Source organism: Schistocerca cancellata, chromosome 2 (genome assembly GCF_023864275.1).
Source record: "Schistocerca cancellata isolate TAMUIC-IGC-003103 chromosome 2, iqSchCanc2.1, whole genome shotgun sequence".
Classification (NCBI taxonomy): Eukaryota; Metazoa; Arthropoda; class Insecta; order Orthoptera; family Acrididae; genus Schistocerca; species Schistocerca cancellata.
In genome coordinates this window covers 968,507,478-968,795,835 of record NC_064627.1, presented here as the reverse complement: position 1 = coordinate 968,795,835, position 288,358 = coordinate 968,507,478, and the positions used below count along the sequence as shown (strand labels likewise).

Below are 288,358 nucleotides of genomic sequence, written 5' to 3'. Positions count from 1 at the left end.
TAACAATCCACTACTCCGCTGACATGTTAGTTTGTCCACCACAACAAATTCTCTGTTCCTAGATATCCAGAAAGCGTTTGAAAAAGTTGCACTCTGCAGACTGGCAACTATAGTACGAACATATGGAATAGGTTCTGAGAACTCGAACACAAGGGTACCATCAGGAGTGCCCCGGTGAAGTGTGATAGGACTGCTCTTGTTCTGTATGCACACAAATGATCTGGCAGAAGAGCAACAATACGTGACCATTTGTTGATGGCACTGCAGCATGTGGAAAGAATATCACCATTGAATGATTGTAGGAGGATGCAGGGTGATTGAGACACAATTTATATGGAAGGTTCAAGTATATTGTCCATCGTTCAATTTTCTTTTTTATCAATAACCAGAAATCTGTAGTGTGTGTAATTCCAGCAATCTCTGCATTTGCTTTTAAATTCATTGAATGGCATGTCGTTTTCTACTTGCGCTTGATAAATGTGTTTTAAATTCATATTGCCTGTTTGGAGGCGATAATCTCAACACTATCTCTCACCAACTGTTTCGGAATAGTAGAACATGTCTGACTCAAATAAAAGACAATTCCCATATGATAGCCAGAACAGAAATATTTACATATTTGATTCTGGTTTTCCACTGAAACATCTCCAAACGTAAACATACTGTTCATTTTTACTCTTTCAGGTGGCAGGATATCATTGCTTTTGCTGAGTGTTGTACGCTACACCATTCATTCCAAGCAATAGCTCCTGTAAAAGCTGCTATCTGGGCTCAAAGAATGTTTTTGAAATACATGCACATTCTCAAAGCAGATACCATCTGTATGTGTTAGCAGTCAGATAACAAAGTATGTCTTACTGCAGTTGGATGGGCCAACACTTATCTCTTCTATATTATGTGGAAGGAGGGTTCCATTCTTCTTCTTTTGGTCTTAAGTAGTACAGCAGGACCAGTGTCAGCTACTGTGGAGTCCTTTTGATGAGTGTGTTTCGCCCACTTGGGTGATGTCTGTATGAGGTGTTAGCATGCAAGGGATTTCATAGAGAAATAAAAAACACATGTAGCTCTTACAGACTTTTGTTTATTTTTTATAAACTTTGACATATGTTAGGCTATATGAACACGCTTAAATAAGAACATCTGGCATGCTAGATTAATAGATGATTTGATCCATTGATACACATCTTTTATAAAGGGGAAAGTCAATTTCTTGTGTGGGAGGCAATGTTCTATGAGATAACTCCAGTAAATTGGTCCATATTTACTCACAGAATCTGTGCATATATGATTTGAACTTAGTTGTTTGTCTAGAATATGATGGATTGCATAACTTGGACACCTTAAATTCTTAAAAGTATGCTGTTGCCAGATGAGTGCACTCTCATTGAAATGTTTAATTGATCATGGAATGTCCCCTGCAGTGACCAAATAATCACATAATGTGACTGAGGGAGCTTGAGCAGTTCCATTGGACATAGCAGATATTTGCATGGGTGTATCACATGGATGAATCCACTCATCCCAGAATAATGCCACTATAATGTGGATTTCTGAAAACATTCATGGGGTTGAATTCATGGCCTGATATCATTCCCACACCAATGTGTTACTTTCACTGGTGTCTGAACTATATGCTGTACTGAATAGCTTGATTTTGACATCTGGTGGTAGTGGCTGCGATGAGTCTTAACCTCACCAGCACAAAGGAGAAGAAAAGAAAAATGAGTTGCATATATATTTATGACCACACACTAACACCATCACCTTCATCCTCCCTAATGTGCACATGATGGATGCATTGTGGATGAGAGTGGCATTACCACTGTTAGATGTTTTGACAAGTTCATCCTTGAGAGTTCTTATTCGACTGGGGTAATGATTTTTTCACTTTGTGTTAATAAGTATCACTTGTCACAGTGTATGCAACTTTTTAAAAAAAAAACATGTAGTTAAATATCATCTTTTATTTGGTATAAAAGAAAATTGTCTGGCGCCAATTCATTGCTGTCACTCATGCCATCACATGTACTGTTGAAAATGAACAAGGTTGATGCCATACTGATAAATGCAGAGTGATAGTACTAGTTTTTAATTAAAATGTATTCAATGGACGTATGCTGCAGGTTCCGAATACTGAAGCATCTGCCTGTGCATTGAACATATCCATTAAACTCACTGTTAAAGGAGAAAGATGACTGCATGATGGTGTGTTGATAAAATCTATGAAGCCCAGATGTCCTATATATCGTGAAACTAATTATTCCTGCATATGTTTCATGCTGCAGCTGGAAGGCTATGGATTCAACGAAAAGAGCGACAGAGTGTTAAGGCATACCACCTGTTTGACTGGTTTAAATCTAAAAAAGTGCATAAGCTGATTTTTGAAATTTATAAGAAACTTACAGAAGGATATGATAGCCTGATGCAACTGACTATTACTTGTTCCTTAAACAACTTATACCACTGTTACGCGATATTTCACAAAGCTTTCACTGGTTACCTCAAGTGTTTATGAGTGATGTGCTTATTTCTAAATACGAAATTTGTCCATACAAATCGTAATTATTATAACATTGTCAAACTGCTGGACATTTTCCTATTAAACTGCACTGTGAGGGTTGTAAAAGAGAGGAAATAAAATAATTTGTCGTATTTGTCATTTTTATTTAAAAATGCCTTGTCACTATAGTTTAACAAACCGGTGGGAGGATGCTAATGGCCCTGTTTCTGTCTGAGAAACAAACACCTTACTCAATGAACTACTGTGATTGCATGCCTTTATAAACTCTTAAATCACGTTCAGTGACAGGGTGGGATAGGGAGAAAAAAATTTGTAAGAATATATTATTTTATTGTATATATTTTCATACACCATTATTCACAATCGTAAAAAATATTATTCTCTTTTTTCTCTCTCTTTACAGCATTTGCACTGCAGTATCTCCCAAATAATCGTTTCTTTTATACTTTAAGTTCACACTGTACTACAGTAAACAGATAAGAGCAACAAAAAAACGTATATATTTTTTTGTTTATCCTGCTTGTATGGATTTAATATTTGCTGGGGTGGCAGAAGCTGACTCTGATACTGTGTGGGAACACGAAATTATGCATTGTTTTAAATCATTTCACGGACACTATGGTCATACAGGTTGCTTACGACGTTATTGAATACAGGATTGACATACAATTTCCAGTGATTTGGTCTGTCTGTTGTAATCCATAATGTATCAGACAGATCATGGAGATTCATAACGCCTGAAAGACGCAAATAAATAGAAGAGTTTCCAGACGTTACCTCAAGTGCTGCATCTCCATAGATATCTACGATGGACAGCTTCACACCAAAGAAACATATCTATATGAGTATGAGATGAATTATTATTTGGGCACTGATATATTCCACTTTGTGTCTTTAAACCACATTGTAACACCAGAGTCAACGTTTTCAATTTCCATTATTACACGGCAGTCACTGTCTGTTTGTACAGTATACCTATATTTACACGTTTGGATCCACTGGCAGTAAAATTATGTAGGGGGCAGTCAAATGAAAACGAGACAGATGGAGAAGAAAGTGGCTAGATGCGAGTAGGACTCGCAAACTGAGGATTCCATTCAAACTTAATTATGCACGTAGACAGTTCATCCATTCTGAGAATCAAGGATCTCGACGATTTTTGCCTGTTTTCGACACTGATACCGGCAATGTATCGGTCCTAGGGATTCCAAGACTTTTGGGAATGTTTTAATTTCAAGTTTGCAGTTGTATAAAAAACGACAAAACAAAATATTTTTATCTTCGTACATCCATATTTAAATTGGGTGAAGGTGGGACACTGCTGGCATAATTTTTATTAAAATGAAATTCCTCCAGCTGTACTTAAGTTTTTTTTATTTACTTCGCTTCTAGTTTCGGCGTTGCGTCAACGCCATCTTCAGGCCCATACACTTTGATGAAATCAGTTGTGTGTGGCTCAGTCTAGAAGTTCATGGTAAGATCAACACGTGCTCCACATGGATGGCGGGCAGTTCGGAGACACTAGTTACTGCCAACCATCCATGTGCAGCACGTGTTGATCTCACTGTGGACTTCTAGACTGAGCCACACACAACTGATTTCATCAAAATGTACGGGCCTGAAGATGGCGTTGACGCAACGCCGAAACTAGTAGCAAAGTAAATAAAAAATCTTAAATACAGCTGGAGGAATTTCATTTTAATAAAAAAAAAAATATTTTTTGTGTGGTATAGATACAAATTTACAATTTTCTCATTGTTTGCATTTACAGACAGAAATTTGAATCGTCAATTTTACCTGAGGATTAGGAATTTAAAGAATTGTATAATGGTTCAGATCCATTTGGATTGAAATGAATGGCAACACAAATAGAGAAGCACTTATTATTGACAATTGACACACACAAAAGAAAATATACATATTCGCCCTCTAGCGTAGGAGACTCACGGGTCTTGACCTACAACAGCCGCCCCTACCGATTGCTCTTTCACAACTGTTCTCTGTCCCTCCACGGCGAGTGTCACGTTAGCCACCCTTGGAGGGGTGGCGTCCTAGCTCATGTACAAAGAAGTGGAGGGAGGGGAGCACTCTCCAGTGACTCCGTCGAGTGTAGCGCCCTAACATACCGGCCTACAAAGAAATTTTAATTATTTTCCAAAATGATACAATTCCTATTAAAATGTAAAGGAGAAAATATGGAAATACAGATATCATTGAGTCTTTCCAACTAGTTTTCCTGTTACTACTGTTTGTAACTGGCGCCTGGGGAACTATCACATAAACAAAATATACACTGAAACATAAAAAATAATGAAGTTCACTGAATCTGCTACAAAGTAAGCAAAGAACAAGAGAAAGGAAGTTTACAAGAAAAAAAAAAACATAAATACACCGAAATGATAATTGATCGAAACCCTCAGCTGCCAACAGGTGTTGTTGATATACCTCAATGGGGACAGCTGAAAATGTGTGCCCCTACCAGGACTCGAACCCAGGATCTCCTGCTTGTATGGCATATGCGCTATCCATCTGAACCACCCAGGGCACGGAGGATAGCGCGACTGCAGGGACTTATACGTTGCACGCTTCCCGTGGACCCACATTCCCAACTGTCCACAACCTACATTCGTAATTTTCCTAAAGGATACACTGTTCACTTCTATATCACTTCCCGCAGTAAAAGACATAGCTTGCCAACTGGTCTCCAGAAAACCCCTTGTGGTGTACAAATAGCGGCCACGCGCACCATTCATGCTCAGGTGGTACTCCTTCAATGATATCCAGCTTCCAGCATAAGGTTGGCAGGCTGGCTTCCCTTACCATGACCAATGTTCCAGGATGTAAATTCTGACTGGGGGCCGTCCACTTAGCCCGCAGCTCCAGATGATGTAGGTAGTCAGATGAGCAGCGCCGCCAAAATATCTGGAACCCTTACTGCAGTAGTTCTCACCTTGTGAGCGAGCTCAGTTTGGCTGAGGGATACTTGTGATAGTGGTTCCAATCAGGAAATGACCTGGGATGAACACTTGGGGGTCGGAAGGATCGCAAGATAGTGGTGTGAGAGGGCGAGAGTTCAAGCAAGCCTCAATCTGACAAGTCAGGGTTGTCAACTCTTCTAATGTTGGACGTAAGCTTCCCATCGTTCTCCGCGAGTGGTGCTTGGAAGACTTCACTCGTGCTTCCCATATTCCGCCAAAATGTGGTGATACTGGAGGAAGGAGGTTCCAGTCAGTGCCTTGTTGATGTATAAAGTTTTTCACTTTCGTCTGCTGATAATGACTTGCAACTCACAGAGTTCCTGATTAGCTCCAACAAAGTTTGTCCCATTGTCGCTGTACAAGTTTTTCCACCTACCCCATCGTCACACAAATCTTCTAAGGGCCGACAGGAATCCTTCAGTAGTCACGTTGCCAACTGCATCCAGCTGCACTGTTCGTGTCACTAAGCACACAAACAGGGCAACGTAGCACTTTTCGTTTAATTTAGATCGGCGTGAGCCAATTTTCACATAGAACAGTCCTGTGTAATCAACCCTGCAGTTGAAGATAGGCCTCACAGATTCTATACTTGGATGTGCAAGTCTCTCATGAGCTGACTTGCGGACTTTGCCTTTAATCACCGACAATGGAAAAAACGACATTTTGTCAATGGAGTGAGTGATTGATTTATTTTGTAAAATTTTTTTGTTTATTTATAGACGCAATCACATTCTTATGACACAGTCATAACCTGTTTCGGCCATGCAATGACCATCTTCAGATTCTAAAGGCGGCATACACGGAACATAGGTTCATGTGTGCTCATTGTATGGCCGAAACCGGTTATGACTGTGTTATAAGAATGTGATTGCGTCTATAAATGAACAAAAAATTTTTACAATCACCGAGAAGTCAAGCACTGATACAGAACATACCTGATTGCATTTTGTGCATTAAGGTATCTAACATTGCTTCCTGAGAGATGTAAGAAAAAACTGCCACCCAGTGCAGGAAAAGCGACGGTCTTCACTTTCCAGTGTTAGTATTGTGAGATGATGGTGAAGTGGCACTATGAGTTGATGCAACTTCTTATATGACAGATCAGCATTTCGTAGCATGGCGCGAACCCGTAGTAATCTCGTGTCATTGAGGATAGGAGGTAATGGTAGAAGCTTGCTATTCTTGCCTAATAGCTTGATCGTCTCCAACTGGAAGATTTATGCTGCACATATGGCTTATTGTGATATTCTGATGTACCTTAGCAAGGCATCCTGCAGTTAGTTGCGAGACAAGTCAGCAGTTACTCCTGTTTCTCTTGCAATTTTGTAGTTATTAATAAATCTGATAAATCATTACATTATCTGCTGTAATCGTTACAACTTCGACAATTGACAGATGAGATCATCTTGGATCACTCTGCTGATGTGACAGAGAACCTTAGCTCCTTCTTCTGTCAACTTTTGAGATGTGTGACGTCTAGAGGCATCTAATGCAGGTCATAAAGTGACGCCTTCCTTAAGCCAGACACGTCCTTCGCATCACAGGTTGTTTTCTTGTAGGTCTCCATGAGACACCCCTCGCGAACTCAAATCAGCTGGGTTTTCCATTATAGATACACTGCTCCAAACTGCATCTGCTGTGGTGTCTTGTATCTTGGAAGTACGGCTCCTGACGAACATCTTTCACTGTGTGGGTGGAGCCGTGAGCCATGCCAGCACAATGGATGGGTCAGTCTACAGGTAAGTTGGTCGATGTCTATACATATACATATATACTTCGCTAGCACCCATGCAGTGTGTGCCAGAGGGCACAATTCGTGCCAAAGTCATATTTCTCCCCCTGTGTTCCACTCGCGGATCGCGCGAGGGAAAAACGACTGTCTGAACGCCTCAGTACGAGCTCTAATTTCCCTTATCTTTGAATGGTGATCATTGCCGATTTGAAAGTTGGTGGAAATAAATATGCTCTACATCCTCGGCGAAGATCGGATTTCGGAATTTAGTGAGCAGCCCGCGTCGTCTATCTGCAAGTGTGTCACGAATCTTGCCGGTCTTCTTTGGACCTTCTCAATCTCTTGAATCAGACCCAACTGGTAAGGTCCCATACAGACGAACAATATTCTAAGACAGGACGGACTAACGTATTGTAAGCAATTTCTTTTGTTGAAGGACTGCATCTCTTCAGAATTCTACCAATAAACGGCAATCTAGAGTTCGCCTTGCCCGTTACTTGTGTAATCTGATCATTCCATTTGAGATCATTTCGAATAGTCACACCCAGATACTTGACGGCAGTTACCGCTTCCAAAGACTGGGCATTTATTTTGTACTCGTTTACTAATGGGGATTTTCGCCTTGTTACACGCAGTGAGTTACACTTACTAATATTGAGAGATAACTGCCAGTCATTACACCACGCATTTATTTTCTGCAAATCCTCATTGATTTGTTCACAACTTTCGTCTGATACTACTTTCCTGTAGACTACAGCATCATAGGCAAACAGTCTATTGCCGCTGTCAGTACCATCAAATTACGTAAATCGTAAAAGGTAGCGGACCTATTACGCTGCCCTGTGGCACACCTGAAGTTACGCTTATTTCTGTTCACCCCATTCAGACGACATACTGATCTCTGTCTGTTAGAAAACTTCCTATCCTACCGCATATGTCATCGGATAGACCGTAAGCGTGCACTTTTTGTAGCAAGCGACAGTGCGGAACTGAGTCGAACGCCTTTCGAAAGTCTAGAAATATGGCATCAACCTGGGAGCCGATATCTAGAGCCTGTTGTACAAAGAGGACCAGCTGCGTCTCGCATGACCGCTGTTTCCTAAAACCGTGCTTGCTTCTGCAGATGAGCTTCTCAGAGTCTAGAAAGGTAATTATGTCTGAACACAAAATATGTTCCATGATTCTACAACAAATCGATGTCAGTGAAATTGGCCGGTGATTATGTGCATCCGATTTTCTCCCATTTTTATAGATTGCTATGACCCAGGCCTTGCTCCAGTCCCGTAGAACTTTCCGCTGTTCCAATGATCTCTGATAGATGATGGATAAGGATGGTGCTATATTTGTAGCAGAGTCAACATATATAATCTTACGGGGATACCGTCTGGGCCAGATGCCTGCCTGGCGCCTAAGGATCGTAACTGCTTTACAATCCTAGATACACTAAAACACTATGCCAGCCATCCTTGCGTTTGTACGATAGATGAAAGGGTGATTTTTCGAAAGGTAGGTTTAGAATTTCGGCCTTCTGTTTATCACCATCTGTTACATTACCCGTACTGTCAGCAATAGAAGGTATTGAATTATTTGTAGCGTTCATTGATTTTACGTACGACCAAAATTTTTGGGGTTATTTTTAGAATCTACTGATAAAATATTCCTTTCAAATTCGTTAAAAGAATCTCTCTTTGACCTTTTGTCAGCTGTTTTCATTTCGCATAATTTCTGTTTGTCAGCGGGGCAGTGACTACGTTTAAGACGACTGTGCTAAATTCTCTGCTTTCTCGGCAACTTTAACTGAGAGGCGAACAATGTGATGCAGCAGTGGCGAAAACAAGAGAGCCCCACAGAGTACCAACCGTGGTAGCAACAGCCTTTTCAGTAGAGCCACTCGTGTTTTGGAGTTCAGTAGCTAGAGACATGCGGCTGCATGCTGATTAGTTGATCATACGTATGTACAACAGTCATAGGCCTTCTCCAAAGCGTCGAAGGAATCCATGCGATTGTATGCTGGCAGGTGTTCCACCTGGAACGACTCTACGGTCAACACGAATGTTATCTGTCGTACGAATTTTGCTGCATAGTGAACGCCACAAGCAGTGCAACTATGGAGGCAAGGGCTCGTCCCATTTATCTTTCGCTGCCCTAGACGTTGCAAAAATATCTTGAATGATCACACTGAGACTAATTAATCTCAGCGGATCAAAAAAGGATAACTTGACAGACTATACAGTGCGTTTTGAGAAGCTGTAGACATTACATGCTGGTTTGACATTGTTCACAATTTGAAACTGAACAGCATCTGGATGACGGAGTAAACCTAAAGTTTTAACATCCTCGCGTTATCAAGCCGTAAATGTAATTGTGTTTCTCACAACCCTGAGGGGATATTTTCGAGTGGTTCTGTACTGTTGTTGCCCCATTTCCCTAATGAGAACCCACCTTTCTTCAATAGCTTCGTGACATCTTGCTGGCTCTTGACTGCAGCGTCTACCATTCGCAGCCTGAGATACAATCGTCGACACGGAAATGATTAGCTAGAATGTTTGCGGCCTCGTTCCGCTCACCCTCTTCACGAGCCAACTGTAACAGACACTGTACTGCGAGGAAGAGTGCACAAGCCATTCCGCAAGTGACTGTCTCCAATTCGTATTCCTGCAGTGGTGTAGGTCTATCACTCCTCCTCAATATTCGCTGATAAGCGCGCTCTTCATCCACTACCAGAAATTGTCGATATACAGGGTGTTTCAAAAATGACCGGTATATTTGAAACGGCAATAAAAACTAAACGAGCAGCGATAGAAATACACCGTTTGTTGCAATAGGCTTGGGACAACAGTACATTTTCAGGCAGACAAACTTTCGAAATTACAGTAGTTACAATTTTCAACAACACATGGCGCTGCGGTCTGGGAAACTCTATAGTACGATATTTTCCACATATCCACCATGCGTAGCAATAATATGGCGTAGTCTCTGAATGAAATTACCCGAAACCTTTGACAACGTGTCTGGCGGAATGGCTTCACATGCAGATGAGATGTACTGCTTCAGCTGTTCAATTGTTTCTGGATTCTGGCGGTACACCTGGTCTTTCAAGTGTCCCCACAGAAAGAAGTCACAGGGATGTCTGGCGAATAGGGAGGCCAATCCACGCCGCCTCCTGTATGTTTCGGGTAGCCCAAAGCAATCACACGATCATCGAAATATTCATTCAGGAAATTAAAGACGTCGGCCGTGCGATGTGGCCGGGCACCATCTTGCATAAACCACGAGGTGTTCGCAGTGTCGTCTAAGGCAGTTTGTACCGCCACAAATTCACGAAGAATGTCCAGATAGCGTGATGCAGTAATCGTTTCGGATCTGAAAAATGGGCCAATGATTCCTTTGGAAGAAATGGCGGCCCGGACCAGTACTTTTTGAGGATGCAGGGACGATGGGACTGCAACATGGGGCTTTTCGGTTCCCCATATGCGCCAGTTCTGTTTATTGACGAAGCCGTCCAGGTAAAAATAAGCTTCGTCAGTAAACCAAATGCTGCCCACATGCATATCGCCGTCATCAATCCTGTGCACTATATCGTTAGCGAATGTCTCTCGTGCAGCAATGGTAGCGGTGCTGAGGGGTCGCCGCGTTTGAATTTTGTATGGATAGAGGTGTAAACTCTGGCGCATGAGACGATACGTGGACGTTGGCGTCATTTGGACCGCAGCTGCAACACGGCGAACGGAAACCCGAGGCCGCTGTTGGATCACCTGCTGCACTAGCTGCACGTTGCTCTCTGTGGTTGCCGTACACGGTCGCCCTACCTTTCCAGCACGTTCATCCGTCACGTTCCCAGTCCGTTGAAATTTTTCAAACAGATCCTTTATTGTATCGCTTTTCGGTCCTTTGGTTACATTAAACCTCCGTTGAAAACTTCGTCTTGTTGCAACAACAGCGTGTGCTAGGCGGTGGAATTCCAACACCAGAAAAATCCTCTGTTCTAAGGAATAAACCATGTTGTCTACAGCACACTTGCACGTTGTGAACAGCACACGCTTACAGCAGAAAGACGACGTACAGAATGGCGCACCCACAGACTGCGTTGTCTTCTATATCTTTCACATCACTTGCAGCGCCATCTGTTGTTGAAAATTGTAACTACTGTAATTTCGAAAGTTTGTCTGCCTGAAAATGTACTGTTGTCCCAAGCATATTGCAACAAACGGTGTATTTCTATCGCTGCTCGTTTAGTTTTTATTGCCGTTTCAAATATACCGGTCATTTTTGAAACACCCTGTATCTTCTCTGTGTTTGCTGCGAAGGCAATTCGATCCATGCGGAAGTGTAATATTATGGAGTACAAATCCTGTTCAGTGGGTAGTCTTACCATTAGCAAACTGTTCACTGAAAAATTCCTGTTCGGAACAATCAAGCACTTCTCTTGTATTAGTAGTTGAGCTGGCTTCCTTAAGGAAAGGATAACATGTCATATGGTATGAAATGGTAGCTGTCGTGACTACTGGTTCCATATGTCCTAAATCTTCATACTCCATCATAAACTGGGTGTCTCGCTAGTTTCTGTTCAATCTGAGGGAAGCATTTTGCTGCGGTGTGGAATGAACCGCCTAAATTACTCGGCTCTTCACGAAACGTAAGATGAACAATCAATCTACCTGTGGAATCTTTAGTTGTGTGTTCCACATTGTATGTTTCGCATTGCTCCTCTTCTTTCGTCATTACAAAACGATTTAATTCTTCCATATCGCAGAATATCTTCAAGAATGTTTGAACTTCAGTGTCGGTCTTTACAAAGCATGACACGACCGGCCGCCTTGACGAAATGATGTGCTTTATCGTTTGATACTGCCCTGGCATAACCCAACCCAGTTCTTCGTACATCCATATTTAAACTGGATGATGGTGGGACATAAGCTGATATAATTTTTATTAAAAATGAAACTCCTCCAGCTGTACTTGAGATTTCATGATTATTTGGCTACTAGTTTCGACGTTGCGTCAACGCCATCTTCAGGCCCGTACACTTTGGTGATATCGATTTGTGTGGCTGAGTACTAGAAGTCCGCGGAAAGACCAATATGTGCTCCACTAGTTACTGCCCGCCATCCATGTGTAGTATTGTTCTCACCGCGGACTTCTAGTACGCAGCCACATATCATCAAAGTGTACGGGCCTAAAGATGGCCGGCCGTGGTGGCCAAGCGGTTAAAGGCGCTACAGTCTGGAACCCCGCGACCGCTACGGTCGCAGGTCCGAATCCTGCCTCGGGCATGGATGTGTGTGATGTCCTTAGGTTAGTTAGGTTTAAGTAGTTCTAAGTTCTAGGCGACTGATGACCTTAGAAGTTAAGTCGCATAGTGCTCAGAGCCATTTTTGAGCCTAAAGATGGCGTTGACGCAACGTCGAAACTAGTAGTCAAATAAACATGAAATCTTAAGTACAGCTGGAGGAGTTTCATTTTTAATTAAAAAAAAAACCTAGTTCTGTCTCTTGAAGCAGAGTTCCGTTGGATGATGCCGTCAAAGAGCATGTGTAAGTGAACTTCGTGCACCACTTAACGATGCTTCAAGCAATGTGCAGGCGCTGATGCCATCAAAAGTAGATGTATCCTTGCAAGACATAATTACCTCGCAGCTCCTTATAGAAAAGGCTGACCAGTCTATAAGAACAAAATTTGAAGCCAGTTTGAGTTCCAATAGCTTTCCGACATTCCAAAGGGACGTGTGCTTTCCTCGAAAATAAATACATATCATTGGAAATTGTCAAGGCTACAGTACCACCAGAGCACAACACATCTGGGAATAAACAGCAGAACGCCTTCAACGCCAGGCACTCTGGGCATTCGAGACAAATCTACGTCGCACCTAGTGCTGCATGTGTCATATACAATCTACCTCATACATTATACAAGTGCAGCAAATTCCGTCAGGCCGCATGTAGCGAACGCAAAGCTATTGTGATGTGCAACAATTTGTGCTACAATTTTCTGAAGTAGATAACAGGGCTTCTAATTGCAGATCTGTTTGCTGTTTGCTTGTCGAAAACGACTTCACACGTTGCTACGCGTATTACAGGGCGTTCGAAAAGTTTTAATCTGATTACAGGCTAGAAGTAAGATACAAATATGAAACTTGTGTCGAATTGTTTACAACTATCAAAGTTTTTTTTCTGTTTTAGGTTCGCAGTACGTAAGTAGTGGATGAGGCACAATGCCCAAGAAGCCATGTTAACCAATCAGGAGAAGGCACAGTGCGTCCTGTGGTACCATAAGACACGATCACCAACCACAGTGCAGACACTTCCAGACAACATTTGGAAGGAATCCACCTGATGTCAAGAGCATTAAAGCATGGTATGAGAAGTTCAAGAACACAGGATCGGTTGCTGACCTTCCGAGGTCTGGTCGACGAAGAACCTCAGCAGATAGGGTGGAAGCTGTGAGGCAGCCTTTTCTGCGAAGTCCGAAGAAATCGGTGCGCAGGGCCTCACGTGAATTACAGATGTGAAGAAGCTCTCTCCATGACATTTTACACAAACGTTTATTGTTTCGTGCATACAAAGTACAAATCGTTCAGGCCTTGTTGCCCAATGACAGTACACGTCGACATGACTTTGCGGTCGAAATGCTATCACGTACTGAGGACGATGATGGTTATCTCAGACGAATTGCGTTTTCCGACGAAGCGACCTTTTTTGTCAGTGGGATAGTGAATCGCCATAATGTGCGCATTTGGGGTTCACAATCCCCTGGCGAGGTCATGGAATGCACCAGAGGCAGTCCAAAGGTGAATGAATGTTTGGTGCGTGCTATTCCACGATCGAATTATCGGGCCATTCTTCTTCGCCGAGTCTACCATCACATCTGCAGTGTATCTGGACATGTTGCAACTGTATGCTGTTCCTCAGCTGCTTCAGTATCACCCCGATGTCTTGTTTCAGCTAGACGGTGCTTCGCCTCTTTGGGGTTTGGGGTCCGTGCCTATCTCGATATGACCTTTTCATGGGCGATGGATTGGTCGTGATGGGCCAACGGTTTGGCCTCCACGCCCTCCTGCCATAACCCCATTAGACTTCTTTTTATGGGGTTATGTCAAGGAGGAACACTTGTCCTAGATCTTAAAACCCTGCGGCAACGGATAACCACAGTCGTTGAATCGATGTTGGCTAATGTGTGAACGGAATTTGAATATCGCCTAGATGTGCTACGTGCTACCAAGGGTGCTTATGTGGAAGTTTACTAATGTGTGAAAAAACTTTGATAGTTTGTAAACAATTAGACACCAGTTTCATATTTTTATCTTACTACTAACCTGAGTTATCAATTTATGTAATCAGGGAAAGACTTTTCGGACACCCTGTATTTCAACAAACGCGAGGTGGAACAATTAAGGATTGTCCAAGTGATATGCAACACAAGCACAGTGGCGTACATCATCCGTCAAGTGCGTCGAATTATTGCTCACTGAAAGTCAGCACTGGCAAAAGAGTGCTGCTTGCCACAGGACAGTGAGAATAAGGTTCAAAATAGCAGTGGCAAATGCCAAATTTTATTGGAACTCAGACTGGTCAGATTTTTTTCTAAAGGAGCTACGACGTAATTATGTCTTGCAAGGATACATATAGTTGTAATATCATCAGTGCCTGCTTGAAGTCTTGTTAAGTGGTGCAAGTAGTTCACTTGCACATGCTCTTGTCATTGACGGCACCATTACATCTACATCTACATCCATACTCCGCAAGCCACCTGACGGTGTGTGGCGGATGGTACTTTAAGTACCTCTAACGGTTCTCCCTTCTGTTCCAGTCTCGTATTGTTCGTGGAAAGAAAGATTGTCGGTATGCCTCTGTGTGGGCTCTAATCTCTCTGATTTTATCCTCATGGTCTCTTCGCGAGATATACGTAGGAGGGAGTAATATACTGCTTGACTCCTCGGTGAAGGTATGTTCTCGAAACTTCAACAAAAGCCCGTACCGAGCTACTGAGCGTCTCCCCTGCAGAGTGTTCCACTAGAGTTTATCCATCACCTCCGTAACGCTTTCGCGATTACTAAATGATCCTGTAACGAAGCGCGCTGTTCTCCGTAGGATCTTCTCTATCTCTTCTATCAACCCTATCTGGTACGGATCCCACACTGGTGAGCAATATTCAAGCAGTGGGCGAACAAGTGTACTGTAACCTACTTCCTTTGTTTCCGGGTTGCATTTGCTTAGGATTCTTCCAATGAATCTCAGTTTGGCATCTGCTTTATCGACGATCAACTTTATATGATCATTCCATTTTAAACCACTCCTAATGCCTACTCCCTGATAATTTATGGAATTAACTGCTTTCAGTTGCTGACCTGCTATATTGTAGCTAAATGATAAAAGATCTTTCTTTCTATGTATTCGCAGCACTTTACACTTGTCTACATTGAGATTCAATTGCCATTCCCTGCACCATACGTCAATTCGTTCCAGATCCTCCTGCATTTCAGTACAATTTTCCATTGTTACAACCTCTCGATAAACTACAGGATCATCCGCAAAAAGCCTCAGTGAACTTACGATGTTATACACAAGGTCATTTATGTTTATTGTGAATAGCAACGGTCCTACGACACTCCCCTACGGCACACTTGAAATCACTCTTACTTCGAAAGACTTCTCTCCATTGAGAATGACATGCTGCGTTCTGTTATCTAGGAACTCTTCAATCCAATCACACAATTGGTCTGATAGTCCATATGCTCTTACTTTGTTCATTAAATGACTGTGGAGAACTATATCGAACGCCTTGCATCTACCTGAGAACCTGTGTCTATGGCCCTCTGAATCTTGTGGACGAATAGCGCGAGCTGGGTTTCAAGCGATCGTCTTTTTCGAAACCCATGCTGATTCCTACAGAGTAGATTTCTAGTCTCCAGAAAAGTCATTATACTTGAACATAATACGTGTTTCAAAATGCTACAACTGATCGACGTTAGAGATATAGGTCTATAGTTCTGCACATCTGTTCGACGTCCCTTCTTGAAAACGGGGATGACCTGTGCCCTTTTCCAATTCTTTGGAACGCTACGCTCTTCTAGAGACCTACGGTACACTGCTGCAAGAAGCGGAATTAACAGTTTCTTCCGATGTGCAGACGTAATAAGTCGAGGAATTTGTATCTGTTGCAGACCACATCAACAGCTATCTGAAAATTAGCGCTAGGCGCGGAAGATGAGCAATTACATTGTAGCCTCACCTGTTAATGAACTAAGCAAATGATGATATTTAGCAATGTCCTCAAATTCCCCATTATTTAACACGAGGCTCACAAATGTGTCACAAAAATGCCAGAAATGCATTAAATCACCATTAAATGATGGCAATTTTATGATGGGAACCTGGATGCTATGTTGTGATTCGCTCAAGGCAGATCTAGTGTCTGACGAAATCCTCTCAGCTGCGTTAGCATGATTCATCTGCAGCGCTCTCAGATTTTTGGAAACCTCGAAGACCATTTGTTTCAAAGTTTTCCTCTCGTCAGCATGTACATCTACCTCTTCAGACAACTCGAGCTGTGAATGCTCGTCTTCATACTTCTGCTCGATCTTTGGCAACTGTTCTATCCTGACAATAATATCCAAAGCGTCCAATTTCCCTGCTAAATTCGTTTGCAATCTTTATGACCTGCGTGAGGCTTGCTTTCGCCACTGAGCGTGTAGTAACAAGTTTTTTTCTTAACATTTCATCCATTATGAAAGTTTAGCGGTAGAATGCAAGAGCAGAAGCAGCAATCAGGACGAGCTGGAATTTACAGAAGCAGGATAACCAGGGGAGGTCGGCAACGCCTATATAAGACAACAAGTGTCTGTCCCAGTTGTTAGATCGGTTACTGCTGCTACAATGGCAGGTTGTCAAGATTTAAGTGAGTTTGAACGTGATATTACAGTCGGCGACGAGCGACGGTACACAGCATCTCCGATGAAGCGGGGTTTTCCCGTACGGCAATTTCACGATCGTATGTCAATATCAGGAATCCGTAACACATCAAATCACCGACGTCGCTTCGGCCGGAAAAGATCCTGCAAGAACGGAGCCAACGACGACTGAAGAGAATCGTTCAACGGGACAGAAGAGTAGCGTTCCCGCAAAATGCTGCAGATTTCAATGCTGGACCATCAACAAATGTCTGCGTGCGAACCATTCAACGAAACATCGTCGATATGGGCTTTCGGAGCCGAAGGCCCACTCGTGTATCCTTTATGACTGCACGACACAAAGCTTTACGCCTTACCTAGGGCCGTCAACACCGACATTGGACTGTTGATGACCGGAAACATGTTGCTTGGTCGGACGAGTCTCGTTTCAGGTTGCATCGTGCGGATGGACGTGTATGGGTGTGGAGACAACCTCATGAATCCATGGACCCTTCATGTCAGCAGGGGACTGTTCAAGCTGGTGGAGGCTCTGTAAAAGTGTGAGGTGTGTACAGTTGGATTGATATGGGACGTGTGATACGTCTAGATACGACTCTGACAGGTGACACGTACGTAAGCATCCAGACTGATCACCTGCATCCATTCATGTCCATTGTGCATTCCGAAGGACTTGGGCAATTCCAGGAGGTAAATGCGACACACCACACGTGCAGAATTGCCTCAGAATGTCTCCAGAAACACTGTTCTGAGTTTAAACACTTCCACTGACCACCAACTTCCCCAGATATGACCATTGTTGAGAATATCTGGAATGCCTTGCAATTGCTGTTCAGAAGGGATCTTTCTTACTGATTCATGGGCAGCCCTGCAGGATTCATGGTTTCAGGTCCCTCCAGCACTACTTCAGACATTAGTCGACTTCATGCCATGTCGTGTTGCGGCACTTCTGCGTGCTCGCGAGGGCCCTACACGATATTAGGCAGGCGTACGAGTTTCTTTGCCTCTTCAGTGTATTAGGATAAGTATGTTATACTAAATTAGAAAATAAAATTTTAAAAACATGAATTGTGCTGATAAAAAAGCACAAGCAAGCAATTTACATTTGTACATGATAAATAAACAATAATTCGAGATTATGGTATGGTAATTTTTCATGCTGAGTGCTATCGCAATGGGCTTGGAGAAAGGGGTGGGGGAGGGATGGAAAGTGATATCACACAGTTAATGAATATTAGGGAAGAGAATGTGAGAATGTCGCATGACTCACAGAGAAAGGAAAAGAGCATAACTGGGGGAACACAGAGCGTTGGCTTTAGTATTTTTTCCTTCGTTAATGTTTCATCAGTTAATCTACTGCGAACTCAAAAAAAAAAAAAAAAAAAAAAGAAAAAAAGAAAAAAAAAGGCGTATACTGTCTGTGTTACTGATACGGAGTTGTAAACTCTACGTTCCCCTGCTTGCAGAAAATGATAATAAACATAAGAGGGTCCACCTTTGAGCCGTGCGGGTTCGGCGTTCTATCGATTTGGCCCCTCCTTGACGATTTTTGCCTGGATATCTACGGAGGAACGCCGGTGGCACCTTCGGTGGGAACAAAAGCCGAGAAGCAGCAGGAAGGTTTTGGGCAGTGGATGTGTGGTGTTCGGGGCTAGTCGGCCGAGGGTTTGGACTTCTGTATGGTGTGTGACAGAACGGATTAGCTCCCGTGAAGAAGCCGAGCCTGGTTCTGACTGTCAGTTATTGTCTGCACTGCGAAGCAATTTCCGTGAGTGGGCATGGTATTTTGGAAAATACACCAGTGACCTGGAGGTTATTTTGGTTGCTTCGATGCTAGTGGAATGCTCTTCAGGTTTAAGGAGTGGAAGTCCAAGTTAAGTAACTTCCGTGTATATTCTTATGTCTTGCTCTTCCCCTTCGACCCCTGTGGGATTTATGCAACCATCACTCATAATTAATAGCAACTCTTTATATGTTATTTGCTTAAAACCTGATCTGTGAATTTTGGCTAACTGTAGCTGCTTCTTCAGAGACTGTTAATTGTTTTCTTTTTTAGTTCTGTATTTTGCTGTCTACTGAATGACAGTGGGTTCATAATTAATAACAGCTGTTTGAAAACCATTTGCTTCAATTCTGATCAGGGAATTTGGTTAACTGTAGCTGTCTATTCATGGACTGTTAATTGTTTCCAAAATTCAGTACATTTTCTGTCTACTGAGTGACAGTGGGTTCATTATTAATGGCAGCTGTTTAAAGACCATTTAGTTAAAAAACAGCTCAGTCAATTTTGCTAACTACAGTTCACTGTTTTTAAAATTCTGTACTTCTGGTGCATAGTTAATGGCTGGTGGCTCATAATTAGAGGCAGCTGTTTAAAAATCGTATTGCAAAAGTCTGTTCAGTCAGTTGCTTTTAGAACTCGGTTGACTTTGTAAGAGGTTCATGATTAAGGAATTTGTTGCTAGCGCACTCGAGCAGATGTAATTTCGATGGATTACTCACGCGTTACCTGCGATATGTAAGCTATAAGAGAATCTGAGACCAAAGAGCAGTGTTGACTGCAGTAGGAACTGTGTAGCAGTAGGAGTAAGTTGTTGCTAGCGAGAGTCTGGTGTATCGTGTTGGCTGGGCCGGTCGTGGTGGAGCGATGGCGGAGCCTGAGGGTTGTAGCATAAGGTAAAAGCAGCCTCGCGCATATGTAGTATTGTTATATCAAGTTCCATGTAAATGTTTTAAAAAAATCTCTTAATAATAATCTTTCTCATAAAAAGTAACTTTTGACAATCATTCTTTTCAATTTAAAGAATTTACTAATTACTCCAATCCGTGGTCATCCCGATTATTGCAAAGAAAAATCAGTTGTTCTTTTTATACATGACAAATCCATCGGCCAGCATTGCACTCGGCTGTGCCAGAAAAATTTCTTATAGGAGCAGATATATATGCGTTATCCGGCGACCTTATTGAGGTAAAAATTTTCTATTTATTCAGAATGATCTTTCAGGGCCATGACGCAGCACTGCTGATGTCTAAAATTTACCAGTTTCAATTCACAGTCAATTATTGAAAGGTTATAGGTGAGTCACACTTTTATTATTGAGAGATTAGTCACATTGTATTATTGGTAGGTTACGGAATTTATCTGTGGGAGGTTACGCTGAATGCTATAAATAATTATATTTTTTCCTGTTGGGAGGTTTGGGAACTTTTCTGTTGGGAGGTTTCACTTGGCGACTCCGCCAGGATCGTATTTTTGTGAATTTTTGTGAGGTAGTCAGTTATGTATCTGCTCTTATTTACTTAAATGTAGTTTGCATCTGGCGCAACGCATTTACTAACTTGTCACTCTTTCTTTCACAGATCATCGGCAATTTATTGCTCTTTGTTGTAATTGTATTTGTTCCATTTTTGCTTTGTCTTTGTTTCATTTAGTGCTTAACTTTGATTTGTGAAAATGCCACGCTAAACTGCTAACAGTACATCGCGATGTGCAATGAGTGAAAAAGCTGACTCGAATAATTTGACCGATAATACTAGCGACAGTCAGTGTAATAGTGATAATCCTCTAAGTACAGATAATCAGTGCGTGCCGATTACTAGTAATGATTTTTTTCCAGATGATGAAAAAACACATTCAGTTATGTCCACACTTAATTTAACGGCAATTGAATATGCAGCACGATCCGTTACAATGGACGCTGTCCAGTTTGACACACATTATTGGCAAAATTTACACAGTGAACAGACGAATGTTTCTAACGAAGGTGAACAATGTACTCAAAATATGTCAGATTTATTTGATTCCGGTGTAGTGACCAACAGTGCACATCCAATTGGCAAACCTTTTCTAGAATCAGACAATGACCAAATGGTTACACAAAACGTGACGCAAGCAGATACACCATCACACAGCACAGAGAATAGTGTAGCTAATTTTGGCATGGATCAAGTTATGGCATTATTGCTATAAATTAATGAATCGAACAAACAACTTAATGAAAATTTCAAACAGTTGAATGAAAAACAGGACAACCTTAATCAATCGAACAAACAACTTAATGAAAAACAAGACAACAATTTCAAACAGCTTAGTGAACAGATTACAGCCGTTGCCGTGCAATGTCGTGATACTAAAGAACAATTACGCGAGGAAATTAAGACTTGTGCTAGGAACAGTAGTGAAGAAATTAGATCTGTTGCACAAGAATTAAGTAATACGCAAGCAGCTACAACAAAATTACTTACAGATGAAATTAGTGCAGTTGCTAAACAATGTTCAGAAAACGCAACACAGTTACGCGATGAGTTTAAGTTAATGTCAGCAGAACTTTCACACACACTGGATGCGAAAGTAGACACGAAATTTGACCAACAGAAAAGCCAAATTGACGAACGTTTTAATCACCACTTACAAAACAGTGAAACGCGTTATCGTAAATTTATACAGGAACAGAATAAAGTAAAGAAACAAGTCATGGAAACGATTACTGCACAGAGACAGGAAGATAAGCGTAAAATGTTTACGAAGGCAAAAACATACGTAGACAACAATATTGCTACAGTATCAGACGAAATCAAACAGTTGAACACCGAATTGCATGATGAAATCTCCGATCTTAAAACAAAAACAGACACACACACATTAGACTTTCAGACAATGACCAACAGACTTGAAAAGTTGGAACTAATACAGGATCCCGTCATCAAAGCAGACGTTAAGAAATTGAACAAAACCACCCGTAAAATACAAAAACAAATTAATGCTTGTGACACTAAAAACGACGATCACGTAAAAGCACTGACTGAAAAATTTGATGAATTGGCCAGTCGTATTGACGTTATCGAAAATAACAATGACATCAAATCAGACGATACTTCACCAGTTTCGTTCAATCAAACACCCGAATTCCAAAACTTACAGCAGACAATCAGTGAGATAGGTTCGTCGAATAATACATTACGTAGAAAATTGTCATCTTTACAGCAAGAAGTGACAGAGATAAAAATGTTTCAACCTCTAACACGGCACAGCATACGCCATATTCCGAACATTCCTCACACTCACACAGCCAGTATAATTTAGTTAATTTACAGAGAGTACGCGACTTAGATTCCGAACAGTCACAGACAAACAGATTATCATTCAATCCTGAACCTGTTCAGGCATACAGAGACGATAATTTTGATTACAAGCACTTTATATCCATTAGGAAGTTTAAGGTATTTAAAAATGACAGAACACAGGCTCACCCTTTGGATTGGATACAACAATTTAGCTTTGCTTTTCCACTAACTTGGCCCGTAACACACAAACTTGAATTTATTTGCAGTTTTTTGGAAGGCGAACCGGCAACTCGTATGAGACCGATCGCGAGACAATGCTAGTCGGTAGAAGAATTTCAAAAAGCTTTTGTTGGTTGGTTGTTTTTGGGGAAGGAGACCAGACAGCGAGGTCATCGGTCTCATCGGATTAGGGAAGGACGGGGAAGGAAGTCGGCGGTGCCCTTTGAAAGGAACCATCCCGGCATTTGCCTGGAGCAATTTAGGGAAATCACGGAAAACCTAAATCAGGATGGCCGGACGCGGGATTGAACCGTCGTCCTTCCGAATGCGCAGAATGCTTTTCTGTCAGCGTATTGGTCGAAGACGACACAGCGCGGAATCAGGGATCAATTAATTAGCCTACCGAATTATGAGAACTCAAATTTTCCCACTGTCACGCAATTTTTTGAACACATGGTACAGCAAAACCAATACTTAAGTGAGCCATACAGTGAATCAGCACTTATCCAATTATGTATTTCTAAATTGCCACGATCGTTAAAAGTATCACTTTTAACAGGACAGCAGAAAGAAAATATTTCGGCATTTAGAGATCTGTTACAGCTTTTGGAAGTTCAGCAATCAGATTATTCTTTCATAAACAAAAATTTTTCACATCATAATCAAGGCCAACCAACATGTAGTAATTACGATCAGCCACGCTATTTCAATAGCAAAGGTAATAGACGCTCCAGGAACGACAACCACCAGAAATTTAATAACAGACAAAATTTTAATTATCAGTATCGACAAAATTATCAGCAACAGGAAACACATTTTGGAAACAATAGAAGTTTTTCCCCACAACTGCAACAAAACCAGCCGGTTAGCATACCTAACCAACAATGTAATGTGCAAGGTCAACCAAGCTTTAATGTTTCGCCGCCTACACGTATAGCGTCGGCTCCACCAAATAGTAACGCACCGCAACAAGGAAATCAGTACGTACAGAAAACACATCATTTCAACTCCTATCGCAACGCGCCGTATAGCAATAACTATCATGACAGACGTAAAAGTAGTGAGCACAATTTTCATCGTACATTTAATAACAGTAGGTCTTACCAGCAGCAGAATCATCCGCAACAACAGATTATCATGAATGAACCAGACAGTAGGTATCATACCGAACCTAATGCGTCAGGACGAAATAGCAGAACAGTACAAATAGTTGAAATGCCACAGCATCCTCCCGCAAATAACGGCACGTCAGAAAGAATTTGACTAGATACAGTACAGGTTGCATCTTCCAACAACGTAAGCACTCCTTTCGACACGCAGAATGTTGTTCACGAAAATGTTATTACTTTTGACGACATCCGAGACAATCTTTTGCATGAAAAACCTGTTATTCAAAAAACCATTTCCCACCCTGTCATTGAAGTAAAGATTGGATCATCCACATTTTCAGCAGTAATCGAATCTGGATCACCTATGTCAGTTATAAATGAAGAAACCTTCAACGAATGTAACAAAGAGAATATTTATCCTACGTTACCATTAGGCAAAACTAAAGTAAAAGGAGCAGTATCTAGTAAAGGAGTAGATGTAAAATTATAGACACACTTATCATTTTGTATTATCATTTTGGATTGTTCCCTTATTGACAACAGACGTTATTTTAGGTACGAATTTTCTGGTACAACACGACGCAATTATTGACTTTCAAAATTCCTATTTAATGTTAAAGGATGAAAATGTACAACTGGCATTAGAATTTCAGCACTCTTTACCTGCAGAAGAACAAATAATTAATTGGACAGAGGTCATTTCTGCATCACGTAACATAAATTGTCATTCCACATTGTTCACAGATACGTATGTTCACAACTACAGTACACCAGACGAAGCCGACTATGAAGTAATACAGATGATTTCTGATAAAGTCAAACAAAGCAGTGCAAATACAGACGACGAACGCTCGCAACTACACAAAATTCTTTTACAGCAAGCTCCAGTTTTCGACAACATCCCTGGTACTATGTCAGGTTTCATGTATGAATTTCAAGTGAAACAGCATGATACATTTAAAGCCAAGCATTATCCCATTCCATATATTCATAGAGAACAGGTTAAGAAAGAATTACAAGCTATGCTAGACCAAGGAATTATTGAACCGGCAGTTAGTCCGTACATAAACCCGCTCCATATTGTTAAGAAAAAGGATGGCCCACTTCGCCTCGTACTTGATTCGCGTCACATCAATGACATTATTATTAATGAAACGGATCGCCCACAGACACTAAAAGAACTTCTACAGAAATTTCATGGTACTGCTATTTATTCCACATTAGATTTGAAGTCGGGATTTTGGCAAATTCAGCTCCATCCGAACTGCAGAAAGTACACAGCTTTTCTCTGTTTTGGTGATTGTTATCAACTTTGCAAATTACCGTTCAGTCTAACAATTTCTTCAGCTGCATTTATTCGCGGTTTGAATACTATACTTCCGACAGAACTTAAAGACCGAATCACAACGTATGTAGACGACATTCTTATTGCAGAAGCTAACTGGTCTGAACATAATCTGATTCTGGAACAACTGTTGCAAACTTTTCGTGCACAAGGACTCACAGTTAATCTTAACAAATCGCACTTTGGCAGAACTTCCATAAAATTTCTTGGACATGTAATTTCAGCAGAAGGCATTGCGCCTGTTCTGGAAAAACTTCAAGCTTTACGTGACATTACTGTTCCAACGACGAAGAAACAACTACGCAGCTTTTTGTGGTTAATTAACTTTTTCCGTAAATTTATTATTTACTCTGCTTTAGACATCCCTAGATTATGCCAATTGACGGGTAAAACGCTATTTAGTCCTGGGATAGCCAAGCACATTCTGAATTTGTTAATTTGAAACACGCCTTGTTGAATGCACCTCTTTTATCACACCCAGATCCTACTAGAAATTTTTCCATTGCCACCGACAGTTCTAACACCGCTTTAGGCGTACACATTTTTCAGGAAATTGAAGAAGATGGTACTACAGTAATTAAAAACATCGCCTTTGCAAGTCGCATTCTGTCACCTGCTGAACGCAATTATTCTGTTACAGAACTTGAAACATTATGTGTTATATGGGCATTTACGAGATTCAGGCATTTTCTTTATGGAAGACATACTACCGTTTACACAGATCATAGAGCTACAAAGTTTTTACTTTCAGCTAAATTTACACATGACAGGTTAAGCAGATGGAAACTTTATTTACAGGAATTTAATTTTACAATTGTTCACATTCCCGGTACACAAAATATTGTAGCAGACGCACTATCCCGTTCTCTCAGCAACAATCAGCAAGACATGTCTACATTGTAGCAAATTTTAGCGTCATGTATATTCAACAAGTCGCATTTGAAAATTTCATTTCGTCGTCATTACGAGACATAGCACAGGAGCAGAGCAAAGACAACGTATGGAAAGAAATTAACCACCTTTGGCAAGATAGGAATAATGTCACCATTAGAAACCATTACACTGTACGCAATAACATTCTGTTTCGCCGCTCTCACCCTGACAGCAACAAATGGTTATTATGTATTCCTGACGAGCTTGTTAACAAATTAATTTGGTATACTCATTTAAGTTACGCACATTATGGAGCCAGAAAATGTTTTCTTATACTGAGACAGAACTGTTATTTTGCCAACATGGAGAAACGTATTCGACGAGTTTTAGCGTCATGTAAAATCTGCCAGAAAGCTAAATCAGACACGACTTCACATATTCCTCCGTTACATCATATTGTACCCGTTAAATTGAGACACATGGCCGCTGTAGACATTTTTGGTCCGATTCCCAGAACTAATAGAGGTTTTTGCTATATCTTTTTCGCTGTCGAGCTCACTTCGAAATTTGTTACCTTCACTCCGTTACGCAAAGCTACTGCTAAATCTGTTTCGAATGCATTTGTAAAACTTTTCTGTTGCGCGTAGGGCATGTATTGAAAGTAATTTCCGACAATGGACTGCAATTTCGATCTGCTAAATGGACACGTATGTTGCGAGCTAGAAACATTTCTCCGATCTATATATCCAGGTATCACGCTTCTTCGAACCCTTCTGAACGACTGATGAAAGAAATTGGTAAACTGTGTAGAATATACTGCCATAAAAGACATATTGATTGGGATACACACATACTCTCCTTCCAGGATGTAATTAACTCCATACCAAATGAATCTACTATGCTATCTCCGACTGTTATACTGAAAAACGTTGAACCACCTAACAAAATTAAAGAATTTGTGTCTTTTCCTGCATCTCGTCGACTACGTCACCATGAGATAATTGACATTGCGCTCAACAGCATCAAACATGCCGCAGAGCGCCGGAGAAGACAGCAAAAACAGGTTTGTACGCGCCGTGATTTTCACATTGGACAGAAGATATTAGTACGCACACACTATTTATCCAACAGAGGAAAAAGTAGATGCAGTAAATTTGAGCTTCTATACGCAGGTCCATATAGAATTCGCAGCATTCCTCACCCTAATGTAGGGCACGTCGAAACTTTGAGAACCAGAAAAAGCAAGGGCAGTCACCATGTCTCCAATATTAAACCCTTTATTGAATGAACATACTTCATGATTTATCACACTGTAATGCCATTTGCTGATATTTATATGGCCACTTATGCAATTATATTTATGTGACTACTTACTGATAATGATCGTATTTTTTCTTGGCAAGTGCCCTGCAAGGTAAGGTTTGCAGGTCGCTTTTCTTGTCGTTATATATCAGACCGTGCACATTTTCCATTTTTTTGTGTATGTGTGATTGTTTTCCTATCGAAAGTAGAATTTTTGTCTGTGTGCACTATGAAATCTTTAAGATATAACGAACACCAGTTGACTAAAATTTTTGCCTTGTGATATCTCACTATCTTGACTATCCTACATTTTTTGCTACTACATTATGATACTGTGTGTACATTTTTTTGCACTTGAAAACTGTCTCTGTTTTGACATAATACGTTTTCTGTCATTCTATGCTGTATGCTTAGTTATATCACTAGAAACAAGTTTTCATTTAATGGGTATGTGATTTAAATGCAAGATATTAAGCCTTATTCATCATTTGGAGAAAGCAATAACGTGTAAAAGAAATAAATTAAACAAACCACAATGGCTTACTATGAAATAGAAATCTCACCATCGGAATGAAAGAAAGAAAACGCAATACAGTGTCATGAAGAGTAAATGGATCAGAATTAACAAGCATTAACCAGATTATACTATGCACATCGTATGATAGCAGTTATTCAAAGAACCATTTCCCATGATGAATAGTTGTATGAAGAATATGGTAATATGAATAATGAAGTTTTTCTTTGCAGATGATGATAATGATGAAGATATTATAATATGAATAATGAAGTTTTTCCTTGCAGATGAGAATAATGATGAAGTTTATATATTTACTATTAGTTAAGAGATGCTATGTAGTTATTTAAGTATTTGTTGCAGTTCCTTTTGACATTATGTCTTATGTCACATAGTATAATGATTGAATGTTTTGGGAAAGACAGCTAGAGTACATACGTATTAAGTACACGTTTCATTACCTGTTGATTCGAAGTTTACTACTTTTCAGCATAATATTCATTTTTTCTTTCAGGGCAATAACCCATTTTGTATTTTTTTCCAGGAGAAGCTTTTCATTATATTAATATGCTGTAAGCATTTAGTTATTAAACCTGTTCTAGTACTTGCATTTTCTTTACCCAGTTGTGTATCATTCATGAGTGTGATCACATATACTGTACTTGTTTCATAACCTTGCTACAGCTGACTCATGACGAATGACGTTATTAATCCTTATTTCCAGCAATACGCCAAAAGCAAATATTTTCATGCCCCAGCAACGAATTATCGATCCCAACACAATGCATTTCTAGCAAAAAAAAAAAAAAATATTATTACCAGTCCCAGCTATTACCAGTATATAAATAAATAATGCTACCAGTTTAAGATATACACTCCTGGAAATGGAAAAAAGAACACATTGACACCGGTGTGTCAGACCCACCATGCTTGCTCCGGACACTGCGAGAGGGCTGTACAAGCAATGATCACACGCACGGCACAGCGGACACACCAGGAACCGCGGTGTTGGCCGTCGAATGGCGCTAGCTGCGCAGCATTTGTGCACCGCCGCCGTCAGTGTCAGCCAGTTTGCCGTGGCATACGGAGCTCCATCGCAGTCTTTAACATTGGTAGCATGCCGCGACAGCGTGGACGTGAACCGTATGTGCAGTTGACGGACTTTGAGCGAGGGCGTATAGTGGGCATGCGGGAGGCCGGGTGGACGTACCGCCGAATTGCTCATCACGTGGGGCGTGAGGTCTCCACAGTACATCGATGTTGTCGCCAGTGGTCGGCGGAAGGTGCACGTGCCCGTCGACCTGGGACCGGACCGCAGCGACGCACGGATGCACGCCAAGACCGTAGGATCCTACGCAGTGCCGTAGGGGACCGCACCGCCACTTCCCAGCAAATTAGGGACACTGTTGCTCCTGGGGTATCGGCGAGGACCATTCGCAACCGTCTCCATGAAGCTGGGCTACGGTCCCGCACACCGTTAGGCCGTCTTCCGCTCACGCCCCAACATCGTGCAGCCCGCCTCCAGTGGTGTCGCGACAGGCGTGAATGGAGGGACGAATGGAGACGTGTCGTCTTCAGCGATGAGAGTCGCTTCTGCCTTGGTGCCAATGATGGTCGTATGCGTGTTTGGCGCCGTGCAGGTGAGCGCCACAATCAGGACTGCATACGACCGAGGCACACAGGGCCAACACCCGGCATCATGGTGTGGGGAGCGATCTCCTACACGGGCCGTACACCACTGGTGATCGTCGAAGGGACACTGAATAGTGCACGGTACATCCAAACCGTCATCGAACCCATCGTTCTACCATTCCTAGACCGGCAAGGGAACTTGCTGTTCCAACAGGACAATGCACGTCCGCTTGTATCCCGTGCCACCCAACGTGCTCTAGAAGGTGTAAGTCAACTACCCTGGCCAGCAAGATCTCCGGATCTGTCCCCCATTGAGCATGTTTGGGACTGGATGAAGCGTCGTCTCACGCGGTCTGCACGTCCAGCACGAACGCTGGTCCAACTGAGGCGCCAGGTGAAAATGGCATGGCAAGCCGTTCCACAGGACTACATCCAGCATCTCTACGATCGTCTCCATGGGAGAATAGCAGCCTGCATTGCTGCGAAAGGTGGATATACACTGTGCTAGTGCCGACATTGTGCATGCTCTGTTGCCTGTGTCTATGTGCCTGTGGTTCTGTCAGTGTGATCATGTGATGTATCTGATCCCAGGAATGTGTCAATAAAGTTTCCCCTTCCTGGGACAATGAATTAACGGTGTTCTTATTTCAATTTCCAGGAGTGTATTTCTAGCCTTAAATACAATGCTAATTTTTCTGTGTATTGATTCCATTATGTCTATGTATTATTGGACTACCGACCTTGAGTAGTAGTTCCAATGTCTTATATTTTAAATATGTCTTATATCACTCATATGATATCATATATAAACACCAGTAGCTTGATGCTACACTCAATAGCTCCTGTTTTGAATGATGACTTGTGAATATTACTGACTAATGTTTTGTAAAACTATATGAATACTTTGTAAATGGCCAATGAGTGCCAATAATTACTGCAATCAGATGAGTTATGAATAGTGTTTTGTAATACTCAATACTTGCTACATGTTTAGTTACTGGTAAATGAATGCCACTGATTACTGTAACAAGATGACATATGCATAAATGAATGCCACTGCTTACTGTAATCAGATGACTTATGGATAAATGCTATGGCAATAATTTCTGTAAATAATATTTTGTTGCACTCTATAAATGTTATGCCAATGATTACTGTAATGAGAAGACTTAGGATGCCACTAATTACTGCAATTTGATGACTTATGAATAATGTTCTGTAATAATTACTGTAACGAGATGACTTATGAATAATGTTCTGTAATACTCCATACACAGTACAGAAATGTTTAGTAATTAGCCAATGAGTGCCAATAATTATTCAAATAGGTACACTAGTGTATTTCTGAATGATGACTAGCATAAGACTTAATGTCCTTTACCTCCTGACCTAATTACCAGCAATTACTGCAATATCCGTATGTCCTGTCCATCCTCATGATCATGGAGCACTATATTTGGTTTTTGCACTAATTCTACGTTGATAGAAGAGTACGGATTCTACAAGAATGTGGTGTCGACATATCAAGCTGTCCACCACCTTGAATGATGGGGATGTTATTATGGTCCTACTGTTTGGTGTACCTAATGTACTACCAAAATGATAACACTGAATATTAATACAACATTTCAGTGTCTTGGCTACACTGATAAATACTTCAGGTAAGAGAACTTCAGATTGCCTCACTTGGTGTTGTGCTTCTGTAGAAAGATATGGACTTTCAGTGCAGCTATGTGCAACCTACTGTGCTGCAACCATGATGCAATGCTTCCCATTCCTTTCCTAGTTCTTATAAAATGGTAAAGACTTATATAGTGCGTTTAAATTCTTGCCAAATGATAAAGACATATACAGTGCATGTGCACTTCATTTCATTTGTTAATAAGATCAGTTGTCCTAATTATGCTAAAGACTTTTACAGTGCGTGTGCACTTTATTTCTTTTCTTAATGCCTCCAGTTCTTGTAAAATGCTAAAGACTTTTACAGTGTGTGTGCACTTTATTTCATTTGTTAATGTTTTCAGTTCTTGTAAAAAAAATGCTAAATACTTATACAGTGCGTGTGCACTTCATTTCATTTATTAATATGATCAGTTGTCCTAAATATGCTAAAGATTTTTACAGTGCGTGTGCACTTTATTTCATTTCTTAATGTTTTCAGTTGATGTAAAAAAATGCTAAAGACTTATACAGTGCATGTGCACTTTGTCATTTGTTACTATGTTTTGTACTCATTGCGTATACAGTATTTCATTTCTTAATATGTTCTGTACTCATTGCATATACATCTTGCCATTTCTTGATAAGTTCTGTACTCAGTGCGTGTGCGCTCTATTTCATATCTTAATATGTTCTGCACTTACCACTAATGTATATACTCTGAGACTGTAGACTTAGTAGCTAAATAGATTATAGAAAAATTTGTTGCTCACGGCAAGTCCAATTGACTCACCATCGCTGCCAAATTTTTGCCACCCCCCCCCCCCCCCCCCCCCAGTGGAGGGTTTTGTAAGAGGTCCATGTTTAAGGAATTTGTTGCTAGCGCACTCGAGGAGGATGTAATTTCTATGGATTGCTCACACGCTACCTGCGATATGTGAGCTATAAGAGAATCTGAGACCAAAGAGCAGTGTCGACTGCAGTAGGAACTGTGCAGCAGTAGGAGTGAGTAGTTGCTAGCGAGAGTCTGGTGTATCATGTTGGCTGGGTTGGTCGTGTGGAGCGATGGCGGAGCCTCAGCGTTGTAGCATAAGGTAAAAGCTGCCTCGCGCATATGTAGTATTGTTATATCAAGTTCCATGTAAATGTTTTAAAAAAATCTCTTAATAATAATCTTTCTCATAAAAAGTAACTTTTGACAATCATTCATTTCAATTTAAAGAATTTACTAATTTCTCCAATCCATGGTCATCCCGATTATTGCAAAGAAAAATCAGTTGTTCTTTTTATACATGACAAATCTATCGGCCAACATTGCACTCGACTGTGCCAGAAAAATTTCTTATAGGAGCAGATATATATGGGTTATCCGGCGACCTTATTGAGGTAAGAATTTTCTATTTATTCAGAATGATCTTTCAGGGCCATGACGCAGCACTGCTGACGTCTAAAATTTACCAGTTTAAATTCACAGTCAATTATTGACAGGTTACAGGTGAGTCACACTTTTATTATTGAGAGATTAGCCACATTGTATTATTGGTAGGTTACGGAATTTATCTGTGGGAGGTTACGCTGAACGCTATAAATAATTATATTTTTTACTGTTGGGAGGTTTCGGAACTTTTCTGTTGGGAGGTTACAACTTTAATAAAGACAAGTTATGCATTAAAGACAATGAACGCTGAAGCAGTTACGTGGGGACTCCAGTCCTTCTGCTGGAATGACCCGATGCGACATTTTCCCACCCCAATTCCTAGTAATCAACTGGTCCATCTTCTTGCAAGGGCATAATTTTCTTTGTTTAATACAGCAACATAGAAACATCCCGAATTCACCAATTAGCACGAGAAAACGACTCTTTAAACATAAAACAATAAAAAATAAGACAATAAGCAGGCAAGGAATAACCACGTACAGCTCAGGACACGTCAACTTCCGGAAACATGGCATTTTTTTTGGTCATCAGTCTACTGACTGGTTTGATGCGGCCCGCCACGAATTCCTTTCCTGTGCTAACCTCTTCATCTCAGAGTAGCACTTGCAACCTACGTCCTCAGTTATTTGCTTGACGTATTCCAATCTCTGTCTTCCTCTACAGTTTTTGCCCTCTACAGCTCCCTCTAGTACCATGGAAGTCATTCCCTCATGTCTTTGCAGATGTCCTGTCGTCCTGTCCCTTCTCCTTATCAGTGTTTTCCACATATTCCTTTCCTCTCCGATTCTGCGTAGAACCTCCTCATTCCTTACCTTATCAGTCCACCTAATTTTCAACATTCGTCTATAGCACCACATCTCAAATGCTTCGATTCTCTTCTGTTCCGGTTTTCCCACAGTCCATGTTTCACTACCATACAATGCTGTACTCCAGACGTACATACTCAGAAATTTCTTCCTCAAATTAAGGCCGGTATTTGATATTAGTAGACTTCTCTTGGCCAGAAATGCCTTTTTTGCCATAGCGAGTCTGCTTTTGATGTCCTCCTTGCTCCGTCCGTCATTGGTTATTTTACTGCCTAGGTAGCAGAATTCCTTAACTTCATTGACTTCGTCACCATCAATCCTGATGTTAAATTTCTCGCTGTTCTCATTTCTACTACTTCTCATTACCTTCGTCTTACTCCGATTTACATGGCATACTGTGTTAAAATAGACTTCCAGTTATATTTGCTGTCAGCATCTGGGGATACATATTGTAAAAACAGGAAACAATAAAAGAACAAACCTACTGAAGACATGTGAAACACATTTAGGGATTAAACATAATAAATTGTTCACATATCGGCCGAGTTTGTAGAGGATCTACAATATCTCGCTCACACAACGGCCTCGCAGTAGCTTGAATTGCAGGAGTGCTTCTCTGCTCCCAGTAAACAACATGTGTTCTATCAAGAAGACGGTTCCTCTTTAGTTTGTTGCTATTATATTCTGTATTTAAAGACTCAGTTTATGTTTGTATGCGTATTTTTATCAATGCGTGGAAGAAAGCAGGTGCTGACAGATGTGAATATTACCGACCTATTAGTCCAATAAATCAAGGTTGCACAATGTTAATACAAATACTGTACAGAATAAAGGAAAACCTGGTAGAAGCCTACCTCGGGGAAGATCAGTCTGGATTCTGGAGAAATGTGGAAACACGCGAGGCAATATTTACCCGAAGAATTTTCTAGAAGAGAGGTCAGTGAAAGGCAAACCTACGTTTATAGCGTTTGTAGCCATAGAGAAAGCATTAGACAATGTCGACTGGAATACTCTCTTTAAACCTCTGAAGGTTGCTGTTGTGGTCTTCAGTCCAGAGACTGGTTTGATGCAGCTCTCCAGGCTACTCTATCCTGTGCAAGCTTCTTCATCTCCAGTACCTACTGCAACCTACATCCTTCTGAATCTGTTTATTGTATTCATCTCTTGGTCTCCCTCTACGATTTTTACCCTCTGTGCTGCCCTCTAATACTAAATTGGTGATCCCTTGAAGCCTCAGAATATGCCCTACCAACTGACCCCTTCTTATAGTCAAGTTGTGCCACAAACTTCTCCCCAATTCTATCAATACCTCCTCATTAGTTATGTGATCTACCCATCTAATCTTCAGCATTCTTCTGTAGCATCACATTTCGAAAGCTATTCTCTTCTTGTCCAAACTATTTATCGTCCATGTTTCACTTCCATACATGTCTACACTCCATACAAATACTTTCAGAAACGACTTCCTGACATTTAAATCTATACTCGATGTTAACAAATTTTTCTTCTTCAGAAACGCTTTCCTTGTCATTGCCAGTCTACATTTTATTGTTTTTGTTGATGTTCATCTTATATCCTCGTTTCAAGACACTGTCCATTCCGTTCAACTGCTCTTCCAAGTCCTTTGCTGTCTCTGACAGAATTACAATGTCATCGGCGGACCTCAAAGTTTTTATTTCTTCTCCATGGATTTTAATACCTACTCCGAACTTTTCTTTTGTTTCCTTTACTGCTTGGTCAATGTACAGATTGAACAGCATTGGGGAGAGGCTACAACCCTGTCTCACTCCGTTCCCAACGACTGCTTCCCTTTCATGTCCCTCGACTCTTATAGCTGCAATCTGCTTTCTGTACAAATTGTAAATAGCCTTTCGCTCCCTGTATTTTACCCTTCCCACCTTCAGAATTTGAAAGAGAGTATTCCAGTCAACATAGTCAAATGCATAAGGGAACAATTGACAGGAATGGGGGAAAGAAATACAGTAGAAGAAGGATGGGTAGCTTTGAGGGATGAAATAGTGAAGGCAGCAGAGGATCAAGTAGGTAAAAAGACGGGGGCTAGTAGAAATCCTTGGGTAACACAAGAAATATTGAATTTAATTGATGAAAGGAGAAAATACAAAAATGCAGTAAATGAAGCAAGCAAAACGGAATACAAACGTCTCAAAAATGAGATCGACAGGAAGTGCAAAATGGCTAAGCAGGGATGGCTAGAGGACAAATGTAAGGATGTAGAGGCTTATCTCACTAGGGTAAGATAGATACTGGCTACAGGAAAATTAAAGAGACAACACACTAGTATCTCACTAAATAAAACACGGTGATAACGAGTTTAAGTCTTTTATCGAAATAACAACTGGTGACAGTGACTGGTAACAGTGAACTTGTTGTTTCATTTAATGTCAGTAACAGACACGGTAAAGCCTAACCTAAAATGTTCGCATTTAAAGTTGTGTGAAACTCTTTAAAGTGTTCATAAGGCGCAAGAAGTCTCGGCGCGGGCCGCTAGATGTCTCTGGCAGGGACTCGGGCGGCCACGATGGCTGACGTATTGTGTTGGAGCCGCCGGCGCTCCCCACCATGAGACTTTCGCACAGCTCTCCCTCCCCCCGCATGTGGCCGGCGGCGGGCATTCCTTGTTGACAGCGGTGTTCTCTGCTCGCTCCTCCTTGCCCCGTTTGTCTTCCCACTGCCGCGGCTGGCCCTCAAGGCCAAGGTCAGACGCCGCTGCTCGTAAAGCGAGTAGCGGGCGTGGCGGCCTTGAACGCCGCTGCAGTCCCGTGGTGCTACTGTGGGGGCGTACTGGGAAGAGTGACAACGGTCACGAAGTACGACTGAGGCGCCGATCTTTCTCATACCCCTCCTAAACTACTGCTTTTACGATGAGAATGAGTATTACACGATATGTTTTGGCAAATGGAGAAGCAGTGACAAATATTTAAATAAAATGTTTCTTGTGCGGCCATTTTCGCAGCAGCTGTATATAAATTACAGTAGTTCAATCAACTACAACGCAATACATGTGATGAAAGACATATGGGACAAACAAGCAGACACCCTGTACAAAGAATGTATCAGAGCACGGAAATATGGGACGTGCCACTCAACAGTTACAGAACATTTAAGAGAACAGTCACAAACCTATTACAAGAGAGAAAGACATGAAAATAATTAAAATGTATAATGAGACACCTCATGATCTTACAAGGAAATTACCACATATACAGAACAAGGGCTGAAAGGAATATACTACTAAATGCCCAAGTGAAAATCACTGACTACTCACTGTTTACACTGATTGATCATATAACAGACAGTAATCCCAATAGATGATCACATTTCCCATTTGTCTCTCCCAAGTATATAAATGTGTGTGAAAAAGACACACACACACAGCCGGCCGGTGTGGCCGAGCGGTTCTAGGCGCTACAGTCTGGAACCGCGCGACCGCTACGGTCGCAGGTTCGAATCCTGCCGTGGAAATGTATGTATGTGATGTCCTTAGATTAGTTAGATTTAAGTAGTTCTAGGCGACTGATGACCTCAGAAGTTAAGTCGCATAGTGCTCAGAGCCATTTGAACCATTTGAACACACACACCAGAACTTGCACCAGCACACATATGGTCAGATAGAAAACAATTGAAAACAAAATCTGAGAAAGTTGGCAATACTTACAGAAACGAATGACACTCTAGACAAAGAAAACGGCAGTTAAAGTGCCGTATGTTGAAAATAGTGACCAAAAGGAAAACGGCAAACTTTTAACCAGTGTGGGGGTCACATGAGAGTAAGCTGCTTGGCTTAAAAATAACGAATCAGATGCTGATCTGAACTACTTTAAAATTTTATTATAAAAACATCAATGAACTGTTTTGAACCTATAAGGTATATGTACAAACAATAACCAATACGCGCAAAAGAAAGAAATTCGTGTAATATTTCAGGACATCCACTGAATGAATATACCTTGTAACTAAGGCGAAATACGTCTGGATGCACAAGGTAATAAAAAAACTTAATATGCAGCACGAAAAATGGGTTTCTCTTTTGAACTACTGTAAATTATTTAAATCAGGATTTTGAAATAAGTAAATAACACTATTTAGAGAAACAAACATCCGTAATAAACAGATTTAGCGCAAAGTATTAGTTGGTAAATACGAAGGTGATTTGCTAAGTCTGGTAAAAAAGCAAGAAAAAATGTTTGTTTCGTGAACAACTCACCTTAATTCTAGACATAGTCTCCTTTGAGAGATACAAACTTGGTCCAGCGATCCTCCAGCTTTTTCATCCATCGGAAAATTAGATTCTGTCAAACTCTGCAAAATAGTCATTGACTATAGCTATTACTTTCTCATTTGATGAAATTTCTCCCCAGCAGGCCAAAATATCAAGTTATGGAACACAAAGAAGTCACTTGGGGGCCAAATGTGGTGAGCAGGGTGGATGAGCAACCAATTCAGATCCCAGCTCATGCACTTTGGCCATTGTTGTCGCCGATGTGTAGGATGGTGTATTTTCCTGATAAAAGAAAACTTGTGTGCCAACCTTGGTCTTCTTTCAGCCAACGCGAGTTTCAAACAATCTAACAATGAAGCTTAATTGGATCCAATTATGGTTCTGCCTTATTCCAAGTAATCTATGAGGATTATTCCTTGGAAATCCCAAAAAACTTACAAGCTGGCAAAATGGTCTTTGCCTTCCTTGGTGCACTTTCATCAGCCTTTGTCCATTGTTTTGATTGTAGTTTTGACTCTGGTGTGTAATGATGGATCCAGGTTTCATCAAGAGTCACCAATAGGCGCAAAAACTCTTGTGGATTGCGATTGAAGGTCACCAGACATTGTGTTGAAATGTGTTGAAATGCGCGTAATCGCGACACCCACCTCGCACACAGCTTCTTCATAGCTAATTATCCGTACAGGAAATTACGCACTCGGTCAGTTGAGGTGCATGAAGTCTCAACAATCTCACGAATGTTTATTCCGCGGTCTTGCATTACCATGCCATGGATTTTGTCAATGGTTTCCTCAACTCGATGGCCGGACCACGCTTCGTCTTCGCTGTTTTTGCTGCCACGTTTAAATTCATTAATTTAAAAGTAATTGGTCTTGAATGATGGTGCTAAGTCAGCGTGAACTTCAGTCAAACGTTTTGATTTTTGTGGCAGTCTAACGCTTCAAATAAAAATGTTTAAAAACAGCACAAAAGTCACTTTTCTCCATTTTATGTCGCAGTCGATACAATAATCAATTCAGACGGCTGTCAACAATGAACTGTACCCTGTGCATTGGTGAAATTGTTTATATGATCTTTAGAATAATCAAGCTTATAAGTCAAGAAGGAGCAACCAGATTTTTCCATTATTTCGAAGAAATTTACAAAATGTATCACAGCAGCTTCGTAAAGGTTTATACAGCGTGTCGATGCAATAAAATTTCGAGTTTTCTTCCGCGTCAATTCGTAATAAGTCCGCGATAGGGCACGTTCTTCGTCAGAAGATGGAACGAAAGTACATGCTCTCCGGAACATTACGGACTCACTGCACAGTAAGCAGTAAGGGACCCGAGAAAAATTTACAGATATTACTTCACTATTTATTTCAACCGAAATCGACATATGTGAGAGTTTTCTCAGCGACACTGGTTTTTTGCATTTCTATAGCGAAATAAGGTATTTTACAATACTGCGAACTTTTCTCTTGTGATTTACCTGTCAGCAGGATATAAAATTTTGTTGTAATCAGAGATAAAACTGAATACTATGCATTCTGATTTCTCTGAGCCTGCATCGTTGTAGATGTCTTGTAAGAACATTATACGTACGTTAAGCCAAAACGCTACTGTATTCAAAGATTCCACCAGAAAATAGCATCTTCATAAAAAGTCTTTGAATGTGGCAGCGTTTATGACTAGTTTACATACATATAGATTACTGTACATCAGGAAGTTAACGGTGGGAGCACACTCAACGAGTCGGTTTGAAGCCCAGTACTGGGGAAAGAGAAGTAGCTTAGAACGATTGGCACTCTCCATTAGTGTTCACTTATTCGCTGACTCCAGTGTTGTATATCACTTTGAGAAGAGGTATCTCGAACAGAAGAATCTCTTCCATACTAATCACCATGAATTCCGAAAACATCGGTCATGTGAAACGCAACACTCCTAAAACCCATAGATGACGACAGTCATATAGTAGGGCTATTCGGAAAGTAAGGAAAGATCGGTCGCAAAATGGAAACCACGGTGAAAATCCAATGAAGCTTTGCACAGGTGTATCGGGCAATGTTCGTAGTTTTCCCATAGATAGCGTCACATCGCTTTTCTCAGTTCTGAGCGTACAGTGAGCACGTAAGGATGCCTATAACGTAGTGTTTCCCACCAAGTATGGGTGCCTGCCGAGAGATTTCACCCAACTCCACATAACGCAATTGTGATGAATTTCCTTCTTCATGTCAGTTCTCGACGCCACGCTGCAATGAGGACGCTCAAAGAGAAATGGATTCGTAAATATTGATATACGTGAAAAAATGTCGGAAAATGCATGAAGTTTTGCTACATTTATTCTTTATTACTACGGCACTTCTACAATCGAGTCAGCGTAAGATTCAAATGGTTCAAATGGCTCTGAGCACTATGGGACTTAACATCTGAGGTCCTCAGTCCCCTAGAACGTAGAACTACTTAAGCCTAACTAACCTAAGGACATCACACACATCCATGCCCGAGGCAGGATTCGAACCTGCGACTGTATCGGTCGCGCGGTTTCAGACTGAAACCCCTAGAGCCGCTCGGCCACATCGGCCGGCTCAGCGTAAGGAAATCCCTGGCATCTGGCAGTGCTTTTGACAGCTTTCAACAACGGAGGGCAAACGGCTGTACACGAAAACGGTAGCCGCCGATAGAACCATAGTCTGACACATCTATGACGAGGCGTTGCCATAGAGACGTTTACAAAATCGAGTTGTTCACACGCGAGGCAGCCGTCCGGGATCATGTTTCTTAATTCAGATACTGTACTTATACATTCGTACACTATACATATTTCCTTGTACACGTGTTCCATAATTTCAAAGGTGTTATCACGAATACATGGAAATGAAATTCTCTCGTTTCTAATAGTAAATTGGCAAAATGGATACCCGAGCAATGCCGGGTTTGTCAGTTAATAAATAAAAAGAAAAATTCATAAGGACTCTGTAGTTGAAAACCTTTCAGGAGCTGAGATACACTCCTGGAAATTGAAATAAGAACACCGTGAATTCATTGTCCCAGGAAGGGGAAACTTTATTGACACATTCCTGGGGTCAGATACATCACATGATCACACTGACAGAACCACAAGCACATAGACACAGGCAACAGAGCATGCACAATGTCGGCACTAGTACAGTGAATATCCACCTTTCGCAGCAATGCAGGCTGCTATTCTCCCATGGAGACGATCGTAGAGATGCTGGATGTAGTCCTGTGGTACGACTGAGGACCTGGCGCCTCAGTTGGACCAGCGTTCGTGCTGGGCGTGCAGACCGCGTGAGACGACGCTTCATCCAGTCCCAAATATGCTCAATGGGGGGCAGATCCGGAGATCTTGCTGGCCAGGGTAGTTGACTTACACCTTCTAGAGCACGTTGGGTGGCACGGGATACATGCGGACGTGCATTGTCCTGTTGGAACAGCAAGTTCCCTTGCCGGTCTAGGAATGGTAGAACGATGGGTTCGATGACGGTTTGGATGTACCGTGCACTATTCAGTGTCCCCTCGACGATCACCAATGGTGTACGGCCAGTGTAGGAGATCGCTCCCCACACCATGATGCCGGGTGTTGGCCCTGTGTGCCTCGGTCGTATGCAGTCCTGATTGTGGCGCTCACCTGCACGGCGCCAAACACGCATACGACCATCATTGGCACCAAGGCAGAAGCGACTCTCATCGCTGAAGACGACACGTCTCCATTCGTCCCTCCATTCACGCCTGTCGCGACACCACTGGAGGCGGGCTGCACGATGTTGGGGCGTGAGCGGAAGACGGCCTAACGGTGTGCGGGACCGTAGCCCAGCTTCATGGAGACGGTTGTGAATGGTCCTCGCCGATACCCCAGGAGCAACAGTGTCCCTAATTTGCTGGGAAGTGGCGGTGCGGTCCCCTACGGCACTGCGTAGGATCCTACGGTCTTGGCGTGCATCCGTGCGTCGCTGCGGTCCGGTCCCAGGTCGACGGGCACGTGCACCTTCCGCCGACCACTGGCGACAACATCGATGTACTGTGGAGACCTCAGGCCCCACGTGTTGAGCAATTCGGCGGTACGTCCACCCGGCCTCCCGCATGCCCACTATACGCCCTCGCTCAAAGTCCGTCAACTGCACATACGGTTCACGTCCACGCTGTCGCGACATGCTATCAGTGTTAAAGACTGCGATGGAGCTCCGTATGCCACGGCAAACTGGCTGACACTGACGGCGGCGGTGCACAAATGCTGCGCAGCTAGCGCCATTCGACGGCCAACACCGCGGTTCCTGGTGTGTCCGCTGTGCCGTGCGTGTGATCATTGCTTGTACAGCCCTCTCGCAGTGTCCGGAGCAAGTATGGTGGGTCTGACACACCGGTGTCAATGTGTTCTGTTTTCCATTTCCAGGAGTGTATTTAAGCATAATTGAGGAGAACAATTACAAACAAACCGGATTAGATAACTTGTATTGATAGTGCGAATGTGGTTTACTGGGCCACAATGAATAATTTATTGCTTACTGAACTGCAGACATTATCTAGAGATATCAACCACAATGAAGCTTGTATTTACATCTCATCTGTGACCGGCAAAACAAAAGCCACTTTTTAAATTTTTGACTGTGGGCCGTAAATATTAAAGAAATTGAAACAATTGACTAAAAATGCTCATACATCTACATATGTGCACCAAAAGCCACCTCATGGTGTGTGAGGGAGAGTGCTCTGTGTACTACAGTCACTTTCCCTTTTTCTATCCCAGTCGCGCTAGGTACGCACGAAGAGCGGTTTTTGATAAGTCTCGGTAAGAGCTCGCACTCTCTAATTTAGCTTTATCGTCGTTCCGCAAGATATACTTGGGAGTAAGCAATACACTGATTGACTCTTCTACGAAGGCAATGGAGGTGTTGACATAAGTGCCAACACCGTGTTTCTTGAGGAGGCCGAAATGCACGCTGTTAAAGCTCACGCAAACTCACAGGTCAGAGAAATAAGACTAGCAAACAGGAGGTAACTGGTAGAATACTTAACTTTATTCCATAATTGGAGAACATAGGTCTGACGGTACAGGCTTTATAAGATAACCAGCAAAAGATAAATGGTGCCTTGCTAGGTCGTAGCAATTGACGTAGCTGAAAGCTATGCTAACTATCGTCTCGGCAAATGAGAGCGTAATTCTCAGTGAACCATGGCTAGCAACGTCGGCTGTACAACTGGGGCGAGTGCTAGTAAGTCTCACTAGACCTGCCGTGTGGCGGCGCTCGGTCTGCCATCACCGACAGTGGCGACACGCGGGTCCGTCGTAACTAGCGGACCGCGGCCGATTTAAAAGCTACCACCTAGCAAGTGTGGTGTCTAGCTGTGATATCACAGCATACTTTCTATATTTTAACAGTAAACCAAATGGTGATGCAAAAAGCCTCTTTCGTAGCGTATACCACTGGATGAATATGTCCTTGCCACTTTCCAGCTTATTCTACGGACCTGTGACGAAGCACACGCCTCTTCTTTAGATGTTTTCTATTTCTGACGTCTGATAAGCGTCCAAAACTGAGGAGCAATAATCATTTACGAATATAAGGAGTTACTTGTCTAAGTGGACATTCTTTTAACGATTGAGATCGATAGTATGGTGTCAGCGAGAAGACTGAACGTAATTGCCAGCGCGAAGTGTGTAACCTAAAACAATGGCGACAAGTAGTTGCTAAGATCTCCGGAAGGTTTATTGTTTCAAAAATGGAAGAGACAGACTTCCAGACATATGAATTCCTGAAATGGAACACAGATAAGGGCATACGCAATGGATGCTTCTCAAAAGAAGAGAGACAACAGCTTTTATGAGGAATCACTGAACACAATAAGGTGTTTGAAGAACTAGGTCTAAAGCCACAGTCATTGGGGAAACGTTGAAAGGTGGCTACACTGAGTCACAGCGCCAGAGATTGCGCTAAAGAGTATTATTCCGCCGCCTCCACTGGCGCAGTAACTGTTCAGAGAATGTCGAGGGCAGTTGTAGTTCAGAGGTTGCCGTGGGCAGTGCCTGTTGAGAGGATGTTGAGAGCTATACTAGTTTAGTGCATGTTGTGTGCAGTTATTGATCTGTTGGGCGAGAGAGTAGATGGTGTTCGGTTGGTGTAATGTATAGATGGAAGATGTTGCAATGATCACAGTGTATTTTTCGTCAATATATATGGAGGTAACAAAAATTTTTTTTTATTTCAAATTTCCTAAATAACAATGCCTCTTGGTCACAGGTTCAGTCAACAAAGCATCTGGCTCGTGTTCATGTATTAGGCTTGTAATTCTGGTTTCTATGTGTAATTATAGTATTTCTGGTTTTTCAATTAGTTCATTGTAAATGGTGTTTAAAATATCTCGTCGTATTGAGGAAGAACCGTGCCGGATACGTGTACGTTGAATCACACTTCCACACACAGAACAGTTACACTTGTGCTTTGTTGGTTCGTAGCTTTTAACAAAATTGTGTTAACGGAAATTTCCTTTCATTCTTTATTGTTATTTTATGCAGTCAGATTGCGTACTAGTCAGGGCCAACCGGTTACGAGACTTCGTAACCGGACACACAGCTACTAAAACTACTGCATTTTCATCATTTTTATAACCAAGCCCCCATGCAACGTGTATAATTCAGTTAGCAGCTAAATGAAAGGCAGTTTGTTTTTCTTTTGCCATACGTGTTTCGCTTCTTTTCTTTATGAAGCCTCTTCAGTGGCCTGTAATCCATGTTTATTTTTGTACATACAATAAATGCACATTAAAATAGTATTTTCAAGTATCTTAATGTGTTACGTTTTTTATTGTTATTCTCTTGTTTAGAAACAACTTTTGCAGCACTGGTTTCGTGAAGTTATTTCTGTAGACATTGTCTTTAATATAACACCACAAAAAGGAGTCTGGAGAATGTGACGGCCAGTCGAGGCTCATGCCAGTGTTCTCTAGGTATCCCTGAACCAGAATGCGGTCCCCAAAGTGCTCCTTCAGGACGTCAGACACTCTGCTACTTCGACTGGGTGGAGCTCCGTCGTGTATGAACCACATCTTGTCGAAATCAGAGTCACTTTGAATAATGAGTACCGTTCGGTAGTCACTGTATCATTAAGGAATATACACTCATGCTCATAAATTAAGGATAACTGCAGAATGTGGTGCCACACAACGTAGCACTACACAAAACTGGCGCTAATAGCATAGCCACATAAGGAACATACACGACACAAATCTGTAACGCCACAGTATTGGTGATAAGTTGAGAAAACCGTCCCGAAACACATGTGTTACAAAACGCCACTGTTTCCTGCGCATGTACCGCGACATCAATATGGTATATGATCAAAAAGCACATGTACACAGGCCGCACAATGGGTTGGCATAATCTGGATTAGGTGGTCGAGAAGTTGCTGGGGTATAGCTTCCCATTCTTGCACCAGTGCCTGTCGGAGCTCGAGAAGTGTCCTAGGGGTTTGAAGAAGTGCAGCGATACGTCGACCGAGAGCATCCCAGACGGATTTAGTTCTGGAGAACAGGCAGGCCACTCCATTCGCCTGATATCTTCTGTTTCAAGGTAATCCTCCACGACGGCAGCTCGGTGGGGCCGTGCGTTATCATCCATCAGGAGGAAGGTGGGACCCACTGCACCCCTGAAGAGGCGGACAAACTGGTGCAAAATGACGTCCCATTACACCTGACCTGTTAGAGTTCCTCTGTCAAAGACATGCAAACGTGTACGTGCACCAGTCATAATCCCACCATCAAACCACGACCTCCATACAAGTCCCTTTCAGGGACATTAAGTGTTTGGTATCTTATTCCTGGTTCACGCCAGATGAAAACCCGGTGACAACCACTGTTCAGACTATACCTGGACTCGTACGTGAACATAACCTGGGACCACTGTTTGAATGATCATGTACTATGTTCTTGACACCAGGCTTTACGGGCTCTCCTGTGACCAGGGGTCAGTGGAATACACTTTGCAGGTCTCCGGGCGAATAAACCACGTCTGTTCACTCGTCTGTAGACTGCGTGTCTGGAGGCAACTGTTCCAGTGGCTGCAGTAAGGCCCCGAGAAAGGCTACCTGCAGTACTCCATGGCCGTCTGCGGGCACTGATGGTGAGATATCGGTCTTCTTGTGGTGTTGTACACTGTGGACGTCCCGTACTGTAGCACCTGGACACGTTTTCTGTCTGCTGGAATCGTTGTCATAATCTTGAAATCACACTTTGTGGCACACGGAGGGCCTGTGCTACGACCTGCTGTGTTCGACCAGCCTCCAGCCGCCATAGTATTCTACCCCTCATAACGTCATCAATATGTGTTCTTTGAGCCATTTTGAACACGCAGTCACCATTAGCACGTCTGAAAACGTCTGCACACTTACTCGCTGCACCGTACTCTGACATGCACCAACACACCTCTGCATATGTGGACTGCTGCCAGCGCCACCGTGCGACGACTGCAGGTCAAATGCACCGCATGGTCACATCCCGAGGTGATTTAAACCCGCCATCCGCCCACCAGAGCTTTGTTTCACCATGTATCAGCATTGTCCTTAATTTATGAGCATGAGTGTAGTACCGATTATTCCGTGACTGTACTCTGCACACCACACAGTCACCGGTTGAGGGTGAAGAGACTTCTCGATCGCGAAATGAGGATTCTCAGTCCTCCAAACGCGGCAATTTTGCTTGTGGGTGAACCCAAATAAAAGTGGGCTTCGTCGCTAAATCAGACCATAATGGACATACTAATTCCCATCATGCCCCGCGACCCACTGTACAGTTGTGCAGTTTGAACGTCCTACCACAAACTGTTCAGAAGTTATGACGATTTTATTTCATATACTTCAATAATTGCCATCCTGTACATAGATGTAGAAAGGGCCAACAACTTGCCGCTTGCACTCACGAGGGACGGTGGTCGACTCCTCCAGTTCGCTAGCTCCAAACCGCTCCACAAAATTAATTGGCATATCGCTCTTTCAGCCAGTCAGCTCCAGGAACAAAATTCGGCATTTCCATGGGTCATTTCCTGCTCGCGTTAATAGAACTTCTCCAGGCGGTGCTGCTTCCCTCCATGACCTTGAGGAGTTTATTTCCAGCAGGTTCTGGAAAACACTGCCTGTCGTGGAAAAATCCCTAGCCCTTAAACGACTGTTTTAGGCCTCGACCACAACCCAATTAGGATGACTTAGGGAGACAAGCCCATTATCACCAGACTGAACAAAAGCCCTCATGCCTGGATACTGGAAACTATCTTCAGCCGAAGATAAAATACACACACAAATAAAAAAACTATGAACTTACTGTGCTTTATGACGCCACTCTGCTATTCATTTTATGTAAGTGAGACAACAAGCCGTCAAAGACAGTGGCAATTCCTCAAGCCGATTATGAAGAGAGCTTTGCATGGTTTATGAGAGAGATCCTGAATCAGAAGGATAGGTGTTTCATCGACCTAAAATTCCCTGTTCTTCCACTGATAATATAAAAGAGCTGTGTACTTACTTACTGCGTGTAGTCCTATCATGTTTAGAATACAAAAGTCAAAGGAGATAAATGAAATGCCTTATTAAGAAATCCCTGAAAGCTGACTGTTACATTTTCATTTGGATTTCAGTATTTGCTATAAATATTTGATTGGTAAAATGGAAATCCTTTAAACGTACTATATTAAATGCAACCAAAGAAGAATTCATTAAATTTTATGCTTCACTTTCTCAAAATAACTTAAAATTCTCTTAACTCTCTCGGCTTATAGGTACCTGGAAGTGTACGATTTTCGGTACACTAAAAGAGTAGGGTTTAACAATCGCTCGAATGAAATATAGTTTTTTACCCCTGTACACTGGGTACAATGTTGTAAGAAGTAGCGATGTCTGAATCAAAAAGAGTAATTCTTGCATAAAAGAAATCAAGCACATAGACCTGCGCGTTACAATGACTGCATTCATAATGTTGCCCAAAGCCCTTGAGATAAAATAAAAATAATAAAAAGGTCTTTCCTTCTCTGATTTACTATTCCGGAAGCAATGAGTCACTGCCCGGAAGTCACAGGGACTGTTATGTATTGAATCTCGTCTTCTTCTTACTTCTTTCTGAAAGTTTAGGTGTCTCCGTTACTTCCATCACGACCAGCACAGAGTGAGTTAATCAGCTTAGACAAAATTACACGTCAAATAGTATAACAGAGCACATTGTTGCAAGGGATATCTGGTTATATTATAGTTGAACGATGCTTCCACCTTCTCAGCAAGTCAGTAATACAATATGAGCAGCGCTCCAATACAAGTCTATCAGGTTTTTTGTGTGAAAAGAATGCTGCATTTCTACTTATTTTATGAAAAGGCGGTAGGGCAGCTGAACTTTCTGACTGTGACTCTAAAGCTACGTGCTTGTGTATTTTTTTGTTTTCACTTCTTAGTAACAACATTGACACATATTTGTCGAGTACGCAACGCGTGTGATTTCTGTCCTTGCTGTGGTGTGTACTTCCCTTTTCCCTGAAATTTTCTGCGCAATCCGTTCTAGAATGAGTAACAAAACTGTCCAACTTTGGCAATCGTGAAGGATCCACAGTGAGCTACAGGTAAGACTATAAGCAAACTGACACACACCGAGAGAAATCGAAACGGATGAATTATTGTATATAACTGGGATATATCCATGAAACGAGTAAATACCGTCTGTCAATATGGATTAACGAGATACGTAATAGCAGCGCTTATTCCCGGCGTATCTCTGCACTCATATTTGCGGTGCCTTGATAGTTATTTGACGGACTTTTTGGCCAATTTTGAGAAACGAATCACCGCTTCTGTCATACCGGCAGTCAGGCTTGGCTGCTTTTTCAGAATTCAGGTAGGAACAAGTAATGAAAATTATCATCTCTGCATCAGTTCACCGCTATCACGGACACTATTATGTTCTCAGGATAACGTGTTTGCTGGGTATATTACAAAGTTTTTGTTGATGTCAATGTGCATAATCTACAGAAAATGACTGTCAATATAATATAAAAATCAAAAATCTATGTTCTGAAGCGCAACATTTTTTTATCGTAATAGTCATTACTCGAAGGATGTGTCGTCTGCAATTCACAGAAAAGAAACGATCAACAGTTAACATCCCATTGACAGTGAGGCCTTAGAAAAGAGGCATAAACTCGGTTTGAGAAATACCGAATCACAAGAAACCAATACAGCGTTAGAACACGGGGCCACTGTTTAAATGCTATACCTAATAACTATAATGAAATGAATTCAGCCTTTGAAGACAAATAGAGAGCTACTGGAAGGAAATCTGCACTTCTGTTTGCAAAGCATACATTGTCGGCGGGTAGATCGATGTGGTAACCACATATGCCTCTAAGATTAAGTACTATGATGTCATGAACAGAAGGTGATACGGCAGTTTCCTGAGATTGATCACGGATTTTGGGGGTTAGGAGAAAGAACATCGCCCGTCATCAATGTCACAGGTCTATGACACTGAATACGCACAGCCTGCTGCTCTGCGATTAGGTGACTGTGTGGTAGTATGGATCAGAAAGCGTTAGTATCTAGTTTGTTCTGCTGTAATCGTCCAAGGAAAATACATTCCAGCTCAATTTGAACGTTTTTAGCGACGAAGTACCCTTACTGTTAAAAAGCTATTGCCTGTTGTTTGTGCTACGGTCTTACGGTGGATGCCCTCGGTAATGATTCATATTAGTAACTGTTTCATTGATCGACAAATAAATGCCTTTGCTCTAATACCGTTACCTGTGAATGAAGGAATATTTTCTGATAGTGAAATTCGAGACAAAGTACAGTTTCTAAAACTGCACAGAAACAACACACTGGTTGGCAAAATCTGTGGAACGTTTGGTGCCAAGTGTTACCCATTATTATCGAAAAATCCTTGTTGTTATCGTGGTGCTCGGTCCGAGGACTGGTTTCATGCAGCTCCTCGATGTTCGTCTAACCTATGCATGTCTCTTTATGTCTGTGTAGCTACTGCACCTACTTCCATTTGAGCCTATTTAGCCCAGTCAAGTCTTAGTTTCCCTCCTATAATTTCCACCTCCCTCCCCGCCCCACGAACACACACACACACACACACACACACACACACACACACACACACACACACACCGCGCACGCTTTATTTCCCACTATTACCAAATCAACAACTTCTTTATGCCACAAGATGTGCCCTGCTGTAACGGAAACACCTATCACCTTAAACGGCAATCGATGCTAACATTAAACCACTGCGAGGAAATTTTGAGAAAGTCGTGACCGTGAGATAACCTAATGGGAACAAAACAATCAGACTGGGATTCGTTTCCGAAACACTCCAGCAGTGTTTCCAACAGTAAACAGGTGGGTCAGGAACAGACGTTCTCCCAGCACAAAAGCAAATTGTAATATTACGTATTAATATTGGTCGCCAGCCTCATTAGACATACTTGTGTCAAGCAAAATATAAAGCAGAAAGCAGTGCTAAGTTTAACCTAAATTTCCTTCAGATATATACTAAACTCTTTTTTTATGTCTGTTCACAATACAACACACTAACCAAACCTTGCAGATAAATGTACTACTAACCTGGAAGTCAGACAGCCAAGTGGCCAATGAGATAGCAAACAGTAACGTATGCCTCTCAGCAACACATATATTAAATGAACTAGATGCAGCAATTTAAAAAACTAATCACAACACACATGAACCTAATTGTAATACTAAACAGGGAAGAGCATGAAATGATTCTGATTTAAATCAGGGGTCTATTAATGATCATACTCTACAACATCACTGCTTAGTACAGGGTCTCTATGCCTGTGTATTAACCGACTTGCAGTAGAATAGCTAACACAGTAAATATTTCTTTCTTAAGCTCAGTTTGAAGCAGTTAAGCAGAATGAAAATATACTACACTGGCTCTGAAGGAGCCTATGCTTTGCTTCATTAACTAACTAGCCTAGCACATGAGGGCCCTTTAGCTTTCATGGTTTGAAGAACTTTGCTCATTAACAAAAGTGCACAAGCATGTATGAGAAATGGTACGTATTCTCATCAATCCGGTTTGGGGATTTTGTTTGCCCGAGGACTGGGTGTTTGTATTGTCCGTATCATTCCATCATCATCATCATTATCCTATGTGACAGCATCTAGATTGGATTGTGAAAAAAGTGGACTGTCTAAGAACTGGGACTTTGTACGGGCGCTGATGACCGCGCAGTTGAGCGCCCCACAAACCAAACATCATCATCATCATTCTCATCAATAAGTACTAATTAAGTAAAACACAACAACTAAAACTCTTTAAATAACAAATGTATTTTGAAAAACAGTCTTTTAACCTACTCAAATGCCAACACAACCTTAAATTCAAGTTCAAACACTTTCTCATGAAATCAACACTGATAAAACTTCGTAATTCTGATCAATATGCCTAAATGCAACAATTACTTACTTTTTTCACTTCAGATCAATATTATTGTTCTTTTAAGTAACAACTTAAATTATTTTCAGGCAGCTTTTCAAGTAAGCCAAATTACTTAATAAAATGACTGCAGATTGATTTAAAAATGCACAGAAAGTGGAGTCTTTCTCAAACAATAAAACTGAACTTTAAACACTATAACTTCACACATTAGAAAGCAATCACAACTATTTTTACAGCTGTGGAATAAGTCTTTCTATAATAAATTAGGACACACGGAATTAAATTCACTAGCATAGGATTCCTGTCTAGGTTTGTGATTTGGGATAATTACGGGTTTAAGATAGAGTTTTTAGCAACACCATGATTATTATTAAAATCAACCATATTTCACAGATACCTGATCCATTTACAGAGTGCCAAATATGAACAATTTGGTGAAAGGCTGGTGATACTGGTGGCTTAATTTGCAGTGGCTGTTAACATGGCGGCGATGCAGTCATGGCAGTACTATTGGCCTCGCCCTGGTACATACGTTCTTGGTGTCGGAATTACATTTTTATAGGGCCAAAAACCATGCCATGATAATAGTATAACCGAATGCAAATTCCTAGGCCCATAAATACTGCTCTTAAGTTCCTCTGGCCTCAAAACTCCCTTGAATATGAGCCACAATGATCCGCTAATGCTAGCGAGATGTTAACCACTCCTTACCTGTCACAAAGCACGAGTTGTCACTTGCGCACTAACCACACCTTTTCCACTCCGCCAAGCTACTTCCGTAGCTGCGGGGCTTCCCCACGTCTTTTACATTCAAACCTACGTTTCCTAACTATGGACCAAGTCACTTACAGTATATTATGTAACAATCGTTCCAGCAGTTATTTAAATCCAAAAGCACAATCTAAACGACATCGTTCAAAAATATACACAGTCAAAGAATTTCCATGTGAGATACAGCACTCTACATAAGCAACACTACAAATTGACATAGAAATATCGATGCAGATACAAAAAAAAAAAGGTCGGAAGTAGGTGTTACACTATCGATAGAACGCTTCTTTTATTGAAGTTGAGTCATACATTCCAATTATTTATTAGTTACACGATTTGTCCGCACGTTCTTCAGCATTTTTCTGATGCACCAACTTCAAAGCAAAACCTTCTTTTCTTTTCTTGTCTGAATTGTTTATCGTCCACATTTCAGTTCAAAAATGGTTCAAATGGCTCTGAGCACTATGGGACTGAACATATGAGGCCGTCAGTCCCATAGACTTAGAACTTCTTAAGCCTAACTAATCTAAGGACATCACACACATCCATGTCCGAGGCAGGATTCGAAACTGCGACCGTAGCGGTCGCGTGGTTCTGGACTGAAGCGCCTAGAACCGCTCGGCCACACAGGCCGGCCCACATTTCAGTTCCATACATGACTAACCTCCAGACAAACACCTTTAGAAAAGACTTACTAACTCTGAAATGTATGTTCGATGTTAACAAATTTCGCTTCTTCAGCAACGCTTTTGTGTCATTGCGAGTCTACGTTTTATATCCTCTCTACTTCAGCCATCGTCAGTTACTTGGCAGCCCTAATACTAAACCTCATCTGCTACATCCAGAACCCTATTTTCTAATCTAATTCTCTCAGGGTTTGCTGATTTAATTCGACTGCATTCCATTATCCTTCTTTTGATTTTGTTGATCTTAATGTTAAAATTTATTTTCCCCTCTACTGACCTTCCGAGTCCTGTGCCATCTCTGACAGAATTACAACGTTATCAGCAAACCTCGAAGTTTTTATTTCTTATTTCTAAATTTCGATTCCCTTTCCAGATTACTCTTTCGTTTCCTTTACTGCTTGCTCAATGTACAGCTTGAATAACGTGGGCTATGGGCTACAACCCTGACTTATACCCTTCTCAACTACTGCTTCCCTTTCATGCCCCCTGATACGGCAGCCTCTATCAGTCTTACTTTTCTTCTGTAAATAATTCGTGTCAGTATTTCGCAAACATCACTTATCAAACTGATGGTTCTGCAGTATTAACACATGCCAGCACCTCCCTGATTCAACAATGGTATTATTTGATTCTTCTTGAAATCTGGGGGTGTTTCACCTGCACATATAAGGGCCAGTCAAATGAACACGAGACAGACTATGTACAGAGCATCGCGCGGGCGAAAGATTAACAGCGAGGTGTAGTACGGTTTTTGGCTGCGGAGGAAGTGCCAGAAAGTGGAATTCATGTCCGAATTTCAGCCATATACACTCCTGGAAATGGAAAAAAGAACACATTGACACCGGTGTGTCAGACCCACCATACTTGCTCCGGACACTGCGAGAGGGCTGTACAAGCAATGATCACACGCACGGCACAGCGGACACACCAGGAACCGCGGTGTTGGCCGTCGAATGGCGCTAGCTGCGCAGCATTTGTGCACCGCCGCCGTCAGTGTCAGCCAGTTTGCCGTGGCATACGGAGCTCCATCGCAGTCTTTAACACTGGTAGCATGCCGCGACAGCGTGGACGTGAACCGTATGTGCAGTTGACGGACTTTGAGCGAGGGCGTATAGTGGGCATGCGGGAGGCCGGGTGGACGTACCGCCGAATTGCTCAACACGTGGGGCGTGAGGTCTCCACAGTACATCGATGTTGTCGCCAGTGGTCGGCGGAAGGTGCACGTGCCCGTCGACCTGGGACCGGACCGCAGCGACGCACGGATGCACGCCAAGACCGTAGGATCCTACGCAGTGCCGTAGGGGACCGCACCGCCACTTCCCAGCAAATTAGGGACACTGTTGCTCCTGGGGTATCGGCGAGGACCATTCACAACCGTCTCCATGAAGCTGGGCTACGGTCCCGCACACCGTTAGGCCGTCTTCCGCTCACGCCCCAACATCGTGCAGCCCGCCTCCAGTGGTGTCGCGACAGGCGTGAATGGAGGGACGAATGGAGACGTGTCGTCTTCAGCGATGAGAGTCGCTTCTGCCTTGGTGCCAATGATGGTCGTATGCGTGTTTGGCGCCGTGCAGGTGAGCGCCACAATTTGGACTGCATACTACCGAGGCACACAGGGCCAACACCCGGCATCATGGTGTGGGGAGCGATCTCCTACACTGGCCGTACACCACTGGTGATCGTCGAGGGGACACTGAATAGTGCACGGTACATCCAAGCCGTCATCGAACCCATCGTTCTACCATTCCTAGACCGGCAAGGGAACTTGCTGTTCCAACAGGACAATGCACGTCCGCATGTATCCCGTGCCACCCAACTCCTGGAAATTGAAATAAGAACACCGTGAATTCATTGTCCCAGGAAGGGGAAACTTTATTGACACATTCCTGGGGTCAGATACATCACATGATCACACTGACAGAACCACAGGCACATAGACACAGGCAACAGAGCATGCACAATGTCGGCACTAGTACAGTGTATATCCACCTTTCGCAGCAATGCAGGCTGCTATTCTCCCATGGAGACGATCGTAGAGATGCTGGATGTAGTCCTGTGGAACGGCTTGCCATGCCATTTCCACCTGGCGCCTCAGTTGGACCAGCGTTCGTGCTGGACGTGCAGACCGCGTGAGACGACGCTTCATCCAGTCCCAAACATGCTCAATGGGGGACAGATCCGGAGATCTTGCTGCCCAGGGTAGTTGACTTACACCTTCTAGAGCACGTTGGGTGGCACGGGATACATGCGGACGTGCATTGTCCTGTTGGAACAGCAAGTTCCCTTGCCGGTCTAGGAATGGTAGAACGATGGGTTCGATGACGGTTTGGATGTACCGTGCACTATTCAGTGTCCCCTCGACGATCACCAGTGGTGTACGGCCAGTGTAGGAGATCGCTCCCCACACCATGATGCCGGGTGTTGGCCCTGTGTGCCTCGGTCGTATGCAGTCCAGATTGTGGCGCTCACCTGCACGGCGCCAAACACGCATACGACCATCATTGGCACCAAGGCAGAAGCGACTCTCATCGCTGAAGACGACACGTCTCCATTCGTCCCTCCACTCACGCCTGTCGCGACACCACTGGAGGCGGGCTGCACGATGTTGGGAAGACGGCCTAACGGTGTGCGGGACCGTAGCCCAGCTTCATGGAGACGGTTGCGAATGGTCCTCGCCGATACCCCAGGAGCAACAGTGTCCCTAATTTGCTGGGAAGTGGCGGTGCGGTCCCCTACGGCACTGCGTAGGATCCTACGGTCTTGGCGTGCATCCGTGCGTCGCTGCGGTCCGGTCCCAGGTCGACGGGCACGTGCACCTTCCGCCGACCACTGGCGACAACATCGATGTACTGTGGAGACCTCACGCCCCACGTGTTGAGCAATTCGGCGGTACGTCCACCTGGCCTCCCGCATGCCCACTATACGCCCTCGCTCAAAGTCCGTCAACTGCACATACGGTTCACGTCCACGCTGTCGCGGCATGCTACCAGTGTTAAAGACTGCGATGGAGCTCCGTATGCCACGGCAAACTGGCTGACACTGACGGCGGCGGTGCACAAATGCTGCGCAGCTAGCGCCATTCGACGGCCAACACCGCGGTTCCTGGTGTGTCCGCTGTGCCGTGCGTGTGATCATTGCTTGTACAGCCCTCTCGCAGTGTCCGGAGCAAGTATGGTGGGTCTGACACACCGGTGTCAATGTGTTCTTTTTTCCATTTCCAGGAGTGTAGTGTGATTAAATGTGTTGACGTTCTTGATGAATCGCTAGTAAATAAACTAAATTCTTAAGAAAATTCTTTGAAAAGAAATCACGGTTCTCTGGGATAAGTGTATTAACAGCCATGGCCTGACGAGGACGCTGCATCACCTCGGAATGGAAGTCGATGACTTATGTGGTGGTTTTGCCGTCTGGTCGAGGTAGACAAGCCTCGTCGAATGGTTCAAATGGCCCTATGGAACTTAACATCTGAGGTCATTAGTCCCCTATAACTTAGAACTACTTAAACCTAACTAACCTAAGAAAAACACACACATCCATACCCGAGGCACACCTCGTCCATGGCTCGGGCTGGAATAGCAGTGACTGCGATGTGTGCATTTTGATTCACACGCCATTTCGGGGAGTTCTCAACCCCTCCCAGGGCCCTGCCCGCGTTGTCCCATCAGGTGGACAGCGATATCGAATGCTGTGTAGTCGTACTGAATGCTGAACCTGGTCCGCCGGTACAGTAGGCTTTCAGACCGCGTGGCGCTGGAGTTTAGGGCAGCTTCTGCCCTGGACTGGAGTCGTGCTGGTAGACCCTCGAACTACCTGTCAGCGCTGGCTGCTGTGATGAGGTCAGTACTGGAGGCTGGGCTCCATCAGCCATTGGTTCCAATGGCTGATCATCTTGTAAGGCAGCGAGTACAAGACCAGCAGTAGGACAATCTCACACACAAGATGTTACCATACCAAACCAGAGACTCGAGTGTGAACGACATGAACGCCACAGATACTACTGATCGAGTACCAAAAGCTAGTGGAAGTGGAGCATTTATTTCGCTGAGGAGTGGCGCTGGTCTACGACGTCATTCGTAATGAGCGAATTGATTCAGCTCTTGCCAAGTCGTCAGTGGTCTTCAGTTCCGCTGCAGTTGCCTAACGAATTTGTTAGACGGGTTCGAGTGCTTACTCAAACTCATGCCAGACGTTTTGTGTTATACCTAGAGTCTCTTGTGTAATGTTACCGGAGTAACGAGGGCGGTTCAGCCTGCACAGTTCCAACCATTTTCTGCTGAGGTTCTCACAGTCTCTCTTAAGAGTGTCGAGATGGCTGTCTTGCTGACCCCAGTGACGGTGCTGGCAACACTTACGCATGACTGAGTAACGCCGGCTGTTCGAACTTAGAAAAAATTTTACTCCCACGTTTTCATACTAATTCTGTCGCGTAACATCTCTGTGCCGCAGTTCCTCAATCACAGTGGCGGACGAGTGATGGCACGCCAGTCTCTAACAACCTATGACTGGATGTTTTCTGGAGATGAGAGACGTGGAGGTAATATTAGCCAAGACAACACCTGGACATCGTCTGCACCGAGTTTGATCGGAACAGCACAGGCAACTTGCTGTCTTGTGCCATATGAAAGATAACACAACGGAGACCTCGCACCCGGGGCTCAGTCGTCAGTCTTAACATGTCAGAAACGTAGCAGTTACTTTCCAGATTACCGACTATACTAACCAGAGGTATTGTGCACACAATGGCATGCTGTACCATCAGCCAAGGCGCTGGGCCTGTAAGATGATGGCAAATGCGATCGGGCGTAGTTCATCATTCACAGAGTCTCCACACACGGCTACATCCATCTTGATGCTGTCCGCCGTGCCTGGGCTCACCGAAATAGACACGTGGTGCCTCTGGTGTGTCCTGCATCACCGCTGAACGCAGCACATTAAGGCGCACCTCTCTCTGCTGCCTCGTCAAGGAAAGCCGCAAAGATGATGCTTATGTTCTTGGTGCTCCAGACTTAATCGCAATGTCCACTGTAGCCGCCTTCCTGCAATTTTGGCTCCTTTCCTGACTGAAGGTACATGACTTGGCCGTAACTTCTTGCAAGGCCTGTTGGGTGCTAGCCGTGTGTGGCTGTTCAGATTCGGCATATTGTTGAGCATGGCGTTGAACGAACCAATCGATTCCACCCTCGTATGGCAGTGGTGGAATCCTGCCCTACACGAGCAGCACTACTCCGAATCGATCAGTTATACTCTCCATAGGCCGCGCTCTGCCACTATTGAATTCTGACGCTTATTGGTAGATATTTCCACGTTAAATATCCGTGTTTTACTACACTGAAGAGCCAAGAAACTGGTACAGCTGCCTAATATCGTGTAGCGCCCTCGCGAGCTCGCAGAAGTGTAGCAGCACGACGAGGCACGGACTCGACTGGCGTCTGAAGTAGTGCTGGAGGGAGCTGACACCATGAATCTTGCAGGGAATTCCATAAATCCGTAAGAGTACCCGGGCGTGGAGATCTCTTCTGAACAGCACGTTTCTGGGGAGATTGTTGGTCAGCGGACGTGTTTAAACTCAGAAGAGTGTTTCTGGAGCCACTCTGTAGCAATTCTGGACGTGTGGGGTGTCGTATTGTGCGGCTGGAATTGCCCATACCCGTCAAAAGGCACAGTGGACATGAATGGATGCAGGTGATCGGACAGGATGCTTACGTACGTGTCACTTGTCAGAGTCGTATCTAGACGTATCAGGGGTGCCATATTACACCAACTGCACACGCCCCACTCCACTGCAGAGCCTCCACCAGCTTGAACAGTCCCCTGCTGACATGCAGGGTGCATGGATTCATGAGGTTGTCTCTATACCATACACGTCCATCCGCTCGATACAATCTGAAACTAGACTCCCCCGACAAGGCAACATGTCTTCAGCCAACAACAGTCCAATCTTGGTGTTGACAGGCTCAGGCGAGGCGTAAACTAGGTGTCGTGAAGTCATCAAGAGTACACGAGTTCGCCCACGGCTCCGAAAGCCCATATGGATGATGTTTCGTTGAATGGTTCGCATGCTGACACTTGTTGATGGCCCAACATTGAAATCTGCAGCAACTTGTGGGAGGTTGCACTTCTGTTACGTTGAACGATTCTTTTCAGTCGTCGTTGGTCCTGTTCTTGCAGGATCTTTTTCCGGCCACAACCAAGTCGGAGGTATGTTGTTTTATCAAATTCGTGGTATTCCCGGTATAGTCGTGAAATGGTGGTACGAGAAAATCCCCACTTCATCGCTACCTCGGAGATGCTGTGTCCCCACGTTCAAACTCACTTAAATCTTGATAACCTGCCATTGTAGCAGCAGTAACGGATCTAACAACTGCGCTAGACGCTTGTTATCTCAAATAAGCGTTGCCGACCGCAATGCCGTATTCTGCCCGTTTACATATATCTGTACTTGAACAAGGATACGTATACTAGTTTCTTTGGCACTTCAGTGTATAATATGAGTGAATATGACGTCCACTTCATCATCAATGACTCGTTTGCTTTTAGCCTAAGCAATGAACAGGTTAATGTCTTGCTTGAGGGTGCATAGAAATCTGCACGGTGTAACAAATATAATTGCAGATATTTCTGATAGTGACTGGGGGCGGTGTATTAAACAACATTACAACAGTGTTTACTTCATTTACAGACTACTACTTTAGCTATTACAAATCGTATGTTTTAGATTGGTAGCACATCCTAGTGAGTGTGGCAAGAGCAACTGATTAGTGCTTATTTTCTCCTAGTCTACGATTATTCAGAAAAAGTCGGGTCGTAAAGTTTGTGATGTGTCTGTGAGAAGACTGTTCTCCGCAGAGTAAAGAAACATCCAACACACTTACGCGTGTATGCATTAAGGTATCGCAAATGAATATATTTGCACTTATATCAGTTACACATTATATTTCGTTTTTGAAAAGAGCCACTGAGCACATAATGCTTCACTGCCTGGATTCATTAAGATTCATGCAGGCATCGATTCAAAAACGTGCTGAAACTATGTGCCAGGACGACATGCATCTCCCACGAGCCACAAATTCTAGTGATGCTTTCGTAATGAGGAAAGGGATCATTCCGTATGAATATCTGAATGGCAGAGAGATTATACGATACTACGCTACCACTATTTCTGTATTCCCCCGTAACCTTACAGACAGTGACACAGGATGCAGAATATGAATACACGTTGTATGTTCGGCAGGAATTTAATATCTCTACTTCAGGGGAATGTGCAAGACCTTACATGGACACAGACATACACCCTATTGCAGACGTTTCGAGCAATTCGTGCAAGCAAGCACCGGAACATACAGGCTGGATCCTGCCTTCTACTACATCGTGCCCGGTTATCGTGGGTCACAGAGTTCAGAAGCAAATGTATCGATATCAAGTTTTTAATTGCTATGACACGTTATTGTTCTCTGAGTGGGGAGTTTGTGGGGGAACTTGCAAGCGTAATAAAAGATATATAAAGGTTTTACGAATGGGTGAAGTATTCAAGAAAAAATACACGAGCATATCAGTTTACATCGGGATGTGTGCATTGGACCTACAAAAGCTCTAGATGTACCGTTTTTATTTCGAATTTGCAAGCTCTCGTTTTGAAGACGTGAAGTTGCTTAATACGGATACAGACAGCTTCTTTTATTGGTTGAATAGCTGCAATCCATATGAGGTGATAAGGTATCATTCCGACGCATCAGACATGTGTGAATGATGCATCCAATAACCCTTACGGCATAAAACCAGCTAATGATGAGGTTATCGGTTTAATGAAAGACGGGGCGAATAGGTTACAGAGTGAATTTTCTCATATTGAGAACTGAGAAGGAACGATATGTTTTACTTGATAAAAAATGTTTTCAAAGTCAAGATCACATATACATTTCTTTATTTTTCAAGAAATGTTTCGGCAGATTTTGCTGTCTTCTTCAGGTCTTCAGAATTTTTGTTACAAAGCGCGTTCGTTGGGAGTTGGAATCTCAAGCCGACTTGTCGAATTAATGGCTAAAATGCAGCAGGCCTTTGTATAATGTCTTACATTTTATCCACAAACATGAGAGCTTTGCTTGAGGTTCCAACTCACAATGAACTCTTTTTGTGATAAATATTTTGAAGACCTGAAGACGGCAGCAAAGTCTGTCGAAACCGCTTGTTGAAAGTAAAGAAATATTTATGTGATCTTGGCTTTTGAAAGTTGTTTACCAGGGTCACATATTGTGGAGTCTGTAAATCTCCGATCTAAAATGCACACATAATATACAGAGTCAGGTGACACTCTACAGCAAGATAAGAATGTTTGAGGTGCTGACACCTAGACACTTATCGCTGAAGACTACCTACCATGCCTATAAGGCAGATGATCCTCCACACAACATGTGTCGTGTTAATTTTCAGTGTAGAGGATATATGATTCATACAGTAGCACTGAAATTCGGTATGTCATGCTATGATGATAAGCGGGTCACTTGTGATGGTGGAACTGAAACCCTGTTGTACTCTCACTATGCACTGGACTCAATAAAAGAGAACGGATATATGAAATATATATCTTTTATAGGTATGTGTGTGTATTTATTTGGAATAAACTGGCCTCTTTATATATACGCAATGCAAATGCATACTTTTTTAAAACTGAACAATGCCTATTGACATTAAAAGACTAAAAGTAGGGTAAATTAGAGTGTCAGCAGCCTTTGTTGCAGCAGTCTAGAGAGTCGTTTACGAGATATAGTACACTCCTGGAAATTGAAATCAGAACACCGTGAATTCATTGTCCCAGGAAGGGGAAACTTTATTGACACATTCCTGGGGTCAGATACATCACATGATCACACTGACAGAACCACAGGCACATAGACACAGGCAACAGAGCATGCACAATGTCGGCACTAGTACAGTGTATATCCACCTTTCGCAGCAATGCAGGCTGCTATTCTCCCATGGAGACGATCGTAGAGATGCTGGATGTAGTCCACCTGGCGCCTCAGTTGGACCAGCGTTCGTGCTGGACGTGCAGACCGCGTGAGACGACGCTTCATCCAGTCCCAAACACGCTCAATGGGGGACAGATCCGGAGATCTTGCTGGCCAGGGTAGTTGACTTACACCTTCTAGAGCACGTTGGGTGACACGGGATACATGCGGACGTGCATTGTCCTGTTGGAACAGCAAGTTCCCTTGCCGGTCTAGGAATGGTAGAACGATGGGTTCGATGACGGTTTGGATGTACCGTGCACTATTCAGTGTCCCCTCGACGATCACCAGTGGTGTACGGCCAGTGTAGGAGATCGCTCCCCACACCATGATGCCGGGTGTTGGCCCTGTGTGCCTCGGTCGTATGCAGTCCTGATTGTGGCGCTCACCTGCACGGCGCCAAACACGCATACGACCATCATTGGCACCAAGGCAGAAGCGACTCTCATCGCTGAAGACGACACGTCTCCATTCGTCCCTCCATTCACGCCTGTCGCGACACCACTGGAGGCGGGCTGCACGATGTTGGGGCGTGAGCGGAAGACGGCCTAACGGTGTGCGGGACCGTAGCCCAGCTTCATGGAGACGGTTGCGAATGGTCCTCGCCGATACCCCAGGAGCAACAGTGTTCCTAATTTGCTGGGAAGTGGCGGTGCGGTCCCCTACGGCACTGCGTAGGATCCTACGGTCTTGGCGTGCATCCGTGCGTCGCTGCGGTCCGGTCCCAGGTCGACGGACACGTGCACCTTCCGCCGACCACTGGCGACAACATCGATGTACTGTGGAGACCTCACGCCCCACGTGTTGAGCAATTCGGCGGTACGTCCACCCGGCCTCCCGCATGCCCACTATACGCCCTCGCTCAAAGTCCGTCAACTGCACATACGGTTCATGTCCACGCTGTCGCGGCATGCTACCAGTGTTAAAGACTGCGATGGAGCTCCGTATGCCACGGCAAACTGGCTGACACTGACGGCGGCGGTGCACAAATGCTGCGCAGCTAGCGCCATTCGACGGCCAACACCGCGGTTCCTGGTGTGTCCGCTGTGCCGTGCGTGTGATCATTGCTTGTACAGCCCTCTCGCAGTGTCCGGAGCAAGTATGGTGGGTCTGACACACCGGTGTCAATGTGTTCTTTTTTCCATTTCCAGGAGTGTATTTTGAAATGTTCCCACACTGACATTTGTTTGTGACATTCACACTAAGTCGTTACTAGGTATGATATTATTGTATTTGCTTACAGTGTGCTTCTGTGTCCCTTGAGTGCAACTTGCTGGTCAGTTAATGTATGGCAATCCAGACAGTAGGTCGTGAGTGGCCGATGGCGTTTACCAGCGCAGGAAAAGTCTACGTGTACATGATGCATGGAGTGTGTAGGAAGAATGCAGTTCGCTCTTGTTTGGTGTATGCTGCAAGGTGTCCCAATAGATGTAAAGCATCCCAGCAATTATTTATCAACCTCTTCAAACAGTTATGTGAAAGTGGTAGTGTTACACCTAGATAACGTAACAAAGAAAACAAGGGGTGACAGAAGAGGGGGAAATTAATGTTTTGGCCGCTGTTGCAATTGATCCGCACATTGCCTCATGTGCAATCACACAAGAAAGCAGCATAGTCAGGCAAGGGTCCTTCGCATTCTCCATAAACATATGTTTTCCGTCATCACATCTCTCCATCAAAAGCTGCATGGAAACGATTTTGAGAATCGTGTTGACTCCTGTACGTCAGCATTAAGGCAGGACACTTCAGATGTGTTATATATCTTGTTTAGTGATCAAGCCACATTTACCTATCACAACCAGGTAAACTGCTGAAACATGCACTATTGGTGTGCTCACAATCCCCATTGGCTTTGTCAGGTGGGACATCAGCATCCATTGAGTGTAAATGTGTGGTATGGGGTAGTGAACCATCATCTCATAGGCTAGTTATTCATGCAATTGCACACTGAATACACGAAAGTATCACCAGCCTCCTAAAAGATCATCTTCCAAACATGCTAGCAGATGTTCCTCTGTAGACTAGGAGGAACATGTGGTACCAACTTGGTGGCTGTCCAGCCCATAGCACAGAAATACTACAGTAGGTCTTCACGAATTGTTTCCAAATGATTGGATTGGACACCACAGAGGACCTATACCTTGGCCAGCAAATCACCTGTATTTGACACCTGTAGACTTTTATCTGTGGGGAAAACTGAAAGACCCTGTCTACAAGGACATATAAACTACACCCGATGGTATGAAAAGACATATTGCTGCACCCTGGTTGGACATTTCTGTTGAAATGCTAGCACGTGTGCAGCAGTCAGGTTGGAAGCGTGTATTGCCGCTGCCATTGGACATTTTGAACACAACCTATGATGGGCAGTTGTCTAGTTACTGATCAGAATCCACATAACTAGTGTATGCGCTTGTGCTGTTCTTTGGTGCACTACCACAGGTATTGTACAAATGTTCATATGGGAACTTTTCAGATACGATATATTGTAAACAACTCGCACTATAATCCTACTTTTAGGCTAATCCATTAGAAAAATCACGTGTTTGCACGAAAAATACACTTCCTAAGTATTATTAGCATTTGTGTATTGGATAACAGTATGAACTGCTGACTACAAATCCATTCTGTAAAAATCAAACATCAATAACGCTTTCCATTTCCGCAGCGTTTGTGGCGCACATTTTAGGTTAATTATCCTGTCTGTCTGTATGTGTGCGTGTGTGTGTGTGTGTAATGAACTCAGCACCAGAGATGTATTAACACACAAACAAACAAGTGTGAAAAATATGTTATATTCTCAATAAACATTTAAATGCACAGGTTGCTAAACATTTTTAGAGAAAGATTTTTGTATTAGAGGGCATACAACTACTAGGTTTTGCACTGCATGTATTATTTTTTTCGTACTGTTGGCCATAACAAGCCTACTTTGACATTTTTATTCAAAATATATGAATGTAATTGTTCCTCATGAGAATATTTGCATACTTTTAATGTACATAGTTCTACAATGAACTTCAGCACCAGTGTGAGCTGCATTAACACTCACTCTGTCGACAGAAATGTGCAAAAATATATTATACTCTCCACGAACGTTTAAACATACCTTTTATTAGAATACTTCTGTAATCATAATAATATTTCATAATTTTTTGAAAAGCAGTTGCAGTGCCATGGTCTATTTAACAACATTGGGATGCCATGTAAACAAAATCTAAGCCAAAAAAGGAATTATCTGAATGGAGCACAAATCGGTAGATTTCATGTACAAGTACAGGTAAACAAATGATTACAATTTCAGAAAAAATTGGATAATTTCTTAAAGAAATTTATAAACTGAGCAAGTCAAAAATGCGTTGGTCCGCCTCTGGACATTATGCAAGCAGTTGTTCGACTTGGCATTGATTGAAGAGTTGTTAGACGTCCTTCTGAGAGATACTGTGCCAAATTATATCCCATTAGCACGTTAGATGGTTTAAAATCCTCACTTAAGTTTTCCTAGTCGGCGCTCGGGTTCTTTGCGACATTGACCAACGAGACGAAAAACAGAAAAATTCCAGAGCGACTAGAAGGTCAACAGTATAGTAATGGCTTCACTTTAGATTTCGGAGAGTTAAGCCGTTATTTTAGGACAGGAGAGATGACTGATGAGGTGAGCCTTGCTGTCACTAGAAGGATGTCTGTACTTCAGCACCAAGTACAGAGAGAGGGCTGAAATCACATTCTCCAGGCGCCGCTGCTGCCGCCAGCTACCTAATTCACTTTCCACGTGTTTAGTAAGATGGGCTATTGTCTCACCCGCCAACATCATTCAGACATGAAGTCAATTCTCTCCCTTCAGAGGCCAAGTTCGTGATTTTAAAGTCACGAATGCAGCTCGTTGCTCTCAATGATGATTTTGGCAATCATATGGTGTTCGCTCCTATCTTTCGACTTGCTTTCTGTATTTAACTAACACCTTATGCAGCCACGGCCATGTCGACGAATTATTAACGTAACTATTTCATCCTTTCCATCCAACTGTACCAAGGTTATGCTTTAGCGTTATAGTCCCTTGTCCACTGCCAATGCTACTTTTTAGTGTATCAGTGGGTAATCCTCACGTTTAAAGACAATAAATCTAATTGTTATAATAACTGCTTGTTTCCATTCGGAGCTAGAAGTTCCCTCATCCCATTAATATATGTGAGTGGTGACGTACCCATTTATTTCACGCTTAATTTGGCCACCCCTTTTAATATTCGTTTGTGCCAACGGCCTTGGCACAGTGGTAACACCAGTTCCCGTCAGATCATCGAAGTTAAGTGCTTTCGGGCTTAGCTAGCACTTGAATGGGTAGAAGTCCCAGTTTGCTGAGTGCTGTTGGCAAGCGAGGTGCACTCAACCCTTCTGAGGATCTACTTGAATGAGAACTAGCGGCTCCATTCACGAAAACTGACGATGGCAGGGAGAGCGGTGTGCTGACCACATGCTCCTCCATATCCCCATCCAGTGACACCTATCAGCTGTGGATGACACGGCGGTCGGTCAGTACCACTGACCTTTTCAGAGAAAGTTATTAATATTCGTTTAAATAAGATGTTTCCATTGCATGACACTATCCTTGTTCAAATCAATTTATATGATCATCTGGGGTGGTTCCTCGTTCTGTTGGCCACCAGAGTTTGGTCCTGTACATCATGGGGTATGCACTCAAGCACAACAGCCTCTCTACATCAGTATATCTCCTAATTTCTGACAATATCTGTACAATTGTGTAGGTGAAAGATGTGAGGAAGCTTTGTGGATATGTGATATTTAGAAGCGCATTGACTTGGAACTGTATAATGTCCTTCTCTCCAGCTTTTTATGTGTGTCACAGATAATTTAAAAGTTGTAAGTAGGCTGTTTAGGTTTTTATATTGGTATCGCCACGTAGCGCTCTGTATGAAAATCACTGGCTGTGCTGTATGCAGTATGTGGCTGGTTTGCATTGTTGTCTGCCATTGTAGTGTTGGGCAGTTGGCTGTTAACAGTGCGTAGCGTTGCGCAGTTGGAGGTGAGCCGCCAGCAGTGGTGGATGTGGGGAGAGAAATGGCGGAGTTTTGAAATTTGTAAGACTGGATGTCATGACTTCTACATATATTATGACTTTTGATGACTATTAAGGTAAATACATTGTTTGTTCTCTATTAAAATCTTTCATTTGCTAACTATGCCTATCAGTAGTTAGTGCCTTCCGTAGTTTGAATCTTTTATTTAGCTGGCAGTAGTGGCGCACGCTGTATTGCAGTAGTTCGAGTAACCAAGATTTTTGTGAGGTAAGTGATTTGTGAAACGTATAGGTTAATGTTAGTCAGGGCCATTCTTTTGTAGGGATTTTTTAAAGTCAGATTGCGTTGCGCTAAAAATATTGTGTGTCAGTTTAAGCACAGGCATGTACAATTTTTCTAAGTGGACGTTTCATATGGCGACCCTTAGTCGAGGATACCTCACTGGAATCTTCCGATTTTGTTCTTGTAGTTTGTGTAATTAGTGTAGCTATTGTTTATTGCTAGTACGTAATCATAGAGGGAATTTCCTTTGTAGTTGTAGTTTTCATTCTTGTACAGTAAAACAGTTGTGGCATGCATGTAGATTTGCACCAAGTATTTCGCAGCTGCGTTTGCAATTAACTAGATATTATTTTCAGTGCTATGTTAATGTGTTTTCTTATTTTGCTCTTCAAATTGTGCTTTTCTGTGTTGTCGTGTGAAATATTGTGACAATAATGGCGTGTGAAAAACGTAATACTTGGCTCCAAAGTAAACTGAGAAATGACAGTGAAGACGAAAGCAGTGTGTTAGTGCCACCGTGTAATCAATTAACTAATGTTCAAAGTAGTAATTTGGTAACTGTGCATAGGAAAATGGAGCGGGCTGCAAATAATGGTTTAGGCAGTGAAACAATTAGTGAACAGGGAAGCATTATCGATCGATCGGTCTGCAACAGCTTGCCTTAGGAATCCGAAATGACAGGACAAAATCTTGCAAATACTGCAGATTCAGGTTTGGGGTCCTCACCGTTTTCTCAAATGAGTCAAGACACATTTTCTGCTTGTCAAAATGTGAATGTTGCCGGTGAAAATGGATTGCCAAAAAGCATAGAGAAACAGATTCCAGACACTAATACACTATTATTGCAATTAATGCAACAAATGGAACAAAATCAGAGAAAACACAGCAAAAGCTTCAAAAGTTAAACACAATAGAACAAAATCTTCAAAAGTTAGACACAATGGAACAACTCCAGAGACAAACACAGCAACAGTTAGACACAATGGAACAAAATCAGAGACAAACACAGGAAAAGCTTCAAAAGTTAGACACCACACTTGAACAAACACGTGAAGATTTAACTACTGAGTTACATAACATTGAAACGAAGTGTTAAAAAGTCTGTTATGACGTAAAAACACAAATTTGTGAGCATTTTCAAACTATTTTTTCGCGTTATGAAAATGCATTACAGAATCACGAAGAAGCCATAAAAGAACTGCAAACTATTATTCATGAAAATCATGAGACCTTGCAAGCTAAAATTGACTCAGTTGCATCTACCGATTCGGTTACGCAACTTGCAAAAACTCAGGAAAACTTGAAGGACACAGTAGATACGATTTCAACACAAATGGACACTCTGAAACTTGGTTCAGAAAAACACACTGAGGAAATAAGTACACTATCGGAGAAAGTAGCTGAACTTTCGGATCAGTTCACTAACTTATCTGCAAAGGTAGATGATAATCTGAATGACACAAGACCTGTAGCCATCACTGATACAGAATAGTATGAACAAATTAAAAAATTCAAACAAAATCAGAATCAAATTAATACGCAACACAAAAGAGAAATCCAGGAAGTACAAGATCAGTTGGCACATGTAATACAAAAATTACATATTTCAGAGGACACTCGCTCTCCAACATGGGAAGATGGACTTAGAAATACGGAACAGCCACAAAATAATAACACAGGGCATTTCGGAAATTATGAAAGAATTGGCAAGGTGCACCGAATTTTGAGATGGAACCGCCGACACGACGTAACAATGACCGATATGCTACTCGCCGACACGATGATTTTGACTATAAGCTGGTCATTACTACACGTAAATTCAAACATTTAAGAATTCTGGCAACGACATTCATCCACAAGCGTGGCTCCATCAATTCTCTCATTGTTTTCCTCCCAACTGGTCATTAGAGCACAGATTAGAATTGATGTGTGGCTACTTAGAGAATGAACCACCTGAAAGAATGCGATCGGTCATTCATGATTGTCACAGTGAAGGAGAATTTTATCATGCCTTCCTCTCAGCGTATTGGTCTCAAGCTACACAAGACCGAGTAAAACATAGCATCACAATGATGAAACATTTTGAACAATCTGAATTTTCCAGTCTTGTGAAATATTTTGAAGACATGTTGTATAAGAATCAATATCTTTCAAACCCATACAGCCCTTCAGAACTCAACCGCATTTGCTTAATGAAATTGCCTGAACATTTAAAAAATATTATTTTGGCAGGGCGTTGCAAAGACGACATTGAAGCTTTTCAGGGACTCTTACAAGAATTAGAAATTGACACAGACAGTCGGGGGATGCGAAAACAGGAAAACAATCACTACAGGTCACATCTGTCACAATTCCGTGACGACAGAAACAATAAGTGGACATGACAAGTCTATTCTTACAACGCAAATCGTGACCAAAACAGACACCACCCATATGACATCCACTGGCAGAGTAATAATAGTTACAGAGAAAGATTGCATTTCCGTAGTAATGAATATGACAGAGATTACCATAGAAACAGACAATATGGAAACAAAACCAATTATTATCAAGGGAGGCAGAATAACTTCAGACGCAACAGCTCAGCACGCAGTTACAATTCAGGAAGAAATTCCCCACCACGTGACCGGCAAGAAAGAAACTATGGAATCTACCGATATGACGACAGACGATATAATCGTAACGACAGACCTGAATTGCATCAGAACTGGCAGCTTCAAACAGGGCAGGGCCTTCTCGTCAAGGTGAATTTGTAGAAGTCAGGTCTCCTAATCCCAATAACGACGCACGCCAACAAAGAGATAGCAGACAATGACTCGCACCACAGGCAGCCACGTGCGCCGGCTGGCTCAGAGAAAAATAACATAGACGTTAACATTGAGAAAAATTCCAGTATTCTTTACCTACGTATACCGTATGATAATTGCGTTCAAGTTGAAACTCTGCGTACTAGGAAGAGTAAAGGTTTACACCACATTTGACATGTAAAACCGTTTATTGAAAGATAATCTGCTTTTTGACTTTGTCTTTGCCATATAACTTTTCACTTTACATTACTAGTATGCTTTGTCAGACTTAGAATCTGTTAACATGCAACAATGTTTGAAGTTAAATATCCAGTCAAGAACCAAGAGAACTTATTTAAACAGAAATTACGAATGCATTGTTATTGTGAACAGACGACACAGTGTTATTGTGTGTGTACATTCTTGCTTGTCAGTTTGCACGATTACTTAACGTCTATAAGGCTCACATACTTACCTTACTGCTAATGAGATTTTAATGCAACGTTTTGGTTTACTTGAAAATACATTCTGGATTTAAAGTACTTTCAATGAGATACCAGATGACACAGTGGTTAGTTTATGTGACAGCTACACGATTTTATCACGACGCTGCTAATGAGTGACAATTTACAATGTTGCTTTTGCGGTGTTTCTGTTTTACATCTGCATAGTTTTTCTGTATTATTCTGGAAAGTAAAATATGCTTTAGTAGTAACTTTTGTGGTATAGCTACAATGAGACTGCCTTTTCCGTAGCACAACAATACGTTACAGCACAGTACTTTCTTCATCACGGCAATAAGCGTAATAACTAAGATATCTATACGCAAAGCATTTCACTTTTGTTTATCATGAGGTAAGTACATTGGCTTCTGCAGAACTTAGCTTTCGGAGGATGATAACTACGACACTTCCACAGAGATTATCTTACAACAAGACGCACAGTTTAGCGCTACAGTACACGTATTTGAGTGATTAATTTTGTACTTAAATCATTTGTTTTTAAAGATATTTGAAGTACAATGATACAAAGGTTTTCCGTGATACATTTCATTCCATTGCTGTAATCTGTAACACCTGAGGATATAATTACATTAATCCTCAAGGGGGCACAAACCTATTTTGTGTACAATGTGTTTGGCAAGCACAAGGAGCCCTGGCTAATATGGTCTTTGCTTATACAACTTTACACATCGGTACCATATTTCTCTAACACATAAATTGCACAGCTATCTGATTATTTAACAGAGAAACAAACTTTTTTTTACTACGTCAGTGTCACATGCTTATGCAATTACACAGTTGGATAACTTCACACTTATGAAATTGTATTTCGTCTGTACTTTGTGAACTGTTCATATTTTTTTGGAACCATTGTGATACTACGACAGCTCTGAATGATGTATTTGGTATGGGATCATGATTTTAAAGTACGTTTGAGGCAGATGACACTATTGAAATGAGCAGAGAATTTTTTTTAGGTTTTGAAATTATTGTAGGAAGCTATGATGATTTTGAGAATTGACTGAGATGTTATGATATTATTAGGACGATGATGTGTATTATGCTGTTGAGATATGTTTATGATCAATAAGATGATGCTACCGTATATGAGAAATTTGATTATGCTACGTATCTCTTATGATGAAATATTGAAGAAGTGTCGACGAATATGTAAATGTATGATAAGGTAAGGAATAATGAGTAGTGGTTAGGGACTGTGATTTGTGGAAAACGATGTTGAAAACCAAGAATTGTACTTTAAGAATTATGAAATGTGTGTACATGCGTGAATGTACCACAATGCTGTCGAAAATTTTTTGGACACTGTTATATTTATAGGATTTTATTTTCTACACATTTGTAACACAAATTCTCCACCTGTGAAAATATTTTTATATGAGACTGTCACTGTAGCGGAAACTGGTGTCGTAAATATTTCAGTAAGAAAGGTAAGTGACCTTGACGTAATGCGTTTTGGGCGCCCAGCTGAGAGATAGTTGTCTGACAAAAGAAAGCCATTAGGTGGAGAAAAAAAAAGAGGCCATTATCCTCGCTATTGACATTCCTTTGTAGAAAGCATTGCAAATACGACACGCTCATTACTTGAAAACATATGATTACTCGTACTTTGTGCTACTTACTGAAATGCTTATGAATTGATGGGAAATATTTGTACATCTCCACACCTGATTACGACAAGTGTCTTTCTACAAGAATTGAGAGAATTCCTAGTAACTTATGAAATGCCTCATGACTACTGAATGATTATTTTATGCTTTACTTTGTACATAGTTGCTTATTTCATTTGATATCTGGTTTCCAGTTGTGTTGCAGCATTGGTTTTATAAAATAAAATTAAATGCATTTGCTAATGTGAACACTTTCTGTCAACAGATATATTAAATAATTATTTTATGATCCACATTCTTCGAAAAAGGAGCACTTGGAAAGCAAAGAACAATAAGAAGGGATTAATAACAGTTACTGCATACATAATTTTCTTTTCAACTACTTGGTAATATTTTTGGTAGAATAACTTCTTGTGGTGCACCACTTTAATGACATAGATATTAAGATGTGAATAGACATTTCCCTTATCTGCATTGTTGTCTTTAGTCTACTATTTTTTGTGCTTGAGCTCTGTCATGTTTAGATATAAGTTATAGCATTTGCTGCTGCTGTTTGCCAGGCATAGTGCTACTGAATTTCACTTTGTATTACTCTGTTAAGCCAGTTTTACTACTGATTTATTTTTCTTGTTGCTGCACATTGGCTCATAACAGTTGTAATGTTGCATTTTCTCTGTTAATTCAGATTTACTGCTGCTTGCTTTGCCAATTTGCATGTTTTGTCATTGCTGTTTGTGTTAATTGTTTTGTGGTGCTGCATTGCCTCGTCCCTTAGTTTGCATCTGAGCTTAGTAGATTTAAGTTAGCTTAAGATGGGGTAGGCCATATAAGAGAACAAGTTGTGATGAATTGGAAGAAATGCATTGAGATGCTATAAGAAAATGGTTTGGCCAAAAAAGTATTTTGAAAGAGGATATGAACAAAAAAATAGGGTTTAGGGACAACAGGTTTAGGTAGGATTTTCTTGGAAATAAATGATGAGGTAAGATAATGGAAAATAAATAATGAGGTAAGAAATATGTGAACATATAAATACAGAAAGCATGCTTGGATAGGATTTTTTTGGTGGAAACAAATGTTGAAATAAGATGAAAGATCTATGGAATGAAGTTTTGGGTTGGACTGCAGTACCAAATATTACACTGAAAACAAATCCTGCCCTTTCCTTTTGTGTTTTCTCTGTCTTTATGTGTTTAGCTGATGAGAGTTATGTTGTAGAACTTTTCTAATACTATGTTATTTACTTTGTAAAGATGTTTAGACATTATTTATCTGTTCTGTTTTGTTGCTCATATGTGAAGTTGATGTTTCAAAAGTTATTCTGATCTTTATGTATGTACTTATGTCATAATTTTTGTAACACTGATGTGCATGTTTATTTCTATTCTTTTGTAAAGCCTGTTTTACTACAAATGTTATCTGTATTGTTATATTCTTTAATGATGTATTTTGTACCTTAGTTATTGTATTCTTATGTTATAAGATTGTAATGGACACCAGTTCATCAAATTAAATAACTTGTAAGTGACATTTCACTAGACACGTTTCTGTTGGTCATAGTACGAGGTGCATTCAAGTTCTAAGGCCTCCGATTTTTTTTATAATTAACTACTCACCTGAAATCGATGAAACTGACGTTACTTCTCGACGTAATCGCCCTGCAGACGTACACATTTTTCACAATGCTGACGCCATGATTCCATGGCAGCGGCGAAGGCTTCTTTGACCACTGGAAAATCGCTGAGGCAATAGCAGCATGGCTGGTGAATGTGCGGCCACGGAGAGTGTTTTTCATTGTTGGAAAAAGCCAAAAGTCACTAGGAGCCAGGTCAGGTGAGTAGGGAGCATGAGGAATCACTTCAAAGTTGTTATCACGAAGAAACTGTTGCGTAACGTTAGCTCCATGTGCGGGTGCGTTGTCTTGGTGAAACAGCACACGCGCAGCCCTTCCCGGACGTTTTTGTTGCAGTGCAGGAAGCAATTTGTTCTTCAAAACATTTTCGTAGGATGCACCTGTTACCGTAGTGCCCTTTGGAATGCAATGGGTAAGGATTACGCCCTCGCTGTCCCAGAACATGGACACCATCATTTTTTCAGCACTGGCGGTTACCCGGAATTTTTTTTGGTGGCGGTGAATCTGTGTGCTTCCATTGAGCTGACTGGCGCTTTGTTTCTGGATTGAAAAATGGCATCCACGTCCCATCCATTGTCACAACCGACGAAAAGAAAGTCCCATTCATGCTGTCATTGCGCGTCAAAATTGCTTGGCAACATGTCACACGGGCAGCCGTGTGGTCGTCCGTCAGCATTCGTGGCACCCACCTGGATGACACTTTTCGCATTTTCAGGTCGTCATGCAGGATTGTGTGCACAGAACCCACAGAAATGCCAACTCTGGAGGCGATCTGTTCAACAGTCATTCGGCGATCCCCCAAAACAATTCTCTCCACTTTCTCGATCATGTCGTCAGACCGGCTTGTGCGAGCCCGAGGTTGTTTCGGTTTGTTGTCACACGATGTTCTGCCTTCATTAAACTGTCGCACCCACGATCGCACTTTCGACACATCCATAACTCCATCACCATATGTCTCCTTCAACTGTCGATGAATTTCAATTGGTTTCACACCACGCAAATTCAGAAAATGAATGATTGCACGCTGTTCAAGTAAGGAAAACGTCGCCATTTTAAGTATTTAAAACAGTTCTCATTCTCACCGCTGGCGGTAAAATTCCATCTACCATACGGTGCTGCCATCTCTGGGACGTATTGACAATGAACGCGGCCTCATTTTAAAACAATGTGCATGTTTCTATTTCTTTCCAGTCCGGAGAAAAAAAATCGGTGGTCTTAGAACTTGAATGCACCTCGTATATGGACAATATGTGAGAAGTAGGGACTGTTAGTGTTTGCATGTGTGTTGATAAATCAGCAAGGTACTGGTTAATAGCATTGCTGGTTCTAAGGACAATTACAAAAACTTTGTGCATGCACAAGTGGTGGTTGATAGACTTGCTATATCCTCCGCAAGACTCTTCGATGGTGATTGTGCACCTGCACAGTCGCAATGGATGGCTGCTGGCCATCTCTACAAGGACTGAAGTGGGTCTGCACCTATGATGGCCCACCAATATCAAATCTCTAGAAGGACTACAGTGGGTCTGCACCTTTGATGACTCACCAATACCATTATTTCTACAAGGACTGCAGTGGGTCTGCACCTCTGGTGGCCCACCAATACCATACTCTCTACCAGGACTACAGTGGCTCTACTCTGTGGTGACCTACCTACCAATATTCTTCAAAACATCGACTGACTCTGCTGTGGCTTTGCTCTGTTGTGGACCATTACCTGTCTGCATGTCAAGAGTCAGCCCTGTCTTTCTGTTGGAAGGACAACACTACTTCTTCAAGACTGCATGGAAATCCACTACTTTCGTGTGCATTCTCTTTTACTGCTCAGACTTTGAGGAAAAAAAAAAAACACTGCAATTTTACTGTGATGAATGATCAGGACTGTCTTTATGAACTGTGAGAAAATTTTAGCTTTTGACCAACATTGTATCAATAACTGTGTGCATTTGATTTCTTTGTTATTGTTATTATAAAATATTTTTTCAAATCTGTATTGGCCACTGCCCAAAACAATTTGTCAAATTTTTTGTGGGGAGCATGGGGCCTATGTAAGTAGGCTGTTTAGGTTTTTATATTGGTAACGCCACGTAGCGTTCTGTATGAAAATCACTGGCTGTGCTGTGTGCAGTCTGTGGCTGGTTTGCATTGTTGTCTGCCATTGTAGTGTTGGGCAGTTGGCTGTTAACAGTGCGTAGCGTTGCGCAGTTGGAGGTGAGCCGCCAGCAGTGGTGGATGTGGGGAGAGAAATGGCGGAGTTTTGAAATTTGTAAGACTGGATGTCATGAACTGCTATATATATTATGACTTTTGATGACTATTAAGGTAAATACATTGTTTGTTCTCTATTAAAATCTTTCATTTGCTAACTATGCCTATCAGTAGTTAGTGCCTTCCGTAGTTTGAATCTTTTATTTAGCTGGCAGTAGTGGCGCACACTGTATTGCAGTAGTTCGAGTAACCAAGATTTTTGTGAGGTAAGTGATTTGTGAAACGTATAGGTTAATGTTAGTCAGGGCCATTCTTTTGTAGGGATTTTTTAAAGACAGTTTGCGTTGCGCAAAAATATTGTGTGTCAGTTTAAGCACACTCATGTATAATTGTTCCAAGGGGACGTTTCAAAGTACTACAGTGTTGGGTCACAAGCAAATGAGTTTTTTATTTAAAACCATGTGTTGTATTATGTTTTGCATCTTTCCATCCATCTTAAGGACGATACCAAGCATGGAGCTGCTCTCCTCAGCAATAGTGTGCAGCACTGCTCAAGCCAACCCCGAGCTGAGATGCATGGCACATGCTGGCTCATGGTGAAGGTGACAGTGCTGTGCATCTGCTCATTGGGATGTGACTACTACTAGTGCAGCTGATTCTCCTCTGTCTTCGGCCGATATTTCTGTATAAGGACCAGCTTTGTGGACTGTCCTGTATTACTATGCATCATCACAATGAAACGAGACATTAACGCATTGAGTGCCAGCTCTGATGGGGATAATGAGGTGCCTAGCTGCAGCAACAGCATGCAGCATCAGCTCTACTGACCTGTTGTGATTGTAGTAACACTCAGCCAATGTAAGTTCAGAAACATTTTTTGTGCTTGTGTGTGTGCATGTATTCATGATCTATCAATATTTTTATATACTGCAGAAGATAGAGAAGAGTTTTTGTGGGATAAGCTGCCAGTAGGTACCACTCAGGCAGCAGAGGCTTTAGATATTCGTGAGATAGCGGCTGGCCTTCCACATGATTATTTTTTATATTCATGGTCTGAAGTTTTATGTATTTGCACATGTATTCAGGATTATTATTATTACAGGTGAGGTGATGACAGCATCATCATCATGAAGAAGAAAACAATGATGATGATGTAATTGTCATCCTAGATGATAACTCAGATTTTGTCTGTGCTGTTGACTTCTGGCTGCTGTCAAATGACAATGACTGTGCTTGTAGGTGTGCATGCACATGCACGTGCACATGTGTGTGTGTGTGTGTGTGTGTGTGTGTGTGTGTGTGTGTGTGTGTGTGCCTGCATGTTCATGAACTAAGTTCTCCTTACAAAAATTGCAGTTGAATTCTCACACAATAATCAGCTTTGAGACTGTATGTGACCCTACTCAGATGATGATGAATGGTAAGTAAATAGTTTTATACATTTTTACCTGTAATATTGTTACATTATTGGGGTGGTCAATGCGAAAAAATCGTTTAGAGTGTCATACCTGAGGGTGAGAAACTCGTTCATCTGGTGGTGACAATAGGTTTGACAGGGCTGTGCAGCCATAGGAGATACATTCCATTTGATGCTGGAAGAACTTTGTGAGAAGCTTTCCATATCTAGTTCTGCTAAATGATTATGATGTCAACCAACAGTTGAGAAACAATATAATCAAGCTGTAGGCACCAACAAATAATCAGTTTTCTTTATTAAGGTTTTACAATACACTGAAATATTTCTAATATAAATCAGGTTATTCAGAGGATCGCCATCCAGAATTTGCGAATCCTAGTGCATATTCGAAAATTGTATTGTCTGTTGAGTTATTATGTGAAGCAATTTCATTTATGTGCATGTTGTAATAAACAATATTATATTTTAAGCCTTTGTTTACATATTATCGTTACTGTACAGATTTTGCATCATAACACTGAGTTACTTATTATTTTCAGTTGACATAATGCATACATGTGAAAAAGTAAACTAAAAAAATGAAAATGTAAACTGACAGTTTAAAACATAAAACAAAATTAAATCAAACAAATAAACAAACAAATAAAGGACTTCTGGATACTATGATTAGGTATGTTGAGAATACTTTGACAGCAGCACATTGTGTAAAGCTTATTTTCCAAAAATGAAATTTCGTGGGTGGACGTAGCATGAGAGCTTCTTTAATGTATGTTGTAATGTAAGTTTTCATTTTTCGGAATTAATTAATGCTTGCAGGGTATTTTGCAAAATTTCAAATTATTACAGAAATTGATTGTACAGTAGTCAAGAACCTGTAACTACAATCCCACTTTTATATGAAACTCATTTTTTATATATCGTGGTTTCGAAGAGATTCCCTCTAAACATAATATGGCAAATCATTTTTGGTGTGTGTTTTACCCGTTAAAAGTCAAATTGGTCAAAACCAAAAGAAAAGAACGCATTGTAAAAAAAATGGCTCTGAGCACTATGGGACTTAACATCTGTGGTCATCAGTCCCCTAGAACTTAGAACTACTTAAACCTAACTAACCTAAGGACATCACACACATCCATGCCTGAGGCAGGATTCGAACCTGCGACCGTAGCAGTCACGCGGTTCCGGACTGAGCGCCTAGAACCGCGAGACCACCGCGGCCGGCAGAAGGCATTGTACTGACCCCTCCACATACCCTTCAAGTTTAATCAAGATCGTTTATTTACATGTGGGAACGCTCTATTGCGAGTGGTCAGCGTGGATCACTGCCATGCAGAGGATCAGAGTTCCATTCCCAGTACTGCCAGGATGTTGTCTTTGGTGGGGGGACTGGAACAGGTTACACTCAGCCTTGTGATACCAATGGAGGAGCAGCTTGACTGAATACTAGCGCCTGCAGCTCGTAAAAACTGACAACAGCCAGGAGAGCAGCTTGCTGGCACCAAGTCCCTCCATTCTGTATCCATTGATGGCGTCGGCAGAGGATGATGTTGAGGTTTTTCAGTAATGATGAGTTTGCTAGGGCCTCTGTACTGACTTCAGTTTAGTTAAGAAAAACGATTTTTGTGATTTTAGATTTGTGAATTGTTAAATTGTGACCTAAACTTAGTTGGTTATAACTAACCTGATTGCATTATACAGAATTATTTAGTCAATGTTAAAATGTGCCTCTATTTCATAAGCACTTTCACTTTTTTTGGCGGACATCAGTTTTCTGACTGGTTTGATGGAGCCTGCCTCGAATTCCTCTCGTCTACCAACCTCTTCATTCCACAGTACTACTTGCAACCTATGTCTTCAGCTATCTGCTGGATGTATTCCAATCTCTGTTTTCCCATACAGTTTTTAGTGTGTAAGCTTTCCTCTAGTACCATGGAGGTTATTCTGCGATGCTTCAACACATGCCCTATCATTTACATATGTTCCTCCCTTCGACAATTCTATGGAGACCCTCCTGTTTCCTTATTAGTATATTTAATTTTCAACACTCTGTACCACCACATCCACAATGTCTCGATTGTCTTCTGTTCTGATTTTCCCACAGTCATTGATTCACTACTAAACAACACTGTGCTCCAAACATACAGGGTGTTTCAAAAATGACCGGTATATTTGAAACGGCAATAAAAACTAAACGAGCAGCGATAGAAATACACCGTTTGTTGCAATATGCTTGGGACAACAGTACATTTTCAAGCGGACAAACTTTCGGAATTACAGTAGTCACAATTTTCAACAACAGATGGCGCTGCAAGTGATGTGAAAGATATAGAAGACAACATAGTCTGTGGGTGCGCCATTCTGTACGTCGTCTTTCTGCTGTAAGCGTGTGCTGTTCACAACGTGCAAGTGTGCTGTAGACAACATGGTTTATTCCTTAGAACAGAGGATTTTTCTGGTGTTGGAATTCCACTGCCTAGAACACAGTGTTGTTGCAACAAGACGAAGTTTTCAACGGAGGTTTAATGTAACCAAAGGACCGAAAAGCGATACAATAAAGGATCTGTTTGAAAAATTTCAACGGACTGGGAACGTGACGGATGAACGTGCCGGAAAGGTAGGGTGACCGTGTACGGCAACCACACAGGGCAACGCGCAGCTAGTGCAGCAGGTGATCCAACAGCGGCCTCGGGTTTCCATTCGCCGTGTTGCAGCTGTGGTCCAAATGACGCCAACGTCCACGTATCGTCTCGTGCGCCAGAGTTTACACCTCTATCCATACAAAATTCAAATGCGGCAACCCCTCAGCGCCGCTACCGTTGCTGCACGAGAGACAATCGCTAACGATATAGTGCACAGGATTGATGACGGCGATATGCATGTGGGCAGCATTTGGTTTACTGACGAAGCTTATTTTTACCTGGACGGCTTCGTCAATAAACAGAACTGGCGCATATGGGGAACCGAAAAGCCCCACGTTGCAGTCCCATCGTCCCTGCATCCTCAAAAAGTACTGGTCTGGGCCGCCATTTCTTCCAAAGGAATCATTGGCCCATTTTTCAGATCCGAAACGATTACTGCATCACGCTATCTGGACATTCTTCGTGAATTTGTGGCGATACAAACTGCCTTAGACGACACTGCGAACACCTCGTGGTTTATGCGAGATGGTGCCCGGCCACATCGCACGGCCGACGTCTTTAATTTCCTGAATGAATATTTCGATGATCGTGTGATTGCTTTGGGCTATCCGAAACATACAGGAGGCGGCGTGGATTGGCCTCCCTATTCGCCAGACATGAACCCCTGTGACTTCTTTCTGGGGGACACTTGAAAGACCAGGTGTACCGCCAGAATCCAGAAACAATTGAACAGCTGAAGCAGTACATCTCATCTGCATGTGAAGCCATTCCGCCAGACACGTTGTCAAAGGTTTCGGGTAATTTCATTCAGAGACTAATCCAGATTATTGCTACGCATGGTGGATATGTGGAAAATATCGTACTATAGAGTTTCCCAGACCGCAGCGCCATCTGTTGTTGAAAATTGTAACTACTGTAATTTCGAAAGTTTGTCTGCCTGAAAATGTACTGTTGTCCCAAGCATATTGCAACAAACGGTGTATTTCTATCGCTGCTCGTTTAGTTTTTATTGCCGTTTCAAATATACCATCATTTTTGAAACACCCTGTACATTCTCAGAAATTTCCTCCTCATACTCGTATTAAGGCCTGTATTTGATACCAGGAGTCTTCTCTTGGCAAGGAATGCCCTTTTTGCCAATACTAGTTGGCTTTTTATACCCACCTTGCTTTGTCTGTCAAGGGTTATTTTGCTACTAAAAGCAGAGTTCCTTAATTTGAATATTTCGTGGTCACCAGTTTTGTTGTTAGGTTCTTCGATACTCCCTTTTCTGCAACTTTTCATTACTTTCGTCATTCTTTACTCCCAACAGACTATACATTCCATTCAGTAGATCCTGTAATTTCTCTTTGCATTCGCTGAGGATAGCAATATCATTAGCAGGTCTTATAATTTATATTCTGTCACCCTGAATTTTAAACCCACTCTCAAGCCTTTCTTTCATTTCAATCATTGCTCTTTCTGTGTACAGACTGAACAGTGGGGTCGTTTGACTGGATCCCTGTCTTAAACCTTTTTAATACAAACACTTTGTTTTGGTTTTCCACTCTTATTGTTCCTTGTACATATTGTATGGTTGTATTATCTGCCTTTCCCTATTTTTATCAGAGTTTCGAACATCTTACACCACTTTAAAATGTCGAACACTTGGTTTAGATCGAGGAATCCTTGAGTTTTCTTCAGATTTGCTTTCATTATCAAGAGCGATGTGAGAAATGCCTCTCCGGTGCCTTTACATTTCCTAAAGCCAACCTGATTTTCATATAACCGATGCTCAGTTTTCTTTTCCATTCTTCTGTATATTATTATTGTCAGCAGCTTAAGGAAATGTAACTCATCTGTGAAGGAAGTGGCTTATAAGGCCCTTTTTCGCCCGATTCTTGAGTATTGATCACCTGTCTGGGACCCCTATTAGGTAGGACTGATAGAGAAGATCCAAGGAAGAGCGGCGCAATTCGTCACGGGATCGTTTAGCTTTCAAGAGAGTGTTACAGAGATGCTAAACAAACTCCACTGGCAGACGTTACAAGAGAAACATAGTGCATCATGGAGAGATTTACTATTGAAATTTCGGGACAGGACTTTTCAGGAGGAGTCAGACAACATATTACTTTCCCCCACATACATCTTGTGTATTGACCATGAGGAGAAAATTCGAGAAATTTGAGTCAATACAGAGGCTTACCGATAATCATTCTTCCCAAGCACTATTCGCGAGTGGAACAGGGTTGGAGGGATTGGATAGTGTTATCGAAAGTACCCTCCGCCACACATCATTAAGTGGCTTACGGAGTATGATGTAGATGAGATGTTAAGATGATTGTGTTACTGTTTTTGCACTTACCTGTTCTTGTACCCACGATATTTTTTTGAAAGTCTGATGGTATATCACGAGTCACAAAGATTCTACCCACCAACCTGAGTAGTAATTTGGTTGACACTTCCCCTAGTATTTAGAAATTTCGTTGGAATTTATCGACATCTTCTGCATTAATTGACCTCAACTCTTTTAGAGCTCTTTAAATGCTGACTTTTATACTATATCTCCTATATCATCCACATTGACACCTGTTTCTTCGTATATCACATCATCAAACCAGTGCTCCTCTTCATAGAGACCTTCAGGTTACTCTTTCCTCTGATTTTAGCCTTGCAGTAGTCACATCATGTTTTGTAATGTTAGTAGCCACTGTGGACTGTCAGACCAAATGGAGATAAATATAGATTTATAAGCAGAAATCTACAAAGTAACTGAGAATATGTAATTTACTGTGTTTAAATTTCACTGTGCATAAGTATATACCTTTTATAAAACTATAAATTTTGTCCATTTCCACTGAAATTATGAGTTTCTGAATATGTTATAGTATTTATTTGTGGATATTGGAAAAATGTATACTAATATTGTAAACAGGATGAAATGCACTTGCTGGTTACTACAGTACTTCCGTTTTTAAACATTGTGAACAAATGACACTTCCAAGTTCCAAACAGAGATATTTACCATGTGTGCAACAGTTTTACCCTGTAGGTCTGTTTTTTTCTCCTATCACTGTATACAAAACGTCTTGTTTGCTAGGATTCGCTACAATTTGGAAAATTTCACAAATCCTTGAAGGATGTTACACAGTGCGATGTTAATGGCAGCTCAGACTCGCACCTGTTCTGAAACAAGTTGATAAGACAACTTATACAGAAAATCTTCCATCGAGTGCTGCTGTCTTGATTGTCAGCAGAATGTATCACCAAACCTCTACCATTAAGTAGAGAATGTAATATGACCATATGCCATTGGCGAGTGTGTCTTGCGTAACTGTAGACAGCACGACAACTTTGCACACATATCTACGCTTCCTTTGGCCTTGTTTTATGTAACTATCAGTCTTCCTTTGCCTGTATCCTTGCCAACACAATCACCATTGTGAAGACTGGAGACAAGTACAACATTTTTACATTTCTTAGGAATATATAAGACAGGAGTACAAGATTTTCTGAAGGCAAACATATTTGAACCCACTTGACTCTTACTTGGCTTAGTGGATTTATATGGCAATTCCTTCTTGTTTTTTTTCATATGGTTCCCAACAATGTTAGCCAATAATCATTTTTGGGCGTTTAAACTGACTGAAGACTGGTAGACCAATTAACCAATGGGGTTTTCCTGTCACTTCTTTTGATGGAGCTGCACAAACTCTGAATTATAGTAGCTGGGTCTTGCTTCTGACATGGTGAGTTTAGTTATTTCTACCCTTGTGCTATCAGTCTTCCACAGATTGCCTGTATTTAAATGGTTTACCTTCATCATTCCAGCCAATCACAGTAAACCGATTAGTGCTTCAATTTAGCTGGCAATCTTAGGTTTGCAGTCCTTGTCTCTGAAAAATTTGCCTGTCTGGGCTCAATAAGTGGGTTCATGTTTTCCACTATTGTGATGATGATGATGTCATCAATAAAAATGTACTTCCAAATTTAAGTTGGAGTTTCCAGATGTTTTATAGTAGGGTTTGTCCCGGGGTGATGGATTATTAAAAAGTTGGACCTGGTGTTAACATTTGTTGGAGGTACATGTTTATTCCATTTAGTAACCTGATCTTTCCCAACATACAGCAGACTGTTTTTGAATTGTTGAGATACCTCTTATTCTTATCTACCCTTTCTTGACTTCCACCATCTTAGTCACCTTCATGACCACTATTCCCCAAACTTTCAGCAATCAACTTTCTAGTTATTTCAGACTCTCTTTCATATGCATCCATTCTGCAAGAAATACGTAAATACTGTAAAATAATGAACTAAGAGGAATCTAACAAACCAATGTAACTAATAGAAAGTAACACAGAAATAATAAGAAACCCCTTGAGAATTAACTATAATGTGGCTATAACTGCTTACCTTTTATTATTTCTCCTAAAAGCAGCACTGCAAATTATACTGAACATCACTGCTTAAGTGAGACCGTGAGTCCGCATTTGTTGACAATTTCACCACTGTTGCTCCAGTTCAAATGAAACAAAACAGTGACATGGTGTTGCTGATTGTAGGAAGGTACTCGGGTCGTGTAATTCCTAAGTCCAAAGGGATTAAAAGGAAGGAAAAAAATACGTTCATGGTGACTCTCAGTCCATGCACGACTACTACAGGATTAACAGTGGAAATCCCATTCTACTCCTTGCTTTTAATTTCAATGAAGGTTGTTTTGACTGTTTACTGAGTCAGTCCTTCTGATTACGATTTCTTTTTTGATTTCTTCACTCTTTCCTGCAACCATTTCTCCTTGGCTGCCCTTCATTTGATATTCATTTCATTTCTAAGGGATTTATCTTGTTGTATTCGTGTCTCTCCCTCAACATTTTTGTACTTTCTTCTTTCATCCGCCAGTTGAAGTCTTTCATCTGTTACCCACGGTTTCTTCGCAGTTACCTTTCTTATGCCTGTGTCTGTGTGTCCAACATCTATGATTACCCTTTTTAGAGATGTCCATACCTCTTCAGCTGGACTGCCTACTCTGGCGTTCCTTAGTACAGTATCCACATCCTTAGCGAGCTTCTAATGTGTCTCATCATTTCTCAGTATTTCAGTATCCCACTTCCATCCCCAATGATTTTTCGAACGATTCTTTTAAACTTCAGTCTACTCTTCATTATTAAATTTTAATCTGAGTCTATATCTGAACTTCACAACTCGTCGCATTCCAAGATCTGACTTCAGAATCTCTATCTGATAATGATGTAATCCAGCTGAAACCTTCCCACGTTTCTGGGTCTTTCCCATGTGTACTTTCTTCCGTTGTGATTCTTGAATAGAGTATTCACTTTTACCATCTGAAATTTATTGCAGAACTCAATAAGTCTTTCTCCTCTCTGATTCTTACTGTCAGTCCCATGTGCTCCCATTACTCTTTCTTCTGTTCTCTCTTCTACAATCGTTTCCAATCACCCATGATTATTAGATTTTCATCTCCCTTCATACTCTACTTGCACCACTAGCATACATACACGAATTATCGTCCTTGGCGCTCCGTTGATTGTCGAACCTGATGAGAACAACCCTATCACAGAACTGTTTGTAGAAGTTCTGTCTCTATCTTACTTTCCTATTCATATCGACTCTTACTGCTGTTGCACCATTTTCTGCTGCTGTTGATATTACCCTCTATTGCCTGACCACAAATCCTTATCTTCTTTCCATTTCCCTTCACGAACTACAACTTCATCTAGACTGCACCTCTGTATTTTCCTTTTCAGATTTTCTATCTTTCCTGCTATGTTCAAACTTCTGACGTCCCATGCTCAAAAACACAGAACATTGGCTCATAGTTGGTTATTCCTTCCCTTTCCAAAAAATCATCCCCCCCCCCCACCTCGCAGTCCTCTTGTCCCTTACACAGATCCGAATGGGGGTAGTAATTAGTAATCCAGCAACTTTTCTAACGGGGAAGTAATCATGACACTTTTTCAATTACAGGCCACATGTTCTGTGGATAAACGCTTGTGTCTTGAATGGAGTGGTCTTCATTGTCTTCTACATCCTCACGCCGTTGATAATTACTGATTATTTTGTCTTTACAAGACAGTTTCCCACTCTAAGTGCAAGAGGATGCTCTGAACCTCTGTCCACTCCTGTGCCCAAATTTGACAAGGTCATTGGCGGAATGAAGATAATGTCTTACGCTGGAAGTCTTTGGCCGTTGACGATTTTAATTCAGAATTTAAGCAGTTACTTGTTTGGAACCTGGGAATCAGGAGATTTTATTATTAGTCAAAGATGCCTCCCATTTTTTCCTGAATATATCTTTATTGATAAAAGCTTGTGACATTACACTCTGTTAAATCTACAGTCTCACATACATCACATGTGAAATATACAGGAAATAAATAAATATTACGACACCACTACATTACATTATAGTTTACACAGTTTCCAAGTATCCATCTGGTATGAGGTGCCACAGATATTGAATACCCACCAGAGGAATGGACTTAGATAGCTGTTAGAGGGCACCACATGTACACTATGCTTTACTCCCACGGCGAGAGTGCCACAGTCGCAGTTTTGAGCGAATTTTATAACTTTAATTTTTGTAGCAAAAGAAGTTTAATGTGCAGCCAGGTAAATACATATTGGACATAAAACTAGTCCAGCCACAAGTGTTATCCTTAACAGCAAGATCGTGGCCACTACCATTCCTCTGGAACACCAACCTATGCACCAATACCTGGATTATCACAGATATGGCAATCTAGATCACAGTGTTGTTTTTGTTGCTGACTAAACGACTTTGGTCACATTCCAATTCCATTTGAGTTTCTCTCCATGAACAGCACTACTGACGTTCTTGGAATGTATGGTTTTGTTCTTCTTCCATGCTGCATTCACATTTTAGTGGATTCTGTTTCTGCGCCATCCGATAGTCATGAATATCTCGGCGGATAGAGACTTCAGAGGGTGTTGACAGATGTAGGAATCCATCTATTCTTGATACACTTCTTGTGCCTGTATCACAGACGTATTAGACTCTACAAACTAAGGTGGCCTGGATGCATAACACGTCAGCTGCATGGAGTCCCAAGCGGAACTATAGACCACGGATGGCACTTCCATGTACAATGCCGCTGCTTTAATGAATTTGACACTTCAACACAGCCATGCACAAAACCACTTGTCACTGTATATTATAGGCAGAAGTTGTCAAGATCGTTAATAAAGTGCCATTTTAACATCCAGGACAGTATTGTTGTTACTAAACTTTGAAGTAATACTAACTCATGTTATTGTAAGTCGTATCCAGAGGTTTCTTTTAATGGCACAACAGCCTGGAGTAAATCTTTCAACTGAACATTACTTCGGGGACTTGCGTGCCCTCAGAACCAACGGCACCTTATTTTCCCTGTAAAGTCATCCATCTAAGCACTAGCTGAGCCCAACGTTGCTAATGTCAGTAATCGGGCTGGAAACAGTGTTATCCAAGCGGCAAGGCCGTTGAGTACATCAATAGGTGGTTAACATCAACACTTCATGATAGCTCATCCATAGGTCTAAGCAGAAAATATAAGACATTCTTGTGAAAGCAGTGAGATGTTAAGGCATGACTTCCATCTCCAAGTACTATACAACAGTTTTATCACCTCACCTGGTCGCTGCGATGTTTTATTTACCAGCACACATATATGTAAATTAGGAGGTGAAACAATTCTGTTGACAGTGAGAAGTGTAGATGTGTTTTATTTTATCGACTTTTTTATACAAGTTATACAGACACAGATTTATGTACATTACAGACATCATTAATTACACTGATGTGCCACAGCAACAGTACATATATTTTGCTTCAGGTAAGACTGTCAGCTGAGGAGTAGCAGCAGTCCAGATCGATTTGCGCTTTATCATGGGCAACCACCACCATCACTGTATAGAATGTTTGACAGCAGCAACAGCCACAGGCTGTTGCCTTCTCGGCCACAGACCACAGACTTCTGCAGCAATATCAGTTACATATTTGTTTTACGCATTCCATGCACTGTTAAATTAAAAAAAAAGTCATTAGATATGCAGTTCTGAGTAAATTTTATTAACTTTTAATTCTGATAGCAAAAGAAGTTTGATGAGCAGCCAGAAAAATATATATTGATTGTGAAGCTACTCCAGCCGCCAGTGTACTCAACTGTAACTACGTGAAGATTCTTAACATATACAACAACAAAGGTGATATAAGTATTACGAGGTCATGCTGAACAGTAATGCCTCCGAATTTTTTATGTGAATACTCTTAAAGCTTTTGAAATAAAACAGGCGTTGTCGACATTCTACATCTTTATTTCTCTTGTCTGTATATTGGCAGCTCTCAGCCGCTGGAGGACTCTGAACTGTCTAATGTAACTATGTCAGTATGTGAGAAACAGCGTACTGTAATCGAGTTTTGAATTGGCAGAGGTCGTCCATCCTTGGACCACCATCTCCTTCAGCATCACAATGCCAGACCACACACATGTGCTGCTACAGCTGCAATAATCCAACGCCTTGGATTCACCATCTTCGGTCATCCACCATACAGTCCCAATTTGACTCCATCACATTCTCATCTGTTTCCATATCTTACAGAACACCGTCGAGTTAGTCATGATAGTCATGAAGCGGTCCAAGCAGAGGTGAGGTTGTGGCTCCGTCAAGAGAATAAATATTTAAAATGTTAATAACATTTGTTTTGTTTAAAAAGCTTTAAGAGGGTCCACATGAAAAATTCGAAGGCTCGCCCTCATATAAAGCATGAGAAGCTCATTTCTCTCGAGCTGAAACATTATCACCTAAGTGAAGTCTTACGTTCATAGGATAGTGTACGACTGGCTATGTATACAGGGTGGTCCATCGATCGTGACCGGGCCAAATATCTCACGAGATAAGCTTCAAACGAAAAAACTACAAAGAACGAAACTTGTCTAGCTTGAAGGGAGAACCAGATTGACGCTATGGTTGGCCCGCTAGATGGCGCTGCCATAGGTCAAACGGATATCAACTGCGTTTTTTAAAAAATAGGAACACCCATTTTTTATTACATATTCGTGTAGTACGTCAAGAATTATGAATGTTTTAGTTGGACCACTTTTTTCGCTTTGTGACAGATGGCGCTGTAATAGTCGCAAACATATGGCTCACAATTTTAGACGAACCATTGGTGACACGTAGGTTTTTTAAATTAAAATACAGAACGGAGATACGTTTGAACATTTTATTTCGGTTGTTCCAATATGACAGATGTACCTTTGTGAACTTATCATTTCTGAGAACGCACGCTGTTACAGCGTGATTACCTGTAAATACCACATTAATGCAAGAAATGCTCAAAATAATGTCCGTCAACCTTAATGCATTTGGAAATACGTGTAACGACATTCCTCTCAACAGTGATTAGTTCGCCTTCCGTAATGTTCACACATGCATTGACAATGCCCTGACGCATATTGTCACGCGTTGTCGGTGGATCACGGTAGCAAATATCCTTCAACTTTCCCCACAGGAAGAAACCCGGGGACGTCAGATCCGCTGAACGTGCGGGTCATGGTATGGTGCTTCGACGACCAATCCACCTGTCATGAAATATGTCATTCAATACCGTTTCAATCGCACGCGAGCCATGTGCCGGACATCCATCATGTTGGAAGTACATCGCCATTCTGTCATGCAGTGAAACATCTTGTAGTAACATCGGTAGAACATTACGTAGGAAATCAGCATACATTGCACCATTTAGATTGCCATCGATAAAATGGGGGCCAATTGTCCTTCCTCCCATAATACAGCACCATACAGTAACCCGCCAAGGTCGCTGATGTTCCACTTGTCGCAGCCATCGTGCATTTTCCGTTGCCCAATAGTGCATATTTACCGGTTTACGTTACCGCTGTTGGTGAATGACGCTTCGTCACTAAATAGAATTCGTGCAAAAAATCTGTCATCGTCCCATAATTTCTCTTGTGCCCAGTGGCAGAACTGTACACGACATTCAAAGTCGTCGCCATGCAATTCCTGGCGCATAGAAATATGGTACGGGTGCAATCGATGTTGATGTAGCATTCTCAACACCGACATTTTTGAGATTCCCGATTCTCGCGCAATGTGTCTGCTACTGATGTGCGGATTAGCGGCGACAGTAGCTAAAACACCTACTTGGGCATCATCATTTGTTGCAGGTCGTGGTTGACATTTCGCATGTGGCTGAACACTTCCTGGTTCCTTACATAACGTAACCATCCGGCGAACGGTCCGGACACTTGGATGATGTCGTCCAGGATACCGAGCAGCATAAATAGCACACTCCCGTTGGGCATTTTGACCGCAATAGCCATACATCAACACGATATCGACCTTTTCCGCAATTGGTAAACGGTCCATTTTAACACGGGTAATGTATCACGAAGCAAATACTGACCGCATCGGCGGAATGTTACGTGATACCATGTATTCATACGTTTGTGACTATTACAGTGCCATCTATCACAAAGCGAAAAAAGTGGTCCAACTAGAACATTCGTATTTCTTTACGTACTACACGAATATGCAATAAAATGGGGGTTCCTATAAAAAAAAACGCAGTTGATATCCGTTTGACCTATGGCAGCGCCATCTAGCGGGCCAACCATAGCGCGATCTAGTTTCCCCCTTCAAGCTAGACGAGTTTCGTTCTTTGTAGTTTTTTCACACATTGCATATCTACTATTAGAAACATACGGGGTGGTACCGTAATGATGTAACAAACTTTCAGGAATGATTGAGAAGGGTAAATGTGGCAGTCTGAGGTAAGGGGTCTGAACCGGAAACGGCCGAGTCGAAAGTTATAGGCGAATATCGTTCTGGTACCTCTGACATTGGATTGAAATACTTGTACCGGTACTGCTGTCGCTAAGATTGTAGAGAATTTTCAGTAGTGTTATTATGGATCGAAACAAGAAAATTTTTCCCAGTAAACTTAGGCTCTAAAATGTATATCTTAAAAATTATGGCCACTTGTTCATTAGAAGGGATGCCTTTCACAGTAGCGAAAATGAACACGTGCTCATAGCCTTTAAAGTATGCATTTTAGATATCATATTTGCTGGACATTGTTCTCGAGTTTTGGTCCCTACTACCTCCACCAAAAATATGGAGACCAAAGAGCTTGCAATAGAAGAGATGTTTGTCTCACAGTACTGAAGATGAACAAGTGCTCATGGCTCTTAAGGTGTACATTTTAAAGCCTACGTTAACTAGAACTTTTTCCTTGTATCGATCCATACTAACACCACCGAAACTTGTCTACCCTACAGTCTCAGTAACAACAGTGCCAGTGCTGAGTTTCCATTCGGCGGTTTCCGGAGCAGGGTCTCTTACCTCGAACTGATACATTTACCCCTCTCCATTGTTCGTGAAAGCTTGTAAAAACCTCACGGAATCACCCTGTACATTGATGATACTTACATTAGCCAATCAATCCAATGGTGCCACAATTATCGCTTAATGAGGCCAACGCCTCCATCTACTGCTGAAAAAAAAGCAAAGAAAGTCCATAATTAGATTTGTAACATTGTTGGGGATGCGGTGTCTATAACTGTATTATTTATCACAAACCTACTGCATCTACCATTATATTAACACATACGCCAATAAGGACGATGTAAGTATAATGTACTTAAAAATGTGCAAAATGTTTCTATGCTGGAGGTTAAACTGGTATTTTATTAACGATCTGAAAGATTGCCTACGTATAAGCAGTGATTATGTGTGGATGTCAAAGTCGTCAAGGCAGTGACTATGGTATCAAGCACAGTGTGTGTGAAATTGGTTAGGGAAGAGAGATATAATTTATTATACACTAAACCATTCTGAATAATATAATCACCTTAATTATTGTTAACTAAGTTTAGATCGCTACTAAACAAATTACAAATCTACAGTCACTAAAAACGTTATTCGAAAACGCTTATTTCATTCTCTATTTGATGATGTTAACTACTTCATAAACACAATAATGAGTGTGTATTATTGTGTAGGTGTAGCTAGCAAGCTCCACAGGTAAAAATATTCTTCCAGGTTCAGTACAATTGAAAAGTAAAGAAAAAAAGAGGCATGGAAGTGTTGCAGTTGTCTATGTGGTGGTAGGATTAATAAAGGGCTGTGTGTTACTGCTTCTGCAGAGCTCTCTCAATTAAATAATGTTATTTTGAGTTAGCAAATTACTTTATCTTTAAACTAGCCTACCAACTAAATATCACTGTGGATGTTCTATGTATTCTGTCCATTTCACACAAATAGTAGGAAAAATGTGTGGTAGGCTGCTGAGGAACTTATCCTAGGAAGGAGCGGGAAGAGGCGATTTACAGGAAACTTTTTTTTTTAATTTAGTTTTGCTTGTCAACCTGGGACCCTTTATACTTAAATGGAGTATTGACACAGGTTAAATGTCAGAATGTCAGATGTACTCTTCACCATACACCGTAATGTGGCGTGTGTGTGTTTTGCATCTGATTTTAGATATGGATACTAGCATCGTTTGGCAAAAGCTGTAGATGTTTGAAGAGCTCTCAGGTCGACCTATGTGTGACAGGCAAACAGCCACATGTCATTGACAACCTCTAGACTACAACTTGGTTCTGTGTTCAGAAAGGTCTGTAAGTGACGTATAGTTAAGGACGCAGCAGCATGGCCTACTTTATCATTGCTCTGGAGATCTATTAATCAATCTTTCCCTGTATTCTCGTCATTAACAAATGTTCCATTAAAACTACAGTCTTCAGGAATTTAGTTTGTCGCACTAGTTCTTTAAATAACTGTATTGGGAGGCCCTTATGCTCGTCAGAAAATATGTTGTAGACTGTACATCTTGTTATTCTATAACGATCTGAAGCTGCAAAATTCTCCCATTCGCAGAGGCTCTCAAAGAATTCTTGGCATCCTTTCGCTCTCTTTCGTATTTAACACTGCAATTTCTTTTGCGTCTTCACGCTGATATTTTTTCTTATGGTTTAATCGAAAGTTGTTTTGACTTTTCTATTTGATGAATCTGTATTTTCGACGACCAATTTCTTTTCAATTTCTTCACTCCTATACGCACTTCACTTATTCCTATTGATTTTATATCTAAGTGACTTATTCCTCTCATTTCTTGAAATTCTTGCAACTACTTTGAACCGTACGCTGTTTCGATATGATATCGAAAGCTCAATATAACATCTTTGCCCCTAGCTAAGGAACCACATGCTCCACCTCTCGCCAGGGGGCATACATGTGCTCCGCCACACCGATTTTATGGCGACCCCTATTAGTTCGCTCTCTGTCGTAGACCAAAGATAACTGGAGGACCGCCATCCAAGGACAAGTGCTCGCAGTGGTATGTGACATGGACGCTAAGAGCAATTGTGGAAATTGAGTGTCATTTAGAGTGAGTGTACGTTGCTGTTCTGTCAACTTACATGCCTTAGAAGCCCACGGGTCAGATTTGATGGAAGGTGGACTGTTATTTGCATCCACAGAAATCACGGGTGAACCGTAACTACTGAACTGTAACGCCTTGTTGGGTGAGCTCCTTTATGTGTAGATTGTATGTGCTGCTGTTCGGAGCTATCTGCTGTGCCTTAGGTTTTGTTACACTATGTGCTTAGGGTACGAGTTAACACCAGTTTTATTTAAGAAGTCTACTGGTTGGGCTAACTTAAATTGTTAAAACTTAGGTCAATGCTATTTGTGTCGGTGAGGTTTGAGACTGGTTTGTAAATTATTATTATTTGTTCTGCTTTAATGAAATTGATTTTAGTACACGCAATAAATTTTACTGATTGCTGCTTTAAGTGAACCCTTGAGGGTATTCTTTAAATTTTATTTATATATTCCTTTATGAACCTAGTCTGGGTAACGTCAATTTGAAATCAACCTATGTAATTGGCTACTGCCATTTTGTTGGGATTTGCACTTTACTTTATTGCTTAAGTCCTAGCAAATAATAATTATCAGGTCCATATTTCACATTGTTTAACAGTTGTTCCTTTCCTGTTCTGCCTTACTGATTAACAGCTCTCAACTAAACCGTTAACTAAGTGTTTTTTCAGGCATAATGTGTATTTTGGAAACATGTTAAATAAAATTTTTATATGTTTCAGTAATTACTGAAGTCATACTGTGCTTTGTTCAATTTCCATAGTGGGAGAACCACCGGAGTGAGATCAAGGTTTACACTATCTTAGCACTTATAGTTTCAACATGAAATTCATGAAATTCAAATATTAAATATTCATTGATCATTCCTTGCCTTCATCTGAGATTGTTAATTTCATATTGTGAATGAAATTTCTAACACACTCTTTGTGAATTTTTTATTTTTTGGGGAAAATGTTATGTTTTTTGTGCCCTGCAACAGCTCCTGTCTTACTAATACATTTCATACTTTCTGCCGACCTCATGGAGTAGAAATATCTGTGGAATGAGCGTTGTGTACATGTTGTCAACATTAAACTGGGATTGTCACCTGATCCCGGGATATCGCCGTTTGCATACGCTTTTCACGGTGTCCAAAACTTTAATGTAGACGTACTTCATACATCGTTACCAGTTATTTATTCGTAACAGCATTGATGTTGCTGCTGGAAGAGAAGAGGAATACACAAATGGAGAAAATGCTGGATGTTGAAAACTTTGATGTATTGTGGTATTTTTACTGCATTTTGAATAAATGTATTAAATTTGTTATCTGTGCAAAATGTGTAGTATATTTGTACAAAATAATTTATGACTGTGAATTCCATATTGGCGGTCACACACATAAAAGACAATGAAAATCCACTGCTTGTACACTATCTTTTGACAGTGCTTAAACTCAAAACGAGACTGTGTAGAAGTCAGACATTTCTCTCGTGGTACATGTCTCACATCTGCATTATTTACAATTGGTTTTTTGTTTTAAGGTGGTATATTTTTACCATATGGCATTCTGTAACGTGAGGAAATAGTTTAATTTTTTATTGAAAAGCCAGGTGTTTGCAGATTATTTCACTTTTCTTTGAGAAGATATTTTACACAACAGAGGAGAAATACTGCTTATCTATGCGGTGTAGGGAGTGAGTGCGCAAATCACAGATCTTTACGTTATAGAAAACTGAAAGTACACATGAGTTAAGATGTATGCCAATAGCAATGTGAAATGAAGATTTGTGAAGTCAATAAAATCTGGCAAAAACGTAGTGTTGCCACGGGTGAAATTTCAGCCTGTATCTTTAATACACCACTGGTCATTAAAACTGCTACATTATGAAGAAACGCAGATGATAAACGGGTATTCATTGGACAAATATATTATACTAGAACTGACATGTGATTACATTTTCAAGCAATTTGGGTGCATAGATCTTGAGAAATCAGTACCCAGAAAAACCACCTCTGGCCGTAATAACGGCCTTGATACGCCTGGGCAATGAGTCAAACAGAGCTTGGATGGCGTGTAGAGGTACAGCTGCTCATGCAGCTTCCATACGATACCACAGTTCATCAAGAGTAGTGACTGGCGTATTGTGACGAGCCAGTTTCTCGGCCACCATTGACCAGACGTTTTCAATTGGTGAGAGGTCTGGAGAATGTGCTGACCAGGGCAGCAGTCGAACATTTTCTGTATCCAGAAAGGCTCGTACAGCACCTGCAACATGCGTTCGTGCATTATCCTGCTGAAATGTAGGGTTTCGCAGGGATCGAATGAAGGGTAGAGCCACGGGTCGTAACACATATGAAATGTAACGTGCACAGTTCAAAGTGCCGTCAATGCGAACAAGAGGTGACCGAGACGTGTAACCAGTGGCACCCCATACCATCACGCCAGGTGATACGCCAGTATTGCGATGACGAATGCACGCTTCCAATGTGCGTTCACTGCGATGTCACCAAACACGGATGCGACCATCATTATGCTGTAAACAGAACATGGATCCATCCGAAAAAATGACGTATTGCCATTCGTGCACCCAGGTTCGTCGTTGAGTACATCGCAGGCGCTCCTGTCTATGATGCAGCGTCAAGGGTAACCGCAGCCAAGGTCTCCGAGCTGATAGTCCATACTGCTAAAAACGTCGTCGAACTGTTCGTGCAGATGGTTGTTGTCTTGCAAACGTCCCCATCTGTTGACTCAGGGATCGAGACGTGGCTGCATCATTCGTTACAGCCATGCGGATAAGATGCCTGTCATCTCGACTGCTAGCGATACGAGGCCGTTGGGATCCAGCACGGCGTTCCGTATTGCCCTGCTGAACCCGCCTATTCCATATTCTGCTAACACTCATTGGATCTCGACCAACGCGAGCTGCAATGTCGCGATACGATAAACCGCAATGGTGACAGGCTACAATCCGACCTTTGTCAAAGTCGGAAACGTGATGGTACGCATTTATACCTCCTTACACCAGGCAACGCCGGTCAACTGCTGTTTGTGTATGAGAAATCGGCTGGAAACTTTCCTCATGTAGCACGTTGTAGGTGTCGCCACCGGCGCCAACCTTATGTGAATGCTCTGAAAAGCTAATCATTTGCATATCACAGCATCTCCTTCCTGACGGTTAAATTTCGCGTCTGTAGCACGTCATCTTTGTGGTGTAGCAATTTTAATGGCCTGTAGTGTACATTTTCGGCACAATAGTGGTACAGAACACGTCATCTATTTTTATGTCAACACTTGCATCCTCAGACCTATTCTGTATATTCCTCTTTGCAATCAGGACAATGACAAATCAAAAGACTAAATCTACATAACAATAACTGAGAACAGAAATCAGGAAAAGAGAACAACAAAAAAGCATTTTATAAATCAGCTGCTTTGATGGAGCTTGCCTTCAGGATATTGTTTTCCCCATTTGATTAACAGGCAGAAAATATTAGTACCTAAGATCCCAACGAACTCCTTGATGTGTGTCAGATTGTCCACTTCCCTTGATACTGTTGGTCTGTGAAGCAACGGATGACACTGAGTGACTAAACGAAATTTGCCCGCATCTCGTGGTCGTGCGGTAGCGTTCTCGCTTCCCACGCCCGGGTTCCCGGGTTCGATTCCCGGCGGGGTCAGGGATTTTCTCTGCCTCGTGATGGCTGGGTGTTGTGTGATGTCCTTAGGTTAGTTAGGTTTAAGTAGTTCTAAGTTCTAGGGGACTGATGACCATAGATGTTAAGTCCCATAGTGCTCAGAGCCATTTGAACCATTTTGAAACGAAATTTTGCAGGGGACAACTGGGATGTAATTAGTGGTCGCCTGAAATCACGTTTGTACTAATCTGTAGCGTTACCTGAGATCTACAATGGACTATTCTCCGACGATTATTTTGGTTTCATATAACACTGAGGTGACATACGAGTACGTCATGATAAACTACTTAATATAGTGTCGGACCTCCTTTTGTCCAGCATAGTGCAGGAGTTCAACTTGGCGTGGACTCAACAAGTTGTTGGAAGTCCCTTGCTGAAATATTGATCCATGCTGCCTTTATAGCCGTCCACAATTGCAGAACTGTTGCCAGTGCAGGATTTCGTGCACGAATTGACCACTCAGTTATGCCACATAAACGTTCGATGGGATTCATGTCGGCCGATCTGGGTGGCCAGATCATTAGCTCAGATTGTCCAGAATGTTCTTGCAATCCGGTGGGGCGGCGCGCTGTCATTCACAAAAATTCCATCGTTGTTTGGGAGCAGGAAGTCCATGCATGACTGCAGATCATCTCGAAGCAGCCGAACATAACCATTTACAGTTAATGACCCAGTCTATTGCATGAAAACACAGCCGACACCATTACAGAGCCACTTCCACCTTGCGTCCATGGGTTCGTGGGGCCTGCGCCAGACTCGAAACGTACCATCAGCTCTTATCAGCTGAAACCGGGCCGTATCTGACCAGGCCATCGCTTTCTAGTCGTATAGTGTCCAACCGCTATGGTCACGAGCCCGGGAGAGACGCTGCAGGCGATATTGTGTCGCTACGAAAGGCACTCGCGTCAGTTGTCCGCTGCTATAGCCCATTAACGCCAAATTTCGCCCCACTGTCCTAACGGATACGTTCGTCGCACATCTCACATTGATTTCTGTGGTTATTTCACGCAGTGTTGCCTGTCTGTTAGCACTGACAACTCTAGGCAAACGCCACTACTCTCGGTCGTTAAGTGAAGGTTGACGGCCTCTGCGTTGTCTGTAGTCAGAGGTGATGTCTGAAATTTGGTATTCCCGATACACTCTTGATACTGTCGACCTCGGAAGATTCAATTCCCTAACGATTTCCGAAGTGGAATGTCACATGCGTCTAGCTCCAACTACCATTCCAAATTCCAGGTCTGTTAATTCCCGTCGTGCAGTCGTAATCATGCCGGACACCTTTTCACACGAATCACCTGAGTGTAAATGACAGCTGCGGTAATGCACTGGCGTTTTATGTCTTGGATACCCGATGCTACTGCCATCTGTTTCTGTGCATATCGCTAGCCCCTGACTTTTGTCGTCTCAATGTAGGTCAGAATACCGAACCTAATGTAGGAGAAATGCAAAGTGGATCAGTGGATGAACTACTTAATGTTAACTGTAAGTTCCTGCTCTCTCTCTCTCTCTCTCTCTCTCTCTCTCTCTCTCTCTCTCTCTCTGTGTGTGTGTGTGTGTGTGTGTGTGTGTGTGTGTGTGTGTGTGTGTGTGTGTGTGCGCGCGTGTGTGTACGTGTGTGTGTGTGCGTGCGTGTTTGTGTGTGCGTGCGTGTTTGTGTGTATGTATGTGTGTGCATACGTATGTGTGAATGGCCGTACCTTTATGTATCTAATTTTCTTCATCTGTGATGATGTGTGAGTTTGCACATAGAGATACCCGGTCTAGGGAGTTCGCCGGCATGGTAGTTCAGCGTGTTCGGTGAGAAGGTTAGCTGCCCTCTGCAATTGAAAGACTGAGTGAACGGATCAACGATGAACCAGAACAGGTGTCATGGGACGTCCGCCCCGGACAAATGCAACGAACAAAATGAGATCAGAGAAAAAGGGTAGTTAGCGTCTTCGCTTGGTGATCAAAACGTTCTCGGTCCCCGGTTCGAAACCCGCCATAGTTAAAATTTTGATTAATAATCAGCATTGGCGGCCGCATACCCTCATTTTGCCAACGGCCTTTTCATAGAGGGTCAAAATGATTCAAATGGCTCTGAGCACTATGGGACTTAACATCTGTGGTCATCAGTCCCCTAGAACTTAGAACTACTTAAACCTAACTAACCTAAGGACATCACACACATCCATGCCCGAGGCAGGATTCGAACCTGCAACCATAGCAGTCGCGCGGCTCCGGACTGAGCGCCTAGAACCGCGAGACCACCGCGGCCGGCTGTCAAAGAGGGCGGAGGAGCGGACAGAGGTTCAGGACATCTCTTGTCCTGTGGGTGGGAAACTGCCCCTAAAGGCGGAAGAATCAGCAATGATCAACCGAATGAGGACGCAGAAGGCAATGGAAACCACTGCATTAAACACACGTAACGTGTATGCACAGGACATGTGGCCTGTAACTGATCTTTCCATTGGCAAAAGATTCCTAAATAGTCTCCCATTCGGATCTCCGGAAGGGGACTGCCAAAGGAAGGTGACTATGAGAAAAAAAACTGAATAATCAACGAAAGGATAATTTTCTACGAGTCGGGGCATGCAATGTCAGAAGCTTGAACGTGGTAGGGAAGCTAGAAAATCTGAAAAGGGAAATGCAAAGGCTCTATCTAGATATAGTAGGGGGTCAGTGAAGTGAAATGAAAAGAAGACTGCCGGCCACTTTGGCCGAGCGGTTCTAGGCGCTTCAGTCTGGAACCGCGCGACCGCTACGGTCGCATGTTCGAATCCTGCCTCGGGCTTGGATGTGTGTGATGTCCTTAGGTGAGTTAGGTTTAAGTAGTTCGAGGTTCGAGGCGACTGATGACGTCAGATGTTAAGTCAAATAGTGCTCAGAGCCATTTTTTTGGAAAGAAGACAAGGATTTCTGGTCAGATCAGTATAGGATAAAATCAACAGCAGCGGAAAATTGTATAACGGGAGTAGGATTCGTTATGAATACGAAGGTAGAGCAGAGATTATGTTACTGTGAACAGTTCAGTGATAAGGTTGTTCTTATCAGAATAAACAGCAAACCAACAGCGACAACGATAGTTCAGGTATACATGCCGATATCGCAAGCCGAAGATGAGGAAACAGAGAAAGTATATGGGGATACTGAAACAGTAACACAGTACGTAAAGTGAGATGAAAATTAATAGTCACGGGGGACTGGCACGAAATTGTAGGGGTAGGAGTAGAAGAAAAGGTTGCAGGAGAATATGGTCTTGGACGAAGGAATCATAGAGGAATAAGACTAATTGAGTTCTGTAATAAATTTAGGCTATTAATAGCGAATACTCTGTTCAAGAACCACAAGAGGAGGATGTATACTTGGAAAAGACCGGGGTATGCGGGAAGACTTCAGTTAGATTACATCATGGTCAGATAGAGATTCCGAAATCAGATACTTGCTTGTAAGGCGTACCCTGGAGCAGATATAGATTCAGATCACAATGTAGTAGTAATGAAGAGTAGGCTGAAGTTTAAGGTCACTAAGAATCAATACGCAAAGGAGTGGGATACGGAAGTACTATAGGGATGACGAGATACTCTTGAAGTTCTCTAAGGCTATAGATACAGCAATAGGGCATAGCTCAGTAGGCGCTACAGTTGAAGAGGAATGGACAACTCTAAAAAGGGCAACCAGAGAAGTTGGAAAGAAAAAGATAGGTACAAAGAAGGTAACTGTGAAGAAACCATGGGTAACAGAAGAAATACTTCAGTTGATCGATGAAAGAAGGAAGTACAAAAATGTTCAGGGAAATTCTGGAATACAGAAACAGAAGTCACTGAGGAATAAAATAAATATGAAGAGCAGGGAAGCTAAGATGAAATGGTGGATGAAAAATGAGATGAAAAAAAAGAAGTGATTGTCGGAAGGACTGACTCAGTGTACAGGAAAGTCAAAAAACCGTTGGTGACATTAAAAGCAAGGGCGGTAACATTAAAAGTACAACGGGAATTCCGCTGTTAAATGCAGAGGAGAGAGCAGAAAAGTGGAAGGAGTACATTGAAAGCCTATATGAGGAGGAAGATTTGTCTGACGTGATAGAAGAAGAAAAGGAGTTGATTTATAAGAGATAGGGGATCCAGTATTAGAATCAGAATTTAAATGAACTTTGGAGGACTTAAGATCAAATAAGGCAGAGGGGGTAGACAACATTCCATTATAATGTCTAAAATCATTAGGGGTAGTGGCAACAGAACCACTATTCACGTTGGTGTGTAGAAGGTATGAGTTGGTGTCAGACCATCTGATTTTAGGAAAAGTATCACCCACACAGACCCGAAGACTGCAAGAGATGACAAGTGCGAGAATTATCGCACAATCAGCTTAACAGCTCATTCGTCCAAGTTGCTGACAGGAATAATATACAGAAGAATGGGAGTATGTGTTAGGTGACGATCACTTTGGTTTTACAAAAGGTAAAGGTACCAAAGAGGCAATTCTGACGTTGCGATTAATAATGGAAGCAAGACTAAAGAAAAATCAAGACACGTTCAAGGGATATGTCGATCTGGAAAAAGCGTTCAACAATGGTACAAGGTGTTCTAAATTCTGAGAAAAATAGGGATAAGCAATAGGGAGAGAAGGGTAATATACAATATGTGCAAGAGCCAAGAGGGAGTAGTAAGAGTGGACGACCAAGAACGAAGTGCTTGGATTACATAGAGTGTAAGACAGGTTCAAAAAATGGTTCAATGGGTCTGAGCACTATGGGACTTAACATCTGAGGTCATCAGTCCCCTAGAACTTAGAACTACTTAAACCTAACTAACCTAAGGACATCACTCACATCCATGCCCGAGGCAGGATTCAAACCTGCGACCGTAGCAGTCGCGCGGTTCTGGACTGAAGCGCTAAGAACACAGCGGCCGGCTGTAAGACAAGGGTGTAATCTTTCGCCGCTACTCTTCAGTCTGTACATCGAAGAAGCAATGATGGAAGTAAAACAAAGGTTGAGGAGTGTATTTAAAATTCAAGGTGAAAGAATGTCAATGATACTATTCGCTGATGACATTGCTATCCTGAGTGAAAGTGAAGAAGAATTACACGGTCGGCTGAATGGAATGAACAATTAAGGAGTAAAAAATATGAATAGAGAGTAGATCGAAGAAAGACGACAGTAATGAGAAGTAGCAGAAATGAGACCAGTGAGAAACTTAACATCAGGAATGGTGGTCACGAAGCAGATGAAGTTAGGGAATTGTGCTAACTTGGCACAAAACAAGAAATGACGGACGGAGCAAAGAGATATCAAAAGCACACTAGCACTGGCAAAAAGGGCATTCCTGGCTGAGAGAAGTCTACTAGTATCAAACATGGCCTTTAATTTGAGGGAGAAATTTCTGTGAATGTACGTCTGGAATGCGGCACTGTATGATAGTGAAACATGGGCTGTGAGAAAACCGGAACAGAAGAGAATCGAGTTATTTGAGATGTTGTGCTACAGGCGAATGTTGAAAATTAGGTGGACTGATGAGGTAAGGAATGAGGAGGTTCTTCACAGAATCGGAGAGGGAAGGAACATGTGGAAAACACTGATAAGACATCTGCTAAGACATGAGGGAATGACTTCCATGCTACTAGAGGGAGCTGTAGAGGGCAAAAACTGAAGAGGAAGACAGAGATTGTAATACATCCAGCGAATAATTGAGGACGTAAGTTGGAACTGCTATTCTGAGATGAAGAGGTTGGCACAGGAGCGGAATTCATGGCGGGCCGCATCAAACCAGTCAGTAGACTGATGACCCAAAATGGGAAAAAATCATGAAGAAGAGGGTGAGATATAGTCGCTAATGATTGGTGAATTCTTCGATAATTTTCTGATCAGTTTCAAATCGTTTCGCAATACCGTCAAATCAAAAATTTAGTAGAACAAACTTGGCAACACAATGAAATCGGGCATAAAAGAGAAAAATGTCTTTGGATGTCACTGTTATAAAGACAAAAAAGGCATTTGAGAGTTGTGGCACCTATCGCAAAGATACTAAATGTCTTTTCATTTTGCTCTTCAAAACTAAGAGCCTAATTTATTCCAGGTACCAAATGCGATTTGTTATGATGTCAACGAAACGTCTACATCATATTCACGGCACCTGCGAATGGAAGCTGTCTGTATTTCCGTTGTAACGACAATTTGAACCTGCAGGATGCCTACACCGTCCAAAGATCACGTGACCAGGGTGGCAATATATGATGACAGTAAAAAGTCTGTTCTGTCCTACTCCAGATATATTTCTACTCTATGGCCAGTTCATGAAGTTTTTAATCTCTTACCCAAGACTTTTTCACAGTCGCTTATACCTACATGTTAGTGGCAGATTCTCTATTGTAAGTGCGGTATACACCAACAAACAGCATTTAAAATGTGCTCTGCTCTACTCTGTGCCAATCACTTGTATGTATTGTAAACTATCAGGTAAGTTACAGGACAGATGCTGTATTTTGTTTAATAGTGTATTACAGTTTTCCTATATGCGAAAATTGGCTGGTGTACGAGTAAACCCTCTACGCAATCAAGATTGAAAAAATGATGATGAACTATGTTCTGTCTGCCTACAGTTTTCATTGCCTACTTGTAAAATGTGTGGAAATTGTTAACCCAGAATTCAACAAAGAGAATATAAGTGTTATATCGAAGGTGGATGAACATATTTTTCTCACCCCGGGGCATTGTCTCCATAATACGACAAAATGTAAATATAACCAAATTAGGATTGTTTATAAGAAATAATATTATTCCATAGGTTTTATGAAAAATAAACAATGTGTCAAATAGACTTAAATAATTCCCTATTAAAGAAATTACTCCTTTAGTGTAGTTGATGTGTTGTGCGTACACAAAAGAAAACTGGGAATCGAACACATCAAAGAAAAAAAAAAAAAAGAAGCGAACTTTAGAATTTGGCAAAAGCAACTGCCACAAAGAAATAAAGTAAACAGTTCTTGAAGAAAGAACAAGTACTTGCATATTGGTTCAAATGGCTCTGAGCACTATGGGACTCAACTGCTGAGGTCATTAGTCCCCTAGAACTTAGAACTAGTTAAACCTAACTAACCTAAGGACATCACAAACATCCATGCCCGAGGCAGGATTCGAACCTGCAACCGTAGCGGTCTTGCGGTTCCAGACTGCAGCGCCTTTAACCGCACGGCCACTTCGGCCGGCTGACTTGCATATTTTCAAGTAAAACTTACAACTTACTTTTAACAGTGTATAGTTGATAATGTATATATAATGGGGGAAACAAGACAGCAGTTACTGTAAATAGCAATGGAAAGCGTCACATGTTTGAGCACTCACCTCACAGAAAACAATGGATTCAAAGCTGTTTGCTAAAAAAAAAAAAAAAAAAAAAAAAATCTGTTTATAAACCTCCATTCCCATTGGAGTCTCCTTAAAAAGGATTTTTGTACTGTATCAACGTGTGGTGGTCTCAACATATTGCATCTAGCAACAGAAAACCCATTTTCCAAGTTTAAAACTGATGTGATAATTACATTTTACAGGCTTTCATTTGTTAAAATGGTAGACTTTAGTTTCCGTGCACAAATTCCACTGGAATATGGGGACGAGTTGCCACCATACACCCGAAAGGTTGTGGAATGCCTTAACAATGCAGCACACAAAAGCCAAAATAAAATTCCTGGGGACAGAACTAATTGTTGAGGCCACGCGACATATTTTATAGCAAAAGTTACTTATTTATTAGAATTTGACAACACAAAAGAAAAAATAAAAATAAGACTCAAAACAGCATTTTCTGTCAAGGAATAAAACTGTACAAAAATTACCAAAAGAGATTAAAGAAATTGCAAAAATACACTTATTTAAAAAGGCAGCTAAAAAGTACCTGTTATACAATACATTTTATACATTGATTCATTTTATACATTGATTCAGACATTCAGAAATTGTTAAAAATTAAACTGGATGTTACTAAAACTACACCAAACAAACATAAAGGAAGCATTGCTTTCTATGTGTAAATGTATATTTACATATCAGTGAACAATTTTGGCAACGAAGTTTGTTTTCTTATTCACTAGTGCCCTCATAAATCGTAAAAAAAATGTTTTATATTCGAATATTTTTTTATGGCTAAGTTGAAAGGTACTTGAAACTGGGAAACAAAGCATAGCATCCCCTCTTCTTAGCTACATGAGACCCTTGTTTGTCAACTTTGTTATGCACTCACAATGCTGCCAGCTCCAGCATAATTGTTTTGCAATTGTGCTCATCTCAGAAATATGGTTGCAAACATTTCATCTGCTTAAACCTAACTTACCTAAGGACGCCACACACATCCATGCCCGAGGTAGGTTTCGAACCTGCGACTGTAGCGGTCGCGCGCTTCCACACTGAAGTGCCTAGAACCGCTGGGCCACACCGGCCGGCTATGACAGATCAACCACTGTTTTCACCTCAAACTAATAAACATCAACGATTGTGACACTTTTATCATTAAAACAATTTCATAGTCTACAGCTTCCAAATACAACACGCAAGGTGTTTTTTTTTATGACAGAAGATATTACCTTTCCACGCTTACTGCAACCTGACTGATATTTAGGGCTACTGCTTGACAAACTTCGCCCTTCTCTTAGAGCCCAGGGATGATTCAAAATGATTCACCACTCACATTCTTTGATACAGCATCTGAGTTATGTGTTACCAATTACTTAGCAAAAAGCTTCAATTTTTGGAATTCGGTTACCTGAATTTCCAACTTCTATCGATGGTACACCTACGTCTTGTTTTCCCGTACATTTTCCCCCTCTGTTTTATAGTCCACTAATTGCGTGTTGTGAAAATAAACCAATAGGTTACATTTTATAAGACTCGTTAGTCAGAGTTTCTGTCAGTGTCATAACGCGTGAGGGATGGTTTTTGCAGTGACGGATCAAGAATACTGTTTTTTTTCTGACACATGGACACTTTTCATACACTACCACTCTCGAGGAAAGTCTCCGAACAGTGATGTAACAGCAGAATATGGAACGCTTCAAAAACGCTTCACTGCCGAATGTATTGCCGTGCAACCGGGGTTTCCGTCCAACGCTTCATTGTGGAAGCAAGATAACAAGAAGTCGGCGGTCGTCAATGGGACTGGCGGTGCACAAAAGAAGCTTTGCAAAGCCACGAAAATCGCCAAGCGGGCTCTTAACGAACGCGACTTCTTCCTTACACGGCTTCTGGCCTCTTTTTCGGACGGCTCCTCACGTGGTAGGGCTGCAGCCCGTCGTATCGGGAAGTCCTCTCTGCTCAGGTGGCCAAAGGTGCTGCAGGCACGTGGCAGTTTCAAGTTGACTCAGGTGCCCTACGATGTCTGCAGAGATTGCGGGATCAAAGCCCTTCGTACCCAACGAACATGGCTTGTTACGTGTCAACGTGTCATAGAAAATGTAGCGATTCTTCAACTTTTTTTTTTAACATTTATTTCTCAACATAGTATCCAGTGATGTCAAAAGGTTTAGTCTAGTGAGGCGCATTTCTTTTTAATTCTGTTGGGGAAGTTGTTGTGGGTTGGCAGGAGAGCCAACACCGTGATTATTAGAGGAAGCCGAAAGGCACGCGTTTTAGCTCACGCAGGCTGGCGTGAGGTCTGGAACAGGACAAGGAAATTAGAATTTAGAAAAACGGACGTAGCTGGTGGAATACTTAACTTTAATCCATTAATGATGAGCGTCGCTCTTGACTGTACATGATTCAGTATCAACAGTAACTGGTAATGGCGCCTTGCTAGGTCGTAGCAAATGACGTAGCTGAAGGCTATGCTAACTATCGTCTCGGCAACTGAGAGCGTATTTTGTCAGTGAACCATCGCTAGCAAAGTCGGTTGTACAACTGGGGCGAGTGCTAGGAAGTCTCTCTAGACCTGCCGTGTGGCGGCGCTCGGTCTGCTATCACTGATAGTGGCGACACGCGGGTCCGACTTATACTAACGGACCGCGGCCGATTTAAAGGCTACCACCTAGCAAGTGTGGTGTCTGGCGGTGACACCACAGAAGTAATATCGTTGCAAGTAATAAACCTAGCAGTGCCCAATACTCTCTATACATACGAGGGTGAGTCAAATGAAAACCTTAAATTTGTAATAACAAATCGAAATTTCGCGCCGTTATCCTGTAAGTTGGTAAGCGTGCTACAAACAGCGTGCAGAATGGCCTGTACGTGCCACCATAGTGCAGATGCACACATACCGTCGCAGTATCAGTATAAAGATGGCCGCCCCACTCCCGACGTGTCAGGCCAATAGATGTTCGATATGGTGCAATTGTGTGCAATTGTGTGCAGCAAATGATGGCCACCATATCGAACATCTATTGGCCTGACATGTCGGACACACTCTATTCCACTCTGTAATTGAAAATGGAAACCACGTGTGTACGTGTACCTCACCCCTCATGGTAATGTACATGTGCGTCAGTGAAAAAGACCAGTAAAAAGGTATTAGCATGTGGACGTAATGTGCTGTTCCAGTCTCTTCTGTACCTAAGGTCCATCACCGTTCCCTTTGGATCCCTACGTAATTCGGTGCTCTCCGATACACACGATCGAACAGCGGAGGAGTGGTACTCAAGCGTCAACTTTAGGTTACAATATCTCCGGATGTAATTAACATTTTACAATGCAACAAACGGCACTGATTACGTATTTGTTTATATGTTCAGATGTGCTAACAAAACTAACGGGGTTCCATTTAAAAAAACGTAGGTTTGAGTTAAAAAACATACTTCCGTGCATTTTTGTATGGTTTGTATTAACCAATTACACTAGCCCCTCTCCTCACGTTCGGTCTGTGGAATCGATTCGTCAGTATTTGATGTGTTTTAGGAAATATATCCAGCGGTAATGTTAGGTGACTCATCCTGTATATGGTCTAAGAAAGAGTAATCAGCATCGGCTGAATTCACAATGTTGCTGCTAAGCAAGACCAGGCACCAGTTTCAGCCAATAGTTTTTGCCTTGTGTACCTCAAGTCAGCCCAAACAATTACTGCTCGCCACGTGTTTCATGCGATTCCCAATGCCAACAGAAAGCGTAGGCATGTTTCCCATTCGTTTTATCGACCTGTATTTACAAGGACAGTTAAACTCGAAGAATAAACAGTTATCAAGCAGCGATTCAGTAGCGCTGCATGTTTCGCAGCAACAGTCAGAGCAAGCCAGGGCAGTGCTGTCATTGCTGGATTACTGGTTATTCCTCGTATTTCAATATCTCTATTAATACATATTGGTAAAACGAATTTCAGACTTCACGAAACTGGGACGACTCTATCACAGGGGCATGTAAAATTTTGCTGTAAAAATAATATTGTTTGTAACGGGAAACAAACCGACGCTTTCCGTCGATACTGGGTATCGCATGAAAGATGTGATCAACAGCAATCGTTTTGACTGATTCTACAAAAACTAAATTGGCAATATCTGCTAAAACAGCAGAGAAATGCGCTTGACGACTCTTAGCAAGTCTTCCGGTCCAGACTGTATACCAGTTAGGTTCCTTTCAGAGTATGCTGATCAATAGCTCCACACTTATCATATACAACCGTTCGCTCGACGAAAGATCCGTACCCAAAGACTGGGAAGTTCCACAGGTCAAACTAATAGTAAAAAATGTAGTATGAGTAATCCACTAAATTACATGACTATATCGTTAACGCAGATATGCAGCAGGATTTTGGAAAATATATTGTGCTCGAAAATTATAAATTACTTCGAAGAAAACGGTCTATTGACACGTTCAAAATGGTTCAAATGGCTCTGAGCACTATGGGACTTAACATCTGAGGCCATCAGTCCCCTAGAACTTAGAACTACTTAAACCTAACTAACCTAAGGACGTCACACACATCCATACCCGAGGCAGGATACGAACCTGCGACCGTAGCAGTCGCGCGGTTCCGGACTGAAGCGCCCAGAACTGCTCGGTCGCCGCTGCCGGCTATTGACACGTAGTCAACACGGATTAGAAAACATCGTTCTTGTGAATCACAACTATCTCTTTATTCACATGAAACGTTGAGTGCTATTGACATGGGATTTAAAATTGATTCCGTATTTCTGGATTTCCGGAAGACTTTTGACACTGTACCACATAAGCGGCTTGTAATGAAGTTGCATGCTTATGGAATATCGTCTGAGTTATGTAACTGGATTCGAGATTTCCTGTCAGAGAGGTCACAGTTCGTAGTAATTGAAGGGAAGTCATCGAGTAAAACGGAAGTGATTTCTGGCGTTCCCCAAGGTAGTGTTACAGGCCCTTTCCTGTTCCTTGTCTATATAAACGATTTGGGAGACAATCTGAGCAGCCGTCTTAGGTTGTTTGCAGATTTATTTATTTAATCGTGTGGCTATGGCCCCCCCAGTCGGGCAGGTCGTTCGCCGGGTGCCGGTCTTTCAATTTGACGCCACTTCGGGGACCTGCAGTCGATGAGGATGATAGGATGATGATGAGGACAGCATAACACCCAGTTTCTGGGTGGAGAAAATTCCCCGACGCAGCCGGGAATCGAGCCCGCGCCCAGAGGATTGGCAATCCGTCACGATGACCATTCAGCTATAGGGGCGGACTGTTTGCAGCTGACGCTGTCGTTTATCGACTAGTAGAGTCATCAGAAGAACAAAACAAATTGCAAAACGGTTTAGAAAAGATATCTGTATGGTGCAAAAATTTGTAACTGTCCCTACATAACAAAAAGTGTGAGGTCATCCACGAGAGTGCTAAAAGGAATCTGTTAAACTTCGGTTATACGCTAAATCAGGCAAATCTATAGGCCGTAAATCCAACTAAATACCTAGGTATTACAATTACGAACAACTTAAATTGGAAGGAACATATAGAAAATGTTGAGGGGAAGGCTAGCCAAGGACAGCGTTTTATTGGCAGGACACTCAGAAAATGTAACAGACCTACTAAAGAGACTGCCTACACTACGCTTGTCCTTCCTCTTTTAGAATAATGCTGCGCGGTGTGGTATCCTTACCAGATAGGATTGACGCAGTACATCGAGAAAGTTGAAAGAAGGGCAGCACGTTTTGTGTTATCGCGAAATAGGGGAGAGACTGCCAGTGAATGATAAAGGATTTGGAGTGGACATCATTAACAGAAAGATGTTTTTCGTTGCGGCGGAATATTCTCATGAGATTTCAATCACCAACTTTCTCCTCCGAATGCGAAAATGTTTTTGTGACGCCAGCCTACATAGGGAAATCACAGCTCGCACGGAAAGATATAAGTGTTCGTTTCTTCCTCGCCCTCTACGAGATTGGAGTAATAGAAATTATTGTGAAAGTGATTCGATGAATCTTGTGCCAGGCACTTAACTGTGATTTGCAGAGTATCCACGTAGATGTAGATGTAGGTATGTCGAAGACACCCTGCATACCGGTTGTCCAAAAAAACACCGACAAGCCTTAGGGACAGTTTCCTTACAACAAAAGAAGAAAAACGTGTCATGCTAACATGGGCTTTACAGTGCATATCTTAAGAGCGAACACCTGTCAAGTAGAAGAGATGAGTTTCACACTAGTCCAGATGAACAAGTGCTCATAGCCCTTAACGTATGCATTTTACAGCATGTTTACTAGAGGCTTTTTTCTGGTTTTGGTGTGAGGAACCTGTCCCTATAGCCTGTCGGAGATTCTTTTATTCTTTTCTCCGGGGGGGGGGGGGGCGGTGGCGAGGGGGGCGCCCTATACACTGGGTAAGGCAGTTAAGACAGGCCACCACAAATACGAGGTGCATTCAAGTTCTAAGGCCTCCGATTTTTTTTCTAATTAACTACTCACCCGAAATCGATGAAACTGGCGTTACTTCTCGACATAATCGCCCTGCAGACGTACACATTTTTCACAACGCTGATGCCATGATTCCATGGCAGCGGCGAATGCTTCTTTAGAAGTCTGTTTTGACCACTGGAAAATCGCTGAGGCAATAGCAGCACGGCTGGTGAATGTGCGCCCACGGAAAGTGTCTTTCATTGTTGGAAAAAGCCAAAAGTCACTAGGAGCCAGGTCAGGTGAGTAGGGAGCATGAGGAATCACTTCAAAGTTGTTATCACGAAGAAACTGTTGAGTAACGTTAGCTCGATGTGCGGGTGCATTGTCTTGGTGAAACAGCACACGCGCAGCCCTTCCCGGACGTTTTTGTTGCAGTACAGGAAGCAATTTGTTCTTCAAAACATTTTCGTAGGATGCACCTGTTACCGTAGTGCCCTTTGGAACGCAATGGGTAAGGATTACGCCCTCGCTGTCCCGGAACATGGACACCATCATTTTTTCAGCACTGGCGGTTACCCGAAATTTTTTTGGTGGCGGTGAATCTGTGTGCTTCCATTGAGCTGACTGGCGCTTTGTTCCCCAAGTTCCTTCAACTGTCGATGAATTTAAATTGGTTTCACACCACGCAAATTCAGAAAACGAATGATTGCACGCTGTTCAAGTAAGGAAAACGTCGCCATTTTAAGTATTTAAAACAATTCTCATTCTCGCCGCTGGCGGTAAAATTCCATCTGCTGTACGGTGCTGCCATCTCTGGGACGTATTGATAATGAACGCGGCCTCATTTTAAAACACTGCACATGTTTCTATCTCTTTCCAGTCTGGAGAAAAAAAATCGGAGGCCTTAGAACTTGAATGCACCTCGTATATCCAGAACGAATAAATATATCAAGGTGCAGTTTTCGCCAAGTTGGAGCGGATAATATGGCGAATTTCCTCACTAATTTTTATCTTCTATAGTTGTCGAATTTTTCTAGAGGAACTTTACAATCTTTTTTGTGGCATTTGAAGGAAGCTTCTAGGGGAGTTTCAACGGCATAGTATCTAGGGGACTTGATAAAATAGTATCGAGGTAACAGCGCCGTGAAGTACTGTCCCGCCGTCAGGAGAAACGGTTCCACAAACGTCTGGCTTGTTAAACCGAACGTGAGCAAACAAGTGATTCAGGCAGGGTTCTTGTTTACCTGTGCGTCTGAAGCTCATCAGTCTGCGATCTGCTGTTGTAGCAATACATAAATTGCTCGTAAACCTACTGAGACATTCACACTGTGCACGAAAGTCGAAAAAGTGAACATCGTTTATAGTGAATGTCGCCAGACTACTAAAGGAGCGGCGCGGTTGTAGGCATCCAGATAGCGCCGAGCACTCACGATCAAATTTGTAAACATTAGATACAGGTTCTAGGAACTGGAAGTGTGGAGAGTAAAAGATGCCGAGGAAAAAGAATGCCACCGACGAAAGAAATGAAAGTAACATTTTGGCAGCAGTAACACGCGCTACAAATGTCACTAAGAGTCATCTCGGAAGTACGAGAGGTGTGTGACGCGAACATTACATCCCATTGCATTTCATCCTCTTCACTTTTCGCTGCATCTACAGCTTCATGGCAGTGATTTCCAAAATTGGTTACAGTTCTCCAAATGTTATCTACGGAAAGTGAAAAGTGATCCGGCATATTTATACAAAATTTTATTTAAGGATGGAGCATAGTTCACAAACCAGAGGCAAGTCAATCTTCCCGTCAATCGCAAATCAACACTGACTCAAGGAAGTGGGTAAAAACAACGTTTGGTGCAGTCTTTTAGAAGACCTTATCATTCGTCCCTGTTTTATTGAAGAGAATTTTAATACACCCAACAACCTCGATCATCGAAGATATCTTCCTGCCGTAGTTATTGCAGGACATCGCACTGGACTCAAGGCAAACAGTGTGGTACCAGTGGTGAACACTGGAACGGTCATTCAGGAAACGCAAAATGATCTCCGCATTCACCAAACTAAACACTTCCATACTTTTATCTGTGATGGCAATTTGAACAAGGAATCTATTAGGAAACACCGACAACTCCCTAAAGGAGCCTCTGCTGCCGTTTTAGCTCCAGATGAAATTCAACGTGCAGTATTGTTTCTCCAGAATCACTATGTAGCGCTAGCTATACTCACGCTCAGTATTCTGAGAACTCGACGTAACTGTCGTGATATTAAAGACACGAACTATATCTGAGTTACGTGCTTACTTACGTTTGGTTTAATAGGGCTGACGTTTGTGGAATCTCTTCTCCTGAGAGAGGGGCCTTGGTTTGCAGCGCAGTTTCATCGATATTATTTGATCAACTACCATAAATGGTACGTCACTGAAGTTCCCTTAGAAGCTTCTTCCAAAAGCCGTCGAAAGAAATATGTAGCTACATTACAACTATAAGCGATAAAAAGTACTTGATAACGTCAGGAAATTCGCCGTAGTGTGCGCTATAATTAATTAAAAACCGCAGTTCAATATATTTATTCATTATGGATACATTTGGGGTGGCTTGTCGTAGCTGCCTCAGACTGCCAATATCTGTATTTGAGTTTTTCATGTTAGGCTTCAGCAAATAAAAACCCATCACCGCTTTACCATTACAAAGTGGTCAACATTGGTGACACCTTGCGAGAACCAAATATCACTCGCCATAAATTGGAAATCTTCTGCGCGTTTCACTCATCGAAAAGCCACTGTTTTTACTGCGGGTTATACTCCAGTTTCTTGTCGTGGACTTCACGTCCCGCTGAAAGTCCCACATTAGATCATAAGTCCTTCCAGTTGTGTCTCCTCTTTTCTGAACACGCGCTTGAACGTCCTTCCAAGAGAATTTTAGGACCTGCGTTCAACAAACACATCGCTCCTCATGCACAGCTAACAGGGCATCATCCTCGGGGAATGTCCACCATCTCAACATTTTATGACGACCTCTTACTACAGTAGCAAGAATTTTATTGATCATTTATAACGAACATCTGTCAGGAATCTCCCGAATCTGCAGTGTCCATACAGTTAAGTCTAAAACCATTAGTCCACCAACAGACCGCCGCAAGCCTTGCTGCAGAATTACCATAGACACTTATCCCTCCACTCAGTCTGCATATGAGCCCGTTGCTTAGTTTTAAATAAATATGTTCGATTATCGTATAGTGTTCCTTTTCTTTTCGTCTCTACGAAAGGTGCGGCCACTGCCACGTAAGGTACCTACTGACAAATAACTGGTTGTCGGATCTGTTTGAAAGTTTGAACAAGAGCGTTAAAATGAACTCGCCTAACACTTACTGCGCAGACTCACAAACCCACACCCATACATAAGAAACCGCTTCGAGAAAGTTGTTCATGCACCCAGGGGCCGTGGCGGTTTCATTTGTATCAGAACTCTTTTGGAAAGCAGAAGCTAATCCATAAAAATTGTAGAAATGCTTGTACGTACGTATGTCTCTCTCTCTCTCTCTCTCTCTCTCTCTCTCTCCGTGTGTGTGTGTGTGTGTGTGTTCCACATCTGTTCCAAACCACTGGACCGATTTCAACCAAACTTGTTACTCGTTCACTGTCTGGAAAGAATCACTGCGTTGATCAGAACCACCCACCTATTAAAAGGGTGAGGTGAAACAGCATTGTAACCCACGATGGGAGAATACCCATACTTTAGTTGTCCAGTATTTTAGAAAGAGAGCACTTAGAAACTTTTAACAAACTTCATAATTAATTTCAAACCTTTACGAAACTTTCTCTCGCTGACGACTCTCTCAACATTATGAAAAAGGTAAAAAGTTTATCGTTTATTACATTTACATGGTACACGCACTATAGCTGCCACATGAAGCATGAAGTTTTAATTTATTACTTCTTTACTACTACTTCTATTCGTGACACAATTTGCAGACACTATTCCCGTGTACCACTGAAAGTACCATAAAAATTACATCGTTGTACGACACTTAGTTCAGGAAATACTACGTCACAAACACTGAATGCGTGAAAAACTACTGCGTCATGCAAGATGTTTAAATTCACTAATTCGTTGTTATTAACTCTATTCGCAACGCATTTCTCTGACGGTATCCATGCAAACAGCTGAATGTACCTAGAAAAATATATCATTATACCACTCACAGGTCCCGAGATATGATGTCATGAACACTGAGACGTGTGAGGAACTGTCACATCATGCATGACGTTTTAATTTATTACTCCTTTGCTACTAACTCTATTCACAACACATTTCGCGTACAGTAGGCACCATCGGACGTTCATGCAAAATTATATCACAGTAAGAACCATAGCTGAGGAGATAAGACGTCATAAACGTTAAGCTGATTGAAAATGAAACCGCAAGGTGAAAGTCGCTAGATATACAGGTGAAACACACGTATAAACACACGTGAAATATGTTAAATATATGTGAAATATATAAGAGATGTATGTATACGAACAAAGCCGAGGGTAAAAAGCTCATCCGGAACCTGTGAAACGATTTCAACCAAATCTGGAACACATATTAGGTACTATCTGAAAAGAAATACTGTGGGGGTTCCAACCACCAGCCTCCTGAAGGAATGACACTGATAAAATGTGGAGCGAGAAGGGAGAACGAGGAGATGGAGAGAAAGCGATGGGGAAAGAGAGGCACAGACAGCAGGAGGAGGAGAAGATGGACACAGAAATGGCAGGAGGAAATGCATAGAGAGAGGGGGAGAAGGAGATGATAGAGAAAGGGGGAGAAAGAGACAGTCAGAGAGATGGGGGAGGAAGAGATGAACAAATATAGGGAAAGGTGGAAATGGACAGAGAAATGGAAGAGAGTGACAAAGGAAGGGGGAGAACGAGTTGGAATTAGAAAGAGGAGAAGGATATGGACAGAGAGGGGGGCACAGGAGATGGACAAGGAGAGAGGACAAGAGGAGATGAACACAGAGAGAGAGTGGGATGGAGAAGCTGGACGGAGAGGGGAGGGAGAAGGGGATGGACTAATACACTGAGGAGTCAAAGAAACTGGTACACCTGCCTAATATCGTGTAGGGCCCTGTGAGCACACAGAAGTGCCGCAACAATACGTGGCATGGACTCAGCTAATGTATGAAGTAGTGTTGGAGGGAGCTGATGCCATGAATCCTTCAGGGATGTTCATAAAATCCGTAAGAGTACGAGAGGATGCCGATCTCTTCTGAACAGCTGTAACGCCGGAAATGCATATCCTCCTATTTCCATCTATTGTGCTATTATTTTTTTCCTTGCTTTGTTACCTCAAGATATGACATTTCTGTCTCTTTGTATATTGTAATTGTTTTACTATTTGTATATTTATGCATTTATGTCGATGTATAATTGGTTTGTTTCGTAAATATTATTTGTATTTTTACGCTGGGTCTTGCCTAGGGAAAACTGCTATCGAACGATTACATCGATAGGTCGTGTGAAGAATCAAAGTGTGTAGGATCTTTGGTAGTGTGAACTCTGCCGCGTGGAGCGCGGGCTGAGCAGAGAGGGAGTCTGGCTGGAGTAGCGAGTGGAGCAGGTGTGTTGTGTGACGCTCCCGCGAGTTGCCGCGCTTTCGGGGTTTGGCAGCATGTAATTGCGATCGACTTGCGATGATAGTTTCTGACATGGTGTCGCGGACGGGAAACATTAACTAGCGCACATCAAGAGCCCGTTTCGCCTGGTGACCGTGTCGAGAAGAAGGCGCGCCAACATCCAGCTTCTGCAACAGCGACGGCCGACAATGAGTGACTGTCGCCAGCTCCTCGACCGACGGCTTCAAACCTTCAATCAACCGACGAGGAAGACTGGACGCACGTAAAGTTTTAGAACTGTATGGCAGACCTCAGCTTTTCAAACTGTTCCATTTTCGTCACTATAATTACAGCAACTTAGCATGAACTTTTGTTGCTCATTGTCCCAATTGCATTACCAAGCAGAGTCCCTTCCTTTTCCGAAATGAACCCGAGTATCGTTGAAATTCAAACGCCAGCATTAAAGTAATATAGCTAACTCGTTTTCACTGCTTTAATTTCAAAATTCGGTTGAAGTATTTATAGCTGGCTACACTATTTAGATTACACAAGCACAAATTAAGAGTGCGAGTTTTGTTACCATATTTTAGCTTACCTGTGACTGCAGCTCAGCTTGGTACATACTAAATTTTACTATTGTTAATTGTTCGGAATCATTTAATTCAAGTTCAAAGTTAAATCTCTTATTTCTAAATTGCGTAGATTCAAGTAGCTTTTGAAATGATTGTTGAGGTAGTCCAAGACTAACCGTATTTTACTGAATTTCGATGTGCTTCAGAAAGAAAGCTCACTATTAACTTCAGTCACTAAGTTAACTTTCGATTTTCCGGTTTTATTAATTCTTTTGCTAAATTAAGTCAGGGTGTAGCGAAATTTATTACTTCTGACAAACTTTCAGTTTTCACACTACACGTGTCAACCTTCAGTTGCCACGCTTCTAGTGCTAATTATATGTGTAATAACCTTTCTTTTTCAGTTACTACAGTAATTGTCCTTAGGACTGGCGACCGTGATTTCCCCCAAATCTCAAATACCTAATTACCGCTAGTTAATTGTTAACGTAACGGCTGCACATTTACTTTCTTTATTAACTTTACCCCTTTTCCAAATTAATTTCCACCAGTTTCATTAGCACATTTCCTTTCATTTAGATGTAACCCTTTCCTCCCTCTTTACCGACAGGTTAACTTCGGTGACGATTGCTTTCCCAAAACTCCCATTAGGTACACGCGGTTTCATTTTTCACTGTCATTAAGGTCGGTAAGTGAGGGGGAGGTTACACAGCACGTTGCAAGGCATCGCAGATAGGTTTAACAATGTTCATGTCTGGGAAGTTAAGTGTTCAAACTCAGAAGAGTGTTCCTGGAGGTGCCCTGTAGTAATTGTGGACGTGTGGGATGTCGCATTGCCCTTCTGTAATTGCCCAAGTCCGTCGGAATGCACAATGGACATGAATGGATGCAGGTGATCAGAAATGATGATTACGTAAGTGTCAGTTGTCAGGGTTGCATCTAGACGTATCAGGGGTCCCATATCACTCCAACTGCAAACGCCCCACATCATTACAGAGCCTCCACAGCTTGAATAGTCCCCTGCCGACCTGCAGGTCCATGGATTCATGAGGCTGTCTCCATTCCCATACAGGTCCATGCGCTCGATACAATTTGAAACGAGACTCGTCCGACCAGGCAACAGGTTTCCAGTCATCAACAGTCCAATGTCGGTGTTGATGGTCCTAGGCGAGGCTTAAAGGTTTGTACCGTGCAGCCGTCAAGGGTACACGAGTGGTCCTTCGGCTCCGAAACCCCATAACGATGATGTTTCGTTGAATGGTTCGCACTCCGACACTTGTTGATAGCCCAGCACTGAAATCTGCAGCAGTTTGCGGAAGGGCTGCACTTCTGTCATGTTGAATGATTCTCTTCATTCGTCGTTGGTCCCGTTCTTGCGCCGGCCTCTGTGCTCAAGCGGTTCTAGGAGCTTCAATCAGGAACCGCGCTGCTGCTACGGTCGCAGGTTCGAATCCTGCGTCGGGCATGGATGTGTGTGATGTCCTTAGGTTAGTTAGGTTTAAGTAGTTCTAAGTGTAGGGGACTGATCATCTCAGATGTTAAGTCCCATAGTGCTTGCAACCATTTGAACCCGTTCTTGCAGCATCTTTTTCCGGCCGCAGTTCTTTGACTCTTCTTTGTATTCACATTGTCAAAACTAGGAAAAAGTTCAACCTGGCAAAGAACATTAAAGATCGATGGAATGAGAGTTTTTTTTAATAAGCGACCACCGTTTTAGATGCATCTCACTTCCTTCTTCGAACGAACTTGAGTCATCCATGTTCTCCACACCTATGTGGTCTTTCCACCTTAAGAATCATTCCTAAGTATCTGTTGTTTGACTGCACACTTTGACTGTCAATGGGTGTATATATATATTCACTTATTTCTCATTATAAATTAGCAGGGGACAATACCATCATCAACTCGTTTAAACTCGGAGGCCAAATAATATCATTTTTAAATGACAAAATCTCACTGGCGGTAACTCGTAAACTTTATTACATTGTAACAGGTATTATATTATGTTCACGAAACCACATTGTTACATAATTCTAGGTTCCACCCAATGAGTGGAAAAAGGAAGCACAATGTTTTGCTAAGATTTTAAAGCTACTGATAGACTAACACTATTTCCTGCTGCAAGAAAAACTGTAAAGTAGTTTCCACAGTACAAGTGGTCTCTCTGCTCTTTTCCCTGTACATAACTGATTCTTTATTTTACACTAAGGTAACGAAAATCGTCGGATATTCATAGAGACAGTATCGCGCACACAAGTTATAAAAGGGCAGAGCATTGCCGGAGCTGCCATTTGCAATCAGATGATTCAAGTGAAAAGGTTTGCGCCATGATTATAGTCGCAAGATGGGAATTAACAGACTTTTGAACGCGGAGTGGTAAATGGAGCTGGACGCGTGGGAGATTTCATTTCTGAAATCGTTAGGGAGTTAGGTATTCTGAATTCCACAGTGTGAAGAGTGTGCCGAGAATCCCAAATCTCAGGCATTTATCTCTCACCACAGAAAACGCAGCGGCCGATGGCCTTCACTTAAGGAACGAGAGCAGTGGCGTTTGCGTAGAGTTGTAGGGCTGACAAACAACCAAATAACCGCAGAAATCAATGTGAGGCGTACAACTGACGTATCCGTTAGGACAGTGCGGCGAAATTTGGCGTCAATAGGCGATAAAAAAATGAAATGAACGTATGGCATTGTTGGCCAGGAGGCCCCATATGGGGGAGTTCGGCCGCCGTATTTTTTTCTTCTTCTTTTTCCTCTCTTCTTTTTTTTTCTTTTTGAAATCAGTTTTTACCGGTGAGATAATTTTATTTTTTAATTTTAATTTTAATTTTATTTTTATTTTTTATAGCACTTATTTATTCTATTTTTTTATTTTTGTGTTTTTAAAATTTTCTATTTTTTTTCTATATTTATATTTATTTTTACTTTTATTTTTATTTTTATTTATTTATTTATTTATTTTTTGTATTTTATTTGATTTTTTCCCTGCTATGTACATACATACATGCATATATACATACATATACTTACACGCACATATACATTATGGACTGATATATATCTATTATTGTACACATACATTGAGACTGATTCTATCTCAGTTCCTGACGCTAACTATATATCAAGAATTATCTTTGCTAGGACAACATGTAGGACGCAAGAATGAGTTCAGGGTGAAGTCTCCAAGTCTCGATTGCGAAACTAAATGGACAATTGAAAGAAATAAGAGGAGCTCGCACACGTCTTCACAAGCGAAATTAAGTGTAGAGTAGTTTCGCATATGCATGATGCAATGCAGCTGATAAGAAATTAGCAAAATGTTCATGGTATTTATCACTGTTTCTCATCTTAGAATGTTGTTCCCAAACGTAAGTCAAATACTGAAAGTCCTCTTTAGTTAACGCCACATCGGCGACTTGCGAGTCAGTGATGAAAATGATGATGAAGGACACACCGCACCCAGTCCCTTGCCAGGAATCGAACCCCGGCCCCTTGCGTGTGGTAGGCGGTAACGCTGCCACTACGCTACAGAAGCGGACGTTAATAGGCGAATGGGGCTCTATTTTTTTTAAAAAAAAGAGGTGTAGCCGCTCCACGGCCACACCGGCATGATGGCCAACTCAAAAGGTCTACTGCCATCTCTGCATAAGGATTAGTTTTCACTATAGTGAGGCGTCACAGCGTGTGGTTACTGCGATGTTTGCGTATGTCTGGTTAAGGTTAACCATTAATACGCGCTCATCTGGAGACAGATTGGGCGGAAGTAGAACGAAGGGTAGCGGTTTGAAGGGCACAGGAAAAAAATGCCAAGGCAAGAGCCAAGGGAGAAAAACCTCTGCGATAGTTAGGTCGGGTGGTAAGAGCAGTAGCGGATGTCTTGCTGCCTGCAATAGGTCATGCAAGGTTAGGTTTTGATAGTATTGGGTATTATGCATGTCGGTACCTTTGATGTTGTGCGGTGCTGTTGCTCAGCAGATGCCGTTGGGTGGCGGTGCTGAACTCTCGATCAGCGTCAGCAACCTGCAACAGTTAGGTTAATCATTGTTTTGTGTCCGATGTTTGGTTCACAGTGTAGGGTGATGTTGGCAATTTGTGCATCAGCGGGCGAGCTCATCGGTTTCCCTGCTGTGGCCTGTTGGTCGGCTCCACTAACAGCTGGTAATTTCCAGTCAGCGTTGCGGATATGCAGGGGCTTGCCGACGTTTGTCGTTTGTTGGAGTATGTTAGCTTGCCATAGGTGGTCATGCCCTAGCTAGTAGTTTCTTTGGCCGCTTATGCTTCCACGTATGGTTGTGATCGTAATGAGATGGCGGCAGACGACCGCGAGTGCCTTTGCTAACAAAAAAAAAAAATGGTTCAAATGGATCTGAGCACTATGGGACTCAACTGCTGTGGCCATAAGTCCCCTAGAACTTAGAACTACTTAAACCTAACTAACCTAAGGACATCACACACATCCATGCCCGAGGCAGGATTCGAACCTGCGACCGTAGCGGTCGTGCGTTTCCAGACAGTAGCGCCTTTAACCGCTCGGCCACTCCGGCCAGCCTAGCTTTGCTAACAGCAAGCCCGCATAGCACGTCGTCGGCTCGTGACTATATCGATGGCACCCTAGGCGACTGGAAAACAGTGGCCTTGTCAGATGAACCCTAATTTCAGTTCGTAATAGCTAATGGTCAGTAAGAGAACATACATCTGCTATGGATCATATAATAATAAATGATGTATTTCCTGGGGTTTATAGAGGTGTGGATACTGGTCCAGATGACTTCTTATTGGTGTCAATATGTGGTGTCACCGCCAGACACCACACTTGCTAGGTGGTAGCTTTTAAATCGGCTGCGGTCCGCTAGTATACGACGGACTCGCGTGTCGCCACTGTCAGTAATTGCAGACCGAGCGCCACCACACGGCAGGTCTATAGAGACGTACTAGCACTCGCCCCCCAGTTGTACAGCCGACTGTGCAAGGAACTGTTCACTGACAACTACGCTCTCATTTGCCGAGACGATAGTTAGCATAGCCTTCAGCTACATTTGCTACGACCTAGCAAGGCGTCATTACCAGTATAGATATTGAGATTCTATTAATGTATCATCAAGAGCGATGTTCTACAAATATGGATTAAAGTTAAGTATTCCAGAAGCTACGTACTTTTCTTTATAGCATTCATTACGTATCCTGTTTCAGACCTCACGCCAGCCTGCGTGAGTTTAAGCGCGTGCCTTTCGGCTTCCTCTCATTGTGTCTAGGCTGTCTAGTCTAGACACAACACAATAATTGACATCTACGCGCAAAATGAAGAAAACCTAAAAAACCAATTAAGGATTTGCTCGTGTATCATGTCGTTTCTGGAAACCCAGAATCTACTTTCTAGGAATCAACATGGATTCCGGAAACAGCGATCGTGTGAGACCCAACTCGCTTTATTTGTTCATGAGACCCAGAAAATATTAGATACAGGCTCCCAGGTAGATGCCATTTTCCTTGACTTCCGGAAGGCGTTCGATACAGTTCGCCTACGGAATATCAGACCAGCTGTGTGGCTGGATTGAAGAGCTTTTAGCAAACAGAACACAGCATGTTGTTCTCAATGGAGAGACGTCTACACACGTTAAAAGTAACCTCTCGCGTGCCACAGGGGAGTGTTATGGGACCATTGCTTTTCACAATATATATAAATGACCTAGCAGATAGTGTCGAAAGTTCCATGCGGCTTTTCGCGGATGATGCTGTAGTATACAGAGAAGTTGCAGCATTAGAAAATTGCAGCGAAATGCAGGAAGATCTGCAGCGGATAGGCACTTGATGCAGGGAGTGGCAACTGACCCTTAACATAGACAAATGTAATGTATTGCGAATACGTAGAAAGAAGGATTCTATATTGTATGATTATATGATAGCGGAACAAACACTGGTAGCAGTTACTTCTGTAAAATATCTGGGAGTGTGATTGCGGAACGATTTGAAGTGGAATGATCATATAAAACTAATTGTTGATAAGGCGGTTACCAGGGTGAGATTCATTGGGAGAGTCCTTAGAAAATGTAGTCCATCAACAAAAGAGGTGGCTTACAAAACACTCGTTCGACCTATACTTGAGTATTGCTCATCAGTGTGGGATCCGTACCAGGTCGGGTTGACGGAGGAGATAGAGAAGATCCAAAGAAGAGCGGTGCGTTTCGTCACAGGGTTATTTGGTAAGCGTCATAGCGTTACGGAGATGTTTAGCAAACTCAAGTGGCAGACTCTGCAAGAGAGGCGCTCTGCATCGCGGTGTAGCTTGCTTTCCAGGTTTCGAGAAGGTGCGTTTCTGGATGAGGTATCGAATATTTTGCTTCCCCCTACTTATACCTCCCGAGGAGATCAAGAATGTAAAATTAGAGAGATTCCAGCGCGCACGGAGGGTTTCCGGCAGTCGTTCTTCCCGCGAACCATACGCGACTGGAACAGGAAAGGGAGGTAATGACAGTGGCACGTAAAGTGCCCTCCGCCACACACCGCTGGGTGGCTTGCGGAGTATAAATGTAGATGTAGATGTAGAAGGAACTTAAAATTTACTTTTAGAAGATGGCAGATATTTACCAAAGACGGATGACAAGAACATTAGCAAACTTAGAAACTTGGAAGAAGAATGGAAAATCTTAAAAACAGTCATATCTAATGTAGCTAATGAGTTGTACAGGATGGGTGGATCGGAAGGCGGTGGGAGTTATGGAATGAATAGGATAATATTTAGATAAAGGCCATTTATTGGCCAAGCCATGTTAAAATAGGGTCACATAGCCAGACCTAGGGAGGCGAGGGTGAGCCAGAGTGTAGAGTTTGGCGAAACGTAGTTCGCGAAGCTAACGAAAGTTGTTGTCTGCCAAAACTAAGTCCACAGTGCCGCAGGACCGAGAGAAGCGGTAAGGTCTACACTGCTGCAGGACACGCGTCCGACTCGCAGGTGAGCAAGAATACAAGAGAGTGGGCCCAGCGACGGGCGGTCGGGTATATTCGACGCACCACGCGGCTTCCTCCGCCCCGACTGGTCGGGACTGAGAAACCCACGGGGGTGGCAATGGGACTTTCCAGAGCGTTGGCTGCTAAGCGACGCCTGGGCCGGCGTTACCTCGTCAGTACGAGAGAGGCGCGTGATCAAGGTGGCCTTCCTCGGTGCTGACTTCCTGTTACTAGACAGTAGGACAAAAGAATTCACAGGCAGCTAACTCTGCCGGCCGTGGATTGGCCGCAATGGAAAAATGAAGTTACCGTTTGGAAGCTCATATATAATAAAGTAAAATCCCCTACTGTCTGGCTCATCCTTTACAGAGTTTTGCGGAACGTGTAAGGATTCGGGCGCCAGAGATGGAGAAAGCAATTAACGAAAAACATGAAGTAAATAATTCCACCAATGAAACGTATAATGAGTATAAAGAGAAGAGAAATAATGCAAAATGCATAACTCGGAATGCGCACGCAGAATCATGCGAACACTTTATTAGCAATATAGAGCATGATTTACATGGCAGACAAACTATCGCTTACAAAGTAATGAAATCACTCAAGAGACGTGAAAATGATCAAATATGTGTTAATAATATAGGAGAGGATGAATGGCTAGCTCATTATAAAAAGTTATGAAGTGATGACACTTTAATTCAGATGTTACCTGAACTAAATGACGCAAAAGCCCTGGACGATATTGATAGGAGAGAACTGACGGAAATTTTAAGAGCTCCAAAAATTGGAAAGCCACTAGTTTAGATGGTATTAATACGGAACTGTGGAAAAATTGAGGGTTATTCCTTTATCTAAAGCCCGCATCTCGTGGTCGTGCGGTAGCGTTCTCGCTTCCCACGCCCGGGTCCGATTCCCGGCGGGGTCAGGGATTTTCTCTGCCTCGTGATGGCTGGGTGTTGTGTGCTGTCCTTAGGTTAGTTAGGTTTAAGTAGTTCTAAGTTCTAGGGGACTTATGACCACAGCAGTTGAGTCCCATAGTGCTCAGAGCCATTTGAACCATTTGAACCTTTATCTAAGACTCTTTCAAATACTTAATTAACGCTGGAGAAATGAGAATATACGAAAAGACTGGATGAGAGCCCAAGTAATTTCTATCTTTAAAAAGCGCGATAAAAATAAATGTAGTAACTATCAAGGCATAAGCCTCCTGGATTCAGCTTATAAATTATATTCTAAAATCCTGAATGAAAGACTTAAAAACATCATGGGAAAGCTAATATATGAACAATAGTCAGGTTTTACGAAATGACTAACTGCTATTTACAATGTGTTTAAACTGTATCGTTGTTGTTGTTGTTGTTGTTGTTGTTGTTGTCTTCAGTCCTCAGACTGGTTTGATGCAGCTTTCCATGCTACTCTATCCTGTGCAAGCTTCTTCATCTCCCAGTACCTACTGCAACCTACATCCTTTTGAATCTGCTTAGTGTATTCAGCTCTTGGTCTCCCTCTACGAATTTTATCCTACATGCTCCCCTCCAATACCAAATTGGTGATCCCTTGATGCCTAAGAACATGTCCTACCAACCGATCCCTTCGTCTAGTTAAGTTGCGTCACAAACTCCTCCCAAATTCTGTTCGATACCTCCTGATTAGTAATGTGATCTACCCATCTAATCTTCAGCATTCTTCTGTAGCACCACATTTCGAAAGCTTCTATTCTCTTCTTGTCCAAAATATTTATCGTCCATGTTTCACTTCCATACATGGCTACACTCCATACAAATACTTTCAGAAACGACTTCCTGACACTTAAATCTATACTCGTTGTTAACAAATTTCTCTTCTTCAGAAACGCTTTCCTTGCCATTCGCAGTCAACATTTTATAACCTCTCTACTTCGACCATCATCAGTTATTTTGCTCCCCAAATAGCAAAACTCCTTTACTACTTTAAGTGTCTCATTTCCTAATCTAATTCCTCAGCATCACAAGTTACAGAAAAGAGACGAGAATTCAGTACAAAAACCTATCTTACTTTTGTGGATTTTGAGAAAAAATTCGGTACCGTGAATAGAGAAAAATTGTGGAATATCAGGGCTGAACGAGGTTATCCATCTAATCTCATAAATGCTATTAATCGATATAGACATGAGAAGTACAACAACAAAGTCAATGAACACTGTGAACATGAACAAAGGAGTACGACAAGAGTTCTGTATTTCTCCAGCACTACACATAGATGAAATTATCAGCAAATGGAAAATGTTGAATATAAATGGAGTTCTTTTAGATCGTGATATCAGACAAATGTAATTTTATATGCAAATGACCTTACTCTGATTACAGAGAATGAAATGACCTTCAGACTGTAGTCTATAATTTTCAGCAAATAGCCTCAGATTACTATCTGACATTGTAGCTAGATAAAATGAAAGTCATGATATTCTTGAATAATAAGATTTTGGAGCTAAAAATAGTTTTAAATACTAGGATGCAGCACCACTTCCAAATATAGGCCTAACCATGAAGTGAGTAGTAGGAAAATGGTAACGATAGCACACATTTGATATCAAACTGATATACAAATTAGTTAAATTGATCAATTACCACTACGCTCCACCCACCCCTCCCCTCTACCTCCAGATGACATCGTGTGTTTTCCTCAGCCATCACATGGGTCCCCACCCACCCCCTCCTCCTCCTCCTCCTCCTCCTCCTCCTGACCCCTCCCCCTCCTTCCCCTACCCTATTGGTGGGAATTTCGAACTTTGGCGGAAATTAAAAAAATGTTGGGAATTTCTTTGTCGCAGGGCTGTGCTGATGTTCCACTCCCACCCCCTGCACCAGAAACTGGCGGGAATTTCAAATTTGTGTCGGATTTTTTTCTCTCCGCTCACATGGCCAAAACTGGTGGGAGACGTTCAATCTGTGCTGAGCTGTTGTTGTGGAAAGCATTGTGATGTGTTCGATCAACGAGATGAATGCTAAGGAATGGAGCAGCTTTCAATAGCTGTATTACACGTACACATTCGAAGGAGGACTGTAGCTACAGTTCACTACACAGGGGATGGAAGACTATCATAATGGAAGAGTGTAGGATAAAGAAGGAGAAGAATTCGATTCAGCAGATTGTGACAATGCAGAGGGATGGTGCCAAGAAGCATGTTTCAACCAATACATGTTCACACTAAGATATTCCACATGATTGGTTGGTTGGTTGGTTTTGGGGAAGGAGACCAGACAGCGTGGTCATCGGTCTCATCGGATTAGGGAAGGATTGGGAAGGAAGTCGGCCGTGCCCTTTCAGAGGAACCAACCCGGCATTTGCCTGGAGTGATTTAGGGAAATCACGGAAAACCTAAATCAGGATGGCCGGACGCGGGATTGAACCGTCGTCCTCCCGAATGCGAGTCCAGTGTCTAACCACTGCGCCACCCCGCTCGGTTTTCCACATGATTGACTCTTCGGTAATTGAAGAGGCGGGCAGTTGATGCTAATTCACTTCAGTGGAAGCATATTCAAATTTGTGATACATACCATTGAGGAGCTTCAACTACTCATCACCATCCACTTCCCCCTCCACCTCCCCATCCTCTCATCCCATCATCACTTCCTCGCCATCCTCACTGCTATACAGAATGTTTTCTATTGAAGAACTGTTCGTGGCTGACTGGGAGAAGCTTAACAGTTATGTTGCCTGTAAGCGCAGAGCCGAGGACTGTGCCCATAGCCTCCTACATGCAATAGGAAAGGAGCTATATTGGATGAGTGCCTGAAGGATGCCTATGCAGCAGAATGGTATCAAGATGCATTCTTCAAGCCAGGTAGACTGATGTTATAAGTGCCTGCCATTTTTTGAAATTGAGTCAGTTTTCTACCTCATCAGAGATACCTGCGTCTGATCCAGAGGACCAAGCAACTGGTCTAGTTCAAAATTATGCCACCAGATGAGCTTGCAATTGGCAGTAGGCAATATGAAGGGCAGCATCCGATCACATTGGGATATAAGGTGAACCCAGCAGCTCTGCAGCCTCAGTTGCAGTCCGTATGAAGCGCCAGCCGAGATCGTCCAGCGCTGCCCAACTGCAGCAGCAACAGAACAGGAAGAAGCCACAGAAGTGTAGGTGGCTCGTGCGTGGCTCGCGTTCGTGCCGTCTCTCTCTTTTTTACATTCTGGTTTTACTGTACTGCCACCTCGTTTTGTTAATTCAATTACTGGTGTTACTGAGTTGCTGCCTTGCCCGCCCGTGAGGGGCAGCAGCAGCGTTTTTCGATATATGCCTCGCCGTATTATCTCTGCTGGACTGCTATTACTTCCCGGTTGTCGTGTGTTGAGAAGGGAGTTCGTATCTGGCTGTGAGTTGCAACGCGCCAGCAGTGGAGTTCGCACCTAGCAGTCGGACAGTTGGGACGCGGCAGGAGTCGTCGGGTTGGAGCGGCAGTGAGGTTCGGATAGCCATGACTCGCCCGACCGTTGCCGGCATACATGGCTTGAGTGGGGACGGTCCTGGTTGGTCGTCGTTTGATCATCTTACCGGACGATGTGATTGCTCGCCGATCGTTTACGGGTTGGAGATATGTGTGTCTCAACTTGTGGTTCGTCCTCGTCACTGCGTAGTCACTGTTTTTACCATTGGTCGCGTTCTTCGTCCAACTGTCTGTGATATTGTGTGTAGCCTGTGATGTCGACTGCCCAGTTATTTATTGCTGTTTCCGTGCTGATGTGTAGCAGTTGGTCGGTTGGCGCAGTCGCCACGTAGCAGCAGTGTGGAATGCAGCGTCAGGAAGGTGCTGATAGCTACCACTTGCCCGACGATTGCCGACACACATGATCTGAGTGGGGACGACTTTGGTTGAGCGTCGGTCGGTCGTCTTATTAGACGACGTGTATTTGGCCGGTGATTGATTATGGGTTGGCTGTGTGCGCCGACTCGTGGCTCGTCCTCGTTATTGCACAGTCATTGCCGTAAACATCGTCTAGTCCTCGTGCAAATGTTCGTGCGGCTGTGTGTAGTTATGTTATTTTCACTGACAAGTTTATTGAAGTGTTGTTAGCGTACTGCCTCTGAGTTAGACAATCTTTTGATTAAACGACGTGGGTTTTCGGGTCGTCCGCCGCTTATGGGTTGTCTGGGATCCGTTTTGTTTGGTTCCACAGTCTCTGCTGGCAGCAGCGGTGGAATTTCGGAGCAAGTGCGGAGGGGAACTTTGGCGCAAGTGTGGAGCGGAACTCAGTTTGAGTATTGGTCTGTTGACGTTCTGTCGGTTGGGTTGCCGACGGACTGTGGATGGTTGGGCCGATTGCATGTCTCGCCTAAGTGAACGTTAGTATTGTCAAGTGTTGGCCGACCTCCTAAACTTCTGAGCGCCGTTAGCTGCACTGCCTGTGCTTATTTTCTGTTGTGTGTATTTTGTATGGGTCATAGCCGATGGTCTTGAATCGAAGTTAAATTGTTTTTAGTTGTGTTTTAAGTCATGCGCCTTCAGCAGCTTTAAAATTAAATTTTATTACTTGTCAAATGGTAGATTCTTTGCGCCTTCAGCCTGTGTAAAATATTGTTTAAAGATAAAGCCTTGGGCCCTCTGCCTACTAGAAATTATTTTGGTTGTGTTTTAAATCATCGGCCTTCAGCGGTTTTTAAATTAAAGTTCTTGTCTTTCAAGTATCAGACTGTGTGGGGCCTTCAGCCTAATTGAAGATAAGGCCTTCTGCCTCGCGATTTTTTTTTTAATTTAATTTTGCCTTGAGTCTTAAATCATGGGCCTTCAGCCGTCTTTAAATTAAACTTGTTTGGTTTTCAAGTGTTAGATTTGTTGGGGCCTCAGCCAAGTTATAGAACTTACTTACGTGAGGCCTTCTGCCTTTTAAATATTCTGTTTTGGGTCTGAATTTTAAGTTAATGGCTGTTAGCCGTTTTTAAATTTAAGTGGTTGTGCCCTTAAGGCATAAGGTAGTGTGGTATATTCAGCCGATAAATAAGTTAAGAAATTTATGCTGTAATGTTTGGTCGAACAATAAAGTTGTGTGTGTTCGACTGTAACTGACAGCCGTTCATTTTGGCCCCTTGCCACAGTTCCAAGTACCTGTCCTGTCCTGCAGGTTTAGCAGGGCGTTTCAGGTACCCCTTGCTTATCGTCTGTGTTTACTGTTGTGTGAGGAAGAATAAGTCTTTGTGCTGCTACTGTCGCTTGTAACGGTTTTTTCTTCTATACTCATCAGTGGATGCGACGTCCTCCAGCCTGTCAGGGTCTGCAGCAGCGATTAGTCCCAGCCCATCGCGATCCACAGCAGCGGCAGAAACCTGGGATCCTGTCACGCACCTGGTCAGCTTTTTGGAGCAGGACTATGAGCTCTTATTGTCGGTTGCACATACACAGTCAACCCCTGACTTGCACCAGCGGTCCTAATCAGTATGACGCAAGTCGGTACTGGACTCCATAATACGTGCCATTGCAGAATATGCTAGTGATACTGCTTGGGCAAAGTGAGGTTATAGTGGATGAGAAGATACCAAGTAACTAGTATGCACCACAATGTTCAACTTAATTGCTAGTGGTTCGAAGCATTTACATATTGGTATAGAGGGATCCGCAGACAGAGATTGCCGTGTTGTCATAGAGATCGATACTGCAGCTAAAAGTGTTGAAGTGTGGTTTACGGTGGTGGAATGGTATGAACTGTCATGCAAAAACCTAGACCAAGAATCAGTTGACGGCTGATTATCATCTGAGCCGTCCTCCTCCGGACATTTACTGTGCTGCCGTAACTCTATCCATTATAATAGTGTATGATGACTCTGCACTCTGTGTGAAATCGGGTGGCACGTCCATTTATGTCTAGTACTACACCGCTACAACCTCGTTTGGTCTAGAGATGGTGTTATCCAGTGTGTTGCAAAGGCTGAACTGGTGGCTGCCTGTGTATAGGGACATTGCAGAGTATCTCTGCACGAACAGTGTGCACATAGACGACTTCGAACATTGGGTCAATATGGTGCCAACGGAAACTAATGTACTGCCAATACGTTTGAGAGAAATACATGCTGAGTTCTGTGCCTACAAGAAGGTTTTATTTTCTGTATTCTGTACTGGAGTTAACATAAAGAAAGATGTAGTGCACACTATTTGTGATTACTGAATAAAAAAATATGTAACCGTGTATGTGTTGTTATTTCCTATCTCTCTTTATATTGCAAGTACTAAAGCTATTGCTATCAGTATTTTCACGGCAAACATGCAACAGCAGAAAATTATGTCGTTTAACTAAATTCTCTGTAAAAGCCCATTGCACCCCAGTACTTGTCGGTATCATAGCAGGGCATAGCGTTCATTATTTTCTATAAAAACCGATTGAACGCCAGTACCTGACGTAGTAGGTATCATGGCAGGGTGAGTGAAGAGGACCGGAAGAAGAATGGCGTACTCCTTCCCGACAGCATATGTGCAATAATTGTAGGTCCATCCAACTACGGGAGGACAAATGTTCTCATGTCGCTGGTAACATATCCGGATGGAGTCCGCTTTGAGCATGTATGTATGTTTTCAAAATCACTATTTCAGCCCAAGTACCAACTATTATAGGAGATATTGCATGGTGTAGATGGTGCGACATACATGACATTTAGTGAGAGCAGTGCTATCGTTCCACTGGGAAAAGTAAAGCCAAACATAATGGTTATATTTGACGATGTTGCTGTGGAAAACCGAGCACGAATTGGACGATATTTTGTTTTGGTCGCCATATGGCTACTGATATATTTTATCTGAGTCAGACATATCCCAGAATCCAAAAACAGCTGGTGAGGGATAATGCAGACCTATTTACAGCATTTAGACAGGACAAACTGAATTTAACCGACATGTCGTTCAATGGTGTTGTAAAGATATGTGCACATCGCTGTAATCACTCACAGTATGGGTTTCTCGTTATTGATAAATCAAGAAAACTGAATGATGGAACGTATAGACGGAATTTCCAGGAGTTGTTGTCATACAGGGTGGTCCATTGATCGCGACCGGGCCAAATATCTCAAGAAATAAGCGTCAAACGATAAAACTACAAAGAACGCAACTCACTCGTCTAGCTTGAAGGGGCAAACCAATGGCGCTATGGTTGGCCTGCTAGATGGCGCTGCCGTGAGTCAAACGGATATCAATTGTGTTTTTTTAAATATGAACCCCCATTTTTATTACATATTCGTGTAGTACGTAAAGAAATATGACTGTCTTAGTTGGACCACTTATTTCGCTTTGTGACAGATGGCACTGTAATAGTCACAAACATATGGCTCACAATTTTAGACGAACAGTTGGTAACAGGTAGGATTTTTAAATTAAAAAACAGAATAAATATGACATTAATGCAGTAAATGCTCAAAATGATTTCCGTCAACCTCAATGCATTTGGCAATACGTTGGTTCAAATGGCTCTGAGCACTATGAGACTTAACTGCTGAGGTCATCAGTCCCCTAAAACATAGAACTAATTAAACCTAACTAACCTAAGGACATCACACACATCCATGCCCGAGGCAGGATTCGAACCTGCGACCGTAGCGGTCGCGCGGCTCCAGACTGTAGCGACTTGAAGCGCTCGGCCACTCCGGCCGGCTGGCAATACGTGTAACAACATTCCTCTCAACAGCGAGTAGTTCGCTTTCCGTAAGGCTCGCACATGCATAAACAATGCGCTGACGCATGTTGTCAGGCGTTGTTGGTGGATCACGATAGCAAATATCCTTCAATTTTCCCCAGAGAAAGAAATCAGGGGACGTCAGATCCAGTGAACACCTGTCATGAAATATGCTATTCAACACCGATTCAACCGCACGCGAGCTATGTGCCGGACATCCATCATGTTGGAAGTACATCGCCATTCTGTCATGCATACGTTGCACAATTTAGATTGCCATCGATAAAATGGGGGCCAATTATCCTTTCTCCCATAATGCCGCACCATACATTAACCCGCCAAGGTCTCTTATGTTCCACTTGTCGCAGCCATGATGGATTTTCCGTTGCCCAATAGTGCATATTAGGCCTATGCCGGTTTACGTTACCGCTGTTGGTGAATGAAGCTTCGTCGCTAAAGAGAACACGTGCAAAAAATCTGTCATCGTCCCGTAATTTCTCTTGTGCCCAGTGGCAGAAATGTACACGACGTTCAAAGTCATCGCCGTGCAATTCCTGGTGCATAGAAATATGGTACGGGTGCAATCGATGTTGATGTAGCATTCTCAACACCGACGTTTTTAGATTCCCGATTCTCGCGCAATTTGTCTGCTACTGATGTGCGGATTAGCCACGATAGCAGCTAAAACACCTACTTGGGCATCATAATTTGTTGCAGGTCGTGGTTGACGTTTCGCATGTAGCTGAACACTTTCTGTTTCCTTAAATAACGTAACTATCTGGTGAACGGGCCGGACACTTGGATGATGTCCAGGATATCGAGCCGCGCAGCATACATACCACACGTCCGTTGGGCATTTTGATCACAGTAGCCATACTTCAACACGATACCGATCATTTCCGCAATTGGTAAACGGTCCATTTTAACACGGGTAATGTATCACGAAGCAAATACCGTCCGCATTGGCGGTATGTTACGTGATACCACTTACTTATACGTTTGTGACTATTACAGCGCCATCTGTCACAAAGCGAAAAAAGTGGTCCAACTAAAACATTCATATTTCTTTACGTACTACACGAATATGTAATAAAAATGGGGGTTCCTATTTAAAAACGCGCAGTTGATATCCGTTTGACCTATGGCAGCGCCATCTAGCGGGCCAACCATAGCGCCATCTGGTTTCCCCCTTGAAGCTAGACGAGTGTCGTTCTTTGTAGTTTTTTCGTTTGATGCTTATTTCGTGAGGTATTTGGCCCTGTCGCTATCAATGGACCACCCTGTATTTCGCCATGGCAGTTGGTGAGTACATCAGTATACTCATCACCATCGGTAAATTCGCACGTACGCCGAAATCTCAGTTATGTCCTTTGGTTAGTTAGTTTTAATTAGTTCTAAGTCTAGGGGACTGATGACATCAGATGTTAAGTCCCATAGTGATTTGAGCCATTTGAACCATTAACAGTCACAGGGGCACTAGGATAGACAAAAAATTCGGTGTCAGTGGTGAAAAACCACACATATTGGGCACACAGCTTATAACTTTAAACGAAAAAACAATACAGATCAGCGATAGACAGTTTCAAAGAACTCCCAGTCTACTGAACCCTATTTTCCTAAGACCCACAAAAACTGTAAATTATTAGCCTTAAGAACTGGAAATGTATCTTGAATATTGCTTTTGACTGATCTGCAGAAGAATGCAAAAACCCAAAGCAATATGAAATACAAATCCATTATAAAACTTATTTTGGATGGCGAAAAAAATAGGAGTGGTGATGATATTGACAGTCAACATAAAAGAGTGAGCAATCGTTTCCTGAAGTATATATATTACGACGATCCGAATTAACTGATAGATCGGCTACGACTGCTTATTGCATCAGCTGCCGCTGGCAATACAGCTCATACGAATAAAGCTGTTTCAGTAATTTGTGAGCTTAGAGAGAAAGAGAGGTATCATCGAATAAGTATGGAGACTGTAGTCCGGAAACCGCACAAACCGGCATGCAAAACATATCCTCGAAGATATGTTATGATTAAAGCTTTGGACGACCAGTGGAAGGTGGATCTTGTCGACATGAGGGACTATTCATGTGTGAATAACGGATTCAAAGATATTTTAATGGTCATTGATACGTATTCTGAATTTGCCTGGGCATTACCCGTGAAAGTGAAAACAGGGAAGGATGTTGCCCATATGTTTGAGTGATTGCTGTAGACGGGGGCGAATCGAAGCCCAGACAACCTCCAAACAGATCACGACGGCGAGATTTACAATAGACATGGAGCGGTATGGAATACATCACTATTCGCCATTCACCCACTTGAAGGCCAGTATCGTGGAACGCCTGAACAGAACAGTGAAAGCTCAAATGTGGAAGCGATTCAATCATCGTGGATCACACAAATGGACAGATATTCCTCCCCCAAATAATTGCACAATGTAATCGAACCAAACATCGCACAGTAAAAATGAGACCAATCGATGTTCGTGATAATAGACTTCTAGGTACAGTATACAGTCGTATTAAAATGCTAGATACAGGCAAACAGTAATTTAATGTAGGTGATTTAGTGCGTATTTCAAAACACAAGACAGGGTTAGAGAAGTCATACGTGCAAAACTGATCAACTGAGACATTCACAGTTTCCAAAGCGCAGAGAACGAATCCTTGAACCTACCTCTTAAGGGACAGCAGTGGCGCTTAAATTGCAGGATGCCTTTACACAGAAGAGTTACAGAACAGCTCGGAACCAGATGTGTATCTCATAGAGAGGATCATACGGCGTCGAGCGATAGAGCATTAGTTAAATGGCTTGGTTTTCTCGCATCACAAATCAGCTGGATCAACGTTGACTATTTGCTACATAACACGGTGCGCAGAACATAACCACTTCAGTAACGTAACACGTGTGACAGGAGACGCATTAGAGGAGAAGGCGGTATTCTCGACAAACTACCAATCGAATTACACATTCCTGGGTATAACTACTGTGGACCTGGGACAAAACATAAAATTCGACTGGCACACGGTGGTAAGGGAACAAATCTGCTCGACGAAGGATGTATTGAAACGGCATCGGATACGCGGCAAATAAAGATCCTCACGCTGCCAATCGAATTTTAGCTGACAAAGCTAATGCAACACATGTGCGAGGGGCATTGGTATAGGTCAACGCATTGCAGTATTTGCAATTTAAAAAACTATGAGTGGTAAAGTTAAGTTGGGCTTGGTGTGAAGAAGTTCAGCCAAGTTATGAGCGCTGCACGTAGGGCGCTAAGGAAGAAGATGACAGCCAAAGGGTACACGAAAATCTGCATCCTGACAGCGATGTATTTAGCTAAAAGCACATTGAATCAGAAAAGAGCGAGAAAAAGAAGATTGATTAAACCAGTCAGGGTTTTACCAATACCCTAGACGTTAGGTGGAGCTATGCCCATCTTCATTCGTGCCATAGCCGGTCTATCGGTGGTGGGTTCACTGGTTGGCTCTGATGGGCTATTGCCAGGACACTCAATAATGCAAAAAACTCTCAGGAGCAACTGCAGGAGGCACGAAGACGTAACCGCATGATGGAAGCAGCAGCCATCGGGAAAGGGCTATTCTTGAAACCATACAAGAAAAGCCTCCTAGTAGTCCTACGAGACAGGGTGCTTACAAGTACCGACCTGCTGAAGTTTGTTAAGAATAAATTCAACATTCCAAGGTGTGTTTATGCAGAATACATTGCCGAAAACTATGCGGAAATCAGGAGAATGTGGAATTGTGTATATGGACGTAGTAGGAGGACTTGGAATTCACTGGGTAGCAAAAGTTAAAGAAACATAAATGACGTCTCCTCATTCGGCGACCTGCACCCTCCAGAAGAATTACAACGATACTTCACGGGCAGAAGACATGTGTTCTACAGTTTTCGAAACAACCAACACTTTTATACTGATCATCTTTGCATCATATTCCTCCCAAGGACGAGTATTAAGCATCCATTCATTAGACGCAATGTCGTACACTCTGTCTTTAAAAGAACGATCGTCTGTATTACGTGCGAATTACTTCTCACCAGTTGATTTAAGCACTGGAAATTGGAGTATCGACCTGATTAGACTGGAGACATACAACACCATCCCAAATATCACAGAGACTAACAATAAACTGCATCTGGAAATTAATGGTAAAAACGAAATTTTGGGAACTGAACCTGGTGCATACAATATTGACGACTGAATCGAAGTTTTAGAACAGTCTGGTATAGGTATTGAGCTCCATGAAAACATCAGTACATTTAAGTCTGAAGTATGGACGGTGCCTGCGTCTACTGACTACTGACTTTAAGCAGAAAAGTTCAATAGGACCAATATTGAGTTTCACAAAGGGAGAGGTTTTGAAGACAAATTTTACAAATCTGATCAGACACTGGATATTCTCCCTGTCAGTAAATCTGTGTTGAGTGTAGCATTGCAGAGAGCTCATAACCCAACGATAGATTGATTCATTCAATTTACGGTTTCTTCCCATCAGTTTGAACTGAGTATAACATTGTTGAGTCTCCTACCACTGCTACACGTCTTCCCGTGACAGTTCAGATATTGGACTACCTGGAGCTGCATATTGTGGACCAGAATATCCAACTCGTTGACTTTCGTGATGAGGAAATCATTGTAGCTTTCATCTGAGAGAGGATGGGCGTAAGGTATAAAACCAGCGCACACAGCAAACAGCATATCACTTCGCAGCAGACCCGCAAGGTGATAACGTGTGCGAACTACGAGATTCTTAAATCAGTAGGCTTTAAACCCCACAATTACGTCGTCGCTCAATATATCTCACGCAGCAGAATTTGATGAGCGAGTCATACGCCTGGAATACTTCTCGTATAAATCTTATGCATCAACGACATTTAACAATAACGATGAAATTAGGAATGAGGTCCAGCACCAAGAAGCTTTAACTCTTCCATGCACGAGTTTCATATATTTGGATGGGTTATTTAAGAAGCAGGATGCAGTCATACAGTGGGATCAAGCTTACGCATAATGCTTTGGCATTCCTGTTCCAGGAAATACGATATGAACTTATTGGGGTAGAGATTGATCATACGTGTAATGTTGGCATAGCATCAGCCCTTAAAACATATGTCTCATCTTCACCCTCGGATTTGAATGGTGTAGAGAATGCAGGATGGTTCATAGACGAGCCTTTGGACTGGACAGCAGAAAAGTGCTGCCGATTTACTGCAAGCATACCTCTAAACATGCTTATGGAATACTTTGAGGAAATGCAGCGAGTTACGCTAAACAGAAACTTACTCTGGTACGGAATGCGACGGATAGCAACTCGTGCCTTCAAGGAGATCAAGAGGAGAATCAGATCATCGACAATGAAATTATACGGAAAATGCCGCACACCACTATGGTAGACAAAGAGCGCTTGAAGATCTTAAAAGTTCTGAATACCGGTACATATCTGCCATTAACTTTCCGCTCATGGGAGGCGTCTGGAAACACCGAGATTCATCATACTTGAATTTCAGCCCAAAAGAAGGGAGAATTTAGCAAATGATTTCAGTGCATTTGACAAACGTAATTTAACTAATGACAGAGTCTACTTGAATTCAGAATTCTATCTGTATCACAATTTACTGCTACAGTGGGGCCAGAAAGTATACAGTCTAGCAATCGACTCATATCCAAGGTTCCGTGGTACTTTCTTCAAAGGTGTTGAAGAAAAAGAATGCCTACTGAGTCCATGGAAATTCAAGGAACTGGCACCGATCATCGTAATAGACTGTTCTAAGCAGTATGACATAATTAAATTACAACCAATAGATGTACGAATAGAATTTGAATTCTCATCAAATTTCGTAGAACACATTGCAGCGTATATTCTAGTTCTACATGACTATGTGATTAACTATTGCCGGCTTACTGGTGTTGTGCAGGGTGCTTTGTAAATGACCAAGTGCTGTGTAATACCCAAAGCATTTCCCAACAACACGGAGTGTGCACGTCGTTACTGACATTCTAGGTTTCTATGATGATGAGTGTACACAATTCATCTTTAAATACGTTGCATTCATAACACATACAGAAGATGCTGGTATAAGAGAGACATTCTGAGCAAGAATTGCATCACCGAGGTCTCTCGGGGAAGTGAATTGTGTTAAGACACCTAGGAGTGCAAAGTGGTTAACACGTTTCTTCCATGGACCCCACTGGGACGATCCTGGTTTATCTTATAAAGATATGATGACGTTACTTCGAATATTCGATCATCCTGAGACAATCATCTACGTCAAAGGCGAGGAGAAGAACACATGGATGAAGCGAATCTTTAAGTTTGCAGCTATTCAAGACCTGGAATCTACGGTGCCCTGCCATCCATCAGCTCAAGAAGAAAAAGACCTATGAAAATAGTGTTGTGTCTGCTTCGGAATATGTAAAATTACTTTTACTTTGGATTAATGAAAATAAATGAATTTTTTACCTCACATTCTATGTTTTTTCTTTCTTTCTATGTAGCTACTACTTAGTATGTACCTTTGCCCAGAGCCTACATCTGTGGCTTTTTTCAGGCACCAGAGATATGATTTCGGACATGTTTGCTATGTGTCTTTGGAAGCAGACAGGATCGCTCAGCACCTGTTCCCACAAACCTATATGTGCAGCGTGATAGACGAAATCTCATGCAATCATTACATATATTTTATTTTCTTCCATCTGAAAGATCACATCCCTCATGCTTCAAACTAATACCTTGTGCATCTTGCATACAGCTTTACATCCACAAATCCTGTTTTTACACCACACGACGTAGTACTGCTTTAAAATTGACAGTTATTGCTGCTGTTTCAAGTTATTTTATTGATAGTTCTTGGTTTTACAAATAATAGTAATGATGCAATTTTTTTTAACTTTACATTGCAGTACAGAATACAGCTATTGCAGAGGTACAGTTCTCTTACACTAGTGAAATTCCACTCAAACAGAAGACTTAATTTATACCTTGAACTGGGTGGCTCTAAATATTTTCCACCCCAAGGAGCTGAAATAATTTAATAATACAATGAAATGGATGGCCCTAAAATGTTCATCCCAAATAGATGCACTAAAATGGACTGGGTGGAACTCACACTTGAAACTAGTATGACTTGGACAGGTAGCAGTATGTAAACTTAAAAATTTTTCTATTTACACATGCACCCACACAATCACACATGCCCTTAGTTTTCTTCATTTACAATTTTTAAAATTTTTTTATGATTTTAGTACGATTTTTAATCCTTTGTATATTTTGCACATTTTTTACATTTAATAACTTTTTTCCAGCAGATGGCTCTCATATATTCATGCATACATAGCACACCACTTATTCAGAAAAAATAAACAATGTATTTACACACAGGCATACATATTTGCACAGGCATCCCCATTCAAGCACACTCACAAGTATACACACATATACCTAAGCACTCACACATGCAGGCACACCATACACCACACAAATACAATATTTACACTATGATAAAAAAGCCACACTATCTGGCACAAGCTCTCAGTCAGCCAGTCACTCTCTCTCTCTCTCTCTCTCTCTCTCTCTCATTCTCACTGTTGGAGTAACCCACCCCCTCTTGCGCTTCAAGTACATAGCGTGAGTATGGGAGGGTTTCGATCCTGTCTCATAAATGACTCATGAGGTGACTGACACCTGACCTTAGTTTGCAGCACAGTGCAGCCCTCATGATCTCAAATCGAATGCTAGTTTGCTGTACCAGTTGCGGAATTTGTGGCCGAGCATCGTGAACATCACTGTACAGGCACTGCAAGTAGTTTTCGACCATGAGGACATGTAATGTCGCACATTGCACACACTTAGCCTGCCTCTGAGTGGCTCCATCTATTGTACGACATGCACACATTTTGGATCTTAGACCCACAAGACCCACAAACTCAACAATCAGCAATCCATCCACCTCATCATTGATTAAGCTGATAACCTTCTTGTTCTGAGGAACAATTCCATAAGGATTATCTGCTGTGTATCCCAATGTGTCGAATTCATTACTGTGACACCTAATTGCTTCATATAGGTCACAGTCCTTCACCCAGTAGATGCAGCTATCTGTATCCACATAAAGTAGCTTTGGTTTCATGAAGTGAGTTTTAGCGAACTCATAGCGGAAGGAGTACATGTAGAGTTTGGAGATCTTCAGTATACACATACCCAAATAGATGGGTTTTGTAAACTCTACTGAAGCCTTGGGCATATCCACAGCAACAAAATTCTCAGTGAAAATAGTGACCCCACTTAAAATTAGGTCCGGCAATGCACTTTATTACGCCCCATGGCCCCTCCCATTTGGTCCTAATCAAAATATCGCGTTCATCTCTTACATTCTGCATTGGTTTACAGAAAATGGAATTACTAATTAATTTATAAAAATCTTTTCCAAAATCACTAGTCACATGTGCCCTCTTTTCGGTGTTTAATTCAATATATTTCTTTTACGAGGGGGAATGACTAAATCAGATAGCCTGGGTGATTCTATCTAGTTCCATTCCTAAGTTGACACACAGCTGGAGACTATGGTAATGAATTATGTACCTTGGCTTGTGTCCAACAGTGGTCATCAGTTTAGGGATTGTGCTTCCTCTTGGAGCTTGCTGCTCTGGACATAATGGCAAGTCACTTGTCATTTAATGCATAGTAACAGAGTATATGAGGTCTGCCTCCACCAGATACCCTACACCAGATACCCTTCGCCAGACCCATTATTTTTCCAGGTAATCCCTCTAATTCGTTTTTGGCCAGCCACTGAAAGCCACTTATCGGCACTGGCTGTGTCATGGTGTGCCCATATAAGTTATTCACGTCCAAATAGAGATTGCAACTTGAACGGAGGGATGCATTGAATCCCACACCCATATGCGGAGTACTTACCTTGGTGTGTCTATGGACACACTGAAAATCCTCCATGGATCCTGTGCTCAAAGAAATCAAGTATATCAGCATCAGACAAAAGTTCGATACTGCGCCTCATTCTGTTGAGCTTCATGTCCCAGAACAACCCAGATGCTATGTAATAAAAGGTGGGGTCCAGAGAGTATATGTGGCCATGGTCGTGACTACACTCTGGAACTTTTTCAAGAACATCCTCAAGCAAGCGCAGGTTGGTGTTCATGTATAGTCTTGTGTATTCACCGAAATTGGGAATGTTGAATTCCTGCCACATTCATGGCGAGTTCATAATCGGCATTAGTTATGGCATGGCCTGTGAGAATACTGGTATATCCAAATTTGTCAGCTGGCCTGGTTAAGTCGAGTTTCGCCTTACTATCCAGATATGCATAAGGTAAAACTCCTTTCCTGGTCACAAACTGAAACTTTTCCTCACTGGGGTATGGAGATCGGGTGGCATGCACACCCTCCAGAGGTAGAGTTTCAACAAGTTTCTGGATTGGCACCTGTGTAAAACATAGCGCCTCAGGGAAGCGGAGAGGAATTTTTGGCGTCATTCGTTTGGAGAGTGAAATATATTTTTCAACACTCTCAAGCAGGCCACTGACCTGTTTTTCTCCCAGACGAAACTAACCAATTGCTTAACTAAATTATGGAAGAAAATGGGTAGGTGTCATTGTAAATTATACTTCAAATTGCATGCATTGTGAACTGTATCACGGAACTTTAACATAAGACAGTGGTCTCTATGAGGAGTGTTAGCTTTTCTGTCTAACAGCAGCCAACGAAAATGACATTTAACCGCATCACTGTAAAAATTTTTATCCTCCTCCTATTTGGTCGTGGGGATGCTGTAAGGCCTGTGAACAACCGATGAGAGTTTTTCAAGGTCAGTGAGCAACCCCAATATAAGATTCATAGCGGTTAAGACTTGAATCTTAGGAGCATGCAATTTGGTATGCTGCTGCAAATGGTGTTTTTGCATGAAGGTGGTATGTGAGGATGAGGGGTTCCCTTTACAGTGGGTGATAGAGGCAAGAAGACATTCAAAAGTCTGCCTATACAACAAACAGATATTGTTCCTGGTGGTGGATATTCTTGAATTTAATATCGAGATTTCTTCTGTAGGCATAACAACACATACCAGTTCCTTGGATTCACAGTCCTCCGGACTGAGAAGGTATTTAGACACCTGAAGCAAATGTGTTTTTATGTTCGTATTTCGACAATTGGCTGTAAAGGAAGTGGGATATGTCTTTAATCCATATGTAATGTTGATTATCACCTTCAGAAAAGAGCGGCACGTTTATGGTTCAGATGGCTCTAAGCATTATGGGACTTAACAGCTGAGGTCATCAGTCCCCTATACTTAGAACTACTTAAACCTAACGAACCTATGGGGATCACACACATCCATGCCCAAGGCAGGATTCGAACCTGCGACCGTAGCAGCAGCGCAATTCCGCACTGAAGCGTCTAGAACCGCTCGTCCACAGTGGCCGGCCAGCACGTTTACATGAAGATCATGCTAGCCTGCACATTTCGAAAAATGGAGTGGACCAACTACATTATGCTTGTCCTGTTCATCTGGCTTACTTTTCTGCTTCTTCTTCAGATCATAAACGTGAAACGATATTCTGGGATTTTGTGCCACAAATTTTGGTATGTCCTGGACCTTTATAGGAAATTTGATAGCATCAAAATTATACATCCTGGGGACTGTATTTTTGCACATGTGGTATTGACGTGTATGCTCTGGATGTACACTGTAATTTCTCTTGCAAGTCTGGACTGACCATGCATAACAAGCGTTATACTTTTCATTTTGGGCATTAAAACATGCTAGGGAGTTTGATACAATTGTTCCCTTCATTTAACGGATCAAAGCCATGAATATGGATGTTGAGGTGTGGTATTTGGCTGAGTGCTTTAGCTGACCCTCTTACTTACATCTCAGAAAACCGGGCCAGTATAGCACCGAGGGTAGTTTCACGATACGACTCGACTATTGATGTACTCTTAGATATAACTCCGTTATCACCCCAGATGTAGTGCAGCATTTTCTGCTCACCAGCATCCTGCTGTTTGGGTGGGAGAGTCAATTCACAGCAGAGTACTCCTTTACATTTTATGGCAATATATCTTGGATCATCCAGGGCTTTGAGGAACTCTGCCTGCAGCTTCGGGAGGTATGCTTCTAGAAACCTGTGTCACGATACCCCCCTCCCCCCACCCCCCAGCTGGATTCTCAATTCTAGTGAACGAGATACGCCCCTCAAAGCAACCGCCAAGTATTATAGAGGGGTCATGATGCCATTAATCTGATGTCCTTCACTATCAGAATGGCATAGAGCACTACCGGTAGCCACAGGTACATTTTCATTGACACTACAACTAGGAGACGACTGTGTCCACCTGGTTCAAAAATGGTTCAAATGGCTCTGAGCACTATGGGACTCAACTGCTGTGGTCACAAGTCCCCTAGAACTTAGAACTACTTAAACCTAACTAACCTAAGGACAGCACACACATCCATGCCCGAGGCAGGATTCGAACCTGCGACCGTAGCGGTCGTGCGGTTCCAGACTGTAGCGCCTTTAACCGCTCGGCCACTCCGGCCGGCTGTCCACCTGGTGGGTGACAGCGTTGGCGTGTTGGCGCCTTCTGGTTTGAGGGGTATGAGCCAAGGCACACATACCTTTTGCTGCTGCCGAGGATGAACAGCGGGAGGAGGAGGTGGCGGAGCATCTAGGCTGTGGAGAGGGCGCACGTTGATGCCGCTGCATCTTGGAGCCTTCACCATCGCCAGTCTCGGGGGTGGGATATCGTTGCTCTGACTGAACCCACTCTCGGGCGCCAGATGGTACGCAGTGGTTCAGGGGCAGGGGCAGGCACTGCAGCAGCCGCGGCCACCTCCCACGCGGCAACGAGCGGCGCTTTGCACGGCAGTGCACGCCACTCGGGTGTGTGTGTGTGTGTATGTGTGTGTGTGTGTGTGTGTGTGTGTGTGTGTGTGTGTGTGTGTGTGTGTGTGTGTGTGACACCCGCCCCCACAATCACCGCACTAGGTGCACTTGTCACAGCCGTCTCCTGTGGTGGCGGTATTAGCGTCACCACTGTAACATACGAATAATGGGAAAAATGAAGCACAGTGCACAAGATTTTTTAAAAATGTATGCAGTAAACAAACAATGACAATTAAGTAAATCGCCATTCGTGAATAATAATTACATGTTTAAGCGATGACGGTCACATTATAATCACCTTTTACATTCTAGGTCCCAGGATTGAGCAGTTCAATCAATATTTCTGGTAGTTCTCCCATCCAATCAAATATCTCCACCTCCTGCTCCGGGGGAGGCATCACACTGCCTTTCAGCAGCCATCATCTAACGTTCCCACTCAAGCATCTCATGCTCACTGGTACTGATGTTGCTGTTGTTGAGACATCATCAGCCATCATCTAATGTTCCCACTCAAGCATCTCATCCTCACTGGTACTGATGTTGCTGTTGTTGAGACATCAGCAGCCATCATCTAACGTTCCCACTCAAGCATCTCATCCTCACTGGTACTGATGTTGCTGTTGTTGAGCCATCTATCCATCTCACGGATGTCGCCTACAACAAGATACTGATTATTCGAAGCGACAGGAAAAATTATGTACTGAATGTGACTCAGTGAGATATTGATTAAAACTACGAAAAAAAAATAAATAAGTAAAAAGTTCATACCATATGGAAGTGATGACTCCAGGTCGTCTTTCTCGACAAGTACCCCTATAGGAATCATTTTCCTCTTGAGCAGTTCATGTATACTACTGGTCATTAAACTTTCTACACCACGAAGACGACTTCCTTCAGACGCGAAATTTAACCGACAGGAAGAAGATGCTGTGATATGCAAATGATTACCATTTCAGAGCATTCACATAAGGTTGGCGCCGGTGGCGACACCTACAACGTGCTGACGTGAGGAAAGTTTCCAACCGATTTCTCATACACAAACAGCAGTTGACCGGCGTTGCCTGGTGAAACGTTGTTGTGATGCCTCGTGTAAGGAGGAGAAATGCGTACCGTCACGTTTCCGACTTTGATAAATGTCCGATTGTAGCATATTGCGATTGCGGTTTATCGTATCGCGAAATTGCAGCTCGCGTTGGTCGAGATCCAATGACTGTTAGCAGAATATGGAATCGGTGGGTTCAGGACGGTAATACGGAACGCCGTGCTAGATCCCAACGGCCTCGTATCACTAGCAGTCGACATGACAGGCATCTTATCCGCATGGCTGTAACGGATCGTGCAGCCACGTCTCGATTCCTGAGTCAACAGATGGGGACGTTTGCAAGACAACAACCATCTGCACGAACAGTTCGACGACGTTTGCAGCAGCATGGACTATCAGCTCGGAGACCATGGCTGCGCTTACCCTTGACGCTGCATCACAGACAGGAGCGCCTGCGATGGTGTACTCAACGACGAACCTGGGTGCACGAATGGCAAAATGTCATTTTTTCGGATGAATCCAGGTTCAGTTTACAGCATCATGATGGTCGCATCCGTGTTTAGCGACATCGCGGTGAACGCACATTGGAAGCGTGTATTCGTCATCGCCATACTGGCGTATCACCCGGCGTGATGGTATGGGGTGACATTGGTTACACGTCTCGGTCACCTCTTGCTCGCACTGTCGGCACTTTGAACAGTGGACGTTACATTTCAGATGTGTTACGACCCGTGGCTCTACCCTTCATTCGATCCCTGCGAAAGCCTACATTTCAGCAGGATAATGCACGACCGCATGTTGCAGGTCCTGTACGGGCCTTTTTGGATACAGAAAATGTTCGACTGCTGCCCTGGCCAGCACATTCTCCAGATTTCTCACCAACTGAAAACGTCTGGTCAATGGTGGGCGAGCAACTGGGTCGTCATAATACGTCAGTCACTACTCTTGATGAACTGTGGTATCGTGTTGAAGCTGCATGGGCATCTGTACCTGTACACGCCATCCAAGCTCCGTTTGACTCAATGCCCAGGCGTATCAAGGCCGTTATTTCGGCCAGAAGTGGTTGTTCTGGGTACTGATTTCTCAGGATCTATGCACCCAAATTGCGTGAAAATGTAATCACATGTCAGTTCTAGTATAATATATTTGTCCGATGAATACCCGTTTATGATCTGGATTTCTTCGTGGTGTAGCAATTTTAATGGCCACAACTGTATATGATAAAAAAGTCTAATGGCAACATATTACAGCTGTACTTACTCTCTTGCTGCACTTCAGACTCCAGCAGCAGCAGCTCAATGTCCCTCAGGTGCTGCTCTAACGCTGCAACAGCGAGATCAAAAGTTTTATAAACACTTGGTAGGATCAGAATACATCAAGAGCTGTTTTCTGAACATGTAAACTTTCACACACAGAGTTTTGAGATGTACTTATATCATGGTAGCTCAAACTTTTCCGCTTCCAGGTGGCGTTCTAGTTCCATCAACATTTCAGGAATGAATACTACAATATTAAGAAAAAAGAACTTTTGTAACCAGCTGTTAAGAAAACCTATCACAATTTAGAAAAATTTGAATACTTTGCTGAGATATTTTATAACTGTACAATTTGAATTCATAATTTTTTTTATAAACATTTACGTGGCAGTTCGCCAAAGTTTAGCCGTTCCCCATCCCATCACCACTACCGCTGGTATCATTACTGGCTGACCGTTTCATGTTGCAGGAATCACACTGACACATCTATGCACTGTCAAAGATGGTGATCATCAGACTCCACCCTGTATTTTTCAGAGGACCAATAATAAATCAGAATGTCATACCAGCAAGTTAGAACTTGCCTTCCCTTTCTTCAAGCAGCCTGAATCAGGGTTGTTGCAGGTGTTTGAGAAACAGAACACTGCTGTGTGAGACAGAAAAAAATTCTGAGACAAACAGATAGAGGGAGATTCCGAAAACATTCTTTGCTTGCCGGCAAGTGGCTGCATGTTGCATGTGGCTGGAAAAGTGGATGCCGCTGCTAGCTCTACAAAAACACTCTTTGTTCATTCTGGAACAAACAGATGTTCAAATGGTTCAAATGGCTCTGAGCACTATGGGACTCAACATCTCAGGTCATCAGTCCCCTAGAACTTAGAACTACTTAAACCTAACCATCCTAAGGACATCACACACATCCATGCCCGAGGCAGGATTCGAACCTGCGACCGTAGCGGTCGCGCAGTTCCAGACTGAAGCGCTATAACCACTCGGCCACACCGGCCGGCAACAAACAGATGTCCTGACACTTCTAATGTCAGCTACATCCCTCAAAATACGTGTTGCTCATTAGAATATAGCTGTGGGCGAAGGACGCTAACCTTACCTTCTTTTTCTTCAAGCAGGCTGAAACATGCTTGGTGCAGATGGCTGCTGTGGGGGAGAAAAAAATTCTGAGAGAATCAGGTAGAGGAACCCTGTGAAGGCGTACTTTGTTTACTGGCAAATGACTGTATGTGGCCGATTAACACATATCCTAGGAATACCAATGCCAGCTGTATCCCTCGAAATATGTGGTGTTGTTCATTAAGGCATAGCTGTGGGAGGAAAATGCTAACGAGAATTCTTCCGGGTTGTATGGCCGTGGTCCATTGAACACTTATATCCCCGACGTTTCGTCCAGAGCTAGGTTAGACATCTTCGGAGGTGCTACTGTTTTGTGCTGAGCCGTGGCAAGACTGAGCACAACCAGGAGCATCTCCGAAGATGTTCAACGTAGCTTTGGACGAAACGTCAGGGATAGAAGAGTTCCATGTACGGCCATACAACCCGGAAGAATTCTCGGCATCTGTATGAAAATGATAACCTTCAAATCATTTGTTCGTAGTATATGCCCATCATGGCGCATGTGCAGCTTACATTGCAGTCATCCACCAGTTTCTCTTCCACTACTGGCTGCCACTCCAGGCACCTCCTGTGGCATGGAAGCAGAGAACGGGAGGGTTCTAGTGTGCTCGGGGAAGGTATCCCAGTGCGTTGGGTCGCCCTAGGCAGCTGCGAACTCCCAGAAACCACCCCCAGTTGGCCCCATCACTGCTCGTTCATTGTCAGACTCCCGTGTGACTGACACACCTCCCCAGAGCGACACGTCTATGTCAGCAGAGCGACCGAAGTATGCGATGCAATTAGTAGATAAACAGGAATATCCATACCCTACGAAATGCACCTATCCCCATTGTATAAAAAATTTCCATCAACTAGATCCTTTAATATTAAGTCCTATTCACGGATTCATGGATTTTATGATCACAAACAACAATGGAATATTTATGGATGACAATGTGCCATGTCACCAGGCCATAGTTGTTTGCGATTGGTTTGAAGAACATTCTGGACAATTCGCATCAATGATTTGGTCACTGACATCACCCGATACGAATCCCATCGAACATTTGTAGGAATAATTGAGAGGTCAGTTCATACACGAAATCCTGGACTGGCAACACTTACTCAGTTTTGAAAGGCTATAGAGGCAGCATGGTTCAGCATTTCTGCAGGGACTTCCAACGAATTATTCAGTCTACGCCACGTCTAGTTGCTGCACTATACCGGGCAAAAGGGAGGTCTCTTACGATATGAGGAGCTATCCCGTGACTTTTATCACCTCACTATACAGGGTGAGTCACTAACTATTGCCACCTAGAATAACTCCGAAAGTATGATAGTAGCTGAAAAGTTTGTGGAACAAATGTTGCATGGGACAATGGGGACCGTAATACGACATTGGTTTTTTGTTGCACCGCCGTGCAGAAGTTCTTGCAAAGGGATATGTCTTGGTGCCAAAGTCCTTCGTGAATTGCCAGTAGTATAAATACATATCGAGATAACTTCTCGCATCACAAACTTTCTGAGAGGTCTAAAATTTGTGACTGCCGTTATTTTCTCTGGATTGGAATGGATGCCATTGCTATTCACCAAATGGGCCAATACTTTTGTTCCTTGGGCAACAAAGAGGTACTTTTTTGGATTCAGGCAGAGGCCGGCAGTCTGAACACTTTTCAGCACGGTTGTCAGATGGCTTAGGTGTTCGTTAAATGTCTTCAAAAGGAAAGACACGTCATCCATTTGAGGTGCTGAAACAGCTTGCTCATCATACGTCCAAAGACAGCTGCAGTGCTACACAGGTCAAGCAGTATGACTTTAAAATCAAAGAGGCGATCAGAAGTGATGAAGACACTCGATTTGCCAGTAACCTGCCTGCATGTCTATATTTGAAAAATTACCTTGTTCCTTTCAGTCGATGCATGCTGCGTTTAGAATTGTCTCGACTATAGATTCCTTATGGAGCTCAACAACAGTAGTGTCACCAAAAATGATTAATTCCACCTTCGCTATAGATATACAGGGTGAGTTACTAACTATTGCCACCAAGAATAACTCCAAAAGTATGATAGGAGCTGAAAAGCTTGTGGAACTAAAGTTGCATGGGACAACGGGGATCATAATATGATGTAGGTTTTTTTGTTGCTAGATGGGGTCGCTTCAGAGATGCGATGGTCAACTTTGTCTTTTTAAATGGGATGCTTTTTTGGTACTTATTTTCTGATAGCTGCTATCGAGACGAATCCAATGATGTGTAACAGTAAGGTCTTTGAAGGTCAACCAAGGTCACAAAGGTGGCATGAACGTCCATTTACAGAAGGTGTTCGAAGTGAAGACTTTTGGTATCAATGCAGTGGTGCAATCTTCTTATCATGGATTCGGCACTTATCGAAGCACATGCTCTGACAATTCTCTCTCGTATCCATCTAACGTGTCATTGACATGTAAACACAATTCGACGGTTTCGCAATACAACACCAATAGGAACGGTAAGACTAGTATCGTCGAATCAAGCGAATGTGAATGATGTATTACTTCGAAGAACAAGTCGACTTGCTTCTCGTTTACGAAGAATGCCAACGAAATTCAGTGAGAGCTAGAGACTTATACGCTGAAAGATATCCTCACCCTACACGTCGTACATTTAAATATGTGTTTGGTAAATTGAGAACAACTCGATTTTTAACGCTTCGGAAACATATCCGGCAAAGGAAAGTTACTAACGAGGAAACGGACATTGGTATTCTTGCCACTGTGGTTCGAGATCCTTGTGTTAGTTCGCGTCAAATGACAAGGGAATGTGGCATGAACCAGAGTAGTGTTGTTCGTGTTCTGCAACATCATAAATATCATCCTTACCATATCAGTCTCCACCAAGAATTAACTGGTACGGATTGTATGTGTTACATTGAATTCTACCTATGGGCTCAACTTCAGTTTCAGAGGGATGACATTTATTAATTTGATTTTATTTACTGACGAGGCTACATTCACGAACCATGGAAATGCTAATTTGCATAACACACATCATTGTGTAACTGATAATCCATGTTGGCTGCTGCAAGTTGCACACGAAAAACTATGGTCAGTGAATGCATGGTCTGGAATTCTGGAGGACAGAATTATAGGCCCCTGTTTCATCGAAGGAAATCTTAAGGGTAGGAAGTACACCACATTCCTGCAGGAAACATTAGGGGGTTGGGTTGTTGGGGATGGAGAACAGACAGCGAGGTCATCGGTCTCATCGGATTAGGGAAGGACGGGGAAGGAAGTCGGCCGTGTCCTTTGAAAGGAACCATCCCGGCATTTGCCTGGAGCGATTTAGGGAAATCACGGAAAACCTAAGTCAGGATGGCCGGACGCGGGATTGAACCGTCGTCCTCCCGAATACGAGTCCAGTGTCTAACCACTGCGCCACCTCGCTCGGTTTGAAACATTAGGTCTGTTATTGGAAGAAATACCTTCAGGAACAAGGAACAGAATATGATATCAAGACAATAAGTGTCCGGTATATTTTTCGATGGTGGCTAGAAATGAGTTGCAGAGACTATTCCCAAGTCGTTGGATTGGACGCGGAGGAGATATGTCGTGGTCGGCTCGTCCGCCAGACTTGACGCCTCTGGATTTTTTCTTGTGGGGATTCGTGAAAGACATTGTTTATGAAGACGTTCCAACTACACCTGCAGATATGCAAGAGAGAATTGTCAGAGCATGTGCTTCGAGAAGTGCCGATGTGATAAGGAATACCACTCAATCCATGATAAGAAGATTGCAGGACGGCACTGATACCAATAGTCATCACTTCGAACGCCTTCTGTAAATGGACGTTCATGCCACCTTTTTGATCTTCGTTGACCTTCAAAGACCTTGCTGTTACACATCATTGGATTCGTCTCGATAGCAGCTATCAGAAAATAAGTACCAAAAAAGCATCCCATTTAAAAAGACAAAGTTGACCATCGCATCTCTGAAGCGACCCCATCTAGCAACAAAAAAACCTACATCATATTATGATCCCCGTTGTCCCATGCAACTTTAGTTCCACAAGCTTTTCAGCTCCTATCATACTTTTGGAGTTATTCTTGGTGGCAATAGTTAGTAACTCACCATGTATATCTATAGCGAAGGTGGAATTAATCATTTTTGGTGACACTACTGTTGTTGAGCTCCATAAGGAATCTATAGTCGAGACAATTCTAAACGCAGCATGCATCGACTGAAAGGAACAAGGTAATTTTTCAAATATAGACATGCAGGCAGGTTACTGGCAAATCGAGTGCCTTCATCACTTCTGATCGCCTCTTTGATTTTAAAGTTATACTGCTTGACCTTGGACGTATGATGAGCAAGCTGTTTCAACACCTCAAATGGATGACGTGTCTTTCCTTTTGAAGACATTTAACGAACACCTAAGCCATCTGACAACCGTGCTGAAAAGTGTTCAGACTGCCGGCCTCTGCCTGAATCCAAAAAAGTACCTCTTTGTTGCCCAAGGAACAAAAGTATTGGCCCATTTGGTGAATAGCAATGGCATCCATTCCAATCCAGAGAAAATAAGGGCAGTCACAAATTTTAGACCTCTCAGAACGTTTGTGGTGCGAGAAGTTATCTCGATATGTATTTATACTACTGGCAATTCACGAAGGACTTTGGCACCAAGACATATCCCTTTGCAAGAACTTCTGCACGGCGGTGCCAAATTTTCCTCGAACAAAGATCAATAAAGATTTTTTGTACTTAAAAATGAGCTACTATATTCTACATTATATTAAGAGAAGCCAAAACAGTACTAGACACTGGTGCTACCAGTTATGCGATACGTGCAGTTCTAGTACCAATTCGCAGAATGTGCTGGAAAGGCGATAGCTTATGCTTCCAGAGTACTCTGAAAGTCTGGGATGAACTACAATACAACCGAGAGAGAGTGTCTTGCAGTTGTTCGGGCCATCAACAAGTTTTGGCCATATTTATTTGTTAAACCGTTCACTTTTGTGGTGTACTACCATTCTCTGTTCTGGTTGCCTATCTTGAAGGCTCTGTCAGGTCGACAGGCAAGAAGGGCACTGAGGGCTCAGGAGCATGACATCATAGTGATACACGTAAACAGATCCGAGGACAAATACACTGACTGCCTTTAGAGGGATTCTTTGGCAGAACATAGCAGTGTGGATGAAATCTGAGCGATCGCTGCGTTAAATGACATTTTTGCTGAGCAGAGGGAATGTCCAGCACTGCTGAAAATGACAGAAGTCTTGAATCAAGAGGAACTGATCGAAGGAGAATTCTGTTATACTACCTTCTTTCTGGAAACAGTCAGGTAACGAATGCAAATTCATATTGCAAGACCCATTTGACCAGATTATTTAACTGACTTGAAGAAATATGATGAATAGCGGTGCTAGTGATTGTCGGTGAGTGACAAGCAACTCCTCTATTACTCTTGGTTTGAATTTGCCTCCTGAAAGCATTCTGAGCAGTGGAAAGAACACATGGATCGCGAGGGACAACAGAATCAGCTACCATCCCCAGAGCCAATTCGAACAAAAAAGCCTGTTGAGGGAGAGGCTAGGATCAATAGCCCTCCCACCATCGACCATAGTAATACAGATAGAATTCCGCATGGCACAGACTCCTGTTGGAACCATTTTAAAAACTGGGTGTAGAGTGAGAATACTTACTTTGTAGTAGAAGGCACTATTACGTCCAAATATAGGAAGCTGACTGTTTCTCCACAAAGCACCAGACACCAAAGACAAGCATCTCTAAGATGCCTTGCAGTTTTGGGGCCTTTGAAAATATGAGACACCGTTGAATGTGTTGACTCTGCAAAAAACAAATGTTTACACAATGTAAGAACAGCCAGCATTGGCTAACGTAAATAAACTACAGGTTTGAAAGGGAAACAGGATTGGGAAGATGAAGATTTCCTCATTGGTTAGAGAGAGATATAGATAGAGACTGAGGCGAATTTTTTCTGTGGAAGATGGTAGGACGAACATTATTATTAACCAGCTGGAGGAAAGGGAATAGTGTTTTCTAAGGAACTTTTTTATTGGTTGGTGCTTAGAAGATCCAGTGCCAAGCCAATTAGAATGTAGTAAGAGATACAAAATGCAGCAATATGAAGTTATCTTATAGTAAACATTCGATCACAAATCACTTCAACTTCATCTCCAAATATAACACCACTTCTCGAGCTGCAGGATCCTACACGACCAGACTGCCAAGCGGAGAGCCACCATCGACTCCGACAACTTGCTGTGCCACCTGAACTGATATATTTGGAAAATTTCGAGTTGGTTTGCCCTTAGCTAGGGTCTTTGGTCCCGCCAATGATCGATTCTGCACTCACTTCAGCCTCCATCAACAATACTATGGGGAGACCGAGACACAGCCAAAAGATTATATGCAGAGAAATTAAAGCCATTCGGTCACTCTGAAGACCTGTATCTTAAGGTTAATGAACAGTCTGCTTTGAAATCAGTCCACAGGCGTGACGTATTCCCTTCTGTTGTACTACCTGTTTTCAATTAACATCATGACAATTACTGGGGACTTTGCGATTACAATTAATTCACTTGCACGATTATTAGAATCTGCCCCGCCTTCCCACCCACCCACCCACCCACACACACACACACACACACACACACACACACACACACACACACACACACCCCTATATGCCGAGGTCTTAGGTCTTATTATATCAAGTTGCCACTGTTTGTCATTTGTTTTGTCAATAAGTTTATTGGAATAAATGAAAGTAATTGTGATTTGTGGCTCACTTAGTAGTCATTGTTTTGGAAGGCATCTTACGTTTACTGTGAATGCTGTTAACCTGTTCTTGCGGTTTAAAAAACAAGTCATCCTGTAATTCCATTTGTGTAAGAGGAACTGTAATCTCCTGGGGCGAAAACGGTTGCACGCCATCCCAAATACGAGTCCATTGTCCTCCCACTGCACTTCCTCGCCCGGTGGGTTTTTCTGGATTTTGAGAGCATGACTCTCTGCAACATCAACCGTCTTTGTCGTAGAGTCTTCCACTTGACATCACTGAGAGTTAATGAAAGTACAATGAAATCCAAACCTTTAGCTGCTTACAGGCGTTGATAAATATCAACGAAGAGAGTTGAAAATATATGCCCCGACCTGGACTTGAATTCGGGATCTCCTGCTTACATGGCCGACGCTCTATCTGTCTGAGCCAACGAGGACACAGAGGATGGTGCGGCTGCAGGGACTTATCACTGGCACGCTCCCCGTCAGACCCACATTTCCAACTTTCCACACACTGCATTTCTGGTACCCCTGCGGCAGTCAATCTACCGATTCCCGTAAGAGTTCGGGCAATGTGAGTGCATCCACACTGAAGCAGATCATTGGCCGGAAAGCCTTATCGATATGAAGATGGTATACGTTCTTTCGGACATGTCCAAATGAACATACCATATCATATCATTGAGAGTTTGTTTGAAGTTCTCGACCAGGCTTAATAAACCCATGAAGAGCACGTAGCTGTATTTTTAAGCCGTCTTCTGTATCCATGTCCTCAACCCATCGTGATAAGGGTTCCAAACCGACGATAAACGGTCAAGGATTTGTCGAACAAATGCCTGAATACAACATCATTTGTGGGTAAAGTGCATTTCCTTAAGCTTTTCCTGATAAATCTTAGTCTGGCAGCTATCTTTCCCACTGTTAAATTTACGTGAACATTCCACATTCAGTCACTCCGGACAGATACTCCTAGACACTTGACAGATACAGCTGTTTCCAGTCTGCCAAGTGAAGGGCAGTATAGAGCCCGTCTACCTCGGTCTCATGAGGGTCTACCGCACTCCCCCTCCCACGATCGCTGCTAACAGCCCAAGTGTGCTATACAAATACTGTAGTGGAGATTGAATGTTCTGGGTTTGATTACAGTCATAAATATTTACTTAAATTTCGTCTGTTTTCCGCCAATTTATGGATGCCAGATACACGAGGTGCATTCAAGTTCTAAGGCCTCCGATTTTTTTTCTAATTAACTACTCACCCGAAATCGACGAAACTGGCGTTACTTCTCGACGTAATCGCCCTGCAGACGTACACATTTTTCACAACGCTGACGCCATGATTCCATGGCAGCGGCGAAGGCTTCTTTAGGAGTCTGTTTTGACCACTGGAAAATCGCTCAGGCAATAGCAGCACGGCTGGTGAATGTGCGGCCACAGAGAGTGTCTTTCATTGTTGGAAAAAGCCAAAAGTCAGTAGGAGCCAGGTCAGGTAAGTAGGGAGCATGAGGAATCACTTCAAAGTAGTTATCACGAAGAAACTGTTGCGTAACGTTAGCTCGATGTGCGGGTGCGTTGTCTTGGTGAAACAGCACATGCACAGCCCTTCCCGGACGTTTTTGTTGCAGTGCAGGAAGGAATTTGTTCTTCAAAACATTTTCGTAGGATGCACCTGTTACCGTAGTGCCCTTTGGAACGCAATGGGTAAGGATTACGGCCTCGCTGTCCCAGAACATGGACACCATCATTTTTTCAGCACTGGCGGTTACCCGGAATTTTTTTGGTGGCGCTGAATCTGTGTGCTTCCATTGAGCTGACTGGCACTTTGTTTCTGGTTTGAAAAATGGCATCCACGTCCCATCCATTGTCACAACCGACGAAAAGAAAGTCCCATTCATGCTGTCGTTGCGCGTCAACATTGCTTGGCAACATGCCACAGGGGCAGCCGTGTGGTCGTCCGTCAGCATTCGTGGCACCCACCTGGATGACACTTTTCGCATTTTCAGGTCGTCATGCAGGATTGTGTGCACACAACCCACAGAAATGCCAACTCTGGAGGCGATCTGTTGAACAGTCATTCGGCGATCCCCCAAAACAACTCTCTCCACTTTCTCGATCATGTCGTCAGACCGGCTTGTGCAAGCCCGAGGTTGTTTCAGTTTGTTGTCACACAATGTTCTGCCTTCATTAAACTGTCGCACCCACGAACGCACTTTCGACACATCCATAACTCCATCACCACATGTCTCCTTCAACTGTCGATGAATTTCAATTGGTTTCACACCACGCACATTCAGAAAACGAATGATTGCACGCTGTTTAAGTAAGGAAAACGTCACCATTTTAAGTATTTAAAACAGTTCTCATTCTCGCCGCTGGCGGTAAAATTCCATCTGCCGTACGGTGCTGCCAAATGGTTCAAATGGCTCTGAGCACTATGGGACTTAACTGCTACGGTCATCAGTCCCCTAGAACTTAGAACTACTTAAACCTAACTAACCTAAGGACAGCACACAACACCCAGCCATCACGAGGCAGAGAAAATACCTGACCCCGCCGGGAATCGAACCCGGGAACCCGGGCGTGGGAAGCGAGAACGCTACCGCACGACCACGAGATGCAGGCTCGGTGCTGCCATCTCTGGGACGTATTGATAATTAACGCGGCCTCATTTTGAAACAATGCGCATGTTTCTATCCCTTTCCAGTCCGGAGAAAAAAAATCGGAGGCCTTAGAACTTGAATGCACCTCGTAGCTCAAGTGGTAGGGCTGTTGGATCAAGTGCTCCAGGTTATATATTACAGATGTTTTCTTCCAATATGGCGGCGCCAAGTTTATATATTATTCCCTGTGTAATGCTGTGAACAATTTACAGAGAACTCTTGGTGTGCAGACTTGCTTTCCAATGCCTGTATGCCTTTTATAACCGAGATAAATTGACAGGGCGTGAGACAGAGCCCATGCTCAGGATCCGGTATGTGTAGAGGTGCCTGCTGAGCCAGAACAGTTCTTAAGGTTTAAGATTTTATCACACTAAGAGTGGGTACCATTTCTGTGTATGACAACTTTTAATGTCTTCTCTTTCCGCCAGCCGTTGTGGCCGAGCGGTTCTAGGCGCTTCAGACTGGAACTGCGCTACTGCTGCGGTCACAGGTTGGAATCCTGCCTCGGGGATGGATGTGTGTGCTGTTCTTAGGTTCGTTAGGTTTAATTAGTTCTAAGTTCTAGGGGACTGATGACCTCGGATGTTAAGTCCCATAGTGCTCAGAGCCATTTGAACCAGTTTTCTTCTCTTTCCTGCGATAGGCTGTGAGGGTCATCCCAATGTCTCACATACAACAGTCACCGAATGATATGTATAATTTTTCTCCAGTGTTTCGGCCTGTTCTTTTGCACCATCACTTCCATTTACGTAGCTTGGCTGACTTCCCAAGAGAAGTTATCACAAGTTCAAGGAAGATGCATTACGGGACCAGGACAGAGGGAGGTCGTCGAGGCATTCTTCGGCAAGAATGGCTATATCTGATGCACCAAGACTCGTTGCCTAGGTAATACCATACGAAAAGTTACCACACTTCTATGTCCTACCACCACTGGCCGTGCACCGCGCACATAGCAGAAGTATGAAGTCTGGAAGGAATAACGCCGACCGTGACTGCCAACAGCCCAACAGGCATCAGGCTTCTCCCTGTCCTGTATGAGAAAAAATGGTAGCCAGTCAAAATACTGGTGGGTGAAATCACCATAAATACAGCCTGTTTTAGTCAAGCTGTATCAGTTACTGCCTGCAGTCAGCTAACTGGAGAATTCCAGCCGCTAATTTTCCTGAAATGGGTCATCTAGCTGCAGGTGCTAGACGCCGTCCTTACTACACTGGGGCACTGCCTTCTGCGTATAAATCTAGATGCTGCTGAGAGCTGAACTGGTGTCTTCCAGTTGGAAGACCATGTTCAGACTGACTTCCAACGACTGCTGGTCGCCAACCGTCCTTGATTCAATCATGAGGCTGATTATCTCCCTTGTATGGGCATCATAGTGTACCGCTGCTGGTTCACCCTGCGCAAGCACACTACCACTGCTAGTCACTGTCCCTGTCATCTACGCTGTGATCCACAGTTCAACCCTGAACAACCTGGTGCATCCTGCGCTAAACTGTTCACCATCACCTGCCAGGGCAGTCGCCTTCATCGGAGGTTGTCCCAACTGAATGCCACTCGGGCCGGAGCTCGACTCTGTATTTCCTCATTGCCATTCTGCTGATGGCGGGACGCTGGCCAGTACAGTCTGCTCATGCCAGCAACGGCTGACTGCTGAGTTTAGCACCCATGATGCACACCAGTGCATGCGTCTAACCCTAGTTGCTAGCTGGAACAATACACGCATGAATGAATAATTTTATTTTTCAGTGGCGTTCCACTAGATTCCTATTTGCCGGCCTGCTACGACTGACCGAGGTGGAGGGCTCAGCGCTATCCGGGCAACTAAAAGAAAGGCTCTTCCACCCACCATAGAGTTCAATACACCAACACACCTCTATATTTTACCGTCAGGAGCGTTCCGACCTCTACAGTTCATATGACATGAACCACCATTTCTCCACATCTACATCTACATCCATACTCCGCAAGCCACCTATGGTGTGTGGCGGAGGGTACTTTGAGTACTTCTATCGGTTCTCCCTTCTATTCCAGTCTTTATTGTTCGTGGAAAGAAAGATTGTTGGTATGCCTCAGTGTGGGCTCTATATCTCTGATTTTATTCTCATGGTCTCTTCGCGAGATATACGTAGGAGGGAGCAATATACTGCTTGACTCCTCGGTGAAGGTATGTTCTCGAAACTTCAACAAAAGCCCGTACCGAGCTACTGAGCATCTTTCTTGCAGAGTCTTCCACTGGAGTTTATCTATCATCTCCGTAAAGCTTTCACGATTACTAAATGATCCTGTAACGAAGCGCGCTGCTCTCCGTCGCATCTTCTCTACTATCAACCCTATCTGGTACGGATCCCACACTGGTGAGCAGTATTCAAGCAGTGGGCGAACAAGCGTACTGTAACCTACTTCCTTTGTTTTCGGATTGCATTTCCTTAGGATTCTTCCAATCTGCTTTACCGACGGTTAATTTTATATGGTCATTCCATTTTAAATTACTCCTAATGCCCACTCCCAGATAATTTATGGAATTCACTGCTTCCAGTTGCTTACCTGCTATATTGTAGCTAAATGATAAAGGATCTTTCTTTCTATGTATTCGCAGCACACTGAGATTCAATAGCCATTCCCTGCGCCATGCGTCAATTCGTTGCAGATCGTTCTGCATTTCAGTACAACTTTCCATTGTTACAACCTCTCGATATACTACAGCATCATCCGCAAAAAGCCTCAGTGAACTTCCGATGTTATCCACAAGGTCATTTATGTATATTGTGAATAGCAACGGTCCTACGACACTCCCCTGCGGCACACCTGAAATCACTCTTACTTCAGAAGACTTCTCTCCATTGAGAATGACATGCTGCGTTCTGTTATCTAGGAACTCTTCAATCCAATCACACAATTGGTCTGATAGTCCATATGCTGTTGCTTTGTTCATTAAATGACTGGGGGGAACTGTATCGAAGGCCTTGCGGAAGTCAAGAAACACGGCATCTACCTGGGAACCCGTGTCTATGGCTGTCAGTTTCGTGGACGAATTGCGCGAGCTGGGTTTCACACGATCGTCTTTTTCGAAACCCATACTGATTCCTACAGAGTAGGTTTCTAGTCTCCAGAAAAGTCATTATACTCGAACGTAAATCGTTTTCCAAAATTCTACTACTGATCGACGTTAGAGATATAGGTCTATAGTTCTGCACATCTGTTCGAAGTTCCTTCTTGAAAACGGGGATGACCTGTGCCCTTTTCGAATCCTTTGGAACGCTACGCTCTTCTAGAGACCTACGGTACACCGCTGCAAGAAGGGGGGCAAGTTCCTTCGCGTACTCTGTGTAAAATCGAACTGGTATCCCATCAGGTCCAGCGGCCTTTCCTCTTTTGAGCGATTTTAATTGTTTCTCTATCCCTCTGTCGTCTATTTCAATATCTACCATTTTGTCATCTGTGCGACAATCGAGAGAGGGAACTACATTCTTCCTCTGCGAAACAGTTTGGAAAAAGACATTTAGTATTTCGGCCTTTAGTCTTTCATCCTCTGTTTCAGTACCATTTTGGTCACAGAGTGTCTGGACATTTTGTTTTGATCCACCTACCGCTTTGACATAAGACCAAAATTTCTTATGATTTTCTGCCAAGTCAGTACATAGAACTTTACTTTCGAATTCATTGAACGCCTCTCGCATAGCCCTCCTCACACTACATTTCGCTTCGTGCAATTTTTGTTTGTCTGCAAGGATTTGGCTATGTTTATGTTTGCTGTGAAGTTCCCTTTTTCTTTCGTAGCAGTTTTCTAACCCTTACTTTAAATCCTAAGACAGGAAGAATCTTGTGAATTGGCTGCTCTCGGAGCTTCAAGTACTTGCAGAGGAAGTCGATGTGATCTATGATACCGTCATGCCAGTGAAATGTTAGGTACGAATCACTACCATCTGTCTGCTAAATTTCACAGCTCACAACACAGTAAATGCAGTCTTAATTACAAGCTCCAAAATACCATACTTGTGTTTTTCCAAAATTTGGATGGGTGTGATGCACGGTTTAATATTGAGCATTTGATTGGCTTTGTTTTTTGCAATGACTGGGTTAGTATCCTATCTGAGAGCATCGAGAAGTATATTTCATTTTCGTAAGGACTTCCAAGTATATAAAGCAATTCTACCTGGATTTATTGTAATTTACGCAGGTGCCGCTTCAGAAATTTGCTGAAAATCTACATCACGAAGACATCTTGATGGCAGTAAGTTTGAGCTCGTTGATAAGGAAGATATCTTTACAGATGAATATCTGCAACTGGCGCTTTCTCCAGAAAACCTACAGAAGATGCCGTAATGGATGCGTAATATCAGCACATGGTGCGCATTTGTCAGGAACTGAGTGTTCTTAACTGAGGGCAATATACAAGCCTTTGCATGGACATTGAGGTATGTATCCTTGTAGGTAGCTTCAGTTATGCAGAGATAAAAAGTCTTACGCAGGATGAATATGTACGGTGGGGGTGTTCTGGAACAGAGTATATCACTGATAATGTCATCGTTAGTTACGATCTCCCTTGACACTGATAAGTACAACTTTGGGTAATTGGGCTTACATGTAATTGTGTTCTTTCTCTGTCTTTGCTCTCTCAGTTTTTCCTCATTCAAGTACTTGGTAGTCAATGGAGAGGCAAACATAGGTACTAGGAAGGAAACTGCGAACTAAGCCTTGGGTGACAGAAGAAATGCTACACCTGATCGATGAAAGAAGGAAGCACAAAAATGTTAGGGAAAGAAAGAAATAGCGCACTATAAACCACTTCGATATGAGAGAAACAGAAGTTCACGGAAACCATGGCGGAATGGCTTCACGAAAATGTGAAGAAATTGAAAAAGAAATGAACTGTGAAGGCACTGAATCAGAACATAGAAAAAGGAAAGTAAACTTCGGAGCTTTAAAGGAGGGTTGACAACATTAAGAGTGAAGTGAGAATTCCACTGTAAAAGGCAGTGGGGAGAGTGGATAGATAGAAAGAGTACACCAAAGGCCGCTCCTCTCTATGAGTGGGAGTAATTGTCCGATGACGTGTCAGGAGAAGAAGTTGTAGGTGATATGGAACAGATAGTGTATTCAGTGTTAGAGTCAGAATTTAAATGAGTACTGGAACACTTGAAATCGAATAAGGCAGAAGGGAATCGTAGTGGGAAGTGGCAACCAAACGACTATTCAAGTTCGTGTGCTGAATCTATGAGACTGCGTGATACCATCAGACTGTCGGGAACATATTCCATAAAATTCCGAAAATAGCAAGAGCTGATTAGTGCGAAAAATATCGCATAATCATCTTAACAGCTTATGCATCTAAGTTACTGACAAAAATAGTATACGGAGGCATAGAAAAGAAAATCGAGAATCTGTTAGATTATAATCAGTTTGACTTCAGGAAACGTAAAGGTACGTGAGAGGCAGTCCTTACTTTGCGCTTGATAATGGAAGCAGGACCGAAGAAAAAATCAAGACACGCTCATAGCATTTGTCGCTCTCCTTAGTGAGGGTGAAGAAGAATTACAGAATCTGTTGACTAGAGTAAGCAGTCTAATGAGTACAGAATGTGGACTGAGAACATACCAGAAAAACACGAAAGTAATAAGAGGTAGCAGAAATAAGAATTGTGAGAAGCTGAAGATCAAAATTGGTGCTCATGAAATTATAGAATTTTCTACTTTGGAAGCAAACTAACCCATGACGGACAAAGCGAGGAGGACATAAAAAACGGACTAGCACAAGAAAATAGGGCATTCCTGGCAAAAGGAAGCCTATTGGTATCAAACCTGGGCCTTAATTTGAGGAATAAATTTCTGAGAACGTACGTTATGGACCGCAGTATTCATGGCAGTGCATCATGGGCTGTGGGAAAACACGAAAAGAGGAGAGTCTAAGCATTTCTACATCTACATAGATACTCCGCAAGGCACCGTACGGTGCTTGGCGGAGGGTATCCTGGGCAACTACTAGACAGAGCGAGGGAAAAAACTACTATCTTCGTGGTCCTCACGCGCAACGTGTTTTGGCGGCAGTACAGTTGTTTGGAAGTCAGCTTCAAATGCTGGCTCTCTAAATTGTCTCAATAGTATTCCTCGAAAAGAACGTCGCTTCCCCGCCAGGGATTCCCGTTCGAGTTCCCGAAGCATCTACGTGTTGTTCGAACATGCCGGTAACAAATCTAGCAGCCCGCCTCTGAAATGCTTCGATGTACCCCTTCAATACGACCTGCTGCGGATCCAAAACATTCGAGCGGTGTTCAAGAAATAAAATTCTCCCATTAAACCGAAGTCTACCATTCGCCTTTCCTACCTCAGTCCTCAGATGCAACTTCCAATTCATATCCCTTTGCAACGTTACGCCCAGATACACTCCTGGAAATGGAAAAAAGAACACATTGACACCGGTGTGTCAGACCCACCATACTTGCTCCGGACACTGCGAGAGGGCTGTACAAGCAATGATCACACGCACGGCACAGCGGACACACCAGGAACCGCGGTGCTGGCCGTCGAATGGCGCTAGCGGCGCAGCATTTGTGCACCGCCGCCGTCAGTGTCAGCCAGTTTGCCGTGGCATACGGAGCTCCATCGCAGTCTTTAACACTGGTAGCATGCCGCGACAGCGTGGACGTGAACCGTATGTGCAGTTGACGGACTTTGAGCGAGGGCGTATAGTGGGCATGCGGGAGGCCGGGTGGACGTACCGCCGAATTGCTCAACACGTGGGGCGTGAGGTCTCCACAGTACATCGATGTTGTCGCCAGTGGTCGGCGGAAGGTGCACGTGCCCGTCGACCTGGGACCGGACCGCAGCGACGCACGGATGCACGCCAAGACAGTAGGATCCTACGCAGTGCCGTAGGGGACCGCACCGCCACTTCCCAGCAAATTAGGGACACTGTTGCTCCTGGGGTATCGGCGAGGACCATTCGCAACCGTCTCCATGAAGCTGGGCTACGGTCCCGCACACCGTTAGGCCGTCTTCCGCTCACGCCCCAACATCGTGCAGCCCGCCTCCAGTGGTGTCGCGACAGGCGTGAATGGAGGGACGAATGGAGACGTGTCGTCTTCAGCGATGAGAGTCGCTTCTGCCTTGGTGCCAGTGATGGTCGTATGCGTGTTTGGCGCCGTGCAGGTGAGCGCCACAATCAGGACTGCATACGACCGAGGCACACAGGGCCAACACCCGGCATCATGGTGTGGGGAGCGATCTCCTACACTGGCCGTACACCACTGGTGATCGTCGAGGGGACACTGAATAGTGCACGGTACATCCAAACCGTCATCGAACCCATCGTTCTACCATTCCTAGACCGGCAAGGGAACTTGCTGTTCCAACAGGACAATGCACGTCCGCATGTATCCCGTGCCACCCAACGTGCTCTAGAAGGTGTAAGTCAACTACCCTGGCCAGCAAGATCTCCGGATCTGTCCCCCATTGAGCATGTTTGGGACTGGATGAAGCGTCGTCTCACGCGGTCTGCACGTCCAGCACGAACGCTGGTCCAACTGAGGCGCCAGGTGGAAATGGCATGGCAAGCCGTTCCACAGGACTACATCCAGCATCTCTACGATCGTCTCCATGGGAGAATAGCAGCCTGCATTGCTGCGAAAGGTGGATATACACTGTACTAGTGCCGACATTGTGCATGCTCTGTTGCCTGTGTCTATGTGCCTGTGGTTCTGTCAGTGTGATCATGTGATGTATCTGACCCCAGGAATGTGTCAATAAAGTTTCCCCTTCTTGGGACAATGAATTCACGGTGTTCTTATTTCAATTTCCAGGAGTGTATTTATACGACGTGACTATGTCAAGCAGATCACTACTAATGTTGTATCAGAACATTACAAGTTTGTTTTTCCTACTCATCCCCAGTAAGCCTTTGTCAAAGTCATCCTATATCTTCCCACAGTCACTCAACTTCGATACCTTAAAGTATACGACAGTATCGCCAGCAAACAATCGTTGATTGTAGCCCGCCCCGTCTGCCCGGGCCCCATTTGAGATATGGTGCTGCAAAAGATTACTGAAAATTAGGTGGACTGATAAGGTAAGGAATGAGGAGACACTGTGCAGAAACGGCGAAGAAACGAGAATATGCAAAACGCTGACAAGATGTAGGAACGGGTAGCTAGGGCATGTGTCACGGCATGAGGGAATAAAACCGCATGGTACTAGAGGAGGCTTAGAGGGTAAAAACTGTGAAGGAAGTCAGAGACTAGGATATATCCGACAAACAGCTGAGGACAGAGGTTGCTCAAGTGCTACTCTGAGATGAAGACGTTGGCAGAGAACAGGAATTCGTGGCGGGTGTGAACAAACCAGTCATAAGACTAAGGACAAAAAAGAAAAAAAGAAAGATGTTCATGAGGAGAAGATTTAAGTTTGTTTACCTGACTGAGCCACCTGTATTTGGTTCTCCCTCAGTTTTCTCACGTTGTCTCAGGTGAATGCCAGAACGGATTCTATTAACAGACCATGGCCGACATCCTCTGTTCCATGTTCATTATCAAGCCCTGAAAAAAATTGTGTGTCATTATGTTATGGTTACTATCATTGTAAGTATTATTTCATTTCAGCATTTTGTAGTTCATGTTACTGACATTTTTGGATTTCTGATTAAAAAAAACGTCCTGGACACGACATGAAATGTTGTACAATCGAATGTTATGGACAGGGAGATATAACAGAACTAAATAAATTTTCTAGGAGTACACAGTAGGACGTTGTCAGCTGCTGGTTATTGCTCTGTACAAACACTTTTCCTGGTACCTGTTCCCTTATTAATCTATCAGTTTGGATGTAACATGGCTTTCACCCTGAGGTACATGCCACCCGACGCATGGTGCAAACTAATTCCCCAAAATATATTTACTTGACTTCTCTGGAACCTTCCATAAGCATTCCCACTTTCCAATTCTATGTCAGCAAGTCCACAGAAACCATAGAAAAACTGGCTCACTTAAACTCTAGCAACTCGAGCTATTCTTTCAGCAGACAGACTACGCGAAGTTCAATTTGCTGACAGGTACGAGCATATAATGTGTCAAAGAAATTAATATCTGCAGTTTAATTTACTAGCTTCTTGTTTTTGTTGTTTACCGTTAGTGTCTTACTATTGTGCACAGGCGTATCCCCATGCTTAAATTGCTGTATTTCATTTGTCACTGGTCACTTATCTTTCATACGTTCTTACTCACCTTTTTTGCTCTCCCCCACTACTCTTTTTTCGTGGTAGAGGCATATAGTTCCTATCATGAAATGTCGCTGCATCTGTCATCCGTATTTATCATGGCATGTCCTGCGCATTACTGTTTAAATGCTACGGCTAGCGTCAATAAGACCTTTACCCACTCTGTGGTTCTCGTTCATAGTTTCTTCTTTACAATTTAAAGTTAACATGCTTTTTGCGAAGTCCCTAAGTGTCACTCAGAATTACTTTCCCTGACCAGTAATTTTTTTAATCAAATCATCCCAGAAATGTAACTCCAGAAGTCTATATGCAGCCAGTCAATAAAAATGCAGAATTAAGTAAGGGCTTATCAATAATCTACATGCCATGCATAAATTACTAGAAAATCTTGGGAATAAAACTTGAAAAATACTTGACCTTGTAACAGTAACTGAATTTTCCATTGGTGCTAGGCAGAACATGATGATGACGTCGTAACCTTCATTGGTTACATAATACCTTTCATTCTCCGTAATACAAAATAGGAGATGAATAATACATTAAAAGAGGAAAAATTGTTTTCGTCAACTTTACAGCAAGCATTCTGGAAACTAGACTGAGTAGATCTAAGAATCTCCATCGCAAGGAAGAAACTAAATTGTCTCATATTTCGAGGTGAAATTGAGCTGATCTACCGGTAATCCATATGAACGGGAGATGTCAGGGGAACTCAGCGAAATGAAGCATTCTAGCCTACACGTAAGTGTCACATCAAGTTTATATCAGCTGCTCTGTAAGAAATCAGCAATAAATTTATACAATATTTCCCGTGAAAAGACTCAGTTTATCATATACCTCGACCAAATTTTTTTCCCTGCAAATTGGACCGTGATAATAAGGAACACCTGTAAGAGATATAGGAACTTTGTATTTTACGTGGAGGCGAATTAATACTCTACCACGAGAGAACAAGCGTGAACTCGATATTATTTCTAAAGTTTCATCAAGTTAGGTTGTGCTTGCACTCCAGGGTTGCATAATTCTTCTATCCTAATTTAAGTTTTCTACATTTTTCTCAAACCACTTAAAGTGAATGTTCAGAGGTTACTCCCACTAGGAACCCAATGCTACCGAGGGAATATCAAGCCTCTGAAGACTGAGAGACAGCTGGAGGAGATAAATATTTCTAAATTCGTGCGAGCAACTAACTTTTTGGACATTTGGAAATTTGTGGTAAGGTCTTATGGGACCAAAATGCTGAGGTCATCGCTCCCCAAGTTTATACACTACTTAATCTAACTTAAACTAAATTACGGTAAGGACAACACACACACACACCCATGCCCAAGGGAGGACTCCAAACTCCGACGGGGGATGTCGCCCGAACCGTGACAAGACGCCCCGTACCGTGCGGCTACCCCGCGCGGCAAGAACAACAAACTTTTGAAAACCATTCTTGAGATTAGTGTTTAGTGATGGAAGTATCATGACCCATAATCTGTTTCATATTCCTGGAAACAAAATTATACTTTCTGAACAGACGGTAGTATTGAAACAAAAAGCGAAGTATGTAATCAATTGTTTATCTGAGCAGCTTTAATGGGGGACCAGTATTTTTGATGCAGCTTGCTTTTTTGTTTTAATACAAAACAGTCTGTTGTGTCACACGCGATGCTTCTTCTGAGTTTTCAGAAGAACTGATGCAGATCAGAAATATAATTTGAGAACCACTAGTTAACGGTTTGTTCCATTGGTGGTGAGCAAGATGAAAAACGAAATTAAATTAGAAAACTTTTAAATAAAGACTGGCGTAAAACGTGTAACTTATGTGACATTTCTGCTGCGTAGTGATCTCACTTGCAAGATCATGGCAGAACAAGGCAGTGACCCCTTAGCAGACGTAACCAAAGCTGCTATAGTTACTACACTCAAGCGTTGAAATCTGGTTCACCATGCTGCAAAGAGCATGCATTACTCATCATTTTGGGTTATTATAAGTTTGCTAATATTGTGTTTTGTACTGTTAAAATATTGGCTCTTACTAAGGCTCGTACTGCACTGTAAAATAACATTGTCGAAGATTTTGTAAAATATACGTTTTATAAAACATTTACTGTTAGACTGCCGTATTTTTATCATATCTGTCATGAAATTTGAAACTTGGTGCTATCTGTTATAGAATACTGGTTGACAAATCTTACACTGCCCGGGTATTCACTTCGCCAATTTTCTTTTGTAAACGAAACCTTATATGTACTCTTGCAGTAGATTCTGTATGAGACGATCCTGGATAGTCTCTGTATGCTGGATGCAACTGCTTCTCGTGCCAACAACGTTATTTTGTAAACGTCGCAATGTTAATGCCTCTTGATACCTCTGTAGACCGCTTTTGTTTTCGCCCACAGCCGTGCGTACTTTGCAGCTGAAAGCTGTCCAAAGCGCTGCAAGTGTCAAGGATCTTAGTAGCAGTATCTCAGTAGGAAAGAATAGATCTCTTAAAACTTCATACATTATGGGGCATTTTTTCACGTATCTCAGTGTTTATGACGTCATACCTTTTGCTCTACGTGTCGTTTAGTGACATTATTTTGTAGGTACTTTCAACGGCATATGTGGATACTGTCTGCAAAATGTGTTCTTCTGCATGGAGTTAGTAACAATGAAACCATAAACTTAAACGTCATGCACAATGCGGAAACTTTTCACGCATCTCATGGTTTATAACATCATACGTCAAGAACTATGATGGGTAGGTGACTGTTACCCACACAGCAATTGTTGCCTGACAATAAGGGACATGTGTAGCAAGTTTCGTTGAAATTGGTCCAATTGTTTAGGAGGAGATATGGAACACATATACATACATACACATATATACATACTCGTACATTCATTTTTAGATATGTACGGATTTATCATACACCTGTGACAGTGTAATATACACCCGTGGATATCATCTCTTCGAATTTCTTCCTAACGTATCTCCTAATTTCGGAACACGACCTTCACCCTCTTCTGGAACGAAGAGAATGATTTTCAGTTTCTTGAAAATGGACGTTTCGTTATGGAGACACCGTAGCTTTAAATGTTAAGAAAATCTTATTTTCACATTTCATGGTGCAGATGCCTGATAATTAGTTTTTATTAAATATAAAATTCGTCATAAGTCGCGAGTGTTCACAAGTGGTGATCGGTCAGAATCTTTCAGACAAAAGTAATCCGCCGGGATTTACACAATAAAGGAATTATGTAATATCGGTATCAATCTCTATTAATAGTTTTACTCGTAGGGTGAAACTACCCAACTTCGTGAGATACTTTACTTCGTGATAGCAGACATATTCTTTGTCCTAAAGTAAGGTAGGCGTTCCAACCGTCCTCAACAGATGGAAGGGGTTTCTTCACACGGGAAAGACATCCCGAGCGGGAATGTTGGCTGGGTGAAGGACAGGTAGTTCATTGTGTGTTGTGTGGAGGGAAACACGCTGTTTGCCGGACTCATAACATAAGTTTATGAACCTCAGCTGTTCAAGTAATTATAAAGACACTTCCGTCCAACTGTATTAAAAAAGAAACATACTTATAGTCTTAATCATCAGAGTAGGATTTAAATACATTATTACTGATACAAACGCCTAGGAATACGGAGACGACTCTACCGTGTTGTGACCATTTTAAGCACAATGACTCTAACTCGAGGCGTGTGAAAAAGGAAAGAAGCAGAAAGAAAGAGTGGTACCTTTCCCAACGTCACAATGTCCATGTCATTGAGTGGATGGATTATCAGTGAACTTTTTCACAATTGGTTCAATGAATTTGTGGGAGGCCATGATGCGGAAAGGATATGGATTCTGGTTATGGTGTTCGATATGAGCTACGTGACACCAGACAGTGGAAACTGCATCCAAGCATGACATCATCATTGCCACAATATCACCGCATAAGAGCCATATTATACCACCACTGGATGTTTCAGTCCCGGAAAAACGCATAGCAAGAGAAACGGAAGTACTTTCAGGAGGCAATCCTTTCCTCGGACATGGTCCTTATGATATTCATCGTCTACTCAGCACAGATTTTCCGAAGGTAGTTTCACGCGGGAACATCATACTTACATTCAATAAGACGGAACTTTTTCCTAAATACTTTTTCCTAAATACTGCCGAAGTTTCCGATGAATCCCACACAACAGCTCCAAAACGTCACAGCTCATATGTGGAAGAAGCTCTATGGATGATCGAAGTGAACCGTCCATTTCAGCAATAAGCCTCACACCATCTGATGAGAGTCTTTGATGGGTGCTAACCTTAAATTTGCCAGAGAAGAAACCCCCTCATCTGGCGGTGAACAGAAAAGAAAAAACCTAACTAGTAACGACAGTTACCGTTGTGGAAAGAATAAACGTGCTTGGATTCTGTGTTGTTTCTGTCTGTGATGATTCCACGAAAGGAAGGTGAAGGACAGGTAGTTCATTGTGTGTTGTGTGTCCCTTATTATCACGGTCCAATTTGCAGGGAAAAAAAAATTGGTCGAGGTATATGATAAACTGAGTCTTTTCACGGGAAATATTGTATAAATTTATTGCTGATTTCTTACAGAGCAGCAGGTTTCTATAACCTGGTGCTACTGATTTTAAGTGCAATATTAAATGAAACAAAAAGTTTATTGTTACCAGTCACTGTTTCTTTATCTCCACGACAGGTTTCAAAGGTTTAAACCTCCATTATCAGGTGGATTTACATTTGTTTTGGAGGGGCTGTGGCACTGTCACCAGTGGTCACAGCTTCCTTTCACTGTCGTAACACATCACATGTATACTGACATGTTTTGTGAACAAATATCATATTGTTTACAACATACGACAGTATACATGTGATGTGTTTCGACAGTGAAAGGAAGCTGTGACCACTGGAGACAGTGCCACAAGTTCTTCCAAAAAAATCCTAACACGACACACACACAAATGTCATACTAACAAACGTTAAGTCCACCTCATGGAGTTTTAAACCCATGGAACACGTGGTGGAGATAAACTGTGGCTGGTAACAGTAAACTTGTTGTTTCATTTAATGTCAATAACAGTCACGGTAAAACCTAACCTAAAATGTTCGCATTTAAAGTTAAGTGCAATATTTGTACATCTGTCAGTTACGAAGACATTGATGCTGAAAGTGAATGGAAAGAGTGTTAAGTGAACTGTAACAATGAAAGGAATATTATCACGAAATTAAGCATATTATCACCAAGTTAAGTGATTAGTGTCACGGAATCAGGTATGCTAAAACGACGTGGAGTAGCATGCATACTTAGTTCCCTGCAGTTAATAAATTCAATACTTTTACTTTTCTTGAATGTTGTGCTTATGGTTTAGTACAACAATGTATTGGTTTTTTACGTATAAAATTTTCGGATCGAGTAACTATTTTCATTTCTCCTTAACATCAGGAAATTAAGTAGGTTTACCCTACGTATTACTCAAATACAGTATGTTGTGCACCAACAGAGATGGTTCTGAAGGGATTGAAGATGGTGCAGTAGAATTTGTTTATTGTTAAACTCGTTGCTAAAAACTTTTAGCTGAAAAGTTTTGACCGATTGCCAGTTATAAACGGCTAAACGTGAAGAACGTTACACATTATCAGATCAGAAGTATATGGACACCTGTTAGTGGAGATTCATAAGGTTTGTATCCACCCTTCGCCTTTATGAGGCCTTTAACTCTGCTGGGGACACTACCAGTGAAGTATCTGAATGTCTGTAGAGGAATGGCAGCCCATTCTTCCTCAAGAACTACCAGAAGAGCTAGTGACGTTGGACGCTGCGGCCTGGAGTGAAGTCGACGTTCTGCTTTATTGGAAAGGTGTTCCAGTGGATTCAGGTCGAGCACCTGGGAAGGTCAGTTCATTTCGGGAATGTCATTGCCTGCAAACGATTGCCTCAAGGATGCTGCTTCATGACAAGGTGTATTGTCGTGGTGATACAGTCAACGTCTCTCAGCTGTACCTCTACCATATGCGGTACATAATGCTATAAATGAGTTCACATCCTTCCGCATTTAGGGGTTTGTTAATGGCAGTAAGGAGATGACACCATATACACGAGAAACACCTCCACACTGTAAGAACATCTCCTATGCACTTCACTGTTGGCAATACACAGGTCGACCCCTACCAGTTTTTCCATTCTCGTGATTCGTGGCTGTATTTTGCATCCATGACTAATGAAACTGATGGTTTGTACGAAGAAGATAAGAGAAAGCAATCTGATACGTCAGTTGCCGACACTCATGTTTTCCCAATTGCACTCGCAAATGGAACAAAAGAGTTTGTACGTGATAGTGGTACGAGATAACACCCACCATTATAAAATGTCTGCAGATTTAGGCGAGTGGGTACTGTGCTACGTCACTCGACAGATGTCTTTTGCTGATATTGCCACCTAGTTCAGCAAGGGGCAAGGAATAACAAGTTTTTTTTGCTCATTGTACCTCTGTTTGTGAAGTTGTGGTGACGCATTTACACGTCGTAGTTTCTGGTGGTGGTGTCTGGGACTTCTGTAGCTTCGTCTTAGTCTGCAGTAGTAGTGGAAAGCGTTTACGTAGGGTGTCTGAGGAAACTTTTCAGTCTTCCTTGAAATAGTGCTTTGAATAGTGTGTGTTCGAGGTCAAATAATGAAGCAGCCATACGACTGCATGAAACAGCCTGAAAATCGTTTCCAGAACGGAGTTAAATCTAAGAGAAATGCATCAATAGACCAAATTTTTGTGTCGTCGAGTAAGGCGAAGGTTTTGGTTCAGGTTTGGCATAGGTCGTAGTTTTAATATGTCAGGAAGCCTCACATCTACGTCCGACTAAAATTGACATTCCCCACGAAGATTCAAACCGAGTGTGCTTCAGAAGCAGGTGATATGTTAGTTAGTTCCAGCTTCCGTAGATCATATTCACGATCATATTACGATACGAAACTTGTCAAAGGAACAAAATATTGCACGCAGTTGAAAATATACTACATGCTGGTCGTTTGCAGATTAGTAACTGACTATATAGATTCAAGAGCCATTCTACGAGACATAAGGAGTTGGTAAAGAGAAATAGCTTTATTTTGTTTGCGTAGGATGGTAACCGAATTGTTTTACAGTTGTTTATTTCTTGTGTATTTCACTCCATTCTGTGCCATAGTTAAAGGGACGCGCAGATAATTTTTCCTTGCGGTACTGAATATCCCTACTGCTCTAAAATGTGCGATTAATTGTCAGCATCACGTTTCATAGGTGAATAAATGTACTAAGAGGTTAATACATCCCATTATTTCAAGAGCTGCATGCCATTCGTACGTGCCTTAACCCCCAGTTGCTTTCCATCGTGCAACTAATTCGTTTTGCCAATGTGAGGATTTATCCAAAATATTACCACAGACGACGTCAGTGAATGAAAATATGCAAGTTGTGTCGACTTACTGATTTGTTTGTTTCGAAAGGTGGCGATGATTCTTATGGCAAACAGTTCAGTACGTCTATTGTATGGTTTCTCCAGTTAAAAGTTGTCATCAATCTGCACACTCAAGAACGTAGAATATTTTACTCGTATGCTACATGAATGAGGTGCTGTATTTTTGACTGTCCAAATCTGATGAACTGTATGTTTGTCGATGTTTAAAAATATTCCATTTGTGCAAAACTAATTACAATTTAACAAAAAAATTGTTGATTTTTTTCCGGCTGATGTTTTTCTGTTCAGGTTGACAGTAACGCTTGTGTTTTCTGCGAGAAGGATTAATTTTGGACTCTTGATTCAAATAAAATGGTAGATCATTAACACAGGGCAGGAACAGTAACGAGCCCATGTTTGAAATCTCCGACTGTGATTTCTTCCCATGTACTTCACGTGGCGTCCATGTTTGTATTACACGACCAACCCAGTATACAAATTTCTGCCCCATTTTTGTAAATAGTAGCAAAATGAATCTTTACCACTGAAAAATTTGGTAGTGAAATATTGTGATTGATACATAGTACTTTTTACAATATTTCTTAAAATCCAGCAGTACCGTTTATAACACGAAAATATTTCATCGTCCTGACTTGCCCTGTTTACAACATGATAAATGTAGTGATACAGGGTATATTTGAATATGTAATAGCATCACATTAGTTATGTTTTGGGAAAACTGCTTTCAAAAATCACACAAATTTATTACGAAATATTTAGACTTTAAAACTGGCATTAGACACACCGTAGACTTCACCGCAGTTAAAATTTTGTAAACTCTCTCTTAAGTTTACTTTGCCTTGTTCGAATATTCCTGGTCTGAGCATGTAGTTAAGTTATACAGTTGCCAACTGGGTCGTGAACTAAGACTCCATTTACCACACGTTTGCTTAACTTCCGCTTGTTATATGTATTTGCTCTTTTAGGAACATTTATAAGTGATGCTACAATATAAGTGTCTAACAGCGTCTGTGTCATTGCGTTATGCTAAGTGGGTACTTAGTAACGCTCGCGAAATAAATTTATATAATTGTGATAAGGAAGACGAAAGTTTAATTGTGATGGGGGACTGGAAATCGACAGTAGGAAAGGGAGAGAAGGGAAAATAGTAGGTGCATATGGCCTGGGGGAAGGAAATGAAAGATAAAGCCGCCTAGTGGAATTTTCTACAGAGCATAATTTAATCATCTGTAACTCTTGGTTTAAGAATCATTAAAGAAGGTTGTATACGTGGAACAGGTCTGGGGACACCGGAAGGTTTCAGACTTACTATATAATGATGAGAGATTTCGGAAAAAGATTTTAAACTATAAAACATTTCCAAGGACATATGTGGAGTCTGACCACAAATTATTGGTTGAGAAATGTATATTAAAGCCGAAGAAATTGCAAAAATGTGAGAAAGTAAGGAGTAGATAAGAACAAGAGGTTGTTGAGAATTTCAAAGGGAGCATTAGGCAATGATTGGCTACAAGAGGGGAAAGAAATACAGTGAAGATGAATGGGAAACTTTGAGAGTTGAAATAGTGAAGGCAGCTGAGGGTGAAATAGATAAAAAGACAGGGCCTAGTAGAAACAAGAGATACTGAATTTAACTGATGAAAGAAGAAGGAAATTTAACATACGAAAGTGAATACAAACGTCCAAAAAATGAAACTGAGAGGAAGTGCAGAATCGCTAAGCAGGAATGACTAAACAGCAAACGGGTAGAGAATGTAAGGTTATAGATACCGCCTGTAGAGGCCTATGGAAAAAAGAAGAACAATGGTATGAATATCATTCTAAGCATAGGAGGGAAAGCTGAAAGTTGGGGGAGTTATATGGAGGATCTATAAGGGGGAGTCGAACTTTAAGGCAATATTATAGAAACGGAAAACGATAGATAAAGATGAGATGCGAAATATGATACAGGAGAAGAATTTTACGGAGTCCTGAAAGACGTAAGTCAAACATGGTCCTTTGAGTAGACGACATTCCATCATTACTACTGATATCCTTGGGAGACCAGCTACGACAAAACTATTCCACTTGGTGTGCAATATGTATGAGACAGGCGAAATACCCTTAAACTCCAACACGAATGTAATAATTTCAATTCCAAAGAAAGCAAGTGCTGACAAGTGTGAATATTACAGCACTATCAGTTTAATGAATCATTGTTGTAAAACACTAACACAAATTATTTACAGAAACATGGAAAAACTCGTAAGGGCCGCCCTCGAGGACTTCTTTTAGAAGAAAGGTTAAAGAAAGGCAAACCTATATTTGTAGTATTTGTTGACTTAGGCAAAATGTTGACAGGAATACACTCTTTGAAATTCGGAAGGTAGCAGGGGCAAAATACATGGCACGAAAGGCTGTCTACAGCTTGTACGGAGGCCATGCGGCAGTTGCAAGAGTCGAGGGACAATGGCTGAGAAGGGAGTGAGAAAGGGTTGTAGCCTATTCCGATGTTATTCTGTCTGTACAATCAGTATGCAGTAAAGGAAACCAAAGAAAAATTTGGAGGAATTATAGTTCAGGGGAAGTAAATACAAACTTTGAGATTTGCTAATGACATTGTAAGTCTGTCAGAAACAGCAAAGAACTTGTAAGAGGAATGGAATGGAATGGACAGCTTACTGAAAGGAGTGTATAAGATGAACATTAACAAAAACAAAATAAGGATAATGGAATGTAGTCGAATGAAATCAAGTGATGCTGAGGGAAGAAGATTAAGAAACGAGACACTAAAAGTAGTGTAAGATTTTTGCTATTTAGGCAGGAAGATAATTGAAGATGGCCGAAGTGGACTGTCAGTGACAAGAAAAGTGTTTCTGAAAGAGAAATTTGTTAGCATTGAATATAGATTTAAGTGTAACCTTGTAAATAAGTCAAATGTTGACGGTAAACAATTCAAGAAAGGAATAGACGCTTTTGAAACATGGTTTTATGGAATAATGCTGAAGATTAGATGGGTAGATAGCTTGGTGCTGGGTACATTTAGAGGGAAAATAATTTTGTGTGTAAACTTGACTAAACGACAGGATTGGATGATAGACACGTACTGAGGCATCCAGTAATCACCTATTTAGTATAGAAGATAAGTGTGTATATGGGAGGTGGGGGGGACTGTAGACAGAGAGCAAGAGATGAATACAGTAAGCAGGTTCAAAATGATGTAGGTTGCAGTAGTTATTCGTAGATGAGGCTTGCACAGGATAGAGGAGCGTGGACAGTTACATCACCAGTTTTAGGAATGAGGAACACAAAAAACAACAACAACAACTACTACTACTACTACTACTACTCCTACTACTACTACTACTACTATGATACACTTATGGAAGACGTGCAATGGTTTGAAATTCCAGAACTATCAAAATGAAGTAAATCAATGACTTTAAGCACTTAGTGCTAAGTGTGCTATGCTTCCTATGCAGAATTGGCAACCGACATACATTTTTCAAGAAGGGACGTCGAACAGATGTGCAGAACTATAGACCTATATCTCTAACGTCGATCAGTTGTAGAGTTTTGGAACACGTATTGTGTTCGAGTATAATGACTTTTCTGGAGACTAGAACTCTACTCTGTAGGAATCAGCATGGGATTCGAAAAAGACGGTCATGTGAAACACAGCTCGCGCTATTCGTCCACGAGACTCAGAGGGCCATAGACACGGGTTCCCAGATAGATGCCGTGTTTATTGACTTCCGCAAGGCGTTCGATTCAGTTCCCCACAGTCGTTTAATGAACAAAGTAAGAGCATATGGACTATCAGACCAATTGTGTGATTGGATTGAGGAGTTCCTAGATAACAGGACGCAGCATGTCATTCTCAATGGAGAGAAGTTTTCCGAAGTTAGAGTGATTTCAGGTGTGCCGCAGGGGAGTGTCATAGGACCGTTGCTATTCACAATATACATAAATGACCTGGTGGATGACATCGGAAGTTCACTGAGGCTTTTGCAGATGATGCTGTGGTGTATCGAGAGGTTGTAACAATGGAAAATTGTACTGAAATGCAGGAGGATCTGCAGCGAATTGACGCATGGTGCAGGGAATGGCAATTGAATCTCAATGTAGACAAGTGTAATGTGCTGCGAATACACAGAAAGATAGATCCTTTATCATTTAGCTACAAAATAGCAGGTCAGCAACTGGAAGCAGTTAATACCATAAATTATCTGGGAGTACGCATTAGGAGTGATTTAAAATGGATTGATCATATAATGTTGATCGTCGGTAAAGCAGATGCCAGACTGAGATTCATTGGAAGAATCCTAAGGAAATGCAATCCGAAAACAAAGGAAGTAGGTTGCAGTACGCTTGTTCGCCCACTGCTTGAATACTGCTCAGCAGTGTGGTATCCGTACCAGATAGGGTTGATAGAAGATATAGAAAAGATCCAACGGAGAGCAGCGCGCTTCGTTACAGAATCATTTAGTAATCGCGAAAGCGTTACGGAGATGATAGATAAACTCCAATGTAAGACTCTGCAGGAGAGACGCTCAGTAGCTCGGTACGGGCTTTTGTTGAAGTTTCGAGAACATACCTTCACCCAAGAGTCAAGCAGTATATTGCTCCCTCCTACGTATATCTCGCGAAGAGACCATGAGGATAAAATCAGAGAGATTAGAGCCCACACAGTGGCATACCGACAATCCTTCTTTCCACGAACAATACGAGACTGGAATAGAAGGGAGAACCGATAGAGGTACTCAAGGTACCCTCCGCCACACACCGTCAGGTGGCTTGCGGAGTATGGATGTAGATGTAGATACATCCTGGTAAGTACATATTGTTCCCACGAATGACACATTTAACAGAAAATTGCACTAAGGCTATAATTATGACTTCATTTATACTGAATAGACCGGTTTTTTTTTTTTTTTTTTTTTTTTGAACGTTCAGATAGTAGTAGAACGGCTATTCCTGATTTCACTGACAAGGGAACCTTCCCATTGCACCCCCTTCAGATTTAGTTAGAAGTTGGCACAGTGGATAGGCCTTGAAAAACTGAACACAGATCAATCGAGAAAACAGGAAGAAGTTGTGTCGAATTATGAAAAAAACAAGCAAATTCTACAAACTGAGTAGTCCATGCGCAAGATAGGAAACATCAAGGAGAATGTGAGCTGCGGAGCACCGTGGTCCCGTGGTTAGGGTGAGCAACTGCGGTACGAGAGGTCCTTGGTTCAAGTCTTCCCTCGAGTGAAAAGTTTAATTGTTTATTTTCAGACAATTATCCAAGTTCAGGCACTGCCGGCACGGTAGCTCAGCGTGTTCGGTCAGAGGGTTAGCTGCCCGCCCCGAGCAGATACAACGAACGAAAGAGAACAAAAAAAGATTTAAAAAAAAAGGCACTCACACATAATCAACTTCGCTCTCCAAAATTCCAGGACATGTTCAGATTTGCTTGGACATATGCAGGATTTGACGGTCTACGCACGGAAAAATTTGAAAACGTTAAAAACATATGTTTTGACAGAACCCAGGGAAAACTGTGCGACTGTGAAACTGTTGCATTCATTTGTTGCAGTTAATGTGAAAAACTCTTACGTTTTCATCACTTTTTTTCCACAAGAAAACCTAAATCGGGCAAGGTAGAAGAATCTTTTTACCCATTCGCCAAGTGTACAAGTTAGGTGGGTCGACAACATATTCCTGTCATGTGACGCACACGCCGTCACCAGTGTCGTATAGAATATATCAGACGCGTTTTCCCGTGGAGGAATCGGTTGACCTATGACCTTGCGATCAAATGTTTTCGGTTCCCATTGGAGAGGCACGTCCTTTCGTCTACTAATCGCACGGTTTTGCGGTGCGTTCGCAAAACACAGACACTAAACTTATTACAGTGAACAGAGACGTCAATGAACGAACGGACAGATCATAACTTTGCGAATATAAAGAAAGAAAATTTTTTCACTCAAAGGAAGACTTGAACCAAAGACTTCTCGTACCGCAGTTGCTCATGCTATCCACGGGACCACGGCGCTTATGAGCTCAGAATTTGCTGTGATGTTACATATCTTGCGCATGGACTACTCAGTTTGTATATTTTGCTTATTTTTTTCATAGTTCCACACAACTTCTTCCTGTTTTCTCGATTGATCCGTGTTCAGTATTTCAAGGCCTATCCACTGTGCCAACTTATAACTAAATCTGAGGGGGGGGTGCCATGGGGAGGTTCCCCTGTTGTGAGAAGTGGACCTATGGCAAGCAAGTTGTGTTCATACTGTGAGGCGCAGAAGTACTTCGTAAGTATAGCTAGATTTTACAAGTTAGAGAGGTTTTGTGCTCTTACTATTTCATCTGTGACGAGTGAGTCACATGTTCCATAGAGTATAGTCGCCACAAACAGTGGCACAAAATGGTTCAAATGGCTCTGAGCACTATGCGACTTAACGTCTGAGGTCATCAGTCGCCTAGAACTTAGAACTAATTAAACCTAACTAACCTAAGGACATCACACACATCCATGCCCGAGGCAGGATTCGAACCTGCGACCGTAGCGGTCGCTCGGCTCCAGATTGTAGCGCCCAGAACCGCACGGCCACTCCGGCCGGCAAACAGTGGCACAATAATTACATTTAGTAAATATATAATATAAAGGGTGTTAAAAAAGTATTCCATATTTTGAGAGGTGGTAGTATGGACCAAAACAATACAAAAATATCCAGTAAACACGAGCCCTAAAATGCATACATAAAGAGCTGTGAGCAGTAATATTGGGTTGTGTGTCCGAGTTGGTGCAAAACACTTTTGTTATTGATCTATTTATTCCCCCCAATCTAGTTCCAGCGACAAATATCGCCATCATCAGTGTGTTCTATGATTCTAAAACATGCAGGAAAAGCACACTTACAAAATTTTGTAAAATATCGTTATATGTGTACTGTTTTGTTCCAGATATTGTTTCTGTGAATAATCTCATAATATCTTATTTACTATTATATCGCAGCATGATTTTACAATTGTTGCCGCTGTTTCCGGCATATTTTCTGCAATTTTTATTGCCATTTTTCTTGGCATAGCTCATGTCACCTGCAATTGTATGAGTGGCTATTAATAAATACAAAAACATGAACTTATGTATGCCAGTGTAAAAAAAAGGAGATTACAGTGTGCTGTGGATACAGTTTTGGTGTGTGCCAGGTTGTTACGTAGTTTGACATGTACTCACGTTCATTGGACGAGCTGCAGCAACTTTTAGACGCACCGAAACATAACTTTTGCTCCTTCTTCGTCATCCAAAACATCACGCCATCTTGCTGTTCGCGTGTGTGGCGAGAAATGTATCGCATATTACGAAAGGCTATGGAAATTGTAGCGGGACTTCTGTTCCTTATTTGTGTCTCCGTGTGCTGGGGGATTAATTGTGTGTGTGTGTGTGTGTGTGTGTGTGTGTGTGTGTGTGTGTGTGTGTGTGTTCTCTTACAGCGGTAAAGAGTGTGTTGTTGCGAAGTATTATGTTTTCGTTTATTACGTCTTTTCCTTCCACTGTAGCCTTTTGTGTGTAATAATTTCCTTTTATTGTTAGTTTTCGGTATAACCTGCTGCCGTGTTTCGGGATGTGTAGATCACTTTCGATATTAGTGGTTCAAATGGCTCTGAGCACTATGGGACTCAACATCTTAGGTCATAAGTCCAAAAAATGGTTCAAATGGCTCTGAGCACTATGGGACTTAACATCTGTGGTGATCAGTCCCCTAGAACTTAGAACTAATTAAACCTAACTAACCTAAGGACATCACACACATCCATGCCCGAGGCAGGATTCGAACCTGCGACCGTAGCAGTCCGGCGGTTCCGGACTGCAGCGCCAGAACCGCACGGCCACCGCGGCCGGCGATATTAGTGGGATTGTAATTTTTGTTCATTTGGTGTTCTGCGAAAGTGGAATGTGTGTTGTCACTCTTTAGAGCTCTCATGTGTTCTATGTGCCTTGCTCGGAAAATTATGCGTCTTTGTCCTGTGTATTGGGCTTGACATGGGTTACATGTGAGATGACATATTCCTGCACTGCTGAATTTGTCGCAGGCTCTTTTGTCTTAGACTTTGTTGAACTGTGTTGTTTGTTCTTAATGTTATTGGGGTCCCTTACCTTTTCAATATGTTCCCAATTCTATGTGCCATTTTATTGTTGTTTGTTAGTGTGTACGATGTGTTTCTTTTTCCTGATGTGATGTGGTCTGCTGTGTCGTCTGCGTGTTCTGCCTATGAGCTATCTTTGCTATTGTGAAATATCTCTTGTACTGCACGCTCTTTGTTATTACGAATATTGTACACTCTCTAGAATGCTAAAAATAAATGAGTAATCAGGTGAGTAAACAAACTGATAAAAATGAGAACACATTATTCTGCTAATAATGTAATCCTCTTGCTGGTACATACGATCTGCACTTGTTAGCCTGTGCTAAAGTAAATGCTCAATATGTTGACCATTCATAGCAGGGAATCACGCACTCTCTGAAAAACTGCAGTTGATCTCGCTGGCGCCGGTAGTCATTGCCGACGCATTCCTGTATTGGTTGTACATCTCTTATGGGATCTGCATAGATCAAAGATTGCACCTGCCCCCACAACCAAAGATCCGGGGGTTAAAATCGGGGAAGTAACTGTATCCATGGACAATAATAAAGGAATGTGTCCTCATTTCTTTACAGCATTCTACAGGACGTTCGTAGAAGAGATGTGTTTCACAATAGCAAAGATGAACGACTGTTCATAGCTCTTACGGTATGCCTTTTTCGGGCCCATGCTAACTGGAAATATTTGTCTTGTTTTGGTCCCTACTACTAGCTCTCAAAATATGGAATACTTTGTTTTTACACGCGGTTGCGGCTATGCTTCTCACTCAGACGTATTTTCTATCCAAGAATATATCTGTTTTATAAAAGTGGCTGAAAATGAGAACCAAAACAACTGTAATATGCATTTTATTCTAGTAGGTATCTTTTCCACAGTTTTATAGCTGAATTTTACGCTCCTTTCTATGCCAACGTTACATCATGTTTTTTTGTATGGGCTACTAGCAGCCTATGCCAATTTATTTACAGTTGTGTTTCCAAAATTTGGCATCTTTTACTCTACAAGGGACTAAATTTCAATGGTTTTCACGCCTAGTATAATAATTATTATAGTTCAACTAATCTGAATAATTTACGACTTTACTACATACATGTTTTTACTAGTATAAATCTGAATGAGGTGATTTTTTTAACTTTTTTTTTCAAATCATGTAACCTGCCTGCTCTTGCTTAGTCATTTAATATCTTTCAAGAACCATTAAATTACCTTACATTAATAATTTTTTCATAGAGCATGAATACGACATTTCGTAATGATGTGGAAGGTGTTAGTTGAACATAAGTTTTCTTTACACGATACAAAGTTTTTTTTGCTATTTCTATTAATTTTACGAGAAACTTGATAAAAGTACCTGTATCATCCGCAAAATGAATTAATATGCCTCTCTATTAAAAAGAAATTGTGGCTTATTCTCACAGAGTAAGGAATTATGTGATATGGCCATTGAAGTTTCTCCAAATTATGTTAACATGAACTTTCGGGGCCTGTTTGAACAGTGTTGTGTAAACTTCTGCACTCTACAATGTAAACAAATTATTGAATGCATTTTAGTATAGAAACACGATTTTGTTGCCTAATGAGTTAACTGAAACGGATACCGGATCTAAATTACAACTATGGACCTCTTATGCTTGAGGCCAATGTAAATAACGTGAGTTAACTGCAGAACGCACTACCTGGATCATTTATAACAAGGCTATGATCAAATTTACTAGTTGTCATTTTCTAAGTCATTTGCCTGAGTTCAATACCTCTCTGTAAAGAAGGTCGTCTGGTAGAATAACGAAAACGCACAACACGAGAAACATTCGACTGAAACCTTCTGAAACAAATCATAGCTGCATTTTTTTCTTTTTCTTTTTACTACAGTCGTACGAGGGTGGTTTGAAAAGTTCTCGGAATCACCACGAGAGGCCAGCGCTAGCGCAACGAGTTGTTCACGTGATATTCATTGGACTGTTGCTTATAAACACGTGCCACGTCAGTGCTCTTGGGAAAGAGCTGTGGCGGTGACGTGGTTGTATTGCTGTTCACACGTAATGATTTTCGGAAGATGGAAAAAAATCGAGATTCGAGCAGTGAGTAAGTACTTCGTAAAGAAAGGTATGAAAGCAAAGGACATTCATGCTGATTTTCAGAATACACTGGGGGACTCTGCTCCTTCATGTTCAACTGCTGGCAAATGGACAAATGAATTTAAATTTGGTTGGGAGAACTTAGACGATCCGCGCAGTGGTCGACCAAGGTGTGTCACTGCTCCAGAAATCACTGCAAAAGTTCACAAAATGGTCTTAGAGGACCGCTTTCCTTATTCTACATTTACAATCCAGTATATCTTCTTCTACATTCATAATCTGCAAGCCACCACGATTCGTAGTGAACGGTAATCTGTACCACCGCTACTCATTTCGCTCCCGTTTCACTCGCAAATAGAGCGCGAGAAAAACGACTGTTGTCTACATGTTTCTCGTTTCCCAACTTCGTGCTTCTGTTTGTTAGCGGCAGCAGAATCGTTCTGCAGTCTGTCCCAAACGCCAGTTCTCTAAATTTTCTCATTAGTGCACCATGAAACAATGTCGCCATGCCTCCAGGGATTCACATCTGAGTTCCCGAAACATCTCCGCAATAGTTAAGACATTCGAACCTGCTGGAAACAAATCTAGCAGCCCGCCTCTGAATTGTTTCGACGTCATCGTTTAATCCGAGCTGGTGCGGATCCCAAACACTCGAGCAGTACTCAAGAAGAGGTCGCCTTGGCGTCCTATATGCAGTCTACTTTACAGATGAATCGCACTTGCCTAAAATTCTTCTAAGAAACCGAAGTCTTTCCCTGCCACAAACCTCATGTGCCCATTCCATTTCATGTAGCCTTGCAACGTTACGCCCAGATATTAAAATGACGTGACTGTGTCAAGCATTACACACTATTAATGCCGTATCAGAGTTTCCCTAAGGTCACTCAACTACGTCACGATATGTCCTAGCTGTCTGTTTGTCCCTATGTGATGTAAACTACCTCTCGACGAGAGCAATATGGTTCAAGGAACTGCGAGAAGAGCTGTCAGTATGAGATTAAAGCCGGATTGTAAAATCTTCACGAAGTAATAAACATTGAACAATTTTTTTAATCTCTAATCTCATTGATAAAAATTTTTAGAAATGGGTCAAAGTTATGGGAATTTTAAAAAAAAGTTTCACCTTACTGTTAGATCAATGCTGATTTATATGGCGTCTTGGCGAATATTGTATAGAAGAAAGAGGAGCAATTTTTACTCCGGAGGTTTCAATATAAGGATGATTTGAAAAGTTCTCGAAATGGAGTAGAAAACAAGTACTTACATCACTGAAACTTTTTTCATTTTTCAATGTAGTCTCCTTGTAGATTAATGCACTTGGCCCAACGATGTTCCAGTGCCTTGATCCCATCACGAAAACGAGTTTCCTCCAGGCCTGCAAAATGGTTGTCAACTCCAGCTATCAATTCTTCGTTAGAAGTGAATCTTCGTCCACCAAGAACAATTTTCAGTTTTGGTTTTACCCCCCGCATTTCCCTCCAGTACTTAATTTTTTGACCCCTTCATGTCTCAGTACGTGTCTGTCAATCAATACTTTCTTTTGGTCAAGTTGTATCACGAAATTCTTTCCTTCCCAAATCTATCCATTACCTCCTCAGTTGTTACATGATTTACCCATCTAATCGTAAGCTGCTTCTGCAGCACCATGTTTCAACAGCTTCTATTCTCTCCTTATCTAAAAGGTTTATCACCCATGTTTCAGTTTCATATAAGGCTGCATACCAGACGAATACCTTCAGAAACGTCTTCCTAACACTTAAATGTATATTCGATGTTTACAAGCTCACCCAAGTTCTTTGAAGTCCTGAGAGAATTACAGTGTCAATTGCAAAACCTCACACTTCTTGTTTCTTCTGCCTGAGCTTTAATTCTTTCTCCAAATTTTCTTTGACTTACCTTACTGCTTGCTCAATTTACAGATTGAATAACATCTGTTATAGGCTACAACCGTGTCTCACTTCCTTCTCAGTCACTGATTTTCTATCATGCCACTCGACTCTTAACTGTCGTCTGGTTTCTGTGCGAGTTGTAAATAAATCCTCGCACGAACGACAAAATGGCTGACTTCGAAATAAGTGTCCAAGGAATAGGAAAGCAACTGAAATCACTCAACAGAGGAACGTCCACTGGACCTGACGGGATACCAATTCGATTTTACACAGAGTACGCGAAAGAACTTGCCCCCCCTTCTAACAGCCGTGTACCGCAAGTCTCTAGAGGAACGGAAGGTTCCAAATGATTTGAAAAGACCACATGTAGTCCCAGTTTTCAAGAAGGGTCGTCGAGCAGATGTGCAAAACTATAGGCCTATATCTCCGACATCGATCTGTTGTAGAATTTTAGAACATGTTTTTTGCTCGCGTATCATGTCATTTCTGGAAACCCAGAATCTACTCTGTAGGAATCAACATGAATTCCGGAAACAGCGATCGTGTGAGACTCAACTCGCTTTATTTGTTCACGAGACCCAGAAAATATTAGATACAGGCTCCCAGGTAGATGCCATTTTGCTTGACTTCCGGAAGGCGTTCGATGCAGTTGCGCACTGTCGCCTGATAAACAAAGTAAGAGCCTACGGGATATCAGACCAGCTGTGTGGCTGGATTGAAGAGTTTTTAGCAAACAGAACACAGCATGTTGTTCTCAATGGAGAGACGTGTACAGACGTTAAAATAGCCTCTGGCGTGGCACAGGGGAGTGTTATGGGACCATTGCTTTTCACAATATATATAAATGGCCTAGTAGGTAGTGTCGGAAGTTCCATGCGGCTTTTCGCGGATGATGCTGTAGTTTACAGAGAAGTTGCAGCATTAGAAAATTGCAGCGAAATGCAGGAAGATCTGCAGCGGATAGGCACTTGGTGTAGGGAGTGGCAACTGACTGTTAACATAGACAAATGTAATGTATTGCGAATACATAGAAAGAAGGATCCTTTATTGTATGAGTATATGATAGCGGAACAAACACTGGTAGCAGTTACTTCTGTAAAATATCTGGGAGTATGCGTACAGAACGATTTGAAGTGGAATGATCATATAAAATTAATTATTGGTAAGGCGGGTGCCAGGTTGAGATTCATTGGGAGAGTTCTTAGAAAATGTAGTCCATCAACAAAGGAGGTGGTTTACAAAACACTCGTTCGACCTATACTTGAGTATTGCTCATCAGTGTGGGATCCGTACCAGGTCGGGTTGACAGAGGAGACGGAGAAGATCCAAAGAAGAGCGGCGCGTTTCATCACAGGGTTATTTGGTAAGCGTGATAGCGTTACGGAGATGTTTAGCAAACTCAAGTGGCAGACTCTGCAAGAGAGGCGAGCGCGGTGTAGCTTGCTGTCCAGGTTTCGAGAGGGTGCGAACCATACGCGACTGGAACAGGAAAAGGAGGTAATGACAGTGAGACGTAAAGTGCCCTCCGCCACACACCGTTGGGTGGCTTGCGGAGTATAAATGTAGATGTATTTTACTCCTGCTGCCTTCAGAATTTAAAAGAGAATACTGAAGTCTTCGTTGTCCAAAGCTTTCTGTAAGTCTATAGATGATATAAATGTAGGTTTTGCCTTTCCTTACCCTATTTTCTACGAGAAGGCGTAGGGTCGGTATTGGCTCGAGTATTTCATCATTTCTCTAGAATCCAAACTGACCTTTCCGATGCCGGCTTCTGTCAGTTTCTCCATTCTTCTGTAAGGAATTGGCGTTAGTATTTTTCAATCGTTTCTTATTAGCTGATAGTTCGGTAATATTCACAGCTGTCAGCATGTGCTTTCTTTGAAATTGGGATTATGGGATTTTATGTTGTGAAAGAGTGACCATCTAACACGTCGTGCTCCATGTCTTAACTAGGATAAGCGGTGAGGTAAAAGTTTTCCGTTGAAATCATGATGATAGCAATGATTATTTCTGCCACGCAATAATCGCCTAACTTGATTCCTGGCAGTGGAGTGCGCGCCGCTTCGACACGGCGGACTATGTTTTCCAGCAGAACGGCCGCTAGTTGATAATCGATTAGCATCAGCTGCGTGTATCGCGCTCTCGCGTTCATTGTACTTTGCAACTCGGTTAATTACTCACGGTTAATGAGAGCCGACCAGCCGTGTGTCTCTGACTTGCTTAGCGCGTCACACAATTGCTTTCACAGCAGACTGTCGGCGAATGATCTGCTTCATTTGCAACTCGCGTCTGACATTCTTTCTGCAGTACTAGCATTTCCCGGTGGACGAATCCGTCATGAAAGCTTCAGTACGGACTGTTATTCACACAATGAAACGAGATTCGAGGTATGTCCGTGGCGTCGTGCAGCACCTGTATTATTAGTCTTTCGTTTTACTATAAGTTTATCGATCTGCTTTGATGCGATACTTTAGGAACTTATTAGATACTTACACATTACTTTTGGAAAATGTATGTTGTGAAGCCTTCTTGGCAAGTATGCTGAACTACATTTGGAGCACTCAGTTCAAACACAATATGAGTCTCAATTCTGTGTCATAATGGGAAAAACCTGTATGAGTCTTCGTACACGGTGAGCAGGAAATAGCATACTAACTCCTGAAAAAGTAGCAGAAAGAAAAAAACAATGCTGGACTGCACGTCGTTGATCTAGCTACTTGCAATGAACACTACCAGAGGCTACAGAGGGAAGAAAATGAGTCGGCAGATAAGAGAAACACCAACCAAGAGTACATCAGAATTTACCCAGAAGACGAAAACCACGACGGGCTACATGCAGTCCCAAGACCAATGAAAACTAGGAAAGCTACTGGATAGGACGGCATTACACAGAGGCACCAAAATGTGGAGGACCACTGCTGGAAGTACACTTATCGGAACCAGTAAATACTTGTTGGAAAACAAATATAATACCAGACTTTCGTACAACAGCCGAGATAATGACGCTTTATAACAAAGGAAATCGTAATACTGAGAAACCACCGTGGAATAAGTCTTCTTAATAACTCTTACGAGCTATATGCTTTCGACCAAACCAGCGGATATATTTTATGAGATATTTTAGAAAGGGGAGTGTATTGCCGAACAGTTAATACATTCAATTCAAAGTCTATATCAAAAATCCGAACTTCTAATAAACATGTAAGAATTAATAGATTTGGCAGATATGTGAACTTTATACCCCACACTTTTCTATATTGACGACATTGTTAGAAAAGGGGGAATCAAGGTCATCTGATGCATCAAAACATGAGCAGATAATTGCATAAACACCATGATATTTGCTGACGGGCAAATTATTTTACACGAGAGGAATGAAGTTCTATGGAGGGCAATATGTCGTCTACATCAGATGTGCAATTACTACTACAATCTTCATACTTCTCAAGAGAGAAAAAAAAAGACTAAGATTTGGGTCCATTTTTATTGATCGGTCCATTTTTATTTCAAAAAATGTAAAAATGATTAAACTTGCGGATGCCTCTTAATGGCACGTCTTTTTCAACTTTTAAAAATATTTGTTTGCAGATTATGCTCATGTTTGGTGTCTTTGCCACAACTTTGCTACTAAAAGGTAACGCTACATAGCAATGCTACGTTGTAGTTTCATGCCTTACGGAATGTATATCTTACCCTCTCTGCATCTGTAAGTAAGACCTTAGTATTACATGGTATTTTGTTCGTGCAGTTATGCACACTTACAAAACGTTTGTATGTGGTACGTATGTTGTGTAATCGTTTTGGACACTGCTTGTTTTTAAGATTACGAATCGCTATTGAAACAATCTATCCCGAAACAAAAGAATCACTGTCTCCTAGGTTTCCTAGTAGCTTCCAACTTGACCAGTATTATTTGTTAACGAAGATTAGTTGGAACCATTCACATGCAATGAGTACCAGTTTATTTACTGCTATTTTGTACATTTTACTTGCAAATATTCGTAAGTGCTGGTTGCGATATGTTACTCATTTATGCTTTGCACTCGTTTTCAATGTAAACTTGTGTTTCGATATATTACAATTTTAACTTTGGTGCATAGATTGGTTTGAGAATTAGCATAGCCCGAAACCAGTCACCGGCTAAATAAACATCCCTTTTAAAACTTTGAACATAGCTGCTAAGGTTCAGTGACCATGTCAGAATCATATTGTAACAAATAAGCCCTCGGTCACAAATATTAAATCAAAAATTGACCTGGTTTCGACGCTACTATGAGCGTCGTCTTCAGAATTAGACTAACTGTACTAAAACATTAGGTACATAGTACATTAATAAAATTAAAGTTTGTACTGACTCGAAAAGATGCAGTACTTACAAGTCACATATTAAAAAAGATCTCAGCCGGGAAGGCGACGTCATGAACACTTGTGAGATGGCGAGCCGCTAAGGGCTGCTCGTACTGTGGACAAGGATTGCAACAAGACTGAGGTGCCCACTTTAGAAAGTGTGCGCAAGTAAACATGGTGTTGCTACGAGCGCCATCTCGTAGCCGCAGAAACAACTAGGCTACTGTACATTCAAAATTAGACACATGAAATTGTGATGCAGCTGATTCAGGCATAACGTAAGCATTAATAATAACAGGATGAAGTTACATATTTATCTGCTTTAAATAGAGATACATTTTGTAACGTAAAAACGTTAGTTATGAGATACAAGAAAACAGCAAAGATGTGACAGGAAAACAACATTTCGGTAAACTGCATGAGGAAATCTGAATCAAAGATCAGTCAAAAAAGTTTTTATTTCGCAGCTGCAGCTGTTCGTTGAGAATGAGGCCATCATGACGAGTGAGATGTTGGAAAATCTCCAATTCCTCTAAGACACCTAACCTACGCCCGTTCTTTTCGGTATGCAGAATATTGTTATCGCCTATGGCTTTAGGCACGTGTCCAGTAATTAAGAGATGATCGGCAAAGGATGAATTTAGGCGACTGGTGCCGTTCTTTCTTAAAAGATGTTCTTTATATCTGACGGTGAAAGCACGTCCGGTTTGCCCTATACAATAGGAGAACCAGGTATCGCAAATGATCTTATAAACGCCAGAACTTTCTGTAGGGGAGCGAATGGATTTCAAATTATGAATGAAATTTCTCTTTAGATTATTATTAGTAGAGAAGGCAACATTGCAGTTGTATTGGTTGCGAAGCATGCGCTGGATCTGATAGGAAATGGGTCCTATGAAAGGAATAGAAAATCTTTTTTTTTGGGTTAATTTCAGTGCATGAGGTGTTGAGCGTGGTAGTTCTTGCAGTTTTCTTTTTTAGGATATCGTCCACTATGTTAGGCGTGTATTCATTATTGACTGCTATGGTTTTAAGTAAATTAATCTCCTCATTAAACTTTTCTGTTGAAAGTGGTATGGAGGTGGCTCGGTGAACGGCGGAGTGAAAAAAGGCCATTTTTTGAGATTGTGGATGAAAAGAGGAAGCAGGCACGATTTGGTCAGTATATGTTTCTTTTCGAAAAATATTGAAAGTGATGTTATTGTCTTCTATTGTAAGCGTCAAGTCTAAATAATTTAATTGGCGGTTATCGTTTTCGAGTTCAATAGTGAAAGAAATTTTTTTCATGGAGGTCGTTAAAAAGTTTAAATATATGATCAATTCTATCGTCGAGTCCGTTATAGATGACTAGAATATCATCAACGTATCTTGTGTAAGAAAGGATACCTAGTGAAGCGGCTGAGACACGGTTAAACAGCTTTTTTTCCAAGGAATTGATAAAGATGTCGGCGAGGATGCCGGCTAAAGGGTTGCCCATAGCGAGCCCACCAGGCTGCTGGTGCAGTTGTCCGTTGAATTCAAAGTACTTGTACTTGACAACGACATTAATGAGATTCATAAAATCAGTAATCTGTTCATCTGATAGATCTTTTTTAAATTAAAGAAGCGCCTAGAACCGCACGGCCACACCGGCCGGCACAAACAGTTAATAAAGAGCAAGATGAATTACGGCTGCATTCTGTATGACTTCACTCCTGTGTCACGATTGAAGATTCTAGCTTGTGTACAATCAGAATCTCTGCTTATTTGTGAAGGCTATACTAAGATAACACACACATTTGTCGTGCTGGCGGAAATGGGAGTACCTCACTTGTTACGAGACGAAACCTCTTGTGTGACGGAACGTGTTGAAGATCGGATCCTTTATCACCCATTCATTACGCGGATAGTTACGTCGATTATTAAATCTGATCCAGGCTAAGTCATACTGACAGAAGAAGCCCGAATTCCTACTACCAATGTCACAGAGTACTGGTGAAATCTTGAAATATCCGAAAGCGCAATGTTGACGTAAGTTCCGCAGCGGACATGTGGTGTCAGTCGAACGATATCTCTTCAGAAATTCACTGTGTGTATGAGATGGTGATATAACTAAAGGATCCGTACATCTCAGTGAAATGAGTGCGTATACACTGTCAAAATTGGATGGTAAATGGCAGGAATGGTACAAATTGTACACGGACGATTTCAAAATTTATGTATCCACCGGAGCGAAACTTTTTCACGACCAAAGAGGGTGAGCATTGTTATCAACACGAGCATCGATATTAACCGCGGAACTGTTCGCCATTCGTCAAGCTAGTCTTTACACAGTCGAATTACAAGTTGACGAAGTTCTGTTATGTACTGACTCGACTAGCGCCCTACAGTTTCTTACGACGGCAGGCGAAGGGAGAAGTGTAAATCCCTTCGCACACGATAAACTGAGAAGTCTAAAAACAGCAAAGAAGCTGTGTCAACTGTTTCATCTATGTTGGATAGCGGGACATGTTGGAATTAGTCAACGAAAGTGCAGACCGTCTGGTAAACATCGTTCATGGCCAAATAACCCTATCATACATTGCTTTTCGTAGTGCACTCGTCAACCAAGCAATAATGGAATTGTTATTATTATTGGACATGAACCATAACATCAAGACACACAGTGCTGAGCGGCTAAGCAACAGATGGTGCTTGATCTCTCAAGTCGGTGCTCAACGATAAAAGACATTGTTACTATTGACAGACTGCGAGCGGGCCACGTGAATACTAATGAAACGAGACCTTTGGTAAAGTTAGTCCACTCTCCGAACTGTGATTCCTGCCTCCTTGACGAGGACACTGTACAAATGCTAATAGAATGTGATAAATATAAGCATCGAAGAACACTTTACCGTGTTTTACAACTTACGGATTCTTTTTCTGTTGCAGTAACTCTCAATGTCACATTTAGATCCTCTGCTACATATACACTCTAAGACAAAAAAAGAATTATCTGAAGGGCATGACAATCGTTAGATGCAATGTGCATGCACATACAAACAAATGATTACAGTGTCAGAAAAAGTGGTCAGAAAAGAAGGTGTTTCACAAACTGAGAGGTCTGTAACGGGTTCGTCAACATCTGGCGCTTATGAAAGCAGTTATTCGGCTTGGCACTGATTGACAGAATTGTTACATGTTCTCCTGAGGGGTTGTTGTTGTTGTGGTCTTCAGTCCTGAGACTGGTTTGATGCAGCTCTCCATGCTACTCTATCCTGTGCAAGCTTCTTCATCTCCCAGTATCTACTGCAACCTACATCCTTCTGAATCTGCTTAGTGTATTCATCTCTTGGTCTCCCTCTACGATTTTTACCCTCCACGCTGCCCTCCAATGCTAAATTTGTGATCCCTTGATGCCTCAAAACATGTCCTACCAACCGATCCCTTCTTCTAGTCAAGTTGTGCCACAAACTTCTCTTCTCCCCAATCCTATTCAATACCTCCTCATTAGTTACGTGATCTACCCACCTTATCTTCAGCATTCTTCTGTAGCACCACATTTCGAAAGCTTCTATTCTCTTCTTGTCCATACTAGTTATCGTCCATGTTTCACTTCCATACATGGCAACACTCCATACAAATACTTTCAGAAACGACTTCCTGACACTTAAATCTATACTCGATGTTAACAAATTTCTCTTTTTCAGAAATGATTTCCTTGCCATTGCCAGTCTACATTTTATATCCTCTCTACTTCGACCATCATCAGTTATTTTACTCCCTAAATAGCAAAACTCCTTTACTACTTTAAGTGTCTCATTTCCTAATCTAATTCCCTCAACATCACCCGACTTAATTCGACTACATTCCATTATCCTTGTTTTACTTTTGTTGATGTTCATCTTATATCCTCCTTTCAAGACACTGTCCATTCCATTCAACTGTTCTTCCAAGTCCTTTGCTGTCTCTGACAGAATTACAGTGTCATCAGCGAACCTCAAAGTTTTTACTTCTTCTCCATGAATTTTAATACCTACTCCGAATTTTTCTTTTGTTTCCTTCACTGCTTGCTCAATATACAGATTGAATAACATCGGGGATAGGCTACAACCCTGTCTCACTCCTTTTCCAACCACTGCTTCCCTTTCATGTCCCTCGACTCTTATAACTGCCATCTGGTTTCTGTACAAATTGTAAATAGCCTTTCGCTCCCTGTATTTTACCCTTGCCACCTTTAGAATGTGGAAGAGAGTATTCCAGTCAACATTGTCAAAAGCTTTCTCTAAGTCTACAAATGCTAGAAACGTAGGTTTGCCTTTTCTTAATCTTTCTTCTAAGATAAGTCGTAAGGTTAGTATTGCCTCACGTGTTCCAACATTTCTACGGAATCCAAACTGATCTTCCCCGAGATCCGCTTCTACCAGTTTTTCCATTCGTCTGTAAAGAATTCGCGTTAGTACTTTGCAGCTGTGACTTATTAAACTGATAGTTCGGTAATTTTCGCATCTGTCAACACCTGCTTTCTCTGGGATTGGAATTATTATATTCTTCTTGAAGTCTGAGGGTATTTCACCTGTCTCATACATCTTGCTCACCAGATGGTATAGTTTTGTCAGGACTGGCTCTCCCAAGGCCGTCAGTAGTTCTAATGGAATGTTGTCTACTCCCGGGGCCTTGTTTCGACTCAGGTCTTTTAGTGCTCTGTCAAACTCTTCACGCAGTATCGTATCTCCCATTTCATCTTCATCTACATCCTCTTCCGTTTCCATAATATTGTCCTCAAGTACATCGCCCTTGTATAAACCCTCTATATACTCCTTCCACCTTTCTGCCTTCCCTTCTTTGCTTAAAACTGGGTTGCCATCTGAGCTCTTGATGTTCATACAAGTGGTTCTCTTTTCTCCAAAGGTCTCTTTAATTTTCCTGTAGGCAGTATCTACCTTACCCCTAGTAAGACAAGCCTCTACATCCTTACATTTGTCCTCTAGCCATCCCTGCTTAGCCTTTTTGCACTTCCTGTCGATCTCATTTTTGAGACGTTTGTATTCCTTTTTGCCTGCTTCATTTACTGCATTTTTATATTTTCTCCTTTCATCAATTAAATTCAATATTTATTCTGTTACCCAAGGATTTCTATTAGCCCTCGTCTTTTTACCTACTTGATCGTCTGCTGCTTTCACTACTTCATCCCTCAAAGCTACCCATTCTTCTTCTACTGTATTTCTTTCCCCCATTCCTGTCAATTGTTCCCTTATGCTCTCCCTGAAACTCTCTACAACCTCTCGTTTTTTCAGTTTATCCAGGTCCCATCTCCTTAAATTCCCACCTTTTCGCAGTTTCTTCAGTTTCAATCTGCAGTTCATAACCAAGAGATTGTGGTCAGAGTCCACATCTGCCCCTGGAAATGTCTTACAATTTAAAACCTGGTTCCTAAATCTCTGTCTTACCATTATATAATCTATCTGATACCTTTTAGTATCTCCAGGATTCTTCCAGGTATACAACCTTCTTTTATGATTCTTGAACCAAGTGTTAGCTATGATTAAGTTATGCTCTGTGCAAAATTCTACAAGGCGGCTTCCTCTTTCATTTCTTCCCCCCAATCCATATTCACCTACTATGTTTCCTTCTCTCCCTTTTCCTACTGACGAATTCCAGTCACCCATGACTATTAAATTTTCGTCTCCCTTCACTACCTGAATAATTTCTTTTATCTCGTCATACATTTCATCAATTTCTTCATCATCTGCAGAGCTAGTTGGCATATAAACTTGTACTACTGTAGTAGGTATGGGCTTTGTGTCTATCTTGGCCACAATAATGCGTTCACTGTGCTGTTTGTAGTAGCTAATCCGCACTCCTATTTTTTTATTCATTATTAAACCTACTCCTGCATTACCTCTATTTGATTTTGTATTTATAACCCTGTAATCACCTGACCAGAAGTCTTGTTCCTCCTGCCACCGAACTTCACTAATTCCCACTATATCTAACTTTAACCTATCCATTTCCCTTTTTAAATTTTCTAACCTACCTGCCCGATTAAGGGATCTGACATTCCACGCTCCGATCCGTAGAACGCCAGTTTTCTTTCTCCTGATAACGACGTGCTCTTGAGTAGTCCCCGCCCGGAGATCCGAATGGGGGACTATTTTACCTCCGGAATATTTTACCCAAGAGGACGCCATCATCATTTAATCATACAGTAAAGCTGCATGTCCTCCTGAGGGGTACCTTGTCAAATTCTACCCAATTAGTGAGTTAGATCATCAAAATACCGGGATGCTTGGAGGGCCCTGTCCATAAATCTCCAAAAGTTCTCAGTTGGGTAGATACACGGCCACCTCCCTGGTCTAGGTAGAGTTTGGCAGCCTTGACAATCAGTAGGAAATCTTGCTGAAATGTAAACTCACAATGCCTTGCCATGAAGGGAAACAAAATGGGGCATAGAATATCCTCGATGTACCGCAGGGCCGTAAGGATGCCATGGATGACAACCTAAGTGGTGGTGCTATGAAAAGAAATGGCACCCTGGACTATCACTCATAGTTGTCGGGCCGTATAGTGCCGTACTTGGCGCCTCCCGATACGTCTCCGCTATTCAAAGGGGCTCATAACCAAACCTCCAGATGTCAGACTCTCAGATCGGTACGAAACGATGCATGTCGATAGAGTATCAACCAAAACTCGTATTTAGTTCGCACTATGTGCTGTCGTCCAGCAGAAAGGGCGTAAGCGTTAATTAAAAGTAACATCAGAACTACGGAACGCAGGAAAAGCGTTAAGTGTGAGTACTCATTAAGTATAGCTTCCGTGCTGAAGCTGGTAGAGCGTTAAATCCTGGTACTAAGGGTCATGGGTTCAGACCCCAATGATGATAATTTCTTTTCCTGTGTTATACGTGAAAGTGTTACATGGGACAACGTGTTTATGACATGTAAAAGGGCTGTTTGGAATTATCAGCAATATTTTCTTGGCAGTCTGCTTTCGTTTTGTTTCTTTAAAAGTCGTAACCCTACAAAGTACGTTTGTTGTTTCACAGAATATACAATCACAACACAAAAATAACGAAACAACTGCATCACACGTGCAGGAATAATTGTGGTAATTCTTCTTCTTCTTTCGAATAACCCATTAGGAGGGTACGATGAATCATCTTTGGCTACTCTTCATTGTATTAGATTTCCGTAGTTTCCAAATTTCCTTCATCCTTTTAGAGTGTTGTTCCCTTTCTTCTTGAGTCCACTTTCGTCTATTTGTTTTCTTTCTCTCCTGAAATTCTGCATTTTGAGCCGCCTTTCTGTAATGTGTTCTGTTTTCTATTGTGTCTATTGTAATTCCAGCATTTTAGATGTCTTTTTCAGTCTGTATGAACCATGCGGGCTTGAATTTGTAGCTAATGAGTAATGTGAATATCCGCTTGGTTGGTCTGTTGTTATCCATTCTGAATATATGTCCAAAAAACTGTAGTCTTCCCTTCCACATTACATCAGTTAGTTTTTCAATTTTCAAGTATAGCTCTCTGTTTGGTCTTAACCTGTATTCAGCATAATCATTTCTTTCAGCTCCCAGTATTTTCCTTAACATTCTTCTTTCGACCTTCTCTAGTTTCTAAAGATCTCCATTTCTTGTTAGTGTTTCTGCTGCGTACAGAGCTTCAGGTCTGGCCACTGTTTGGTAGTGTCTTAATTTCGTCTTCCACGACAAGGATTTTTTGTTATAAACGTTTTTGGTCATATGAAACACTCTTCCCATTTTGTGCACTCTAGTTTATAATTGTGGTAATAATAATAATAATAATAATAATAATAATAATAATAAAACTAATATTAGTAATAATAAACAAAATAATATCAATAGTAAGTGCGTAAGATTCAAAAATCAATGCAAATACAACCTCACACACACACACACACACACACACACACACACACACACACATACACTCACACGAACACACACAAATACACTCTCACACAAAGAAACACAAATGGTTCAAAAATGGTTCAAATGGCTCTGAGTAATATGGGACTTAACTTATGAGGTCATCAGTCCCCTAGAACTTAGAACTACTTAAACCTAACTAACCTAAGGACATTACACACATCCATGCCAGAGGCAGGATTCGAACCTGCGACCGTAGCGGTCGCGTGGTTGCAGACTGTAGCGCCTAGAACCGCTCGGTCACGCCGGCCGGCAAACACAAATGGTTCAAATGGCTCTGAGCACTATGGGACTTAACATCTGAGGTCATCAATCCCCTACATTTAGAACTACTTAAACCTAACTAACCTACAGACATCACACACATCCATGTCCGAGGCAGGATTCGAACCTGCGACTGTCGCAGCAGCGCGGCTCCGGACTGAAGGGCCTAGAACCGCTTGGCTACAACGGCCGGCCAAACAAACGCAGTGACATTCATTCAGAAACGAAGGCTTCACAATAATGTTTGCATACGAAGCGAAGAGGTGTGTGAAACCAATTAAATGTAATAGTTTCATGCGTAAATAGTTAAAAAATTGTCGTCCGTGGGGTTTGAACGCGAAATCCGTGGTACGAGGATGTCACAAGCTCTACCACCTCACCCACACGAGACATTGAACAATACTCACAGACACGCTTTTCTGGTGCTTCTTAGTTTCGATGTTATTTTTAATTACCGTTTACGATTGTTCTACTGGACGGCAGCACTTAGTGCGAACTGAGTTGGTGGTTTGGTTGATACTGTGACGACATACAACGTTTGGCACCGATCTGAACGGCTGACATCTGGAGGTTTGCGTGTCTTGGTCATCAAGGTCGCCGGGCCTCTCCCCAATTGAAAACGTTTGGAGCAGTACGGGCACGGTTCTCCAACCATCTCGGAATTTTGACAGTCTAACGCCCCAACTGGACAGAATTTGGCACGTTATCTCTCACAAGAACATCCAACAACTCTGTCAATTAATGCCCAGCCAAGTAACGGCTTGCATAAGGGCCAGAGATGAATCAATCCGTTATTGACTTGCTCAATTTGTGAAGCTCCTTCTCTTCAACAACTCATCCAGTTTTCCTTAAACTGTAATCATTTGTTTGTCTGTACATGTACATCATATCTACGGATTTCCGTCTCATTCGGATAATTCCTCCGTGGTGCGTCGTGTTTTTTTTTGCCTTAGGGCGTATTTGCCTAATCATACGTCTTTTTAAAAGGGAAGTTTACAATTTGAGGATATTTCCCTAATATATATTTGTATTTTACGTTTTATAATAAAATCCAACAGATGTTCTGTGGCCGAGCGGTTCTAGGCGCTTCAGTCCGGAACCGCGCGACTGCTACGGTCGCACGTTCGAATCCTGCCTCGGGCATGGATGTGTTTGATGTCCTTAGGTTAGTTAGGTTTAAGTAGTTCTAAGTCTAGGGGACTGATGACCTCAGATGTTAAGTCCCGTAGTGCTCAGAGCCATTTGACCCATTTGATGTCCTGTTTTTATTATTATGTAACATAATTATACCTAGTGAAACACGCTTCGCCAGAATCCAATAAGAACACAAAAAATGAAATTATAAGAGGCACGAAAGATTGCTTTGTGAAGGATCCGTTAAAGAGTGAAGACATCAGTGCTACGAATTAGGTAGTTAAATGAGTAAAACAGATCGATAGGATGCCAGAAAGAAGAATAGCATGAAAGTGTCCAATTAGAAACCGGAAGAGAAACCACATCTTGGAAGAGAGAGGTGGACTGAGATAGGACCAGATGAGGGTATTGCTTCATGAAGAGAAAAGTAATAAGAAGATATCTCATAATCACGGTTAACAAATGTGACAAGCGTATAAAGCTAGAAAAAAATAGAAATCGTACTGCCATCTTTGGGACTGAAGTGTGAGATTAGTACAATAGGGCTGGCTTTAAGTATTACTGATCGAGGTGATGCAGTGGTAAGTCCCAGCAGTCGCATTCCGCAGGGCGACGGTTCAAATTGCCGTCGAGCAAACCAGATTTAGGTTTCCCGCCGTTTCCCTAAATCGGTTCAGGCAAATGCTTGGACGGTTGCTTTGAAGAGGACACAGCCGATTTCCTTCCCCTTACTTTCTCAGTTCGAGCTTGTGCTCCGTCTATGGTGACACATCGTTAACGATAATTTAAAGGCTAATCTTTCATCTTTCCATTACATACTGCGCCATTATGGCTCTTATTTGAAGTGGTTCAATTTTGAAAGGTGCTATCTTAAGCCACAGATACAAATACATAACACTCTTTAACCGGGAAGAAACCTGTAATTTAGAAAATAGGTTGAAATGTTGCTTAAGAGTTGCCTAGTCGTCTAGAAAGTGAGTGCTGCAGAACTAATGTCTGAAGCTATAAATTTCTTAAGGTTGAATAAATAACATGTCTTTATGAACTATGACGGTATAATCAATGATTCACTATGGCTCTGTGTTTTTCATCATTTGTATCCTCCAGTAGGAGATGAGTATTACTTCTCAGCCCCAACTGCAATGAGGTCGCTAGCATGTATTCACAAATTCTGGTTGGGCATTGAAACAGAACAAGGGTTTCAGGATGGCTATTGATACAACCTGGTACTGGTGACCTGGTACTGCGACTGTACAGTGTGTACTTCAGTGCATTAAAATGCCAACAGTAGCTACCTGTAAATGGCCCTAACCTGACACTTTTTTGACGAGGAAGTGGGGCAAACGTAGGATACAATGTGAACCGTGTCATTCACTGTAGCGTTAAATGCTAATCTTTGTTGCCTAGAATTGGAATATTGTTGTAACTGATGTAATAAACGAATGGTCACAATTCTGTCAGCGGACACCAGACATAGCACTCATTACGATAAATTGCAAGGCATGGGTGCAAGAACTATTTCGTTAACACTGGACGTTTTGAAAAGTCAGTGGTTGAAAGTATTATCAATATTTTGATTCTCTTTATAGTTGTTGCTGCTATGTTGTCCTGGTTCCCGGGTTCGATTCCCAGCGGGGTCAGGGATTTTCTCTGCCTCGTGATGGCTGGGTGTTGTGTGCTGTCCTTAGGTTAGTTAGGTTTAAGTAGTTCTAAGTTCTAGGGGACTGATGACCATAGATGTTAAGTCCCATAGTGCTCAGAGCCATTTGAACCATTATGTTGTCCTGAAGTAAAACTGGGTAAGATTTCTCTGGGTGGGTTCCTGGTGTTAATATTCTGTCGTAATTCCTCCAACGAACTCAGCAATAATGCAGTTCTGTGGTGATCTAAAAATAACGTGTAAGATGAAATTCCTTCAAACTGAAACTCCGGTCATATTAACTGTAGTGTGTATTCTTTCCCTCACATGTTTCACAAAGATGCACTGGAGACAAGTCACACTCTTGCCTCTCCACGTCCGATCGTCGACACAGTTACAAAACGACTTATCTCCTGTACAGCTTTTCACCAAGTCTTTACATAAACCAATGATACAAAAGCTTCGCATCGACAGCTCACAAGCTTGATTCATGTCGATATTTGTTCACAAATGACAGTTAAGTAAAGTAGTTTACGTCAAACGGTAACAGCATTTTGTTAAGTTTGAATATGAGTCAGGAGAAATATCCTCGGTCTTCAAGAAGAATGTAGGCATTCCACTTCGAAAGGAAGCAGTTGCTGACAGGTATGAAAATTATCGAACAATCAGTTCAGTAAATCACGGCTTCAAAATGCTACCATGAATTCTGTATAGAAGAATGGAAAAATTGGTAGAAGCAGACCTCGGGGAAGAGCAGTGTGGATTCCGGAGAAATGAAGGAACACGAGACCCAGTACTGACTCTACTACTTCTCACAAGATAGGTTAAGGAAATACAAACCTACATTTACAGCATTTGTGGACTTTGAGAAAACTTTCGACAATGTTGACTGGAATAGTCTCTCTGAAATTCAGAAGGTGGCAGGGGCAAAACACAGGGAGCGAAACGCTGTGTACTTACTGCTTGTACAGTGAGAAGAAATTAAAACTTTGAGTTTTGCTAACGACATTGTAATTCTGGTAGAGACAGCAAAGGACTTGGAAGAGCAGTTGAACGAAATGGATAGCGTCTTCAAAGGAGGTAATAAAATGAACATCAACAAAAAAAAGCGAAGGTAATGAATGTAGTCGAAGTAAATCAGGTGATGCTGCGGAATTAGACCACGAAACGAGACCCTTAAAGTAGTACATGATTTTTGCTATTTGGGCAGCAAAATAACTGATGATGGCTGAAGAGGTAATATGAAATGTAGACTGGCAATGGCAAGAAAAGCATTACCGACAAAGAGAAATTTGTTGAACCGATATGGATTGAAGTGTTAGCAAATCTTTTCTGAAGATATTTGTATGGAGTATAGCCATATACAGAAGTGAAACATGGACGATGAACAGTTTGGACAAGAAGAGAACATGGTGCTACAGAACAATTTTGAACTTTAGATGGGTCGATCACGTAAGGAGATACTGAACAGGATTGGGGAGACAAGGAATTCGTAGCAAAACTTGACTAAAAGGAGGGATTGGTTGACAGAACACATTCTGAGACATAAAGAGATCACCAATTTGGTACTGGAGGGAAGTGTGGGTGGTGAAAATCGTTGAGGGAGACCAAGAGATGAATACAGTAAGCAGATTCAGAAAGATGTAGGTTGCAGCAGTTATTCGGAGATGAATCGTCTCGCACAAGATAGTGTACCATGGAGAGCTGCCTCAAACCAGTCTTCGGACTGAAGACCACAACAACAAGTTTGAGTAACCAGTTAGTTTTTACGAAAAACAAATTATAATGGTAGACAACATTCCATTAGAACTACTGATGGCCTCGGGAGAGCCAGTCATGACAAAACTCTACCATCTGGTGAGCACGATGTATGAGACAGGCGAAATACCCTCAGACTTCAAGAAGAATATAATAATTCCAATCCCAAAGAAAGCAGGTGTTGACAGATGTGAAAATTACCGAACTATCAGTTTAATAAGTCACAGCTGCAAAATACTAACGCGAATTCTTTACAGACGAATGGAAAAACTGGTAGAAGCCGACCTCGGGGAAGATCAATTTGGATTCCATAGAAATGTTGGAACACTTGAGGCAATACTGACCTTATGACTTATCTTGGAAGAAAGATTAAGAAAAGGCAAACCTACGTTTCTAGCATTTGTAGACTTAGAGAAAGCTTTTGACAATGTTGACTGAAATACTCTCTTTCAAATTCTGAAGGTGGCAGGGGTAAAATACAGGGAGCGAAAGGCTATTTACAATTTGTACAGAAACCAGATGGCAGTTATAAGAGTCGAGGGGCATGAAAGGGAAGCAGTGGTTGGGAAAGGAGTGAGACAGGGTTGTAGCCTCTCCCCGATGTTATTCAATCTGTATATTGAGCAAGCAGTAAAGGAAACAAAAGAAAAATTCGGAGTAGGTATTAAAATTCATGGAGAAGAAGTAAAAACCTTGAGGTTCGCCGATGACATTGTAATTCTGTCAGAGACAGCAAAGGACTTGGAAGAGCAGTTGAACGGAATGGACAGTGTCTTGAAAGGAGGATATAAGATGAACATCAACAAAAGCAAAACGAGGATAATGGAATGTAATCAAATTAAGTCGGGTGATGCTGAGGGAATTAGATTAGGAAATGAGACACTTAAAGTAGTAAAGGAGTTTTGCTATTTAGGGAGTAAAATAACCGATGATGGTCGAAGTAGAGAGGATATAAAATGTAGACTGGCTATGGCAAGGAAAGCGTTTCTCAAGAAGAGAAATTTGTTAACTTAGAATATAGATTTAGGTGTCAGGAAGTCGTTTCTGAAAGTATTTGTATGGAGTGTAGCCATGTATGGAAGTGAGACATGGACGATAACTAGTTTGGACAAGAAGAGAATAGAAGCTTTCGAAATGTGGTGCTACAGAAGAATGCTGAAGATAAGGTGGGTAGATCACGTAACTAATGGGGAGGTATTGAATAGGATTGGGGAGAAGAGAAGTTTGTGGCACAACTTGACTAGAAGAAGGGATCGGTTGGTAGGACATGTTCTGAGGCATCGAGGGATCACAAATTTAGCATTGGAGGACAGCGTGGAGGGTAAAAATCGTAGGGGGAGACCAAGAGATCAATACACTAAGCAGATTCAGAAGGATGTAGGTTGCAGTAGGTACTGGGAGATGAAGAAGCTTGCACAGGATAGAGTAGCATGGAGAACTGTATCAAACCAGTCTCAGGACTGAAGACCACAACAACAACAACAAATTATAATGGGTGTCTAACAGTTTTATATGTGGTTAAGATCAATATTCTCTGCTGATCACTGATAAGCGGAAATACAATTGGCTGAGCGTAAAAATGTTCTGAGAAGAAACTCTAAAATACGAAGATATAGGTTTTCAGATTAAATGAAGGTTAATAAACATGTAAGAAATGTAGACCACCATACATCAAAATAAAACAAACTCACATTGGGGAGCTATGCTTTACCAATCTTACAAAATATTGTGAGATCAAAAGGTGAATCGTGTTATACAATTAGTTACACCTGTACGGCCACCTCCTACACTCCATAATTGCACAGGTGTAGGCGCATTATAAGGGCACGTGATATTTTTTCCTATTCAGCTGGTCAGATGCATAGATAATTCCTTCAAATACAACAGACTGATCTCAGTAAAGTATATTTTCACGTATCTATTTTTGCACAGGTACAATTACAACAATAAATACTACATTTCCTAGTGTATTTGAATATTAGTTTACTTCTTTAATTTCCTTAGTATAGTATTTCATTATGCAACTATCTCGTTTCTTTTGAAGGAGTATTAGAAAGTAACGGTCCAAAGACGAAGCTGTCATTGCAGACATGCAATAGATTCACAGTTTGGGCGAAAAAGAAAAAAACAGTCTTTCGCGTCATGGCGAACCTATAGGTACTATGATTTTCCTCGTCTTCTACGGTGTTCTGATCCACAAACAAGGTTGAAATATGTGTTTACCTCCAATACAAGATTCACTGTATATTCCATAGTTAATCAGCAAGTTACAGAGAGGACTGTTTTATACCTTGACGTTTTTCAGTATAAATAACACTTTGTTTTTTGGAAGCATAAGCAGTACCGCGGCATGCATGGGTATTTCTGTCAAAATTTACGCTTACCGTAAGCGGCATAATAACAAAACCACAGAATAGTGAGGAAAATAACAGTAACTATTTACCAGTAAGCAAAATAAAGTCTTGCATAGGATGTGTTGTTTGAACTACTTTTGTACCCATGGAAAACTAAACATCAACTGATGGCATTTCACTTATTTAGGACGTCACGAACTATTTATTTTTCAACGCCAGTTGTGTTAAAATATAGCTGGGGACTTCATCTCAGAAAGCAGTTACAACTGATAAACCGTACCTAAGACTATGATTTTATACAAGTCGTTTAATCAATGGGTAACTGCCAGCCACAGCTTCAAAGACTCGATACTAAATTGCTAGTGTACTATAGGCACTGCTTTTCTTCCCTCTCCCTTGATACAAAGGTAAGGAGTAACGAACTTGGATATGCAATGAAAGGACGTAATTTTTTATGGAAACGTGCACTCAATATCGACTTAGTCACCTTTTACGACCAAGGTTTTTCCTGTGAATCGAAGAGTTATTTCCAGATCTGTATAGAATACCCTTCCACCGATGTCAGAATTTCTGCTTTCGACTCACAACGCTTTCCACCCACAAATATATTTACGTGTAGGATCAGATGGAGACACGAAGTGCCGGATACAGTTAACAGGGTGCATTGTACAACAACGTCTTCAAGTGCCTTGGTTTTGACATTGCCGCAATAGACTTCGCAGTAACTAACAACAAAAATCAGTTTTGTGTTCTAAAAATTCACTGGCCCTTACTTTCCTGGGAGTTGAAATCGTCTTCTGCTCTTTGATGCAGGCTAACTTCCTTTCATACATAGCTTTACTTGGTGCTTCATTTGTGGCCTGCAATGGTGGAACAATGTAAAATCTACAGCTGACAACTGGTGCCTAAAACCTATGTCTTTCTTTTTTTGAATGCTGCAGAACGTACTAACAATTCCTTAGACACTTTTACTTTTGGTCAACGTACAACAACCGTGACACCAGTCTTGCTCAGAGTTGATGGATAGTTGATTCTTAGTGTAACATCTGGGAATACAGTGGGCTTTCTCCTCATACGCCCAAGGCTTAGAGCTATTGCATATGCTGCTTTTAATATACGATCGTTCAGTTCTATTTTCTTCACTTCCTTAATATATTCAGTGGTAGCAGTCCTGGGTCACCCTTCAGATGGATCATATTCCTAAGATGCACGACCTTATTTGAATTCAGCCAACCAGGCTTAATTGCTGAAAATGAAAGAACAGACTAATTTAGGACTAATATCCTTTGGCCATAAACCGCCCGAAAATAAAGAATTCTCTAACGCTACGGTGCCCCACTTTATCTATTTGTACAACACACAATTAGCATGATTACTTTCAAAATAAAAAGAGAACTGCTGAAAGGATCAAGCAGACTTGACTACAGTTACTCAGTTACTGAGAATTTGTTACACCCGCCTCATCTATGTGCCACATGGAAAAACGCAATATTTTCTTTCGTACTTCAACGTGCCTTTTACGTAGGCCGAGCTTTGCTTGGTAAGACACAATGGTTTTCATGCCAGCCTTCGAGTTGACTATCATATTTAACGCTGTATCCGCGTCGCAGAAAGATAAAATTATTTGTGACTTGTCAGGCGCTGTTCGTCTTCATTCAGTGGCAGCATAAGCTATTAGAGTAAAAATAAACATGTACGCTCTTCGTGGTAATCTAAGCGAGAGCATTGTTATCAAGCTAGAGAGTTTGAGCCTTATGCCGTAATCACTGTTAGCACAAGCAATAAATTTTCATTACGTAACGTCCCACCTATAGCTCAGAGCTACAGTCTATGTTCTAAATCTGCGCAGATGTTTTGTTACAAATGTGCGTTACCGAACGCGTTAGTAACAGAGAGTTGGCCAAATTGTACCATTTTTGCGATTTTATTTATTATAGCCTAAACAGTAAGTTATAACATTATTTAAACAATGCTATCCTCAACTGCTGGATGATGTTCTTGGTACCTGATTTAAAGAGTGGAAATGCTGAGAACAATTAACACACTACTCCTAATTTTCTAAACATCTCTGCAAGTGGCACGATATATGAATTTCGTTTCCCAATTTATGCCAGTGAGTGCCTAAATTGTAGCACCACTAGAAACTATGTTACTGAATTTCAAGATGCGTACTTGTCTAACTTTAAGAAAATGTTCCATATTTTAGTTCCAACATCACTGTTTGCAGGTATTACAATATAACTTTTTCATTGCTTTCCCCATCACTGACACTTTCCATGGATTCACATTTTTCATTTCATGCATCTGATCATTTTATTCATTCGATCTTCTTCGCACAGCTCTTAATATTCCTGTTTCCTCACCGAGTTTCCAAAACACTTCCTTTCCACAGGTGAAGCTGTAGTTCTTGATTTCCTCTCCTTTGCTTCGGTAACTTTTTTTTTCGTCTGGGTTACTCGTGAGCTCACAGGAATGCCTAAGACCTTGAAGTTTTTTTGGAGCTTCCATCCTTTCTAAACGGATTAAGTTATATTTCTTGGACGGACAGCCCTAGGATTATTCTTCACAGGTCTACTACGACTGTATTTCACTTTACTTCAAGCATATGAATATTGAGAAGCCCCCCTCCCCCACCATCACTGATGCTGTTTATGGATCAACATTTTTCGTTGCCACAGGCCTTCATGGACTCCATGTAATTATTGGAACAAGCAACATGCTTACTTCGACGTTCGATAAATCAACTTTCGCCAAGAAATCGCATTGAGTTTGAAGCTCCAGCATAATACGGACACTTTGTAGATGCAGTCTACAATGTTTTCTTCGGTAGTGAAATTATGGCGCAATCCGTTTCGTTGTGCAATGTCGAAAGCAAGTTTCCTTAAACTCTTTGTGCATAAATCGAACATCATTTCTTCAAATGTAAGAGTATTCTCTTTCAGTTCGTTTCAACTTCGTTGTAAAACACTTTACTGCGGCCAAAAATATTATAGCTCCGTTTGCATTGTTGTTTTCAGCATGCTTCTTCATTGTTGACTTAGGCACATTCATTATGCCACGACCCCCATTCAGATATACCGTTAGAGCTAAATGCTACACGTCTGTGCTCTACTGTCCATAACACCGATCTGTGGCCATTTTCTAAAACAAAATAATTATTTAATTAATGACTTAGCATTAGAAAATTCTCCACATCCTTTCTAAAAGTCGTTATGTTGTATTAATAATGGAAAACGGATTTTTGAAGCTCACTGCATGAGAAAATTTCTGAGGGTATACAGGTGCCATATCGTAAACAAAGTGGTACGTTATAGGCAACGTCACAATTTTCTCTGAGTTAATTTCCTACAAAGGCATCATAACAAAAGTATAGGTTCTTGACAGTCTGAAAAGTAAGAGTATTGTGTTAGCTTTTACCTTATGAAAGTAATTCTCTTCGCCACGTACACAAAATATTACATGAAAACTAAAACAACGTGAACATTGTCTTCAAACAATCAGTTCCGCAACACACAGAACTCACAGCTGACAATATGGCTTCAAGAACCACACTGTTAACACTGACCTTACTAAATGTCTGATAGTGCAAGACGTACGAATTTTATAACAGTGGTACAAGTTAGTACCTGGTACAATTCTCTAAACTATGGAGACATTGTAGCTGCGAGAATAGGTCAACAAAATCTGGAAAAAGCTTTAGTGTACGGAAACGACTAACAGGCACACACAATTTTCGAGAAAATTATTCTTATTACGTCACAGACTATTCTTAAATTTGAAGGTTGCATCAGTGCTGCAATGGACGCTACAAGAAATACATGGAAGTCACAGGTGGTGTGGTGACTGCTGCTTTAATGACGCTTTTCGATTTATACATCAACAGATTAGTCTGAAAAAATCCATAAACAGCCACAGATAACATTAGTGCATAATAGTACTCAGCTGACCACTGAGAAACAATGGGAAATAAACCAAAGGACAATATGAAAACACACCAAGGATAAGGAGAACTCGTCATCCAAATGTATGTAGTCAGATATCTTATCCAGCAGACCACGCGAAACTGGATCATTACGGCGGCTGTGCCGTTCAGGAAGACAACTAGGTCACCAGGCGGCAGTACCAGTGACCGTTAATACCGTTAATACTTAAAGAGCTAATCATATTTATTATAGCCACATGAAGAATGACAAAGACACGACCTGCAGGCGGTGTATAGTTACAAAACAAATGTACATCCAATCAAAAAACTTAAAATAACAACTGCCTTAAACATAAGAACAAATCTCATGTTGTAGGGGAGGGGAGCCAATAGGAGACCGCCAGGTGGGTCAGTCTGTGAGTCGGCACGATGAATAAGTTTTTTATTACAGGATATTTAAGATTAAATATGCTTCATAAACAACACTGGTCACTGGTGTACAATGACATTGGATGGTTAGAATTACAACTCACGGCAGGAACGACATAAAACAGACATTCAGTTGTACATCAGTCAAGACACCCATATGTGGGAAGCTGAAGCCGAGGCTTTGGAGTGGGCAGAGAGATACACAGCGGTAACTGCCTGAAAGAAATTTGTCAAATGACAGATATAAATAAAATAAACATGATGAGCCATGTAGGTAGAATTCCAGAAACATGAAGTAACCTTCACGTACAGAAAGTGAACTTGTGGGCTAAAAAGGAATGGATTAAATAATTATACGGAGATAGCACTTTGCCCACTCCACAGCCTCCGCTGCATCTTCCCACACACTGATGACTTGACTGATGTACGATTGTATCTTTCCTTCATGGCATTGCTAGTGTGTCTTGTGATTCTTACCATCCAATGTCATTTTACAGCAGTGACTAGTGTTGCCTATGAAGCACACGTAAAAGTGTATAAAATAATACATGTATATCCTGGGCCTGATACTATGTACAGGCGGTCAGTGTATGTATATTTTAATCTTAAGTGTCTTGTAATAAAAAGCTTATTCATCGTGCCGATCCACAGACTGACCCCTCCCACCTTTACCTGGCCATCTCCTATTGGTTCCCCTTCCCTACAACATGAGATTTGTTTCTGTGTTCAAGACAGTTGTTATTTTATGGTTTTTGATTGGATGTACATTTGTTTTGTACACATACACGGCCTCCAGGTCGTGCCTTTGTCATTCTTCATGTGACTGTTATAATTATGATTAAGTTTTATGCATTGATGTTCACCAGTACTGCCGCATGGTGGTCTGGTGGTCTTACAGAACGGCACAGCTGCCGTATTGATTCAGTTTCGCAAGGTCTGATGGATAAGGTATTTGATCCCATGGCTACGCATTAAGGAAAGGCAAACCTACGTTTCTAGCATTTGTAGACTTAGAGAAAGCTTTTGACAACGTTGATTGGAATACTCTCTTTCAAATTCTGAAGGTGGAAGGGGTAAAATACAGGGAGCGAAAGGCTATTTACAATTTGTACAGAAACCAGATGGCAGTTATAAGAGTCGAGGGCTATGAAAGGGAAGCAGTGGTTGGGAAGGGAGTGAGACAGGGTTGTAGCCTATCCCCGATGTTATTCAATCTGTATATTGAGCAAGCAATAAAGGAAACAAAAGAAAAGTTCGTAATAGGTATTAAAATCCAGGGAGAAAAAATAAAAACTTAGAGGTTCGCCGATGACATTGTAATTCTGTCAGAGACATCAAAGGACTTGGAAGAGCAACTGAACGGAATGGACAGTGTCTTGAAAGGACGGTATAAGATGAACATCAACAAAAGCAAAACGAGGATAATGAAATGAAGTCGAATTAAGTCAGGTGATGCTGAGGGAATTAGAGTAGGAAATGAGACACTTAAAGTAGTAAAGGAGTTTTTCTATTTGGGGAGCAAAATAACTGATGAGGGTCGAAGTAGAGAGGATATAAAACGTAGACTGGCAATGGCAAGGAAAGCGTTTCTAAAGAAGAAAAATTTGTTAACATCGAGTATAGATTTAAATGTCAGGAAGTCGTTTCTGAAAGTATTTGTATGGAGTGTACCCATGTATGGAAGCGAAAAGTGGACGATAAATAGTTTAGACAAGAAGAAAACAGAAGCTTTCGAAATGTGGTGCTACAGAAGAATGCTGAAGATTAGATGGGTAGATCACATAACTAATGAGGAGGTATTGAATAGAATTGGGGAGAAGAGGAGCTTGTGGCACAACTTGACTAGAAGAAGGGATCGGTTGGTAGGACATGTTGTGAGACATCGAGGGATCACCAATTTGGTATTGGAGGGCACAGCGTGGAGGGTAAAAATCGTAGAGGGAGACCAAGAGATGAATACACTAAGCTGATTCAGAAGGATGTAGGCTGCAGTAGGTACTGGGAGATGAAGAAGCTTGCACAGGATAGAGTAGCATGGAGAGCTGCATCAAACCAGTCTCAGGACTGACGACCACAACAACAACAGCTACATATGATATGTTCTGCTTAGGCTCGGTATGTTTTTCCATGTACTTTGTTTCCTGTTTGCTCTTAATGTTCAGTTAACTATTATTATGCACTCTGTAGGGATTTTTTCAGATTAATGTACTGATGTAGAAATCAAAACATGTCATTAAAGAAAGTAACACCTGTAGTGACTTCATGATCTTCTGTAGCGTCCGTTATAGTACTGACGAAACCTTCAAATTACGTAGAAATGGTCGCATACCTTTTAAGTGGCTTAAAGTCACATCTTTTATACTCAGATTTGTGCATACTACTGCGCGACGTGTGTTTGCGAAAATAATACCGTAACAAAGGGTAGTGTCTTCTTACTTTCATCCTATAATTATGTTCCTAATGCTTTTGTCAATGACAGACGGAACGCTAAATCAGAATCCTCCAATGTTTGTTCTTTCATCACATATTTCACCACAACTTTCGTCCCAGCCTAAATATGAACGTGCTTATTGTTGAAATCTGTCCTTGGAGCAATAATATCGTTGTTATTCATCGTTTACCTATTCTGATTGATCAGCACACTGACGGTAAGACTTCACCATAGAAATATTTCAGAAACGTGCAAGGAGTAATAAAGGGGAAAAAAGAAAGCAGAACTATCAGCTTCGTTTGTGGACTTAGCGTATACTTGCAGCATATGCTTGTTCCGTTGTTCCTGGCAGACAGACGGCCAGAATTCTCTGTGACATTATGCTCGGCTGTGCTCACCAAGCTAGTCAGCATCAGTTTATTGTTTATGAAATTCACAACCCAGTTGTCGCTTTTAGCCATTTTCAAGTGGGACACAGAATTTCGTACCTCAGCACACGTCAATACGTAGAAATATGAGATATGTATGTCATCATCATCAGCCTCAGCTTCTCTGCCTTTCCCTGCAATCAGTTTATGCGGGACGGTTAGTAACGTCATTGTCAATCATTATGATCTTTTTAAAAGACGTCATCGTTGTCTTCGGCTGTTAAAATTATTTATTTATAAAGTCCACAATCGTAGTTTCTAACTTTATCCATTTTTAAGTGGAATACAACGAAAATTTCACACCTAAACAATTTAAAAATATGAGACGTTGCTTCTCTATTGACCGACTATGCAGACTGAAAGAATTCGTCAAAATTAGGCGAGAACGAGCATATGTACATAATAGAAGTGACGTAAACTATACGCATACTTGCCTTTTTGGGAAGTAATGTATTAATAAAAGCCAAAAACTGTGTACATAGTTTACGCCACTTTTTTATGTACATAGCCTCGTTTTCATACAATTCGGACGCATTCTTCGAGATAATCAGTCAATGAAGGTGGACTATGTAATGACGTGTCTGATATTTTTACATTTTAACATGTGCTGACTTAATGAAATTTTCCTCGTGTTCCGCCTGAAAATAGCTAAAGGATTAAATTTCTCTGTCGATTTGATAAATAATAAGCTACGCAGACAAAGCCGACGATGATGTCTTTAAAAAAAAATTTATGTGAATGCAAAATACCTCCAACAAACAATGATCACATTTCTAACTGACCTAGTCTTACGGCTTGAATGGCACTGAAGTATTTGGGACATTAAAGTCGACAGTTCGGTCCTTCTTTTTACACTCTTACTTAAAAGTCCACTATGCAATATTTTACTGAAATCGTGTCTGCAGTTCAGTCTTGTTCTCTGTCACTGGCTAAGGGCCGAATAAGAATAATTATTTACAGCAATATTTTATAGTACAATTCTACCATTCGTTTAAACGTTACCACATTCTCCCTGAACAGCATATTTCTATGTAGTGTTCACAGTTCCTTTGTGTAACAGTTGTTTAATAGCCCCTTGCGGCTAACAGTGCTGTACCTGAGGTAAATATTAGTTATAGGCACAAGAAGGTATTTTTCTATACATCATGTTCGTCAGAGACAAGGATGTCGTTAACGGTGCCATCGGGGAGTGTGACAGGACCGTTCTAGTTCTCCATGTGCATGAACCCTGTGACGGATAAGGTGAGCAGTAATTTGCGACTGTTTGCTGATGACGCCGTAGTGTACGGAAAATTGTTCTTCAGTGGCTGTAGCAGAATACAGGACGACAGACAGAATTTCTATCCGATGTGATGGCTGGTAGCTTGCTCTAAACGTAGAAAAATGTAAGTTAATGCAGATGAGTAGGAAAAACGATCGTGTAATGTTCAACCGCAGTACCATTGGTGTGGTACTTGACAAACAGTCACGTCGATTGAATTACCAAGGCTTAACGTTGCAAAGCGATGTCAGATGGAACGAGCACGTGAGCTCGGTAGTACGGAAGGCGAACGGCCCACTTCTGTTCATTGGGAGAACCCTACAAAAGTATAGCTCATCCATAAGGAGAGCGCTAGTAGAACACTAGCGTGACCGATTCTCGAGTACTGCTCCAGTGTTTGGGATTACCACCAGGTCGGATTAAAGGAAGACACCGAAGCAATTCAGAGGCGAGTTTCTAGAATCGTTACTGGTAGATTCGAACAACTCGCGAGTATTACGGAGATGCTTGGGGAACTCGTATGCGAATCCCTCGAGGGAAAAGGCGTTCTTTTCGCGAAATACTGTTGAGAAAATTTAGAGAACTGGTATTTGCGGCTAACTGCAGAACGACTTTACTGCCGCCAACTTAAATTTCGCGTCAGGACCACTGAGACAAGGTAAAAGCAGTTAGGACTAGTACAGAGGCGTATAGCAGTCGTTTTTCCCTCGCTCTACTTGAGAGTGGAGCAGGAAAGGAAATGACTAGTACTGGTACAAGGTACTCTCCGTCATGCACCGTATGGTGGCTTGCGGAGTACCTATGCAGATGCAAATGTAGATCTCAAGTGTGGTTCAGTTACGCACTATGTTTACAGAGTAATGTGACCATCCTCCTTGAGCAGCTTAATTTTGGTTGTTCTTTTTAATGTTGAACATTACGTGTGATTCGCGTCGAACAAAGTACTTATCTATGTTAGTAATGCTTTATGTTTCCAAAATCAACCTAGCGACGGTCACTGATAACCCACTGAAGTAGCAGGTATTTTGCCTCTTTCGCTTCGTGTTCTCATTGGGTACAGCTGTCTCGACACTTTCAGGGGAATTTCACCGGATCACAATTAAGCAGTGATGAAGAATAGACTGAAGTGTAAGAGAGCGGACCGGAGGAATCAGTGTGGAAGGAAGCCAGATACTGAAGTGCTGATGTTCGCTAAGGATACGGAACACCGGAGTACGCAGTTCAGTTGACGAGGTGTGGACGTCCCTAGAAACGGCAATAATCTGATAGTCTGTAACGTACAATGCAACCGGATTTTTCAGCATAACTTCGCTTTCTATTGTTTTTACTATGTTTATGTTGACATAAAAGTTTTCTGGGTTTGGTACCGCGTCATAATGTAAAAAACTACTGCTGCTATAGAAAAGCCAACGTTTCGGCCACGATTGCAGCGGACCCAGAAGAAGGCCGCTGCAATCGTGGCCGAAACGTTGGCTTTTCTATAGCAGCAGTAGTTTTTTACATTATGACGCGGTACCAAACCCAGAAAACTTTTATGTCGACTGACTCTGGCCGCGGAAGCCTACGCAATTATATGTTTATGTTGTTCAAAGCGTACAATTTTACCGAAAGACATTTCTGAAAATATAAACAATGAACAAACAACAGGTAAAAAGGAAGTCTGGTAAGATTTAGAGGGAATTTGGGTTATCAATGACCAATGGCCTGTTTTGTCTTTAAAATAATATAACATGAAACATAGAACATCTACAGTCAATTTATTAACTGGACTAATGACTGCAGTAGTACATCATGTCGACAGATTATAACGATTGCTGCAACTATTGGTAGGAGAACGGATGTGAGGATTTATTTTTTTATTTCTTTTATACTACTGCTCCCATCAAACAACCACGTTTGAGTCTTGGTCCGACAAATTTAGTGGAAGCTGTCAGAAAGGTTTAATTCCAGGGCAAGTTAAGACACATTATGTTACGTGTTCTGCCTGCTAAATACGTTCCATGTAGTGGTATAAGAAAAATACAACTACCATTGACGACGTTCTTGAAAGAGATTATGAAATGGATCGTTACAGCTCCAGAGTTACATTTATTATAACTGACGTATGCATATGTCTGCGTGCCGATCGTCTGTATGGCTGTAACTGATAACTTAATTCAGTTCAAGAGCTAGAATATGCAACAACAGGAGTTCAAGGAAAAACTACTATAATCTGCATATTTCTGTTGTTGTAGTACAGAAGTATTTAATCCTGCTGTCAGTAATTTATCAAGCAATTTTATAGCAGTGTACCTCACTCCTTTCCTCGCCTTCACACGCTAAAGAATAGAATTTTCTTACGCCACAATTTTTGCACATACCGCTAACATCCCCAAATAAAATATGATTTAAATTTCGCCATATTGCATGGAATTCCTTAGGATCTGCGACTGTTTTACGTAATTTGTAGAGCTAGAATTTCTTAGGTGCATTTACTTTTTATATTTAATACTTACTGACACGACTTCTTTTGGCGCCTGATGGTGACAACATCCTGCTTAAACTCGTCGCGTCAATAAATATTGGAAAAAAAGTGACTGAAGCTAAGAAGTGAACTATAGACCAAAACTTTCATCAAACGATTTATTATACGAGTTCATTGTAAGTGCTCCTATTAAATATTACAGTTTACTGCAAGATTTATGTCCATACTTACCGCATTTAACTATAACCACTTTTTCGCTATTGATTTTTTCCTTGTTGAATAGCTTTACAACATTTTAGAAGTATTGCTTATTTCTGCTAAGGTTTGAAACTTCCCCTTAGAAAAATTTATGAATGACTGTGCTTAAACTGACACACAGTACTTTTAGCGCAACGCAATCTGACTTTCAATAATCCCCTACAAAAGAATGGCCCTGACTAACAATAACCTATACCTTTCATGAATCACTTACCTCACAAAAAACTTCGTTACTCAAACTACTGCAATACATCGAGCGCCACTACTGCCAGCTAAATAAAAGATTCAAACTACTGAAGGCACTAACTACCGATAGGCATAGTTAGCAAATGAAAGATTTTGATAGAGAACAAACAATGTATTTACCTTAATAGTGTTCAAAAGTCATAATATATATAGCAGTTCATGACATCCAGTCTTACAAATTTACTGTCTCTGATGGACACACGTCCAGATCATCCGCTCTCAAAACTCCTCCATTTCTCTCCCCACATCCACCACTGCTGGCGGCTCACCTCCAACTGTGCAGCGCTACGCGCTGTTCATATCAAACTGCCCAACAGCAGAATATTCCAACAATTCAAACCAGCCACAGACTGCACACAGCGCAGTCAGTGATTTTCATACAGAGCGCTACGTGGCGTTACCAACATAAAAACCTAAACAGCCTACTTACAGGTTTTTATTTCAAACTTCTTGACACGTCATACTCACTCACATGACAAAACTATTAAAAATACCGGTTGAATATTGATGATGCGTCTATTTTCCTTAGTAAAACGATCGTCTGACGTGTTTGATTTCCTTGTCTCCCTTGTAATAAGACAATATGTTAATTTCATCTTATTGTCTAGACTTTGAATTACAGACTTAATCTGCACGTCTCGCGATGGTTTTTGCTATGTTATAACACTGTTTATACAACGACATTTCTTCTATATTACTTACTGCACGGTTAGCCTCTGTTACAGATTTCCTGCTTTTCCCTGTGAACCCAGCAGTGATTTAGTGCCTCGCTGGCCATATTCTGGAATCATACTTAACCGTACTTTAGGAAACTATCTGTTTCAGTGAAAGACCTACATTACTGAACAGCTGAAAGGGTCACCTTTTGCAACTGTAGACTGCTTACATAACGACTTCCGGGAGCAACAAAATTTGATTTCCAGCAATTCGTATTATCACTGGCCGAATTTAAAAGTTTAAAATGCTTTCTTAATCTAATCATTAACAGGAATAAACTTAAGATTTAATAGAGTACGTCGAGTGTTAAAGTTAGAAACTGGGTGTGTGTCCTCAGGTAGTCTAACTCATAGCGTGTAGATTACCCAAACTATATGTGTCCCATATTTGAGAGTGAGGGCATTTAGCGACTTTCCACAAACTTTACTCGTAATTTCAAAGCTTTTAGAAACTTCGGCAAAATTACATTAACGTAGAAAGGAATTAACACTTTTTTGGTGCATCAGTTTTAGTTTTGACTTTTTTAATTTGTCTATGGGTGAATGATCCGAAACTAACAGAATCATCACGATTAGGGTTTTGAGTCTTCGACCATGTAGGTTTTATACACTTCACGTCAGATGTTTAGTACATTAACTCACATGTAAAGCAATTAGACATTTAGAGATGTTTTATACATTGGAGTTGGATTCCTTAAAGAAACGGACGTGGTGGTGATGGTTATTTGGGGGGCTGAGGGGGGGGGGGGGGGGTTACTGGTAGAAACTAGGAACTAAAAAATGTGTAGGCTATAGTTGCAGGATTAGTTTCGTTGTTTGCGATAATAGGTCAATGTCTTTCAGGTGTTCTCTTACAGTATATAACGAAAGAGAGAAAACTGTGCAAGGCATTTTTAATATTAGTGCATTTAAAGAATAGTATGAAGAACACCGATGACTGATAGTGAAAGTGTGACATTCTCGAAGCAATACCAGATGACGCATATACAGCCATTCGAGACGTGAGGAAAGGAAAGGCAAAACAGTTCAAAAGAAACTTCCACAATTATTTATAGAAAGCATAGGCATAAGGAACGTCCACAAAAATGGAAGAATATGCCATATTCTGATTCACAAGAAAATAGACGGCCAAAGTAGAAAAAGAAACTATAGACCTGTTAGCCGACTCTCTGTAACGTTCAAGATAATTACTAAAATTATCACTAAAATAATTAAATTACAATCAAGTAGAGAAAAAGTAGCATTATAAGTGGGTACAGCACCATCATTGTAAGACCAAAATTACAGAGTAATAAGTTGTCACATTGTTCGTTCGCAGGTTGCAAGGTAACTTGTGACTGAGTTTCCATAAAATTTTAGAAACAAAGCGTTGATTTAACCCATGTCAGTAATTTGAAGACTATATGAGCGAATGCTACTGATTCTACTACATAAAATCAGGGTAGTGAGAAATACAGAATTAAACATGACGTGACTAATGAAAATTGTGCCACGCCGGGACTCGAACTCGAATTTCCCCTTTTTTACGTGCAGCCGCTTTAATCGTCAGGCCAATCCTGTAGGCATCACGACATAATCTTTACATTGGGGTTCCTATTATAGAGCGTTATTTCTCTGTTACCGTTTCATGAAACAGCACTTCACCGATTTTCTCCTCATTACCTGTATTTATTGCAGGCAAGTGTATTTGATTCGAATGCAGCTCAAATATGATAGAGAAGCCGGAAAAGGCGATTCCGTATCAGCAGAATTATTCTAGTTATTTACTTTCAGAACCATGCCGTGAAACAATGCGTCTTGAGAGAACATAATATGTAAACGACTTTCGTTATATGTGACATCGTACTGTTTGCCTATGGTGCACATAAACTGCAATAGTCGTATGAAGGAAAGTACGAGTAATAGGGTCTGTTTGAAAGTAGGCCTGAAAAGCAATTACAGTGACATTAAAATAATCTGTAACCCACATATCGGAAAGAAAACAAGGCTAACGTACAATGAAGCCACCACAGAGTCACTTGAATTTTTTAAGTTCTTTTTTGAGGCTGTCGAAGGACAGTACGATTAACAATAGGAAAATACCTGAAGGATATAACTGACCTGGAGTGTTTTTGGCAAACTAAGCAGAATTTCAAAATTCAGCTTCCAATATGCTTGAAAAAGGAAGTATGCACATTTCTGCTGGTAGTTTCGACTAATAACAGTGAGACAACCATGAGAAATCCACTGAAAAAAAAAAAGAATTACTCAGTGAGTAATGGAGAGATGCCCGCCGGGGATTTCTAAGAGATGGGAAAACAAATAGTGAAATTAGATGATCGTATGGCATTTATTGGCCGGGATATTCCCTTCGGGGTTCGGCTCCGTATTGCAAGTCTTTTTAGCTGACGCCACTTCGGCGACTTGCGTGTCAGTGATGATGAAAATGATGACGGAGGACACACAACACCCTCCTGCCGGGAATCGAACCCGGGCCTCCTGCATAGTGGGCGGTAACGCTACCGCGGCGTTACGGAGGCGGCCCATTGTGCGAAATAAAGAATGAAGTGGAAGAGGTAATTTCGACGCTAATGAGAATGGAGTGAAAGTGGATGGGACGTGTAGCCAGGTGAATGGAAGGTAGATGGATCAGTTTTCTTTGTGGGTTACCAAGAGAGAGGAAGAAAGCGAGACAATGGAAGCGGGGTAGATGACGTTAGAAACCGTGCACGAGCAACATGGAAACGTAGACTCGTAGGTGAAGACAGTCACCGTCATCATCCGTTGTCTGACATATTAGCAGATCCTTTGTGTCTCCACTGCATGCGACCCACAGCTTCCATCCTAATGCTACTTTATGTGTTACCGACCGTCACATCCTCCAGGACCTCAACTCTCTTCCTCCCTCGCCTCCTCTTTACTTCCAAGCACCCATCTAAGACTGCTATTATCAGGCCTTCCTTCATCCTTAATATAAGTCCAATACAGTTTAGTTTACTTAATTTTATTGCGTCCAGTAACTGTCTTTGTTCTCCCTCTCTTCTCAGTTCCTCCCATTTATTCTTTCCATCCTTCGCAATGTCCACATTTCAGCAGCCTCAAGCCTTACTCTGTCTTCCACCCTCACTATCCATGTTTCAGCACAGTACAAGAGGACATTCCATACAAAACATTTCACTAGCCTTTTCCTTAAATCTTTGCCCATAACGCTGCAGAAAATAACTCTTTTCTTATAAAAGCCACCGCTGTTGAGTAAAACTGAACGTACTCAGACATTTCTCTCTTTACTTATTCTGATCATCACTAAACTGACACACAATATTTTTGGCGCAACGCAATCTGGCTTTCAATAATCCCTACAAAAGAACGGCCTTGACTAACAATAACCTATACCTTTCATGAATCACTTATCTCACAAAAATCTTCGTTACTCGAACTACTGCAATACAGCGAGCGCCAATACTGCAAGCTAAATAAATGATTCTATCTACTGATAGGCATAGTTAGCAAATGAAAGATTTTGCATTTTTTTTGACATCCAATTAAACAAATTTCCTTTTTCTGACGGACACACGTCCAAATCGTCCGCTCAAAACTCTGCCATCTCTCTCCCCACATCCACCACTGCTGGCGGTTCACCTCCAACTCCACAACGCGCTGCCCAACACTACACAAGCGAATATTCCAAAAATGAGTCGAACCAGCCACAGACTGCACAAAGCGCAATCAGCAATTTTCATACTGACGTGAGCACTACGTGTCGTTACCAACATAAAAACCTAAACAGCCTACTTACAAACGAAATTGTTCTACAGCCAGATGATCCTCCATTACCTTTTCCAGTCTTTTATTAATGATTCTTAATATAATTATGGCTGCTTGTGAATTGCAACTAATTTTCCTCTGGTCACTGGGTTTCTTGGTTCCTTGTTTCATTTGTATTGGAATCATTACTGTTGTCAGAAATTCCTCTGGTCATCCACCACTGTCATATACTTTGTTACTTAACCTCAGTACTTCTCTTATACATTCTTGGTTCAAACATTTCTATATTTTTCCTGGTATTGTATCCGTACCTACTGGTTTCCCGTTTTCCAATGAAACTATTGCACTCTTTACTTCTTCCATTATGATTGGTAGTCCTTTCAGGCAGTAATGCATTGTAAAGTCTAGAGGAGACTTATCGAGCAATGGATGTCAAACAACTGAAGATAATGATCTTGTTGTACTATTGAACATTTCTGCGTTTTTTTTAAATCGTCTCGGAAATAGCAATACAGTCAGTCAGCTGTTTTACTTAGTCCCTAAATTGTCACCAGCCGCTGGAACAGACTGCGTGTCTAACGGCTCCCACGAGAAACAAAAAGTTGATTTTCATATTTCATACGTTTATTGACAGAATTGAAAAATTTTAAATGCTGTCATAATTTACTCATTGAGGTCTGTAATCTGAGATTAAAGGTTTATTTAACACAATAAGCCAAGTATTAAAGTTAGAAGCCGTGCTCGATCGACTATATTTATTCACTACTAGCAACCCTACCCTACTTCGCACGTCTAACATTAAATGTGTACGGTCAGACGACTTGACTGGCGTAGCCTGTTTTGTTTTGGGGCCACGTTAAGTAAATGGGTATCATGACATTCATATAACTTACGCAGTGTAAGCAGCGGACGCAAGGAAAGTTGTCATGAGGCGTGGATGTAGGGCCTATGGATAAAGGGGGGCCAGCCCCCCGCCCTCCCCCCCCCCCCCCCAGTTCTAACTCTCAGGGAAGGAAAAAAAAAATATATATATATATATTCACGTGTTTTTGTTTGAAGAAAACGATTTAAAAGACAGTACTGCACAGATTTTTAACATGGTCGGATCTGAAAAGTTTTTACAGCTACTTACAAGTCACCATTCGAGTTCCAAAATATTAAAAATACACCGTACCCCCAGGTCTACCGCCCCCCCCCCTCTACAAATTATGGTACGGGCGTCCATGCATGTATGTTGTGTGGACGATATTGAATTGGGGTTTGGAGAAACATCTCATGTCAATGATGGGATCACATCGTCATGTAATTAATAAGTTTACAATCAATGTAAATATTATATGCGAATCATAGGTGTGTGTGTGTGTGTGTGTGTGTGTGTGTGTGTGTGAACCAATATGTATCGAGGCTGGCTGACGTGGCACAACAAAAGGAAAAATTAAGATAGGACGCGCATGTTGTACACGTTAAGGTCAGGTTTCATTTAAGGAAAGCAGAAAGCTGAAAGTTGAGTCATCTGTTGCGCTGCGGAAAGAACATACTGTATGTAAACGAAGCAAAGTTGCTAAACTTTTTCGGAAAGCGCATACCTTGAAGCATAAAAAATTAACCACGTCATATTTGGATTCTCATGTTTCTTCGCTAGGCAATTGTTCTCCACCGACAACAGGGAAACTATTTGTTACAATTATTTGATTATTTCAATTTGGCTCACATAACAGCCTGATGACGAGGTGACTATGTTTTAGTTGTTGGTCATATTTATTACGATACTTCGAAATTAAGTAAGTCACTGCCCGTTGTTCCAAGAATCTGCAGCGAATTAAGAGTACGAAATGCGACTGGTAACCTGAGGGAAGCAGAAAATGTCAGTCTGAAATTGTCGTCATATTTCGAAATGTGTCCCTCAGCTGTCTGTTGAAGTATTTCGAAATCTTATGTATTCATCTGCAAGAAATTTCTGAAGTCCATTCGTGAAGATAATGCCCATGTCTTTGATTTTTAGAAAGTCTAAGCATCTTTCTCACAGATTGTGAATACGCATATTTCTTCCGGTGTGCAGTTGTTCTGCGACGACTGCAGTCTCCTAGATGTCACTTAAGCGATTTTCATGTCTGTAAAGTGTTACCAAACTACCAAACCGGGGGAACGGGGAGCTACAGTGTAAACCAGAATCCGAGCTATGTTTCTTTTCTGGCGATTCTCCACATCACTGAGTGGTGAATGTTTATTAAAAGGCAGAGCGAAAAAGAAGACGCAGCAGCGAATCGATCCTAAAACCCGCAGCTTTGTAAACATACGCTCTACTATGAGCCTATCACATAAGATGAGAATTTGGTTATACTCTCTGCTAACTCAGGAAGCTACTGCTCTCTCGTGTTATGACGATTATTGAGTAAGTGGCACTGACATCGTTTTCACAACTTAGATTTAATTCGTCCTAATTCAGGCAGTTTGTACGAAATGTTTATAAATTACACACAAAAACCTTCCCCTTGGATCATTGTACGTATTAGTGAAAACGGGATGAAAATCCCGACATCACTTAGCGAGATTAGCCCGCACATACAGACCGACGCAAGCAGGCGACTTTAGTTTGTGTACATAGATATTTGAGAATGAAAGCACTTAGCGACTTCCAACAAACTCGACGTATTATACCAAATCTTTTCAAAAATTTTCCTCCTTGAACCTCCCACAAAATAATGAAAGGATAAAAAGTTAATCGCGTACTACATTTTCGCTGTTCATGCAGTACAACTTCAGCCTCAGGCATGATGCTTTTAATTCATTACTTGGTTAATACTAATTCTATTCGCAACACATTTTCCTCGCAGTATCCACATTTATTACTGTACGTACTTACAAAATTATATCATTGTATAGCACACGGTTCATGGCATATGACGCAATAAACATTGAGATGTGTGGAACGGATGTTTTATACATGCGAGTCCGATTCCTTAAAGAAACGTGGGTGGGGTTACCAGTTCTCTATAATGGGATAACTGATAATTAATCTACATAAGCTCTTTGTTTGCTTGTTGCTGTGCGACTGCATTTTACATTTGGTAGCTGAGAGGTGTCCTGTTTGAAGGCAATGAAGTCTGGTCAGCTCAAGTATTTGTAGCCAGTACTTTGAGTAACGAATTTAAAACATGAATCGTTATATCATGCTTCAAGTTATAATCTCTACCTACCACAAACGCCTGGTCATTGAATTCCTAGTTAGACTTAGCATCTAGTAAAATACGATGTGTTCAGATCACTATTCTATCGATATTCAGTTCCTTTTACTCATTCAACGTCGACCGGTGACTGATAGTAATTCTAAAGCGTCTAAAAACATCTCACGATAACTGTTTCTGATTGTTTTCATTGGTTTTCTGACCGGTTTGATGCGGCCCGCCACGAAATGCCCTCCTGCGCTGACATCTTTATCTCTAGAGCAGCACTTGGCAATCTACGTCCTCAGTTATTTGCTGGACGTATTCCAGTCTCGTCTTCCCCTACAATTTTTACTCTACAGCTCTTTCTAGATCAATCGAGTTTACTCTCCGGTGCCTTAACAAATATCCTATCATTCTGTTCCTTGTTCTTGTCGTTGTTTTCCATATTTTTCTTTCTTCGCTGATTCTGCGGATATCCTCTTCATTCCTTATCTTACCTCCGTCCATGTGATTTTCAACATTCTCCAGTAGCAACAAATCTCAAACTCTTCGATTCTTCCCTGTTCCGATCTTCCCACTTTCCATTATTCACTACCATACAATGTTGTGCTTCAAAGTGCATTTTCAGGAATTTCTTTCTGAATTTGACTCCTATGTCTGACACCAATGAACTTTTGTTCTCCAGGAACGCCATCTTTGACTGTGCTAGTCTGCTTTTTATGCCCTCCTTGCTACGTCAATCACGGATTATTTTGCTTCGAAGGTAGCATAATACCCTAACTTCGTCTTCTTCGTGATCACCAATTCTGACGTTAAGCATCTCACTATTGTCATTTCCGTTACTTCCCATCACTTTTCTCTTTTTCTGGTTCATTCTCAATCCATATTCCGTACTCACTAAACTGTTCATTCCATTCAGTAGATCCTGTAATTATTATTCAATTTTTCTAAGGATACCAATGTCATCAGCGAATCTTATCACTGTTATCATTTCACCTTGAATTTTAATACCATTCTTGCACCTTTCTTTTATTTCCGTCATTGCTTCTTCAATGTGTAGATTGTATAGGAGGGGTGAAAGATTGATTCCCGGTCTTACACCCCCATTTTTAATCCGAGCACTGTGTTGTTGGTCTTGCAATCTTATTGTTCCCCCTTTTTTCCTGTACATATCGGATATTACCCGTTTTCCCTATAGCTCACTCCTTTTTTTCTCAGAGCTTCGAGCATTTGCACCATGTAGCATTGTCGAACGCTATGTTCTAGGTCGACATATCCCATAAACGTATCTCCATTTTCCTTCAGTATTGCTTCCGTTATCAAGAGCAATGTTAAGAACAGCCTCCCTGGAGTCTTTTTACCTGTCCTAAAGCTAAACTGATTGTCATTTAACAAATCCTCGGTTTTCTTTTCCATCATTCTGGGTGTTTTTCTCGTTAGAAACTTGGATGCATGAGCTGTTAAGCTGACTGTGCGACAGTTCTCGCACTTCTCAGATCTTAGAATCATCAGAATTGTGCGGATGATGTGTTTTTCGTATGTGTAATGAATGACACACATCAACTGAAACAGTCGTTTGGGTGCCACCTCCGTCAATGATGTGAGAAATTTCTATGGAATGTTGCCTATTACTTCTGCCTGAAATTGATCTCTAGTCTTGCAGAGCATTTTTAAAACCCAATGTTTCTCCGTATTTACCTTTCTTGTACCTATGTTTGACTGCCCAACATCTGTGATTTCCCTTTTTAGAGATGTCCACTAGTCTTAAATTGAACTAACTGTTATGGTATCCCTTATCGCAGTATCGACATCCTTAGCGAACATCAAACGCGTCTCGTCGACCTCGAGCCTTCCATATCACACTTCCTTCCACACTCTTACGGACGATTCTCTTGTACTTCAGTCTCCTCTTCATCATTACTAAATTGTGATCTGAGTCTATGTCTGGTCCTGAATACGCCTTACAGTCCAGTACCTGATTTCTACATCTACATCTACATCCATACTCCGCAAGCCACCTGACGGTGTGTGGCGGAGGGTACCTTGAGTACCTCCATCGGTTCTCCCTTCTATTCCAGTCTCGTATTGTTCGTGGAAAGAAGGATTGTCGGTATGCCTCTGTGTGGGCTCTAATCTCTCTGATTTTATCCTCATGGTCTCTTCGCGAGATATACGTAGGAGGGAGCAATATACTGCTTGACTCTTCGGTGAAGGTATGTTCTCGAAACTTTGACAAAAGCCCGTACCGAGCTACTGAGCGTCTCTCCTGTAGAGTCTTCCACTGCAGTTTATCTATCATCTCCGTAACGCTTTCGCGATTACTAAATGATCCTGTAACGAAGCGCGCTGCTCTCCGTTGGATCTTCTCTATATCTTCTATCAATCCTATCTGGTACGGATCCCACACTGCTGAGCAGTATTCAAGCAGTGGGCGAACAAGCGTACTGTAACCTACTTCCTTTGTTTTCGGATTGCATTTCCTTAGGATTCTTCCAATGAATCTCAGTCTGGCATCTGCTTTACCGACGATCAACATTATATGATCATTCCATTTTAAATCACTCCTAATGCGTACTCCCAGATAATTTATGGTATTAACTGCTTCCAGTTGCTGACCTGCTGTTTTGTAGCTAAATGATAAAGGATCTATCTTTCTGTGTATTCGCAGCACATTACATTTGTCTGCATTGAGATTCAATTGCCATTCCCTGCACCATGCGTCAATTCGCTGCAGATCCTCCTGCATTTCAGTACAATTTTCCATTGTTACAACCTCTCGATACACCACAGCGTCATCTGCAAAAAGCCTCAGTGAACTTCCGATGTCATCCACCAAGTCATTTATATATATTGTGAATAGCAACGGTCCTATGACACTCCCCTGCGGCACACCTGAAATCACTCTTACTTCGGAAGACTTCTCTCCATTGAGAATGACATGCTGCGTCCTGTTATCTAGGAACTCCTCAATCCAATCACACAATTGGTCTGATAGTCCATATGCTCTTACTTTGTTCATTAAACGTGAGTACGGGAAATGTATCGAACGCCTTGCGGAAGTCAAGAAACACGGCATCTACCTGTGAACCCGTGTCTATGCCCTCTGAGTCTCGTGGGCGAATAGCGCGAGCTGGGTTTCACATGACCGTCTTTTTCGAAACCCATGCTGATTCCTACAGAGTAGATTTCTAGTGTCCAGAAAAGTCATTATACTCGAACACAATACGTGTTCCAAAATTCTACAACTGATCGACGTTAGAGATATAGGTATATAGTTCTGCACATCTGTTCGACGTCCCTTCTTGAAAACGGGGATGACCTGTGCCCTTTTCCAATCCTTTGGAACGCTACACTCTTCTAGAGACCTACGGTACACCGCTGCAAGAAGGGGGGCAAGTTCATTCGCGTACTCTGTGTAAAATTGATTTCGGAATTTCTCTCGGACCTTAGAGTAATCCAACTGGAATCTACCAGTGTTTGCACGTCTTTTCACAAGTATACCTCTTTCTCTTCTGTTTCTTGAACAAAGCTTTCGGTGGTATCACCAGAAATTTATTGCAGAATTCAGTTATCCTTTCTCCTCTATCGTTCCTAATGCCAAGCCCACATTCTCCCGTAATTCTTTCGTGTATTCCTACCGCATTAACCGTGTACCAGGCCACCACGATTATCAGATTTTTCATCTCCCTTTACATACTGAATCACTCGTTCAATATCCTCATGTTCTTTCTGTATCTATTCGTTTTCTGATTATGACGTTGGCATGTATATGTAAACTATTAATGTCGGAACTGGTTTGCTGTCGAATCTGATGAGAACAACCCCATCACTGAACTGTCCAAGTAGCTCGCTCTCTGTCTACTTTCTTGTTCATAACGAATCCTACTCCCATTCTACCATATTCTGCTGCTGTTGATATTACGCTATATTCGCCTGACCAGAAATTCTTATCTGCTTTCCATTTGACTTCACTAATTCCCACTATATCTAGCCTGAGACTTTGCTTTTCCCTTTTCTTATTTTCTAGGCATCCTATTTCGTTCAAACTTTTGACATTCCAAGCTCCGACTCGTAGAATATTATCCCGTCGCTGGTTATTCCATCTTTCTCTCATACTCACCTCCTCCTTGGCAGTCTCCTCCTAGAGATCCGAATGGGGGAGTTACCGGAAATCTTTTGCCAATCGAGAGACCATCATGAGACTTTTTGAATTACAGGCCACATTTCCTGTGGATGGACATTGCGTTTTTAATGCAGTAGTTTCCATTGCCTTTTGCATCCTCGTCACGTTGATCATTGCTGATTCTTCCACCTTAAGGGGCAGTTTTCTATCCTAAGGGCAAGAGAGTGGACTGAACCTCTGTCCGCTTGTCCGCTCTCTTTGACAAGGCCGTTGCGGAACGAGGCTGACTTCTGCCGAAAGTCTTCGGCCGCCTTTGCTGATGATTGCTTAATCAAAACTTAAGCAGTGGATGGGTTCGAAACCGGGACCCAGGACGTTTTCGATTACCAGTCGGCCACGCTGCCTCTAGGCCACAATGATACTTGCAGCGGCTTTAAAATGTTTACAGAAATTAATTTTTGACGAGAGTGTGTAAAGAATTATAGTAAGCTTTTAAGTTTCATCACACAAAGTATTCTATTTCCTAGTGAGGCTCCGTATACTTTAACAATTACAAGCATTATAGATTCCAGTATTCATTAACATGCAGGTGCTCCTAAACTGAAGAGCCAAAGCAAGTGGCACACCTGCTAATATCGTGTAGGACCCCCGCGAGCACTCAGAAGTGCCGCAACACGACGTGGCATGGACTCGACTAATGTCGGAAGTAGTGCTGGAGGGAACTGACACCATGAATCCTGTAGGGCTGTCCATAAATCCGCAAGGATACGAGGGGGTAGAGATCTCTTCTGAACAGCGCGTTGCAAGGCACCCCAGATATGCTCAATAATATGAATGTCCGGGGAGTCTGGCGGCCAGCGGAAGTGTTGAAACTCACAAGAGTGTTCCGCAGCTACTCTGTAACAATTCTGGACGTGTGGGGCGTCACATTGCCCTGCCGAAATTGGCCAAGTCCGTCGGAATGCACAATGGACACGAACGGATGCAGGTGATCACACAGGGCGTGTCAGGGCCGTATCTAGACATATCAGGGGTCCCCTATCACTCCAACTGCACACGCCCCACACCATTACAGTCTCCACTAGCATGAACAGTCCCCTGCTGACATGCAGGGTCCATGGATTCATGATGTTGCCTCCATAACCGCACACGTCCATCTGCTGGATGCAATTTGAAACGAAGTCGTCCGATCAGGCTACATTTTTCCAGTCATTAACAGTCCATTGTCAGTGTTGATGGGCCCAGGCGAGGCGTAAAGCTTTGTGTCATGCACTCATCAAGGCCACACGAGTGGACCTTCGGCTCCGAAAGCCCACATCGATAATGCTTCGATGACATCGATAATGCTTCGCTGACACTTGCTGATGGCCCAGCATTGAAATCTGCACCAATTTGCGGATCCTCTGTCACGTTGAACGATTCTCTCCAGTCGCTGTTGGTGTCGTTCTTGCAGGATCTTTTTCCGGCCGTACCGATGTCAGAGATTTGATGTTTTACCGGATTCCTGATATTCATGGTAGCCTACTCTCGTGAAATGGTCGTCCGGGAAAATCCCCACTTCAACGCTACCTCGGAGATGCTGTGTCCCATCGTTCGTGAGCAACTATAACACCATGTTAAAACTCAGTTAAATCTTGATAACCTGCCATTGTAGGAGCAGTAACCGATCTAACAACTGCGCCAGACACTTGTCTTATATAGGCGTTGTAGGTCGCAGCGCTTTATTCTGCCTGTTTACATATCTCTGTATTTGAATACGCATGCCAATCTCAGTTTCTTTGGTGCTTCAGTGTATATAAGAATCTGTAAAGAGACTACTTCATTCATTATTTTTCATTTATACGATTTTTTTATGATCAGAATAATTCTTCCTGCTATTAGAAAACCTTACGAAACACATTTTGTAAAAAGCCGCAATCGTTTCAGCGTTTGACGGATGTAACAAAAAGCTAGGCATTAGTATTTGTGTTACTTAATTAATCCTTAGGGAATTATTCGACTGTGAGTCCCGTCCACGGTAAGGAGAAGATCCTTAGAGAAACGAGGAGACCAATCATTTGTGTTTCGTACACCGTATATGTGTATGAGTAATGGCACAAGACTCCTGATGGTTCACGACGCTGAAAAGTCACTTCGTTACTACTGACTGACACTCATGTCTCCTGGTAATCTGTATTGTGTACTGAAGAAATTAGGACTACCGTTTAGTTACAAGTGGAGCCTCTCAGTACGCTGTCATTAAGATACTTTATTTTGTAAGGGTGCTGGCTAACTTTACTGGAATGACAGGGAGAGAAACCACACAACAGGCCCAGTTTCGGTGCGAGCCACAGCGGACTGAGACCACTGTTATTTTGTCTGCCTGTATAAATCAAACCGAATCAAATGAAAATATTTACTCAATTTTTGAGCGCTAAACCACATACAGTGAGTAAGAGCCTAACATTCTCTGATCTGAAACTTCCTGGCAGATTAAAACTGTGTGCCCGACAGAGACTCGAACTCGGGACCTTTGCCTTTCGCGGGCAAGTGCTCTACCATCTGAGCTACCGAAGCACGACTCACGCCCGGTACTCACAGTTTTACTTCTGCCAGTATCTCGTCTCCTACCTTCCAAACTTTACAGAAGCTCTCCTGCGAACCTTGCAGAACTAGCACTCCTTAAAGAAAGGATACTGCGGAGACATGGCTTAGCCACAGCCTGGGGGATGTTTCCAGAATGAGAGTCGTGAGTCGTGCTTCGATAGCTCAGATGGTAGAGCACTTGCCCGCGAAAGGCAAAGGTCCCGAGTTCGAGTCTCGGTCGGGCACACAGTTTTAATCTGCCAGGAAGTTTCATATCTGCGCACACTCCGCTGCAGAGTGAAAATATCATTCTGGATTCTCTGATCTGTTACTACACTCAAAAATAATGCCTTGTGCTTTTTTACAGAACAAATGGTTCTTTTACGATGTACCTACATAAATTATACACGCATTAGTTTGCATCCTTATTTTGTTTACGGCTTGATCCCGTTGCGTCCTTTAGCTGCTCGTTGCATGTAGCTGCAGAATCAATATACTTGAACAGTGTTTTGCTCTTTATTGTTGTCACCAAAATTCGTGTTGTGAACGTCCTGACGTTAAACAAGTCTCAGTGGAGTCAGGGCTTGAAAACCAGGATCATTGTTACATCATGGACAACGCTGAACCAACTGTGCCATCCGAGCGCGGTAAACAAACTGTCAAAGTACAACTCCGACAGTTTCTCTTTCTTGTTTACGTTCTCAAACTCTGGAGATCTGGCTCCGATTCCCGGTCTTCGAGACAGATTTACTTTGTCGTGAAGCTTCAGAGCAGTTCACGATTCCATGTACAGTCAAAGTTTCATTACGGGAATTTATCTTATTTTTGAGAACTAGCTCGGCTGGTGATACCGTCAGAGCTTGGAAGAAACATCCTTTAACTTCGTGCAGTACATTAGGTACGGTAGATTTGATACGGGGTTTTGTTTTTGTGAAAAACAGGTGCTTTGCAGAGCACACCGGAGCGTAACCGCACCAACATATGCTCACGCACCATTCAGACGCGTCCCACAAGACTCCTGGTGTGCGTAAAAAAAACGCAATCTAGGAGATGCGTGCGAGCAACAGGTTCCGGCTTGCAGGTGATCAGCGGGCGCCGCGCGGCTATCTTGTGATGGCGGTACAGTTCCGCCCACACGTTCTGCGTCTCGCCCGCCTTTCATCGTGCCGCCGCCTCGCTGAATGGCGGCAGTTACACTACCCATTCCGTTTCCGCGTGACTGCGCTCCCTGACAACATACCACCAGATATGACTTCAAACTAACCTACGGCTCATTAACCATTCACGCCTTACGATAATTGTCTCATTTTATCCGCAGAAGGTGGTACATTACCTATACCTATTACCGGTGCCGTAACTATGGTAACAGAAGCCCAAGGTAAACTCTGATTCTTTGGTACCCTCCGAAATCCGACCGCTCCACTGCCGATAATATCCATTTTTTTGTTCAATCCTCATCGTTCCTTAGCCTATTAATTCGGTTATTCGACTTTAATGACTTTAACGATTTAAATAACACAACACTTTTCTTCTCATGCATAGCACGACGCGTTTCCGCCCGAGGGAGGACTCCAACCTCTGACGTGGGAAGCCGCACGGACAGTGACAAGACGCCTGAGACCGCGCGGCTGTCCCGCTCGGCGCGTTTCAGCCATTTATTCCACTTCTCAAGTGTAACATTTTTCATTGGTATTGTACATGCAGTGTGCGTCTCTGTTGTTCTGCTTCTCTTGTCCTGTAGTCGTCTGTTCACGGTTCTGCTGCACTCAGAAGCTAGTTTTTCATACGCCAGTATTAGAAAAAAGTATTTTTAGTGTGTGTGCTTAAAGGTATTGTCCCTCCTTCAATTCAGAGTAACACTACTGCCTACTTAAACAGTCAGTTATGCGTTTCTTTCTATTTTACAGTACTCTGATGCAAATATACATTAATAACAATAATAAAATAATTAGCCGATTGGGACGGAATTCATTCAGTAGACGTAAGTAACGTATGTGTACAGGCAAACGAATGATCAAATTATTACAACTTCAAAAAAAAAAAAAAAAAAAAAAAAAAAAAAAAAAAAAAAAAAAAAAAGAATGATCTAACCCAAAAAAAGAGTTTCACGAATTGAGCAAGTCAATGACGCGTTGGTTCACCTCTGGCCCTTACGCAAGCAGTTATTAGGCTTCGCATTGGTTGGTAGAGTTGCTGGATATCTTCGGGAGGGACATACCGCAAAATTCTGTTCAACTGGTGCGTTAGCTCGTCAAAATCCCGGGCTGGTTGGAGGGCCCTGCCCGTCCTACTCCAAATGTTCTCAAGTGGGGAGGGATCCGGCGACCTTGCTGGCCAAGGTAGGGTTTGGCAAGCGGGAAGACGAGCAGTAGAAACTCTCTGCGTGTGCGGGTGGGCGTTACCTTGCTGAAATATTAAGTCCAGGATACCTTGCCATCGAGGGTAACAAAACAAGGAGTAGAATATTGTCCACCTGTTGTAAGGGTAGCGCGGATGACAACCAAAGGAGTACTGCTATGAAAAGAAATGCCACCAAAGACAATCACTCCTAGTTATCGGGCCGTATCGCGAACGACAGTAAAGTTCGTATCCCAGTGCTGTCCAAGACGTCTCCAGTCGGAACAGCTCTGGACTTTGTCGATCTAACGCACCAGTTGGACAGAATTTGGCACCGTATGCTTCAGGAGGCCATCTAACAACTCTGTCAAACTATGCCAAGCCGAATAACTGCTTGCATAAGGGCCAAAGGTGGACCAACGCGTTACTGACAGGGAAATGAGATAGCACCGTTGCGTTCACAATACATACACTACTGGCCATTAAAATTCCTACACCAAAAAGAAACAAAGACGATAAACGGGTATTCATTGGACAAATATATTATACTAGAACTGACATGTGATTACATTTTCACGCAATTTGGGTGCATACATCCTGAGAAATCAGTACCCTGAACAACCACCTCTGGCCATAACAACGGCCTTGATACGCCTGGGCATTGAGTCAAACAGAGCTTGGATGGCGTGTACAGGTACAGCTGCCCATGCAGCTTCAACGCTATACCACAGTTCATCAAGAGTGGTGACTGGTGTATTGTGACGAGCCAGTTGCTCGGCCACCATTGACCAGACGTTTTCAATTGGTGAGAGGTCTGGAGAATGTGCTGGCCAGGGCAGCAGTCGAACATTTTCTGTATCCAGAAAGACCCGTACAGGACCTGCAACATGCGGTCGTGCATTATCGTGCTGAAATGTAGGGTTTCGCAGGGATCGAATGAAGGGTAGAGCCACGGGTCGTAACACATCTGAATTGTAACGTCCACTGTTCAAATTGCCGTCAATGCGAGCAAGACGTGACCGAGACGTGTAACCAATGACACCCCATACCATCAAGCCGGGTGATACGCCAGTATGGCGATGACGAATACACGCTTCCAATGTGCGTTCACCACGATGTCGCCAAACACGGATGCGACCATCATGACGCTGTAAACAAAACCTGAATGCATCCGAAAAAATGACATTTTGCCACTCGTGCACCCAGGTTCAACGTGAGTACACCATCGCTGGCGCTCCTGTCTGTGATGCAGCGTCAAGGGTAATCGCAGCCATGGTCTCCGAGCTGACAGTCTATGCTGCTGCAAACGTCGTCGAACTGTTCGTGCAGATGGTTGTTGTCTTGCAAACGTCCCCATCCGTTGACTCACGAATCGAGACGTGGCTGCACGATCCGTTACAGCCATGAGGATAAGATGCCTGTCATCTCGACTGCTGGTGATACGAGGCCGTTGGGATCCAGCACGGCTTCCGCATTACCCTCCTGAACCCACCGATTCCATATTCTGCTAACAGTCATTGGATCTCGATCAAAGTGAGCAGCAATGTCGCGATACGATAAACCGCAATCGCGTTAGGCTACAATCCCACCTTTATCAAAGTCGGAAACGTAATGGTACGCATTTCTCCTCCTGGCGCGAGCCATCACAACAACTTTTTTTTTCACCAGGCAACGCCGGTCAACTGCTGTTTGTGTATGAGAAATCGGTTGGAAACTTTCTTCACGTCAGCACGTTGTAGGTGTCGCCACCGGCGCCAACCTTGTGTGAATGCTCTGAAAAGCTAATCATTTGCATATCACAGCATCTTCTTCCTGTCGGTTAAATTTCGCGTCTGTAGCACGTCATCTGCGTGGTGTAGCAATTTTAATGGCCAGTAGTATATAAATGATCTAGTAGAAAGCGTCGGATGCTCTTTAAGGCTATTCCGAGATGATTAAGATGTTTATACTAAAGTAGCAACGCCAAAAGATAGTAAGAATTTGCAGAACGACCTGCAGAGGATTGATGAATGGTGCAGACTCTGGCAGTTGGCCCTGAACGTAAATAAATGTAACATATTGCAGATACGTAGGAAAAGAAATCCACTACTGTACAGCTACACTATTGATGATGAACAACTGGAGACAGCGTCTGCGCAGTATGACGTAAATGTAGATGTAGACTGACTTAAGGGGCTCCGGAAAGGCTCAAAATCATGAATAGTTCAATTTTTACTTTTTTGCGTTTTCTGAATCTGCAGACTATTACCTTTTAATAGATATTAACAGATACCAGACTAATAATAGATATATAATTTATTCAATTCCGAAGACTACAACTATTTTTAATTTTTTTTTGAAATGTGTTCTACATGGGTGTGACCCACTGTGGCGCTGTTAAACTGCTGTCAAATGGTGTTATTATTAACGTCCGTGTTCATCAGGTACATTTTAGTGATGTGAGATAAAGTATGTGTTGTGGCTAACCTATTTTCAGAGACTTAGCAGCACCTGAACTGTTGAAGAAGTGTATTCACGGAAAAAACTGTATATTTTTGAATATACAAATAAAAAATTGCAAAAAAATGTTGTGAATTTTCATTACAATTGAAAAAAATAATCTTTAATAACTGAACTAAAATTTTGTAAAATCCCTGTGTTAAGTTGTAGCCCATATTCCAATAAACAATCTGTAAAAAGTTCAACTTCCTACCTCAAATACTTTGTGAGGACAGATGTAATTTATAAGCGTTATTTTAACATTGCAAGTATAGGGCGTTCCGGAGCCCCTTAATTCGTGAATCTCTTTCTCTTGAACATATCAGAGAATTTTTCTGAAATTCTAATCTTTTGTCTGTCTGTACGCGTACGTCACATCTACAGATTTCCGTGCTATTCGGATAATTCTTTCGTGGTGCGTCGCTTTTTTGCCTTCGAGTGTATTTACAGATTTGCTACTTTTATTATACACAGAAGAAACATTTGAAGAAACTAACCGATTCACTATCTAGGGTGCAATTGAGATTTTTTTTTTTTTTTTTTGTGGTCAACAAAAATTTCCAGCTCCTCCATTGTATCATCTGTATGTGATTTCTGGAAGCAATGGAGTACCTTTAGATCTTCTTCTATGTTTGTAAATGTGGGCGATTGTTTTCGTGTTTGTTGCTATGGCTGATACTGTGGAGTGCTTATGTGTGTAGCAATTGACAGTTCAGTGTATAATATGAGGATTCCTGCCAGTCTGTTCTATGTAGCAGCTTGAACAGGTTTTACAGGTGATTTTGCAAATTCCTCAATCTGACAAATTATGTTTTATTGTTTAAGGTGTGAAGTGTTGTAATTTGTTATTTAGTAAAAGATAAAAATTTCAATTCTTATTTATGAGACAGTCTAAAACGTGGTCAACACACGGTTCAAAGTTTCATTGCTTGCAATAACTCGAATCCTCTTTCACTGTTTAGCTGCTGATAAACACAAAATATACTTCTTACATGTTAGTTTCGTTGGGTTACCTGGTATTACGAAAGTGGCTCATTTACGAGACGAAAGCAAGACACAAGCGTCTATGCACCTCGGAGAGGGAGGCTGGTCTTATGGAATTGTTACATCAGCACAACACAGTCCGTGTCTCCTTATGAATTCCTCTGCATCTGCCTCTACTCCGCCGATTCAGAATTTAGTGCCTGGCAGAAGGTTCACCGAAACACCTTCAAGCTATTTCTCTACCGCTCCATGTTCTAATAGCGGAAGGTGAAAAACGAACACTCAGATTTCTCCGTGCGAGCTCTGGTTTCTCTTATTTTATTATGACGATCATTTCTTCCTAGGTGAAAGCTAACAAAATATTTTTACAGTCTGAGGAAATAAATGTCGTATGACGAGGGCCTCCCGTCGCATAGACTGTTCGCCGGGTGCAAGTCTTTCGATTTGACACCACTTCAGCGACTTGCGCGTCGAATAGTCGGAGAAGAAATTTTGTTAGAAGATACTGTCGCAACGAAAGATGCCTTTGTTTTAATGACTGCCACCTCAATTAGCTTATCATATCCATGGCAGTCTCTTCCCTATTTCGCGATAATACAAAACTAGCTCTCCTTCTTTGGACTTTTTCTATCTCCTCCGTCAATCCTATCTGATGCGGATCCCGAACCGCACAGTATTACTACTGAAGAGGATGGACAAGTGTAGTGTAAGCAGTGTCTTTAGTTGTCCTGTTGCATTTTCTACGTATTCTGAAAACAATTTTGGTTTGTTTTCCCCACAACATTATCTAAGTGATCGCTCCAATTTAAGTTATTCATAATTGTAATCCCTAAGTATTTAGTTGAATTTACTGTCTTTAGAGTTGTGTGATTTATCTTGTAACCGAAACTTAGTGGATTCATTTTAGTATATGTGTGGATGTGTCTTCATTATTTAGAGTCAATTGTCACTTTTCACAGCATACAGATATCTTGTATAAATCATTCTGCAGGTGGTTTTGATCAGCTCAAGACATTACAAGACGGTAAATGACAAGCATCATCTGCAACAATTTAAGTGGGCTACTTAGATTGTCTCCTAAATCGTTTATGTAGATCACGAGCAGAAAAGAGCCTATAACACTTCTGTGGGGAACGCCAGATGTTATTTCCGTTTTACTCGATGACGTTCTGTCAGTTACTACGAACTCTGACATTTCTGACAGGAAATCACTCGTCTTCGTATATCTCTTCTCGTTTCTCATTTTAATACCCTCGAAGCCACTCCCGCCTTCGTCTTCATCTTCTTCTTCTTCTTCTTCTTCTACTACTACTACTACTACTACTACTACTACTATTACTCCCCCACCACTTCTCCTCTCTCTCTCTTCTCTTTTCCTTTTGCATTTTCTAATTTTTTTCGCCTGTCGCAGAACTGCACTCCACACGAAGCGCACAGTGCACGAGGTCTGTCTGCCATACACTAGTTGCGTCACTATATATTGTCTTGCGCTAACGCTCAACGAAACTGCTGTACAGAAGATTAAAACTTACACATTTTCAGCCCAGATTTTAACACCTGGTAATTTTTTTTTTACTGCTGCGACGCATTTCGATTTTTTAAAATGTTGTTTTCAGACATTTCTATAGTGTAAGGAGAAGCCGATCCTGACAGTGACATAGGAAAATGAAGATTACAAACTGCTCTTCTAACACTATTAACAGTCCGTGATCAATGTTTAAATATGTTGAAAGGCGAAGTCTATACAAGATGGGAAATGGTCGTGGTGGTTGTAAAATAGTACTGTAGTCTGAACGAAAAGAGAAGATATTTCATCTGACTTTACTGTTACTTCTTGGTGAAACATTGTAAATATTTACCCTAGATGGCATACTTTTTTGTCTTTGTTCCAAAAATTTTTATTTTTCGCTGTCAAGGTAGCGGCTAACAGTACAAAATGTATTTCTAACTCGAAATTTCGTGCATCACCGGAAAAGGGTGTTCTCTTGCGTAAAAAAGTAAATACGGATTTTGACTTATGTATATTCGGCCTAATGTAGGGGAAGGTTTCTATCGTTGGGCCGCCCAAAGAAAATGTATAATAAAAGCCTCGGTTATTGTAATAAATATTTTATTTTCAGTGAAGTTTAACATTATCTTTTGCATTTCACTATAATAGACACAGAAGTCATAAATATTCACTTTTAATGAAATTTTTGAAAACTGAAAAAGGTTGTCATCACGCCAATCATGGGGACTAGTTTCCTTCATTGGACCAGGCAGTTTCCTTGAAGCGGTTGTAGTGTAATAGCTGTTAAATGCTACACACACCTAAATAAGTGTCAAAGCGTTTCATATTGTTTATGTTTAGGAGTTTGTTGTTGGCTTCTGACACCAAGTAAATTGTAGGAGACTAAAAGTAGAAACGTCATCTTCTAAGGTAATGTAAACGCACTTTTGACTGATTATCTAAACACTTTCAAACTATTAGAAAACATGCAATGAAACCCATTACTTAAATTTTGTTCAGAGCGGCCTACTTAGGCCTAAGACAGACAAATTCCGAAGGGGCTCATGTAATGTAACTCGACAGTATCTAGTCTATGTCCACAATACGCAACTTTATATTGTCAATACTATGACAAACCTGTGTGGATTTCTTATTTTTAAATCGTGAATGCCAAAAATTAATCACTACTAACGTATCATTACGACATTTCAGTAATTAATACTAGTCATTAAAAGAACATAAGGCGCAGTTGCTTTGCATTTTCATGGAACAAGTGGCCACCAAGACAGTGAATTTTGGGCATCACGGGGTGTACTTAATGATCGCTAGTATGAGCCTATTGTCAGTATCCAAACAAAAATCGAGTTGGCCCATAGATGGAGCCGGCTTATCGATGGCAACCTTACCCTATGTCTAAAATAGTAAAATAGACGAACTGATATCGACAATAACACACTATATAAGCTTGACAGATTGTTACAGTTTATTTCTCTTTTATTACGCTGTTACATAACGACTTAAACAGGCTAATGTATTATAACCACTCCACAAAGGCATTTCTGCCTTTCACGACTATTTCACTTGCTAAATAATACGTAATTAGCGCACGCAAAAAATTGTAAACTGCTGGATACAGACATTAGTCGCAAAGTATGCATTCTATATCATTGTCAGTGAAAGAAAATAGCAGTTTTTTGCCACGGCAATGGTTAATATTTAGCGACACAAAGGAATAAGATACTGTTGTCTTATTAGTGTAGGGGAGAGTATTGTACCTTAGTACACCTTTCGAACTTTCGCGTCTAGCCAGTCCTGTAACAGAAGTTTAATATATTTTCTTACACCCTTTTTAAATGATGGCACTCACTTTTTATAGGCTGCAGTCTTTTCTGAAATTACAAAAATTGCTCCGGAAAATTACGGTTTTTCCATAAGTGAATACACGTTCCAAGGAATAATATGGTCATGAAAACAAATATTCCGAGTGTTGAAATCGAGAAAATCTTGTCAGTACTGTATTAATATTCTATCTGTTGCTTTACTAGTCTACTACACATCAATATTAAGTGAAATCAAACCAAGCAGAAGTTTATCAAAAACCTGTTACAAGTGAAATACATTTTAAAATATAAGCTATTGGCAACTGATACAAACATCCATTTTCTAGGCAGCAAAATTCTTAGGTCATTAAAGAAGATCAGTTCGGTTGCAAGTACCACACGTTCCGTCACAAAAGACTTCCTTCTGTTTCAAGCTACAAGGCGGTGCATGACTAGTCTAAGTACGTCTTAACTGCCCACATGTTATATTAACAGTTCCAACAGCATTTCACTACCATAAAATTCTGACCTGAAGAATTAGCAATATATTCCAAAAACTTTTCATACAACATAAAATACACGTATATGTAATCGTGAAACACAAGTGTTGTGCGAAACACCACCTCATATCCAACAACGAAAACTGTAGAAAATGGCGTGAAGTGTTTAGGGCGGTTTCTAGCGCGCGTTTCCCTTCGTGTGATTCTAAAATCACTCACTAGACTGAAGCACTGACCAAACAACATCGTGTGTTCCTAGGTACACTATTCTCCGGAACAATAATTTCTTCTACCTGACGTACCAGAACTCTAGATTGTGTATCACCAATGGCAACACGACGAATTACGTGCAAAGATGTTTTCATTAATTTACTTTTAGTGTAGAAGAAGTAAGTAACAATAGTTCTTTACTATTGTCTTAAAAGGATGGGCTTATTTACCGAGTTCTGTGCGAAATACTTTGTCCCCTTAGACATTCTACAGCCTTCATTGACTTGAAAATGTCTGGAACAGTGTTAAACATAGCTCATCTTCTTGCCAACACCTGAGCACATCGGATTTTCACTAATTTATTATTGTGCGAAATATTTGTCCTCAAATGTTAAAGAGTTACAGGCGTTACAAAACAGCCTGATTTGTCGGCAGATTTAGGACAGCTCATAATCTTGGTGAAAATTTTCAGTTCGTATACGCCTAGTCATTTAAACATTTTTCATTTTTTTTAATGACTTCTTCGGACTGGCCCTTTCAGAAAACCACTGGCTGTAAGACGCATAAAATTTTGTTTAGCAATTACAGCCATATGATAGAAAAATGAGGTCAGTTAATTATCGTAACGTTATTTCTACTAGCTTAAACCTGTACTCGGCATTTACTGGCGCTCTACTACTGTTGCTTAGCTAACTCAAAATTTTTGGTTGCATTTAGTCGGAATCTTGGTTTTGTAATGCTTAAAATAGGACCATTTTTTTATCAAAATCGAAAATATTTGTATCGTCAAACGAAGAATGGCAAGTTCTGTTTGCGACACGTTTCTAGGGCTTGATTTGTAATGGGCGTACAATGAATTATTGACAACACTTTGCTGGAGCCAGTTCGTTATAAACTTAGTTTTCATCTGATTAGCATGACATTCGTTCCCATATAATTGATACTAAATTCGTGTTGTATTTCTGATATGTTCCGTTTTGTATGGTGTCATGCTCTATGATAAAAAACATACTGCGCTCGCATAAATCTTTCTGCTTTCCCTGAAAATAAAAAGTTGTGAAAAAAATAAGTTCTTATCTAGTTATATAGAATGGCTTACGACACTACCTCGAAGTGAAATCTCAATTTCATGGTCGGTTACTTCAGCTCCATCTTAATTCCACAGCACCGAGTAATTTGACTTGACTTGTATTCGCTTCTGCCATTACAAGTGTAGGTTTTCAGTAATTCCTACACATTACTTCAAGCCATGGTTCCTTAATAAAATCGCGGCCGGTTTCTGCTCCGTTTCCTATTGAACAGAGTTCGCTGATGACATCAGTGGTGGCTTTTCTCTTATCCTGCGTTGGCTGTTTCAGCAGATAGCTTGACTGTTTCTTCCACGTATAAAGATAGGCCTACTGTTGCTTATTTTGATACTCTCTCCCCACTTTCTGGTTATTTTCTTGTGCTCTTAATTCACTGTTGGACTTCCGATTTTTCCTGGTTTTATTCACTGGATTTTTATTCAGATTTTTTCCCTCTTTGCTAACATAATCCATTCCCGACTTCTTATTTTCTGAGTGAAACATGTCTGCATGCTTAGCCATTGGGCCCAAATTTTCTAACATTATTCATTTCAAATTTTTGCTATTCTACGATTGTCATTAATGCTCTGTTGTAATGTTAAAGCGCTACTTAATGTTGTATGCGCTTGACACCCGACTTCACGTTTCTTTTTACCAATAAGTTCTTGTGTCCTTCAGTTTTTAATATTTAATGGAATTCTGTTTTTTAAAGGGGTCATCCTGAAAAACGATAACACTCAGGTTTCCTCTCATGTTAGCATACAGCGGATGTTTTGCCTGTCTTATGAAAAAAAAAAACAGTTATTTCAGATACGAAGTCATACGCTAAAGCTGTGGTGACGTCCATGGTGTTAGTTACAAGGAATGATGCTGTGACAGCTGGATTACGATGTCATTTAACTGCTATAAATTTTGTTTTAGTAGTATTACCTAGCCTTTTACATTTCAGCATTTACAGAAGCATTGTAATATCTGCAGATAATCGTGTTCTCTTCCCCATAACATAGAAATGTTAGAATCGTTACAGAACAAGGAATATTAATATATCTTATTTCACCGTTTGCAACTTCCTTATTAATGTGAACGAGCGGATGACGTTGAAGGAGAAGTGTTAAATTCTAATCTGGGATTGTTCGTTGTGATTTAGCGGAAAAACCACGTAATCATATACTACTCTCCGTAATAGTTTTTGCTATAAGTGAATATAATTCTCTGTTTAACCATGTCCATCGACTGATCTGTATTTGCAAATTTTTGCAAAAATCATACGGACACACCATTCTGTGTAATAATTCTAGCTCGACTTGCACTATCATTTATTTTGCTAGGAGTATTCATGTACTTTTGTGGAGCATACGCCACAAAATCGGTAGTCTGTGTTGTTCCATGTTCGGCTTCAGCGTTGTTAATGTTTCCGAGCTTATGAGGCTACTTAGTTGTGTTGTTGCGACAATAGTAAATATCTTTCTATTGCGTGAATTCAGTAATTTGAATGAGTTCTGAATATCAGAACCAATTTCTGTTAATTTTTCTCTTAAAACAACGAGGCGAGGACACTGCAACTTCTAACCGAAGTTCGGATGTAGCTCTGGCAAGCATCTGAAAAACAAACAATGTTACACGGGTGAATTTATTGTACTCTAATACGTATTTTTGTCCACAACGCTTTCTAGTTAACTATGCTGCCATTTTATTGGGGTGACAGAGCATCTGGTATGATCTGTTTTCTAGGTATTTCTTACAAGCGTTTCAGATTTTTCAGTTATCTACTTGTGACAAGAAATATATACACCTTTAGGCGGAACGCCAGAAAGCCGTAAATAGGTACGTTTCCAATGGAGATGGATCCAACAGTTACACCTGCCAGAATCTTCTAATAACATGCGAATTTCCTTGAAAATAACAGGAAAAAAAACATTTCTTAAGCAATTGCTGTATGTCACAAAACGGGGGAAAAGTAACAGACTGAAAAATTGCTAGTGTGAAAGAGAGAACTGCTTTTTATCGGTCAGCTTGTTCAACATTTAATTGGAGGCAATAGTAAAGAAATTCTTCAAGGTGTGACATTAAGCTGCAAAATATCATAAGCAATAAAGAATATGTAGACAAAACTACAGGATAGAAATGTTACCGTTAACGTTTTGGCGACGAAGAGGTCAGTGAAGGTGGTTGAAGAACGATAGAAAAAGAAGTCGGGCGGGTCCTTTCCGAAACTAAGGGAAAAATAGATCACCAGTACCAGAAGGGATTTGAAAACCGTTCCTTCGGAAGGTGAGCCAGTGCCTCCACTACCACTCTATTCGAGTATTTCGAGTATTGTGGTTCGATGGTTAAATCAAGGCGCAGTTTTGGGCAGAAATTTATTTAGAATTCCGCAATTATCATCAGATATTCCCAACAAGGGACAATCATAAAAAGCTGAAGAGTGGGAACTGCCAGAGAAAGAACGACATTTTACTGAATATTTACAAAAGTAGGTGATTAATGGTGCAGCTTCAGGTTGTATATTTGAAAGATATTAGTGACAACTTTCAAAAAAGTTATAATATCATATTGCGCACTAACCTTTCTCACCTCAGTGGTGTTTGTTGCTGTTTCAGAGCTATGAAGAACTATTCTTTTCTTTTTGTTTTTACTGCCTATGGACCACTTCAGTCAATCATTGTCTGGTCATTTTCTTCAAAAAGATTTTTCTTTTCGAATTACCCAGCATCTGTTCATTCGCTCTGTTGTTTTATGTCGTTCTTCACATGTAAATACCTTCTTATTGTACATCGCTTGTCTATTTTTAGTCCGAATATTATTTTGATGTTCAGTTTCTTTAAAATTTCTGCTTTGTTTTTCAAATCGTCCAAGGTTAATTCCGGCTCTTTCATATCATCCTTGATTTCCTTTATCCATCCAACACGTTGCTTCATGTTCCAAACTTTCTCTATAATTTTTCTTGGTAATCTGGTTTATGGTGTTATAATACGACCAAAAAATGATCTCCTTTTGTTCCGCGTAATGTCCGTAATGGCTCCAGTTCGCTGTACATCACTTCGTTTGGCATTATCAGCCATTATCTATTTATTATTTATGCATGTTTTATTTATTCTTCTCTCTATTTTTGAAATTTTGCAGATTCCATTTTGCTGTGTGACTTTAAAAAAAGTTTCACTTCCGTTTGTCACCTCTGGTTGAACCACCATCTTGCAATGTTTTAATTTAGTTTCGATTGACAGACATTTTTTGTTGTGTGCACATCGTGTTAATTTTTGAGCTCTTATCATTTTATTAGTTCTTTATTCCCATGCAAGTTTCTTGTCCAAGTTGTGTAGTATAGTTTTTCCTAGATATTTAAATTGTGCCACTGTTCTTGGTTTCCTGTTATTTACTGTTATGTGGATTATTACACATGAAACTGCTACCATTATTTCAGTCTTTTCGAATAGCATATTTTGTAAGCTTGTTATTTGATTTCTGTCTTCTTGGTTGTTATTAGCTGGTGACACTTAGTCATTTGCGAATCCCAGGTGATTTAAGTTTATTTGCTCTTTCTTGGTTCCTGTTCTTATGTACACAGGATTTCTCAGGTTTATAGGATCTTCCTTGTATCATTCTCTTGCGACGTGCTAAAGAGCACAGTTGAAAAGCAATGGCGACAAACCATCCCCCTGTCTCAACGCTGTTTTAATCGTACATGGCTCTAATATTTCTCCTCTGAACTTTACTTTAGATTTGATGTATGTTAGAGTTAATTTTATCATTTATGTTAATTCGTTAGTATCTTCATCACTGAAGATCTGTGGATACAATCAGAAACCGTTTTGGATTCTAGAAAGTCCATGACTTGTTTTTTCTTCTTTTGTAGTAATACACTGCCAATTATAAGTGATTATCTGTTCTAGACTGCTTCTCCAGGGCCTACGTCCTCCTTGGTATTCTCCTAGTTTCGATCCAAGTTAATCTTTATATCGATTCTATAGAGTTCTTGATATGACTATGTAGGTGTTACTCTAAAGGGAAATTCCTCTGTGGTTATCTGGATTTGATTTGTCACCTTTTTGTGTATTGGATGGATTTATAAAGAATGATTTACAAAATTTGTCGGTATCCATAATGAGAGCAACTCGGAACACTTCCACATAATGAATGTAGAGAATTTGTAAACAAAGAAAATTTATCATCGCGCTTTGCGTAAATGCACATTGTAAGCAGTAAAAATTGACAATAGATGCAAGTAGTTCATAGTAATAGTAAACACCATAACATGTAAATGTCACATTCAGCCAGTAACAACCACACAAGTCTAATATTTCAGACCACTGGTATTAGAATAATAAATGTACCAAATCTTCCCACTGTTGAGTTTGATCTTATTCTGTACAGTTTACACTTCTATATTATACATTTTCTTCACTTTGTCATGAACGAAAGGAGATTAAACCATTCAAGCGCCTAGATTTTTAAGAAAGAAGTCATACAAAGCAAATAGGTTTTTAACGTAATTCTAATCTTAAGGTCTTGTTTTTAGATGAACTGCAGTGCGTCAGTATTGCAGTGGGCTGCCAATGTTAGTCTTCTCTCAATGTTCCAAAGGGAACGGAAACCTGCAAAACAGAGGTACAGTTATCGCAGGAGATGTTGTAACATCCAATTACGTCAGCCTGCAAGGAACTGTGCCCTACTGACTGTGCGTCAAATTTAGGCTCACAACTGAAAAAATAAGAAAGAAGCAAAAGCACGCCTATTACACATAAACGTCATTTTCTGCCGTCCCAGCCTGGTTATATTTAAAAGACGTATGCTATTGGTGGAAAGTAAGAAACGTAGTTCACGGGACACAACAGTGAACTTATTCTCTCATCTGTAGCAATTTCCCTACAAAAACCGTATGCCAGACTGAACAAAGTGTATTCTTGCTGCACTAAAAGGGGATTTTGCGCATCCTATAACAAACATTTAGAAAGAAGCTTCACGTTAAGTTAAAAGTATATTCGGTGACTTAGTTTTGTTGACCGTTCAGCGATTTCCGAAGAAAAGGCACGTAACGCCCATTTTTGATGGTCGAGCATGCGCCTGGTGTCAGCACAGTGAAAACAGTGTCCGGCATGAGCATCTTAAAAAAAGAAGGGGTCATTGCGCCCACATTTTTTAATATTTGTCTAGGCTGCATGACTCGCAAATGGATTGGCGATAACGCTCGAATACAATGAGATGTATACATTGTATTACATTATCAGTTACTCCCAGAAGCACTGCTACCACTGTCTGATCAATAAAAGACGTATACTGGAAAGTGAAGAAGTGAATTGAATGTATCCAAAACATTAAAACAATTTCCGTTGACAAGAATAAAATAATTGTTAACAATAAAAAATAATGTAAGTTAGTAATTTTAGCTACCTAAGGAGAGAGATAATATTCATACACTGACACTGACTTTTTAAACAAATCAAAACCTCTCGTTTTGTTGTTGAACGAAAGTGGACTCATAATCAAGACACAATAACAATAACGATAAAAGCTTGAAAATATTTTCTGCTATTAAAAGTTGGAAGCAATGGAATTTTCGACTGCAAGCAAGACAGCTACACCGGAGCATCATAATTAAGATGTTTTAACACGATTAATCATTCAAATATGCAGATATCCGAAAACTGCTGAACATATTTATTCTACACTGCATGAAACGAAAATCAAGATAAGAGGTGAAATTAGAATGGAAGTGTTATTAGAATCACTAGTGATTGTTATCTCTCAAAAACTGCAAACGCATAGGAGAAAGCAGTCCGGACAAAGAGAGGAAGCGGTTATTACTGTAGAGGAAGAATGACAAATATTTCAAATGAAGTAGGAAGGAAATGTTACGGAAGTTTCAAGGATGACCTCTGTAATGAAACAAAGGTTCCACTCCCGTCAATTGGTGATAGTAACATGCGGGAACTACGATCGTGTAAAATCCTACTTCGGTTAGGGAAATCGCCAATCCTTACAAAATAAGTAAAATTCCTAACATTAATTTTAATGTATACTGTTTTATAAAAGGTAAATTTGTGCAACTATTTCGATGAAGCACATATTAGGTAATCAATGGCAGAAGCCAGCAAAGCGAAATGTAAAGACTGTAGTACAAATATAGACACCGGAAAAAAAAACAAAGTAAAAGTAGTCATTAAATGACCTCACTTTCACTTTTATCTGTAACTGTTTTTATTGTGCTACTGCAGTTTCTGCTTATGTACCATACATTGCAGTTTCGGCTTATGTGCCATAGTCAAGCATAATAACTGATGACATATTACAGCACAGAAACAGATTAAAAATGGAAACTTGTAAGGCTGTGTCACTGTTGATGCTAGTACAGTCAACAGCTGTTATCAATGACATGAGTAAGGCACTAGTTATGCTTCACAGTGGCACATAAGCCAAAACTGCAATAGCGCGATAAAAACAGTTATAATTAAAACCGAAAACTACGAGTGTTTAAGAATTTATAGAGGCTGTGCACCTGTATTTGCGAGAAGTTAAAATATGCTTGAGGAACAAGTGAGATTTTGGTCAAATTTTATAATGGATATTCATAGCACATTGCTGTAAAATTTTGAAAAAGACTATTTTTCCTTTTCTTTCTAAAGTTTCTCTCATTTTGTAGATGACACAGATGCTCACTGCGACAAGACGGAGAGACTTAAACCATGGTAATGCCGATGGGTTCCTCGCAGCACTTGTCACACACAATTACTCTGAACTGTAGATAAAAATATCAGTTATGGGAACCAAAACAAGATGTGAAGTAATTTTCATACATCTTATGAGTCTAACGTTGTAATCTTCAATCTATCAGGCCAGTGTCGAGTCAAAACAAAGGCGAAAGGTGACTTTTAACGTCTGGTCGACACCTATGTAATTCAAGGCCCTACATAACCGAATTGGAAAAAGAAAGGGATAGGAAACGGCCATGACCTTTCCAAAGGAACTATCTCACATTTAGGATAATGGCATAAAACCTGCATCTGGGATGGTTTATCAGCGAGTAGTGGTACTCGGTACTCTCCACCATGCACCATACGGTGGCTTGCGGAGTATCTATGTAGATGTAGATGTAGAAGTAGATTTGAAACTCGTTCCTTCCGAATGTGGGTCCTTTGCCCACCACGCTTGGTAAACTTACTTAAACATTCGATTTTAAAAATAATCTTTTGTCTTTTCCTGAAAATTATTTTATGTGCACCAGCGCAGTGTTTAAGTGTTTAAGAAGTGTTTAAGAAGTATGTCCCGAAATGGATGCTGCTGCCTGAGTCCGTCTATTACAAATTATGTGTGTATAGGAGGTGAATGGTAGAATGCAGAATTACGCATTCATGCACGTCACATCAGCGACTTATTGTTTAAATCACATCAGTTTTATCATGTATCTATCTATTTCATTACCGGTTTCATTAGCCTGATCTGATTAGAGCCTTGTGGTGCTCTCTTACATCAGACCAGGAACTACACGCATCAAAAACTATTGCAAAACATGCTCAGTTTTTATAGGTAACTGATGCCTTAGCTATTTGAGAAGCTATTACGAAAATAATTATCAATACCAACATAAAAATAATAGCAACTAGTGTAAGGAATTAATGATAATAATAATTTCTTCAGACATAAAGAAAAATAATAACATTAATTAGGTTAGTGCTTTCAAAGGCAAGTTTAAAATAATCGGAAACGGAAGATTTAATGAAATGGCACGGACACTAACAGTTAAGACTTTGAAGAGGGGAGGGGAGGGTGAGGAGGTAGGCCGGAGTGACTAGAATTATTGTAAATATGTCACCTTATTAATTAAGTGTTCGACAAAAGCTGCTCTGTCATAGTAATTTACTTCACCAGACTAGTTCCGGGCGTTGCTCATAATCATCGGTATCTGTATTACAAAAAACACTCATACTTCTTACAATAACATACCTACAGTGTATATTGTACAGGTTTACGTATCTGTGATGTTTCAGTTCATTGTAATTCGACTTGCCTTGTATGTAATGTTCTCTGGCGTATTCAAGTGACAATATTTCTTAATGTTCGTGTAACAATACGATTACATATAATGTGTGTGTGTAATCAGCATAAGGAATTTTTTAAGAAATATATTTAACTGCTAAGGGCAATTGCTGTACACGCAAAGATAATTTTTGGTGTACATCATCGGATATATATAATGCTACTTATAATTTCTTATCTCTGTTAGCAGAGAAGTTATATTTATGTGAATATAAATCATGTAATCGTCTTATTACGTGAACATTACGAAATATTGTCTTTCAAAAAAGCTAGAGAATATTACATATGAGGAAGCTGAATTACAACGAACGGAAATATCATGGATACATAAAACTCTACAATATATAGTGAACTAACTTATTATAAGAAATATGCGTCTACCGTGTAACACAAATACTGCTGATGATGGGCAACACCTGAAACTAGTCCAGTGGAATAAAATACTACCGCAAAACAGCTTTTTTCGAACACCTAATTAATAAGAAGACATATTTACAATTTCTACAAGCAGAGCACCAAACGTACAAGACATTATGGCTGGAGTGAGTTACAGAAAAATATGTGGATAGATAGCGATTGATAAAAGGTGGACTGTCTTTTGAAGTTGGAAGTGAGTGTAGTGTACCTGAGATTTTGAGGACCATCGTTTCATTGCATGGTTCTTCATACGGAAGACTATTTTTTGAGAAGATGGCTGTGCTATGTAGTGGCACAAAGAGGCTTTTACTTTGTTGAAATTAGTATTCTGATATGCTGCTCAGATAGCATGCATTCTAATTGAATATAAAGAAGGGAAAGTCCAATGAATGAGCAGACAGTAGACCATAGAGAGGGTGTCATGGTCTCTATGCCCGTCTGCACCTACCTGACACGTGTATTACGCATACGACAAAATCGTTAGGTTTTCGGTAAGTATATTAGTTTCTTGACAACGGGGCTACTGCAAGGACGTATCATTCTCGTAATATTGTATTTGTCTTTTCTCTTGTGCATTGTTTGAAACGTTTGAACAAGTTCTTCAGTAAAAGGTAACGCAAACGATGTAACAAAATTTCAAGTGTAACTGTTTTCCTGTATTTTTTTTAAAGCTACAGTACCAAATAAAATAACGATCGGAAAAACTCTGACAAGAGTTCGTGAAACATTTTAGAATAGAAAATAAGATTTAAAATATTGTTCGGAGCTCTGGTGTGTACAAAGAAATAACAATCGCTTAAAATATCTCTCTTGATGTTTGACAGATTTGGTGACACAGCTGATTCGTCATACAAGTAAAACGAATGAAACGTTATGCTTTACGTACTAACGCGTGTGCCTGCATACATCTTTATTGTTCAACATGGCGATGAAAAATTTAAACGTGACTGTAAGACAATTGAAGGCCGTTTAGCTGAGAGGGAGTACCTCAGAGATTTGATCTGATCGAAGTCCATAGAGTAATAACTCCAGAAAAGCCTCTCTTGACACTGTCATTATTATTTTATCAAAACTTGACATATCCGCGATTCTTATTTATACAAAACAGGCTTATTTTATGTCTGTCGATCGCTGTTTTTTATCTGAAAATGTCCGGTTTCGTACAATATCGCCCATCATCAGAACCTTTTGTGTTGCTGACGTAGTAATCTGTCATATATGGTAGTGAAATTACAATTCCAGTGGAACAAATTATTCTGTAACTGTGACATATAATCTAAAGATGGGCAACATTGCGCAAAATCTATTACTTTGAAATGAAAAACAGCAATCGACAGACTTAAAATGAGCCTACTTTGCATTGTTATTATTTTCTTAGTTTAATGGAATAATTTCAAGTTGTTGTAGGTATGTGACCGCAGTTTTTCTAGTAGAAAAATGTTTAACGGTGATCATAATTTATTATCTTATTCATTTTAACTATCTAATTTAGGGCCTTCAGTTCGTCTCTCATATCTCACCAGACATCCTTCGCGAATCAACATTACAATACGCATAGTACATGAGCAGCACATAACGGTAACAGTAATAGCAATACAATGATAATAGATGTAATACGAATAAATGGAACTAAAGAAATATCAGCATTGTTAACACTGTGTTAAGCAGTTTCCTCTTCTTGTTCTTGCCGATTGTGGATAATGGTATTCAGCAGAAACATTTGGCAGCCGTACAAAAGGAATCAAACATGACGAAGTAGTTTTCTGGACAGAGAAAGCGCCAAGACTCATCAGGATAAGTTAAGCAGATGAAATGGAATCAACTCCCCGTTACGCGCGCGTTAATTCCTCACATGGTTATTATCGCCGATGATAGGTATTTGGACACAAGAACGGTGTGTATGAATGATTTTCGGAGGTTTCTATTTACGCATAGGGCATTTAAAACACATATACAGTGAGGCATACGCAATACAATAGGTGAGAAATATTTTTGTCAATTGTTCGTAAATAGCTCCAAAACCTCCCTGCGGAACACCTCTATCAAGGATGCTATCAAACGTCATACATCTCAAGAGCAATCCTAATCGATTTTCACTCATTTGTAAGCAACATGATACGAGTTATCGTTCGACCTCGATAAATTCTTTCTAGAACATCTCAGACTTCCAAAATATATATTACAAACAAATGAAAGCTCTGACCTCTTCAAAACATGTATCCTTAGCAGCACATGCCTACAAATGTTACAGCGAACTTAATCGATTTACATATTACTGCATGTTGCAATAATGCGTATTATATTTTGATCCAAGAACAACATCAGAACATCTATTTTTGCCTTTGTTACAAGAGCTGCATTTTTAGGTCCAAGTTAATGCGCAAAATATTAGATGATCTTATTCTGACATTGGTAGGATATTTACTTTTCTTCCGTTTAGTTATTCCATCTTTTTCTAAAAGGAATGTGGCCTCTGTAATTCAAATTTTTTATTATTTTTGACATTTTTTGTTCTGTTCCTGTATGAAAACCCTTTTCATGTACATAATCTTCATTTTCCGAGTCAGCAATATCGCCGTCAGGATCTTCATCACTCAGCTCATAGAACAATTTCAGACATATATCAGGATCTCTGCTAAATTCTGTCCTAGGCTTTTTACCTTTGATATTTATTCCACAAACTACTAGCCCGGACGATATTTACTTTTCTTAGGTAATTATCCTACTTAAAAAACAAATTACCTGTAATTAGTTTCGATAATCTAAAATTACCAAAATTGGATTGAATCTAGGAAAGCAATGAAGTAACATACACTTACTTTACTTCCACGCGGATGACCAATGTCCTCCATGCTGTAATAATTTTCCAGAAACGATGCAGCTTGGATACCAGAAAGGCAGTAATGGCTGAACCTAACGGATGGTGAGTTAACGGAAAGGCACTGAAAATGGCGCAAACTCAGTCCAGCCCAGTCAGACGAAATAGAGCGAAAAAATCATGTCAATTACGAGTTGTGCGAGCAGTAAAACCGAAACAGAGAGAAAGATGAGAAAAAATAATGTTGACAACGTGATAGATGTACTAGTTCGATGTTAGACAGATTGCGAATACCTGGGATGTACCGAAAGAAAAACTACTATGTTGATAACAGAGCTTCAGCCTCCTTCTGAATGCAGAATGGATTTGGATGAGACGCAGCGTGCAGGGCAGTTTGATTTTCAATGTGGTGTTGCAGGTGGAATTATGGCACGAATCTGATATGCGAGGAGGGGCGTTGAAGACACCAATGCCTGAGAAAGCGATGAAGAAAACAGAATGTGTGAAAATCACGTCGCTTATCCTGTCGCATCCAACCTAACTGAGCATGGAAGTGAATGACACATCAAACAACCGAGTGTTAACAAATACCTGAGGCAAGCATTCATGACTGGCTCAAAGATTCTGGAATTTTCACTGTTCGTGCGGTGTAGAGCTGTGTCGCAGCAGCAGGGATATGGCAGGACAAAAATTTAAATTAGGCAAGAGAGAGATTTGTTGCTTATGCAACAGCCTATTTTCTCAATTTAGATGGCCATTCAAGATTATCTATAGATCTCTTATTGTTTTTTGATTGATGGTATTGATTTATTCATCTGAATAGCATGTCAAACTGTGTTCAAGAACTTTTTGTGGGAATATAATGTTCTTGACATGCAAATATTGTTCCGATAGGGCATAGCAAAGGAAGGAAGAAAGTATACCTGAAAACAATTTTGTTTGTGAGATTGCGACCTGAGAAAGAAATTCGTCAGTAATTCTCCGATTCTCGCGCACACATTTTTTTCCAAAATTCTTCTTTTCTTCAGGAAAAAACGGCGATCACAGTTTTGCATTAAAAAACTAAACGCGATACACGAATGAAAGTATCTATTGCGAGGGTAGCTGAATCAATTATCATTTGCTACTACAGAAAACACGCTACGTATCAGTCATTATCTATAGTTTTTGAAAATGACAATTTACTTAATTTCTTCAAGGAAACTGGTCATTCAACAACTTCCGTGCAGACTGTTTCGCAACTCCCTGGGTGAGCGTTTTCGTAGTACATTCAAATAGAATTGTGTAAAACATAATTTCTGCATGTACCAAATACTCCACAAGCCACTATACGGTGCATGGCGGAGGATAGCTTGTGCACTGATAACCGTTCTATCTCCTGCTCCAGTTTCATATGGAACGAGGGAGAAACGACGGTCTTCGTGCCTCTGTACTAGGTTTAATTTCTCGTGTCTCGTCTTCACGGTCCTTACGCGAGATGTGCGCAGGTGGTAGTAGAATCGTTCTGCAGTCAGCTGCATATGCCGCTTCTCTAAACATTTTCAGTAGTGTTTAAGAAAAAGAACGTCGCCTTCCCTCCAGAGATTCCCGTTTGAATTTGCAGAGCATGTCCGTTACATTCGCGTGCTGATCGAGCATACCGGTAACAAATCTAGCAACACGCCCCTGCACTGATTCCATGTTGTCCTTCTATCCGACTTGGTGGGGATCCCAAACGCTCGAGAAATACTCAAGAATGGTTCACACTCGTGTTCTATACGCAGCCTCGTTTATAAATAAACTACACTCTCCTAGAATTCTGCCAGTAAACCGTAGTCGAGCATTCGCCTTCTCTACAGCCGACTTCACGTGCTTCGTCCATTTCATACCGCTTTGCAATGGTAAGACCACATGCTAAATCGACGTGACTGTGACAAGCAACGCACCACCAACAGTGTATTAGAAAATTACATTATTCTTTTTCCTACTCATCCGCATTAGCCTGTATTTGTCAGCACTTAGAGCAAGTTGCCCTTCATCACACTAAATAAAAATTCTGTCGAAGTCATCCCGTATTCTCCTACAGTCACTCAACGACGACACTTTAGCGTACACAACAGCGTCATCTCTTGTAGAGAACAAGAACGATCATATCACACTTCTTTGAGGCACTGCTGACAATACCCTCGTTTCTGATGAACATTCGCCATCCAAAACGACGTACCATTGCTTAAAAAGTCTTCGAGATATTCACACATGTGAGAACCTATTCCGTATGCTCGGACCATTATTAATTGTCTACTTTGGGGCACTGTGTCAAACGCGTTTCGGAAATACAGGAATACGGAATCTGTGTGCCGCACTTCATTCATGGTTCGTCAGAAGTGCGAGGAAAGGGCAAGCAACGTACGAGCTCTTGTCCGTTGTCTTGGTCGTGCGTACACTTGCGACCTCAACGAAGGAAAAACATTTCAAATGCAGTAGCCGACATACGTTTTAGGAATCTCATAAACTTGGCTGCTTGCGCACGCGACAGGGAAACGCGTGTGCATGGATGTTTTGCTTATGTGGCAACCTTTAGTGGAGATTAAGATTTTGTTCTTCTGCACCGTTATTCAAGAAAATGACAGTTAATGCAATTTGGTGCAATATGCTTGACATGCGACTTGCAGTAGCCAGTTTTTCGTACCAATGATGGTCGTTGACCAAAAGCGGTAGTAAATCAATAAACTGTTCTACTTCAGACAACGGTCATGAGTTTCCTGAAGGAAAACAAATAGTTTCAGTCTGTCAAGCACGTTTTTCGAGTGTCTATAATTTAAGTATTTATATTGTACACCCTCGTATTACGCCATCGGCTTGAAAATGTACGCGAACGGAATGTTTTGAGGCACGCACTACACCTACTAGGATGTAAGAAAGATGATTACGAAAAAAAAAAATATTTGAATTATAAATTTATTTCCATTGTTAGCCTTTGAGTCTTGATGAAAATGACAGTCATACGTTTCTGCTCTGTACAAAACGAAATCCTTTACATGAAGAGGTACGGTGAAAAAGATGTGAGTGACGTTTTCTAAACGCAACATAGCAGTCAGCGTGAATAAAATTAAAGAGAAAAGAAGAGCAATCAAATCTACAAGATAAGTTCTTCAAAGAACATCCCTTTTTGTGGTCATTTACGAAGAAAATTTCGTGATTTAGTGGAGATTAAGATTTTGTTTGCTACGTAAATTCTGAGGTAGGGACAACAACTGCAACATTTTTTCGTGCAGAATTTAGAGGTTAGTTGCGTCGTGAAATTGTGACTTCGTAATGAACACTTATTACAGAAGTATGAAGCCAGAAGCTATTCGTGCACGTTGTCGAATAGTTCTTAAGTAAAGAATCTGTTATTATGATGACAAAAATTTTAACGGATGTTAAAAGATTGGCAGGTGGATCTGCTTAGCGTCTGAAACAAATAAACTGATAACCAGACGGAAAAAAAAGAAAAACGTCGCTCTGTTTTCAGAAAATGCAGCCGTGGTATGCATTGTCCGTGAGAAGAAAGGAATGAAGGAAGAGGTAGTAATACAAATTGAGTATCTACAAATTTAACAGTTCCTGATTACCAGCAGGCTTAATAAATAAAATTTTTAAATTACCGAGAGAAAATAAGCTTATATGTAGATATGTACTTAGTTTTGACATACTCTCGGTTTGATAGTGTGTAATTAATAAACGGGAATTATGTCAACCCCAGTATTATTCGTGTAGGCGTACATGCCATAGGTGCAGTATTTACCTGTTACAGTGGCAGTTTGTTAACCGCGATCCCTAGTAAGCAACTTGCATATTCATATGTGCATACTACAAAATGTTTAATAGAGCAGAAAACATCACATGAATTCTGCAATGCACAAACAAATAAACGGTTAGAAACTGTTTCATAATACTACCTGCCTAAGAGTTTCATCTCTCCTGTCGTTTAAGTGTGATTGTCGATCTTGCGTTTTTTCTCAGAAAACGTTCACTAACCGCTTTAGTGTCCACTCATACAAACAAAAATCTGTACCGTTTTGAATTCATACTAGCATAAAAAAGAAATAAATGGCCTTTTTTGTTTAAAATAGGAAGTAACGTTTTTGTTAGAAAAGTTATAGTTTAAATTGCCATTTAATGACAATATATAGTTGGACAAATTTTGATTGTTTTCTCTAACGTTTTTATTTCGTGCAAGAAGACCAACTCTGTAAGTCTAATTGTTTTTCCTCATATTAGGCTATTGACGATTTCGTAAAGGGAAGTGGCTGCAAATTGTTATGAAGTCAGTAAGAATCGCTCTGCAATAGAACAGTGTACCGTGCCACCGAATAGACAATATCTGTTACTTTTAAAACACTGGTTTGAAGCATTACATAGTTTAACAAAAGTACGAATCACCATAGAGTTTACAAAGAAATCAAGCTTCTCGACGACTACAACGCCTGAATATAAATAGTTCTAATTGCGCACAACGATTCACACTGTATTTCAGTCTTACTATTACTGACACTGTTTAAGTTTAATTTACTGTAGATGATACCGTCGTACCGAGACCAGTTATAATGTATGTCTCCTTGTAACAAGCAGGATATGTCAGTTCAAGGAACGAAGGAAGGCAAAGGTGTGAAACAACAGGATCTTGCGTAATAAACTACTGCGGTGTTTAAACCTACCTTCTGGTTCAGCACAGCTTTAATACCTTAGATTTCCGTTATCTCTGAGTTTTGTCCTGTTATATTAACTTTGTGGTATTTGTAAAACAGACTTATAATTCATACAATGTCATTTGTTTTGAAAGCAAACGAGCGAACTCATTTCCATAGTTCGAATTGAAACTGATTTATTATTTTGAGAAAACTTACATGGGGCTGCAGTCTTGCTATGTACTTCTACTACACCTTTCTGTAAATGCTGGAAAGGCTACATACATAAATTAGCAGCGGAAAAATCTTACACGGAAAACGTTACACAGAAACCTTGGACTGTTGGGAAGTGAGAAACAGTGTATGAACAACGACAGTGAAATGCGCGATGCAAAATTTGGCAGAGTGTTTAAGCTTCATTCTTGTTATGTCTTCCACGATAACTGGAAAGCGAAACTGACAGTTAGACATCCCGAAAGGAAAAAGAACCGCATGAAACTATGCTCAGATAACTTAGTTCCAGAAAAAATGAAGATAAAAGTATAAATTTATGTCGCAGTCTAGTCAGACCACCACCAAACGGCTTAATTTGCATTGAAACATATGTCTGATCTTTCTTCCTGAGAACACAGATGTTTTTTCAAAATACCTTAGCAAACAAAAGTGCGTTAGGAAGTTATGTACATTGGTATTTGGCTAGCCCAAAGCTGCACATGATTTCAGCTTATATGGCTGCATAAATGAAACGTTTTTCATCGTAATGTTTGCCGTGAAAATGTTCCACGTTACATGTAACTATCAACATGCTGTTGAAGTATTTTCTCAAACTAACGCTAGCGTATGAGACACTGTCTTAGCTCTCGTAAATTCTCTTAACAATCCTTGAAATAACGAAAACAAATATCACACTTCTTCGACTACTTGATAATGAATTTAATCTGCGGCAAATTTTAGGTACTTTGTTCCTAGACAAGTAAAGCATAGAAGATATTTAATTAACAGCAACGTCTAGTTTTTTCATAATAATTTGTAGAAAATACTCATACCGTTTCATAAAAGATAAGTCAGTGGTAACGATAGTCGGTCACTAAATATATACGATGTTTCCAGAATGAAATTTTCACTCTGCTGCGGAGTGTGTGCTGATATGAGACTTCTTGGCAGATGAAACTGTGTGCCGGACCGAGACTCGAAGTATGGAAGGTAGGAGACGAGGTACTGCTCGAAGTAAAGCTGTGGGGAGGGGTCGTCAGTCGTGCTTGGGTAGTTGAGATGGTAGAGCGTTTCCCCGCGTAAGGCAAATGTCCCGAGTTCGAGTCTCTGTCCGGCACACAGTTTTAATGTGCCAGGAAGTTTCATGTACGATGCTATTTTGCCAAATCGACTCCGGGCGTATCACCTATTTTTAAAAGCGTACATACCTTTTTACATACATTCTTTAAATTTCTGTATGTTACTGGGATAAAATACGGGGAGCGAAAGGTTATCTGCATCTTTTACAGAAACAGAAGGCTGCTACAAGTGTCGGAGGGCATGAAAGGAAAGCAGAGGTTTAGAAGGGATTGGACGAGACAGGCTCGTAGCCTATTCCCAATGTTATTTAGTGTGTACATTGAACAAGCTGTGAAGGAAATCAAGAAGAATTGTAGAAAAGTTTGACGATGACGTTGTAATTGTCAGACACTTGGAGGTACAGTTGAACGGAGTGAACGGTGTCTGGAAAGGAGAATGTAAGATAAAAGCGAGAAATTTGTTGACATCGAGTGTAAATTTCAGTGTCAGGAAGTCTTTTCTTGTGACCTTTCACGGAAGTGAAATGTGGACAATAAAAAGTTCAGACAAGTAAAGAGTAGAATCTTATGAAATGTGGTGGTACAGAAGAATGCTGAAGATTAAATGGGTGTATCGCGTAACTAATGAGGAGTTACAGAATAGGATTGGGGAGAAAAATTTGTGGCATAACTTGATTTGATAGGACACATTCTGAGACATTAAAGCATCGTCACTTCAGTACTGGGGGGGGGGGGGATGTGTTCGTGTTTGTGAGGGGGTGGGGGTAAGAAATTGCAGAGGGAGGCCATGAGACAAGTACAGTTTGCAGGTTTAAATGAACGTCTGTTGCAGTAGTTATTCGGAGGTGGAGAGACTTGCTCAGCAATGAATAGCGTGGAGAGCTGCATCAAACAAGTATTTTTTTTTACTTTATTTTAACTTAGAAATGTGTCGCAGCATTTTGGAGCGACATACTTAAGATCAGAAGCATTAAACGTGGAGAAACGTGCATTGAATGTATTGCTGCTTCAAATATATAGTAAACGATAGATATGCTCTCGAGCCGTTGAATATGAGCACGTTTATTATTACTGGAAACTGCAAATCGGAATGTATTTATTGTAACTATATATGAGAACAAACTGCATTCTTCTATTAGCTAATTAACTTCGTAGTTACGTTTATAATATCATTTGTTATTCAGCGTCGCTGAGCGATCTTTGACATTTAAAATATTAACTTCCTGTACATGAAAGCGGTATTTAATGCATATTTGTAAATAAAAGAATTAGAGCAAAAAAAACCTCTCAGCTTTAGTATCCATAAAATACTGGTACGGTAGCTTATATTATTTTAGTCTGCTGGCATACTAGTAAACGATAATTACATATTTTACTCTTTCGTGGTTTTTCTGACTGCTACAAAATCATTAAAACTATTATTACTTGTTTGTAAACGCTTAAAAATATAATTGTCTACTTTACAAAACTTGTTACTAAGTAAAATTTTATTGATTGTAATTAGAAAAACACAAATATACAGCGTTATTTTGTTACATTGAATGCCGAATACAGCTAGAACGTTATGTGTAATTCCTTCTGCATAACGTATAAGTCCAAGGAAAACATAAATAACCCCTATAAATAAATTTGTTTTTGGACGGGATCCGTCTTAAGCAAAATACAATTCGTCTTCTCTTCTATCACCTACACAGGTTTCACTTAAGTTTCAACATCATCAGTGGGATTTCATTTTCCTTCTTATTACCACGTACTGTGGGTTTCCAGGTCTTTTATGTTCCGCTTTACAGTTGTTATCCTTTGACAGCGACGTTTTGCTGCTAGTTTGTAAACAGCAACAGCGACAGTTTTGCAGTTTCTCACAGTGAAGAAAAAAACAGAAAACAGAAAAAATTATACTGTGAAAGGAAAACAGCTGTGACACAAAAAATAAAAAAGAACAGAAAAACCCCAGAATGTGGCAACAATACAGAAAATAAAAGCCCAATAATAATGCTGAAACTTCAGCGAAACATGTCTGGGTAATAAAAGAAAGGATAAATTATGTTTTGTTCCAAACATAAAATTATTTGTAAGCATATACGGACAGAAGGGCTTCAAAGTTAAGAGGAAGAAAATATCTAGAACAATCATTCAAGAAGAGAATTCTAAAATAGTTGTGACATCAGTCTCATCAGTCACTTGTGCATTGTAAATAGTGAATGAAGCAAGCGTTGCTGGTCTGCATGCTAAACTTAATTTAATTTACTTATAACATAAATCCCTCTCTCACTGTATGTACCGGAGTGGAACAGAACAGAAAACCGCTAACGTTAGTTAGAAGTACTCTCCACTTTTTACCGTGTAGTGACTTGCGAATGTGAAAATCACGTAAAATAAATGAGTGATTACTGAGGGGAAGAGGAACTAGACATGACTGTAATCTTTTTGTATGTACATTACGAAATTAACTCCACTATGAGCGAAAGTTGTCACCGCCCTGAATTACAGTTTCGAAATATATCGATGTCCCACAACGAATACCATCGTGTGAGATGTAGAAAATAACATACATGTTAAATCACCAGATTAGGAATATTGTTTTTAAATTACAACAATAATTTATTTTAGGGTTTTATCTCTAGGCGTTGCTGAGCTGCAACTCCATTCGTAAGAACTACAATGACGTTTATGAGCTTTACACCTCAATCAGTTTGTCATCTAGTAGCAGTTTACATAACGGATAACATAACATGTCTGTCAATAATGTGAAATCACCCCGTTAATGAGAGAAGAGGGCATCTGCAAACGAAATCACAGATAACACTCCAGTGCGCGCAGTGTTTATCCAGTATCTCCTGTCCCTAACAAGTACGCATGAGAACGGATACCTAATAATTTCAGTGACGTGTTGCTAGGATCGTTACGGATGAGTATCACCCATACGAAAGCTTAACAGAAATGCTTTGAGAAGTTACATGAAAATCTTTGGAAGAAGGGCGACGCTGTTTTCGCGAAACCCGACTGGATAAATTTAGAGAATCGCTGTTTGAGGGAGACTGTCACAATTCCGCTATCACCCTAGTACATCTCAGGTAGGGATCGAGACGATGAGAGAGATTAGGGTTCGTGCCGTGAGTTACATTCACTTCTCCCTCTCTCACTGTCTGTACCGGAGTGGAATAGAACAGAAAACTGCAACGTTAGTTAGAAGTACTCTCCACTTTTTACCGTGTAGTGACTTGCGAATTATACAGAATGCTGCTGCAGCTGTCTAAAGATGGAGTCAAAAATACAGTTGAGGTTGCGAACATCGACAACTGGTCCTTGTCATAAAAATCTAAAAAAGGTGGTAGAGAAATCGCACTGAAAGGCGAGACGGAAGGGAGACCGTAAGCAGTGAAGCACGAGAGAAATGTGTGTTAGCAAAATCTACGGAGAAAAATAGGGGAAATATTTTTTAATAATGAAAGGCGCCCAAGAGAAAGCTGACTGGGAGATCTGAAAAAGACGTTAAGACTTAGCATGAACTAATGGGGCGGGAAAAATAAGAGAGCACGTTCAGTGGACTGGATGAAAGAAGCTCTATGCAGAGACTGACTGTTGCAGTCAGTGTGACCTTGGACGGTGTGGCGAAGAAAGCCAGTACAAGGAAGGAACATCTGGAGACAGACAGGAAAAACAGGCTTGCAAAGGCTTGAAGAATATGAAGATAGGTATTGCGAGACGAAGGAGAAGGCGGAGATCCAAATTTATTGAGAGGTTCCCCTAACCTTGCTTGTTATTTACATTTTTGGCAGACGTAAATAATGTTTTATGTGCTCAGTACGTATGCACAACTGATCGGCCACTATAGAATTGTTCATATTGTTTACATTATGTCAGGGATGACCTCTAGATATAGATGTAATCCTTCATAAACTGATAATGCTTTTTACAAAGACTACATTTTACGTATTGTGCGTGAATTGTATTAAGCACGAAAATAGGATGTTTCTTGTCAGAAGGATGATGTTTTAAAGCAACACTTTTAACTTCGTTAAACAATTTTATTGTGTCTTCATTTCTAGGTAAGTGGTTTGAGAGCCTTCGACTGGATAAATTTCACACTATTCCGTAATAACCATGTTAGTGTCTGCCTCAGTAATACTTTATTTTTAAATGTGATTCATATTCTTATTTCTTCTGCGTTAAAAAAGACATGATTTTTCGTGTTGCCTAAGAATAAGTATACATTTTAAAATACTTTGTGGATGCTGTCATAAGCGGATACTATTTTTCTCTTGGACCTAAATATATTTCAGTGCTGTTGCATCATCACCAGTGAGATGTTCTCCCGCTTAGCCCCACATTTGCTTTATTTCTGAGTGCGCCAGCGTTGAGTTGTACAGGCGTGCTTCACAGTTTGGGGGCAAAAAAGGAAACTCGTTAACAAATGGTGGGAGATTGGCGATTGTATCGTCCAAGACAATGCTCATAGAAATAAACAAGAGTGGAAGTAAGTAATCAAAACAAACTCACTGATGGTACAACAGCACTGAAACATGTTAGACCGAAGGGACCAACGATAAAACTGTATTTTGTCGAAGGTGAAATTTTCAAGTACTTCATTGCTGAGTTAACACGGGCTTAAGTAGTGAGGTTCTAAAATCACAAGATGACAGCGTGCACTACGAGCACATTAGGCAAATGACTGTAAAATGAACTCCTAATAAATTTCGCTGACTGTAAGTAATGGACATAAAAGTTTGTGTGGTGCTACTAGACGTGTACCACGAAAACTTAGCTAGGTGTGATTTTTCCTGTTATGTTCGCTTATCCTATGTCGTAATTGATTCTAACGATGATAAGAATGGAAAAAGTGTCTATGCCCACTTAAAGTTTGTTTAATAATAAACATATGTCAGTTGTTTTTTGTGCTAAAGCTTTGTCAGTGACGCTCTACAACAGATTTTTTTTTTCGCAACTAGAAACAGTTCATAAGAAGAATCAAGTCTAGTAGCTTAGGGTTTCTAAGTTAACTGACTTCCGAGCCATACAGTGAGACATGACTAACAATTCTTTCATACAAAAGAACCTACTTCGTGTTTTTTTATTTTATATATTTCAGCGTGGAACAGGAATGTTGGGGTATACGCGACCGCAGGCTTCTACCAGCTAATGTTGGAACTAGGCTGCAGTAGTAATTTTTGAATGACATGAACGGGAAGCAGTAGTTGGAAAAGTAGTGATACAGGATTGTACCGCATCCGCGGTGTTATTTACCCGTACATTGGACAAACAATGAAGGAAAGCACGGATAAATTTGGCATGGGAACTGGGGTTCAGGGAGAAGAACATAAAATATCGAGGTAAGTACAGGCCTACTGTCTTAAGGAAACACAGTGGCGGTCTTGAAAATAGGTACATAATAATAACAATAATTATGATAATTAATGTAATTATTATAAACAAAAACTTTGAAGTTTGACAATGAAATTTTAAGACCTTGGAAGGGCAGCTAACGTCGTGAGTAAAAGAGTTATAAAATGAACATCAATAAAAGTGGAACGTAGGTAACGGAGTGTAGTCGAATTAACGCAGGCAATGCTGAGCAATTAAATAGTGAAACGAGACACTGCAAGCAGTAGATGAGTTTTGCTATTTATGCAGAAAATAGAAGACGACAATCGAGTGGGGTTGTAGACTGGCTATAGCAAGAAAAGTGTTTCTAAGAAACAGAAATTTGCTAACGTGAAATATAAATTTAAATTTTAAGAAGTCTTTTTCTGAAGACATTTGTTTGAAGTGTAGCCTTGTGCGGAAGCGGAACGTGGACGATAAACATTTAACACAATATGTGAAAAGAAGGTGTGACTGTAGTGTTACAGAAGAACGTTCAAAATTAAATAGATAGACTGATTAAGTAATCAAGGACAAAAGAAGGTCAGCATCGGTCATAATGTTGTCTATACTTTTTGTCGCATTGTAGATCTAGATTTCAATTGACAGTGTATTATAAGTAGTCATGTAGACATACTAATGCTTGTACATGGCAGAGTTAGATGTCAACATGTGTCGTTATAATAACGTTCAGTCTACATGACTACTTATAACGCATTGATGACAGCTGCTTTGTCAGTTGAAGGCAGAACCATTACGACCGATGCTGACCTTCTTTCTGTCCAGGATTGCGTCACAGTCGTATAGCGTAATCATGCCCAGGGAATCAAACATGATGTCGATTAAGTAATGAAGAGGTAACGAATCGAAATAGGGAGAAAAGAAATTAGACTTAAGAACGCGTCCTGGCAGGGCAGATGCTGAGGCACCAAGGAATAGTTGATTTGGTATCGGAGGCAACTGTTCGGAGAGGGAAGTTTGGACACAAGTAGGCAGATTCAAATGGGTGTAAGATGTAGCTGTTAGACAGAGATGAAGAGGCTTGCGTTGGAGAGACTAGTGGAAAGATGGTTCAAACCGTCAGACTGGGACAACAATAGTAGGCTTTCATGAACGTATTGTTTGAATAAAAGCCTCCTAGACCAACTCATGCTGGACTGTGGTCCAAATTACAGTCGGTGACAAATGTGGTGCATGTTGCACGAGTGACAGGGCCACATACTGAGGAGGACTTACACATCATATCAAAAACACCTTCGGCCGTCTGTATTTCAAATTTTATTTTACTTATGCAACCAGTTCAAATGGCTCTGAGCACTGTGGGACTTAACTGCTGAGGTCATCAGTCCCCTAGAACTTAGAACTACTTAAACCTAACTAACCTAATGACATGACACACATCCATGCCCGAGGCAGGATTTTAACCTGCGACCGTAGCGGCCGCGAGGTTCCAGACTGTAGCACCTAGAACCGCTCGGCCACCCTGGCCGGCAATGCAACCAGTTTCGGCGTTTCATCCCCTATTTCGATTGCACATGAGATTGGATTCTTCCCATACGTCGGTCAAGCGCCTGAAGATGGCGTAGTGAAACTCCGAAACTGGCCGCATAAGTAAAAACTTGGGCCGTTTTATACGGAACAGAGGAAGTGCCTCACCCAACCCGTATACAGATGGACTCACGGGGACTCGAGAAGGACGTTGCTGAATGTGTTAGTGTATGTCGCGTACCGTTTCCGCGTTACCAGTGAGCGCGGATTGATTCGCGATGTCGGCCATTGTGGCTACCAGAGGAGGGACGGGCCATTTGCGATGCCATAGCGGAACCCCGTCAGGAATCTAGGCGCCCTATTCTCTGTGACGTAGGTTCGTGGGGGAGGCCGGCTGTGCGCGAGGCGTATCGATCGCGCGCACTGCCGCCCCCGGGGCACGCGGCGCCGCTAAGACGCCGGCGGCTCGACGGAGATTCGCGACCAGAGCAGAGCACGCGGGGGCAGTGCCGGGGCCAGCTGTACGGCGCTGCGGTACTGACCTGCAGCAGTGCGGCGGCGGAAAGACGGCGGCTCGGGGACCGCTGCGGGCTGCCGCCGGAGCCTCACTGAGCGCGCCGTCTCTTCTTCTTGTAGTGGTGTGGCGGCGGCGGCGGCGGCGGCAGCAGCAGCGCCGGCCCACCCCTGAAATAACTGCTGAGAGGGGAAGCGCCTCGGCGCGCCAGCTGCATTCCGAGCGCGGCGCGTCCCTTGTGTTCCAAGACGGCCGCGGGCCAGGTAGTCGCCTCCAGGCTGCAGGCTCCAGGCTGCAGGCTCCAGGCCGCCTCGCGTAAACAACCGCCGGGCCCTGCCGGCCGCGAGGGGCCGGCCGGCAATTTAAAACTCGCCCCCGGCGCGCGGCGCTGCGCGCGACCGTTAAAAAGATGTTACGCGCCGCAACGGAAGCCGCGCCGGCTGCGGCGCCTCGTAAACTGTTTTAAAATCCCTTCTCGGGCCGACGTCTTTCTACCTGAGCGTCTCTGCTAGTGCGTGTGTGTGTGTTTGGATGTGTATCTGTGTGGGTACGTGCGTGGGCAGCCGGTATTCGGCGAACGGGTAATAATCTTCTTCGAGGAAGGAGGACCCTAATCACGAATAACAGCCAAATTCCAGCAGATGGAATTGCGAAGTTGCAGACATAAGTGGGATTCTTAGCCACATATGTAATAGCTCTCTGGAGCAGGGTATTTTCCCACATAGACTGAAGTATGCCATTGTTAAACCAATGCATAAAAAGGGGGATACGTCTGATGTCAACAACTACCGCCCAATCTCTCTTCTGACTGCCTTAACAAAAATTCTTGAAAAAGTAACGAATTGTAGAGTAGCTTAACACCTTTGTAAAAATAAAGTTTTAACAAAATGTCAGTTTGGTTTCCAGACAGGTTTTTCAACGGAAAACGCTATATATACTTTCACTAATGAAATATTAAATGCTCTGAGTAACCGGAAGTCACCCGTTGGGATCTTTGATTTTGTAAATCGTGGAATACTTCTAGATAAACTCAAGTACTGTGGTATGAATGGAACAGCGCTCAAACTGTTTAAATCATACCTAACTGGAACAGTGCCGAAAGTTGAAATAAGCAGTTCACATAATATGCAAAAAACTGGTGATTTCTCAAACTGGGGAACAATCAAGAATGGGGTGCCGCAAGGTTCGGTCTTGGGTCCTCCGCTGTTCTTAATATATATTATATATAATATATATACTTGCCATTCTATATTCACGAAGATGCAAAGCTGGTACTTTTTGCCGATGATACAAGTATAGCTATCACACCCAACAGACAAGAATTAACTGGTGAAATTGTAAACGATGTTTTTCAGAAAATCATTGAGTGGTTCTCTGCAAAAGGGCTCTCATTAAACTTTGACAAAACATAGTACATACAGTTCCACACAGTAAATGGAATGACACCATTAATAAATATAGACTTCGATCAGCCGGACGTGGTGGCCGAGCGGTTCTAGGCGCTCCAGTCCGGAACTGCGCTGCTACTACGGTCGCAGGTTCGAATCCTGCCTCAGGCATGGATGTATGTGATGTCCTTAGGTTTAAGTAGTTCTAAGTCTAGGGAACTGATGACCTCTGATGTTGAGCCACATAGTGCTCAGAGCCATTTATTGACTTCGATCAGAAATGGGTAGCTAAAGTAAAATATTCAAAATTTCTAGGTGTATGCATTGATGAGGGGCTGAACTGGAAAAAACACACTGAGGATCTGCTGAAACGTTTGAGTTCAGCTACTTATGCTATTAGGGTCATTGCAAATTTTGGCGATATACATCTCAGTAAATTAGCTTACCACGCCTATTTTCATTCTCTGCTTTCGTATGGCATCATATTCGGGGGTAACTCATCATTGAGTAAAAGAATGTTCATTGCACAAAAGCGTGTAATCAGAATAATTGCTGGAGCTCATCCAAGATCATCCTGCAGACTTCTTTATGGCAACTCCTTCTACTCATTAGACGAATTTTTGGATATAGTAAGTGGGTAATTTCCCCAACCCCCACAAAAAAATTACAAATATTATGTGTCATGTAATATTTTGTGTATTGTAATATCATGTATAGACACCTTTTATTAACCGGACACGTTCCACATTATTACGAAGTGTCGTATTCATGATCTGTGGAACAAGTACTAATCGAATCTAACCTGCCTTCGTCGCCTAGGAGCACATGCGCTGCGTTGTTGCCTTGTAAAGGCGAAGATCGTCCGTGCTGATCCTGGCCCTGGACACGGTTTTAGATGTGCCCTACTATGCGTCTATCGTGGGAATAGAGGTCCATCTATTATACAATCATCTCTTCTTTTTTCATGTCCCAAATTGTTTCTGCACAGTTGTACCATCATCAGTACTTTTATTCAGGTCTGTAAAATGCAGACGTGTCTTAAGTAATAATAATTGTTGTTGGACCGAAAATTAGTCCTAAAATATTGTCATCTCTGCTTTGGTTATTACCTTGTTCTCTAAAATGTTAGGTTCCATAGAAGCTTCTTTCCATTACTGTACAGCGTGTCTCACAATGAACAGAGAAGACACGCAGGTCAAAGTAGACACTTATACAATAAAAAACCTTCCAGTAAACATAGATCCTCAAATGAACCGACTGAGAGGTAGTGGCGAGACACCATTGACTGTAATATGAACTATTGTCCCACTTAGTAGAAATGCATTTAAACTGTAAGTTCATACACGGCTCACATTAGCAAGAAATACGTTAAGGATTCAACACGTCCCATCTCCCTGCTATTCCATGCACCATATTCCCACTCGGATGCATTAGATCACTGGTCTCTGCAGTGAGCTAAGATATCTTTCAAACACTCCTCTAACATCTGGTGAACCTTGACTAGACTCCTTCAGTTCTCCAATCGTACCAACAGGAATGCTATGTTCTGTGACTTTTGAGACGGTGCCACACAGAAAAATCCAGAGGAATAAGGTGAGGTGGTCTTGGGGACCAAAGTGCAGGTCCTGCTAGGCCTCTCCACGTTGGACCATACTGCCGCGTTAGATGTCTGCATCTACATCTACATACATACTCTGCAACCCACAGTACAGTGAGTGGCGGAGGGTACCCTGTACCAGTTTTAGTCATTCCCGCCGGCCGGAGTGGCCGAGCGGTTCTAGGCGCTACAGTCTGGAACGGCGCGACCGCTACGGTCGCAGGTTCGAGTCCTGCCTCGGGCGTGCATGTGTGTGATGTTCTTAGGTTAGTTAGGTTTAAGTAGTTCTAAGTTCTAGGGGACTGATGACCACAGCAGTTAAGTCCCGTAGTGCTCAGAGCCATTTGAACAATTTAGTCATTTCCTTTCCTATTCCACTCGTAAACAGAGCGACGGAAAAAGACTGCCTTCGTGCCTCTGTATGAGCTTTAATTTCTCGTATCTTATCTTCATAGTCCTCGTGCGAAATGTAAATAGTTGGCAGTAGAATCGTTCTGCAGTCAGCTTCAAATGCCGGTTCTCTAAGTTTTCTCAATGATGTTCTTCGAAAAGAATGTCACCTTCCCATCTGAGTCCCCGAAAACCAGCGTGTTGGTCGAACCTACTGGTAAAAATGGTTGGTTCAAATGGCTCTGAGCACTATGCGACTTAACTTCTGAGGTCATCAGTCGCCTAGAACTTAGAACTAATTAAACCTAACTAATCTAAGGACATCACACACGTCCATGCCCGAGGCAGGATTCGAACCTGCGACCGTACCGGCCTCTCGGTTCCACACTGTAGCGCCCAGAACCGCACGGCCACTCCGGCCGGCAAACCTACTGGTAACAAATCTCTGAGTTGCTTCCACATCTTCCTTTAACCCTGCCTGGCGCAGATAAACAGTCGAGCAGTGCTCGAGGAAGAGTCGCACTGGCGTCCTACGTCCTATATGTGGCCTCCTTTACAGATGAACACGATTACCCAAAATTCTCCCAATAAATCTACGTCGCCCAATCACCTTCCCTACCACAATGCTGACACTGTCGTGTCGTGACTGTGTCAATCAGTACACTGCCAATGTTGTATCACAACATTACAGGTTTGTTTTTGCTACTCATCCACTGTAACTTACGTTTCTCTAAATTTCAAGCTAGCTGCCTTTCATCACACCAACCTGAAATTTTGTCTAAGTCATCTTGTCTATCTATCTATATCCGAATCCCGCTCCAGCTACTGCCGGGTCTGGGTGCTGACGAGTCCTCTCCATTTGGCTCGGTCCTCCCACCACTTTTCTTCCTCCAATTGCTGCCAGGTCACACCTCTCCTTTCAACAGATATTCTCACTCCCATTTTCCACCGTGTTCTTGGGCGCCCTCTAGGTCTTTTCCCATCCATCTTTAGTTCTTCCATAATTTTGGGGAGTCTCTGCCCATGCATCCTCTTAACATGCCCATACCATCTTAATCTCTTTCTTTCAATTTCTTCTCTCATACTTTCTTGTTTGAGGTCTTTTCTAATCTCTACATTCCTTACTCTGTCCATTCTTGTTTTTCCCTTAACTGCTCTGAGAAATTTCATTTCACCTGCTTGCAGTCTGCTCCAGTCCCTTTCTTTCATTGTCCATGTTTCTCCACCATAGGTGACAATAGGGAAGTAATAATTCTTATACATCAGGAGTTTTGCTCCTTCTGAAATTTCATTATTCCAAATCAGATGTTTTATTGTTTGGTAGAAATTGCCTCCCTTCTGTAACCTCCTATTTATTTCGTTAGTCATCTTGTATCCTGCTGTAGTTACTCAACTTCGAAACCTTACCGCACACGTCTTGAGCCGCGCGGGATTAGCCGAGCGGTCTCAGGCGCTGCAGTCATGGACTGTGCGGCTGATCCCGGCGGAGGTTCGAGTCCTCCCTTGGGCATGGGTGTGTGTGTGTTTGTCCTTGGGATAATTTAGGTTAAGTAGTGTGTAAGCTTAGGGACTGATGACCTTAGCAGTTAAGTCCCATAAGATTTCACACACATTTGAACATTTTTTGAACACGTCTTGAGGCGCGTACACATTAGGCCAATGAAGCCCAACAGAAGACAGCCAGTGGATTGGGCCGAACGTCAAACGCCAACTCACTGGCGTTCGGCTTCTTAACAAAGGGGTTGGGGTCAATGGATTCGGTCAGATGGAATCGCAGAGGGCTATGATAACTTGTCCAGGTTGCTCACATTTTGCTAATATCATGAAGTAGCGTAGAGTTTTAATTACAGTTCGCCAGCCGATGTTATCAGGGAAGCAGAGGTTTTAAGGGATCGTCACACAACAGCATTTATTTTATTATTTTACTGCAAAGTGGTAATCACCAAAAAAAGAGTAAAAAGGAAGAAACGACGCTGCTGGACGGCATCTCTTTTAAAAAGTAGAGAGCAATGTGGTGGGACAGAATTAATGACTGACCTTAAAGCTGAATTGGAATATGGACTACTTCATAATTTTTCCGAATGAAAGCTACAGATTTCGAATTATTATAGAATTGTGTAGGCCCTAAAATTTTCAAAGGTGACACTTCTTTTAGGAGAGCTGTACCTGCAGCAAAAAATATGTCATTAATGACTCAGTTTTCTCTTTCACATCGTGCGCGTTATTTTCTAACAGCTCACTTATTTCCCTCCACAGTTCGTAGAGTGCCAGAAACATTCTTGTTCGTGATAAAACCATCAGCTGCAATGCCGTCTCCATATTCCACTCAATACTCCAAGATCTTAAAACACAATAAGTACACATCCGCTTAAAAGACATAGCAAAACGCTTCTGAACCAACCAGCATTCGACAAAGCAACCACACTAGGAGAAGGATCCCACTCCCAATCCATTGCCAACGCTTTGGCGTTACCGCCGGCTGTCCGAATCGCAACATTGGCCAACCGTTTCGTCGGCTCCCATTTTCCGGCTGTGCCACTAAGGAAATATCTTTCAACGAAGGGATTCGTTGTCGTTCGCTGGCCTTTGTTGGTCTAGTGTGTTCGCATCTTTACAACAGCAGTGAAATGTACCTGAACACTATGCAACAAGCACATCCTCAAGCAATCCTAGAAAACCCCGCCACAGAAATCGAATGTCCGCTGTCCATCAATTTTCCCTGGAACAGTGTGTGGCCTAGTGAGACAGTCACCTGGTACCCTCCTAAGAGTGTGAAAATATTTTGTTTGTGCCCACCTGCATTGGGGGAAATGATTACCGTCATAAAATAAGAGAAATCAGAGCTCTCACAGAAATACTGAAGCGTTCGTTTTTCTCTCGCGCTGTTCGATAGGGGAACGGCAAAGAAATAGCTTTCTGGTGGTTCGACGAATCGTCTGCTAGGCACTTCGTTATGAATTGCAGATTAATCATGTAGGGGCAGATGTAGGTGCAGATTTCCTTTTTAGGACCCATCTACGAACATATTGAAAGCCCAATTTAGTGTTTCCCTTCTTCAAACATCGTAATTCTTCCTTTTGAGTCTGATAGGTTTTACTCACCTAGTCCACATACAGATTCTCAGTTTCTTGCTACCCTCACACTGCTCACACTCCGAGGTTATGAGCTCTTACGCAGTGTCAACCAGTCACTGGCAGCTGTGATTACCAGCAAACAAAAATACACTCCTGGAAATTGAAATAAGAACACCGTGAATTCATTGTCCCAGGAAGGGGAAACTTTATTGACACATTCCTGGGGTCAGATACATCACATGATCACACTGACAGAACCACAGGCACATAGACACAGGCAACAGAGCATGCACAATGTCGGCACTAGTACAGTGTATATCCACCTTTCGCAGCAATGCAGGCTGCTATTCTCCCATGGAGACGATCGTAGAGATGCTGGATGTAGTCCTGTGGAACGGCTTGCCATGCCATTTCCACCTGGCGCCTCAGTTGGACCAGCGTTCGTGCTGGACGTGCAGACCGCGTGAGACGACGCTTCATCCAGTCCCAAACATGCTCAGTGGGGGACAGATCCGGAGATCTTGCTGGCCAGGGTAGTTGACTTACACCTTCTAGAGCACGTTGGGTGGCACGGGATACATGCGGACGCGCATTGTCCTGTTGGAACAGCAAGTTCCCTTGCCGGTCTAGGAATGGTAGAACGATGGGTTCGATGACGGTTTGGATGTACCGTGCACTATTCAGTGTCCCCTCGACGATCACCAGTGGTGTACGGCCAGTGTAGGAGATCGCTCCCCACACCATGATGCCGGGTGTTGGCCCTGTGTGCCTCGGTCGTATGCAGTCCTGATTGTGGCGCTCGCCTGCACGGCGCCAAACACGCATACGACCATCATTGGCACCAAGACAGAAGCGACTCTCATCGCTGAAGACGACACGTCTCCATTCGTCCCTTCATTCAAGCCTGTCGCGACACCACTGGAGGCGGGCTGCACGATGTTGGGGCGTGAGCGGAAGACGGCCTAACGGTGTGCGGGACCGTAGCCCAGCATCATGGAGACGGTTGCGAATGGTCCTCGCCGATACCCCAGGAGCAACAGTGTCCCTAATTTGCTGGGAAGTGGCGGTGCGGTCCCCTACGGCACTGCGTAGGATCCTACGGTCTTGGCGTGCATCCGTGCGTCGCTGCGGTCCGGTCCAAGGTCGACGGGCACGTGCACCTTCCGCCGACCACTGGCGACAACATCGATGTACTGTGGAGACCTCACGCCCCACGTGTTGAGCAATTCGGCGGTACTTCCACCCGGCCTCCCGCATGCCCACTATACGCCCTCGCTCAAAGTCTGTCAACTGCACATACGGTTCACGTCCACGCTGTCGCGGCATGCTACCAGTGTTAAAGACTGCGATGGAGCTCCGTATGCCACGGCAAACTGGCTGACACTGACGGCGGCGGTGCACAAATGCTGCGCAGCTAGCGCCATTCGACGGCCAACACCGCGGTTCCTGGTGTGTCCGCTGTGCCGTGCGTGTGATCATTGCTTGTACAACCCTCTCGCAGTGTCCGGAGCAAGTATGGTGGGTCTGACACACCAGTGTCAATGTGTTCTTTTTTCCATTTCCAGGAGTGTATAAGCACGAGATGGAGGCGACAAGGAGGTAGCCACTCCAGGCTCTAAGCTGTAGCGCCACCGCAGTTTTTGGCGCTACCGTGTAATACCAGCAGTGCCGCAGCTGTCGCAAACGGACCACAGACAAATACGCCGGATTACTGGAGCTAAGTCCACTCCTTTGGACTCGGTGGCTATCAGCTGGTGTGCCATCTCGGACTCAGTTCAGCCACAGCTGAATTCCTAACTTGGAGGGCACCAGTTCCTACCCAGGATGGCGCAGCCGACCAGCCACCTGTACTCGTGCGAGAAAACTTTCACTGCGCGCGAAGGCTCACAGGATGGGCTCAACTACTCGAGCGTGTCTACCACCGCGAGAACGACTGCAGGCTTCCGCGTCTGCCCTGCCCCGAATCGCACAGTCATGCCGGGCCAGCGTATGTGCCGCAGGTGTCCCATGCCAGCAGTCCTGCTCTATGATGACGTCAACTAACCACTGGCCGTTCACTGCCTCAGCGACCGCCGCCCTTGCTGCCATCAACACATGCGTAGAGGATCGTAACCACTACAGGTCAACGTACGAGTGTTGTAACTGGAAGCTGAGCAAAATATTTGACTGCTGATGCTGTTCACATATGCTACCGATAGCCAACATCCCGACAAGGAGCCACCGCTGCAACCAAACCCTGCCGAGGCAGTGGCCAACAACCACAGCCCACTACAGTTTGTAAGAGGTCCATGACTAAGGAATTTATTGCAAGCGCACTCGAGCAGATGTAATTTCGATGGATTGCTCACGCGCTGCCTGCGATATGTAAGCCATAAGAGAATCTCAGACCAGAGAGCAGTGTTGGCCGCAGTAGGAACTGTGTAGCAGTAGGAGTAAGCAGTAGCGAGCAGTCGTGTGTATCGAGTTGGCTGGGCCGGTCGTGGGGAGCGATGGCGGTACCTGAGCGTTGTAGTGTAAGGTAAAAGCAGCCTCGCGGATATGTACTATTGTTATATCAAGTCCCATGTAAAAGTTTTTTAAAAAAATCTATTAATAATAATCTTTCTTATAATAATTAACTTTGGACAATCATTCAGCTCAATTTAAAGAATTTACTAATTTCTCCAATCCATGATCATCCCGATTATTGTAAAGAAAAATCAGTCGTTTCCTTTTACACATGACAAATCTAGCGGCCAGCATTGCACTGGGCTGTGCCAGACAAATATACTTGTTATCCGGCGACTTCATTGAGGTAAGAATTTTCAAATTATTCAGTATGATCGGATAGCGCGTATATATCTGCTCGTATAAGAAATTTTTCTGGCACAGCCCAGTGCAATGCTGGCCGATACATTTGTCATGTATAAAAGAAACGACTGATTTTTCTTTACAATAATCGGGATGACCATGGATTGGAGAAATTAGTAAATTCTTTAAGTTGAGATGATTGATTGTTAAAAGTTATTTTTTTATAAGAAAGATTATTATTAAGATATTATTTTAAATATTTTACACGGGATTTGATATAACAATAGTACAGGGTTATTACAAATGGTTGAAGCGATTTCGCAGCTCTACAATAACTTTATTATTTGAGATATTTTCACAATGATTTGCACACACATACAAAAACTCAAAAAGTTTTTTTAGGCATTCACAAATGTTCGATATGTGCCCCTTTAGTGATTCGGTAGACATCAAGCCGATAATCAAGTTCCTCCCACACTCGGCGCAGCATGTCCCCATCAATGACTTCGAAAGCATCGTTGATGCGAGCTCGCAGTTCTGGCACGTTTCTTGGTAGAGGAGATTTAAACACTGAATCTTTCACATAACCCCACAGAAAGAAATCGCATGGGGTTAAGTCGGGAGAGCGTGGAGGCCATGACATGAATTGCTGATCATGATCTCCACCACGACCGATCCATCGGTTTTCCAATCTCCTGTTTAAGAAATGCCGAACTTCATGATGGAAGTGCGGTGGAGCACCATCCTGTTGAAAGATGAAGTCGGCGCTGTCGGTCTCCAGTTGTGGCATGAGCCAATTTTCCAGCATGTCCAGATACACGTGTTCTGTAACGTTTTTTTCGCAGAAGAAGAAGGGGCCGTAAACTTTAAACCGTGAGATGCACAAAACACGTTAACTTTTGGTGAACTGCGAATTTGCTGCATGAATGCGTGAGGATTCTCTACCGCCCAGATTCGCACATTGTGTCTGTTCACATCACCATTAAGAAAAAATGTTGCTTCATCACTGAAAACAAGTTTCGCACTGAACGCATCCTTTTCCATGAGCTGTTGCAACCGCGCCGAAAATTCAAAGCGTTTGACTTTGTCATCGGTTGTCAGGGCTTGTAGCAATTGTAAACGGTAAGGCTTCTGCTTTAGCCTTTTGCGTAAGATTTTCCAAACCGTCGGCTGTGGTACGTTTAGCTCCCTGCTTGCTTTATTCGTCGACTTCCGCGGGCTACGCGTGAAACTTGCCCGCACGCGTTGAACCGTTTCTTCGCTCACTGCAGGCCGACCCGTTGATTTCCTCTTACAGAGGTATCCAGAAGCTTTAAACTGCGCATACCATCGCCGAATGGAGTTAGCAGTTGGTGGATCTCTGTTGAACTTTGTCCTGAAGTGTCGTTGCACTGTTATGACTGACTGATGTGAGTGCATTTCAAGCACGACATACGCTTTCTCGGCTCCTGTCGCCATTTTGTCTCACTGCGCTCTCGAGCGCTCTGGCGGCAGAAACCTGAAGTGCGACTTCAGCAGAACAAAATTTTATGAGTATTTCTACGTATCTTTAGTGTGTCGTGACCATATGTCAATGAATGGAGCTACAGTGAATTTATGAAATCGCTTCAATCATTTTTAATAGCCCTGTAGATATGCGCAAGGCTGCTTTTACCTTACACTACAACGCTCAGGCACCGCCATCGCTCCCCACGACCGGCCCAGCCAACTCCATACACCAGACTGCTAGCTACTGCTTACTCCTACTGCTACACAGTTCCTACTGCAGCCAACACTGCTCTCTGGTCTGAGATTCTCTTATGGCTTACATATCGCAGGCAGCGCGTGAGCAATCCGTCGAAATTACATCAGCTCGAGTGCGCTAGCAATAAATTCCTTAGTAATGGACCTCTTACAAGTTGGTGTCACAAGATCCGATAACTGCAGTCACACGCATCATCACCTCACAGCCACAGCTCGTAGTGTTAACAAACAATGGAGGTGTGTTAACGAACTGTTTTGTCTCTCCTATTTTTATGTACAATGGAGATGGGGTCGACGGGTGCGTGTGTTATCAACATTTAAACGCAGCATTCGTGAAATCATTCGAACCAGCTGATGTAACACAACTTCGTAGCAGTGTCAGGGAGCACTATTTGCAACCATTGAGGTGTTCGCCGTGCAGCTTACTAGGTCAGAGTGCGTCATTTGATAGTCTGTTACAGTGACATGTTAAATGCTGCGCTCATGGCCATACTGCTAGGAAGTGTACCAAATCAAAGTGGTTAATAATTAGGCGTAAGGTGTGAGTTATTATGCTGTGATTCTGAGTGTGTAAACTATTGTTTTATATTGCTGTTGTTATGTATAAGTGGCTGTGTATTGTGAGTATACGATTCATAGTGACAGAGTATGGGACACAGGATGTTTCCAGGTGGGAAGTGATTCAGTTGCTAGTTTACCAGGCAGCGCAATTGCAGGGTTCAAAAATGGTTCAAATGACTCTGAGCACTATGGGACTTAATATCTGAGGTCATCAGTCCCCTAGAACTTAAAACTACTTAAACCTAACTAACCGAAGGACATCACGCACATCCATGCCCGAGGCAGAATTCGACCCTGCGACCGTAGCGGTCGCGTGGTTCCAGACAGGAGCGCCTAGAACAGCTGGGCCACACCTGCAGGCCGCAACTGCAGGGAAATAAGACAGAGTCGCTCAAGTAACAGGAAGTTGAGAATGGAAAGGAGGTATTGTCCGAGACAGCTACTCCTCTACTACATTCGACCATTACTAAAATTTTATTACTCCCTTTCCTGTCACTGAAGAGGTTGTGTCTTTCTTCTATGAACTGGAAGCAGCAGCAAAGGTTGCGGATTAGATGGATAGGCAGCTATTGCAAACGGTAAAATTGAGAAAGACAAGAGAGGTTTGAAAAACACGTAGCCGATTGACAAGAGAGGCTTGAAAAACGCGTAACCGTTTGGGGATTTACAACGGAGCCTCCAGGAACTTCATAAAAAGCATAAGGGTCCAAGGATTTACGCGAGCAGGTAAGAGGAGTAGTGAAGAAACACATTGAGATGGTGGAAAATTTTGCTGGTAGAATGTGGTACGTTAATCTACAGACCTATAGTTCGAGGGAAGGGCAACTATGGAAATAGCGTTATACTCCCAGAAGCCGAGTATATGGCACTAGATGCCACTAGAAGTTCTAGGAGGGTTCGGACTCGTATCCCTAAAGACATGAATACCACTGTCAGGTTGGCTATGGAGTTAGAGGAGATTCTTATAGTGATAGGGATGCGTTATAAGCGAGACGTATTTCCGATTCAATTAGGTGTGGACGATCGGGGCATGTACAGTCAGTCGCGATGTGAAAAGTGTAGAGGCAGGGATTCTAGATGCAGACGGCAAAGTAGGCAAGGGGGAAAGAAAAAAATCAGCCGAGTGGCGTTCTCGTTAAATTCTGAAGCTACAGACGCTTATTCAGAGATGTAGCGTGGTGCAGTAGGAACTGTGAGGGGAAAGAAACATGAATTTCTGTTGCACAGAAGGGTGCTCTCTACAGTGACAACTCTGGACCTCGTACGGCGGAGGCAATTAAACCCCTGCTGTTTGGTGTGAGGGATGCTGATGTGGAATCGTTTAGTTCAGCGGTTCTGAGTTTTCCGCCTGGCATGGGTGTGTGTTTCGAATCAGGTAATAGAGGCGAGGAGCATTCTGTAGCTTACACTACTCGGCAGCTGAATAGAGTGCATAGGAATTACTCCACTATGCAGACGAATTTAAGCTTAATATATGAAGTTACGTATTTTCGTGGCATACAGCAATGAAGTGGTTGCTGAGGTTGAAGTATCCTTCAAGTAGATTCACTAGATTGGCACAGAGACTGAGTGAGTGCGACGTTATTAATAAGCTGGGCAAGAAGCACATGAATGCGGGCATTCTAAGCGGGGAGGTAACGCCAGTGGAGGTACTAGGTACTGGGTCACGTTATTACAGAATGGTAGACAGCACAAGCTGTGTCGCCGAATGCAAGCTCTACACAAGACAGCCGTAGTTCGCTGTGCATAACGGCCTGTAATGTAGGTCAATCAAGTTGAGAAGTGCACGACCATGTGCTGTCCTGGCATGGGCGACTAAAGGCAGTAAATTGAAGGGTTGTGGAATGGTACTGGTAGAAAGCAAGGAAGGAGATGGAAAGCTGGTGGGCTGGAACCGTAGAGTGTTCAGCCGCAGGACCCTGTGATTCAAACTGACTAAGGAGGAACTGGATACATTGTACACTGTTGTCCATCTTTGTTGAGTCTTTGCAGGTTTATCAAGGGCAGAGGCCGAACGGCCGGGTCTACCGCAGGAGAGAAGTATTTCTTCGTACTACCGAGCAACAGCAGGATTGCCACAGCTGTCGCAAACAAGTCGCAGACACCACGCCAGGGACAGAGCGGACCCAAACACTATTTTGTATGGGACGCAGTAATACTACCAGCTGGTTTCTACGTTACCAGCCAGGAGCCATGACTCGCAGGTTGAGTGGAGTAACCTTCACGATCTTAATTGTGGTTACTTTATGTCCCACAAATGCTCTTACAAAACAGCTAAGAAATGTTAATAGGTATTTCAGGTAAAAAATATTTACGTAAATACCGGGTGATCAAAAAGTCAGTATAAATTTGAAAACTGAATAAATCACATAATAATGTAGATAGTTACAAATTGACACACGTGCTTGGAATGACATGGCGTTTTATTAGAATAAAAAAAAATACAAAAGTTCAAAAAATGTCCGACAGATGGCGCTTCATCTGATCAGAATAGCAATAATTAGCATAACAAAGTAAGACAAAGCAAAGATGATGTTCTTTACAGGAAATTCTCAGTATGTCCACCATCATTCCTCAACAATAGCTGTAGTCGAGGAATAATGTTGTGAACAGCACTGTAAAGCATGTCCGGAGTTATGGTGAGGCATTGGCGTCGAATGTTGTCTTTCAGCATCCCTAGAGATGTCAGTCGATCACGATACACTTGCGACTTCAGGTAAGCCCAAAGCCAATAATCGCACGGACTGAGGTCTGGGGACCTGGGAGGCCAAGCACGACGAAAGTGGCGGCTGAGCACACTATCATCACCAAACGACGCGTGCAAGAGATCTTTCACGCGTCTAGCAGTATGGGGAGGAGCGCCATCCTGCATAAACATCGTACGTTCCAGCAGGTGTTTATCAGCCAGGCTGGGGACGATGCGATTCTGTAACATATCAGCGTACCTCTCACCCGTCGCGGTAGCAGTTACAAAACCAGAATCACACATTTCCTCGAAGAAAAAAGGAGCGATAACGGTAGATGTGGTAAATCCAACTCATACCGTGACTTTCTCGTCGTGCAATCGAGTTTCCACGACAGTTCTAGGATTTTCGGTAGCCCAAATTCTGCAGTTGTAGGTATTGACAGACCTTCGGAGCGTGAAATGAGCTTCGTCGGTCCACAACACGTTACTCAACCAATCGTCATCTTCCGCCATATTTTGAAACGCCCATACCGCAAATGGCTTCCACTTCACTAAATCGCCAGGTAACAGTTCTTGATGCCGATGGATTTTGTACGGATAGCATCGGAGGGTACGCCTAATGCCAACCAAACAGTAGTGTATGGAATGCCGGTGCGACGTGCGGCTGCACGAGCACTGACTTCCCCGTGCATAGACGAACCCGCTAAAGTCTCCATTTCTTCCTGAACTGTCTCAGCAGCATTACGCCTTGTGCTTGGTCGGCCACTACGGGGTCTATTGTCTAAACAACCCGTGGCTTCGAACTTCGAAATCATTCTCGCCACAGCTGCATTTGTCAACAGACCTTTACCCGTTCGAATCCCCTTCCTATGGCGATAGGATCGTAACGCTGAACTAGCACATTCCCCAGTCTGATAATACAGCTTCACTAAAAGCGACTTTTCAGGTAACGTCAACATGCTGCGACTGCTGGCGCATCTCATTCTCTCTCTCATTACAGCTCCCTTTATACACGATTGTCATGCGCAGTCACTGACGTTTCGCTGTCCAGCGCCATCTGTCGGACATTTTGTTAACTTTATTTTTGTTTTGTTCTAATAAAACCCCATATCATTCCAAGCATGTGTGTCAATTTTTATCTCTCTATCTACATCATTCCGTGGTTTATTAAGTTTTCAAATTTATACTGACTTTTTGATCACCCGGTATTTAAAGTTGTGTTAAGCGCCAAATGTAAATATGAGTATTGATTAAAAATTGGTTCTGAATGAAAACTGTTGCTAACCGTATTCCCGTTTTCCTTGTCATCCTGTTCTTCGCCCTCAAATACGTAATTTCCTCGCACTCATTTTTTTCCATATCTCAATCTAAATATTCAGGGGATTTCGGTGATAAACACTCTGCGTAAGCCGTCACGTTTTGAAAACCACACACGAAGGGCCTGGTTACCTTCTCGTTGCTAAAGTGAGAAGCGTGTGTGAATACGTTGCTTGCCTCAAGCCACCATTTCGTTGCCCCACTTCTTGGTCTCATCAGCATTCACGTTTTCTGACAACTCGCAGTTTAGGGCAACCAAGTGCGTAACTGCCCATGTTTTCATTAATGTCGACTTACAAGCTGACATCCAATGGACTGTGTGTAAAAGGGATAATACACAACAGTTCTGCGCCACTGTAAACATAATTTTGTAGCAAGTAAATCTTTTTCTAAAAAGCGGCGTTTACCTTTAATACCCTCTTCAACTGCTCGTCTCTTAAAGTAAAAAGTGTCTTCGCGAAAGAAAAGGAAGATCAGAAGTGGAGCACTAACTGCAGTGGATACGAATGGGGTAGGAAACCGTTTCGTCACTCACCTGAACTGACTGGACACCATGGTAATTCTGAATCAGAAGATCGCGCATCCTACTGAATACCGTGGCTGCTGGAATCGACTCTGTTATCTCTACCACTGCACCAGGCAGCCTGGACCACAAGTCTTCACGCATTACTGATCGTTACCACTGCCGAAAAACAGGAGAGGAGTCGCTGATGGTCTTTTTTCGGCTCATCTGACTTGTACATCCATTAACATATCAAGGTGAATAGCGAAGCCTTTTAGAAACATTGTGCTCTTCTGTTTACTAGTATAAAATGAAAATTATAAGAAGTAATACAGTTACTTTTTAAGATTTTGAACATGGCTGCCCTTCGGCAACTGTGCATGCAAGAGCTTCAATGAACTGAGAATAACAACCAACCAGTTGCAAAATACAGGTTTATAAACTTTGACCATGGTTTCGGTTGTTTTAAAGCTGTCTTCTTCAGAAGATATTGTACGTACTATCACATTATCTAAATCCAATGTGGGAGTATTTGACTCTGTCTAGTACATGTGCGTCTCATCCACTTCATCATCATTTAAAATACGTGATTTAAAAGTAGTAGCTCATGATGATGATGATGTTTGGTTTGTGGGGCGCTCAACTGCGTGGTTATCAGCGCCCGTACAATTACCCAATCTTTGCTCAGTCCAATTTCGCCACTTTCCTGGATGATGATGAAATGATGAGGACAACACAAACACCCAGTCATCTCGAGGCAGGTGAAAATCCCTGACCCCGCCGGGAATCGAACCCGGGACCCCGTGCTCGGGAAGCGAGAACGCTACCGCGAGACCACGAGCGGCGGACGTAGTAGCTCATTATTTAAAAAGTTTTAGGACAAAGATCTACTTACAATACCTCCTGAAGAAGACAGTTTTGAAACTGTAGAAACCTTGGTCGAAGTTTAATAAACCTGTATTTTACAACTTGTTGGCTGTTATTCCCAAAACAATTACTTATACATCTACATCTACATACATACTCCGCAATCCACCATACGTAAAACTAGCATCTTCTCTCCCTGTTCCACTCCCAAACAGAAAGAGGGAAAAATGACTGCCTATATGCCTCTGTACGAGCCCTAATCTCTCGTATCTTATCTTTGTGGTCTTTCTGCGAAATATAGGTTAACGGCAGTAAAATTGTACTGCAGTCAGCCTCAAATGCTGGTTCTGTAAATTTCCTCAGCAGCGATTCAAGAAAAGAACGCCTCCTTTCCTCTAGAGACTCCCACCCGAGTTCCTGAAGCATTTCCGTAACACTCGCGTGATGATCAAACCTACCAGTAACAAATCTAGCAGCCCGCCTCTGAATTGCTTCTATGTCCTCCCTCAATCCGATCTGATAGGGATCCCAAACGCTCGAGCACTACTCAAGAATAGGTTGTATTAATGTGTTATAAGCGGTCTCCTTTACAGATGAACCACATCTTCCCAAAATTCTACCAATGAACCGAAGACAACTATCCGCCTTCCCCACAACTGCCATTACATGCTTGTCCCACTTCCTATCGCTCTGCAATGTTACGCCCAAATATTTGACTGTGTCAAGCGCTACACTACTAATGAAGTATTCAAACATTACAGGATTCTTTTTCCTATTCATCTGCATTAATTTACATTTATCTATATTTAGAGTTAGCTGCCATTCTTTACACCAACCACAAATCCTGTCCAAGTCATCTTGTATCCTCCTACAGTCATTCAACGACATCTTCCGGTACACCACAGCATCATCAGCAAACAGCCGCACATTGCTACCCACCCTATCCAAAAGATCATTTATGTAGATAGAAAACAACATCGGACCTACCACACTTCCCTGGGGCACTCCAGATGATACCCTCACCTCCGATGAACACTCACCATCGAGGACAACGTACTGGGTTCTATTACTTAAGAAGTCTTCGAGCCACTCACATACTTGGGAACCAATCCCATATGCTGGTACCTTATTTAGGAGTCTGCAGTGGGGAACCGAGTCAAACGCTTTCCGTAAGTCAAGGAATATGGCATCCGTCTGATACCCTTCATCCATGGTTCGTAGAAATCTTGGTGCTAGAACTTTGATCTCAGTTTTGATCTGAATAGCAAGTAGTCTATACCATTTACTCGACAAATCCTAAAAAAATGTAACAAACTTCTAATGATTAGAAGATCTATATCTGCTCGCCCCACTGATCCGATGAACGCCGCAACTGGAGGCAAACAAAATTATAAGGTCAGCTCTCGGCAGCTATTATTTATCTTTCATAGACCATGCACAAATTATTTGATGGTCTTTCTGAAATTCGAGCATGTGAAGACGATACCAGATCAGGTTAACAGGGAAGCTGAATACCTCCACATGACAGCAATAACAGCTTTAATCGCTTTGTTTGGCTCACATGGAATTGTCGCAGGAATATTGGGTACTGTGACATGAAATATGTTCGAAACATCGTTCAGAATTTCAGTGATTTGTTTTCAGCCTGGAATTTGGTACGAACAATTTGAACACCGGTCCCATGTAAATGAAGTTTTCAGTTGCATATTAGGAAAATTGTACTATGGTCTTGCTGTTGCTTTAATCCTTAGTCGGAAAGCTAGCTTCCACGTGAGTCATCCAGTGTAGCGCTTTTCATCTCTGCATAAGTACTACAACGTACATCCCTTTCAATCTACTTATTGTATTTTAAGCCCTGACTTCTCTCTACAGTCCTCACGTCCCCTGCCTCGCAATTCCTTCTATTACCGAATTAACTGTAATTGATACCTTTTGGTTCTGTCCTATCACCCTATCCCTTCTATTAGTAAAGGTTTGTCATAAAGTTCTCTTCATTACAATCCATCTCGATACGCCTTCATTGCTTGCCCGATCAACTCATCTAACTCTGCTGTAGCAGTATATTTCAATTTCTATTCCCTTTCTGTCTGTCCCGTTTATCCTCCACTTTTCACTTCCATACTTAGGACAAGAACTGTACTGGCTCTGCGCACTATGGGACTTAACTTCTGAGGTCATGAGTCCCCTAGACCTTAGAACTACTTCAACCTAACTAACCTAAGGACATCACACACATCCACGCCCGAGGCAGGATTCGAACCTGTGACATTGGCAGTCGCTGTACTGATTTGGTTGAAAGGTGGTCTGTTGTTTCAAGCCCCGCAGTGGGATATTGGACATGGTAGAGAGATCAGGGTCATGTGGAGCTTGCAGTTGCATAGATAACTGTATTTCATCGAGATCGTATTGTTAATCTACAGGATGCGGGAACTGTATACACTGCGTGTGATTACAATCAGAATATCGTACTACTACAGCAAGATTACCATGGAAAAATTTAATTATCGTGAGCAGTCTCCTTTAGCAACAATGCGTTCCTGTAATCGGTAGCAGAGTCGGTCAGGAAGGTGCTAAATGCCATCTTTGAAAATAAATTTCAGTGCTGATTACACCTGTTCTCGGAGATGATCAAAGAGATTTGTGGGTCCACTAATTCAGATCTTATCAGTCCAGGTGGTGTTCTATGAAGGTCCAGTCCTACAAACTGACGTGCTGAAAAGAGTGTGGAGTGAGGGACACGCCTGATTATCGTGCTCTGCAAGCGAGTTGATCATCTTGTAAAGGTCATTGGGTAACGCAGGAAGTGTGTTCAGGTGAACTGTTTGGTTATGAAACTGTATTTTCGAAGTTAACAGGAATGACAGGGAAATGGATTGCATATTTCGGGTGCCTACCATTTTCTTCGGGGAATTCTTGCAGTTAAAATGCCATGGAATACCAGGCTTTGCATAGTGGAGTAAAATTTGAAGTATTCCTCTGGTGGTGCAAGTGGCAAGCAAAGCACGTCAATGCGAAAGAGTCGGGTGGAATTCAAACAAGAAAGAACCACTGATGTTGCAGACGATACTGTTGCAATTAATTTTCTACAGACTCTACAAGCTGGCTGTCTAAGGTGCCAATGCAGCAGAATGATGTCATAGGGAGAGGGACGCTGTCATTGTGTTGGCAATGTAGGGTGGAGTAAGACGTCACAAGTTGGACACAAGGTTAACTATTCAGTATACTGACTCTACAAAATACACATGCCACATATTCTGAAAGACAATGTAGGGAAACTTAAGCTGCAACCAGAGTGACTAGAGGAGCTGATCAGACAAGATGTCATTACCATCTCAGCAGTAAAGCTCATTCCCGTTCCTGTTCCAGTGAAGGGATCTACAGCCATCAAGCCTACGGGGTGGACCTGCATCAGTCTATTTCCCACACATCTGGCCATCTGCAACCGTTGAGGGAGCAGTAGGTCTCATCTCCGAAGGAGTTCCAACACAGCATCGCCACAGCAACACCATTTGAGTCAAGAATGGCAACGACCTGTGGGCAATAGCAATAGCATCCAGTTGGCTTCCCAGCAGCCTAACCATTGGGTCCAGGAAACAGGCCATCATCCATCGTCTTGGGAATGTGCAGTTGCTGCTGCCCAAATTTCGTTTCTGTGCGCAGCCTTCGGTGCTGCCCGCCAGTCTGCCGTCGGCTGTCCACAGCGTGATTCCACATGGCATCGCAGAATTTGTCCAGAGCTAAGAGTGCTTCTAATAATGGTCTGCAAAAATGCAGTATGAGATATAGCGGCCATGTTGCACTCAGAATTTCAAATTGTTTAGCCACACTGTTTAAGACTGGAACTGCCAAATACATTTTGATTGTACATCATTTTCAAGGTTGCATGTAAAAACATTTACACTGAAAGCACTGTATATATTGAATGTAAGGGTATGCAGTACCTCGTCATCTGTTATGAACCACAGACTATTTGAAATTTTGATGGCGCTCCCATTCGTACAGTCCATGGTATGATCACTTGTGCCCTGGTCACCCATTTTCTGGACCTGCTAGAAGCCATAACCAGAGCGAGCAACAATACCTGTACAACATGACCACTGGCCACATGACTTCGCTGAATGCTGAAGCCGTGGTCCCGCCGGTGTTGGGGACTGGACTGTATACCACCGGCTGGTGTTGGCACATTCCTGGCAAGGCGCATGACACTCCTGCCCACCACAGCAGGTGGCCTGGGAGTCAGGACACGTGCGTACCTTTGAGCAATCAATTTTTACTCTGTTAACCATGTTTCACCAGCGCCTTCGGGGCGTCAAACCGGCGACAATACAGTCCAAGCAACCCACTACTGTAGCTTATACATTTGGTGTCAGAACGTTCTGTCACCTACAGATTTTGTTGACAGAGGATCAAGAGAATATGGTTCGACTACCACAGGGATGTAGCTTCTTCGATTTTTTTCCTGCAAGGGTCTTGGAGAATTAAAGGATTTTTGTTATTTGTATTTATATGTATAGGATCAAGGAAACGAACAGACACGATATATGTGGAAGTGGCGATGCATTTTGTTGTGGGCAAAGAGTATGATTCATTGTGTTTAGATTTGTGATGATGATAGCTGTTATTAGTCATTCGAATGTGAAGTTATGTTATAATAATTGCGTGCTGTAGTGTACTTAAGTATCTGCATTGTCTTTTTGTTTTTTTTCTCTTTCGTTGGGTTTTGGGTAACAGTTAGATGACTCAGAAACAAAGGAAACGTTGCAAGCTTTGGCAATACAAATAGCTGAGTTACAGGTGAGCCCTCAGACGAGGAAAAGAAAAATTAGAGGAGAGGAAACATGTCTGTGTCTAGTTTACCTGCTCCTGCAGTACGTCCATGTACTGTTGACCTAATTAAACCTTTCGACCCTGTAATTAGCAAGAAAGGATTGAACGATTGTTGGGGCAATTTAATGAGAAGCAGAGAGCTATTGTTGTGCAAGTTATTGTAAGTTTATCTGATGTACGAAGTACTGACTTTGTGATTATTTAGGAGAGTAGTGTAGTAGAATCAGCTCCAATATCATGTGAAAGCGCAGAGTCTAAAGTAGATGTGGTGTCAAGCAAAGTAAGTGCAGGCTGTACTGAAGTAAACAATTCTGTTAGTACCAACATGAGTGATACTGATTTAGGTACAGCAGGATCTACACATTGGATTATAGTGGTTGCTGTTTTGAGGTCGTGGAACTTGGTCCAGATGTACGGGGAAGTACGTGTGCCAAAGATTTTTGCGTCATACAGACAGTGATTTTACGATAGATGCTATGGAGAATTCACAGGAAAGCTACTGACGGTATTAGTTGTGATGCAAATTGAAATGGTGATAATTACGGCCTCTTAATTCAACTAGGAAGGAATATTGGGGAGGGTTGGACCAGTGTGGGAT

General features: G+C 41.8%; 1 long non-coding RNA gene across 1 annotated transcript; it reads right to left on the bottom strand.

The window, feature by feature from the left end:
• Positions 1–120,298: 120,298 nt before the first annotated feature.
• On the bottom strand, positions 120,299–266,129 carry LOC126162928 (uncharacterized). The gene is made up of 7 exons (XR_007535134.1): positions 266,047–266,129; positions 165,100–165,222; positions 152,938–153,082; positions 146,160–146,222; positions 144,156–144,511; positions 143,590–144,007; positions 120,299–120,375 (listed from the first exon to the last, which is right to left on the bottom strand). It is a non-coding gene; the product is annotated as an uncharacterized LOC126162928 (long non-coding RNA).
• Positions 266,130–288,358: the final 22,229 nt, after the last annotated feature.